Below are 230,940 nucleotides of genomic sequence, written 5' to 3'. Positions count from 1 at the left end.
CAGTTTCTCCACAGAAGTGCTTTTGAAATCCTCCTCTCATGCTGCAGGTCAGACCCAGGCCGTGTAGACACAAAGACACACACTGGGGTGGGGAAGTCAGGGCTCAAGGCGTTGCGGAGCCCGCGTGACTCTGCAGTTTTGATGGCATCTGTCATAGACACAAATTAGGGCGTAGGTCTCATTCTCACACGTTTCCCCAGGGGTCATGTCTAGACTTGACTATTTTTTGGGACAGGAAGCCCGCCTTTCACTATTTTCGACAGGTTTTCCGGGGGCACTTCCGTCTTCATAGATCCCCCTTTCCTGGTCCAATGGCCTCTCCAAGGTCGGCCTGAGGTACTCAACCTCAGTACCTTCCCTGAGGTTTGTTTTTGGAACAAGTTGCCGTTCACTGCCATCTGCTGTGCCCGACACCTGCTCCTTCCTAATTTTCTTCAGAGAGACTGCAGAGGCCCGAGGCCGAGAGGCAGGAGGCCCTGACAGGCCCCCCCTCCCCCACCCCCCGCAAGTGGCATCAGGTCCCGTGACCACTAATGGGAGCTGAGTCTGTAATAACCTGGAGGGGGGAGCCCAGTAAGACCTCCCTGCTGGCTGAGCACACCCTTGGGCGCCCCTTGCTTTGGGAGGGGGGAGGGGCATGAAGCGGGAAGGGGCCCAGGCAGTGGGCTGAGCCCGGAATGCCCATGGATCTCACTGACCAGCCCCCTGTCCAATGGGTCTAGACCCCCTCACCAGCACTACTGCTGACTCTCCTAAAATAGACCCAGTGAAATGGAAGATTTTAGATGAATTGTTTTTAGCATACTTCAAATACTGCATATTGCAAGAGCTGCATGGTGCATGTGTGTCTGCATACCTACGCATATGTATGCATGTGTGTATACGTATATATTTATATATTTAAGCTCTCCGGGTGATTTCCACGTGCTCAGGCCTGAGAACCAGCACTCCAAGTGGAAGAACAGAAAGCTGGGTGAGAACCACATGGCACCCAGTGGCAAAGGCACAGCGGCATGGCCCGGTTTGGTGCACTGGGGTTGACAGGGGTCAGCTGCAGGCAGAGAGCGCCTCGGGTGCATGAGGAGGCAGCAACCCTCCACAAACCCTGGCAGTCAGTGTGTAATATGTTGTCTGTCATGTGACAAACAGTATATACTCCACCTGGATGCCAAAGCCTGATGCAAGCCAGGCTGAGAAGCCCCAAAGCCGTCTCTGCGAGGGCAGGTTTCCCATCCTTGCCAGCGGGGCAGAACCACCACAAGGCTTTTGGCAATACAGGTGTTTACCCCCTCCTAGAACCGTCCAACCCTAACTCCATGTGCCCACTTTAAAAGCTACAGGCAGTTCTGATACATTACTTGGACCAGCGCCGCTCCCCCAACTCCCCTTTTCTACCCATTTTGTGACTTTTGAGCAGATAGCTTTTTAAAATATATTTGCTGGAGTTCCCATCGTGGTGCAGTGGTTAACGAATCCGACTAGGAACCATGAGGTTGCGGGTTCGATCCCTGCCCTTGCTCAGTGGGTTAACGATCCGGCGTTGCCGTGAGCTGTGGTGTAGGTTGCAGACGCGGCTCGGATCCCGCGTTGCTGTGGCTCTGGCGTAGGCCGGTGGCTACAGCTCCGATTCGACCCCTAGCCGGGGAACCTCCATATGCCGCGGGAGCGGCCCAAGAAATAAGCAACAATAACAACAACAACAATAACAAAAAAAAAAAAAAGACAAAAGACAAAAAAAAAATATATATATATATATATATATTTGCTTTATTTATTTGCTTTTTAGGGCTGCACCCGCAGCACATGGAGATTCCCAGGCAGGGGGGTAGAATCAGAGCTGAAGCCGCTGGCCTACACCACAGCCACAGCACCGCCAGATCTGAGCCATGTCTGCGACCTACACCACAGCTCTTGACAACACTGGATCCTTAGCCCACTGAGCGAGGCCAGGGATTGAACCTGAATCCTCATGGATGCCAGTCAGATTCGCTAACTGCTGAGTGATGACAGGAACTCCTGAGCAGATCACTTTTCATGTTTATTTCCTTCCCTTCTCTGCTAAGTTTCTGGTGCCTTCCCCTTTGAACCACCAAGAGCCGACTCAATCAATGCTCGCTGGATTTAAACTAGTGGCTTGGTTTTATGAGAATGTTTTACAGCAAAAGTTCTCAAACTTCAGCATTTATCAGCATCGCCGGAGGACACCACCCCCAGTTTCTCATCCAGCAGGTCTGGGGTGAGGCTTGGGAATCTGCCTTCCTAACCAGTTCCCAGGTGATGCTGATGGTTCCGCCCCACTGTTTTCACTAGACTGAGGTGGTCTCAATTTAAATAAAGTCAAAGTAATCAGAAGCACGAGTAGAAACCAGAGATTTGAGGTAGAAAGGCTGGCTCACCCTTGGAAGGCTAGCACTTCCTAGCGCAGGCTCTAAGCTCACGGGCCTGTAGACTGAATGATGGCGATTGTGGGGCCAAGAATTGGCAAGGACCTGTGTTTGAATCTCTGCTCGACGTGTTGCCAGCTGTGTGATCTTGGGCTAGCTGCTCAACGTCTCTGAGCGTCAGTGTGCTCATCTGTAAAACGGGGATGATAAGAAGTCAGCATTTCTGTTGTGCTTAATACCTATGCATCCTAGGCACGGTAATTGAACGGGTACCCAGCAGCAAGAGATTCAAGTCCAGGCCATTGGGACCCCACACCTAAGTTCTAAGGCCCTCTGACTCACCTCTGAGCCCCCCTCGAAGGCTTCTGTAATGATTTATAAAACACTAACTCAGAGCCTGCTGTTGTGCCTTCAACCAAGTTTGTGGGGATTGTTACAACTGATGCCTGGACATGCTCCTGTGTCCTTATAGCTTGTGCCCAAGGACACCCTAGTACGGGGCTTGACGACTACATGGATAATAGAGTGTCAGACCCCAAGGTCACCCTGAATATATTACGTTATATATGTTAACCAGCGAGAAAAGCTTGTGACCATGTATTACTTAGTAACTTACTGGCTCATGAAGGACTTGAATTGGTTATAGAGCCATGTCCTTTTGTCTTCCCTTTGGACCCCGGCCTCATCTCAGATGAAGCCACCTTGTAGAGCGGGTAGGAAGAACCGCAGCCTTGCAGGTGGTCCTGCTGAACTAAGAAAGTGGGGGCTGGGGAGGAACAGGGGCTGCACGCGGACGCCATCTAGTGGCCAAGGGGAACGGGCATCCCACCACAAGGTTTAAAAGGGGGAACAATTAGGTTCCCTGGGACCTGTGGCTGCAGTAGACGACAGGTCTGAAATGAGGGGGGATCCTCTTCAAGAGGGCTTTCTTCGCGACCAACATTTTCTCCACTCTCTCCCAGCCCCTGTGACAGCCACCCGGTCACCTGAAGTGAAGCCCACCTGGAAGGGGAAGAACAACTCTGCTAAGCGACAGCTGTGGTTTTACTGTTTGTCATCGTTGTGCTTCTTTAGCCCTCGGTTTCGTCCTTTTACTGCAAGAGAGGAAGCAGGGGGTCTTCTAGGCCTCCGGGAACGGAGGTCAGACCTCACCTCCGCGGTTCCAGGGGCCAATCTTCTGACCCTCTGCCGCCCCTTCACTCTCCCTAAAATTTTTCTGGTTGCTGATGAGAGGGAATCTCCTTTCCACCTTCACCCTCCACCCGCTCCCTTCCAGGGGCCACCTCAGCCCCGGGGAAAAGACCACCGCAAACCCTGCCGTTTGTGCCTAGGGAGGGCGCGGGGGGGGGTGCTCTCTCCAGCCCCACCCACCTTCCCTTGTGGGGTTCAGCCCACATGGCACCAAGCAAGGCACTTAAGGGTCCAGGTAACCATCAGGGCCAGACTGCAGGGTAATTACTGATGGGAGAGCCGTGGGGATGGGTCAGTCGGGCGGCAGGTAGAGAATCTTCCCTGCGCCCTTGGATGCCTGAGAGCACGAACTTTTCCTCCTGCTAAAGGCAGGCAGTGCAGCGTCGGCCTCCCTGCCCACGCATGTAGTAGCATTTGCCCTGGACGCTTACTCACTGTGTTCGGAGAGGGCTCAGCTCCACGCCGTGAGTAACCCCGACACCTCAGTTTCCTTTTTTGCCGACGTGAGGTGTGCTCAGAAGCAGGTGAAGCCGCGGTTCCGTCCGCCTCCGTTTTGTGCCTCCGCCAGGGCCCATCACTGAGTCAGAGGGAGAGAGCGCGGAGGGTTGCGCCGGCTCTTATACGCTTTGGCTCAGAGGAGACACGTGTTACTTCTGCTCTCAGCCCAGGGGCTGGAATTAGTCACATGCCTCGATCTAGCTTCGAGGGAGGCTGGGAGTGTGGTCTACCTGGGGATCCGGAAAGAGGAAAAGAGGATGAAATGTTCTTGATGAAAACATGGCATTATCTCTGCCACGCCAAACATCTGTAATAATTGGAGATAAGGGTATATCCCGTCTTGGAGAATCTCATTTTTGTTTTTGTTTTTCCTTTCTTTGGCGGCCCCCACAGCATAAGGAAGTTCTTGGGCCAGGGATCGAATTCGAGTCACAGCTGAGGCAGCTCTGGATCCTTAACACACTGCAACGGGTGAGGGATCGAACCCGCATCTCCACAGAGACAAGCAGAATCATGACCCCAGGACACCACAGCAGGAGCTCTTATTTATTTATGTATTTTTTTAAATTAACAGCAACAATTACAATTTAATCTAATTGTTAATTTAGAATTAACTCTACAAGATATTTATAAAACAACAATTTACATATTAGAAAGGGTATCAAAAGTATGAATTACAGGGAGTTCCCTTCATGGCTCAGTGGTTAACAAACCTGCTTAGGATCCATGAGGATGCAGGTTAGATCCCTGGCCTCACGCAGTGGGTTAAAGATCCCGCCTTGAAGAGAGCTGTGAGGTCACAGACTCAACTCAGATCTGGAGTTGCTGTGGCGTAGGCCAGCGGCTACAGCTCCAATTCCACCCCTAGCCTGGGAACCTCCATATGCCACAGGTGCAGACCTAAAAAAGAAAAAAGAAAAAAAAAGAATTACAGCATAGACAACAGTATGAAGTGACTATAACAACACAAAACTGATGTGAACAATTTCTCTTTTTGTTAACCCTAGTTTAAATTTTGTTAAAGAAAGAACGAACTGTGTTTTAGGAGAATTTGGGGGCCTTTAGGTGAAGATTGAATTTCACACTGTTATATTCCATGTAGAGAAAAAAATAAAAGACTACTCCCCTCGCCCCCCCACCTCCCACCTCACGCCCCAATCCAGCGCACTGTAATTTTGCTCTTGGAATGTGAGCATAAGAAAGGTCTCTGAATGGTACTGCAGTAAATAGGGACTCTATTTAATTCAACATTTCCTAAATTTGGTCATTGAGCCCTTTTTTCTACGTTAGTATCCTTTGGAAGTAATAGCCTGAGGTGCACATTTTGGGGAACTGTCCCTCAAGCGTCAGCTGTGGCCCTTGGTTCTCATGTTGAGCCTGTGTCTGGGCCAATTGGCTATGGGCAGAGGAGCGGGGCTCTTGAGAACGTGGCAGCCCCTGGAAACCATACTGAACGATGGCAAGGGTGGGAGGGGGTAGTTGCCAGAAACAGGAGAGACAGAGCTGACAAGACCGAAACCGAATGAATAAACTTAGTCCCTGAGAGTAAGGTTAGCAGATGCGCTTAATAAGTAACCTCCCCCCCCCCCCCGCCGCCCCCGCCCACACTGCTTCTCCAAATCCACCTTCCCCTTCCCAGCCCAGCGCTGTGATTTGGACAAAGCCACAGAAATGCCCTCATCCAGTTTGCCTGCAGGCCACACAAAGCTAGAGAGAGACTAATCAACATGACTCAGGACCCCATCAGGATTCTGGAAGATATGGAGCCCAAACCCCAGGGGTGATGGGCAGCCACCCCGCCCCCACCTCGGCGAGGACCAGTGCTCTCACACCCACCAGCAGCTCTTTTCCAGGAAGGCAGCACAAGAGGGCAGGCCTCAGGCATAGATGCTCATTGGGAAGGGATCCGAGTCCAGCCTTTGACCTAAAGAATTTCTCCTTGATCTGTTTAGGGCCAGGCCCTTCCCCTCTGTTGGATTCTTCCCGCACTTGCTCAATTGCCAACCTCCTTTGGCCCCGCTGGGCAGCGAAAATTGTTAGGCAGCCTTCCTCCTGGGGGCCGGGGTCTGCTGTTCGGGACCCTCTTCCCGCTTAAACCCTCTGGCGCAAAGCAGCAAAGCCGGTTCCCCAGCACACGACAGACATCTGAGCGCCCACCAGCTCCCCTCACGCCTCTAGAACAAACTCCTGTTTCTTCAAGTGTCTGTGAACATTTGAAGCATGTTTCAGGCCCCCCATGGCCCTGCCCTCCACTTCCACCCCCGTCATTAACATCAAGGCCAGGCTGCCCATCACCCTTGGGGAGGGGGGAGGTTACTTATTAAGCGCATCTGCTAACCTTACTCTCAGGGACTAAGTTTATTCATTTGGTTTCGGTCTTGTCAGCTCTGCCTCTCCTGTTTCTGGCAACTACCCCCTCCCACCCCTGCCATCTTTCAGTATGGTTTCCAGGGGCTGCCACGTTCTCAAGAGCCCCGCTCCTCTGCCCATAGCCAGTTGGCCCAGACACAGGCTCATGGGCTGATTTTTGGCCTTGGCAAAGGGTCTGGTGAAGTTTTTTTTTTTTTTTTTTGGTCTTTTTAGGGCTGCACTGCAGCATATGGAGGTTCCCAGGCTAGAGGTCTAATCAGAGCTGTAGCCTCTGGCCTACACCACAGCCATAGCAACGCCAGATCCGAGCCTTTTCTGCAAACTACACCACAGCTCACGGCAACACTGGATCCTTAACGCACTGAGCGAGGACAGAAACCAAACCTGCATCCTCATGGATGCCAGTCAGATTCTTTCCCACTGAGCCACAGTGGGAACTCCTGGATATTGAGTGTTTTTGATCTCGAGGGAAATACTGGTCTGCAGTGAGGGAGGAACGAGGCCCACCAGCAGTTGGATCACAGGATGCCCCAGCACCGTGCCCGGCCTAGTCGGAAGGGCAAGCAGGAGGGCTCTTAATGAAGCTGAGGCCTGGGTTTCACACAAATGAAACAGCTGGGACATATACGGAAAGACAGTAGGTGCTGATGGAATACAGCTGCATACATACTCATATATATTTAATAAAATGTATCAAACACTCAGAAAAAAAAAATTCCAAGCTCCCGTTGTAGCTCAGCGGGTTACAAACCCAACTAGCATCCATGAGGATGCAGGTTCGATCCCTGGCCCCGCTCAGTGGGTTACAAACCCAACTAGCATCCATGAGGATGCAGGTTCGATCCCTGGCCCCGCTCAGTGGGTTAAAGGGTCTGGCATTGCTGTGAGCTGTGGTGTAAGTTGAAGACACGACTTAGATCCGGTGTTGCTGTGGCTGTGGCATAGGCCGGTGTTAGGTTTGCTGAGGGAGGAACGTGCAAGGCCAAGTTGGTAAAGCAAGAGAGATTTATTACGGCATCAGTGGGGGCCGGGCTGAGCTCAGGATGGCGCTGGCCCCGACTGTGAGCAGGTGCTAAGCTTATAAAGGCTCTGTGGTGAGACTCTGTGGCTGGAGCTCATGGCGGAAACGTGGGGCAGGAACGACGGAGGAGGAGGGGAAGGTCAAGGGAGGGGTAGGTGGGGAGGGGTAGGTGACAGAGGGCGTTGAATCCTTGTGGGTGGTTAATCTATGTGCCACATTCCGGAAAGGGGGTAGTGCTTGTGCTGGGCCGTACCCATGTCCACAGCCAGTCTCCAAGGTGAACAGTCACATTCGGGGGTGAGGGGCTGTCTCCATCCTCCTGGGAACCTATCAGCCGGCAGCTGCAGCTCCAATTTGACTGCAACCCCACGAACTTCCATATGCCACAAATGTGGCCCTAAAAAGCAAAAAAAAAAAAAAAAAACCAAAACATCTTTGCAGCCCAACACTGCCTCAGCATGAAAGTGGCAAACCCACTTCAGTGCCCTGAGACCGTGGCCCTGGCCTGCCAGTGTCCTGGCCACCCAGCAGCTTCTCTCCTGTGGATACATGTCTCCCTTTTCTCTGAGGCAGCTGAGGGTGCTACCAGCTGCTCCATCCCCAGCCTCAGTCGGTTCAAGACAAGTGCCCAGGAGTTCCCAATGTGGCTCAGGGGGTTAAGAACCCAACCTGTATCCACGAGGATGCAGATTCGATCCTTGGCCTCACTCAGTGAGTTAAGGATCTGGCATTGCTGCAAGTTGCAGTGTGGGTCACAGATGTGTCTTGGATCCCACGTTGCTGTGGCTGTGGTGTAGGCCGGCAGCTACAGCTCTGATTTGATCCCCAGCCTGGGAACTTCCCGTATGCTGCAGGTGCGGCCCTAAAAAAATAGACATGGGCCCAGCCCTGGCTTCAGCAGTTGTGGAGGGAGTCCAAGAGCTGTCTCTGCTGCCAGGTCAAGTGACAGGAGGCAGCAAGCAGGTGCCTACAGCGTCCTGCAGCCCCTCCTGCTCCCTTGGACTTGGCTGCATCTAAGGACCAGCACTTGAGAGACAGGACGTATGTGTCCATGGCTCTCGGGGATGCTCCTGGTGCCCGAGGAGGGGGTGGGCAGGGAGTGACGGGATACTTGTGGGCAGAATGGAAGGAGCTGGCCTCCAGGCAGAACCCCTGTGAGGCTGTCCTGGGATGCTGGGCCCTCGGGGTCCTCCTGTGAGCGGCCCCTTCTCTAATGGGACAAGAGGAAGCAGAGCGTCCCCTGACCACACCAGAGGGGATGGGGTAGGAGAAGGTGAGAGCATGTTGGCAGGCTCCTAAAATCCAACCAGACTGGCCCCTGAGCTCACTCCTTGACATCTTACAGGTTCATGGTTTTTCTCCCGTTCTGGATTTCTCGGTCCAGGGACCTACTTACTCTTCATCTGCCCTGAACCCTGCCTTGCCAGGAGGCATGTCCGTCCCAACCTGGTCACCTTCCTGGAATTCTACCCAAATCAATACTTTGGGGGGCTTCACCGTGCTTCAAGGAAGTGTTACCCACAGAAACAAAGGGACCCCTGGGCCCTGTGGTGAACACCCACCGGCAAACACACCCCTCCCGTCCAGGGCCCCCCTCCCCAGCCAGACCCGCACCAGGGAAGACAGCGGGGAAGGTCCCCCGGTCCGCGAGGGGCAGCCAAGTCTTTAAGCAGCTGGAGGAGGCTTCCAAATCTAAAACTACCTTTATTTGTGGTTGGCTCAACATGAGACGCCATCATCAATCAGCAGAATTATAAAACTGTACAGGAGGTACAAAAATAGGCCGTTTAACTTACGTAATTAATCTCACATCATTAAGCTTTAAAAATACACATAAAAATTGTACAATCTGGCAGTTTATAAAATATAAAGCTAAAAAGAGGATTTTTAGGTTCCACAAAGAGGACTGTCTCACACAATGAACACATACCCATTCAACAATTAACCATCCACAGAGAAGACACAATGACACAGAAATTAAAAAAAAAAAAAAAAATCACTTCAAAATTAACATTTTCACCCTGACCAAATTATTCACCCTTTAATGACAAAACTACTGTAAGGCATCCATCCCGTGGAAGGATACAGTGTAACTTTTCCTCTTCCAGTTTTACCGTGGTCCAGGGGTGTTATCCAAAGCGAATCTGATGTGCTTTAAGCAAGTGCAATTGTCACTGGATACACTTCAGAGTAAAAATTAAATAAATATAAATAGGTTAAATAAATAGGTCATTGCAAAAAGAACACTACGTAAGGTTTGCATCTGAGAATGCCAGAGAATCGCCTGGTAATGCTTTCTAGGTAAGTGGGGACTCCCCCGTCACAGCTTCGGGGATACTGAAAAGGAATACTGTACCCGCCAGACACTCAAAGAGCACAGGGTGAGGTGACAGGGTAGGGACTTTGGCTGGAAGTGTGGGTTAAGGCTGCTCCAGGGGGAGGCTCATGGCAGATGCTGTCTCTGAGGTTTTCCAGTGAATACAGAGAGGATTTAAGTGCTGAGACACAGTTGCTCACGGGAAATCACCGTTTCATAAAGAAAACCAAGTGCAGGGAGAGCAGACACGGGGTTTGAAGGACAGCGTCCAGCCCTGGAAGGGGGAACTCTGGCTCCTCCATACAGGACACCTGGTGACTCTCCTCCAGGCAAGGCCAATGCGCCAGGCTGTGGCTGCTGAAACAACTACTCCAGGATAGTGGTCACTGCAGTGGCTCGGGTTCGATCCCTGGCCTGAAAACTTCCACATGCAGCGGGCAAGACCAAAAAATAAAAAATAAAATAAATTATCGTGCCCTTGGGACTCCTAAGAGAAGCAACTAAATTCTTTCTTAAAGATGAAGACGGTATACTTGTGGGAAGCCCAACGGCCTTTGTGCTACAGATCAAAGAGCTCAGCTGTGACATGACGCCGCGGGCTGCAGAACCTTCTTCTTGCACAAGAAAGACCTCTTCCCACACAACGGGAAGCCAGAACTGGAGACCAGGCCAGGGTAAACCAGGTGATGCCCGGGTGTCGTCATGACAACCCACACAAGACCTCTTCAAGGCACCTGAAGGACTGACGGGTGACAGGGTTCCTAAAGGTGACGGGGGGAAGACAGAGGGCGACCTGACGGGATCCCATGGGGGCAAACCCCAAGTGCACGCCCTTCCCAGCCCTGCGTTTGCTTCGCTTTCTTTGCAGCGCCGGTTTTCGGTCGACGCTGTCTCCCTGGCGGGGGCTGGTATAAAAGCCAAGGAGGTTTTGCCTCTTTTGTTCCCCTGTGTCGCGAACGCCCAGCAGCCTGCCCAGCCCGTGCAGTAGGTGCTCAAAGAAAGTACCACGGGATCAAGGAGTTTGAGAAAGTTGGATGGTTAAAAACTAACATGACGATTGGAAAAGGCATTTTTTAAAAGCTGCCCTGGAGGCAAGCGGGGCCCAAACAGGGAGCTGACCCAAGTCCTGGGCTGCAGGCCATGACCTGGCTGCTCCGCGGACACAGCGTCCGGCAGCCACAGAGAGGAGGCGGTGGCTGCCCCCGCAGCACAGGAAGCCACCGTCCTTGAATCGCCTCTGGCACCTTCTCCAGCGCAGACCGCTCCCCACCAGGTCCTGCAGCAAAGCTCGAGGCGGGGCTGAGGCGGGAGCCCCAGAGCCCGGTCGGGCTCCTGAAAAACGGACAGCGTGGTCCCAGATGCCACGGTGACGACCAAGATGCCAGGGCTGCAAAGCCTAAGTGAGGTAACCGATGAGGTTCAAAGACAAAAGATCCTCTTAAAGGAGGGAAAAGGGTGACTCTGGGTTTCAGGAAAGGAAGGGAACTGAATTCTCTGAAGGCAGCGTGAGCGCTTTTGAGGAGCGGCCCTCATTCAAATCCAAATCCGCCCCCAGGAAACATCTCACGAGAAGAAGGAACAGTGATTTCTCGGTCAGTCAGTAAAACTTGACCAGTAACTTTCTTGCTCCTGAGTGGAGTCTCTGAGTTCACCAGGAACCAACTGCAATGACCCATTCACCCGGCTGGAGGAAGTACCCAAAAAACCCTTCCTACACGGTACCCCGACTGCATTTCACCTCCAAGGCTCTCGGTAGAGAAGACAGAGGAATTCTGGACTGAAACTAAATTAAAAATTATGGTAACTTTAGGGCGGGGGGAGGGGGGTGAGAAACCATGGCATGGACATGATTTATAGAATATCACTTTGATGTTTCATTCGTGTGCATAGTGTGCTAATGTTTTACTCTTCAGCACTGGAGAATGTTCTACATGCGAACACTCTCTCTGGAGGGGATGGGACAGAAGATGTGTTACACACCTGGCGTTACTTCCTCACCAGTAAGCTTCAAGTTAAGTCTAGCCCATGCTAATGTAGCATTCTACAGTATGATCAAAATAGAAAGGTATTAAAATCTGCCAAGAGAAACTTAAAAAGTCTGCCCACAAAATGTGGGGTGATGCTGGCCTTGGCCCTCACCCCCCTGGCCTGGCCTGCTGGCCTCACCGCCCACCCGCTGGCCAGGGCTCTCCTGGGTGGCCGTGTCCCATCTGGCCTGCTCCCTCTGGTCCTGAAGGCCTGTCCCTGCCTGGGTCCAAGCTGCCCTTCTTGACGGCCAGAGGACTCATCATCTCTTGCTCCCCAAATGCTCCAAGTGGCCGGGGCACAAACCCACCAAAGGCCACCAGTGTGCTGGGCCACGGCTGCCTCAGCACAGGGCATCTTCCTTGCTTTTGAGATCTGCAGGCACGGCTTCCCCTTCTAGAGGGCAGGGCTGGCCTGTCCCAACACTGCGCCCTGACGCTCAAGGCTCTTGCCGCCCCTGAGGAAACACTCACTGGTTACAGTGACCTGGGGAACTGCGGGGCTTTGCGATCAGCGAGACGTCCCTGGTTCCTGGGACGACGGGGTTTGCACATCCTCCTCCCCCCAGGTAGCCTCCCTGCTGCAGCCCTGCTTCTGGTGGGGAGGCTGCTTAGTGCATCTTGTCCAGCTGGTCCAAGAGAAAGAGGCTCCTGGTGCCAGCAGGCAGGCAGCACTGGGGATTTCCTCCTTAAAGACCCACAGGCCGACATCAAACAGGAAGTTGTAGAAGAAACGCAGGTCTGAAGCGAGTTGATCCGAGAGAAGGCGGAGGGCGCTCCTCTCTGCCCCTGGAACTGGCCGGCCCTCCTCTGCAGACGTCCGTCTCGATTGTCAGGCTTTCACAGCCAGCGTCTTCCTGGCCCCCTCCAGGGTCAGGAGGGGGTGCCTCTCCCACTCCCCGGGTGGGCCTCCTCCCCTGCTGGCTGCAGAGCCGGCAGCTCAAGGCACTTGGCTCCAGAGCCTGGCCTCCCTGGTCAGCCGGGAGGCACCAGGCCGTGGCCTGTAGACAGCAGGCCCCCAGTCACGGCGGGGCCCGCGGAACGGAGGCCGCCAGGCTCAGAGGGCGTCTGGAGTCACCGGGGGCCGCGGCTCTGGGGGCTCGTGGTAGTAGGGCTGGAAGGGCCTCTCGTGGCGGCACAGCTCCATGGCGCGGTAGGTGTGTGCCAGGAGGTGGGGGAAGCGCGAGGTGAAGTAGCGCACGAAGCCGTCGGGGAGGGTGCCCAGCGTCTCCTGCACGTCCACGGGGAGCTCCCGGTAGTGGTGCTTCTGCAGACGGGGACACAGACACAGGATGAGGAAGCCGAGGGACGCTGGCAGGTCCTCTCACTCAAGGAAGACGGGCTGCCCGTTCGGTCTCTGCCAAGGAACCATCCATCTGCTCCCCGGCCTCCTCTTTATCAGGGGGAGGCACGGAGGGGCTGCCCCACCAGGGTGGCTGCGGCCAGGCCCTGGGCAGGAAGGTCCCTGTCAGAGGAGGTTGATCTGGTGCCGATTCGAGGAAACCAGACAAGTCAGCAGAGGACACCGCTTCCCAGGGCACCATGCCCAGCTCAACACCGCGGAGAGAAAGTTCACGCAGGGCAGGGGTTTCCGGGGCAGCCAAGGCCTCCCAGCCGCTGTGAGGTCCTGATTCCGGGCTGGACAGGAGGCCCCACAGACGGGAGACGAGGAAGTTGGGGCTGGGCTGCGGGCCTCCCCCCACCCAGCAGTGCCCACAGCCTCACCTTATTTCTCATGGCCCGGAGGAGGTCTCGGACAGAGCCGCCTTTATAGGTTCGGAATTTGCGCAGGTCTAGGAAAAAAAACCAACAGCAAGGAAGGCCGTGAAACAAAGGGATTTCCTAAGAAAACGATTCCTGGGGCTCCTGGGGACTAAGCCTGAAACAGCTGAACCGCGTCCTCATCGCCCCAGGAGGAACCCGAGGGCAGCGGCCCGGGTCTGAACTCCCCTCCCCCATCACCCCCGAGATCAGAAACGAGCGCTAAGAGCAGTTAGCCTGTCACGAACCTGTCGCTCTGAGAGACAGAATGGGACGGGTGTCAGTGTCAGGATCTGATCTGGATCTAAACCGCCGAGAGCCCCAAGCCTGCAGTGGTACCTGGAGCCCTGAACAGCCCCCGCTCGCACCGCCTCCCGGGCCCGCGGTCACCTGTCTGGAGGGGGACGGTGATGTTCTCCCGCCAGTCCATCCTCACCACGGCCCGCCCGCCCCGCTCCAGCTGCTGCACTATGGGGCCGTCCAGGGACTCCTTCTCTATCCGGTCACTCACGTCCTGGGTGGGAAACAAGGGCCACGGGTGACGGTCAGGGTGTGGAGGTGCCGAGAGCCAGAGGTCAGACGCGCTGAGTGACAGCACCGCCACTGCCATGCGAGTCGCGGGCCAGAGCTGGGCGGCGGGCTTCCTGGCCTCCCCCCTGGTGTGACCCGTTCCCCCAGAAGCAGCCCCGTCTGCTGCCCCGAGAGCCCCCCCATGGATCGTCCCCACGACAGAGGCTCGCCTGTGTCGCACACATGCGACACGCCACACAGGACCACGTGGGCAGTCTGTGTTCATCCACGGACCGAAAGCCCATTTTGACCGGCATCCTGGGACTTTTGTGAACCACTCAAATGCATGCCTGATGGCGGCTGTGGCTACTCATTCAAACAATAAGAGACAGATGAAGCCAAGACTTCTTTCAGAGGAGAAAAGCCGATCCAGCTCCGGCCCTGGCTCCACACCTGCTCTGGGTCTGAGGGACACCCCTGCGCCCAGGCCTCTCCGAGCCCCGCCAGGAAGACAGGGCCCCTGAGCAGCCTCATGCGGACCACAGCCTTTTCTTTCTTTGACAAAGATGAAGCCAGACCAACCAACCATCTAACCCGCAGTGGCGAGAGGGAGCCTTGTGGGGACTGAGGGTCAGCTCGGGTACCCCGGGGACACAGGGTTCTCGGCTGCAAAGTCAGCAGAACTGGTGATACGGACGGAAGCCGGCTGTGTTCACATCCAAACCCCTGGTGGGGTGAAGGTCCCTGTGGGTGAGCTTTATTCCTGCTCTACATCTTGTCAGCATCAAAGTGACCTGGCAGGATTTCAGACGTCCCTAGAAGAGCTGCGACCTCAGAAACAGAATGTTCTGTCCCATGGAACACAGTGATCGATCTGGCGTTACACATACCCACTGCTGCTGTTAAACCCTCCCCTCCCAATCCATCCAAACAGTTACCGAGTACCTGCCACGTGCCAGGCAGTGTCCCAGACAGTGGGGACACAGCAATAAATCCAGAAATGACACACTCCTGCCCTCAGGGGCTGACATTCTGGGGGCTTCCCCATAGCCACGGCTTGAGTCAGACACCAGGATAGCAAGAAGGTCACTCCCGAACCCAAGCTCTGCTCTGGCCCAGACCCAGGAGGCAAAGCACTACCCCCGTGCCTGCCCTTCAGAGCTGGCGTGCTGGGTTTGGATGAGTTAGGCTGAGCTCACGCCAGCCGGGTCTTTGAGGTAAACACCACCTTTCCACAAGGTCACTGAGCACTGTCACAGAGCCTAAGGAGTTCACATGCGTCAACCCGCCCTATCCCTTAACCTCTCTCCATCTATCTTAAGCTAAAAGAGGTCTGAGCAAAGACTGAGTAAAAGAAGATAGAAAAAAAATCCAATAAGGAGGAGTTCCCGCTATAGTGCAACGGGATCGGCGGCACGTTGGGAGCGCTGGGATGCAGGTTCCATCCCCGGTCTGGCACAGCGGGTTAAGGATCCGGCATTGCCGCAGCTGTGGCTTAGGTCTCAAACTGCAGCTCAGACCTGATCCCTGGCCCAGGAGCTCCATGTGCCTCGGGGTGGCAAAACAAAAACAAAAACAAAAATCCACTAAGGAAATGTTTAAATTTATGAAAGTTGAACGAAATTATATGATACCTAAGATTTGCTTCAAAATAAAATAATCTGGGGTGAGGAGGGGTGGAGAGGACAGAGGCTGCGTTCATAATTGTTGAGGCTGGGTAATAAACAGGAGCTCATTTATATTTCCTCTACTTCTGTGTGTATTTGAAAATTCCTATAATGTAAAGTTTTAAAATTATGGTGCATCCATATAACAGAATACTATAGCTGTAAAATTTTTAGAATTTTAACATGGAAAGATACTTAAAATATTACATACATTAAAAAAAATACAAAACTGTACATACAGCTTGACCCTAATCATACCTTTACATGTACAGGCAGACCGTGTTTTTTCGCATTTAGCAGATACTGCTTTTTTTTTTGACAAACTGACAGTTTGTGGCAACCCTCCATCAAGCAAGTCTGTCAGCACAATTTTTCCAAAAGCAGCTGCTCACTTCTGTGTCACATTTTGGTAATTCTCACAATATTCTGAATGTCATGATTATTCTGTTTATTGTGGTGATCTGTGGTCAGGGATCTTTGACGCTACTACTGCAAAAAGACGACGCCTCCCTGAAGCCTCAGATGATGGTTAGCATTTTTTAACAATAAAGTAGTCACTCATTAAGGTTTGTACGTTGTTTCTCTGGACATAATGTTAGTGCACACTTCACAGACTACAGTATAGTGTAAACATCACTCTTTTTTTTTTTTTTTTTTTTTTTTTTTGGTCTTTTCTAGGGCCACACCTGCAGCATATGGAGATTCCCAGGCTAGGGGTCTAATCGGAGCTGTACCTGCCAAGCCCAGGCCAGAGCCACAGCAACGTGGGATCTGAGCCGCGTCTGCAACCTACACCACAGCTCACGGCAACACCAGATCCTTAACCCACTGAAAAAGGCCAGGGACCGAACCTGCAACCTCATGGTTCCCAGTCGGATTCGTTAACCACTGAGCCACGATGGGAACTCCTAAATGTCACTTTTATATGCACCGAGAAACCTTGCTTTATTGCGGTATTTGATAGATCACGGTCCTCCCAGACCTGCCTATGTGAAGAAAATTAGAATTTTATAAATTCTAAAATTTAGAATGGATAGGCAATGAGGTCCTGTATATAGCACAGGGAACTATACCCAGTTTCTTGGGATAGACCATGATGGAAGATAATGTGAGAAAGCAAATGTATAAACATGTATGATTGGGTCACTCTGCCATAGAGCGGACATTGGCACAACCTTGTAAATCAATTATAATTTTTAAAAAACATGAAAAATGGAAAAAATAATAAAACCCAGCTTTAAAAAGAAAGTATGTTAAAATGTCAACCACATTCTTTCTCAGCTAGGGGATTATGGGGCATTTGTTTCATTCTCTTGCCTTTTGCCCTAGTTTCTGGAAAAAAACCGGGGAAGTCTCTACCTGGAAGAACTGGAGCTGCTTCTCTAGGCTCCAGAAGAATGGGTGTTTCAGCACGTGCTTCGCGGACGGGCGCTTCTGAGGGTCCATGGAGATCATCTTCTCTATTAGTTCCCGGGCAATGACGTCTTCTGCAAGGAGGAAAAGAAGCCCGCAACTCGTTATCACCCGCCTAAAGCCGCAAGCACACGCCCAAACCTTCGCTGTCTGCGAACCCTCTGACCCAAGCGTCTACTGACAGGAACCCATTCCCATCACACGGAACTTAGTGCAAAGGAGCCACTGGAAAGACGCAGTGTCGGAGGCTCGGGTAACACCTTCGTGCCTCCACACACAGGGCTGCGGGCCACCCGGACGCACGGGCTGGATGCGGATCAGTGCCGGGAGAGATTCAAGATGAAGTTTAGCCCCCCCCCCTTTTAATCAAAACATGCTTTCATGTCTAGATAGGTGGTCAGGATAACCTATACAAAGGTACTAGCTGGAGTTCCCGTCGGGGCGCAGTGGTTAGCGAATCTGACTAGGAGCCATGAGGTTGCGGGTTCGATCCCTGGCCTCACTCGCTCAGTGGGTTAAGGATCTGGCGTTGCCGTGAGCTGTGGTGTGGGTCGCAGACTCGGCTCAGATCCTGCGTTGCTGTGGCTCTGGTGTAGGCCGGTGGCTACAGCTCTGATCAGACCCCTAGCCTGGGAACCCCCATATGCTGTGGCAGCGGCTCAAGAAAAGGCAAAAAAGACACACACACAAAAAAGGTACTGATAGGTACTGGCCGTGATCACCAATCACTATATAACAGGATTACGCGCCTTGGTACTAAGCTGTTTTGTTTCCAGGGAAGAATAAGGAAAACGAATCCATGAGCAAAACAATGTGACTTTCAATTGTTTAGAAAGGCAGCAGTGGCTGGTCACAGGCCAATAATGACTCGGGAAACCCTGAGGTCGGGAAGAGAGACGTGTCGCCCACGTGCCTGGAGAGCGAGGACCCAGCCCAGGCCTCACCCGCTGACCGCTGGCTCACACACCAGAGTCCAGGTAATGGAGCGAGGGCTTTCTGTCTCCCCCAGTGTCGGGGCAGGAAGGGGCCGCAGATTATTCCACCCCCACGAGCTGGAAAAGAGACGTCCCCAAAGGGAGCTTTGCCCAGGTCGCTCTGATCATTGCGTGACCTGGAGGAAGATGGGAGCTGCTTCGCTTTAGAAGGTGGCACCCCAAGGACACCCTCCCCAGCCCCCCACCAGCTCTGGGCTGAGCGGTCAGATCACTGCGGCCGAGGGGCGAGCAGCTGGAAAGAGGGGCCTCTGGGGGCGCAGAGCCGGCACTGCCCCGGCCCCGCCCGCCCGCCCCGCAGCCCACTCACCGTGCTTCTCAGGGTGCAGGCAGTCGAGGCTGTAGGCGCCCAGGAGGATGTTGGCCTGCCGCTGCAGGGACTTGCCGAAAGGGTGGCTGCCCTCAGACACCACGTAGTAAAAGACGCAGCCGGCAGAGAAGATGTCCACCGTGTAGGTCTGGAAAGAAACGCGGGCGTCAGAGGCTCCTCGGGGGGGGATGCTGCTGCCCCTTCCACCTCAGAGGTGTCTCGGGAGAACCGGCGGACGGGTGGCAACGGCTCAGGGCGCCCTGCAGGAAAGGGGCTCTGGAGCCGACCTCCTGGGACGCCGAAGGCCCTCAACGGCTCTGCACCTCAGCATCCACGACCCCAAATGAGGATGCCCCAGGGGGCTGCTGCGAAGATGCCTACATGGAAATGGTGGCTCAAGCCAGCGCTCCGCTCACAGGAAGCGGCTCTCCTGTGACCTATTCGTTACCTGACCAGCATGTCACTTCTCGAGCCAGGGATTTCTGTGCATTTCGTTTGCCTGTTCACCCCCAGGCAGGAGCATGGTGCCCCCACAGGACAGGTCTTAAAACTTTGTTAATAAATAAAATAAAAACAATTTGGGGTTCAAAAACGGTCCCAGAGGAGTTCCCATCGTGGCTCAGCAGAAACGAATCTGGCTAGCATCCACAAGGACACAGGTTCGATCCCTGGCCTCGCTCAGTGGGTTAAGGATCCGGCCTTGCTGTGAGCTGTAGTGTAGGTCACAGACGCAGCTCGGATCCTGTGTTGCTGTGGCTGTGGTGAAGGCCGGCAGCTGTGGCTCCAGTTCGACTCTTAGCCTGGGAACTTCGATGTGCTGCAGGTACAAGCCCTTAAGAGTTAAAAAAAAAAAAAAAAAAAAAAAAAAAAGAAATGCAACAAACACATTGATTGGGTCCTGATTTACAAAAACCAGCTCTCTAAGAGACATCTGGGGAACAAGCGAGGAAATGTGACTATGGATTGAATATTAGCTACCATGGAAACAGTGTGAACGGCTGAGGTGTGATAATGGTGAGCTGGTGAGGAAGCAGGATGTACTTGCTCTCAGGGAGACACCTGCTAAAGTATTTAAGGGTAAAGGATGGGGAGGCTGCCACTTATATTCAAACGGTTCGGCACCGATAGAAAGCAAGTGAGAAATATTGGTGAATGTTGAATCCAGGTAGAGGTACAGAGTTATTCTCAGCTCTCCATTTTCTACATCTAAAATATCTCAAAATAGAACGTTGGAAAAACGAAAACAAATTATAAAAGGGATGGAAACTCGAAGTTTGCTTGCCTCATGCGAGTTCTGATTTCCCAGGTTTGTGAAATGGGGGGAAGGTGACTGGAAGAGCAAGCGGGCCCCGTCCACACGAGCCCCGTTCATTCATCTCAACAGGAGACAGCAGGGAAAGTGCCAGCAGAGTGTGTAGGGAGAGAAGGAACGCCCCTGGGCAGCCGCAAGCGCTGCGGCCCCAAGCCCGGGATGGGAGGCGAGGCTCTGACCCCTAAAGGTACAAGAGGCTGGTTCTGCGGTTTTCCCCCCACTTACGGGGTTCTCCTTGCAGTCTTCGCTCAGCATCTCTGGGGCGATCCAGCCTTCTGTGCCGGGCACCCCTGAGCGGCGGCTGAAGCTGTGCCTGCCCACCGCCAGCTTCTTGCAGAGGCCGAAGTCGGAGATCATGGCCTTGATCCTGCCGTGGGCGTTGGGCATGGACAGCAGGATGTTGTGGGGCTTCAGGTCTCTGTGAACTAACAGACGACTCCATGTCAGCCCTGCCTTTGGCCTACAGCCGCAGCGGGCATTCCCAACCAACCCGCGGCCACCTCCGAAGGTTCCGGTTTTCACACGTCTAAGTCCTTGTGTGCTTAGACACTGGGACACCGGTGATGCAGCAACGCGCTGCGACAGAGCCGAGGTCGGGAGCCCGCGGCCCGGCAGGCGGAGGCCTCTCACCGATGTTGAGGGAGTGCAGGTGGGCCAGGCCCGAGGTGGTCTGCTGCAGCAAGGTGATGGGCTCCAAGCCGAGGTGGGCGAAGTCCTTCTGCTCCACGTACTGCAAGAGACCCGAGGGCTGGTCACGGCACCCGTCCTGCAGGACTCGGCTCCTCGGCACCCCTTTTCTCTCTCTCTAAGGGAGTCGATTTTATTTAGAAAATGCCTGCCTGAAGGTTTTTGCTTTCATTAACGTTTGGTATTGGGTCAGCTCATGTTCTTTGATCATATTTTAAGAGAGAAACAGGAACTTTTACTGATAGTATTCTCTGTCCAAATCCGAATTTTCCAGCAGCCTTGCTCCTGAAGTCATAGGCTAAGTTAAACAAGCAAGCAAAGCTCTGACTTCCTAGTTTACAATGAGATGATGAGAAGGCAAGGAGCTCAGGTTCACTGCCTCAGACGGGTAAACCTACAGCGAAGCCAAATGATACTGAAACCACTTGCTGCCTGAAAATCCAGCAAAAGGGGTTTGATGGATGATCTTAATGATTCGAGTCATCAACCAGCGTCTTCCAAGCCCCCACCAGCCCTGGCCAGGGACGGGAAGAAGGACCAGCTTCCTGGAGGTCATGCGGGAGAGAGGTCCCCAGGCAGCCAAGGGGACCACACGATTGAGGTCGGGGTGATGGAAGCGTCCCGCTTTTCCCCGTTGGTGGTTAACTGAGTATACACCCTCGTCGGCATGCAGCAGACCGTATGTTAGAAACGGGTGCAGTAAGGGTGTACTGTAACCTCAAAGAAGTTAATAAAAAGAAGCAAAAAATAAATGAATAAGCCGGCAGTCCCTAAAACCACGCCTGAGGAGCCGGGCGAAGGGAGGCGGCCCTGGTGACTCGGGGCGCCCACCTCCTGCAGAGTGGCCGCGCACAGCTCGATGGCGATGTACTGGAACTGCCGGTCCCGCTCCGTGCAGAAGTAACGGATCACGTTCGGGTGCTCGTCCGACTCTCGCAGCAGCTGGACCTCGCGGTCGGCGAAACTGAAACACTCGGGGAGGATCCTCTTGACGGCCACGTGGCGGTTGTCAAACATGCCCCTGCGGGATGAGGAGCGGGCCTGGGTCTGGGGGGCAAGCAGCCTGTGGCCACGTGAGGAGAGCCCTGGCCCGGGACGCTCCTTCTGCCGGACGCGGTGGCGGCCTCGACAGCCTCACAGCCCGGGGGCCCCTCTCCGCTGTGACCCCTGTGCCCCTGGAGCCGACGGGAGCGCCCACGCAAGGGTGGGGAGGCCCAGGGCTCTCCAGTCCACTCACCGGTACACGATTGTGCCCTCGGCTCCGTGGCCCAGGACGTCCTTGGGACAGAAAGAGATTTTCCCAACCATCACCATGCTGCTTTCCTCATCTGGGACACAACAGGAGGAAGAAGAGGTTGCTTTAAACAAACATGACCTAAAGCATCTTGAGGCTAGAATGGCTACAGCTTCCCGAGCTCGGATTAAGGGATGGGATTTCAGAGGGTTTGTTTTGTTTTGTTTTTCTTTTCAGGGCCGCACCCAGGGCAAATGACAGTTCCTAGGCTAGGGGTTTAATCAGAGCTGCAGCCACCAGCCTACACCACAGCCACAGCCACAGCCACATGGGATCCAGGCCACATCTGTGACCTATGCCGCGGCGTGTGGCAACGCGGGATCCTTAACCCACTGAGCAAGGCCAGGGATCAAACCTGAGTCCTCATGGATAACAGTCAGGTTCTTAACCTGCTGAGGCACAACGGGAACTCCCTGATTCTTTCAGAGGCTTTACACCCCAGCTGGGACCACTCCCATTCACGCTCAGGGCCACCTCCTCCTGCCCCGCCCTCCGTTCCTGCTCTGCACTAGTTACTGTGAGGATGGAAGTCTGAAGACGGGGGTTCTTTACAGATCCATCTAAAAGTCTGCACCTGAAACATTCGGGTGGCAACGGTGGACACGTGCAACAGCGAGACCAGGAGCAGAGCCTCCAGCCCGAGACTGAGGGTGCCGAGGTCCCCGGCACTCGTTCTGTGTTAATCCCCTCGGAACACAGGCCCTGACAGCTGGCCTGAGCCAACTTCCCAGGGGAACGTGGATCGACAGCTGCACTTTCATACGGGGCCACTGGCTGGCCTTGGGGATGCTCAGATTTGGCGGCCAGGGCAGTTCTGGTCGGCTGCGATTCTTAGCCCTTGAGCAGCAGGATGGAGGGAGGGCCAAGGTCACGGGGCAGAAGCCCAGCCCCCAGAGTGGGAGAACTCGGGGAGCCCTTGGGAAGAGGGCTCATGATCTTGTGGAGACTCTCAGAATGGGCCCAGGGCCTTAGGGTCCTCAGTGGTGTTCTAACGAAAGAGGAAACGGCACCAAAACGGCCGCTGGCCTTACCCTCGTCGTCCTGCTCCAGGAAGGGGCTGGTGCCTGCCTTGGAGGCAGAGCCGCTGGAGTGCAGCGAGTGGTTGGAGGCTCTGGGGGACGTGCTGGGGCTGCTGGTGCCCGAGCTCTCTGAGTACTGGCCCAACGAGTCTAGGAGCTCGGCATCCTGAGCCGCGTCTCCGGGTGGATGGAAGGGCAGCTGCTGCTGTTGCAGGAGCTGGATTTTCTCTAGTTCCTTCTGGAACTGCTGCTGCTGCTGCTGCTGGTGCATGCTCTAGGAAGAGGAACACACATCCAGGCCAGTGCCGCTGCTCCCCCGGCCGAGCAAGCAGGCAGAAAGGACAGGCGCCTCTGGCAGCAGAGGCAGGGACAGTGGATGTGACAGCCCCCCACCCCCCACCCCGGGCAGGACAAGACCAGCGAGAAGGCAGAGGGGGCAAGGGCTGGAGCTCCCAGTATAGCCCATGCCCCGACTGGGGGGCCTAGCAGGGGCAGCAGAGGAGGGATTGACTGCACGTGGAGGGCTGGGCCAGATTGGGGGGGGGGGTTCTCTTCAGTTCTACAATTCTGAGACTTTTATAGAAGTCTCGGAATTGTTGCAAAAGTGCATCCAAACAGGAAGGATGGTTACCAGGGAGCTGAGGGCGTGGTGGACACAGGGGAGACCCGGGCTTGCCGTCTACCATGGCTGTGTTCTTGGTGGAGGGCCTTGTGCAGACCCTCAGCAACGCAGGGGACACAGCTGGGGCCAGGACTGCCCGGCCACCCGCCCACGGCCTCACCAGCCAGGAGAGGACAGAGCAGGGCTGAAAGACGGGGCGCCTGGCTGAGGTCCCGCTCCCGTGGCATCACTCTGCCTGCCCCACGGGCCACCCTCCTCTGGTCTATTACAGCAATTTGCTCCATCGGGGTGGGAAGTGGCAGAAACCTGTGATTATTAATTACTACCCGTGCGTGGGAAAGTGACTGAAGGGACAGGGGTAGCAACACCCCCCTGGGAGTTTTCTAGAGGCAAGTCTCTCCTTCCCTCCCTCCCTCTCCCTCTCCTTCCACTTTCAACTTGGGTTGAAGTCCTGGAAATGCCATCAACTAGCTATGTTACACTGGGAAAGTTATTTAACTTCCCAGAGTCTAGTTTCTTTATTGGAGGGTAAGGGACAGATAATAACAAGATCTGTGTGAAGTAAAAAATGAAACAACCCAGGTGGACACATTTTGACACATGGAAGGTGCCAGAAAGAGCCCGTCATTCCCATTCCTCTGTGCGGGACGGGGACGTGAGCTCCTGGAGCACTTGTGTTCTAAGATGGTAAAGTTGCAATGCTCCAGGCATCCCGATGCACGAATACGCCTCTCGAATATTTATGCCGACCCATGACTTACTCAACTACGTAACTTTCGCCACAGATTTCCAACTAGAAAGGCAAAGGAATAACCACGCCGCCTTTTTCATTCTGATAGCTCTAAGAGACAGTTTTAAAGGGCAAAACTTTAAACAGATATTCATCTATCAGGCCCGGTTTTTAAAAAGAAAGTAAAGTATTTAAAGTGATCTGCAAGCAAGGTTTACCCATCAGTTTTTACAGTCAAACTATGTTATGTAGGTATGAAATGGTCCTTTCATGAGAAGCTAGTCTTTAATTACGATGTTTCTGAAGATAAGCAAATAATGACTTTTAAGCGGGAAAAGAAACGTGTTTGCTTGCTTGCCTCCTTCGTCTGCCTCGCTGACCCCGAGGGATGGGGACGAGGGACGGACGGAGGTTCAGAGACACTGGGGCGGTGGGGGTGGGGTGGGGAAGGGGCGGGGCCTTACCAGGGGGTAGGTGATGATGAAGGCCACCCAGCCAATGAGCAGGAAGGTGCTCAGGATGATGGTGGCCATGTCCTTGAGCATGGAGTCCACGGGGGCCTCGGGCTTGGCCGGGGTGTGAGAGAACTTCTCTTCCACATCCTGAGACACCACGGTGGGGGCGTTTTCTGAGCTCTGGTCAACCAGGTCGATAACCTTGTATGGGAGACAGTGGCTGCGTCACTGCAAAATCTCTAGCCAGGTGTAAATGAGCCGAACGATCAAGAGGAGCAGTGACTCTTCAGGAGCAATGGCTATGCTGTGAAAGGTCTTTTTAAAGCCCACCCGGAGACCACGAAGCCAGCTAACTGCTGCCTTGACTGCCTTGAGAGGCCGTGCACGATGGCAGGGGTGGTATCATTACTCAGAAAAAGGGTTTTGTGGTTTTTAAAAAACACTTTAAATTTTTATGTATTCATTTATTTTGGCCGCGCCGGTGGCATACAGGAGTTCCAAGGCCGGGGATCGAACCCAAGCCATAGCAGTGACAACACCAGATCCTTAACCCACTGAGCCACCAGGGAACTCTCAAAAACCATTTTTAGAACAATACTTTTGAAAGTGCTTTCAGATGCTATATTCTTTGGAAAATCCTCATTGAAGGCAAAAACCTCCTTTGATGATAGACTTGATGTTTGGGGAAACTCTGATACCGTAGGTAACAAGTCGAATAGAAGGTTGGTAGTCAACTTGGTGATAACATTTCACATTAAAAAACAAAAACCACACACACACACACACACACACAGAAAGCTGTAAAGTAATAATGCAGCTAGCTTCCTTATGTTGCTTGTAAAGTTTCAATGCAACTTCAAACACAAAATCATTTATTTAAACATTCAACTGTTTTTCAAAGTTTTAAAAAAGCATCAGAATGCTTTGCTAAAGCTCAAAATGAAATCAAAGAAAGTGGAGCTTCTGCCCAAGCTCCTCAGAATCTCTAGGTCTTCAAGAAAAAGGCATTGGTTTGTTCTGAAACATCTCCATTCCAGGTCTGCCGTTATCGGTGCCTGATGAAATGGACACACAGTCTCCTTGGCATACTCCCCAAGTTCATAGGTCTCACCCCCTGGAATAACCTACAGTGCCCGCCCTGCTTCCCCTCCCCTGGCCCCTTCTACCCTGGGGTGTGTGTGGCTCGGTTGGTGTGTGGGCAGCTGAGGAATGTTAGCTGAGCATGTGATCAGAAACAACATTCATTTGGTTCTATTTGCTCGAGTGTGTTTGTTTTAAAAAGTCAGCCTTAAGAGGAAAACATAGACCAAACACTCTCCGACATAAATGACAGCAACATCTTCTCAGATCCACCTCTTAGAGCAATGACAATAAAAACAAAAATAAACAAATGGGACTTAATTAAACTTGAAAGTTTCTGCACAGCAAAGGAAACCCTCAACAAAAACAAAAAGACAACCCACAGAATGGGAGAAAATCTTTGCAAATGAATCGACTGACAAGAGATTAATCTCCAAAATTTATAAACAACTTTTGCAGCTCCATACTAAAAAACAAACAACCCCATCAAAAAATGGGCAGAAGATCTAAACAGACAGTTCTCCAAAGAAGACATACAGATGGCCAACAAACACGTGAAAAGATGTTCAACATTACTCATTCTTAGAGAAATGCAAATCAAAACCACTCTGAGGTACCACCTTACACCAGCCAGAGTGGCCATCATCCAAAAGTCTACAAACAATAAGTGCTGGAGGGGGTGTGGAGAAAAAGGAACACTAGTACACTGTTGGTGGGAATGTAAATTGGTGCAGCCACTGTGGAGAGCAGTATGGAGATTCCTCAGAAAACTAAAAATAGAACTACCATTCGATCCAGCAATCCCACTCCTGGGCATCTACCCAGAGAAAACCATGACTTGAAAAGACACATGTACTCCAATGTTCATTGCAGCACTATATACAATAGCCAAGACATGGAAACAACCTAAATGTCCATCGACAGAGGAGTGGCTCAAGAAGATGTGGTACATACACACAATGGAATATCACTCAGCCATTAAAAGGAAAGAAATAATGGCAATTGTAGCAACATGGATGGACCGAGAAATTATCATGCTAAGTGAAGTCAGTCAGACAATGAGACACCAACATCAAATGCTATCACTGACATGTGGAATCTAAAAAAAGGACAGATCGAACTTCTCTGTAGACTTTGAAAAACTTATGGTTTCCAAAGGAGATAGGTTAGGGGGTGGGGGGATGCACTGAGGGTTTGGGATGGAAATGCCTTAAAATTTGTTTGTGATGATTGTTGTACATCTATAAATGCAAGAAAAGTCATTAAGTAATAAATAAAAATTAAAAGTTAGCCTCATTGGCAGATAAATATACCTCAGAGTATTTTAATGGACTTTTAAAAAGAGTCTCTGTTCAAGACTAAACGATGAAATAGGAAAATCTCAGCTACAGCCATCTCTGGGTGTTAGATTAAGAGTACTGCTTAATCTTCCTCCTTGAACTTGGATTTCCTAACTATGTAATAGCAAATGTTTGACTTAAATTAGATCAAGATTTTAGGGTGCCAGTGCTACCCAGGATCACTGTCTGCGGACTCCACGTGTTCCTCGGACCCGGTTCCCCCGGAGACGAGGGACAGCTCAGATACTGCACCCTGGAATCTTCACCATCCACGTGATTTTCTTTTCCTTTTGCTCTGGATAAAATCTAAATCTCTAAAGCGAGTTTGTCGTGATCACTGCCCCCACGTCGGCCAGCCACTCCCCTCTTCCTCTGACCCTGCCCACAGCCCTGGCGCCCCCACGGCAGGGCTGCAGGAGGCCCAGCTCAGAGGCTCCCGGCCGCTGCTACCACCGGGTAGGCCTCCCTGCCGCCGACACCCATCCCGTGGGAGCCCTGGGGTCCCTGCCAGGCCGAGGAGGCCAGTGGGCCACGCCCGGCTTCATAAAACCTCAGCCGCCCCTCTGCTCCCTCTGTCGGCTCCTCACCAGCTGCCCCCCCTGGAACCTGCTTCCTCTGCAGCCACTGATGGGAGTGGTCCCATCTCCCACTGCTCCCTGCCCATCTCCTCGGCCCAGAGCGGGCGGGCAGGGTGAGTCGGCCCTGGTCCTCGCCTCGGCTGCCTCCCTCGGTGCCCTCGCCGGCCTTCCCCGCGGACTCCCCAGGCTCCCCGTGCTCCCCTTCCTCAGCTCTGTTAGCCGTGGACACCCGCGCACCCCTCCTCCCTCCTGAACCGACTGCAGGCTCCGAAGGCACAGACGAGGGCTCCCCGCTGACTCCGGACACCAGGAACCCCCGGTCCACCTGCCCGCTCACCTCCTCAAAGCTCTTCTTGTCCACGTCGGCAGGAATCACGTTTTCCCGGTGTTTGGGCAGATTGTTGGGGAATCTCTCCAGCACCTTGGTAGACGCGGATAGCGGGGTTTCGTGGTGACCTGCGAGGGGAAATGAAACCTCTAAGGAGGAAGCCTCCCTGCACGGCAGTCGCCGACGGCACTCAGCGTGGGCATCGGTCACTACACAGGGAGGCCCCTGATGCAGACGCTCACGTTCGGAAAGTGCGAGGTGGTGACCAGAGAAACCTCGGGACGGAGATCCTGTTCCTCGATGGCACGGATGCGGTGCCCTGAGTCTCATAACAGAAGTGTGCTTGTCAGGAGAAGGGCCAGGGTGTGCAGGACAGGTTCAGAGCAAGAGTGGGGTTGGTAATTCCTCGTCTGGGCTCTCTGCCGGGGACCCTTCAGCGCTGCCCCCATGACATCACCCCACCGAGGGTATCGAGTTCCCATCTTGGATTAAGTCGCCCGGGTGGTGTTCTAGTCCCACCACCTCAGTGTGCGCTTCCAGCCTAGGGAGGGGTGAACACCTCCCTTAGCTGCTACATGAAATTAAAGTGGCCTTGTGATTTCAAGGGCCTCTGGCCTCAGCTCTCTTTCCTCCATGGGGGACCCAGCACACATGCTTCCCAAACTACTTCTGTTTAAAAAAGGGTAGAGTTCTGTTGCTACCTCCTTTGCCTGTTATTTGGCAAAAACAATAACCAGAAGAAAAATGGCTACAAGGAGTCAGGATGAACCACGAACAGCAAGGCCTGGACAGCTACAGAGGGAGCGCTAGGGCTCCGCTACCGCCAGGTTCCTCTCTCTGCAACGCCCAGTCACACACCCCCAATAGATGTCACTGCCTTGCTGCCTCCGGGCCCCACGGCTACTCCACGTCCCTGCCCGAGAGCCCCCAGGCCTGACTCTCACTGTCCTGGTCCCCGGCAGCCCCGGCGCCCCCATAGGCTGCATCCCCGCCCTCCCACCTCTGGGGCTGGGGGCAGCAGAGCAGGGGAGGGGGCCACAGGAAGGGCAAAACTGATTTAAGAAAACTCCATCCTGCTCTAATTACTTGGGGCACTTGCTGGAGACAAGTGCTTCTGTGCTCTCTTGCTGACGGTGTTGACAGCGCAGAAATGGAAGGGAAGGAAAGGGGATGCGCCCGGGACTGTGCCGAGGCTCCTGGACCCACTTCTGGGCTCCATCTCCTCACCCTCAATCCCGCCTGGGTTTTCAGCCCTTTTTTCCCCCAACCCCTCACATGCCCAGGCCAACTCCCAAGGGAATTCTTCCACAGAAACTGCTTAACTCTAAGTGGAAATAATAAGGGTGCCACCTCGCCTGGGGTCGTCGTGAGAAATAAGGAAATGATTAGAAAGCGCAGTGTGCCCGACGGTCAGCGTGCAGATCACTGCACAGAGTTTACATTATTTAGTCCTGGAGTTTGGGAACATTCGTTAAATAATTACTGAGAACTGGCTTGCTAACACATCTGTACTGTTTATTTTCCTTGGCAGTAAAATATTCCAAGGTCTGAAAGACCAACTTGGACGTGAACTGAGCACAGTCAGGGCCGGGCTGAGGACAGTAACCAGTAATATTATTATTGTAATGTCCACTACTGGCCACCAGGAGGCAGCAGCCTGTCACGGGGGCCCACAGCGCCAGCTCTTACCAATCAGAAGCCAGTAGTTCCTCAGATAGTTAAGCTTGTTCTTCCCTTTAAGTCCTGGGTTGAACTTCAGGTCTGTGCTGGGCGTGATCACACACTCCCCTTTGTCCCCAATGGTGACACCGTCGGTCTGGGGACCTTCCAGCAGAGGAAGAGTGCTGCCTCGGGGCTGAAAAGACAGCAGGAGCGAGGCTAGGGGTGGCCCTAGGCACAGGGTTCCAGGGTGGGGCTGGTCAGGGAGGCAGAGGGGGACCCAAAGGCCCCAAGACTGAGCGGGAGCTGCCCCATCTGGGGAGGTGACACCATACTGACGTCCTTTAAAACCTGGATGTCTTTTTAAAGGTGAACATCTTTTTAATTTCTTATGTCTGGGAACCGGAAAACAGGAAGGGCATGGGTGGAAATCCAAGAGGCGACTGTGAGAAGCAGACACACAGGAAGGAGCTCACAAATGATACAACTGACCAGGCTGGGAAGCTCCAGCCCGGCGCTGGCTCGGCCACCACTGGACCCAGGCAGGTGCTGCCCTGCGAGGGAGCAGCGGACGGACTCACTGGGAAGACGAGGGATGCTAACCAAACAGCACACACGTTGCAAGGACCAAAACAGCAGCGGGAATCATGATGCTGCAGACACTCAGAGACGAGCACTGCAGGCAAGCTGGCGCGGTCCCAGGGGGCTGGACCGGTCGCAAAGGAAGGAAGGGGAAGAAGGGAGGGCATTTGAAGTGGAGGCGCCATCTGAACAAGGGCTGAGCAGGATGAACAGGGAGCTCCTGGAGCTCAGGGAGGAGACGGACTGGACGGGGCAGCCCCAGAGAGCCATCCACCATGCAGCAGACGCCCACCACCGAGTGGGGCTGGCCTGAGGGGCTGTGCCCCCCAGCCTGGGGAGCTGGGACTTGAACCCGAAAGCAAAGGGGTGGAACCGGGGCTTAGGAGGCTGCTTCAGTCACACATCTCTCCTCGCCAAGTAGAAGGTGGTACGTGTAGAAACTGTCTTTGAGGATTTAAGATCTGTGTCTTGCATCCTTAACAGCAGGATGCATATGTAATGCAGTCACTCTTTGTGAAAATGGAGCAGGAGTGGTTAGGAGGCTGCACCTATGAGCCCACCCATATGTACTTACCACAACGGCGACCCCCTCATGTACCATTGAGGGCGATGCATAGAGGCTGGTGGAATATTTCCCCACATACAGGGTGGGCCTAGGAGACAAACAGATACATGCATTCCGCTGTCATTTAATTCCTGGACCCCACAAAAGGGGACTTTGGGGCAAGAAGTATCACAGCCCCAAATACCACCCAGGAAGAACCACATTAATCCAGTTCTCTGAGCCGTGGCGGGTGAAGGCAAGGCTACTGTCCTGGGAACCTGGAGAACTGGGCTGCAGGCCCCGCTGTTACCTTCGAAGGATGCACAAGCCACCTGCTCGCCCAGTTTGATTTCCTCATCTGCACTAGACCAGCCTCGTGACAGCCCACACAAAGGACCAGGCGTATCGGTCACCCAGGAGACTGGACTCTGGCAAACGCCACACAGCCTCCCAGACAGCCCGACCCATGTGCCTTGACAACCAAGTGCCACCAGCATCCCCACCATATTGTCTTGTGATTCTTAAAGATTCTAGAGGTCCTACAGAAGCCCTAGAAACAGTCAGCTGCCCTAATCTCGATGCCTGAAGCAAAGGGAAGGCACAGGAAATTCCTAGCCGGAGGAGACTTCCAGTGGGTGGTCTGTCCCTGCCTGGGGCATCGGCGGTGGGGGGGGGGGCGCAGGGGGGCTGGCTTTGTCTGGGGCTGCACGTCCAGCTGGTTACTAACAAGGCCAGTCTGGGATGGGGCACCTATGCAATTCTCTGCATGGCTCTCAGCAGACACCGTACATCGGAAGGGTGCTGTTCGATTCAGAGGGCACTTCCACACACATCGTCAGAGCACAGGTCACGCTCATTTGATCGTCTCCGCAGACTCGGCAAGGCTAGGCGACCAAGTTACGGGCTGCTCATGGGGGGGCGGGGACGGAAGACGCTTGCTGAGTCTGAGACACACACTCCCTAACACTTTTCTCCTGATTTTTAAAGCAAATACAACTTCCAATAAAAATTCAGAAAATACGGAAAGTTAAAAGATAAAATACATCTCTTGTATTCCCACCCCCTGAGATAGATCCAAATTGTACTATAGCTATGGTCCCTTTATCCCCGCCCGTAACTTTAAATTGTTTTAAGTCAAGAATCTGAAGCATCAAGGGGTGCCCAGTTCTTGGATGCTGAGGTTTCCGAAAGAGCGGGTCTGGGTTCTGCATATCCCGATGACGTGAAGGAGTCTTCTGCCCCTGGCCCTGACCCCCAGCGTGGGGTGCACCAGGCGGCTGCTGCAGGACGCGAATGCCAGGGTCCCAGCGGCCCCTTGGGCCCTCAGTCCCCCCACTCACGTGAGCTTGCTCTTGGCCTCCGTCTCCTTGGGGAACGGGTACTTCCACTTGGTGATGCGCCCCACCTCCCCGGACATGAAGGTCAGGTAGCGCAGGGTCTCCACGGCCACGTTGATGTGCATCACCTTCCGCAGGCCCTCCCGCTGCCAGACGTAAAAGGCCACCACGGGGGAGGCATAGTTTTGGATCCACAGGACGTCCCCGGATTCGCTGTCCACGGTCACCACCAGCCCGTCGCCATTGGACACAAAGTGGGACATCTCTGTACAGATCAGAAAAACACAGCCTGTCGTGCCTCGGCCCAGGCCCGACCACATCCTCTGCTCTTCTGGCAAGCTGCAGTCTCTCGGCGAGAGGAAACGAGCCTTCTGGAGTATTCTCAGATCGCCTCCGCGCAATGTCACTTGCCTCCAAGGAACTGGCTCGGGCCCTAGGGTATCAAGGTGCCGAGAGCTGCCCGGCTGATAAACGCAGAATGGGGTCCCTCTCCCACTTGGTGACAGCATGCTCGTCCACGCGGGAGAGCAAACGCCCGGGAGAAGGGACGCGAGGGAGGGCCTGTCAGATCCGGTGCCTGGCAGCACTCCCTTCACACCTACCCGTCAGGCCAACCACTGACCTGGCCCTGGCTGACGGCAGAGGAACCGTCTGTCAGACGTTCGGGTTCCAGTGTTAAGACAGTAGAACTGGGTTTTAGTTTTCCCTTGAGTTGGCGGAATGTTTACTAGAGAAATAACTCAGGGATGAGCCAGGGAGGGAGTGGGGTGTCATGACACAAGCTGAGGGTTAATTCTGCTCCCCGCGGGCTGGTAATCAATTCCGTCTGAGACGCAGAGGGACATGTCAAAGCATGTCCTCCCCTCTCAGGCAAAGCCCGCCACCGTCTCACCCGGGTCCCCTCCACGCTTGTCGCCCAGGCCCCTGCCTTCAACACCTACTCTTCAACTATTTACCACACATCGATGGAGGGTCCAGAAGCTGGTGACCAAGAGTGTCTTAAAAGGAAATTCAGCTTTCGGGAGCCGTCGCCTCCCCATAGATCGCAAGTACCCTCCCCCGACCTTGCCAAGCCCCCCAGAGGGAACCTACTGTAGTCCCCGTCGTCCTCGGGCAGCGCGGCCGCGTAGTCGAAGTAGGTGGCGTTCCAGCGGAGCTCGCGGGCTTTGGTGTCGTACATGGTGATGGTGTACTCTGGGGACACACGCCAGCCTGTTACCGCGCGGGCCACGGCACCTGCCGGGGTGCTGACCTCGTCTCAACCCCAACAGACACAGCCACCCTAGATGGCCTGTGAGAAAGGCCAGGCCGTCCGTGGGAGAGAGAGAGCGGCCACGCGGGGGAAAAGTGAAGGCCCAGATGGGGGAGCGAAACTGGCTGGCGGCAGGTGGAGCAGAGATGAGCTGCCTGCGCTGCGCCCTTGACCTCAAGATGCACAGAATCATGAGCAACGTCACGGTGCTGTTTTAAGAAGCTTAGGGTGGTTTATCATATAGCAATAGATAACTGATATTTGCCATTGGTCCCCAGATGTGGGATGGTGCCATAACAAAACCCTGAAACGTGTGGCATTGACTCTGGGACCGGGTGGCCGGGTGGAAGAACAGTAAGAAAAGTGCTGCAAGCTGAAAACCCAGGTTAGGTAGTGGTGCCACAATTAGTAAGATGACTTCTTGTGGTAACTTGGAAAACAGAAAGTATCTAATGAAATTGTGCATCTGGCTAAGGAGAGCTCCAGGCAGAATGCACAACGTGCCAAGTGGTTTCCTTAGCTGGGTATGATATGAAGCAAGGCACATGAGCTAAAGAAGAAACCATTCAGTTTTCAAGCTGAATATAAAGGAAATGCAGAGAGTCCAGGTCTGATGCTCCAAATGGAAAAGAGTCTCAATGTAAAAAATGGCCTCAGAGAGCTCCTGTCATGGCTCAGCAGTAATGAAACCGACTAGTATCCATGAGGACGTGGGTTCGATCCGTGGCCCTGCTCAGTGGGTTAAGGATCTGGGGTCGCCTTGAGCAGACAAGGCTCGGGTTTGGCGTGGCTGTGACTACAGCATAGGCCAGCCACTGCAGCTCTGATTCGACCCCTAGATTGGGAATTTCTATATGCCACACCTGCAGCCCTAAAAAGACCCCACAAAAAAGGCCTTGGGGCAAAGATCAAGTTCAGGTGCTACTATCAGGGTCAAGATCAAATCAAAAGTGAGGCTTTAAGACTCTTCTTTGAGACCTCAGAAAGACTGAAGGTGGTCCTTCTGTGCCAAGTTAAGAGGGTTCTAAGAACCAAAGAGTCTTACCCCATAGCTCAGAGTAGAGAGATTTGTGGGTACGGCTTCATCTAAGGTGTAGACTACAATTTGACACATGAGAAGCCCACAAATATTTTTAAGGAAGTAATATCAGCATGGACTGAAAAAAAACCAGAGACACTCAGAAAGTGGGGGAGAAAGGCCTCTATATCCCCCAACTTTCAATGGACAGATTGAGAAAGTCACAAAATCCTAACCGTTTCTCATGGAAAAGAAAGGACTTCTCAAAGGGAAGGACCAGGTTGGTGAGAACAACATAGTAGGAGACCAAGTCCAGAGGGCAAGCCCGGGCTCTAATCATGGAGTCTTCCCTGCCTTCAGAGGAGGGCAACCCAAAAACAGGTGCCTGGCTGGGCTCCAGAATCACGAAGGCCCTCTCTCTCCCTCCCCCTCGGGATGGGAGTCTCTGTGGCAGCTCTCCTGTCTCACTGTTGCGCTGGAGGGAGGGGAAAGATGGGCGGGTAGAGGCAACGCATCTCTTTAATTCACAGGTCTCCAGATCAGCCTCGCCCACTCCCAAACCTGATGCAGATCCCAAGATGCTGGATTTTGAGCTCCATCCCGTGACGGGACTTTGGAAGTCTTGGGAAGGGGCGAGTATATTCTGCAGGTGGGAGGGCTGTAAACCACTGCAACCGGGGGGAAGACGGGGCAGAAAGTCTGCAAAGATCACCACTGCCAACCCTCCCCTCTCTGTGCTACATGCGTCAATCTTCCCACTGAGAGGCTGGGTCTCTCTGTCCACCCCTTGACTCCGCGCTGCCTCGGACTTTCAGCAGTGGAAGTGAAATTCCGGGACTTCTGAGCCCAGACCTTAGAAGCACTGTAACAGCCACTTTTACTCCAGAGGAGACCCCAGCCGCCACGGGAAGACATCCAGGCTGTCTACGTGGAGCTGAGCCAAGTCCCAGACACCTGAGTGGAGGGGAGCCTGTGGAGGGGGGGTCCGGCCTGCCCAGCCCTTCGCCAATTCCTGATCCATGGATTGTGAGCAGGAAAATGCTGCCTTTAAAGCCCTTACAGTAGGTGGTTTGTTATGCAGCAAGAGATAACGGAAACATTAAACAGCTTTATACACCCATCCCGAAGCCAGAGCACGGCCCAACTCTCTCCAATACCACAGAGCTGCCTGAGAAGCAGAGTTTATTCCTGGGGGAAAGTGGAGCCCACGGCAAGGCTTTAGTGGATGGAAGCAGTAAACAAACAAACCCTAAGTGGTTACTATAGTCGGAACACCTGCTTTTTGTGGGGGGTCGGGGTGGGTGGAGGGCCCCAGAGTTTAATAAGACCACCCCTGTAGTTGCAGGTGGGCCCAGCCAGCTTCTAGGGCTCAAGGTTCGTCTCACTCATTTTTCAAAAAGCATTGGTTTCCGCAGCACCTGAAGGAAGGGTCTTTCTCTTTTTTTTTTAAAGCCTTGGCTACCTGAATGTTTAGACCCAAATTTAGTGCTCAGTTGTAATGATTTCATCTCAGCTTTTCAGTGTAAATTTTTTCACTCCAAGGTTTTTCATTCTAAGTATTTTCTTTTTAACCTCACCTTTTAGCTCTATTTTAACTGTCCATTCCACAGTCTTTGTTTTTAGGGCCACACCTGCGGCATATGGGAGTTCCCAGGCTAGAGGTCAAACTGGAGCTGCAGCTGCCGGCCTACACCACAGCCACAGCAACGTAGGATCCAAGCAGCATCTGCAACTTATATTGCAGCTCATGGCGGTGCCAGATCCTTAAGCCACCGAGTGAGGCCAGGGATCAAACCCATGTCCTCATGGCTACTAGTCAGGTTCGGTACCACTGAGCCACAATGGGAACGCCTGTTGCACAGTTTTTATGGAGCAGAGGTAAAGGTCCGGTGCTGCACACATGAAATGAGGAAGGCAGATCCCTGGAGGAAGGGCCACCACCCTGCCCCCTTCCCCCCACCACCCGCCCCCAATTCACTAGTTGCAGCCTTTGAACACCTGCTGCACGTCAACAATGTGCCAGGAGTAGCGATTCAGCAGGTGACCTAAACCAAGTCCCGCCCTTAGAAAGCTGAGAGTCCAGTGGGGAAGCAGAAAATCGGCAAATATGACTCAGCAACACGTAGTGGCACGTGTTAGGAGGAAGGAGGCTGAAAGAGAGGGGATGGGAAATGGGGTGGTGAGGAGGTGCTGCTGATGCCTGTAAAGGGCCAAGGGGGGCTGTGTGAATGGCGGTGTGGCTGTGCGTGCAGGAGACTGAGGACGGGAGAGCTGCGGCCCCAGGTAGGGAGGGGAGCTGCAGAGAGGGCGCCGTCTGGGCGCTGCTGTGAAGGAAGAGCAGACGCTGACCAGACAGGCAAAAACGCACGTGTCTGGTGGAGACGGACCCACTGCTCCTGGTTTTTTAAATAGCAATGCTTATTCTGGGAATTGCAGTCCATCCTGATTGGGAAATGTTCAAGGGAGGGAAACTCAGCGAGGGAGGAGGCAAAAAGGAGGTAGCAGAGGAGTTCATGTCAGGAAATGAATCTGACTAGCATCCATGAGGACGCAGGTTCGATCCCTGGCCGCGCTCAGTGGGTTAAGGATCCGGCGTTGCCATGCACTGTGGTGCAGGGTTGCAGACATGGCTCGGATCTGGCATTGCTGTGGCTGTGGTGTAGGCCAGCGACTACAGCTGATTCGACCTCTAGCCTGGGAACTTCATATGCTGCAGGTGCGGCCCTAAAAAGACAAAAAAAAAAAAAAAAAAAAAAGGTAGCAGCTGCATCTTGGGGACTTTGCGGGCTGTGGTGCTGGTTGGGCTATAATCCTCAGGCAAGGAGAGCCGCTTCTGAGGTCTTACAAAGGGGAACAATGCTGAGGGGTCTTATAAAGGGGAACAACGTGGTCCCATCTGTGCGTGGAGAAGAGTGCTCTGCTCTGGCCCCCTTCTGGAGAATGAAGCCTGGAGGCAGAGAGCCATGGGGAGGCCACTTCAGGTCCTTTTTTGCAAACAGGAACTGGCCATTACCAGGACACAATGAAAAGTTCCTTCTTACCTGTCCGCCCAAGATACAGAAGAGAGGTTGATGGGCAGAGACTGTCTGCAAAGGCCGATGACAAAGTCTGCTGCTTCTCTCCGGTCAGGAGGTCAATTACATACCAGATGTCCTGCTTCTTACCTGCAAGGTCACAAGGACACGCTGTGGTTTACACTCACCCGACATGGAAAAAAAATACCACTGCCAAACTAGCGGTCCAAGTTGTTCTCTGCGCTGAGAGACAGGCCTGAAATTCTTATGATGTTGAAGATGTTTCCGTGATGCTCCGAGGGCAACGAGGTTAATGGTAACGTGGCGATAATAAGACTTCTTGGGCCGCCCGGTCTTATAACAATTTAATTACCGAGTCATGGTATAAAAATTTCTCCAAGCCCAATAACGTGATAACTCACAGGTTTTATTGCTTTGATGAGTGGCCTTACATTTGAAAAATCTGGCCTGTGAAGGCAATCCCTTTCCCATAGACTAGGATCTACATAAATCCAGAAATGGGCCCAGGGGTTCATCTCCCTGGTAACCATCACTCAGGGATCTCAACGTCCCTACTAATGAGCCCTCATGTAAAGAGCATTTACAGTTACTGTTTATACCTCTAATTGGCTGGTCTCTGTGACCAGGCAGTAGAGTTGGTGGCAAGCTGGTGCTAATGAGGCCAAGTTATCTCGGCTATGACCCCAGCCAGTAAGCGACTCCCCAGCCACATGCTACACCCTCCCCTCAGTCAGCTAATTAAAAGGTATGAACAGGTGGACATCGCAGCCAGACAACACGAATAGGAAAACTCCAAGCGTACGTCCTTACGGGTTAGATACACCGGAGCATCCTGGTAACGGCCAGTTCCTAAGACAGCTGCTGGGAAGGTGCAGGATCTTATTACCACGGCGAGTTCAAGATTAATACAGCTCCCACCTGGAGGTCACCTGCACCGTGATGTGCACACATCTGTTTTGTGAGGCGTGGCCTCTGGTCACTTGTCTCTTCCCACCTTACTGGCCCAGGTTCCTATTTCGAGGGGCGCTTGGAAGTAGAGCACTGAGATGCCAGCAAGAGCACAGGGCTTTGGAATTTGCTAACGCTATACAATTGGTTCGGACAGATGTAGCATACATGCCCAGTCCACGTGTCTGAAACTTGTCCATGGATCCTAACTTCCTGTTCTCAATGACAAAGTCTTAATATGAAAAAGATCTGAAGACGAAGAGGAAGACATAGCCACACAGCTGTGACCAGAACCCCTTTCCGTCTGGCTTGGCGCCCTTCTGGTTACTTCAAGGACCATCCCAGTCTGTTTAACTCAGCTACCCCTTTTATGGATGGATTGGGCAACTGCCACAATTTTAAATGCACCCTAAGTGATGAATGGCTGGCCAGAGCTGGAAGCCCAAACGGAAAACAGAGACACAGATGATGTTCAGATGGGCCCGGGGCATGGCCCGGAGCAGAGAGGAAGCCTGTGCTCATTGCCTTCTCTGACTCCCCAGGCTGGAGGCTTCCTCCTGCTGAAGAGGGGGTGGGGGTGTGGGGGAAGAGCCCTGGTCTCCTTAGACAAAAACTAAAACTCCAGCCTGAGCCTGCGCTTGAGGCCCAGAAACACACACAAAGCTCCTGAGGCAAGAATAGGCAATAAGCACTTGCAGGTCCTCAGAAAGCTTTATAAACACAGGATATTATCATTACTACACTTTTAAGATAAATACGGCTCTCCTTTGTGTTACAAGGCATTTTTGTCGACATTTTGGCAGCAACATAATAAAAGAAAAGCGGCTGATTCGATGCTTTGAAAGACGTGACCCCGGTAGGTATGAAGGCCTTATCTAAGCTAGCTGTTAAGTGCTGTTTTTACCCAATATTCTGATAGCAGGAAATACTGAGAAAGCCCTATAATTAATAGGCAGAGCCTGGCTTCCCTTTCTTGGCTCAGACTATAGTATTCACTTTAAATTTCATCCAGTTGCTTCTGGGTATGTTGCAATCTTTAAATCACAGGGGTAGGTCAACACAGCAGCTAAAAGCTTGTTAAATGAATAACCATATTAATGGTGTCAAGTCGGCTCCCAAGTGGAGGGAACCCTTTCTTAATTGGTCAGCTGATCCTGGTGCGAAGCAGCGCAAGCCAGGCAAGAAAGACCTTTCCCAGAAGGGATGGGGTGGGGTGGGGGGTGGCTGTACACCTCCCTCTCAGACCCGCCGCTTCCCCAGCTTCTGGGGGCTCATTGCCACAGAGATCAGGTTTCAGTGTCGAAAACAGGAACTCTTACCCATGTAGAGAATTCCATCCGAACTTCGGCACGGGGATGCCTGCACCAACTCTGGGATCGTAAAGGGAAGTTTCTTTAAAAAAAAGAGGCAAAGGGGAAAAGGAGTTAACCAAGTCTTGTGCAATTATTACAAGGTCACTGCACTGTCTGTTTCTGTTACCCAACTCTGCTAAAAAGAGAGAAGCACGGTTGATGGTGGATGGGGGTTTTCCTGCCGGGAAACCAAGGAGAAGCGAGTACCCCAGGCTCCCATCTCCACTTTGGACAAGCTGAGGCTCCCAGGTCCTGGGCGCTATAAACACTAATTCTTTTATTTGATAAGCCCCTCGACGTCGCTTGTCCAGAGCACTTCCAGGGATGGCACAAACCTCTTCTGAAAAGGCACACAAACATGGAGAGTTACACAATCTCTGAAATTCTAAGATGGGGTGAGGGTGGCCAGAAGAATTGTCTTGTCTTGGAAAATTGTCCTGTTTTGGAGAATTGGCCCAGAGCAGGCTAGACTGGATAGAAACTGCTCCTTCGAGTGGGAGTGGCCAGAAGGCTCCTCTCTCGAGCAGCAACCTGGGTGCCCAACTGGAGCCTCAGGAGAAGGAGGAGCCTGTACCACGTGGGCTACACAGGAGTTTGAGGTGGTAAAAGAAGTTTTCGTGTTTTCTTCAGCAAATAATGCTCAACTGAAAAACAGAAGAAAACTGGGCCTTTGGGTGTTAAAAGGAAGTTATGTTAGGTGCCAGGAAAAGAAATCCAGAGTAATCCACGTTTCAACTGCATTTCATCATAAAACCGATTCTTCTGAGTCTACAGCTGACATCTGATGAGTTCTTTTGGTTAATGTTTGTTTCAGAACACTTTATTTTTGGAACATTTTGTGTTCTTGAAACCGGTCTATAGAAACCTGCTTCTAATGACACTGTCACCTTTTTCTCCAACAAAGCAAAGATTTCACTCGAGTTTTAATAAACAGAACTTTAGATATAACCAATAATGTGGATTTTCCCCATCTTCCCAACATTTTAACTATGCTTTAGAAAAGGAAAGATGCCAAGAAGAGACTGTGATGACTGAGTTTCTGCCAGATGTTTCTGAGGACCAGAAAGCTGTTGCAAGGTTTCCAGTCTGGAGTGGGGGCTGTCTGCTGAGCTTCGAGGCCCAAGCTGGAAACTCGTGGTCCCTGGAGATGCTAAAGCACCACACGGGGAGACTTGTGGAAGGCGGGAAGAGCATCCTTTGGAAGGTGAGGTATTGAGCCTCCTTCCAACACCTGATGCTCTAGCCTTGGGCACATCCCTTCACTTCTCTGGGCACAGGTTCCACACCTCTGCTGCAGAGGGAACTAACAACTATATCCCAGAGGGCTGCTGAGACAACTTACATAAAGGCCTCCGAAAATAATCATGAAATACCCAAGTTAGAATTCACAGGACACGCAAGGTGGTTTTCAACCTTGGCTGCATGTCAGAGTCTCTGAGAGGCTTTTACAACTTTCTACTAAAGCAGAACCTTCAAACAGAGCCTCTGTCAGTTACAGCTCAGTTAAATTTTGCAAAGGGAAAAACGCACCCATGCAACTAGCACCCAGACGAAGAAATGGAACATTTCCAGGGCTCTGGAAGCCCCCTTCTTGCCCTCTCTTCCAGTCATAACCACACCCCTCCCAGCGTAATAAACCACTGTCCCAACTTCAAAACAGCAGAGACTAGTTTTTCCTGTCTTCGGGCTTTACAGGAGTGAATCATTCAGTGGTGGCCCTTCTCGCTGGTCTTTTGTCCAAGCTTCTTGGTGAGGTTCATGCATACTGTTGTGCAGAGTCACAGATTGTTTGTTCTCTTCGGTTGTAGACTCTTAAATTCTATGACTCTTCCATCATTTATTCATTCCCATCTAGTACTGATGGCATTTGGGTGGTGTTCACTTTGGGGATATTATAAAGAGCCACAGTATATTTATTTGGGTCCTTGTCTTTGGTGAACACACACACACATTTCTGTTGGGTATATAAGCTGGGAGGAACTTACTGGGTCATGAAGCTTTGAGATAGCACACGTCTTTTCCAAACTGGTAACACCAGTTTGCACGTCCACCAGTAGTGGGTTAGCGTTCTCGTTGCTCCACTGCCCTCCAACACCTGTTTTGTTTTTCCATCTTTCTCATTTTAGCCATTCTAATGAGTGGGTAGTAGTATGCCACAGTGACGTTTTATTTGCATTTTTTTTTTTTTTACCGCACCCACAGCACGTGGAAGTTCCCAGGCCAGCGACTGAACCCATGCCACAGCTGTGACCCCAGCTGCTGCAGTGACAGTGCCGGATCCCTAACCTGCCGTGTCATAGGAGAACTCCTTGTTTATTGGCATTTTTGAATTTGCATTTCCCTCATGACTGATCACTATCTTTTCATATGTTTATTGACCATTTGGATATCCTCTTTTGCTGTTTTTCTAGTTTTCTATTGGGTTGTCTTTTCTTAATAACCCATAGGCATATCTTTATACATTCTGAATATGAATCCTTGTTGGATATATATTTTGCAAATACGTTGTGGCCTGCCTTTTAATAAAGGTGCCTTTTAATAAAGACAAAATCATAATGTTAATAAAAGACAATGTATCAATTTTCTCTTTTATGGTCAGTGTGGAGTGTTTTGTTGTGTCCAATTGAAGAATCTTTTAGCTAGTCTCTAAGGTCATGAAAATGTTGCACTCCTCCTTTTTCTTAAAGTTTTGTTTTACAGTTCACATTTAGATAGGATTTCTCAGGGAGTTCCCATCGTGGCGCAGTGGTTAACGAATCTGACTAGGAACCATGAGGTTGTGGGTTCAATCCCTGGCCTTGCTCAGTGGGTTAAGGATTCTGCATTGCCATGAGCTGTGGTGTAGGTCGCAAATGGGGCTCAGACCCCGCAATGCTTTGGCTGTGGTGTAGGCCTGCAGCTACAGCTTCGATTGAACCCCTAGCCTGGGAACCTCCATATGCCGTGGGTGCAGCCCCAAAAAGACACACACACAAAAAAGATAAAATCTCTCCGGAACTGAGTTTTATGTATCTGGTGGGAGGCAGGCGTTAGGATTTTTTTCCATATGGATATCCCAATTGACCCAAACCATTTATCGAAGAAAAGACCATCCTTCCCCACTGCACTGCAGTGTCTATCACCTTTGTCATAAAGCAGATGACCCTATGTGTGGGCCTGTTTCTAAATTCTATTGTCTGGGAGGCTTTTGAAAAATCCTGATGACTAGTGTCCGTTAAATGGAGACTTCGGGATTGCAACTAGACAGTGTTTTGTTTGACTGTTTGTTTTGGCCATGCTTGTGGCATGTGGAAGTTCTTGGGCCAGGGATCCAACCTGCACACAGGAATGACAATGCCAAATCCTTAACCCTCTGAGCCACCAGGGAACTCCTAGACAGTATTTTTTGGAGCTCTCCAGGTCTAGATTCTCAAATGGAGATGGGAATGGAATATTACATGCCTCTGCCTCCCGCCCCCAACAAAGCGATGTCTACTTTGGGGGGCAGAGAGTGTTTCAAACTACAGCCCCCCACCCCCATTAAGAATCATTAGCCTGAGCTCCTGTTGTGGCTAGTATCCCAACTAGTATCCATGGGGATGTGGGTTCCATACCTGACCTCACTCAGTGGATTATGGATCCAGCGTTGCCACAAGCTACAGCAGTAGGCCTCAGATGCAGCTCAGATCTGGCGTTGCTGTGGCTGTGGTATAGGCTGGTGGCCACAGCTCCTATTCAACCCCTAGCCTGGGAACCTCCATATGCTGTGGGTGTGGCCCTTAAAAATACAAAACAAAACAAAAAAAATCACTAGCCCAAGTGAGCTCTGTTACTGAAGGGAGTAGCACGGCCTTCCAGTGTGCTGGCTGAGCCATGAGAACCTGCCCGTCAAGATCAATGCTTCTGAACTCTGGGCTATACATTCAAAAGCTCATCAAGGAAGCTGTGAAAAGATATTGATACCCAGGCCCTACTCCAGACCACCTGAATCAGAATCCCCAGATTTTTTTTTTTTTAGGCTTGCAGGAAATCTCAATGCACAGCTGCAGTTGAAGGTCACTGGTCCAGAACATCCAGAGTACACAGAAGCTGAATACACTCACCGTCAGGCCTTCATTATTCTTGCCCCCAAGTGTATACAGGCTGCCATCATTGGGATCTGGGAGGAAGGCAGGCCTAGAGATCAAGCAAAAAGTATCAATGGTAGATTATAGCCCAGGACACGGAACAAGATACCAAAGCCAAGCAAAGCCGTGACGGGCGGGGAGGGGGGAAGGGGTGTGCGTTTATATGTGTGCATATGATAATTTCATCTACTGCTCTTTCACTTTAGCCACAGATAATAAAATATCCTCATGGTGGCGATGCAAAGGAAAGCCAGTACAAAACCTCAGAAAAACACACCATCGTTGGGGCAAAGCAGGCTGGAAGAAGGTGAAATAAGGGAAAAGGACCTTTTCCATTTCCAAGTCAACTGTATACAGAACTCCAACAACTAATATTTAATGGCCTGGCATGGTACACAAACAGGGAGGACAAATCTACCTTCTGCGGTCAACAAACATTTATTTTTAGGAGGCAATAAAAGCAGACTCGTAAAGCTGGACATGAGAAAGAGCCTGCCAAGGGGATGGGTCAGGGTCTCAGCAGTAGCTTCCCAGGAAGCAGCTTCAAGGTGCCCTTTGGGTAAAGTTAACCTGCTGATGACTGAACTACGACTAGTGACTCAGAAACCCCGTGCCGAGCCTTTTCTCCACCCCGGATACAGCATCATCCGAGGTTCTCAGAGGTGCCATCCATGTTTACTCCAACACGGGTCACCTTCACGTCCCCTCTCCATGGTTTAGCACGCGAAGAGGGAGAGATCCAAAGACCCCCGGACCCTCCTGAGGATTTGGGGAGCTTAAGTGCAAAGTCTGGCTTAAGTGACATCTCAAACAAGCCTTTTGAATACCTCTCCCCACCAAGGAACTCCCCGCCCTTCTCCCCAACACAGGCGTCTATCGCAGCAGCTGCAAGGCTTGCTCCTCTCAGTCACTCGCGGTCTACCTTGCATTTGCACAGAGATGTGCTCCCAGCAACTAGCTACAAAAATACTGATGGAATAAAATAGAAAGTGAATGAAAGGGAAGCGCTGAAGCAAATGAGAAAACTTACTCTTCGACATGCGTTGGAACCTGCAGGACTGGATCTGTGCAAAAAGAACAACAAAGGCATCATCAGACAGACTCAAAGATGTCAAGATGCCTAGAGTTCCCAGGACCAGGTCACAAGAGGGACCAGAAACTGAAATTTATCTACATGAGATAACGTAGGTGAAGGCACTTTAGAAAACTCACACACAAAAACAACAAGTATGCTCTTTTGACGGTCACCGAGGTTGGAGAGAGGGCTGGGAGCCGAATGGAACTGCGGTCAAGAAACGGTGCATGTAACTTGGGGGCTGGACGTAGAAGGAAGCCCCAGTGACAACCCACAGTGGACAAAGGGTCACCATCTGACACATCCAGGACTTCTAAAGCCTCAACTATCTCGTTGGCAGATGCCCGGCGTGGTACTAGAGAGTCCCACTAGAAGAAGCAAAACCGTGGCTTGGGAAGCACTTTTGCTGCTGATGAATCCGAATGGATGGTAAATGGGTTCCCCCCTTTGGGGCAGCAACACGATGATTTTAGAGTTTTTTGAGTATTTATTCTTCTTGATTCCCTTTGATCCATGAAACCATTTCCATAAAATCTACTTTAAAAACAACACAAGGAATTCCCATGGTGGGCAGTGGAAACAAATCCGACTAGTAACCATGAGGTTGTGGGTTCGAACCCTGGCCTCGCTCAGTGGGTTAAGGATCCTGCGTTGCTGTGGCTGTGGTGTAGGCTGGCAGCTGTAGGTCTGATTCAACACCTAGCCTGGGAACTTCCGCTGTGGGTGCGGTCCTAAAAAGACAAAAAAAAATAAAATAAAAATAAATAAAACAACACAAAATATAGAAAATGCTTTCTGTATAAGGATCCTCACAGTAGCGTCACAAACAACCTGACTACTCAGTGATGTGGTTAAATTATGGAGTGTCCACTTGGCAGAAAATCAAGGCTTCTAAAAGGGCTTATAAAGTTTAAGAAACATGTATACATCGTTATACTATCATGTTCAGGAGAAAAGAACCTTGTGCCTAGAGTATTCGTGCAGCTGAGGAGAAAAACCTTCAATGTGCATTAAGAAAACTAGATGGAAAGGCAAAAAAAAATGCTAATTGCAAGTTATCTTTGTTGGAAATATAAATGACTCCCCCACCTTTTCCACATTTCCCCAAATTCCTACGAAAGTAGATACTACTTTTGAAATAGGGGAAAAAAAACTGTATCACCAAATTAATTTTAATATTTGCAATAGTCAAAAAGGCAGACTCTCTCCCTCCCTAGAACCTCCCGGTTCCTCAGGGTGCGGGGGTGAGAGGGAGCCGACACAGCAGTGCCTGAACAGCTAGAATCGACAGGCGTGAGACCACACAGCGATGAGGCACTTCCGGCGCTCGAGACCCCATGGGCTGGACAGCCGTGCTGTCCCCAACTTCAAAGCCGGGATGGGGACGGCAAATACAGTGATCTGGTTTGGGGTAGAGTTCCAGGCTCCACGGGCTCTGTTTACGGGGACAGACAGCTGTCCAACGACCCTGGTCGGCTGGGATTCTCAGATGAGAAAAAACTCTTTCAAGTCTTATCACATGCCGGCTTTGCCTTAGGAGCCCAGCTCCGACACGCAGGCATACCGCGCTCACGACACCAGAAGCGCACACACCCCATGCGGTCTGTGGGCAGCAAACAAACAATTCATTAAAACCAAAAGCACTTCAGGAAACAGGAGGAACTTTCAGTCAGCAAGCACATGTTTCTCGTTCCCAGTAATCACCTCACCTCGCGGTGCCCTCTCACAAACAAACTGATGCAAGAGGCAGGAAACACGGGCACAGGCACCCACCCCAGCCAACCGAGTCAAAAAGCAATTACAACCCAGTTTCTCTGATGCACGCCAGGCAGAGCCAGAAGGCAGATTCCAGAGAAGACCCAGCTGTCAAGGGGGCGTTGTTTTTTGTTCATTTCAGCCACTTCAAGGTCTCACAGATAAACCCAGAGGAGGAGGACACCACCGGATCCGAGCAGATTCACTGGAAGCAACGTGTGGAGACCAACAGGATTTCCACTCCAGTGCCTGAGCTTATCTTTGCTGGACAGCGTTTGCTCGCTGTTGGGGACGCGTCCTCTGGCATAGCCTTTCCTGGTTTTCCAGGGCTTATTTCACTGGTTATCTGGCACGGAGGCCTCAAGGTCTGCCCTGTGCCAGCAAGCTTCCAGTTAAGACACAGGCCGCCGGCAGGAGAAAGGGAGGGGCAGGTGGGCACCTGCACAGGTGTGTAGGAGCCAAGCTTTCTCCTAGGCTTAGGGGGACATGAACTCCTGCAGGGGCGCCTTTCCATCCACTGGTAAAGTAGGACTCCGGGAATAAACACCTGCAGAGCTGCAGGCCATGGCACAGAAGCACTGTTAAAACAGGTCTGCTGGGGGTGAGCAAATGTTTAACGCCCTAGTCTGCTTTTTTTTTTTTCTTTTTTGGCCCTGCGGCATATGAAGTTCCCAGGCCAGGGATCAGATCTGAGCCGCAGGAGCAACCTAAGCTGGGGCAATGCCGGATCCTTAACGCACTGCACCAGGCTGGGGATCAAACCCGGGTCCCAGCACTCCCAAGACACCACCGATCCCGCTGCACCACAGCGGGAACTTCACTTTTTTTTTCTTAAAGGATCATTTGAGTCTGAGATTCACTTTAAAATACTACAGGAAAAGAAATCATATGGGAGGAAGGCAGATAAAGCAAAAAAAAAACCGGCAGCTTGTCGATGACTGTTTCAAAGATAGAATTGACAGCGCTGGCCTAATACTTTACTGTCCTCTCTACATATGCTTGAACTTTTCGGTAATAGAAAAGGTTAAAGATAAAAGTAGTTGGAAAGCCAGCAAAATAAAAGTCAAAAGCAGCATCTGAAAATGTACAATGAAAGCCCAACATGAAAGAGGAGTTTGGGATTTAATAATGGGAACTGGTATCAGGCAAGATTCTTAATCTGAAAAAAATAAAATAAAAAATCAGCCATGTGAAAAGAAACAGTGGCCCAACTCTAAGCTATAAACAAGCTGCCGCAAAATAGGCCTCTCTATCTCTAGGGAGGCTGATAAGGGTAAAAGCTATCTCAGGAAGCTGTTTTACTTTCGGAATGAGAAAAGAAAAAAAAAAGATTACAAGTGTAAAAATGGGTGTTGTTCAAGGTAAAGGTAAAAATATCAGAAGAGGGGAAAAAAAAAAACAAAAAACAAAAAAACTGTACTCAGTGTTTGGCCTCCAGGATTAAGACAGGGAGAAACGGATCAGCCCACTGCTTCCCTGGGCACTGCCACTGGACTCGGTTCCTCTCATGGGTCCAGCTCAGGCCTGAAACACCACAACTTTATACCTGGAGAAACGTGGGCAAGGTGCAGTGACACTTATGGCTCCTGTTTTGTGCGGATCAAATCCTCCTTTTCAACCTGAGGCAAAAAATGGCTCAGGGTAGATGTTCACAGAGTTCCCAGCGTGGTGCAGTGGGTTAGGAATCCAACTGCAAGGAGTGCCCATCACAGCTCAGTGGGTTAAGGATCCGGTGTTGCTGTGAGCTGCACCCTAGATCACAGACATAGCTCGGATCCGGCTGTGGTGTAGGCTGGTAGCTGCAGCTCTAATTCAATCCCTAGCCCTGGGAACTTCCATATGCCACACATGTGGCCCTCAAAAAAGCGAAAAAATAAAAAATAAAATAGAATCCAACTGCAGTGACTCAAGTCGCTGCAGAGGCAAGGGTTTGATCCTCAGACGGGTGAGATGGGTTAAAGGAGCTGCAGCTGTGGCTTGGATTCAATCGCTTGGCAGGTGTGGCCATATTTAAAAAAAAAAAAAAGATGTTCACATCCTTCCTTTGTCCAAGTTCATAAGGGTAAAAAGGCAACCATTTTTATTTCCAAAAGGAGTGAATTTCTGCCTTTCCAAGAATACCGTTTTACTTTCATCCTCTACCTCACCCTCTCTCAAACCTCATACCTTCTCCCTCTGTACGGGGTCCCAAATGCACACCTGACTCTGCTCCCTTCTTAAAGTCTTGGTCCATTGGCACCAATAGCTCTACCCTTTCTGCTACCTCGCCAGCCCTTGGACAACCCACGTGCCTGCTGCCTCAGACCACGTGGTTTCCCCCACCCCCCCGCGCCTCCTTGAAGCCCCCCACCCACCTCCTGGCTTCCGCAGCCCTGAACTGTCTGCTCTTTCACTCATCTCTCTCCCCCACCCCCATCCTTACTCCAACAGATTCTGCCCTCAGTTCTCTCCAAGAGCACATCCACCCCTGCAGCTTCCACCACAACCATGATGGGACATTCTAGGTCCCCATCTCTTGATCAATTCTTTCTGGACCAACTGGACATTTCCACCCTCTCCTACCAGCACCTCAACCACCACTTGCCCAAACCACACATCCACACCCATCTTTCTCTCCAGACCAGCTTGGCTCTTAACACTGTTCCCTCCTAAAATTTTGACAGGCAGGCCTCAAACCACACTGCTGACACTCATTTCCCCCCCAGCTGCCAAACCCCGTGGTCAATATCTGTAATGACCATCCTTCTGTTTCCTACTCCCAGTGTCCCTTCAGCATCACTGGATCCCCTTTTCTCCCAAGTGCACCCTTTTCCCCTAGTCTTTGTGGCCTTTGGACTCAGAAAAATGTAGGCTTAAGTCTCTGCCAATTACCACCTGAGGGACCTCGGCAAAGTTAGTTCATCTCTCTGAGCTTCAATTTCCTCATCAGTAAAGAGAAGAGAGAAAGAGAGAACGAGAGAAAGAGAGAGAGAGAGAGAAAGAAAGAAAGAAAGGAAAGAAGAAGAAAGAAAGAGGAAGGAAGGAAGGGGAAGGGAGGAAGGAGGAGAGCTAATAGCACCAAACTCACGGGGAGTGTGCATGAGGATTCTGTAAGGATTAAATATTCGTTAAGACTGGAAGTCAGGGCTTCAGCAGAGGAGAGTGATCCTTCTGAAGATACACATCGGATTATGCTGGTGTCGCTCACACCCCTTTGGTGGGTCCCATCCCCCTCAGCAGAGGCCTAGGAATCCCCCCAGCCCCCCACACCCACCCGGCGCTCTCCCGGCATGTCCTCCCGCCGCGCTGGAGCACAGGGTGTTCCTCCAATGCGCCAGGCCTGCCTGCCTCGGGGCCTTTGCATCTGCTCTTCCCTCTGCCTAGGTCAGATGGCACCATCTTGGAGGGGTCTTCCATGACCACCTCCTACCCCCGCCCCCAGATTCCCTACTTTTCTTCCCTGCTTAGTTTTTCTCCACGACATTTACCATCTCTGATGTTCTGTGCATTTGACATATTTCTTTAATGTCTGACTCTAGCCACTGGAAGGTCCACGGGGGCTCAGGTTTATTTTTGTTGTCCGATCTACCCCCAACATCTAAAACAGTGCCTGGCACACAAGAGGTGCTCAATATATTCACCGAATGGAGCGATCAGTAAATGTTTATTTCCTTCCTACTTTTACTCCTGTCCTGCCTGGGCTCCCATCATTGATCATTTCTACAACCCAGCAGCTCTGTTCTATCAACTGTCAACCCAGCATCCACCCAGCAATCCCCTTCCCACCACCCAAGCTTCTGAGCACTGCCAAAGAAAACAGGACCATCGCTTGTGGAGAGGCCAGTATATATGTCTATGCCAGTATATACGTCTATGCCAGTATATATCTATGCCAGTATATATGTCTATGCCAGTATATATGTCTATGCCAGTATATATCTATGCCAGTATATATGTCTATGCCAGTATATATGTCTATGCCAGTATATACGTCTATGCCAGTATATGCCAGTATATATGTCTATGCCAGTATATATCTATGCCAGTATATATCTATGCCAGTATATATATCTATGCCAGTATATATGTCTATGCCAGTATATACGTCTACGCCAGTATATATCTATGGCCCCAGGTCGTAGGAGGTAAGTTTACCTTCTTCCTGGTCGGCCTCTGCTCCCCGTCCCTCGCAGCTGGTGTTTCCAACCTTCACTCCTTGCCCCGAGGCCCCTTCCTCTCCACATGTGACCCCTTCTTGTGGCACAGGGGACGTGCAGGGCGCAGAGGGAGCTCTCCTACCTCCAGGCCCCTGGTTCCCCCAACTCCACTACCCTTCCCTTTACAGCTCTATGAAAGGACAGTGTGGGAGTTCCTGTTGTGGCTCAGTGGGTTAAGAACCTGACATAGTATCCATGAGGATGTGAATTCGATCCCTGGCCTCGCTCCGTGGGTTAAGGATCCATCGTTGCCCCAAGCTGTGGTGTAGGTGGCAGATGCGGCTGGGATCCTGCATTGCTGTGGCTGTGGTACAGGCCTGCAGCTTAGATTTGACCCCTAGCCCGGGAACTTCCTAATGCCTCAGGTGCAGGTATTAAAAAAAAAAAATGAAAAATAAAAGGACAATGCTTTCTAGATATTTCACACTCATGTATCCGGAACCCCTAGATGGTACCCTGTCTCCAAGGATCTTCAAGACCTTCTGGCTAACTGCTCCCCCTCTGCCTACAAACACACCAAGCCTCTGCCCATCCCCCTTCACGCATGCTCCCCGTTCTCTCCTAAATACATCCGTGTTTTTCAAGTTGTTCAACGACTCTTGAAAAACATGTACATCCACACAGCTACCCTCAGGATCACGATAGAGGATATTTCCGTCACCCCAAAACATTTTCTCATACCCCCTTGGATTCATTATTTCCAACCCCCAGCCCAGACAACCATCTATGGATTCGTTATGTTTGTTCTAAAATTTCACAAATGGAATTCATACAGAAGGTTCCCTTTTGTGCCTGGCTTCTTTCCCTCTGCATCATTGGTGAAATTCATCCCTACTGTTGCATGTATCAGTTCTTTTTTGTTGCTGAATAGTACTCCACTGTATACATACCATTGTGTAGACACAACACTTTATCTGTTGATGGACTTTGGGTTACTCTAGTTTGGGGCTGGAAAAACATGAATAAAGCTGCTAGGAACATTTGTATACAAGTCTTTGGACCTATGTTTTCATCTCTCTTGGGAAAATACCTAGGAGTAGAATGGCTGAGCCATATTGTTTACATTTGACTTGATAAGAAACTGCCAAACTGTTCTCCAAAGTGGCTGTATGATTTTATATTCCCACCAGCAAGGTGGGAATGGAATACAAAGTTACCTATAAAATTTTTAAATGTTGACTCCTGGGTCTTTCCCCCAGGAAGCTGATTCCATGGGTAGCACCAAGGAATCCACTTTTCTAACACACGTAACGTCCTTGAGACTGAACCGTGCTGGGAGAGCGCTGCTCCAGAGCCTCCGTTTCACGCTCTAACTGCGGCACCTTCTCAATGTGCTGCTCTCTGGACCCTCCCCTCCGAATAAGGTCCAAACTGCCAGCGCCAAGTTCCAGCGACGGACTCTTAACGAACTCTTACAAATCTTTACTAGGTTTCCACATGGCACCCGACAACGTTGCCTGTGGAGTCCATGACCCAGTCCGATTTCCAACTGTTTATGGGGTACCCCCAAAACGGTTCCTCCTCTGCATCCCCCAGATCGACTCTCTGACCGTCCTTCTACCTGGTCATACAATCTGGAATCTCAGAGTTTTTCTCCACTCTCCCCTTCTCTTAATTCATTTTTTTTTTTTTTTTGTCTTTTTGCCATTTCTTGGGCCCCTCCCATGGCATATGGAGGTTCCCAGGCTAGGGGTCCAATCAGAGCTGTAGCCACCGGCCTACACCACAGCCACAGCCATAGCAACGCGGGATCCTTAACCCACTGAGCAAGGCCAGGGATCGAACCTGCAACCTCGTGGTTCCTAGTCAGATTCTTTAACCACTGTGCCATGACGGGAACTCCTCCCCTCCTCTTAATTCTAATCCTCTCCCATCCAATGAGATGCTTTTATAAGGATCGACCTACTGAAACCTTTCTCAAAAACCTGTCCTCCTTTTCCTCTCCTCTACCACTGCCAAAATGTGATGTCCCCACTTCCCTCCTGGGCCTACACAGCAGCCTTCTAACCGGTTCCCTGCTCAGATCTCTGCCCTTCAGATTCCGCACCCCACCCACCGCCCAAGGGGACCAACAAAGGCGAATCTGTTCCTGTCTTTCCTCCACATAAAATCCTACACCGGCTCCCCTCTGCCCACCAAATGCCTTCCATCTCTGTGGCTCAAGTCAGAGGTTCCCAGACTTCCTTGGTTCACAGCACCCTTAATGTCTCAGGGATTTCCTCGCAGGGCCCTAGGCCAAAAGAAATACCTGATGGTCCCAGTTACCAAGCAGTTAGGTCAAAAGGACTTAAGGATTTAGGGTCTCCAAACCCAGAAGCCACACGGGAAAAAAAATTACCACATGTAAATTGAAAGAGAAACGTTTATTTCATTCTTAACCAAAATGACTCACTAATGGGATGCGTGTACTTGGGTGTTGCACACTTTCCAAATCTCACACTCACCTTAGACATGGCCGCTCTCATCACCATGCCATGTTTTCACGTGGTATTTGAATTGTACAGAAACCGCCAAAAACTCAGCTTTGCAAAGATACAGTGTCAAAAGGAAAGCAGCAAAATTTAAAACTACAAACTACAGAGTTCCCATTGTGGCTCAGCTGGTTACAAACCCAACTAGTATCCATGAGGACATGGGTTCGATCTCGGGCCTTGCTCAGGGGGTTAAAGATCTGGCATCACTGCAAGCTGCAGCGTAGGTTGAGGAAGCCACATCTGCTGTGGTGTAGGCTGGCGGCTGCAGCTCTGATGTGACCCCTAGCCTGGGAATCTCCATATGCCCCAAAATGACAAAAAGAAAGAAAGAAAGAAAAATAACACTACAAACTACTTCGAGCATGGTGTTTGAGACTTGTAGAGTACCCCGTGTTTCTCTTAAGTTTAAACTAGCTGCAGTGCCTTGAGAGTTTATTGGGGCACCCAGGGTCCCTCAGCACGATTTGGGAACTACAGTCCTGAAGCAGTCAAAGCTCTGCAAAATCTTTGGGCCCAGCTCTTCTCATGATTATTCTTTGATCACATCTCTTCCCCAAACCCGGCCCATGCTCCCCTGTCGGTTTCTGTGCTCAGCATCACCTGCCCCAGCTCCATCCATCTAACTCCGCTCATCCTTCAAAGGCCCCTTTCTGCAGGAGATCGGAAACTGAACACCCACTGTACTTGGTATGTTCTTACGATGCACTTATCCCATTTCTCAGGCAACAGGCACCTAATTATGTGTGGCCTCTCTGGTTCTCAAATATCTGGGGCCTGTCCCCGATAGGGCAGGGACCATCTACTTTGTTCCTTGTGAAATACACACAGGAAACTGCCCAGGGTCATGACAGCGGAAGGAATAACCAGAGCATGGACTCCCGTGTAACTGCTGCCCAGGTCGTTGCTCCTCTCACACTCAGCAGGTAATGCTGTTGCCGAATGAAAGCAAGTCCGGAAGTTAAGCTACCCAATACTGCATGTGCAAGACAGTCATTTAGATGAGTTTATCCCAACAGAAAGGACTTTTCTACACAGAAACCCTGCATGATAAAAGCTAAAGAGAGCTGCCCAGGCATAGGTCTGTCTGTGCACTCATATTTAAAGATGATGTAAACTTACGGAAAAAGCGATATGGCATTTGTGTCAAAATAACATGGGGGGGGGGGACGGTCATCCGTCCATCAGGACTGAAGCTGAGTGCTGGGTGCACCAGGGTTCCAAGACACTCTTCTCTGTACTTTTGTGTCTGTTGAAGTTTTTCTAAAATGAAACAATTTTTTTTAAAGAAAAAAGCTATTTGAGGAATACCGTTTCAGAAGGTTGAAAAGAAAGACCTCTTCTTCCTGGCCGCCCTCAGCTGTGTATAAACCTTGACAGCCCAATCCTACAATTTCCCAGGGCGCGAGGAGGTAAGAGGAGCCCGCGGGAGGAGCTCGGAGGGCCCTGTCAGCACCTTTCAGGCTTCCCTAAACACAGAAAAAGGTCTCCGATGAGTCAACCACAATTTAAATAACTGTCTCAAACCAGAATTTGGGACCAACGGCCTCTCTCTGGAGGTGATTCTGAGCAGACTTCCTTTCACGTAGGAAGATAAAGATCCCTTTGATTACAGAAGCCACCAGAACAGCTTGCCCATTTCACTGGAGCTCCAGGAACCCTGCGAGATCATTCTCTTCTCTTCCCCAGATGAGCATCAATATTTCTGGAACACACTGCTGCTAGGCGGGCATGCTGCGGAACACGCTGCGGAATCGCGAGGGGCACTGCTTTTATTGCCCTGCTCCTCCTCCCCCTCCCTGCTGAAACACAACCAGCCAGCTGCCCCTCCCCAGCCGGCATTTAAAACCAGCTTCCTCTCTAGAGGAAACGAATCTGACTAGGACCAATGAGGTTACGGGTTCAATCCCTAGACTCGCCCAGTGGGTTAAGGATCTGGCGTTGCCATGAGCTGGGGTGTAGGTCAAAGACGTGGCTCGGATCTGGCGTGGCTGTGGCTGTGGTGCAGGCTGGCAGCTGTAGCTCCGAGTGGACCCCTAGCCTGGGAATCTCCATATGCCACAGGTGCGGCCCTAAAAAGACAAAAGACAAAAAGATAAAAAAATAAATAAAAAATGAAACCAGCCTCTTCTCTAACTGCCAGACTTCTCCAGGTACCAGTAACATGTGACACAGTTAGAAATTCTGCAAACCGGCCTCTTCTAAGTGCATTTCTAGCAATGATTTGAAAATGTTCCAGGTTGGCCCTCTTGAAAGGTATTTAAGGGCCAAAAGACCACAAATAAAATTTCAGCTGCCTTGGGCTCCCCGTAAGCCTCCCCATATGCCAAACACTTGAAAGCCTTGTTCCTTGGGAGGAGCAAAATGAGAGGGGGCAGCTAGTGGACAGGGAGGCCATGGGGAAGAAAGGGTGAAACCTCTGCAGTGTGGCACCGAGGACACTGACCAGGGACTGGCCTGCAGCATCGGAGAAAAAGAGAAACAAGACACCATCCTCTGAAGGAAGGTAAGACAGGCGGGCCCTGGGGACCCAGTGAACGAGAAAGAGAAGAAGCGGTGAGGAAGGCAGGGCAGTGACCCTAGGAAGATGGCCTGAGCCCGCGCGGGGGAGGGGGTGGCCAGGAACCAAACAGAAGGGGAAAGAAAACAGCAGCGAGACTTAGTCCTGATCAGAAAAGTGACGTGGGAGAAAGGAATGAGGTACAGAGGACCTGGAGGAGCTCCCACTGTGGCTCAGCGATAACAAACCCGGCTAGCATCCAGGAGGACATGGGTGCCATCCCTGGCCTCGCTCAGTGGGTTAAGGATCTGGCATTGCCGTGAGCTGTGGTGTGGGTCACAGAGACGGCTCGGATCCAGCGTGGCTGTGGCTGTGGCTGTGGTGTAGGCCAGCAGCTGTAGCTCTGATTGGACCCCTAGCCTGGGAACCTCCATATGCCACAGGTGCGGCCCTAAAAAGACCAAAAAAAAAAAAAAAAAAAAAAATAGAGGATATGAAGATTTCAATCCAGGCTGACTGTGAAACTAGATCAGTTGGTCTGAATGCAAAACAACCCCTGCCATTTCCTCAAGAAAATGCTTAAGGGTGTAACATCATTTTCTTATAAAAAATGACCGGCAGACACAAGGTCATTAACCGCCTCTCCCTGAACTCAAAGCCTAAGGCGCCCAGTAGGGTTCGTGCGGTCTGGTGAACCAGTGAGGGAATCCTGGCCAGCACTGCTTGTTCCCGCCCTCCCCGGGAAAGGCACTGCAGCCGTCTACACCTTCAACGCCCAAATCATAGGGTAGCGAGTCTCAAACGTTCCTCAAAGTTCCGCCTTCTGGAGGCGAGCAAGAAGACATCTAATCAAAAGCTCCGAACATCCACAATGAAATCCCAAATCTCATCAGAGCTGGCGGAGGGTGCCGCGAGGTTTCTTGCCAGGTAAGCTCTGCACGTCCCCAGATGTCACGGCGACAAAGATGATTATACAGAAATACCAAAGTGATCTGAAAAGCCACCCACACCAAAGGCTGTTGAGCTTTATGTTCTTACACATCTTCACCTGGGCAGAAGTGACTCAGACCCACGATCACGCACTGAGCATTACGAGCAATCGTGAGGGAACGACAGTGGGGAGGATGAGACAACTGAATGCTTGGGCCGACACCCCGGTGCCTCTCAGGATGTCACCAACTTCACAGAATTCATTCTTGAGCGATGGGCGTGTTCATGGAAAGATAAGTAAAAGGACATAACTACGTTGCAGCCAAAACAGGCCTTTTAGCATGTACTTCAGACATTCACGCCTGTATTGCGATCCCCACCACGCCACGCTGCAGAGACCGCCGACTGGATCTGAAATCTGTGCTGCTCTGTGTGGCGCCTGCTGTCCCGGGAGCCCCTCCTTAATGGCAGATGTCTTACTCCGAAGCAAACCCCAAGCTTGTGGGAGGGACGTGACTGGGAGTCCAGATCAACGAGACTGGGCACCAGTTAGTGCTTAGAGAAGCTGAATGATGGGACAAGAGGGTTTATGATATAATTATCTCTATGCGTGTAAGTGTTTAGAATCTTTCACAATAAAAAGTAAAATACTGGGGAAAAAAAAAAAAGGTGAAATAGCGGAGTTCCCATCATGGCTCGGTGGTTAATGAATCCGACTAGGAACCATGAGGTTGCAGGTTCCATCCCTGGTCTTGCTCAGTGGGTTAAGGATCCGGCGTTGCTGTGAGCTGTGGTGTAGGTCGCAGATGCGGCTTGGACCCTGAGTTGCTGTGGCTGTGGTGTAGGCTGGTGGCTACAGCTCCGATTCGACCCCTAACCTGGAAACCTCCATGTGCTGCGGGTGCGGCCCTAGAAAAGACAAAAAGACAAAAAAAAAAAAGTAAAATACCAAAAAAGAGAAAGAAAACATTTTTTCAAGATGCTCAAAAGCAAAAACAGGCCTCTCTCACAGCCCCTCTCAACAACTTAATTTTCAGTCCTCTGAAACAGTGGAGCACAAGTCAACACTTTTCTGTGCTTAGGCAATGAGGCAGAAAGGCAGTGAGGCATGTTTCAGCCTGGAAAATTCCTTGAGAGAAAACAGATTAGAACGACTAATGCAAAGGCACCCTTTCTACAGCTGCCGCTTCTCGTGCTGCCCCCACACATCTGAGGGCAGATCTCCGACTCTCCGGAGGAACGTGCACACTGCCTAAAGGCCAGGAGAGGAAAGCCACTGCAGAAAGTTGCAAAAGGCCACATGCAACTCCAGATCAGAAACTGGATTTGGAAACTTCCATGACGATGCATCCTGAAGAGGCAGAGCCCAGACTCATCTGTTTCTCGGGGCTCCGTGGGACGTGAGTCGGCAGTGGCGTCTCAGATGCCTAGTGAGCATCCCTAACTGTCCAGAGACCCCATCCTCTGAAGGGAAAGGCGGAGTTAGCAACCCAGGAGGGAGGAAGACAAATGCAATAAAAAATTCACAGTGAGCAACAAGTGCTGTAACAGAGGCTTCTTCCAAATGCCTCCAGAACCCGATGAGGGAGGGGCTCAGCCTGCTTAGGGAGTCAAGGAAGGGAGCTATGAAGGGGGTCACAACAGATGAACAGGAGCCTGTCCAACACTGTGGGCTGCTGGCGGGGACAGAGTGAAGCAGAAGTCCAGCGTCTTTGAGACCTGAAGAGGCCATCCTGGCCGCAACAAGAGGCTGGGGCTGGGGAGGTGGATGAGAGCCTGACTGTGCAGGGCCTTGCCCCGTGTGGTGCTAAGGAGCGGAGACGTCACCCCGGGGTCCAGTATCAGGAAGGCTCAGCTGCGGAAAATTCCAACCCCTGGAATGGAGGCTAACACCCCCTTTCCTCATGGACGGGCGACATGGGGGGGGCGCCTGGGGTAACTGCTTCACACAACACCCAGAGCATTTCGGCAGGGGTGCGGCATCCTGGGTGCAGCACGGCTCAATTTCTCTTTTCAGGGGTTTGTCTGGGGCAGCGGGGCAGGTGGATGGGAGGGTGACAGGCATCGGGGCGGCTCTCAGACGGCTGTTGTATTAGCCAGGAAGTGGATGTCGAGAGCCAGGCTAAGACCCCGGCAACAGGGACAGGGAGGAGGAGCCAGATTTGGGAGACCCTTCATGAGTCCACGTGACGAGACCTGGTGACCAAGGAGCAGAGCATCACTGTACCAGCCCAGGCGGGCTGTGACTGACAGCACAGGCGGAGAGCACGAGAAGCGAGGTTTTCTTCAAGTTTCAAATAACTAATTTTGCTCTGATCCTTCCCTCCTAAGAAATCCCCAATATTAACCATTCAGGGGCCACCTCAGGAGTCTGGGCTGGTCTGGCTGGGACAGCAGTGCATTTTTATGGTTGGTAAAGAATGGCTCTAAATTAGGCCCAGTCCTCTGGGACTATATGGGAAAGGCGATGCAAGGGAATGGGAGTCGGGGTTGCTACAGAATAATCTGCAATTTGGTGGAGATTTGAGGGTCAAATCTCAGCATTAGCTTGTATTTCAAGGGGAGTGTAAAAAAGCCCCGAACTAGATGTGGCAATACCAAAGAAAGTCCTTGACTCCACCAAGCTAAGACAAGCTTTGTAAAACGAATCTAACACAAAGCATGACAGCATCGTTCTCAGTTTATATCTGGGCTGGGAGGGCAGAAATGAAACATGAAATTGCAGAGACAGACAGTGGTGTTGCTACAGTTACAAAATCGCACCTTAGAAAGACGGCACCTAAGGTAAAATGCCAGGACTCAAACTAGTTTCTGAAAACAAATGTAAAACTCGTTTTCTGTGCTAAGCGTAGTCTGCCACTGTGGTGTGAGAAATCTCCATTTCTGGGAACAGCAACACATGTTTGGTTGAGAAACAAAAACACCTGCCAAAACCACTCTGTGGAGAGGGGGGGAAAAATCCTCCCAGTTTGTTGGGCCCTGAAAAAAGTAAACAATTAGGAAACCATGAAATGGAATGACAGGTATACATTCTACAGAACCCGTATGATGACTTAAAGGTACCTGTCTGCATCGGCAAGTTTCTTCCCTTTAAACTGGAGTCCCCACCGCCACTCGGGTCCATGACCACCCCCTCCCTTGCTTGGACTGGTGCAGTAGCCTCTGCCTGGTCTCTGTTTCCTCCTGGCCCCATCAGCTCAGTCTCAACACAGCACCTGCTGATCCTGTAAAGTGGAGCCAGCTGTCTTAGCTTTGTCTGCATAACAAAACGCTAGAGCCTGGGTGGCTTAAACAACAGACACTTATTTCTCACAGCCCAGGATTAGGGCGTCAGCACAGTTGAGTTCCGGGCAGACCCCTCTTCCTGGCTAGCAGACAGCTGCCTTCTCATGAGAGCTGTGTCCTCACGTGGTGGAGAGAGAAGGACTACTGGTCTCTTCCTCTTCTTATAAGGGCACTAATCTCATCGTGGGGGCACCACCCTCGTAACTTCATGGAAACTTAATCACCTCCCAAAGGCTCCACCTCCAAATAGCATCACACTGGGAGATAAGGATTCAACATATGAGTCTGAAGGGTGACATAAACACTGAGTCTGTAACATCAGGGTACATCACTCTTCAGCTCAGATTCCTCCAATGACTTTGGAAAAGCCAACGTCCTTAACACCAGCCACCCGGTGGTGGCCCTAAACCTGTGGTCTCCTTGGGGACAGCACGGCTCAATGGGCAGTGCTCAGGAACTCCGTGAGGGCATTTCCTGGTGGTCACAGGGACTGAGGGGCGATGCAGGCACTACAGGTGAGGGGCCAGGAAAGCCAGGTGGCCCTGCAGAGCTGAAAGTGGCCCCACATCTGCAGGCTGCTCTGATGTCCTTCCAGACACTCGCATGCGCCAAAAACCTTTAACAATTATCTGGGCCCTCAACCTAAACTGCTTTACATAAAAGCACAAAGGCACTTTTTGCCTAATTTTACCCAATGAATAGTCTCAAAATGTGGCTACTATATAAATCAAGTAAAGATGAAGTTTGTTTGGGATCTCATGAGAAGTGTTCCCCTGCTTGGAAATTCCGTCGCCGCCCTGGTCGGCACCAGCAGACATAGCATTCAATTGCAGGTGGCATATCAGCATGGGTCTGGGCCTTTGCATGCTAAATTACATATATGTGATTAAAAATTACTTCCCAGCTACTTCAGATTAGCAGATGGGTAACATATTTCTTTTTAAAGCTGTGTGTGTGTAGATGACTGTCTATAACTTGCATTTCAGGCAGTGATGGGGACGACAAATATTCTGAGGGAAGAGGAAGTGGGGAGAGGGACGCATTAGAAGTATGGTATTATTAACAGATACAAACTGCCATGCATAAAATAGATTGGCAACACCTGCTTCCTGTACTTGGGACTTAGACTTAGGATTTTACAATAATCAGAATATAATCTGCAAAAAAACTGAATCACTAGGTTGTACACCTGAAGCTAATAATAGAATATTGTAAATCAACTATATCTCAATTTTTAAAATTATGTCATATATAAAATACACACACACACACACACACACAATGTTCTGTAAGGCGGCCCTGAGTCCCTAATGTGACTGGCCTCTGAGTTGCTCTCCCACTCCTCAACTTCCTCCCCTACTCGCTGCACCCCAGTCACCCCCACTTCTCTGCCCTTCCTCTCTGGCTCCCTGCCAAAGCCCATGCCCACTTATGCACCACCCCCACCCCCACCCCCACCCCACCAGGGCCTCTGCCTAAAGACTCCCCTGCCTCTTGGAGTTCTGGCTCAAACAATGCCTTCTAGTGAGGCCTCCCTGTTTAAAATCACAGCCCGGGAAGATCTCATTGTGGCTCAGCAGGTTACCAATCCGACTAGTATCCACGAGGATACGGGTTCGATCCCTGGCCTTGCTCAGTAGGTTAAAGATAAGCGCTACCATGAGCTGTGGTGTAGGTCGCAGACGTGGCTGGGATCTGGCATTGCTGTGGCTGTGGTGTAGACTGGCAGCTGCAGCTGCAATGTGACCCCTGGCCTGGGAACTTCCATATGCCACGGGTGCAGCCTTATAAAAATAAATAAATAAATAAAATCACAGCCCGCCCGCCCCACCCGCTCCCCAGCCACCACCTGGCACTCCCCGTTCCAGTCCTTGCCCTTGGTCCTGCGTTATTCTCCTCTGGCGCTTATCACCACTACGTTCAATTCAATACAGTGAAACTTCAGTCTGTTCCCCCCAGAATGAAAGCTCTATGAGGACAAGGATTTTGTTGTGTCCTCAGGGCCTAGAAAAGTATCTGGATACTGTTTATAATCTGCTTACATATTAATGTTTTAAGAATACGAATTCTGAAATCTTTAGTTACAGCTGCAAGATTAAACGGAAAACTCAGGGTCTCTGTAAGTTACTATCTTTACTCTCTGTATAGAGAGATCTCTGTACACATGGGGGTGGGGGGGGAGACTGATCCCCAGGGCTGAACTGAGCTAAAATAAGCCAATTTATTCTCAGAAAAACAATGAGAATTAGAACATACGGAGGTTTCACTGAATTGAATTGAACTGAATTTCGTTGTGAAATTATTAGGCCTTAATCCACTTTCTCTAATTCTGCCTTTAAGCACCTTTGACGCCTCCCTGCTCTGCCTGCCTAACCAGGGGTTGGATTCTCCAGATTCTCCCTCTGACACGCCTCTCATCCTTCCCACCTCTTCCCTCTCCCGCCCCCTTTTCAGGTCTGTCCCTCAGCCCTGGTTGTCCCACGGGCTGCTGCTGCGTTAAGCTAGAAAGAGCACCAGTTGAGTCACTCACCTGTCAAGCGCGTCAATGACTCCCAACTTCCTGCTCACTTGGGTGCAAAAGCCTCAGACAGAGGGCTCATTCAACATTCCCTCGCCTCCCTCCCTCCACCTCCGTCCCCAAGCTCCTCCCAAACCGGACCTGTCCCCACGGCCCACACCTGGTGCCTCCTCTGCTACTTCCCATGTCTCATTCCCGAATGAAATTTCACGCATCCACCAGGCTCAGCTCCAATGCACGGCTTCCCGGCTTCAGGAAGCCCCCCCACACACACACGCTGCCCCCCACCCCCAGCACCAGACGTGGGCTCCCAGCAGTTCCTGGCACCTCTCCTTGGCAGTTACAAGGCTGCTCCCTGTTGAAGTGCTGTGTACTTGTTGTCATTTCTCCCTCCTCACTGTGGGCTCCTTGAGGCCACGGGCTTTTTCTTTCCTGTTTTTGTCTTTTTCTTCTTTACGCCCCATACAGTATCTCAGACAGACTAAGTTCTCTAGACATGTGTTACATTTGCAAGCAGATTGTGACTTAGCCAAGTAGCATCAAAGAAGGCAAGACAGTTTTGCTGGATACAGCTGAGGCTACATGCAGAAATAAAGACTTAAAGAAGATCTGTTTTTAAAAAATAGATGCAGGGAAAAGCAAAGCAGGAGAAGGCAGTAGCCTGAGGCAAAAATGCCCTGCCTGGGACCAGCCCTAACTCTGAACAGCGGAAAGGTTGATCTCAGTCCTTTAGGGACTTGTTCCTCTTTGCACAAAATCAAATTCTGAAATACAAAGAACGCTACTTACACACGAAGGAAAAGGGCACAGATAATATTCTGGGAGCCTGCACTGCAATGCCAAAACCGGGCTCTCCCGTCTGCTCGTGGCCCCTCACTCTTGAGAGAGCTGGTCCTTTCCATTACTTCACGTTCTTGCTGAGCCAAGCAGGTCCAGACAGGTCCAGCAGGGCAGTCTGCGGTAGCCTGGCTGCCAGCATCTAGGTATGGTAACTAGGTTTGCTGCTCAACTGACAAGATGATGTGTGACCTTCAATATTTTTCCATTTAAATACTGTTTTGGAACATTTTATTAATGAAGGAGAAACACTTGCTGTGTTCAGAAAAATAATGAATCATAGATTAGTGATGAACGAGAGCATGCTGCTCAGACCCGAATTTAGGGCCAAAGGAGAACTCAGACAGGACAGAATGATAGCGATCACTCTGAAAACCACCAATCCTGGGACCTGGCTGGCTTTCATCCAGGAAGATTACTTTGGGTAGGGACTCCACCCTGCTAACCATCACCAGGAAGACAAGATCATAAGATGGAAGTGTGGCAGATTAATGAGAAACAAGCTCAGGCTTCTACTTCCCTCGATGTAAAGAGCCAATAAAGTGGCGAACTTGGATGAATGTCAAATCTTACAGCCCTCAGTTATTTCAGCCTCTATAAAAACAAACGAGTAATTTGAGGTTAGAGAAGACACCTTCCTATCGTTAGGATTACTGATTCTAATCATTAGAACATAACCAAAAAAAAATTTAATGCAGCATGTCTTCATAAAGACCAACTGGCTGGAACTATTAACAGAAAAAAAGCCCAGATTCATTTAAACGTGAAATCTGGAGCGAGGCAAAAATAAAAATTAAAAAAGATAAAGCTTGTCTCTTCAACTGATGCACTTAATGGGATAATCACAATTCAAGCCACAAATATACCCTTTGAGTACAATGTCCTCTCCTCTCCTTGGCTCCATTATCCTATTTTATTTTATGTATTTATTTATTTATTTAGTCTTTTGTCTTTTTAGGACTGCACTTGGGACATATGGAGGTTCCCAGGCTAGGGGTCAAATCAGAGCTACAGCCGGCAGCCTACACCACAGCCACAGCAACGCAGGACCCGAGATGCTTCTGCGACCTACACTGTAGCTCATGGCAATGCCGGATCCTTAACCCACTAAGCGAGGCCAGGGATCGAACCTCCGTCCTCAGGGATTGAACCTCCATCCTCATGGGTACTAGTCAGGTTCGTTAACCACTGAGCCACGATAGGAACTCCCTTTTTTATTAAGTAAGGTATAAATAAACATTTTCCCGGAATATGTTTCCTTGAAGGCAGCCGAGCCAACATCTGTGTCACCCAAGGACCAAATCCCAATTACCTTCTTTTAAAGTCCATTTGATGGAGCCTGTCCTCTTGCTGACGGCATGCAAACTTCCGTCCAAGGTCGACACAAACAGTAAGGTCTCAGGAAGTGTCACAGTGCTGGGACTTCCAAAACCCTGCAATGAGAGGGAGAAGATGGATGCAGTCGAGACAATTCTTCACCTTGGGCATGTAACACCACAGATGGGCCCCTCCTTTACCCCAAAGTTATCCTCCTAAAACCCACCGTCTTCCAGACGAAGAAACCCGGGTTGACCAGCAGACGTTCCCATCAAGGGCACATTATCTGGACAAGAGCTGGGTCAGGACTAGAACCCAGGCCACCTTAACTCTTATCTGAGCAGCCGTCCTTCGTGGGCACAGTCTCATGATCTAGCATGACAGGGACAGGGATTCTGAAATAACCCAAGGGCGGCCTCCACTGAAACAGGAGAAAGTATGCCCAGCCGTCTAACTGACTGACCTCCTCTCTGGGTGGCATTTTACTCTCTCGAACCTGGTTATCTTGCAAGACTCGGTGACGAAGAAGAAAGCCAACACCCCACACACACCCACATACACTTACGAAATTTTAAAAGGCAAAGAATTAGGGGGAAATGTCTGAAGCAAAATAGGAAAAACAGTTCTCATTATATGAAGAGTTTGTATAATAACAAAACACCAAGATTTCGAGGGAGACATGTTATCAAAGAAAATCCATAAAAATTATTCTTCTAAGCAAAATCTAATTTTTTTTTTTTTTTGCCATTTCTTGGGCCGCTCCCACGGCATATGGAGGTTCCCAGGCTAGGGGTCTAATTGGAGCTGTAGCTGCTGGCCTACCCCAGAGCCACAGCAACGCAGGATCCGAGCCGCGTCTGCAACCTACACCACAGCTCGTGGCAGCTCCGGATCGTTAACCCACTGAGCAAGGGCAGGGATCGAACCCGCAACTTCATGGTTCCTAGTCGGATTCGTTAACCACTGCGCCACGATGGGAACTCCCAGCAAAATCTAATTTAAATCAAAATGTGCTGGAGTTCCCGTCTGACTAGGAACTATGAGGTTGCGGGTTCGATCCCTGGCCTTGCTCAGTGGGTTAAGGATCCGGAGCTGCCACGAGCTGTGGTGTAGGTTGCAGACGTGGCTCGGATCCTGCGTTGCTGTGGTGTAGGCCAGAGGCCACAGCTCCGATTCGACCCCTAGCCTGGGAATCTCCATATGCTACAGGTGCAGCCCAAGAAATGGCAAAAAGACAAAAAAAAAAAAAAAAAAAAAAAAGAAAAAAAGAAAAAACCGGAAATGTGCCTTTCACACTTAATCAATGAAAAAGAATAATGAATAATGAATAATGAAAAAGAAAACAGTTTATAGAAAATAGGAATGTCTATGTGCATGTGTGACTGGGTCACCTTGCTGTGATCAGTAGAAAAGTGACAGAACACTGTAAACCAGCTATAATGGAAAAAAATTAAAATTTTTAAATTAAAAAAAAAACCAGTTTACAGAAAATAGCCAAAGGTAGTGAAATTCACTCACATCCATTGCTGGCGGCAAAAAAAAATTATCAGCTAGTGCAATCTTTCAGGAAAGCATGAAAGTGCTCATATTTTTGATCTTGTAGTTTCACTTCTACATCCAAAGAAATAACTCCAGATATGAAAAAGGTTCTCTGCACAATGGTACTCATTACAAACCATTTAAAAACACAAAAAACAAGAAAGACCTGAACTTCCAATAACATCTAAATGGCTGGAACAAACCATGACACAAACATTCAATGGGATATTATGTAATCATTAAAATAGCACTTGGAAAAATCTCTAACACAGAAAATGCTTACAGGTGTTATGTGAAAAACACAGAATGAAAAATTTTACGCACGCTGTGGTTATAACTATACCGGACAGGGTTGTTTGTTTTTGTCTGCCCATCCTCTAGCTTTGCCAGGAACCATACCCTCATCCACTCGGTTTCCATGGGTGCAGCTGAGTGTGTGTGTGTGTGTGTGTGTGTGTGTGTGTGTCTTTCTCTCTCTCTCTCTCCCTGTGTGTGTGTGTGTGTGTGTGTGTGTGTGTGTGTGTGTGTCTCTCTCTCTCTCTCTCTCTCTCTCTCTCTCTCTCTCTCCAGGCAATAGCTGGTACCGTTTCCTAGGACAACACTCTTCTGAGGTCTGGGCCTATCAGCAATGCCACCCTGTAATGAGATTTTCTCCTCCTTTGTCACTATCCTGTCCCACTGATCAGCTGATTCCTGCAAGTCTCAAATTAAAAACAGGCCAATTGGCACAACACTGTAAATCACCTATACTTTAATTTTTAAAACATAGTTGATTATAAAAAAACCAAAGCAAAAAACAGGCCAATGCAACTTGCTTATACTATGACAGGTGGTATTTTGGCACAAATGCTGTGTACAGGAGTATGGCTGGCTTTCAGCACTAAACATAAAGACAAGAGGGCTACTGGTGCCTGGGAACCTGACCTCCAAACACCTGGTCACTCCTGGTAGAAGCCAGGATGATGCCTAGTTAGCCCCTTAAAAGGGACAGTCCAATAGCTCTGTCCAGGGCAGCTCGAGGTGGCAGGACACACGTACCAGTCCCGGCCTTCCTTTTCCTCAGGAGAGACCCCCCCGCCTCCCCAGCAAAGGCGCCAAGCGGCTGCCAGAACCTCATCTCATCTCTCGCCTGCGGCTGCCTGGAGGGAAAGAGGTTCCACCCTCCACTCGCCCAGCGCCAGAGCCCCTCACCTGGAACAGGGGAAACAAGAGCAAGCCTTTCCACCACCTGCCGAGCCTGTTCTCCTTGTAAAGCCTGGCAGCTGAGAAGAGTCTGCTTTGCGCTCTATTCTGGGAGCTAGGAAATCAGTCTCAGTACAACCTGGCAAGGAACACAAGAGCCCCCAGGGTGTGTCTGCCCTCGGCAGAATCCAAAGGTCTTGTACACCAACTATTCGGGGGTGTTAAAATTATTTTTGGATGGTGACAAGCCTCACCTGAACCTGCTCACACCTGAACCAGAGCGACACACTTCACCCGGAGCACTTGGCTGGGAGAACAGTGGCCCTCTGACAAAACCACTGAGGGCTGCAGCGAAATGAGACGTGGGCCTGCCTCCCATGAGAAGGGGGAATGGGCCTGCAGCCTGATGTGGGATGGCGGGATTAAGTCGGGTGGGGGCAGCTGAGGACAGAAAAGATGAAAGGGGAAGACCCACACATAGCTGAGGGCCGACTGATGAAATCCCCTCCATCGGTCAACTAGTTATCCGAGGAACCACCATTCCCCAGGTCGCAGGAATCACACCGGAATTGTGCTGAACAATCTGGGTGGCTGAAGTATGAAGACATTAAACTTGGAAGACTTCTGTGGATATGTGGAAAAAGCTGGCTGAGAGAGAGACAAGGAAACAAAGAAAGAGACGCCTAAGAAGAAACAGGGCTGAAAGGCTGGGAGAGGATGCCGCGGCTTCCACTGCCTGTTGGGCCTGGCCACGCTCCTGCCCTTGGACTCAGGGACATCCAATCCTTGCAGTAAATTCCCCTCTTTGCTTAAGCTCGTTGGAGCTAGGTTTCCGTCCCTCACATCTCCAACAGTCCTAAATAAAAACACAGACAGAGCTTTTTTTTTTTTTTTTTTTTTGCCTTTTAGGGCCACACCTGCAGCACATGGAAGTTCCCAGACTAGGGGCTGAATTGGAGCTACAGCCGCCAGCCTTCACCACAGCCACAGCAATGCCAGATCCAAGCTGCATCTGCAACCTACACAACAGCTTACAGCAATGCCAGATCCAAGGTTGGGGATTCAACCTGTGTCCTCATGGAGTTTCCGTCATGGCTCAGTGGTTAACGAATCTGACTAGGAACCATGAGGTTTTGGGTTCGATCCCTGGCCTTGCTCAGTGGGTTTAAGGATCCGGCGTTGCCGTGAGCTGTGGTGTAGGTCGCAGACGCAGCTCAGATTTGGTGTTGCTGTGGCTCTGGCTTAGGCCGGTGCCTACAGCTCCGATTAGACCCCTAGCCTGGGAACCTCCATATGCCGTGGGAGCGGCCCAAGAAATGGCAAAAAGACAAAACCTATGTCCTCATGGATACTAGTCAGGTTCATTACCACTGATGGAACTCAGACAGAGCTATTTTTATATGTAAAGGTGAATATGGCAAAATAGAGCCATCGTTTTTTCTTATTTTCTAAATCTTCTGTAATATGATCCTGTAACATGCAACGACGTTTTCATAAAGTGGAAAGGAGATGGACAAGTTAGCAGGTGGAGGAGAGGCTGGGATTTAAAGGAGCTTCCTTGAGCCCTAAGTTCCAGAAGCAATTTCCATCTCAGGATATTAGGCGACCCAACCACCTTGGATCATTAATATCCATCAATCAAGAGACAAAAGTTAAGAAACACAGAGGTCTCCCGGAAAAAGAGGATGCACCAAGAACAGAAGAGCTTTATCGTTATCAAAGCCCACAGAACAGTTACAATGAACTAAATGCCCCCAGATATATCCTATCACAGTACTCGTACTAAAAAGGGCCAGTATTTACTAAAACATATCAGTGCTGCTCCACTACTAGTGTGGAAACAGAAGCCACCTGCCTTGTCTGGGCATCTTGGAAACCACAGGAAGAGCAATTGTCCATGGTTGGCTGGTTGACTCGAAATAAAACACTAATCACGTAACTAACACGGCCTTCTAAAAATCTCAAAAAGACCAGGTTTGGCTAGGCGTCAAATTTAGCAACTGAAAGCACGGACGGTTAATCATGATGTCCACAGTGACGTTACAAACCCTATCACACCCGACAGATTTTTCTCTCCTTTGAGGCTCCTGACACTTTCAGATTAGAACGAATCACTCTGAACCGTGTTAGGCTCTCAGGAGGTAAATTCATATTACACAATTTCTGCTTCCCCCCCACCCCCTGGCATTTTTCTTTTTTTTTTTTCCTTTTTTTGGGGGGGGGGTCTTTTTAGGGCCACAGGTGAGGCATATGGAAGTTCCCAGGCTAGGGGTCAAATTGGAGCTGCAGCTGCCTGCCTACACCACAGCCACCGCAATGCCAGCCCCCGGCCACATCTGTGACTTACACCAAGTTCACAGCAACGCCGGATCCTTAACCCCCTCAGCAGGGCCAGGGATTGAACCCCCATCCTCACATCCTCGTGGGTATTAGTCGGGTTCATTTTTGCTGAGCCACAATGCGAAGTCCCCCCACGTTTTTAAAGCATGAAAATGCCTGTCCTCAGAGTTAGCTGCCATGACCCATGTGAATTCAATAAGCTGCTAGATGCCTTGTGTGATACTGAGCACAGCTGAGAACTATTTGTACCTACACGTCTAAAAACACTGCTTCATAATAATGACCTTGCCAATCACCTTCGCCGCTCCGGTGCTCCCTTTTCCCTGCCATGGATGAAATGCAACAGGCCCTAGAGTTACGCAGGCGAGTTTCCAGAGAGCCTGAGATGGGAAAGAAAATGCTGATCCTGAAGATCTGTTTCAAGTTGACTACCAGGAACCTGACTCAGTTTTCAAACTAGTAGGTTATACACTCCTGGCTTCGATGGTGACATCTAAAAAAGTAATCGCAGTAACACTGCAAGAGGGTGAGAACGGCTGTAGTGGGTAATCTAGCCTAGCCTGAAATGGGCCAGCCATTGGCTAATTGGTCCTCATGGAAGTCTGGCCACACACACACTCTCCCAGGAGGTGACCCAGACCTAACAATTCTGGAAATACCCCATCTGGCAATTTGGGCCAGATGATGCTGGGGAAGTGGGCGCCTGTAAAAGCCAGCTTATTTCACTTAGGTTGATTCCATGGTAAGTCACTGCCGCCCTGCTCAGCCTGGACTCCCTCTCATGAGAATGTAATTCTGGGGCTGGATCTTCATGTTTAATGTTCTGATTATAAAGCAAGATTTCACAAAGGCCAGCAGCTATACCATTTCGTAAAATGGACCACTCTCTTTGCATTTCCCACAAAGACATGAAAGCAGTAACCAAATGCTCATACAGAGATGATTAAAAGGTAGTAAGTTGCCAACAACTTCATTCTCCAATGTTCTAAACTCAGCTAATTGTTAGCTGCCCCTGCATTAATCAGCTCAACTGCTTTTTTTTTTTTTTTTTTTTTTTTTCTTTTTAGGGCCGAATCTGTGGCACATAGAAGTTCCCAGGCTACAGGTCAAATCAGAGCTGCAGCTTGCAGCAACAATGGATCCTTAACCCACTGAGCAAGGCCAGGGATCGAGCCCGAATCATGCATCCTAGTTGGGTTCCTGCTGAACCATAACAGGAACTCCAAAAAAAAAAAAAAAAAAAAAAAAAAAAAGCTTTTCTAGAACAAGTTCTGAGAGTTCACTCGTGGCTCAGTGGGTTAAGGATCTGGTGTTGTCACTGCCATGGCACAGGTTGGGTCCCTAGCCCAGGAGCTTCTGTACGCCACAGGTGCAGGCAAATATAAATAAATTAATTTAAAAAAAAACAAACGAGTTCTGAAGTAACTTTGTTTAGAGACAACCCTCAGTAAAGAACACAACAGACAAAAGGGGAAGATATGTGTTCAGGCAGCACAAAAACAAATGAAGCGGCCTCTAACACAAACCCACTCGTTTTGAAGCGGTACCGGGACAGTGGCTAGAGGCAAACAGCCAGCAAAGCCGGGGCTTGGGTCCAGCTGCCATGGCTCCCCACAAAGTGGCTGCTCCCGTGAACCCAGCCTCTGGCCCCCAAGGAAGGAGAGCAGGACACATGCTGCTCTCAGACTCAGAACACAGGGCAGCCCTTTGCTCTTCATCAGGGTTTTCAGAAAGACTGCATTTTCCAAAGAAACACATTTCTTTTTTTGCTTTTTAGGGCTGCACCTGCAGCATGTGGAAGTTCCCAGGCTAGGGGTCGAATCAGAGCTATTGCCACCGGCCTACGCCACAGCCATGGCAACTCGGGATCCAAGCTGTGTCTGTGACCTACACCACAGCTCATGGCAACACAGGATCCTTAACCCACTGAGCGAGGCCAGGGATCGAACCCACATCCTCATGGATCCTAGTCGGGTTCGTTAACTGCTGAGCTATGAAGGGAACTCCCTAAAGAAACACAATTCGTAAATTTCAGACACATGTTTCAAGAACTAGCCCACGGTTAGCTGACTACCTAATAACAAGGGTCAGAAATAAGATGAATCAACTGGGCAGAGAACTCTCATCTTGAAGTCAGACGAAGAAGTAGGGCCATGCACACACGCATCTCATACCCAGCCTTGCTAAGTGATCTATACTCAGTGAGCATCGCAGCATAGGTTCTATTTCCCAAACTGGTACGTCCTACCCCATCAGAAAAGGTGAGCACACACACAGAAACCCGCCACTGTGAACAAGAGAGCCATGCACTTTGCAGGTGGTGTCCAAATCGATCAGGTCTAACCCAAGTCCACCTCTCCAAAAGTTCACCTTAGATGGCAGCATTGCAGTGCTGGTTTAATAGAAGTTAAAGTAAAAACCTTTCCTGTGAATCCTCTCCCCTTCCTAGGTCCGCTCCAGCAGAACGAAATATTTATACTAATACTAGAATACAATAATCTGGCTAGTAACAAAACGACATTTTTTTTTTCTCCCCTTTTAGGAGTACTGCACTGATTTGTTAAGAGGCTAGAGTTTTTTGGGTTTTTGTCTTTTTTTTTTAACTCATTTTTCCTCAAAGTTCATTGGGTTACCATTGCATGTTGCATAATCCTAACCTGAGTTTTATTTAAGGATAAGAAAGCCATTCCTCCAAACTAAAAACACAATACTGGTACAGCTCTAGCAGGGATATTGGCATGTTCCCAACAGAAAAGCCTTACATGATATAGTGTGTACCTAAATTCCTGGAACCTACAACCTGCCACCAACAACCAGTCTGCCCTTGCAGTGCAGGGCTCCCTGCCTAGGCTCCAACCTGCAGGGCGGCGGGCCACAGAGGTGAAGCTGAGGTAAAGTGACTTTTGGCTGGTTGATGAATACACATCACAGTATTACAGGTAAGACTTAAAACAGGTATGCAAGTAAGGGAAGGATTATATAAGAAAGATTCCTAAGGTATTTTGTGTTCCTACCTAGGACACATGAAATCTTGCGAACAATTTAAACTGCCTGTCTCCAAATGCAGAGGAAGAAAGTCTAAGTGGATTAGAATGTGCTAAGGAATCAGAGCTTACAATTATTAACCTCAGCAATAATAACTGGAGGTAAGCAGGGCATTCTCCGCAATACACCAAGGCCAAAGGACCTTAAAGGGGGAGAGAAAAGAAGACTGCACATGCGCGGGTGTGGACGCGGTGAGGGAGGTGGTTTCTGATGGATAAGAAAGTAGAGGAGAAAGCTAATGGCAAGTCGACTGGATCCTTCTGCCATCTCCAATTAGCTGAGAGCCACAGGATGGGTGAGCTGATTTTGATACACATGAGACACTTGCTCGTATGCCGTAACGGACACTATAGGGCATCTCCCCCCCAAAAAAGGTCGACCTGTGCAATTTAACAGGAAGTCCCTCAAAACAGTATTATGTAACACGGTCCCTTGGCATCTGTGTCAAGAATTCTATTTGCAACCATATTATCTACTTCGGGCTATAAACTCCAACCAAGCCTATTTGCAATTCTGGTTGCTTTACAAAACCACCAAGCAGGATATTGTCATTCTAATGCCATGTGGTCACAATGTAGAAAACTATACCCAGTGACGACCCCCAAACCACCAAGAATTCACCAAAACAGCCTAATGCCAATCAGTGCCCGGCAAATACCAGCACACACCCATGACATAATGGTCCCTTGTTGGAAAGTGAAGCCCACATGAGTAGAAGACTCATAAAGATCAGGAGAGCAGGCTAACCCAGCAGCTCCCAGAGGCCTTCCTTTGAAGGTACCCTGGGTAAAGGCCTGATTAGACAGATACAACAAAGACTTTTATTCTAATCAAACCCTGCTCCCACACCCCCTCTCATTCACACCTGATCCAACAGTAAGGCACTCAGCTCCCTGTGTGGAGATGTCAATATCGGCCTCTGTACACAGTGATGCAGAAAACGCACTGGGTTTGTCCCAATTTCGTAGACTAAAGATTAAGAGCAGAGGGAGTTCCCAATGTGGCTCAGCAGGCTAAGAACCCAACTAGCATCCATGAGGATGTGGGTTGGATCCCTGGCCTCACTCAGTGAGTTCAGGATCTGGCGTTGCTGCTAGCTGCGGTGTAGGTTGCAGATGCAGCTCGGATCTGGTGTTGGTGTTGCTGTGGCTGTGGTGTAGGCTGGCAGCTATAGCTCTGATTCGACCCCTAACCTGGGAATGTCCATATGCTGTGGATGTGGCCCTAAAAATACAAAAAAAAAAAAAAAAAAGACTAAGAGCAGAATTAAAACGGTGGTTATGCTAATTGTGTCTGTGTTTAATGATGCCAGTCTACTACCAAATCATTCCAAATTCTGTTATGCTTTGTTTACCTGTGTGGAGGTCAGCAATAATCCATCAACCATACACTTCCTTCTAACCAGCCCGGCGGCTGCTTTGTTTCCTGATATCAGGTCAATAGAGGTAACCATGACATTTGCTTTGGATGGGAGTCAGGTGTCTGGATGGGCAAGTAAAGGGCAAGGCCTAACTGAACTGCACTGTGTGGTTTCCAAACTAAGCAACTGAGAGAGTTAAACCAGCATTTGTGGCAATGCTTGCTTTGTGTATGGTGTAATTCACCGCCATCCAAGACAGTTAACAATTCTTTGGTGGTTTAGGCTCCTCCTTTAATGGATCTGATAAAAGGTTCCTCCTAAGTCCATTTTATTCCCGCGTGCAAAGGACTGCTACGTTCACAGCAGGTGAACACACTTCCACCAACGGGTTTTGGTAGCCCAGCTAAGTGTCTAAGTTCCAGCAGCTGGCACTTCCATTTGTCTTCATGGTCCCTCTGCCATCAACTTACACTGACACGAGGGGAGGAGGAAGTACTTTGGGGCATGAAAAGGTGCTACAGGTAACGCTTCAACAAACTATGGCCAAGGAACCAAGCCCTTATTCCCAGGGTGGCATCAAATCGTAAGGTCCCTGAGCATTTTATAAATATTATAACGAAAACTCAAGGTCTCACCATCATGTGGCGGTTGAGATTTAGAATCCATGTGTTGCCACTATTACTTTGTTGTCTTCACTAAAGGAAAAGAGCAGCAATTCAGGCCTTGTAAAAACTGAGAAAACGATTAGGCTCCCTTTTGCCTTAATGGAGCAGCATCGTAAACAAACTAAAGTGATAAAGGTCTGACTTAGACCATAAATTCGTAAGGGAACTACCAGCCTTATAAAAAGCCAGATTTGATCCATTTTCGTCTATTTATCTGCAGTTAAACTTATTATTAGGAAGTCCTCATACAAAAAGCCCAAGGGGGGAAAAAAAAAAAAAGACTTAAATATCAAATGTTTCAGTCCTGATAATAGCAACTAATCTCAAACTGTCAATTTTGGTCTTTCCACTTCAGAGAGATTTCTTCTTGGGGGGAAATGGGAACAGAAGGGGTCAAGGAGAAAGTGGGTAGAGCTTTAGTTAAATAAAAATTCTCTACAAACAACTGTATTTACGACATAATTGCCACCCATGCTTGCCAGATGCTGCCAAGCTTTATAAGTCATACACTATGAAAGATGCCCCTAGCTGAGCTTCCTGGCCAAACTGACATCCCCTAACCAGAATCCCCATCGTTTGGAGTACATCTGAGGACCACCCACTGCCCTGCTGGCCCTGGCCCCCGTGCCACCTGCCCCTCTCCGGCTAGCTGGATGGTCACGGAAGTGCACAGAACTCCACATGACACAGATCAAAGAGGAGGGATTGCTGACGGCTTCTGAGATGTGGAACTTCAGAGATGAAAAGAACTCAAAGGGTCATCTCACCAAACCTCACACTGCACAGGAGAGGAAGTCAAGGCCAAGAGAAGTGGGGAGACCGGCCCAAGGCACCCCAGTTAACCACAGATTCAGGACTGGAACCAAGGTCGCCGCCGCCCCTGCTGGTCCTCTGCCCACTACAGGACACTATAATTTCACTGCTTTCAATCATGGCTCTTTGAGAAACAGAAGCATAAATTATTCCAGGCCTGGAGCTCCCCTCTGACTCCAGCCGGGGCAGACGAAGACCAGCATTCTGCTCTGACATGGGGGCAGGATCTTTGGGAGGAAACGCCAAATTTGTCATTTGCAGATTCTACACAAAACACCCCATCTACCACAGAGAGCTGCAAATTATACGGGGTGGGGTCTTTGGAAAGCGTTCTGCATAAAAATTCCTGAGGAGCTCCCGCCGTGGTGCAACGGGATTAGCAGCGTCTTGGGAGGGCTGGGACACAGGTTCGATCCCTGGCCTGGCACAGTGGGTTGAGGATCCAATGTTGCCGCCACTTAAATTGAAACTGTGGCTCAGATCTGATCCCTGGCCCGGGGACTCCCTATTCCATGGGGCAGTCAAAAAAGAAAAAAAAAATTTTTTTTTTGAGATCCCACTGGAGGCCTAAGTGCGTGGGAATAACACCACAAAAAAGTCAGAGGTCACGGCTTTAGCCACCATAAAAAAAAATCCTGCAATACATTCATCCAGCCCAGACCTAATCGTTTAAAACAGTGCTCTTGGGTGACAATGATGATGATCCATGAGCCCCGCCCATTCCTTTGATGAAGCGAGTCACTGCCAAAGAAATGCACACTGAGGATCAGCACGGGCCGACTCCTTTGAACAGCAAGAACCATTTTCATGACATCCATACACGGATGAGCCTCACGCAGGAAGCCACGACTGCCTCACTTAGCAGGAAAAAGATGCTCGCCAACAGGGGAGCAAATACCGGTCTGAATATTGACTTTCTCAAGGGAGAGAAAATCTCATGCCATCATCTCAGCATAGGTTTCTATTTCTGAGGCTCCTCTGTGAGGCAAACGTAAACAACTCCGTACAGTTCTTACACATTTGGATGGAGATCGGCAAGCATGAGAAAGTGCCTGCAAGGCTGTGTTGGCACAACCAAACCCACGGAGCTGTGGTGTGAAAACTGGGAAGATTTAGAAACGACTGAAGCAAGAGGAATGGCCGAGGTGGAAGGACGCTGCTTCCTCCGCAGCTTCCTCCGGCTTATCACAGGGGCGGGAAACGGGAGCAGGAAAGAAGCCTCTGGGTTCGAGGAAGAAGCCCTTCCCAACACCCAGGAGAACAAAACTCCCTCCCGAGCAAGGGAAAACGGCAGCCCAGGGCCCAGAGGGGAGAAGGGACGTGCTTTTACAGGACACAGTCCGCTGCCAACGGGCTCCATTCTCCCAAAGTCACCATCCCGGTCAGGCTTCTGCCTCTTTTGGGGGTCATGCAATCTCACTGCTAACTGCTCCAGGTCGGAAGAGTGGCTTGTGTGGGCATCTGAACTGTGGGGCAAGGTGGCAAACTTCCAAATACGTTTTTTCTTTTGAAAACTGAGGAACAGCAATATCCCTTTAAATGCTCAGAAAGAGGAGTTCCTGTCGAGGCGCGGTGGTTAATGAGTCTGACTAGGAACCGTGAGGTTTCGGGTTCAGTTCCTGGCCTTGCTTCAATGGGTTAAGGATCTGGCGTTGCCGTGAGCTGTGGTGTAGGTCGCAGACACGGCTCGGATCCCGAGTTGCTGTGGCTGTAGTGTAGGCCAGCAGCTACAGCTCCGATAAGACCCCTAGTCTGGGAACCTCCATACGCTGTGGGAGCGGCCCTAGAAAAGGCAAAAAAGACCAAAAAAAAAAAAAAAATGCTCAGAAAGAAAAACATTACGAAGTTCAAAGATCACAGTCACATAAATATTAAGGAAGATCACTTTGCTAAAGAAATTGTGGAATTCTCCTGTGGTGCAGTGAGTGAGCGATCTGCACTGCCACTGCGGGGGCTCAGGCTGCTGCTGTGGCGCAGGTTCCGATCCTGACCTGGGCACATCCACATGCCACGGGCATGGCCGAAAGAAACAAAAAGAAGACACTGGTGCTGGCCAAAGATACCATTAGAAGCAGAAGCTGACAGAATGTTGTAAATCAACTATAATTTAAACAAAAATCTTTTAAAGGAAAAAAGAAAACCAAAAAAGATACCAGCAGAAAGTAAACAAAACTCGAACACCTGATGATCCATTCTGTCCCAACAGCTGATCCCATCTCTTTACCCCTGTGGGCAGACACAGGGGTAAAGCTGGTGGGGACAATCTAGAATAATTAAGAAAAGGTTAAAACATCTTTGGCTTGTGGCGTTTAAGAAGGAAGAAGAGGATAACGGCTGAAAAGGTTTTCACCAAACAGCACTGTGTTGCAAGTTCTAGGACTGTACATGAATTATCCGGAAACACACTAGGTACTAGCCCTCATTTCCTGATGATGCTGAACAACTGAACATATATTTAAGCCTTTAGTGCCTGGGCAGTAAACTGGCGCTGCTACAAGGACAGACTCTGGAGCCAGGAGACTCCCGGCAGTCACTTACCTCCCTGCGCCTGGGTTTTCTCCCCTGTAAAACGGGGGTGACAGTAATATACGGACTTCAAAGGATTGTCGAGTCAATATGTGCAATGAGTTAATAGGGGTCAAGCTCTCAGTGTACAGTGAGCATCATATACGTGACGATGATGAATCAAGAACCGTATTTAAGACACTAGGATCTAATCACAACAGCGATCGGATTCTTGCCCTTGTGGGGCCTACAGCCTAATAAGGGACCCCAGCAGTAAAAATATCACACAGAATGGCAAACTGCAGTACGTGCTATGAAAGGACAAACTGGGAGCTACGAGAGCCTATCGGGAGAAACTGATCTGGTCTTGTGTTGGGGGCGTGGATGAGAGTGTCAGCGGTTCTTCTGAAGGAATAACATTGGAGTCAAGACCTACAGGATGGGAAGAAGGAAGGGAAGAATTTCCTGGGCAGAGGACACAGCCTGTGCAAAGGCCCTGAGGCTGAAAATAATTTGCTGGGTCTGAGGCCCCATCAGGCTAGAGCTGCTGGAGAGGAAGCAGAAGGTGGAGGGACCGGGGTGGGCTGGGGGAGCAGACAGAGGCCAAGAGTACTTGGACGGAGTGGGTCACAACAACCACGTGTTACTTGTTTCCCGTGCAGCTCACAGAAAGGGTAGGAGGCGTGCTGTTCACACAGGTGCAAAGCAGATCTGGAGGGAAAGAAAGTTCCTTTAGAGGTGACGCGTTAGATATGCTGAAGAGTTTGTGTTCACACCCGAGGCGAGTCTTCTCTGGTGTTTTAATTTATACTAACTAACATTAGACGGGTGTCACTCAGCTGCTTTACAGCTGCAAAGGAGCATCACACACCGAAACGTCATGGGAGAGTTTAATGAACCAGACTGTTTTCGTGATGCAGTGTGGCCGGAGCAACCTCCAACACAAGGTCCCCTGCTTCCTGAGACCTTCAGCTGAGGGACTGCTGTGGCCTCGGAAAGCTTCCTGGGAAGCCCCAGGAGTGAAGCACGCCGCCTCCTTGCTTTACTCCCCAGGGCGCCCCCCTGCGGTCGGTTCCAGGGCTATTTTCGCAACCGTCCACAGAAATTCGGGTGGGACGAACCTCCCGGATCAGGGTAAGGCCGTCTCTCATTATAAAGGGAGGCTGGCAAGGACGTGCGGTATTCATCCATCTCTTCCAGGCCCTCCGTTGCACACTTCTTCCTGTTGGCTGACTCCTCTTTGTCTAACTCACTTGCTAGTTCATGTCTTTCAATTCCACCCCCAAGCAGAACTCTTTTTTTCTCCTACAGATATACAGCAAGAAGGGTCCTGTTTTGTATGAGCCAACAGAGCCCCGAGTCCTGCCTTCGGGGAGCTTACCAGCTAGAAGGGAAACTGCAAAACGGGAAAAGACGGCGGGTTCCACGACCGTGCCTCCGGAAGCTGCCCTGGCCGAGTGCCTGGGCCCTGCCCAGAGCAATTCCCTGAGCTCCTGAGCGCTCGCCTCCTGGGGAGGCCTTCTGCTCACTCCTTGGCCTATGCTGGGTTCATGCAACTCCAAAGCCTGTTAACTGTCCTTAAAGCACTAAGTTTAAAAAAAAAATCCAAAGTTCTCAGGAACCCATGAGGCTGGCGCACGCTCAACAAATGTTTTGGGGGCAAATGAAGCTGAAAGAAGGTGAGATGGAGCACCGGGAAGGCGTCCTGGTTCGGGCTTTGGGCACGTCGTCACGTGGCTCTGGGCATCAGTTTCTGACTCCATGAAGTAAGAAGACTGGGGAGGGTGTGGCTTCCAGCTCAGAAGTGAGATGACCTACGCACGGCTCACCAGTCCCTCCTCTCTCCTCGGGATTTACTGTGGATTCTTCTGACCTCGACCAAGCAAAATATGCCCCAAACCCACAAGAGAATGAGAGCATTTAGAAGTCTTGATGCCTTTGCATCTAGTCATTCCCAATTCAGAAATTTCAACAACCCAGTGTCTCCATTTATCTTGAAACATTGCAACACTGGAAATTAGTAATAATCTGACTCACTTAAGGTTGGGGGAGGAAAATAGCATAGAAATTGACTAATGCTACAAAGGAGGGAAATGGGTGACTCCGAAGTACATATACTTGCTATAAACCAAACCCGACCATCTCCTAAACCAAAAAGGCGATCTCTAGTCTTCTCCAAACCACAAATCAGATAAGTGACTGAACTCTACCAGAGCACCGAAAGCCCCAGAGACTTCCAAGTACTGAACCATCAGATAAAGATGACTTAGGGTTAGTTTTAGAAGCAACTGTGGTTTGGTCCCCGGTTCAAGTAGCAGAACTACAGATAAACTAGTTCTTAATCTCTAAGTGTAAAGAAAACCGTTTTCTTCTTTGCAAAACCAGACCATGGCAAGTGGAAAATGAACAATTGGATAAGGCCCCTGGACTGTTCTGGGCGGGGGCTGCCTCTGAGGTCAGGCTCCTCAAACCTAGCTTTATACCTTTCTTGTAGTATTCAAATTTATCTAGAGATCTTATAAACACTTCCAGTGTAGGGGGAAAAAAACTGTTTGTAAAATACAGATATATGCCTACCACATGTGTATTTGGGAGCAGAACCAGCACAAAAATCAAAGAATTGCCCTCTCTGTCCCCTGAGTCACAGGGGTTTCTGAGGTTTCCTTGACAGATTTTTCTTTTTTATTTTTTTGGCCACACCCAAGGCATGTGGAAGTTCCTGCACCAGGGATCGAATCTGCACCACAGTAGCAACCCAAGCCGCTGCAGTGACGATGCCAGATCCTTAACCCACTGCACCACAAGAGAACTCCCAGCACAGAGTATTTAAAAAGGTCCCCAGGTGACTCTTTCAGCTAGGGCGGAGAAGCACTGCCTTAAGCAACACATTCCGAGTTGCAGCTGTGGCCCCTGCACAGGTGTCTCTCCCACTCCTAGAGGCCCCACAGGAATCATGGGTCATTTGCTTTAAGAGAAGAGAGATCCCAGTTAGTTTGGTCAACAAACTCCTCTGACCCAAATGAAGATCAATGACAATGTCAGGTTTGAGGGATGTGACAGCACTATTTGTTCAGAAAATGTATGAAAAAAAAAAAAATCCAGTTTCCATGAAAAACACGCCCATGGCCTGGACAATTATTCCCTCATCTGAAATAGAGGGAAAATAATCCACTGGAGGAAGGGGTAGTGTTGAATTGTAATTATAAATTAGTCCACTAACTAGGGAAATCATGTTTAATACATAAGAGGGGCCAACCTTGGATCAAGGTTCATTTTCTAATGGCGAAACATCATGCTGAGGGAAAAATGAAACTGACTAGGAATAATCACAGACCATTTATCTCCTGGGGTTTGGCAGTGGGAAAATTAATCTCATGACCAATAGGAGGGGCCCGTCAAGAGAGCACCACACACTAGGGAGCATGTCCACCCAAGCAAGTATCCTGGAAGCCCTCTCGTTCTGTAGAAAGAAACGCTATTGATAGGCTCCCATTAAAGAATACAGATTACAGTTAAAGCAGCATCTTCCTTATCGCCCCCAAATCTAAAGCCCACTTGCCTGATGATAAAACAGCTCCTTGTTTTATTGGTCTTCAAAAGCCTCCAAGAGAAATTCAATCAATACTTGCTGAGCACCCACTGCAAGGGGGTAGGGCTGCCCATGATGCCAAATGCCACGGAGGATGCAAAGGTAAGTAAGACATGATCCCTGTCCTCTAGGACAAACCAGCAAGAGAAGGGTGCCACCCCCCACACACAGGGCACCTTCCTGGCCCCCTCCTCTCTCCCCCATTACTCTCCTGAGACCCACCTGGGCTAACCCAGGTCCCTCCATTGCAGTCCAAGGCCAACACCCTCTCCTGTCATCACACATTCACTTCCTGGTGCCAGAACTTCTCGGGCAGTGGGGGCCTCTGCAAAGGCAAACCCGCCAGACCCAGCCTGATCCTTAGAGAGTTCTATCTTTTCCGAATCCCTTGCCAAAGGCTGTGACTGCAGTGTGGAAACACAACTTTGGTTAAAGGCTTCTAAGATGTGAACTTTCAGTTTTGCTATTTCAGAAACATTTCAGGGCATGATCTTACTGAAAAACGTGCACCTGCTTGGATATTATTAGACCTCGAGCAAAGACACACATTTAAACTGTGAATTCAGTGTCAGGGCCTCTTAAAACCTGCTCTCTCTCTCTCTCTGACTGTTGGATTCGGCTCCAGAACTGGAAACGGTCAAGGTCCCTGATGGAGATTCTCGGGAGAAGGCAGCATTTCCATCCCAAAGCTGTATCTTTCTCTAGCTGAAACAAAGGATAAGAGGCTGCAAGTCTCTTGGGAGAAAGGAGAGCATCATCTGAGCATTTCCTGAAGCTTCCAGGAAGGCGTGTTGTCTTCTCTTCCCAGTCCTTCTCCATATCCCATTTCACTGCACCATGGCTTGGCCACCTCCTCAGGGTGTGACTGGGGTTGCTTAACTTACATGTTCTAACAAACATACCAGAACATAAGCACTTCAGGGGCTGCTCTTCAAAGGGAAGCAGGAGAATCAGATTCAAGACACCGTTTTGCCACTGGTGCATGACCTTGGACAGGTCACCAGCCCTGTCTGGCCTCAGCTTCTTCATCTGGCTGCTCTGGGAACACAGCAGAGCAGTGACTGTTCAACTTAGAAGGGCAGGGTGATGCCTGAGCGAGGGTGGTGTGTGCCCCAAAACACCAGCCTCGAAGCTTCTAAGGTGCTCCCACTACTACTTATGGACATGCGGCCCATCCCTTAAGTGGGGGTGCAGTGGGGAAAATTTGAGGACTTACTGGACTAGACCAGCAAGATCCCTTCTAGGAGTCTGACATTATTTTTTTGGCCACACTCAAGGCACGTGGAAGTTCCCAGACCACGGATTGAACCTGTACCACAGTAGCAACCCAAGCCACTGCAGTGACGATGCCGGATCCTTAACCCACTGCACCACAGGGGCCGGGGAGAAGTTCAATATTTATCCACACATACTCCCACTGTTCACCATATTTCTGGAATTTTTTAGAAATCTCTTTCAAAGAATATACTTTTGAATCTTCTAAAAGGGGTAGAAAATCTCTCACTGGCATTTAGAAACAACCAAAAATGCAAGGGTCCCCTAGAAATTGTGCAATCAAGCTGAGTAATAACATTTTTGATCAGAACTTCAGTGTGGACCATGCCAAAGTTAGAGTCAAGCGAAGACTGGAAGGAACTGGGAAATGCTTTAAGCTGTGTAGGGTAATCGGCTTAAGAATAAGTATTTGCTTTTTTAGGGCTCCTTTTTTCTTTTACCTTTTTTTTTTTTTTTCTTTTGGCCACACCTGAAGCATACAGAAGTTCCCAGGCCAGGAACCGAACTAGAGCCACAGCAGTAACCAGAGCCACGGCAGTGGCAATGCCTGATCCTTAACCTACTGAGCCACCAGGGAACCCCCCTCCCTTTTTCACTTTAAAGTTGAATTACCAAATGAAATACCGAAAAGTTTGGCGGGAAGAAAAAGGACTGATTTGTTTAACATGAACATTGACCCTGAAGGGGTGATTTTGTTTTTGAAAGAGACAACATTCCTTTGGATGAATAAGTTCAGGTACATTTGTGGGAAAAACAAAACACCAGCAAATATTTCGCTTTATTGGCAAGCGGTACTTAATTTTCCTAGGAGAAACAGTTATATGGACAAGCTATATGTTTTAAGAAGCATGGACTCCAAAAGACACAAACAATTCATTAACTTTTGATTTACAAACAGTTTTGAGTCAAAAATTTCCAATGGCTTCACAACCAGCTATCAAAAGAATTCTGTCTGGGAGTTCCCACCGTGGCTTCGCAGAAACGAATCTGACTTGCATCCGTAACTATGTAGGTTTGATCCCTAGCATGGCTCAGTGGGTTAAGGACCCAGCGTTGCAGGCCAGCGGCTACAGCTCCAATTTGACCCCTAACCTGAGAACCTCCATGTGTAGCAGTTTGGTCCTAAATAGATGAAAACAACAACAACAAAGAATTGTGGGGGGCTACCCGCAAAACCAAATTATCCCGAGGTATTTTAGGGTGCCCATGGAAGCCACATCTGCTAGAAAGCTGACCTGAAACCACTGCAGACCAAAAGACCCTGCAGTGGGGTCTTGGTTCACTATTGTGGCATGGGTTCAATCCCTGGCCTTGGAAACTCTACATGCCTTGGGTGTTGCCCTGCACCCCCAAAAAAAGGATAAAAAAAAAAGCTTATAAAGACGGAAAAAGTGAGGCTTGATGAGATTTGTTAAGAACAAATTAACAAATCAGAATAAAACATTTTATCAATAGCCTTTAGGTACAAGTACATAAGGTATCATAAAGAAACTGTTGTGGTTATTCACGTCAAAACATACGCAAAATAAAACCTAAACATTCCATTTTTGCTTGACTTAAAATCTAGCCTGCTGAAAAAAATAGCTTACTTACTTTAAAATGGTTATCATGAAACTAATTTAAAGTTAGTTCTGTGCTTTTAAAAACATCCGATATTGCTTGGGGGCTGGAGGAGAGGGCTGTAAAAAAGTACATACGGCCAGCAAATTCCAGTTCTAGGAATTTACCCCAAGGAAATAATTAGCAGTTAGGATGGGTTCAAGAGGTTATCAATACAGTTTACCACAAGTGTTGATAGTAGTGAAAATTGAAAACAGCTTCAATATCTAAATGGTTGAATGGTTGAATTATGGTATACCCATTCAGAGAAATATTATGCAAGTGAGAATAACATTATAGAATTAAATTTATTGACACAGAAAGATTTATGAGGAGTTCCCGTCGTGGTGCAGCGGAAATGAACCTGACTAGGAACCGTGAGGTTGCAGATTCAATCCCTGGCCTTGCTCAGTGGGTTAAGGATCCCGCATTGCCGTGAGCTGTGGTGTAGGTCGCAGACGTGGCTCAGATCCCGCGTTGCTGTGGCTCTGGTGTAGGCCAGTGGCTACAGCTCCGATTAGACCCCTGGCCTGGGAACCTCTATGTGCTGCGGGTGCGGCCCTAATAAGACAAAAGACAAAAGGCAAAAAAAAAAAAAAAAGAAAAAAGAAAGATTTATGATATATTCGACTTCGGGGAAGAAAAACACTATCTATGCAAATGTGTGCACATAAAAAAAAAAAAACATCTGGGAGAACATGTATCAAGATATTAGTAGATTAGCCACCAGGGAAATGCAAATCAAAACCATAAGGAGTTACCATTTCACACCCACCAGAATGACTACCATCAAAAAGACTGAAAAAAAAAAAAAAAATGACAGATAATAGGAACTGTGGGTGAGGATGCAGAGAAACTGGAGCCTTCCTACATTGCGGGCAGGAATGTAAAATAGTGCAGCTGCTTTGGAAAACAATTTGCCAGTTCCTCAAAAGGTTAGACACGGAGTTACCACATGACCCAGAAATCCTACTCCACAGTACCTACCCAAGAATGAAAATATATGACCATTCAAAAACTTGTGCCCAAATGTTCATAGCAATATTATTCATAATAGCACAAAAGGGGAAACAACCCAAATGGCCACGAAACGAAGAATGGATGAACAAAATGTGGCATATCCATTCCATGAAATAGTCAACAATAAAAAGGAACCAAACACGGATACATGCTTCCACATGCATGAACCTTGAAAACATTATGCTCAGTGAAAGAATCCAGACACAAAAGACCACGTGCCATCTGACTCCATGTATACGTAATGTCCAGAACAGGCAGATCTGCAGACAAATGTAGATCAATGGTTCCCAGGGGCTGGGAGGTTTGCTAGAAATGGCGAGTGACAGCTGATGCATTTGGAGTTTCTACAGGGGACAGTGAAAACATCATAAACCCACCTGTGATGATGATTGTGCAATTCTGTGAATATACTAAAAAGCATTGAATTGTGTATTTTAAATAGGTAAAGTGTATGACATATGAATTATATCTCAATAAAGCTGTTAAAATGTTAATAAAGGTAATGCCTGGGTAATAGAATTATAGGTTTGTTGTGGTTTTTTGGTTTTTTTCGATTTAGACTATACTTTCCAACTTTTTTTTTTTTACAACAAATATACTTTGAGAGATTTGTTTGTTTGTTTGTTTATATTTTATGGCTGCACCAGCAGCATATGGAAATTCCCAGGTCAGGGACTGGATCCAAGCTGCAGTTGTGGCAACACCAGATCCTTTAACCCACTGCAGCAGCCAAGGATCAAACCCACACTTCCACAGCAACCCAAGCTACTGCCATCAGGTTCTTAATCCATGGTGCCACAGCGGGAACTCTGAGAGTTTCTTTTTTTTTTTTCCAAATCTTCCCATGTTATCATACAGAAGACACCAAACACAAAAGATTTGAAGAAAAGGAAACCCATCTTTCCAATAACAGCAGGAAAGCTGGAAACAACCCATAGGACCACGGTAGGGTGATCACTAGGCAAAGCATGGCTTATTACCACATCAACCCTGGTCAGTGAAGATCCCAGTGACCAACCTGGGGCTGGGCACAAAAGGCCCAAATGCTTTCTGCGTCAATGAGGGTTTACTCGGATGCTACCAAAAGTGACAAATGCAGTGGTGCACTCAGAACATTTCCCAAACAGATCACACGAAACACTGTGAGGAAAAACTGAACAAAGATACAGAAGACTTTTTTTTACACTGTTTTACTCGCTGTGTGTTTGTACACGAACAAAGATCATAAGAATCAGAAAGGATGCAAAGACCGTGTGAAAGTAACTTAAAATTTTAAAAAGTAATGCAAGCAAGAACCTTAGGATTTTTTTTTTTTTTTAAGTCCTACTTTTCCCAATCCGTATCTGGCCTGTTGCACTCATTTAAATATCTCTGGGCATGTGCTGCTCTGAGGCAGGCAAGTCTGAAACCAACCATGGGATAGAGTAAAGATAAAGATAGGAGGGAAAAAAATCCCCAGGCCCTGGGAAACAGAGCCAACCGGCATGTTTATTATTCACAGCCTATGATTCACTGTCCCTATTTTTTCAGCCAGCATCACACTCTAATCACATTGCTAGGTTACAGGCCCCAAGTTATGTGGCATAATAAAAACCAAATCCATTAAAATGATACATGAGGCTTTTCTCCCCTATATCATCTCTTCAGGGAGAATATTTGATCCCTGTAAAACATACACAACATTGAACCTAAAGATTACTTTGGATTCCCAAACCAGAGAGGTTTCCGATGAAAATGAAACAGCTATCCAGTGATTCTTCAACCCGAGAAAGGGAGTCAACCTTGGAGGCAGGCAAATACCTACTCCTCCCGCTTCAGGAATCCTGTCTACCATCGAACTCCCTCAAGGATTCCTCTCATAGACATTTCCTCCTGCGCTCTGAGAAGCTTTCCTACCGGGAGAGCCTCCTGAGCTGGCGAGTTAAGGAAACAACACAAACACACGTGCACAACTACAGGCTAACTGCAGACGCGCAGTGCACAGAATGGGAGCGGAACAAAACACTTCTCGCGGCCGCACAGCAAATACTTGACGTTTCCTGGGAGGATAATTCACCCAGGGGATAACTAACTATCCGAATAAGTGATGAGCAAGACCGTTTCCAGCGAAGACCCCCGTCTCAGACGACAGTCTCGCTGTGTTCCTGAGCGCACGCGGTCCGCGGTTCTCAGCGATGGTGTCTATTGCCCTCGACGACCAAAACGTCCGCCGAGTAAAAGAAATGGCATATGCCGTCGCTGCAAGTGCTTTGCCTCACATGCCACCAACTCTCGGGCACTTGAAAGAAGTGACACCCAAACGCTGTACAGTGAGGACCACAGGGCAGCGAGGATGTGACAGCCATGATGCAACACAAGCCAAGATCCGGGTCTAGGAAGGAGGGGGAAACCTCGTTGACTGAATAAGCACATTCTGGATTAACCTAAGAAAGCCTCAAGTGCTTCCTAACACCGAGGTAACTGCACTGTGGATCTGAGAGCCTAGAGTTTCAGCTCGTGGATGAGTCAATGTCTGGCTCAGACATACACTGAAGGAAAATCAAAATATTGCCTCCACTGCACTCCAGTTACTTCATCAATCACAAAGAAACAGCATCACAAAAATGTTCTTTGCCTAGGCATAGTATAACATTTTAAAAATGATGACTTAGGAAAAAAAACACCTTTGGGGGTAGCAAGAATTCACATTATCATCTATGAGGTACCAGGTCCCGTCACACGTGTTCGTGTGTTAGCTGTCCCCATTTCACAGATCAGGAAACAGAGTCTCCAAGACTCTGAGGGCACGGCTAGCAAGGGACCCGACAGAACTCAGATTTGCCTCATTTTACAGCCAGGACCTTCTGCACACCATCACTGCTGCCCAGCTTAACAGCAAACCCTGCAACAGGTTTCACTTAAGAATATTAAAACGATAATTCCCACTATGGCTGAGGAATTGAAATTTTTACTAGTAGTCAACTTCGGAGTCAAATTCGGACCTCTTTCCCTAAAAAGTAGTTACACTAAAACATAACCTTTTGATAAGGGTCTGGACTATTTTACCATGAACTCAGAGAAGTCTGGATTTCTAAATACAATTTGGAAATATTTACATGAACTGAAACTATAGTCCTAACTAAAGCTAAATAGTTTTGGCTCTTTAGCCAAAGTTATTCAAAAACTAAAACACGAGAATCCAGTGAAAGATTAGCAAATGAAAAGATGTGGCAAAGAAAACCATACACACAAAGTCCTGATGATATGGAAGGAATGACTCTCAGGTCACACATTTTGGTCATTCCCTTTACATTATTATTTGTGAACAGATGCCAGGCAGCAGTTAACCAGCGCAAGATAAAATGTTCAAGTTCAAAACCTGACCCTAGTTGTGAAAGTGAATTTTTTTTCTTAGATAAGAAACTGAACTTACATGAGTTTTATTGTGAAGTGTGTACAAACTTTCCTTAAAAAAAAAAAAAACACGCTGCATTTGAAAAAGGGGGCCTCACATTACTTCAGCTGTTTCCAAATGCTTGTTACCTCAAGAGCAGACTATTATTTACCGAAAATGCACAACCTCGGAAAAGTTCATGCTGTGGCACTCAGGTACACACGTGCCAATCCTCCATCCGGACATCTGGTACCTGATATACCATATTAGAAAGTACACAGTGGAGGTCATTAAACAGAACCTGCTCCAGTGCGCCATGCCCACATCCTGAACAATAGTTTCTTGTTTTGTTTTCTTTCTTTTTTTTTTTTTTTAAACCACTCGCTCATTTAGGTTCTTCCAGCCAGAAGGGAAAAAAAAGCCAAATCTGTCCACAAAATGTCCTCCTAGCCACGGTGCCCAAATCCACAGCCTGAGTAAAGGCCTGAAATAGTTAAATAAATAGAAGAGCAACCCAGGCTCTTCTCTCCAGAAAAGAAATGAAAAGACGTTTCAGACAGTCCCATGGTGCTCTCCCGTGAGGTGGAGACCTTCCGTTTGAAGTTTCCAAGAGGTTTCACCGCTGTCCCATATGGGGGTCTTGAAAAACACTCCAACGCCCACCATTTAACCTACTTCACCAAGGCTTGCTGCCCGAAAGGAAGCCCGCTGCCTCCAATGCCAAGAAACCTGGAGCAGGTAAGCAGAATCGAGGTCTGGGCTAAAACTGCTTACCCCCTTCCAGCTGCCTTCATTTCCCAAAGTTCTTGCATTTTGGAAAGTTCAAACGCGGATAATAAATGCAACACATTCTCTCCCCCTTGATTACAGGGCCCGTTCTGCCCTTTCTCCGCGGCCACCGCCAGGCAGGGCAGGCGCCCACCTGTGGGAAGGGTCCGGCAGGTGGGGCGGCTCCCAAGGGTCCCGGGCCTTCCGGAGACAAGAGGTGCCGCTGGGGCGACACAAAGTTGCGCCAGAGAGCACGCGGCCCAGGAGGCGCTGCGGGTGACAGCCGCGCTGGCCCGCGAGGCCCCTGGGTGGCGGACGCCTCGGCGCGGCCGGCCGTGGCCGCCACTTCGGCCGGTCCAGAGGCCGTCGCTCCGCTCCCGGCGCCGCCCTCGCCGGGGCGCACCGAGCCAGGGGACGCCGCCGCCGACGTCACCGTACTCCCAGCTCGGACCCCGGCCCTCCCTGCGCTGCCCCCCACCCCAAGCTCCCCGGTCACTCACCCCGGGACCGGGCAGCAGCAACGCCAGCAGCAGAAGCAGCCGGCCAGGCATGGCGAGGACTCGGCCCTGGCTCCAGGCCGGCCGGCTCCAGAGGGGCGGTGCGGGCGGGCGGGCAGAGGACCGGGCGGGGGCGCCGCGACGACAGCGCGGCTGCGGCCGGGATTCAGCGAACGCAGAGCTGACTAGGCGGTGGCGGCACCCCCATTCCCCACCGTATAAGAGCCTGGAGCCGGCGCTTCTTCCGGTCGGGGCGGGGTCGGGGCGGGGCCCAGCCTAAGGATGGCCCTGAGATGGGGCGGGGCCCAGGCTCAGGGGCGGGGCTGAGGGGCAGACTGGGGCGGGGCTAGCGCGGAAGGGGTGGTGGTGGGCGGGGCCATGGGCGGGGCGGCCCTCTGACTGTCCGTGGGTCCTTCAGCACCAGCTGTGGGAGCGGACGTTCAGACACCTCGGTCCCGCGTCTAGGGACATTGAGTGACCCAGTCAAGGAGCTTGTCTGAGGAATAGGGGAGGCCAGCAACCTCGCCACGCGGGTTCACCCCCTGCTCCAGGCGGCTCGGTCGCCGAGGGACCTGCTACGTCATACTTGATCAGGAAAGAGCAGGAGTGTGGCGATGCCAAGTGTCCAGAACCCCTGTTTCGTCTTCACGCCTTAGAAGACAGTAGGAGGGATCGTTGGCGAGCTCGGGAGTGAGGATCAGACTCTAGCAGGCGATTCCCGCAAACCCAGAACTTGTGCTCTGCGAAGGGCTGTCTCTGAGTTCGCAGTCCTGGGATGCTCTAGCTGTGTCTCATTTAGCCTAAAGCCCCCTTTCTTCCCTTTCTTTCCCCTCAGGAATTCCCCTCAAATTATGTCCAACAACCATGTTCCCTTTGGAATAACCATGGCCAACTCATTCGCCAAAAATTACAAGCAAAGAAGGAAACCATTTCAGCTGTGATGTCATATGTGTTTGTGTGGCATTTGTAGATGTGAAGCTTGACATATGCCACACGGGAGTGGGTTTGCTGAGGACTCATACAAGGTCTTTTTGAAGGTTATGGGCTATTAACCTGATCTAAAGAGACAGGCAGCTGTTTGGTCCTTGGGTCCCATGCCGCCCTCCACTGAGATGGAAGCAGGGAGAGAGGACATTGTAACAAGAGAGAATAAAATAATTTCCAGAGCACAACATTTCCATATTCTAGGAGAAAAAGGAAAAAAGAATAGCAACTTCTCTAATTTTTCCCATCTTGCTCATATGACAGATTTTTCAGGCTTTGGGGGAAAGTAGTAAGCAACACTGGAGAAAGCAAAGTAATCAGGACTATATTCAATATCTTATAATAACCTATAACAGAAAAGAATCTGAAAAAGACTGTGTATATATATATATCTGTCTTTTCTAGGGCCACATCCGCAGCATATGGAGGTTCCCAGGCCAGGGGTCTAATCGGAGCAGTAGCCGCCAGCCTATACCAGGGCCACTGCAACGTGGGATTCGAGCCGCATCTGTAACCTACACCACAGCTCAGATCCTTAACCCACTGAGCAAGACCAGGGATTGAACCCACAACCTCATGGTTCCTAGTTGGATTCGTCAACCACTGAGCCATAACGGGAGCTCCAAGACTGTATGTATATATCTGAATCACTTTGCAATACACTTGAAGCCAACACAACATTGTAAAGCAACTGTACTGCAATTATAAAAAATTGATTAGGAGCTCCTATTGTGGCGCAGCAGAAAAGAATCCGACTACTAACCATGAGGTTGCAGGTTCGATCCCTGGCTGCACTCAGTGGATCAAGGATCCAGTTTTGCCGTGAGCTGTGGTGTAGGTCACAGACACAGCCCGTATCTGACATTGCTACAGCTGCGGTGGCTACAGCTCCGATTAGACCCCTAGCCTGAACATGCTGCAGGTGCAGCCCTAAAAAAAAAAATAATAATAATAATAATAATAATTAATTAAATATAGGAGTTCCCACTGTCACAGTGGGTTAAGAACCTGACTACAGCAAATTCGATCCCCAGCCCTGAGCAGTGGGTTAAAGGATCTGGTGTTGCTGAGGTTCGGATTCAATCCCTGGCCCAGGAACTTCCATATGTTGCAGGTGCAGCTATAAAACTATAATAATTAAAAGTAAATAGGAGTTTCCTAGCAGTTAGGGACATGGTGTTGCAACTGCTGTGGCTCCGATCACTGCTGTGGTGAGGGTTCGATCCCTGGCCCAGGAACTTCTGCATGCCATTTGCTTGGCCAACTAAATAAATGAGAGAAGTAGTGGGGGACTGACCAGATGTATGGTCTCATCGACGAGGTTCCCCACTGGCAACCTCATATGCCTGAATCACGGTCTAGGGACGAATCCCTCCCAATGCTGGAGAAACCAACATGGCAGGTTCAGAGTAGGGTGGAGCTGAGCAATGGTGAAAGTGGTAGACACATTTTGAAAAGCGTCATCTTCGTGTCTAAATGCAAGCAGAGAGGCCTGGAGCTGCTAAGGGATGCGCAGAAACCGAAGCTTCACCACTCCTCAGCAGCGAGGCAAGGTGGCCAGGGAGGCGCCCACAGAAATTGGGAGGAGCTCTTTAATGACTATTATCTGTCAGGCTTACAAGCAACAACAGGATCTGTAAGACCACAGGGTTGAGTTAAAAAAGAAGCTTGATTGGAAAACACTGCTTTCACATCCCTTCTCGGGTGCTTTTTCTCCAATAGAGTAAGTCCAGGAGGGGAACTTTCTGTGCTGGCACTCTGGCAGCCCTTTTACAATTCAAAATGTCACTGTGACCCTGGAAGCACTCAGATGAAACACAAAGGGGAATGCTTACCTCAATCTGACTCATAAATCCATTTTAAAGATCCAATAAAGGAAAAAAAGAATCCATTCCAAGGAGCCTGGGCCAGGTAGGTCTATTTATCTTGTTCTCAACCTCCAATTTGGAGGTTGGATCAACTCTCCAGACCTTAACTGCACTGTTACAGGTTCTCAGGATTTCTTATGTACCAGTTAGATTATTCTACCCTTAATCAGTTCACATGTCTTGGGCACGTTTCCATTTGATTGGTAACTTATGCTGATAAGCTCTGGTTTTATTTATGGTAGCACTGCCCACAATCTTCCTCCCCGTCAAGTATTGTTTCAGATAGCTTTTTGTTTATGATTAAGAAAAGCTGGCATCACTGATAAATACCGACAGAAATGGAAATGTTTTGTAGGATGCCTTTGAAGTGGGCCTGCCCATATAAAAGACCTGAAAATGGGTAGTAAATGACCTTTCTGGGAATTGTATTAAACAGCATCCTCTAAACAGGGCAAAGATCATGGTCTTGGTATAAAGATAAGTCCTTTTTCCACCAAGGTTAAAAAATATATATATATATGTGTGTGTGTGTATATATATATATATGTATATATATATTCAGCAAAAACTGGAGCAGACAGGACATGAATATATCCAGAGGGGAGGCGGAGCCATGGGCCGAAGTGAGTTAAAACCTTATTTTCACTTCTGTTTAAATCAGTAGTGCCCAAACTTGGAGAGCTTTTTAAAAATAGATTTCCAATCCTTTTCATGCCCTCTTCCCCCTGCGGATTCAGAATCTCCAGGGATGGAGCCCTGTGGGGTGGAGACTGTGTTTTCCAGTTTCCGCAGGTGAGAAGGGCAGCCAAGACCCTAGACTCCAGCTCTTTCCTAATGTCCAGTGTTAATTCCTTGCGCCTGCTAATCCCCTTTATTTATTTTAGCAAATGTCGCCCTCTAGTGGAAGAAAGTATGATCCCGCCTTCAAAATTTTGTGCCTCTCTCAATCCTGTCTGAAACCCTTCAAAATTTCATTTAAAAATGATTGTGAGGTTGGTTTGCAGATAGTTATTTTAGTGAGAGGATAGTTCTCTTTGAAGAAGACGTGAAAAGCTGGTAAAACCAGAATGGAAGGAGGTCATTGTTGTTGTCGTTTTGGGCTGTGCCCTGTGGAAGTTCCCAGACCAAGGGACTGAACTGGCGCCACAGCATCGAACCAAGCCACAGCAGCACCAGCTCCTTAACCCGCTGTGATGCAGGAAGACTCCAAAGGAACAGTGTCTTTATCAGAATAAATCCACTTTGACATTTTTAAAGTGATCTCCATGCTGCTGCTACTGCTTCCAAACAGACCTGAATTTTACGGCACGTGGGGCAGGGGAGTGAAGGGATAAATAGAACGATGAAGCAAGAAGCTCTGGTAGCAAGCTAAATATTTATCTCCCTTGTGTCCTAATTTGTTAGGGGAATTTTTCAAAAAGCCGCTGTCACTGTGAGCAGTTTGGTTCTTGGGTAAATAGACCTTTGGTTCCTCCTGTTCTGGGATGACTGGATTTGAAAAGATTGAGACACTTTTTTATTTCTTTTTTTTATTTTATTTTTTATTTTTTTGTCTTTTCTACGGCCGCACCCATGGCATATGGAGGTTCCCAGGCTAGGGGTCCAATCGGAGCTATAGCCACCGGCCTACACTACAGCTCACAGCAACGCCGGATCCCTAACCCACTGAGCGAATTCCTGAAGAACTTCTCTTTACCACAGAATCCAACCCACTGAACACTTTCTTGTACTGCAAAAATAATCATTTCTTATTGCAGTTAACATTTATTGGCTGCTGGCTGTTGTTTGGAATTGTGCCAACACACATTTTCTAGAACCATCTCATGTAATCCTCACAGCAGTTCTATGAGGTTGGTGTTCTTAGCTCCATGTTACAGATGACACATTGAAATTTTAAAAGCTGGGAGTTCTCATCGTGGCTCAGTGGTTAATGAATCCCACTAGGAACCATGAGGTTGTGGGTTCGATCCCTAGCCTTGCTTGGTGGGTTAAGGATCCGGCGTTGCTGTGAGCTGTGGTGTAGGTGGCAGACACAGCTCGGCTCCAGTGTTGCTGTGGCTCTGGCGTAGGCTGGCGGCTATAGCTCCGATTAGACCCCTAGCCTGGGAAATTCCATATGCCTCAGGAGCGGCCCTAGAAAAGGCAAAAAGCCAAAAAAAAAAAAAAGAAAAAGAAAAAGAAATAGAAAAAAGAAAAAAATGTTAATGGCTTAACAGCCAGGTGGGTAACACACAGCTAGTAAGAGGCACAATGTGGATTAGAACCCAGCTGTCTGCATACCTTCAGAGTTTGTTGAGATGATCACGGATGCTACATCGTGTCCCACCACAGCCAGTCCCCCCCACCCCCCCGCACCCATGGCCTGAGGAAGTGCCCAGGGCCGGGGATCGAACCCAAGCCACAGCAGCGACAACGCCAGATCCCTAACATGCTGAGCCACCAGGGAACTCCAGCTGGTTGTTATTCTTGCCCCTCTCCCAGCATCATGACAAGGTACCATCAAGTAGACTATAAATACAGTCAGGCGGGAGCCCAGATTGGCGTGTCCCTGGAATACCATTAACAACCAGAAGTTTGTGCAAACATGTGCTGATAAAAGGCATTGCCTCACATAGCGTATAAGTCTCCTGATCTCATCTGGGGGTTGGTTATGCAAAAGAACAACCAGGAAAAGGCAGAGCAGCCACCTGGGAGAGAAGAGTGAGCGTCACCCCTGGGGTTTCTGCCCTGGGAGGGCGTTCAGTCTAATCCTGACTATTTGTTCTCTTGCCGTGAGCAGCTATATTTTACACTCATTTGTGCCAAGTCGATAGGCCACCATGGTGAAGCGTCCTGGTGGTACCAGTTTATCGTGTATTGATATCTTCATATTCTCAAGGGGCCAGCTCGGTGCCACCGTGGCACGGCTGTCCTCCCAGAATGCCTCCACTTCCTCACTGGCCAGTCCCTCCTAATCCCCTGGGGTCTGGCTTACTTCCACAGAACTCTCTGGAAACTTCTCTCAAGCAGCTCATAAACATTCTTCCTCCTATAAAAATCCCAGGGGGTTTGCTTCATCTTTTTCACCCTGGGCCTCTCTGCAGTCCAGGTACATTGACAGTTTGGGGTTTTTTTTCCTTGAACTCTTCCTCCCGTGGATATGACCATTTTCTGGCTTTCCTCCTGTCTCTCTACTCTTTTTCCTCCTTCCAGACTACGTTTCTTAAGGCTCAAGATATAAACCTTACCTATTCTTTCTCTCTCTTTTCTCCCTCAAAGAGCTCATTCACAGATGTAACCAAATTTGAGGGCAAAAAGAAAGGTTAGCTAAACTTTAGTCAGCTTCATTTCGCAAATGACATCATCTTTGACCTCTGCCTGGCTGGTTACCGTTCACCCATTCATGTATCTATCCATTCTTTTAGCAAATATTATCGGGGGCTCCTGAGTACAAGGGTTTGGTACCACGAGGGAATTTCGCAGAGTTCGCCAGTTGGTAAAGGTGGCGGGACGGGCCCAGAGAGAACCAATGTCCAAGGCAACTGTGAAAATCGCAGGAAGGCAGGAATAAACTCAGAAAGAGAACCGTGGTGTTTGAGAAAGAGAGGCGTCTGGCGCAAGGAAGAGGGTGGGTTGGATAGAGCAGGGAGGGCTTCCTGGAAGAAGTGGTATCTGGGCTGAGCCTTTTCTCAGACGTGATGGGGGAAGGAAATTCTAGAGGGAAAGGAGGACCTAAACAAAAGAACTGATAAAAGAAAAGCACCACGGAAGCCCCAGCTGACGCATCAGTGAGCTGGTGCTCGCCTTCCACCCCGAGGAGCAGTGGGCAGATGCTCGCTCCCCACTGCTAGATGCAGAGATGAGGCTGGGCGGGCAGGCGGGATGGGACGATGGAGTTGGGGCGTCAAAGTCAGGCTGGGCTTTCTCTAGCAGCAAAGTGAGTTGAGACTGAAGTTATGCTTCGGGGGAGAGTTAGGGCAAGAGAGAGGCATTTGAAAAGAGACAGTTACCAAGAGTGTATTTGGGTCTTAATCTAGAGCAAGAAAAGGAAGGGGGACCAGGGCTGATACCAGAGACCTTGCCAGAGCGGACGGGAAAACGTGACTGGTGCAGTTACACAGACAAGACGACTCTGAAGAAGGAATTCAACAGCAGTTTATCAAATGTTTAAGGGACAGTTTTACCGAACTGAACTCAGGTCGGCTTGCCAGCCGTGCCACAAAGCCAATTTACTGAGAGGGGTTGTGATGAAGGAACGTATGGTGTTTATTTGCAGGGCGCCAAGCATGGGGTATGGGTGGCTCAAGCTCAAAAAACCTGAACGCCCTGAGGGAAAGGTTTTTCAGAGCAGCCTTTAGGGGGAGGGCTGCCGGGTGCACGACGTTCTTCTGATTGGTTGGTGATGAGGTAACAGGGTGATGTTTCAGGAATCGTCATCCTCCGTCGGGTGCGGGGTCTGCCTGCTAGGGTTCACCATCCCCCTGGGTGGGCAAGTCTCAGTTCCTGCAGAACAACTCGGAGATCTGAGTCCGATGATGTACTATTACGTATATCCCTTGAGGAGGAGCAAGGACGCTGATCCCTGAATGAAAGTCATTTCTCTTCTCGTTTAACTGCACTTCCCTTGTTTCTGCATTTCTTCACGTCCCTAATTCCCAGCTCCTGCTTAGTTTCAGCCGTTCTCACTGCCAGGACCATAGAGCGGGTGATCCATTAGGAAGGAGGGCCAGCCTTGCAAGAGGGGCCGATGTGCTAAGATGTGGTGACCCTCCCCTGACTGTGCACCTACCCAGGTGAGGCCAGGCGCTCTACTCTGTGGCGGGAGCTAGTTTCCCAAGGCGATCGCAAACAATACTTGCCCTCTGTATATGCGCAGGTGGCTCTTCCCCTCCAAAGGGAGGGCTGTTTCCCTTCCCTTTGAACCTGGACTGACCCCTGACTGGTTTTGACCAGAAGCGGCATTCTAGGATTTCCCAGCCCAGGGTTAGGAGGCTTGGCAACTTCCATTTCCTTCCTTGTAGACGACTTGCTCTGGGAGGCTTCCTCTTGGAAGCCAGCTGCCATGCTGGGAGAAGCCCAAGCCAAACTCAGGTCACATGGGGAGAAGCGAGTTGTTCCAATGAATCGCTCTGGGCCACCTGCCACCTGGGTGAGCCGTTTCGGATGTTCCAGCCCAAACAAGCCCCCCAGAGACCTCAGTCAGCACCCTGCGGAACAGAAGACCCTCTTAGCTGGGACTGTAAGCAGATCAGGCAGGGGGTCTCCAGGGAAAGAGAACCAGGCATGGTTTTCTTGACATAAGAGCAGCCGTTATGGGCCTAAGCCATTCTGTGATCTAAGCTTGGCTGCAATGCTTGTCCTTGAACAGGTCTCAGGAATTAAGGGTCTTAACTGAGGGAAGTGAGAGAAAGCAGGAGCAAAGGAAAACAGTAGCAAGAAACAACCGTTCAGGAGTTCCCGTCGTGGCGCAGTGGTTAACAAATCCGACTAGGAACCCTGAGGTTGCAGGTTCAGTCCCTGACCTTGCTCAGTGGGTTAAGGATCCGGCGTTGCTGTGAGCTGTGGTGTAGTTCGGCAGCTACAGCTCTGATTCAACCCCTAGCCTGGGGACCTCCATATGCCGTGGGAGTGGCCCAAGAAATGGCAAAAAGACCGAAAAAAAAAAAAAAAGAAAGAAAGAAACAACCGTTCAGCAATAAGACAGAATCCCAGAAGAAACAAGCTCATGGACACGGAAAACAGACTTGTGGTTGCCAAGGGGGAGAGGAAGGGAGTGGGATGGACTAGGAGTTTGGAATTAGCAGATGCAAACTGTTGCATTTGCAGTGGATAAGCAATGAGGTCTGAGCACTGGGAATTATGTCCAATCACTTGTGATGGAACATGATGGAGGATAATGTGTGAAAAAGAAATGTATATGTATAACTGGGCCACTTTGCAGAAATGACAGAACATTGTAAATCAATGATAATAACACTAAAAAGACAGAGTCCCATAGTTCCTGCTCAAGGGATTTACATAACAATCAGGTACAGACTTTGAGTTGTTCTAGAGGAACTAAGGCCCCATGCAGGTGGTGAATGGCTGAGGCCTCAGACTGGTCTCAACCTAAGGAATGATGCTGACCTTTTCTGACCCTTGTGACTTCAACCAACTCAAGCTTGGTCTCTCTTGGAGTTCCCTAGTGGCCTAGGGGTTAAGGATTCAGCTTTGTTAATGGTGTGGCTCAGGTTCGATCCCTGGCCTGGGAACTTTTTCAAGCCACAGATGCAGCCAAAAAAAAAAAAAAAGAGTTAAAAAACAAAATAAAGATTGGGACCATGAAAAGAGATTTGTTTCCTTTCTACTTGCAAAGCTGCCTCCATCCTATAAAGTCAAGACAAAAGAAAAATGCTGACAAGAGAACTCCAGATACAGCCAAAGAGCCCTGAAAAGGCTCGAGTTCTCATTCTAGTTGGCATGGGATCAGCCTGCCCAGCTCTCTCTCCCTAATTGACCAAACCTTCCTTTATTTACCCCATTTTTGAGGTAGGGTTCCATCATTTACAACCAATAAACCCTGATTAAAATGCTGGCTCAGGAGTTCCTGTCGTGGCGCAGTGGTTAACGAATCCGACTAGGAACCATGAGGTTGCGGGTTCGGTCCCTGCCCTTGCTCAGTGGGTTAACCATCCGGCGTTGCCATGAGCTGTGGTGTAGGTTGCAGACGAGGCTCGGATCCCGCGTTGCTGTGGCTCTGGCGTAGGCCAGTGGCTACAGCTCCGATTCAACCCCTAGCCTGGGAACCTCCATGTGCTGCGGGAGCGGCCCAAGAAATAGCAACAACAACAACAACAAAAAGACAAAAAGACAAAAAAAAAAAAAAGTTGGCTCAGCATTTCTAAGAGGACTAAATTGACAATATAAGTGACTACACCTGGCCGATGGCCAACACTAAAAATATACCTTTACACTCACCATATTGGCAAATATTAAAAATCTGACAATATCAAGAATTGGTGAGGGTGCAGACCAATGTGGGAGGGCAGATTCTTTTTTATTTTTACTTTTTCACTGCCACACCTGGGACATAGGGATGTTCCCAGGCTAGGGGCAGAATCAGAGCTGCAACTGCCGGCCTACACCACAGTCACCCACAGCCACAGCAGCGCTGGATTTGAGCCGCACTGGCAGCCACCACCACAGCATGTGAAGATGCCGCAGCCTTAACCCAGTGAGCGAGGCCAGGGATCAAACCCACATCCTCGCTATGTTGGGTTCTCAACCTGCTGCGCCACGCTGAGAACTCGGGAGTGCAGCCAGAGCACCCACTTTGGCAAATAATTTGCTGTCATCTAGAAAGTTGGAAGTGTGCCTCCCCATTAACTGTACTTCTGTGGACACACCCCAGAGGAAGTTTTGCACACACACAAGAATATTCAGAGAAGCTTTGTTTGTAATGTTAAAAAGTGGAAAATATTTTAAACATCTAAAGAGATGTAAAAACTGCAGTATAACTGTGTCCTGGGAGGCTACGCAGTAGTGAACCCGTTTGCATTACTGCAATTACTGGTCGCATTATACACAATGACATAAATGTCACCAACCTTAAGCAATAAAAAGTGCAAGTCACAGAAGAATATAAGCAGTATATTCTGATTTTCTTTCCTTTTTTTTTTTTTGGCTGTATTTTTATATTGGGGGGTGGTAGTAGAAAAGAAAGCAGGCCCTACACTGGGCCCTCTTTAGTGGCAGCTTCTCGTTCCACAGGGTTAAGGAAGACTTTGAGGACATAAAAATTGTTCGGAAAAATCCCATGTATAACTGATTCACCTTGTTGTTCACCTGAAACTAATACAACATTGTAGCTCAGTAACATTTTTTTTTTTTTTTTTTTTTTTTTTTTTTGTCTTTTTGCTATTTCTTGGGCCGCTCCTGCGGCATATGGAGGTTCCCAGGCTAGGGGTCGAATCAGAGCTGTAGCCACCGGCCTACACCAGAGCCACAGCAACGCGGGATCCGAGCCACGTCTGCAGCCTGCACCACAGCTCACGGCAACGCCGGATCGTTAACCCACTGAGCAAGGGCAGGGACCGAACCCGCAACCTCATGGTTCCTAGTCGGATTCGTTAACCACTGCGCCACGACGGGAACTCCTCAGTAACATTTTAAAAAATATTATAAATATTATTTATTATGATGATGCTGATTTAAAAAAAAAAAGGAAAAGAAAAAGGTGTGGTTGCTTTGTGTATCGTGATGGGTGGAAGGGATGGAGGGTGGAGGTGAAGGCCCCTCACACTCTCCCTCTTACCTCAGATTACATCCTGGAGGCGGAGAAGGCACTACTCTCATTCCAGCTTCTTGGAACCCCTGACGGCCACGTCGTGATGGGAAACAACAAGGAGAAAGGGCGAGCGCCCCAGCACACTGGTGAAGATGGCAAGCAGCTCCTCCAAGGTCACGCTGATCAGCTGAGCTGGGCTCGGACACGGCCTGCACACTAGCTGGAGGTAGGAGACCGCTACGGTTTATTCTATTTCTATAAAGCTCAAAGTCAGGTCAAACTAAACACGATACAAATCCATGAAGCAAAAGCAAAAACCAGACAAACTCAGAATTCAGGACAGTGGTTTTCTCTGCGAGCGAGAGAAGGAGTAATCAGAGGGGGCAGAGATTGAGCCTCAGCGTTGGCGAGGATGTCATGTCTCCCTTTTGGAGGGTGGGGATCACACCCACTGTAGGCAGAAGTTCCTGGGCCAGGGATTGAACCTGTGTCATGGCTATAAGCAAGTCTGAGAAGATAAGGGGAAGGTCAGCTTTTATGAGGTGTTTCGTGAACCCACGATTCTTTAAATCAGAACCACTCACCTGGTGTCTGGACTTACTGAGGCTCTTTGTGTCTCAGCACAGAAGAAATTCAGGGAGGGACAAAGTGATAGGCAAGCAATAGATTTATTAAGATAGGATGCTTGTGAGAGATGCAAGTGGGCAGGTGAGGAGGATGAGGGGGGCTAGATTTTTATAATCCAAGGAGAGTGAGGAGTGGGAAAAGACCCCTTCTTCCTCATTCTTCGAGTAGAGGTCAGGCTTACATCACTAGCTCCTTCTATGCCTTCGGTGAGAGGGGACTTGACCCTATGAGGTCAAACCAGGATAGTAAGGGTGCTTATTCCAATCAGCACAAGGGCGGCAACAGATGCTAAAATACATTGAGTCACCTCAGCTTCCCGTACAGTGAAGGTCTCCTACTTTGGCATCTTTCCCTTAAATTCCTGTCCTTGCTCCCAAGGATCATTATCCCGCTGAACTTGAATGCAGGCCTCATCTTATCTTTCACTTAATGCCCTGAGGCCTATCTCGTGCTTTTATTGATGGTTTTATAGTTAAGCAAGTCTGCTTCATTCCAAGATGTTCTGATGCCTTTCTCGGATTTACCGCAGTCTCCCAAAGTTCCCTCAATTTCCCTCTCTATCTCTGGTGCCCTACTGGGACTTCTACAACTACTTGTGTAACTCTTCTACTTTATCCGTATCAGTTTGGCCCACACGGCTTTCTTTCGTAGGGGAAAAACATTACATATCTCTTGGCTCCCCCCTTACTTCCTCAGAACAGTTTCTCAGAGCTATCTGATGGGCTGTCTCCTGGGCTAGAGTCCTCAGTAAGAATGAATAAACTCAACCACCGCTCTTACTTTGAGCGTTCTTTGTTTTTTATTTTATTTTTTGTCTTTTTTAGGGTCACACCTGCAGCATATGGAAATTCCCAGGCTAGGGGTCACATTCGAGGTGTAGCTGCCGGCCTACACCACAGCCACAGCACTTGCCACTGAGCAAGGCCAGGGATCCAACCCGCATCCTCACGGATACTAGTCCGGTTCCTCACTGCTGAGCTATGACGGGAACTCCTATTTTTTGGGTTTTTTTAAGTCAAATGTCATACAGAGGTTACAAAACACTTGCCAAAAGAATTAGTTTTGGGTCAAAGAGGAAAGAGGAATGTTTAAATTTAAATAAAGACATAGAAAATACTGAAAATAAGAGTCCTATTCAACTACCAACTCAGGCTGAAATGCTTTTTTTTAAATATTACTCAATGAATGTATTACATTTATAGTTGTACAATGACCATCACAACCCAATTTTATAGCATTTCCATCCCAAACCCCCAGCGCATCCCCCCATCCCCCAACCTCTCTCCTTTGGAAACCTGAAATGCTTTCTTTATGACATAAAACAATAAACTTTCCTTGTTAAGTTAGGAGGAAAAGACAAAAATCCCTAAGGAAAACATATAAAGGAAGTAGAGAGAACCAGATAATTGCGGGTCTGTTTTCCAGCCCCTTCCCAATAAATCAAACCCAGAGGTCAGGGACATATTCTTCTTGTCCAGTTGGGAATAATATTACGCCTGGCTCACAGTATATGCTCTATACTTACAAGTACTTACAGTTTGTGCAAAGTTAGGCCTTCTCTCCTTAGAGTTCAAAAGTAGCCTGTTTACAGCCATGTTAGCATTCATTAAAGTGTTGCAATCACATAAATCTTCCACACCACATCAGTCCTACCAGTCCTTTAAATGTTTACTACTCAGAATGTGCCAGGTGATTGACGTTAATTCATCTAATCCTTATACTCCCCCCCCGCCCCGAAACTGAGGTTTAGAACGGCTAAGTGATCAGGATCACTTGGCAAATTCATCACAAAGTCAGGATCTGGCTACACACTGGTCTTTCAAACACAAGCTCTTTCTACCAAAACCAAGTTACCTTAAATTCAGGGACAAGGCTACTTTGCCGCCTCAGCTAGCCTAGATCCTGACACAGAGCATCTCAAACAGATTAGGCATTACTTGCGCCCTGTAGTTTATAAAGTTTGGTTTTGCGTACTACAGAGACAGGCACTAATTACAGGCCGGTGTTCTGGGTGGGGAAAGAAATCAGAAGGATTTAGGATTTGAACGACTCTCAGTCTTTCCTTGACGCCCATCTCTATGGTTGGCATATAGCCATTCTATACTCTGGAGGACTCAGCGAGCATGGCCAATCATTAGGCCACTTTATGGACACGTGGCCGGAAGTGACACTTGCTATTGGTTAATAGCAGTAAAGCCCGCCCAACCACGTCCTGTCAGCTACTTTAAGTAGAAGCCCGGCCAGAGCCCCTTTCCTTTCAGCGACTGTGAAGCTAGGAGGTAAGGTCTTAGGTGTTGTGGACCAAGGAGCGGCTGTCCCGGGTCTCCGGGCCTAGGAGTCGGGTGGAAGGAGGGTGGCCAGCGGTGATGACATTCCAATAAAGCACGTGTTAGACTGCTGACGCGGGTGATGCGAACAGGAATCTGAGCCCGGCCGCCTGCGAAGGCGGGGGAAAAAATGGCCCAGCGGGTATACCCATTTCTTAACCTACTTTTCTCCTTGTTGCAGATCCTGGCCGGGAGGACGTCGGATCTCGTTGTTATCCCAATCTTTCGACCCTCCCCCAAAGCCCCTCAATAAAGTGCATTGATCTCAGCATTGGTGTCTTTCTTTTTTTCCGACGCGCTGCCTTTGAGCCCCCGTTGCGCCTGCGCGTGGCGCCGGGGGTCAGGCTGCAGCGCCAGAGCACGCGCTTGCGCATAACTGGGGCCGTCTGTTCCCGCGGCGGCGGCCCTTTTAACCGCGAGCAACATTGCGGCGCCGGGCTACCTGTGGGAGGTGGGGTTTAGCGGCTCACGCCTTAGCCAAGACAAGGCTAAAATTCCTTGGGGAGATGTTAGGGATCCTGCAGTATCTGGTAATTCCTGTGCCTTCCCCGTTAAGTCCGAGTGCCTTCTCCATGGGCGTAAGACGTGCAGGTTCCTCTAGGGGTGCGGTGGATGGCGTCTGCAGGGAGGGGAAATGAGAATCTGGTTGTGGCCGTAGAAGTTTCAGGGTCGTGGTGTATTTGACATGAACTGGTCTCCCGGTATTGAGCTGTCTGAGCTTAATTTATCTGGCTCACTACTATTTAGGACCAACTGCTTCTTTGGATAGGCCGCAGGTAGCCCGAACAGCCCACAGTAACGGTTGTGTGAAGGTGAGTTGCGGGGCACAACGTAGGCCACTAAATGAATGCACAATCCTGGGCTTAGGTGAAATGTGCATCAGGGCGAGTACAACATCTCACTGCTTTGGTGCTTAAACACTGGATTGGCTCCCAAGCAGGCTGAAGAGGCAATGGGTGTAAACTCTAGTTCAGGAGCAAGATTCAAACATGGCGGCGCGGGGGGTGGGGTGCAGGGGTCGAGTCCCTGGTGGTCGAGCAGTTTAGAATTTTGAACTGCTGTAGCCTGGGTTCAGTCCCTGGTCTGGGAACAGATCCCACATCCCACTGTGACCAGTGCGCCTCTTAGCGCCACAAAATGAGGTCTACTTGGGATCCTTAACAGGATGTGTGTCCCGTGGTCACCCAACTGCTCTTACCAGCTGAGGACCCAGGTGCCCTGTACCCAAAGTTTTTTTTTGCTCCTATTGTCTAAATGGGATTAAGCAGAAATAACTTGGATGCTTATCTAGTATTTGACATGAAATATTTATTTTGTGAAACAATGCAAGCGATTATAAATCTCCACATAACTATTTGATTAAGTGCAACAGGGTACAGTCGTGTGTAATCTCTCACAGTAGTGCATCTAGTCCTTTGCCTTTATTGCACAAAAAAATTATAGAAGATCAGTGAACAAGACATGCGGACTGACAGTAGCCTACACAGTGAGAAATTAGAACAGTACACCAACTGGAATGATCCAATAATTTAAGTCAAATGTTTTAATGGTGCAATTAAAGTAATCAAATAAGGGTTCAAATATATATCTTTTCAATATATTAATTTCTTTAAAGTCATGTTCAGGCAAGGTGCTGTTTAAAAAACCACTAATGAGCTCTGTCCACAGATGTAAGTTGTCAAAAGTTACCCAAGTTTAATGCTGAATGCAGCTTTAAACAAAAAATTGTTTTAAATGTACTTCTCAAAGCAAATTATACAATTTGCGAGAGCCTTGAAACTTGTAAACTAAACGTTCTGACACAAATGCACAAAATAAAAGTTGGCAACGTTAAATAAATGAATGTCACATTAATGTTGAGATCTCTAGTTTTTGATGTTGAGCAAATTTTGGTCTTGACTCAAGATGAGAGCAGCTCTCTGTCTTGGCCACCAGAAAACATCCCCAACCAATTAGGTTAACAAAGCATTTAAGATGCCTACATAAAGCTTCCCAGAGCTCTGGCTTTCTGGCCCCACCCCAATCCAGTCGTAAAGTTTGATATTCTCACATGCTCCTGTCTCAGGAAAATACTTGGAATTAGTTAGCAACCATGTGATTGTACCTTGTTGGTAAAAGGCATGGGATGGCTTGATCCATGGCTTTGCCTAATGTTCACATAAACCTGCCGTTCCCACCACAGCTGTGCTGAGTATGTGCCATGGCTGCTTGCTTCCCAAACACACAGTAAGTTGCCATACTTCTCTATCACCAAAGAAACTGCACACAATGCTGCTCCCCCACCTCCACGCATGTGACCGCACTGCCGTTCTCAGAGTGTGAGGGCTGTATCACACAAACCAAGTGAGACGCTCCACTGCACTGGCTGCCTGAGGAAAAGCTTTGGAGGCATCTGGAAGGCAAGGGGAGGCCTTCCAGTTGTGCGGCTTCGCTCTTAAAAGTGCCTTTTGCTGCCACAAAACCTGGAAGGCTCAGAACAGCCATGGTGTGCGTCACCTGTAGTCTCTGGATCCACCACAATGATTCTTCCAGCTTCCTTTGCTGAGTCAAAGCCTTGGCAGCAGACAACATGGACCCTCACAGTGGGGTGGGCACCGGTGGGTGGAGGGCAGAAGCTCTGGCACAAGGAAAGGCCAGTGCTACAGTCTGGATGGCAGCCAAGAACCCCACACCTCGAGCCTAGATCTCATAATACTGGGAACACCAGGTCTGCACCTGTCACAGCTGATCGGCGGCCTCCACAGGTGGGTCTTTGAGGAGGCTAGAAGTGGAGCGAGGATCCATGGCTGAGTGCATGATAGGGATATAAACATCATCCATGTTTGGCATGACAAAAACTTTCTGTGGGAAGAAGGAACAGCCATGTGGGAGAATGCTCTGTTTTCTCAGAATTCACCTACTCTGTCCTGATAATTTTAGGCTTTAGAGAAACTAGTTTGATTTTTTTCCTCTTTTTGAGGGCTGCACCTGTGAAATATGAAAGTTCCCGGGCTTGGGGTCAAATCAGAGCTGCAGCTGCTGGCCTACACCACAGCCACAGCAACACCAAATCCAAGCTGCATCTGTGACCTACACCACAGTGCCAGGTCCTTGACCCACTGAATGAGGCCAGAGATTGAACCCACATCCTCGTGGATACTAGTTGGGTTCTTAACCCACTGAGCCACAATGGGAACTCCCATAGATAAGCTTTTAAAATACATATGAAACAAGTTTTCCTAAACATTCTAAACTAATTCCTCTGTGATATTTCGAAAGCATTGAGGAATCAACCAGTGCTGAACACAAGAACCCAGTAAGCTCTGAAGCAGAAGCAGCCTCTGCTTTCATGACATATAATTATAAATTGATAAATAACATTGAGAATTGGCATAAGCTGCTCATAGTATTTCCAAATTACTGTATCCAGAACACATATTCCAAGTGAATTTATCCATTTAAATCCTAGCAACAGAAATGTAAGCTTTTTTCCCCCCCAAACCAGAACCAGATAAAGCTACTGGATGAAAGAAATCCTACTATAGTGATAACTAGTGATTGACAGTAATGGTACTTTGCCCATCTGTTTATAAACTAATTCTGTATAAGTCAATTTTGGCAGTATATTCAACTTCAATGCTTTCATACACAAGCAAAAAAGTGGCTATGGAAGACTGCAAGCTGTCACTCTTCAACTCCCCAACCTGCCTCAAAAATACCAAGCACCAAAGTCTGCCCCCAACAGAGAAGACCCACTCAAATCCTAACAGGGGATCTAGGGAGATAAGAAAAAGAACTGAAGGTGTGAAGCTGTCTTATCCCTAATTAGGTTCAAAATACTTTTCCTTTTGGAGATGAGATTAAACTTTCCAGAAACTGGGTTTTAGTGTTATTTAATCTATAGCTTTTAAATAAAAAAAGTATAATTTTAAAGACAATAACTCAAAATATACTACTGCAAAAATAATATGGGTCTTCTTCAAAAGGTGGAATTAACTACAAAGTAAATAAACTGTTAATCCATAAGAGCTTAAAAGACAACTGTGCCTTAGAGATCCAATAAAAATTTGATAGCAATAGCCCGTTCCAGGGCCTTCGCTACACTGCTGTTACCTTTGCTGGTAGAATACAGAGACAGGCTTGGAGAAGGAGCCCTGGCTTCATCAACTCCAAGACGACCCTACAGATTCGCAGGGGAGGGACGGGCCTGGAGCATCTTTGGAACCGGGGTAGATGGCGGCTGCACACGGAACCGTTTCCAGGCATGTTTGTGGAAACAAACCAAGCAAGGCGGGTACTACACAGGGGCAGAAGCCACTTCCCTGATGATGGGCTAGGTGTCACCAGCCAGCCAATTCCAGGCCCCACCCTGGGGAAAAGTCCAAAGTCAGTCTCAGCAGATGGACGGCTTACGCCTTGCCAGGCCTTTGCACTTTGAGCCCTACCCTTTGGGTTTCCTCTGAAGACTATTTACCAGGGTTCTGTGGGTGAGTTTCGGGGTTTTTGAAACTATCCCTGAAATTTTATGCCTGTTTGATTTGATCACATGTGTACTTTCCTGGGATGAGGGGCCACAGCACTCATCAGATCTTCCCAGGAGGATCCTGACCCACATGAATGAAGCTCAGGACCCCGTTCTACCCAGAGCTTTGAGGGTCAGAGTGAAACACTACAGGGCACTGCCAGTGTACCTGAAACTCCTGCTCCAGTTTCTTCTCTATCCAGTCTGTCACATGGACTAAAGTCACTTCTCTCTCTCCAAGTTTTGGCCGAGCTTTCAGCTCTATATATGGTGGCTTCCGGAAACCATACCTTTTTGAAGAAGACAAGTAATAATCACACTTAGAAGCAAAGAAAGGAAGTAGACAGGACTAAGGGCAAATATTCTTCATTTATACAAGGCTCTATCACTACTTCAATGTTCTCTTCTGCAAATCCCTTCTAGAAAACAATTCAGTGCTGCAAGTATGTATTGTGACTTCCCCGTGTCCCTGAAGCCAGGGCTGTGGTGATTGAAAACAGTGCTGATCGGAGTTCCCGTCGTGGCGCAGTGGTTAAAGAATCCGACTAGGAACCATGAGGTTGCGGGTTCGGTCCCTGACCTTGCTCAGTGGGTTAACGATCCGGCGTTGCCGTGAGCTGTGGTGTAGGTTGCAGACGCGGCTCGGATCCTGCGTTGCTGTGGCTCTGGCGTAGGCCGGTGCCTACAGCTGCGATTCAACCCCTAGCCTGGGAACCTCCATATGCCGCGGGAGCGGCCCAAGAAATAACAACAACAACAAAAGACAAAAGACAAAAAAAAAAAAAAGAAAACAGTGCTGATAAAACTAAGAAAGCCAGGAAATGCCACTGGAAAAGTCTACGACCTGGGCATTGTTTTCTGGTTTTTGTTTTTCCTAAAATGGCAAGGATCTTTTTTTGTTTCTTTTTTTTTTTTGTCTTTTTGCTATTTCTAGGGCCACTCCCGCGAGGCATATGGAGGTTCCCAGGCTAGGGGTCCAATCGGAGCTGTAGCTGCAGGCCTACGACAGAGCCACAGCAACGCAGGATCCGAGCCGCGTCTGCAACCTACACCACAGCTCACGGCAACGCAGGATCGTTAACCCACTGAGCAAGGGCAGGGACCGAACCCGCAACCTCATGGTTCCTAGTCGGATTCGTTAACCACTGCGCCACGACGGGAACTCCTTGTTTCTATTTTTATGAAAGTAGTATACTGTCTGTACAAAACCCAAAACATACAAGTGTATAAAGCAGAAAAATATGTAAATAGAGAACAGTCTATAACCTGCCTTTTCATTCCACACTCCATACTGTGATTATTACGGCCTTTCTTTTTTTTTTTTTCCCAGCTGCGCCCATGGCACATGGAAGTTCCCGAGCCAGGAAGGGAATCCGAGATGCAGCTGAAATCTATGCCACAGCTACGGCAATGCTGGATCCTTAACCCACTGCGCCGCAGCAGGAACTCCCCATTATAGCCTTTCAATGGAGCAGACTGGCACTCAGAACTGTTGGTGTAGGTCACATATGTGGCTCGGATCCCAAGTTGCTGTGGCTGTGGTGCAGGCCAGCAGCTACAGCTCCAATTCAACGCCCAGCCTGGGAACTTCCATATGCTGCAGGTGTGGCTCTAAAAAGCCAAAAAAAAAAAAAAAAGTGGTTTTTTTTTTTTTTTTTTTTTTTTTATTAGGCTTGGACAACAGCATAGTAAGGGAGTTCCAATTGTGGCTCAGCAGAAATAAATCTGACTAGTAGTGTCCATGAGGACACAGGTTTGATCCCTGGCCTTGCACAGACTTGGCTTGGATCTGGCGTTGCTGTGGCTGTGGTATAGGCCAGCAGTTGTGGCTCAGATTGGACCATGAGCCTGGGAACTTCCACGTGCCACACGTACAGCCCTGAAAAATAAAAAAGCAAATAAATAAATAAATAATATGTTTTTTTACTTGGGAACACCAATATCATTATTAAATGATCAATTGAAAAATTCTGGAGTTCCCATTGTGGCTCAGTGGTTAATGAACCTAACTAGCATCCATGAGGATGTAGGTTTGATCCCTGGCCTCGCTCAGTGGGTTAAGGATCCGGTGTGCCATGAGCTGTGGTGTAGGTCCCAGATGTGGCTCGGATCCAGCGTGGCTGTGGCTGTGGCATAGGCCAGCAGCTGTGGCTCCGATTTGACTCCTAGCCTGGGAGCCTCCATTTGCTGTGAGTGCGGCCCTAAAAAGACCAAAAAAAAAAAAAAATCTTTTTGTGATCATTTCTACAAGCCCTTCTGAACACTAAGGATGTACACCAGCGTGGTGCTTTCACTCTGTAACAGAACACAGCTATCTTTTTTTCTGGTACAAAAAGGTTTATGGTACCATGAGGTCTTTTTTGCAATCCTCTATACCCCTCTGCATGTTTTATGGGACCTGAATGTCAATTTAAAACTGAGACTTATAGATAGTGATTTCCTTCTGCCTGGCCCATGAATAATTTAGCTTAGTGATTCTCAATCCCAACTTAGTCCCCAGCCGCTGAATCCTGGCAGCTGGGCAGGGCATAGCTTTAACGAGTCCCCAGGTGACTGTGCTATTCAAATGACAACTCTGGTTCATTCAAATGACAACTCTTTGGGTAGACCTTCTACCGAAACTAGCAAGCACACGTACGGCCGCCTCAACATCCAGGTCTGACCTAGGGGAGTCTTCCCTAACCACCCAGGACTCTTCGGGATATGGGATCCCCATCTGAAAAGGAGGCATGATGATGGCCCTACCTCTGCGGGATGCTGTGAGGACTGGCCAAGAGAGGAACTCAGACTGCAGGCCAGACAGAGGGTAAGAGCTCTACAAGTGACAGCTGTTCTTACTGCCGGTAGGGTTGGCTTTAGGAAGGAGGAAGACCAAGAAGAGAAACAGCTCATCCCATAAACTTCACCTATTTTTTTCCTAAATATCCTTTTCCTTTTTTTTTTTTCCTTTCTTGGCTGCCCAGCGGCATATGGAGTTCCCAGGCCAGGGCTCAGATCCAAGCTGCAGTTGTGACCTAAGCCACAGCTGTGGCACACTGGATCCTTAACCCACTTGCCAGGCTGGGGATCGAACCTATGTCTCAGTGCTCCCAAGATGCCACCGATCCTCTTGCGCCACAGCAGTAACTCCTTTTTTATTTTTCTTTTTGGCCGCACCCATAGCATGTGGAAGTTTCCAGCCTAGGGATCAAAACTATGCCACAGCAGCAACTCAAGCCACAGCAGTGACAACACTGGATTCTTTTTTCTTTTTTTTTTTTTTTTTTGTCTTTTTGCCTTTTCTAGGGCTGCTACTGTGGCATATGGAGTTCCCAGGCTAGGGGTCTAATTGGGCTGTAGCCACCGGTCTATACCAGAGCCACAGCAACTCGGGATCCAAGCCGCGTCTGCGACCTACACCACAACTCACAGCCACGTGGGATCCTCAACCCACTGAGAAAGGCCAGGGATTGAACCCACAACCTCATGGTTCCTAGTCGGATTCATTAACCACTGTGCCACGACGGGAACTCCAACACTGGATTCTTAATCCACTGAGCCACAAGGGAACTGCTAAATTTCACCTATTGACTGTAATGCTTCCAAACGTGTAATATATGTGAATTAACCACTCACAGAAGAAAGCAGAATCGGATTTACAACTAACATTAAGGTTCCACGAAAAACGTTTGAAAGTTCTTCTTCCCAGGAGAAAGTACTTTCCATAATGTCAGGGGTAAACGGGCTGGGAATTTTATGGTCACGCGACGGGGGAGTCGCTGGCTGTCCCTGAGGGGCCCCTACGCACCATATCCGGTCAGTTGCGGGAGGTGGGATGTTGACGGCCAAGGTTCCTCTGCACTCCTGCACTTCCACCGTCAGCAGCAGGGGCGTGTTGGAGACCTCTTCCATCTTCTTTTTAATGAACTCTGTCTCCGTTGCTTTTTGGAAATATTTTGACTTGGTAATTTTATCAACAAGCCTCATAATTTTACTTGTTCGATGACCTCCCACATACCTTTAAATGAGGGACACAAATGAGTGTTAGTATAAGCTTTGTTGCTTCACAAACAAAAACTTGATGGCTCTGTGTTCACCTCACTTCAGACCAGAGTTTCTCGACCACAGTTTGACACTGTGGACCGGGTGACTGCTGGTTGTGGGCGTTGTGCTGTGCAGGATGTCAGCAGCAGCCCCCGCCTCGGCCTGCTAGGTGCATGTTCCCCCACAGCTGAGACAACAAAACATGTCTCTGGACATGGCTAAATGTTCCCTGAGGGGGATAGCAGCACCCCCAGTTGAGAACTACTACTTTAGACAAGGGGCAGACATCAGACAGAGCCTGAGCCTTGTCAGGGGAGAGCCAGACCCAGCTCTCACAGTGGAAGCAGGGAACGCACCTTCAAATACTGAATATACAGCCAATGTCCTCTTAAGAGAAACCTCACCATCTCTATCTAACAACTAAGAAGTCATGTTGCATCCACAGGGACACAAAACAGGAATTAACTGACTGCCTTTGAGATGGTGTCACACAAACTTGGAGCAGCAACTACAGCTTAGAAACAGCTAAAGAAAAAAGCCCTATCAACCTGATATGCTATCAGGCCAGGAATGCAAGTTAGGCCTATCTACCTAACACTACCCTCAGAAGACGATGTTTGCTTCTTAAAATCCTCCACAGTTCCAGAGTGCCAAGAATAGTACACACATGTGTGTAGAGAAAAGCGATTATTCTCGAGAAGGTCCTGTGGGTAGAGTTTAAATAATGCACACAAACTTTAGTGCCAACTCCTCAAGCATGTGAATTCTCTTTTCATCTTCTGTAGGATTTCAAAGGTAAATAGGTTGATATTTTCTTACAAATACTTCTGAATCGCCTGGTTTCTTTACTGTTTTAGTTTTCGTGTTTTTTTGTTTTGTTTTGTTTTGTCTTGTCTTTTATCTTTTTAGGGCCACACCTGAGGCATATGGAGGTTCTCAGGCTAGGGGTTTAATCGGAGCTGTTGCTGCCGGCCTATGCCAGAGCCACAGCAATGCCAGATCCAAGCCATACCTGTGACCTACACCACAGCTCACAGCAACGCCGATCCTTAACCCACTAAGCAAGGCCAGGGATAGAACCCACAGCCCCATGGTTCCTAGTTGGATTCATTTCCATTGTACCACAACAGGAACTCCCTGTTTTAGTTTCTTCACTCACTTTAACTAGTTAAAAATCCTTACAGAAATCAGTTGCCAAAGCTTTGTGATCATTATATAGTCCAGGTAACAGACAAAGGGCGCCCCAAAAATGAAGTCCATGATCCAAAAGATCAAAATTCCCCAAAGAAATCATCTGAACGTTTCAACTTCATGGAAACTGAAAGCTCAACAGAAGCAAGTGGAACCTGAGACCGGGTGGAATGCTCCCCACTGGCACCAGAGGGAGGTGTTGTGTCATTTGTACTCCTAGTGATAAACAAGCCCTTCAATTCTCTCTTATTTACTCAAATGGCCAGAGAAAACCTTTTTGGTCTGGACCCTTTTTTATTTTTTTGCTGTGCCCAAGACACGTGGAAGTACCTGGGCTTGGGGTCAGACCCGCACCACTGGCAGCCACACAAGCCACTGCAGTGACAATGCTGTCTCCTTAACCTACAGGGCCACAAGGGAGCCCCTGGACCTTCTTAAGGAAAGCTCTGTGGGTCTTTTATTTTGGGGCCCCGACTTTTAAGCCTCTAGCTTTGAGTTATTAGTGCAAAAGTCATGCACTCGATGTGAAGGAGGACGATCATAGAGGAAAAGGCAAAAAAGCTCTTGTCTTGCCTCCCTGACCCCCAAAGCTGGATCCACTCACCCTTCCGCCCCTGGGAGAAGCGGCTTGTCCCCTGCGCTGGGCTCTGGTGCGTCGTCTTCGTCAGAGGAGCCAGCACTGGAGGACTCCTCGTCGCTGTCGGCCAGACAGAACGCCCTGGGCCTGCAACTGAGCAGGGCAGAGTCAGCACGGCAGGCTGCCCAGCACCAGGCTCCGCTTAGAAAGAGCACGCGCTCCACCCCCACTACTGCCGGTCATCACTCTCCACCACCCACCCCGCCCAGAAGAGGCCCAATCCAAGGGTCCTCGGATTGGCCTGGCTCCCCGGGAGACTCTTCAGCGCCGAGTCCCCTGGCAGGACCGCAGAGGACTTGGGCCTGAAGGGTTCGATTCTGCGCATGCGTCAGAAAGACAGGCGGTGGGAGCGTGATGCAGTCACACAAGATGCAGTGATTTCGTCAACAGTGCAGCGTGGCCAATGGGAGGGTGAGTGGAAAGAAGGATGGTTGCACGGATCAGGTGAGAGCTCATGTTGGTGACATGACCACCTCACAGGTGACGGGGATGTTCAGGCAAGTCCCCTGACTCGCTGAGTTCAACAACATGAGGCGTTTGGGCCTGGTTACCTCCAGGTTAGATTTGGCTCAAGAATCCTTCCTGAGATTACATATCTTACCCCATGCCTGCCCCAGCTCCTGAAGGTCACAGAAAAGAGCCAACAACCACAGGGTACAAATCTCAAGGGACTCGAGGGAGCAACTGATATGAGGACTCAGGAACTTTCCGGAGAAACTAATTTAAAACCTTTTTTTAAATGAAGTAATGAAAAGCTTCACCCGAGAGCAATGTCCCTCATTAGTCTTTCCAGGTGGATCCTTGGTTTCCAGAGGCCTGGGGGCTGCTGGGTCACCTGCAGTGGTGAACGATCAAGCTCCCCTGTGAGGGTACTGGGTGGGGTGGGGGTGGGGTTCCTGGCTGAGCTTCAGCCACACAAAAGGCGGCTGCCTCCTCTGATGGTGCCTTTGCTTCAGAGGGGCAGATGGCAGAGCCCATCTCTGAGGCTCAGAGACTTAAGGGGGATGAAATGAACAAGGGACAGAGTAGCCTTTGAACACTGTCAAGCTACCAAACGGTGGCTAAGCAGAGAGTGGACCTTGTATTTTTGACGAGGACAAAATCACCAGGATGGGGGAAGGTAACACAGCTTAGGTCTCATCTCCCTTTGGGGTCTTCCTCGGGTGATGTCCTTGAGCTACCAGACGCCCACAGGGACAGCCATCTTCTGGCCAAAAGGGCCAAGGGCACCCAAGGGCAGAGCACGCCTGGCGATGTTGAAGGCCCAGCAGAGGCCCCAGCACTGGGAGGAGGGTACTGAAATCTCCGCCTGAAACAGGAGCCCGGCTGTAAGAAGACCGCACGAATATTCTCCCTGGCAGGACACCCGGATCCTCTCCATCCTGGCTCTGAAACACTAGAGCCAGCGCTCCAGCCAACCCGCTTGAATGCAGCGTGAAAAGGGGACGCCCTCTGCAGACACAAAAGCCTCCTGTCCCTGGCTGAGGGGGGAGCACCTGACTCCTCCTCCTCGCATCAGAGGCCTGGCTAGTCCAGGCGATGCTCATGTGTGTCCTTCTGAGCTTTCAGGGTTAGGCGGCCCTCACTGAGCTCTTCTGTGGGAAATGTACAGAGCAGAAGATGATTCCCAAGAAAGCCTACCCTGGGTCTTGGGATGAAAGAAGTCAGGGAGGTAAAGCCCCAAAGATAACGGGACCGTCTCAGAAACCCTACTCCTCCATCGCTAACATGGCCGTGCCCCCAGCTCAGACCTGGTGCTGCCAGGTAAGGAGTCTACACAGCACAGAAGGCTGCCTTACTATCCTGGACCACAGTGAAGCATGCAGAGCCACCGCCCCCTTCTGTCCCCACTGGTATTTGTCATCTGGCAGCCTCCAGACCTGGAGGAAAAGATGCCAAAGGCTGAGCACTGCAGTGAGCTCTTGGGTTCCTGAATTAATCCTCTGTGGGACAGAGAACAGGACAATTTTGTGGCTTGAAGTTAATAATTTAGACAAAGCTGTATCAGTTAAAACACACCAGATGACATGAAATTCTGACTCTGACCAAATGGCACCTCTCCCTCTGCATGGGGAGCTGTGTTATGCAGCTCCCAATTCTTACTCATTAGGAGGGTAACTAAATGTTTGGCTGATATTCAGGTTTTATAACTAAACATGCATTTTGTGATCTCAACCTTATGATGCCAGCATGAATTTCAGAGAAAGACACCTGCACAGTCTTATATAAGATGTGTTAGAACATGACAAGCCTATTTTTTAAAGCACACCTTCAAATTCCAGATGAGTGTGATAGCCTTTCAAAGAGCCACCTTACAGGGCTTATTCCAGTTCTGCTGCCTTTGCTAAAAATCTTTTTAGAAATGTGCTTGGAGTCAGACACATAGGAAAAAGTGAATCATTTCACCTTTTTTTTCTTGGGGGGGGGGTCTTTTTGTCTTTTTAGGGCCACACCCACGGTATATGGAGGTTCCCAGGCTAAGGGTTGAATCAGAGCTGCAGCCACCAGCCTACTCCAGAGCCACAGCAATGCCAGATCCGAGCCTCATCTGTGACCTACACCACAGCTCACGGCAACACAATCCTCAACTCACTGAGCAAGGCCAGGGATTGAACCCACATTCTCATGGATGCCAGTCGGGCTCACTAACGGTTGAGCCACGACGGGAACTCCAAAGAACGAATCATTTTATCACTGATACTTTTTTTTGTTGTCTTTTTGCCTTTTTGTCTTATCTAGGGCTGCACCCACGGCATACAGAAGTTCCCAGGCTAGGGGTCCAATCCAAGCTATAGCCGCCAGCCTATGCCACAGCCGCAGCAAGGTGGGATCTGAAACGCATCTGCAACCTACACCACAGCTCATGACAACACCAGATCCTTAATCCACTGTCGCGGCCAGGGATCGAACCCACAACCTCATGGTTCCTAGTTGGATTTGTTAACCACTGACCCACAACAGGAACTCCACTGATACTGTCTTGAACTAAACATTTTATTCTTTACTCTCACAATCACTGCCACCTCCGAATGACTTCTGGCAATTTCTCAAGAATCCGATACATCTACAAAGTAGGATGATCTGCCCTCATTCAGAGTAGTTAAAAAGTCACAGACTCCAGAGATAACTCAAAAAGCTGCTCCCCAAAAACGCTTTAAGTGAAGTGAGTAAACACGTCAGCGAGGTGACTGCCTTGACGGAACCACACTCATCAGAGTGTGTTCATTTTCTGTGAGAAAATCGGCCCCATACATTTGCCACAGACACACACACGAGAGCGCCCACCCAGAGCTGGACCGAGTCGTAGCGAGGGCGACAAGCACTGGGCTCCCGCACGCGGGGCTGGACTGCGCACGGCTGGCCCGGGACGAGGTGGTGGGCGCGGCTACACACGGGGACTCGCCCGGCGGCCAGGCTGCAGGGGCAGAGCGGGGCTCCCCAAGTGCCTTTCCCGAAAGGCCCCTCCAGGGCCGCCGTTCATCCCCCTCGCGGGCCCCCTCGGCGGCCCGAGGCCACTTCTTGAGGGCTGCCCAGCGCACCTCCGGGACTCCATTTTGAGTGTCTTCCTGCCCCAAAGTTACCGTAACTACCTTACGTAACAAGAAGCTATTTGAAGACAAAAAAACTAAACGAATACTGCCTGCAAATACGAAGTGTGCCCGCAGGTCAAAGGGAAAGGCCTCACCCGGGGGCCTTTCTCACCACCACCCGCAGGGTAACGCGGGGAGGACGGGAACGAACTTTCCGCAGGCCGGCAGGACTCCCCACGGCTTGAGCAGCCTCCCCTCTGGGCCTCCCTACGGGCGCAGGCCCCTGCACACTTGCAGGGGGACCGGGAACGACAGTGAGGCAGAGCAGAGGCCCCGCCAGAGCAGAACGGCGGGCGGACAAGCGGTCGGGGGCTGGAGGGAGGGCCTGGAGGAAAGGGCCGCCGGCGGCTCTTGGCACACGCTGCTCCAGGAGAGGCTTCCTCCAGGAGAGTCAGCCCCAGAGATCACCCGCTCAGTCACTGCCACTGTGTGGGACTCTGCCTCGGCTCGGTATTTAGCCTCAGGGTGATTCTGCAGCTCGAGACTGAGACGTGGAGGGATTAGCGATGGGGGCTCTCCGAGCTCCCAGAAATTGAGAGCCAAATGGTGCGTGTGCATGCGTTTTCTGGGGGAAGGATCCAGAGCTCTCAGATTCCCAAGGGGGTCCTTTATTCAAAAAAGGGTTAAGGGTTCAGTTTTCCAGCCTTTTTCTTCCAAGTAAAGTGCTTTTAGATTGTATTTTTCCTTGCTTTTAAAATTAAATGGTAGCCAATTACACATCAACATAAAATTTAACACCCTCACAGGAAGAAGCAAAACATTTTATACCAGGCACTACTGGGGAAAAAAAATATGGTACTTTAGATATATAAGTTAAATATACCACTATATTCCTAAAACAGGAATTTTTTCCTTGTAGTCTAGAGAAGCACTCCTTTCTGATCAGCCAGAGTTTATACACTTGAAATGATCGTATGATTAACAGTGACAGTGAAAGGCTCAAGAGGCAAGAAGCTCAGGGATCTGGTGGGGGGCGGGGCGACACCTGCTCCCAAGACCCCCGCCCCAGCCTCCCGTGGAGTCCCAGCAGCTCCGTGTACAAACGGATTCCCAGCACAAAGGTTTCTGACTGCCGTCTGCCCTGCCCCACGCCCGGTTAGTGAGACCTCATTTCCAAGGTTGCTTCTGCCTAAGGTGTTTTTTATCGGCAGCTGGTTCTGCAACCCTGTTGTCACGAGGCTGGGTGATGGTGCCTGTATGGTGGTGAACGGCGCTGGGGTGGGGGCATCCGGGGACAGAGGCTGAGTCTGACGGGAGGACTGGTTCAGGACCCGGCAATACAAATCGGGGAAGTCGGTACGACTTTCCCCGCCAGGAAAGCCGCTTAAATGCGCCTGATCACAGCCCTCTCGGGTCTACAAATGGTGACTTTATGTCCAGGAACATGATGAAAGGACGGGCTTCCTCATGGTGTCACGTGGGTCCAAACAAGACTCAGCACTGACAGGGTATGAAATGCTACATGGAGGGCTGATTAATACCACTCACCGGAAAACACAATCCACAGATTGCCGAATCCAAACACATTTTAACAAACAGTAGAAAAGTGAAAGGAAAATAGCACAGATATAGGTTAGATTGTGTATGGCAGGTAAAGTTCTCCAATAATTAAAATAGGAACACTTTCATGAAGTCACCTGGATAAATCAGAATCATGTCAGAAAGAACATTCTCAAACATGTGACCAACTCCCTCCACCTACCCTGCTTTTACCACAAGTCTGAATACAAGCCTTAGGTCAGTATCAGAACTAAGCAGAAATCTAAGAGCCAGGATCTATACTCAGATCTTGAAAAGGTGGCTCCTTGTGGCATTTTCCCATCATTGTTCTGTTAATTCCACGCAAAGGGGCTAAAGGTGTAAGGAGTGGTAGATTCTACGCTCATTTTTAGTTTGGTTTAAAAAATATACATGCACACACACACACATGTTTAGTTTGGTAATATATCTAATAATATATATTTTTAGTTTGATAATCTAATTTAAATAGGTAGTCTGAGGCAGTAATTTTTAAGGTGCGTGTGCATTTAAAAGTTCCACCTTATCCATTCTAAACGTCTAAGAAAAAAAATCAGCCTCATTAACTATCTCACAAATTTGGAGTGTTTACTAAATCTGACAAACTGGGCAGCAGATGCAGTATCTTCTACAAAGAGAGGAATTTACTAAGAAAGTCAATATTGTATTATTTAGAGAAAATATGTCTCAAAACACCTTAGGAGCACCCTCTTGGCTACAAAATCAATAAATAATTCTGACTTTGTGATTAAAGCAGATAGACCCCCTAAGGACCTTAGCCTGGCCCACATATTGCTGTTTGTGGCTGCAAGTTGAATGAGGGGTTTTGTGGAGGAGGATTTTCTTCACAAAGCATTTTTATTGTGCAGCCTGCTCTGCTGGTCTCACTCAGTGATGCTTCCCAGGTAATCAATACTGGCTGCCCCAGTGGCAGCACGGAGGCCCAAGGCACTGAGCAGAAGCGGGGACTCACGCTCTGCAGGGGATGCAACCAGGAAACCATGCCCTGAAAGCACTTACACGGAAAGCTCACTCAACATCGGGGCCACTACACATCAAAGCTGCTGCTCAGAGGCTGGAGGGAGAAGCCGGTTCCCAGGGGTTGGATGAGTAAATTCATATAGCCCCTTACCCTTCTTTGCCAATTTCTCCAACCTTCAGGGCTTCAACAAGAGGCTCTTTACCTAGTTTGGTCAAATTCATTTTGGTCTCAAGAGTCATCAGAAAGGACCCATTGTAGGACATTTCCAAATCGATCCAGAGTCCTGGAGAAATGGTGAAAAAACACAAGGTTTTTTTTCCCCCCAGAAAAACATGACTATAAGACAGTATAAAAATTTCTATTTTAAAAGTATCAAAGTGGGTAGCACATTAAGAGTCAGCAGATAGATGTTGCCTGTATTACTGATGCCTGCAAGAAGGGACTGTCAAAAGAAAAGCTTCCGGAAAGAGTCCAAGCCTTTGGCAAATTGCCAGCATCTCAATATCCATTAAAATGGTCACTGTGAGCTCAGCTTAGATCCTGAAGGGTCCCCATCCTCTGGGTTCTTTTCACGTTTAGTAAGAAACACACTCCCAGCAGGAGAGGGCTTGCCCTGGGCCAAGCCAGGCAGAGGTCTGTGGATTCCCAGCTGCTGAGAGGCAGAGGAGAGGTGCAGAAACTTCCCAGCAAGCTGTGCTCTTTAAAGACAATGTGAGAACCACGGTCTTTCTTTAAAGTACCTGTTCTCCTTGTAGGGCTAGAGAGGGGCACAGAAAACAATTCAGGTTTAGCTTGATAGGATAACTTTTGGAACCCCTTTCACTCTGGAAATTGCATAGTAAAGGAAACAAAAGAATTTATGTTCGAGCCCCAGGATTATCTCGATAAAGCTGGGTAACCACTTTGTACCTTACCTTAAAACCCTATTTCTTAGAAAAGACACTTGTGGAGAGCATATCTTTGAGGCTTTTGGCTTTATGGAATTTCACTGGGAGGGCCCAGCAGCGAAAGTGGCCACTGACCGGAAGTCTCAAATGCAAACCGGTCATCTCACCACCTTCTACCTCAGGGTCCTACGATCCAGCAGGACAGCCTACACTGTGACCTTTCTGACTCCAAGCACCTTAATACCTCATGGACTTTCAATCAAAACATGATCCTTCAAGTGGCTGCTTAAATGTTAATAAACGTTTACAGATCCTCATAAGACAAATGACAACATCTAACAGGAAGCAGGAAATTAATCTAAAACCATTCTTCACCCACAGGTACATTTTCACACAATTATAGTAAGTAACCTCTCCCGTTCGGCCACCATCTCAGATAAAAGCTTTGCTTAACCTCCGTAAGCACTAATGGTGTATTTCCTCACTAAAGACAGAATAATTTCCATTTTTGTTTTCACCAAATTCTTTTTATCATAATTGAAGGTAATTATTTTTCCATGAATGACCTGGTTTAGCTAAGTGATATGCAGATCAATTGTGAATGGCTTCTTTGCAGCAACTCACAAAACCGCTTTATTTCTTGCTCACATTAAGTATTCAAAAATCATTAATTAGCTTATTCTTCAAAGGCACTGTTACTGGAAATAAAGGGCACATCTGTTTTAATAAAGACATTTAGTTGTTAATCACTTCCAGGAGAAAGGGGATTAGGGCAAAAGGCTTGACATTAATAGATTTTAATCTCAATATAAATAGAACATCAATAAGGAAGATATTTATTGTTGTGTATCTCCAGCTTTTTTTAACTTGAGACTCAACAGACTCAAACTACCTGACTGCTGTATGTATTCAGACATAATCATTCCCTTTGAAAATCCTAGTCATGTTTCCAAGAAATATTACTGGCGTGTATTGCCTTTGAAGGCTGTCATATTAAAGCACCAGAATTGTACCTGCTACAGAGTAGAAGGTTTGGTTTGTCTGTTTTTTAAATGAGGGGATACCGATTCAGGTTTGGTAAATAGCCGGCCCATACCGGCACATTCTACCCAGTGGCATGTGGTCCAGCCCCCGGCCGGGAGCTGAGGGTGGGAAGAGGGAAGAGTACAGACACGTGGCCAGGGCTTGGGTTCCACTCCACTGGAGGTTCCTTGACCCCTCTGCCTCCGCATGGGCCTCCCCATCTGCACAAGGGACCACGGGCCTAGACGGCCAGCCCACTTCCTTCCTCCCTCGACTGCTGCCCAGCCTGGCTTGCTGCTGTTGCCGTGGCCGATAGAAACCAGACCAGAGGAAGCCACAGGGCCTGAAGGAAGAGGCTGCCACAGGGCAGTCAGAGAGAGCCCGTCCAGGGTGGGGAGGGGGTGAGGCAGGGACAACGGACTGCACCTCCGCCTGGGGGATGGGGCCTGTTTTTAAATCATGCTATGTGTCCCCTGAGGCCCACCCAGGGCCCTTGCTCAGGTCCAGTTCTAAGTAAAGATATGAAGGAGTCAGAAAGGTGAGAACCTTTAACTGCAAACATTCAAACAAATTATCTTATTATGATGTGTTTGCATTTAGATGAGGGGAAGATGACTGTTTTAACATTAGACGCAAAGAAAAACTTGCTTCTGTGACAAAGATTCAGTGGCAAGAAGTGCCCTGAAAACCCTGAAGCACACACAATCAGAGTTGAGGCCAACCAGTGACATAAAGGCTGAGTCAGGAGCTCCCACCTTGAGTGACTGAGAGACGAAATCTACAGTTACTGGAAAGGCTGCCTTCTCACGGTGTGTGCAGCGGGGCCCTGGTGTGTCTGCGTGGCTCCGTAACCCTGCTGAGCTGAGTGCTCCTCACCTGGGTGAGGCGGGGACAGGGCTTTCTCTTCTGGGCTCTTGGCAAAGGTTAGGACATCCCTGTGAGGCATTTCATTTAAAATACTGCTTCCTACAACCGTCTGGTCTTGGGAGTGCTCAAGGATAGAAACCAGAAGCTGAGGAGCAGGACCATTTGGCAAGTCTTTACAGAGGAGTGAGGCAGCCAGTCCTGAGAGGTTCTCTGCAAAGGGCAGGAACACAAAGGGTCTCGTCTCGGTCTGCTCGAACTCCTGTAACAAAACACCACAAACTAGGGGGCCGAAACAGCAGGCGTTTATCTGGCACAGCTCTAGAGGGTGGACGTCCAAGATCAAGGTGCTGGCTGATTCCTTCCTGCGAAGGCTCGCTTCCTGGCCTGCAGGCGGCTGCCTTCTCCTGTGTCCTTACATGGCAGAGAGGGCACAGCTAGCTCTCTGGTCTCTTCTCCTGAGGGCACGAATCCCATCATGACCTCATCCAAACCTAATCACCATCTCTAAAACCATCACCATGCAGGTTAGGCCCCAACATGTGAATTAGGGGGGGAAGGAGGGGGACACAAACATTCAGTCCCTAGCAGTTCCCCACACAAGGGGTCTTCATGGTGTGAGGCTGTCCAATGGTGGAGGGTGGTGCCTGGTTACCGAGTCCCTACAAAACCAGCCCTTCATTGGCAACAGGGGAAACACAACTGACAAAGAACTTAACAAATTTCAGTCTTCACGCACACTTCAGTCTGTGACGAGCTCAGATAGCTGGGGTTTTTTTTTAAGAATTGTGAGTTAGGGTTTCCCGTTGTGGCACAGTGGAAACGACTCCACCTAGGAACCATGAGGTTGCAGGTTTGTTCCCTGGCCTCGCTCAGTGGCTTAAGGATCTGCTGTTACCATGATCCGTGGTGTAGGTTGCAGATGCAGCTTGGAACCTGTGTTGCTGTGGCTGTGGCCTGTAGCTCTGATTTTTTTTTTTTTTTTTAGGGCCACAGCCGCAGCATATGGAGGTTCCCCAGCTAGGGATCTAATCAGAGCTACAGCGGCCAGCCTACACCACAGCCACAGCAACTTGGGATCCAAGCCATGGCTGTGACCCACACCACAGCTCACGGCAATACCAGTTTCTTAACCCACTGAGCAAGGCCAGGGATCGAACCCACAACCTTATGGTTACTAGTTGGATTCTTTTCTGCTGCGCCACAACCAAACTCCTGTAGCTCCAATCTGACCCCTAGCCTGGGAACATCTACATGCCGCCAGTGTGGCTCTAAAACGCAAAAAAAATATTAAAACTAAAAAAAAAAAAAAAAAAAAGTCATGAGATAAGTTTTATTTGGGCCAAACGAGGAGCACAGCCTGGGAAGCAGCCTGTCAGAGAGCTCTGAGAAACCGCTCCAAAGCGGGGGCAGGGGAGAGGCCTCTTGTGGTGCAGAGGGTTAAGGACCCTCACTGTCACTGCTGTGGGCACGGCCCCCACAAAAAAAGAAAAGAAAAGAAGTGGGGGAAGGTCAGTACATATGTGATTTTGGTGAAGGGTCAGATGGCTGTTTTTCTGTTTCTTTTCAGCTTCGCGAGGGAAGGCTCTGTTTCCACCACTGCTAGTCTGAGGGAGACTCGCTCCACCTCAAATGTATATGAGTCTAAACACAAGGACTCAGAGCTGAAGATGCTGAGGTGAATACCTGTCCTCAGGAAGTTTATACCTGAAGAAGAATAGAGGCAGCCTGGGCCACCTTATGCAGAGCGACCGTGATGCCACCCGAGGTAACACACGTGTGCCCTGGTGTGTGTCACCACAGAGGAGTAAAACGGAGGTCCCTCCGCCTTCTCCCTGGTAGGTTATTTAATAGATCCTCGGGCCTCAGGAGCAGTCCTGCCGTGCTCGTATAAATCCAGTAATTTCACGCAGCAGCTCACTGTCATATTACTATTAAACTAACCCAAAGGCCTCAGTCTCACTGGAACAGGTTGGATGGCACACGGGCTGCTCAGCAGGAGGGTAGAGGCCCTCAGGCCTTGCTGGCTGAGACTGGCTCATGCCATCTGCTCCTCCCCTCCCCTACCTGTAACTGCTGGCTGATTTTCACTTTGAGAGTCAACATTTGGCATCTAGGAGTTCCCATTGTGGTGCAGCGGAAACGAATCCGACTAGGAACCGGGAGGTTGTGGGTTTGATCCTGGCCTCACTCAGTGGGTTAAGGGTCTGGTGTTGCCATGAGCTGTAGTGTAGGTCGCAGATGTGGCTCAGATCTGGCAGTGCTGTGGCTGTGGTGTAGGCCGGCAGCTGTAGCTCTGATTGGATCCCTGGCCCGGGAACCTCCATATGCCACAGGTGCGGCCCTAAAAAAGCCAAAAAAAAAAAAAAAAAAAAAAAGATAGTACCCAAAGAACAAAAGCTCTTACAAGTGGAAGATTTAATAGTACATCACCAACAACAGATGTTTGGGTTATCTGGCTCCTGGAAGGGCACATCGGTGATTGTCTTGTTCCGAGCAAACAGACCAGTGCCATGCTGCTCACTCAGATACAGCAGAAAACCAGTATCCTCGCATTTGCAGGTGGCTTTTAGGATGTCACTTTTGGCTTTGTCTACCTGCAACTGTTCTCGGAACCAGCCCCACCTTTCAAGGTCTGCAGAGTCCCAAATCTGACTCTCCTCTCCCACCCCGCCCAAGTTCCAAAACGGGTGTTTTTTCCTCCATTTCGTAAAGACTATTTTCTCTTCCTGCAACATGATCTGGCCAGAGAGGACACGTGTCATTCTTGCCAGAGCTGAGCCCACAGTCTGGCCCCATTGCCGTGATCTGCCCCGGGCAGCTGCTCCCTTGGTGAGGATGCTGCAGCCGGGGGTGCAGTGGGGAACGGGCAGGTCACAGACAGACTCTGGCTCCACTTTTCTGCAATATTCTGCTGGCAAAGCAACCTCATCCCAGCATTGAATGAAGGACGAGGCACTATTTTTTTTTTTTTTGGTCCTTGTGGGGCCACACCCATGGCATATGGAGGTTCCCAAGCTAATGGCTGAATCAGAGCTGCAGGTGCCGGCCTACACCACAGCCACTGCAATGGCAGATCTGAGCTGCATCTGTGACCTACACTGCAGCTCATGGCAATGCCAGATCCTTAACCCACTGAGTGAGGCCATGGATCCAACCCTTGTCCTCATGGATAATAGTCAGGTTTGTTAGCCACTGAGCCATGACGGGAACTCCAACTTTGTTCCTTTCAGTGGCAAGGCCACACAGTGAGAATGGCTTTCTTCTTTCCATTTGTTCTAGGAGGATCTGCTGGCCTTGGGCTGCAGGATGGGCCAGCTGAACATCACAGCCACGCACATTCTAAAGTCTCTAAGAGCAGCAGCATTGAGGGCAGCCACAACAATGGTAAAAATAAAAGTTAACACTTAAGAGCTTGCCTGGCACTAGAGGCTTTCCAAGTGTCTCATGTATTAACTCATTTAAGCCACCAAGTAGGTGCTATTGGCCTCCCCGCCTGAGAGAGGAGCATTAGTGAAGCGGCTAAGGTCTTGCCCAAGGCATGAAGCTGTGAACCGGCAGGGTGTTCCTAGAGCTAGGGCTCAGAACCATGGCCCTGTGTGGCCTCAGGAAGAGCATCCTCGGGCTGGAGTGATCCAGCTGGCTCTGGCCCAAATACCCCTCCTGAGCCAAGTGCCACAACAGATAAGCGTTAAGTCAGGAACCTTTTTTTGGCCGCGCCCACGACATGCACAAGATCTGGAGCCAGGGATCAAACTCATGCCACAGCTGTGACTGAGCCATGGCAGTGACAAGGCCGGATCCTTAACCCACTGCACCACCAAGGAACTCCTAGGAAACATTTTTTTATAAGAGGGTGTGGGGGGATCCCCGGGAGATCTCCCGAGAGCAGCTGAAGCCTTCTTCACCCAGGGGGCACTTCCCTGGGAGGGTGAGCTCTACTTTTCAGATTTGGTTTTAACGAGTCACTCCTGATTTTAATTTCCCCAAAAGGAAAGGTTTCTCTTGGAGCAATGGAATCCAAGAAACATCTTTCCCCTTCATGTTCATTTCTGTTTTACCATCACATGTATCCTTTGTAGACTTGGAAAAACCTAATTTGATCAAACTTTTAATACCCACAGGCTTTCTGTCTTTATCATTCCTTTCTTTAGTAACATTTCCTCCCTTGTTACATAAGCAGGCAGATCTCTAAAACTTGCCCTGAATGGAGTTACGTGAGCCTCAAATGGATTAAAAACTGGCAAAGCTTTGATCCATATAATGAGATGTCTTGCTGCAGCTCTGGCTCAAGAGGAACAAGAAAGAGACTTGAGACTTAGGCATCTGGTGAATTTCATTCAAAGCCTTCCAAAGCTGCAGAGTTCACAGCCACAGGGACACTTCTTAGATGCTACAAAGCCCAGTGGTGGCCCTGATGCCCTCTTGTTGGAAATTTCTACCAATTCAACAAAGGACAATACTGAGATAAGAGACTGCTAATGCATTAGAAAATAGAGTATGCACACGTGGTATTTACTTTCTTTAAGCCCGACTCTTATGTGAGCTGATCATTTACCAGTGTGTTACAAGCCAATTCCCAAAGAGGCAAAGAGCAAAGGGCAACCCAGAGCCTCCTAGAGCCAGAGGAAGGCAGGCGGCCCCGGGATGCCAATGGGGTGAAGGTTGGGACCCCTGAGCTTGACACATAGGTAATGAATCTTTTGACATTTTACATGTGGTTGAAAGAACTCCAACTAGACCCTTTGCAAAGCATCTTTTCCAGTTTCACTCTTAGTGCACCAGAAATTAACCCACCCTAGGAGCACTCAGATTCATCAAAGCGTAGACATAATTAAGTGCTCACAGGTGACCTCGACATGCTAGCAGGAGGCTTCCTGGATTTGCGAATAATTCTCTGGTCTCTCTCTGAAATCGATGGGATGCTGAAGACCTAGAAATATGGGCTTCACTGTTGGCTGAAATATTGCTACAGAGATTTGTTACAGCTGCTAATTGTAGTGCTAAAAAAACTCTTTGTATTTACATCCAATGTATACAACACAGAACTTGATTTCACTAAATACATTCAAGAGCCATCTGATCGAGCCATACAGAGACAAAGTAGATGCTGTAGTCTCTATATGTTACAAAACATTTACTTCAAAACAAGTATCACTCTCTTGAAAAGTGTTATTTTCTCCCCTACTTTGTTCCTGAAACTTTTGAGGAATAATGTAAATCCAGTTTAAGTGGAAAGAGGCTCATTTGGAGAGGGATATTTACAAAGAAGTCAGATACTTCCGTGATGGGAAGGTTTTTCCTTTCTTGCTCGTGGATTATTCCTGCCTACCTAGTTCATTCTTCTTTTCACCAAACTCACAGACACTAAATTTTCTGCCAAGGTGCCATAAAATAGACACAAATCTTTATATCATAATTTTATTGACTCTCTCCACACTTCTAATCAACTTCTCTCTCACACACACACGTAAGCAGGCATAAATAATGTTAGGTATCATGTCTTAAAAACCAAATCCGAGAATTTCCCTCCAGCAGAGAGCCTTACTCTCAAAATATTATCTGACAATGCAGGTCTTCATTTTTCAAACACTGAGTACCTACCAGGAGTGATAGGGAACAGAAAAATATAAAACGTGAAGCTCAAAGAATTTGCAACCTGGAAGTCAGGGCGAGGTAAAAGATGGAATGCTTTTGAGGAGGGGCAGCTCCTGGCAAGAGGCCAGGGCTGGGGAGTTCCCTGGTGGCGCAGTGGGTTAAGGATCCAGCACAGTCACTGCTATGGCTTGGGTCACTGTTGTGGCGAGGGGTTTATCCCTGACCTGGGAACTTCCACATGCTGTGGGCATGGCCAAAAAAAGAGAAGAAAACAAGAGTCCAGGTCTGGGCAGGTGCACACGCAAGGGCTGTGGCCATCCAGGGCCAGGTCACACAAAAGCTCAGGCCCCGCTAGGTGCCATGTGGGCATCTTTGGGCTGAAGGAGGACCTGTGAGGAGCCAGAAACCTAGAAGGATGAGGAGGGGGAGTCCTGATCTACTCCCCATCAGTTCAAGGCTGAAGACAGGCAACAGGAAAGAGACTGTTAAAAAAGCCCCAACTCCCTCCATCACAAAGCCCTGATATCAGTCTGCATCGATGGAAACAATTTAACTCTTGTACAACTGCTCAATTCCTCTCTCGAGTCAACTAAGAGTTACCTTGGTGATCAACGTAAGGCTTGAAGGCCTGAAGGATTTTTGGCATAGCTACCCCCATGTCGAGTTCCGTCAGGGTCAGCTCATTCATAAAGTAGGGGAGCTGGAGGAGAGAAGTAAAGGACAATGAGAAGCGCTGGCGACCTGGCAAACGTAGAGGTCCGCGTACTCTCGGATGGTCAAGGTTTTGGGAAACTGTTACTTAACCAAAATGTATGGAGCGCATACCGCATACTAGGCATCGTCCTACAGGCAGAGCCATGGATGAGACAGGCAAGGTCCCTGCTCTCATGGGGTTTATATTGAAGGGGCAGAAACAGATAAATAAGTAGACAAATAATCTAATGTCATAGAGTGATCAGTGTCTCAGAGAAAATAGGTGGGTAATGGGACAGACGAGGCCGGGGCACTTTAGAGAAGGAGGACCGTGAAGGCTTCTCCGAGAAGTGGTGCTGGGCCAGAGAGCAGCCCACGGACTAGGTGTCAGCCAGGCTGGCCAGGTTAATGATGCCGGAGGTGCCGACACTCTGAGGCAATGGCCCTCTCTTAGACTGCTAGCAAGGAGGTACGAAACCCCTACAACGTTTCTTGTATTAAAATCCTTGGGGGGGAAAAAAAATCACACCCTTTGACCCCATGCTGGATATTTCCCTTTTCCCCCTGGCTTCGAGTTCCTCGCCAAACCCTGAGAGGCTGGTCTGCAGGAAGCTCTCACCCTCTGGCTTCTGGTCGGGCTTGGCCATTGGGACACACCAGTGGCAGGGAGGTGCACGGAGGTACAAATCCGGTCATCTGTCCCTTCCCTCCACTGAAGGCCACAGCTCCTGTCAGACAGGCTGCCCTCTCCACACAGCGACCCTGCCAAGTCTGGGCAACCGCTTCCGGCTTCTGCCCCTTCAGGGCCTGGTAGTGCCCCTGACTGCTGCCAGCCCCGGGGTGCTGCCCTGGCCCACACCTTTACAAATCCTCCCTTTATTAAACTCTCCCCCAAGCTTACTCCATTGGAGGGTGCCGTCTGTTTCCTGCTGGGACCCCAACTGATATAGCTGTCGGTAGATATCTTAAAGGAACTAACAAGAGTGTTGGTATCATGCTTAGAAATTCATACCTCACCTCAAGAGCAAAGAATTCATCTGTTTCCTCCACCTGGATTTATGTATGGGTACGTATATTTAAAAAAGATCTTTAGTCTATGCCTAATTTTAGTGTAAAATGTGATTCAGGGATCCACTTTTTTTCCCAGTGGCTAGTCAGGTGTCAATAACCTATTTTTTGGAACAACCAAATCTTTCCCTACTGACCTGCAGTGCGCCTCTCAATATGAGCTTCCCAGTGGACTGGAGTCTATAGTGAGCACTCTGTTCCTACCAGTATCAAACTGCTTTTGTTACTGTAGCTTTAAAATACATTTTTAAATCCAGCAAGTCCTTCTTTTCTCTTCTTCCAGAATTTTCTTATTCTCATGAGAACTGCTCAAATTGAACATTAGAATAATTTTGTAAAATTTAGAATATAATTAAGAGTGTAAAAAAATCTGAACATATGCTAAACATTTCTTATGAAATGAAGTAGCATCTAGCCAGGCATGGATTTATTGCCTATTTTGGCTGGACCTCTTCAGCTGCTTCTGTGCAGAGAAACATATATTTTCAGGATTTGCCAGTCAGAGAACTTCATCTCTGAATTTTTGGGGGGATGGAGGTGTTAATTTAAAGAGGTTATGAGAGCTCCCATTGTGGCTCAGCGGTTAACGAACACAACTAGCATCCCTGAGGATGGGGTTCATTCAATCCCTGGCCTCGCTCAGTGGATTAAGGATCCAGCATTGCTGTGAGCTGTGGTGTAGGTTGCAGACATGGCTCAGATCCCACATTGCTGTGGCTGTGGTGTAGGCCAGCGGCTACAGCTCCAATTCAACCCCTAGCCTGGGAACCTCCATATGCCGTGGGTGCAGCCCTAAAAAGACAGGGGAGAAAAAAAGAGGTTATGATGTCTGAGATGGACAAAACCTGTCTCGAGACAGTATTCAAATGTGCAGTTTTGAATTGGTGGTTGCTCATGTGGTGGTTGGCCTCCCGATCAGCCTGCACAATGCTACCTGGCCATGAATGTAGCCAAAATTGTGCACCTTTGCCCCAGTCCTTTTTGTCTAATTGTCATCCTAATACCCAGTGTTTCAGGATCACGCCCAGTTTCCATGGGAACAGGAGTGGACATGGAGCCAGGCAAGTGAATGCAGACAGAGGAACACGGAGACCCTCCTGTGCCAGTCTAGCCTCCCACCCCATCCCATCCTGCTCCCCGGAGTCCCTGCAAGGGCCTGAGGCGGGACCTAAGACAAGGAGGAACAGAAGGAATGGGGTGGGGGTGGAGGTCCTGAGAAAAGCTTGGCAGGGGTGGCGTGGGTGCCGATCACCTTTCGCGAAGGCAGAGGGGAGAGATGAGCAGCATATTTCCTACTTACTCACTTGAGCACCCAACTCCAAGATTCTAGAACATTTCTAACAAATGTTCCCTCCCCACCCCGTCCGTGCCCAGATCTCTGATCTGAATAAAAACTCTCAGGACCAGGCCCTGGAGAGGCTTCCTTCCTGTCCTGTGGGGAAAGGCAAGGCCAGCTCACGCCCCTTCCTGCTCTTCCCACCCAGCCTCTTCTTTCCAGCCAAAGGGCACCAAAGCGAGATGGGAACCCACACTGTGTGCTCTCACCCTCCTGGGAAAACTCAGCTGGGGACTGGGTGTTCTCTAGCTTGGTGGAGGCTGAGTTAGAAGCCTCATGCAATAGCAGCAGCATTTGCTGACATGGGCACAGGGGCCATAGCTGCTGAGGGCTCCGAAGTGGTGTTAGAGCAGCTGGCCAAGGCCCAGGGTGTATTTGCTGCTGGGCAGCAACTCAGCTTGCTTTAAACCCATCACTGGGTACCAGATACACACACAGGGCCGCTTTTCCACAACATGAGTCATTATCACGGGTGAGGGTGACAGTCTGAGATGGCAGGGCAAGGCCAGCCAAGAGCGCTCCATGTGGCAGGCCTTCAAGGAGACCGGGAGACAGGGAATCTTTGTCACAGGGCAAAGCTCAGGCTCCTCCAGCCATTCTGACTCTAGACTAGCTGTTAACCAATACTCACTACTAGGTTTAAGGACTGGCCCTTCCCAGGGATACTGTGATACTTGGTGAGAGTAAAGTCCTTTTGGCAGGAGTGGTGGCAGGCTCAGCATTATCTTGCTGCCTTCCTTATTCCATTGCCAGGGTCCCTCTGGCCTGCAGGGCGCTTCCCAGGGGAGCAGCTCAGGGCAGGTGGAGGGTGGGAGGTGCTGAGACTGGCAGTGAAGGGAGTCTCCAAACTGCTGATGCTGCTGGGTCATGGCCACTTTTCTCCATCCTAACCTCCCAGCCTGCCTGACGTTAAGAACAAAAAGGAGTTGAAGTTTGTGCCCTGCAAAAGCCCCCATGGCCAGCAAAGGGAGAAGATGGAAATGAAAGGCTTTCCTCAACCTCCTGTGGGTAGAGGGAGCTCCCGGTTCTCCACCAGGAGTGGGGGCAGAGGCCCCGTGAACTCCCAGAGCCAGAGAGGAGCGTGGGGCACTGCCCTCCCCAAGTCTGGATGGGAACATGTGTTAATGGGGAAAGCAGTGTCCCATTGGGAGCTCAGGCGGGCCCTGCTTTGTCACACAGTGCCAGGACCTGCAGCCCTGCTGCTGAGGGACACAGTCTCTGGGAAAAGAGCTGCACCAGCCACACCCTGTGCCTCCGCCCGGGAACTCAAGCCTTCCATCATGTTCCAAAAGGGGGAGGAGGCTGAGTGAGCTTCAAGTTGGCTGCTGGCCTCTCTTTTCCAAACCTGGAGGGTCACGGCTGCTTCCTGCTCACCCGAGGGACCTGGCTAGCAGACCATTCAACGCTCGACTCACCCGAACAACATAAACAGGCCGACCCTTGTCAACAGAGCCCTCCCAACCCCCTGGCCCGACTATTCCACCTCAAAATCACAGGCTTAGCCAAAGGAAAGAGAGGAATCAAATCAAGGCTCCTCCATGCCCACACTTCCCTTCTAGCATGGTACTACCATAGCTCACAGTTTTCTAAATCTGGAGTCCTTGAACTCTCTGAAATCGTGGGCAAATTTCTGAGTCACAGTGCATTTTTCTAGGGAAAGGATCCATATGTTTCTGCTTCTCAAAGGGTATCTATGACCCCAAAAGATCCACTGACTTAAGCAGCTGAGTGTGCAAGTTCTTGGTGGAGACCTGGGGGCCACAGCGACTCTTCCTTGGTTGGGTCTTCACTGGATCAAAACTTACTTCTAAGTAACTGAAATAAGGTCTCTGGGTTGGCAGAGGTGATACTAAATGCGTCACTTAGTGGCAAATGTAAAGACTTATGCAAGTTTCAACTCACTTCCAACTGGGCCTATAGCAGACCAGGACTGTTTCTTGAGCAGAGAGAGCCCAAAATAAAATACCATCTGGCCGGAAGTAAAGGTCAAATGCAGATACATTTGGAGTGCAATGCCACGTTCCCAGCTCTGAGAGGGAGCTGGGAAAGAGGTCTTGAGCAGTCTGGCATTTTCCTCAGAGCATATGCTACGTGGCAAGACTGTGAGGCTGGTGGGCTCTCCAGACATACAATTTAAGTTCATTGCTGACTTAAAGGTAACAGAATTCTAGGAGTTCCCTGGTGGCCTAGTGGTTGGTTGAGGATCTGGCATTGTCAGTGTTGTGGCTCAGATTCAATCCCTGGCCTGGGAACCTCCCCATGCTGTGGGTTCAACCAAAACAAAAACCAAAACAAAAAACAAACAAAAGATAATAGGATTCTGTTTAACAAACTAGCTACAAAAGATCATATTACCCAAATGAAATTCTGAATTATTACCTACAAGGGACAACAATGAGGATAACTAAAGAAAAAAAGTAAACAGGAACATTCACTAAATCCCAGATGGAGCTAATCATATGATTAAGGTTACAGCCCACATTTATATGATAAGAATTTACCACTCCCATTTGTTATATGCTTTAAACCAAATTATTTTTCACTTAGGGTATAATGGTACAAAACTTCCAGAAATTAAACGTGATGAACTGGAAGCCTATTGTGTGGAAAACAATACCTTTATTTTGCTGAGCTTCATTTGGATTTTCTTAGACACCAGATCAGACCAGTACTTTTCTCCTAAAAAGTCCCAAAACATTCTTCCAAGCAAGGCATTCACCCAGGCCTCCTGTTCTTCCTCCTCAGATGGTGGAGCCTCTGGCAACTGGCAACAAGAAAAGGGACCAAAATTAGCTAGAAAGTAACTGGAGAACAAGACAGGTGCTTATTTTTATAAAGTCACTGAAGGTCCCTCCCTCTGGAGAGGGCGCCCGCGTGAGTCGTGTTTCTTCCCTGTGAATTACAAGTCCCACATTATGTCAGTGAACAGAAAAAAGAAACAAAAGCTACCATCACAGATAGAAACTCCTCTTTGTTTTCTTTTTCTACCCGTCTTCCTGTGAACCAGCTAATACTTTATACAATTAGCTCAGCTTTTTCACCCTGGGCCCCCAAAATTAGCTTGGTACCAACATCCTGCATCAACGCCCTGTCTGCCTATCTTTCTCAGCTAAAGTTCCCAGGACACGAAAAAGTCAAGGTGGTCTCGCCAGGCAGCCCCAGCGTTGCTCAATGCCCAGGATTCTCACCTTCAGTCTGACTCTTGTGAAGTCATGCTTCTGCTGAGTGAAGAGCAGGGGGCTGCTTAGAAAGACTGGTGTCTGGGTCCTAACTCAGAGATACTAATTTAAGTGGGTATGAGAATTTTTAGAAGCTCTCTCACTGATGTGATGAACAGGTGAGGCTGAGACCCAAGTCCCAGATTAGAGAGAGGAATTCTGTGAAATTCCTACAGCTGTTCTCACCCATCTCAAACAAGGGAAATATCCCAGGCCTCACCTCCACTTGCTACAATCCATTTGAAATACCCATCGTGGCCAATGTGCGAGGTGGGAAAAGAGCAAACCCTGTTTGTTAGTTTCCAGCTTCCAAGACTATGGACTCTTGCCTGGAGAGGGCCAGGTCGGGGTGAAGCAGAAGGCAGACCCAGCTGCAACATGCACGGACGGTGTGGCAGTGCAGGTGATGCTTGGCAGTGTCCACTGACCTCATGCCAGGCCCCACAATAGGCCTCCTTCTCAAGTTCCCTCATTTACCTCCCACGGAACCCCAGACACAACTTTACGTCTGTCTTAGGAGAAAACAGACTCGGAACGTTCAGTGCCCTGCCCGAGGCCCCTAATTTATCAGCACAGCCTGACTCACAGCCTCCTCCCTACCCCCTACCTGCTCTGTCCTGTGGGAGGAATGGGGTGTGACTGGCCCCTGGTGTGACAGACCAGTCCCTTGACCAAGGTCTCGAGGTCTCTAACTAGATGACTGCCTTATAGAAACAATGAGCCTCAGAAAGCAAAGACCAAAAGAACTAGAATTGCAGGAACCTATGAACTGTCCACCCTTTCTCCTCCCTCTGTGGTTTATGCAAATGCATCTGTCCTGCCCCCTGGATGCCTCCCTGTCCCTGTGCTCCATACCTGCGGCTCATACCGGTGATGTCTGTTGTGGGCGTCCGTGACTGTGCCCCGGCACAGCTGTGGCCCAGGCCAGGGCAGAGTACCCTGGTGGCTGCTCGTGAACTTGACAACTAAAGATCTGATGACCTGTGAGGGCTCTAAAGGCCTATGGCAGGTACTTGTGCATGATTTTTCTGAAGCCTGGAATCCTTAGGGTCTGACCCAGCTGAACTGGTCACTGAACTTGTGCAGGACCTGGCAGACTCCCTCACAACTACCTATGCTCTGGTCTTGTCAGAGTTTGTGCCTGGGGGTTTGCCTGCCCTTTTTCAATCTAATGTTACTGCATGTAAGTGGGGATAGTCTGTGTTCTACGAGTCCTTCAAATTTGAGTGTTTTCAAAGTTCTACTTTATGAATGTCAGTGAGTCTCATTAAAAAAAAAAAAAATCTGGAGTTCCCTCATGGTGCAGGAGGTTAAGGATCCAGCATTGCTGCTGCTGTGGTGCGGGTTCAATCCCTGGCTCGGGAATTTTTGTATACTGTGGGCACAGCCCCCCTCTCCAAAAAAAATTCAACTCTGGTTGAAAGAATACTACGTTTTGGTCATGGCATTTCAGAAGACACAGCTCTTTCTAAATGGCTATAGGTACCCTCTCTGTGCTCTTCTCATGCTGTTAATGTCTTGATACTAACCAAGGCATCGCCCCCACCCGGTCCTGCATGGACCAGTGGAGGTCCATGCCCAGGGGGCGCTCAGGCACACAAATTATGTGTCTTTTGGAATCTCTTTTCTCTCTGCCTGAACATCTGCGCCCCACCCCCGAGATGATCTGATCTAGCTTTTCTGAGGTTACTGTCTTTGAGTCATATCAGATTATCTACGAAGACTTTTGTCACCCAGGGACAAGGCCCTCTCCCCCAGGGATCCAGGCAGTGCCAAGATGCTGCCCACGCAGGGCGGCACATGCTCCACTCAGACTCCCTCTTTCCCTTCTCATGTGGGAGAGCTGACCCTTTACTAACCTTGCCTCACAACCCAGTTATTCACAGGAAACAGGTTTAACACAAAATAGCATGAAACAAAGGCTATTTCACAATTTTTGTCCAAGCCAGAGGCATATGATGTGGAAACAAATTTCTGAAATAACTGACAAGCAGGTTGTTTTTCCTTTTCAACAGTTCCTTTTTCTAACACAGGCTTCTCTCCACAGACTCACTGGGAACAAAGAAAAATCCCCGAGTAGCAGAACATGGACAATGCATCAAAGCAGCCTTATGAACAAAATCTGGATTCAACAGGCTGCTAGAGAGAACTCACTTCCAATCAAAGTTATAAAAATTTAAGACCTTCAACTATAAATGAACATACATTTCTTAACGCTGCTGTTAGGCTGCAGGAAGGAATGTGAGAAGCAGATTCATTTCACCACTTCAACAAAAGCTGTATACTTAGAAAGGGTAAGTGTCTGTAAATGGCCTCCGAAATAAAGTCTGGAGAGTTCAATGGCCTGAGGTTGAAAGAAGGCTCTCATGATTGTCTGAGAAGCTCTTGGGAGATATTTTATTAAAAACTAGCCTGTAAAAATCAGGTAATACAGATTTACTTAATTTTGTGGCATAACTTTTCCTTTTAATATAAATAGCCAGGAAACCTTTTTGGGGACAGAGAGAGTTCAGTGGCTTTGCTGCTAAGGTTTGGCCTCACACAATCTGGTACCACAAGAGTTTCACCAAGGGCTGCATGGTCCAAGAGAGGGCACAGCGCAAGACCCTCCACTGTCAGCTGTTTCCCAATTATGAAAATGAGCGTTATCTGCTGTGGAAAACATCCATAATCCCACAGCAACACGGGATCCGAGCCACATCTGCGACCTACAATGCAGCTCGGGACAATGCCGGGTCCTTAACCCACTGAGCAAGGCCGGGCATCAAACCTGCATCCTCACAGAGACTATGTTGGGTTCTTCACCCACTGAGCCACAGTGGGAACTCCCTCGTTTTCTTAATTACTATTTATATCTCCTCCTCAAACCAAGCAGACCACCTCGACCAGATGATAAAGCTCTGGGTCTCCTCAGCCAGTCTCGAGGTCTCACTAATCCACAAGTTAAGCTGCCTGAGAAGAGAGAAAATGGCGCCAAGATCACAGGCGTTTGGGGACTTCAGAGGCTGGTACAGCCTGTGTTTGTGAGATAGAGCAGTCACAAGGGCAAGTCAGGGCTCAGCCACTGATCACTAATCACTGACCACTAACCACTAAACACCTGGAGAATCAGGCCTTTCCTCCAAAAATGGTGGTATTTTATAATGCTAATTTTGAGCTCCAAAGTGATTTCAATATGCAGAATACCCCAAAATGTTTTTAATTATTATGGGTAAGAATAGCTACCAAAAGTTTTTTAACATGGTTTAAAATAAATCTAGCCTATGCTTACTAATTATCTTTGAGCGTTTTTTGTGTGTGTTTTTTTTAATTCTCCCCCCCTCCCCTTTTTTGGCCATGCATGCAGTATGCAGAAATTCCTGGGCCAGGGATCGAACCCACACCAAAGCAGTGACCCAAGCCACAACAGTGACAACACTGGATCCCCAACTGCTAGGCCACCAGGGAACTCCCTGAGGGTTTTTAACATTGGCTTGGCTCCTGAGCACCAGTGGCCCCACTCAGCTCCTGACCTAGTTTAGCACTAGGCAATGTGTGAGAGAGGAGGCCAAAGGCGTGGAAGGTGCCATTAGACCTGGAACCCTCAGGGTAAGAGATGCTTTGAACATGGCCTGTAAGAGGCAACAGCAGGGTGGGGCTTAGGGTGGAACGGCTAGGGGAAAGGCTGGAGCTTATCCCAAGGTCCCTCTATAGAAGAGGAGGGGGCATGCTCCCCTGCATAAGCTCCTGGGGGTGGCCCACACTGATGAAGTGACAGTGTAATTTGAAGAGCTGTCAAAGGTTCCTTTGTGTCGCTGAGCCCTTTGAGTCCCGCTTGGACTCATGGTATCAGAGGCAATAAGGACCTGAAGAAACAACCCGGAGAGGACTTGGGCAACGGCTAGCAAAACCACACTGAGTTTACCTTCTGGTCCAGCAATCCCACTTCTAAGATTTCACCTTGAAGATATACCCCCAACAACACAAAAATACACAAAGTTGTTCAGTGCAGCACCGTTTGCAATTGGAAACTATATGCCCACATGAGAGACTGAATATGCCCTAGAACAGTCACACAACAGAGTCAGTCTTCAGTTGCTTAAAAACAAGAGGAAGAGGGAGTTCCCACCGTGGTGCAGTGGGTTAGTGATCCAGCTTGTCTCTGCGGCACTGCCAGTTCCGTCCTCATCCTGGGAAAGTAGGTTCAGGATCTGTCATTGCCGTAGCTATGGCTGAAATTTAATCCCTGGCCTAGGAATTTCCATATGCCATGGTGTGGCTGAAATAGGGGATTAAAAAAAGAGGAAGGGAAGATATCTATGAACTGTGTGGAGGGATTTCCAGAATGTACTGGTAAGTTAAAAAAGTGAGTATCCTGGAGTTCCCGTCGTGGCGCAGTGGTTAACGAATCTGACTAGGAACCATGAGGTTGCAGGTTCGGTCCCTGCCCTTGCTCAGTGGGTTAACGATCCGGCGTTGCCGTGAGCTGTGGTGTTGGTTGCAGACGCGGCTCAGATCCCGCGTTGCTGTGGCTCTGGCGTAGGCCGGTGGCTACAGCTCCGATTCAACCCCTAGCCTGGGAATCTCCATATGCCACGGGAGCGGCCCAAGAAATAGCAACAACAATAAAAAGACAAAAGACAAAAGACAAAAAAAAAAAAAAAAGTGAGTATCCATAGTGTACCACCTTCCAGTAAGACAGGAGGCAAAATCAACCCAGAGACTAAGGAGGCTGGTTCACCACCGGGGGGAGGGGAGTGGGAAAGGCGTGGACGAAGAGGAGGAATCGGGCGGGGCAGATGGCACTTTTCTGAGTATGTCTTTGTATGGCTTTGGCTTTTGGAACTACGTTAATGCGTCATGTGCACAGGAAAGAAAATCAAAGATGGGAGTAGGGAGGAAGATCTTCATTTGCTCAAACTGCAAAATTAAAAAGAAATAAAACTAGTAAAGAACTATCTCCACTGTAATACATCAGTAAAGGGAAAGCCTGAAAAGCAATCAAAGGACTACAGAAACACTGCAGTCGATTGTTTCGTTTTGTTTTAGGGCCACACTTGTGGCATATGTAAATTCCTGGGCCAGAGGTCAAACTGGAGCTGCAGCTGTGGCCTGCGCTGCAGCTTGCAGCAACACTGGATCCTTAACCCACTAAGCAAGGTCAGGGATCGAACCTGCATCCTCACAGAGACAATATTGGGTCCTTAACCTACTGAGCCATACTGGGAACTCCTGCAGCAGATCTTATTTTCCGAAATGGTGCAATGATACTTGCACCATACTTGTCCCATCCTAGACACGCTTCTAAGAAACTGCTACTCCTTCAACAAGAGGTGGAATCTGCCCCCTCCTTGAAGTTGGGAGGGTTTTTTGGACAACTTTGCCTGATAGAGCATGAACGAAGTGACATTATTTCACTTCCAAGACTGAGTCATAAAAGGCAATACGGGCCCACCTGGCTTTTTCTCTTAGGGACACTTGTACTTAGAACCCAGTCACCACGCTGGGAAGGAACTGAGGCCTTAGGCCCTGAGCCTTCAGCCCTAGCTGAGTTCCCAGCCAACACCCAGCATCTACTCGCCAGCCATGAGAGTGCCATCTCGGAAGCAGGTCCTCCAGCCCCCAGGCTAGCCTCCCCAGTTGACACCACATGGAGCAGAGAGAAGGCTTTGCTGCTAAGCCTGGTCAAATTATGAATTGGTAAGCAAAATAAATCAGTGTTAATGTTTTGAGCCATTCCTTTTGGCACTGTTTGTTACGTGGCAATAAATAACTAAAACATACACCTATACCTTATTCATGACCATTTTAACCACCAGACCAGCCCTGAGAGCCAGGATGTGGCCCACACATGCTTCAGGCAGGCCAAGTGGACGTGGAAGCCCAGCACTAAAGCTCATGCCCTTTCTTCAAAAGGCCCTCTTTCAAAGACAGTTGTCTCTGTTCACATAATTCTGACTCTCCAGTTTCGCAGCCAATGCAGGTTAGAATCATTAATTCGAGGGCTGGGGTAGGAGATGGGGACAAGCACTCAAGGAGAGGGAATGAGGACACACAGCAGCAGCAGCCAACAGACTACAGACAGAAAAAGGTACAGAGTCTGTGGGCTGGGACGGCTCAGACCAGGGGCAAAAGGCCTTCTGACCACCAGAAGCCCTGCCTGAGGATAGGCCTGAATCTCCGTGTGTTGTGCTGAGTCTTTAGATACCCAGAAAAGATTAAATCATCCTGCCTGCTATGCCTAAAGGGGCCAGGAAGTGGTTTTTAAAGATCTTTCTTATTATTCTGAGGAAAAAAAGGTTTGGGTGCTTAAAGAGGTAAGTGCCAAGTACTTATTTAAAAAAAAAAAGTTTGGGAGTTCCCATCATGGCTCAGTGGTTAACGAATCTGACTAGGAACTATGAGGTTGCGGGTCTGACCCCTGGCCTTGCTCAGTGGGTTAAGGATCCGGCGTTGCTGTGAGCTATGGTGTGGGTTACAGACTTGGCTCGGATCCCACGTTGCTGTGGCTGTGGTGTAGGCGGGCGGCTACAGCTCTGATTCAACCCCTAGCCTGGGAACCTCCACATGCCGAGGGAGCAGCCCAAGAAATGGCAAAAATTAAAAAAAAGGGTTTGTACCAGAGACCCAACGAGGGCAACGCCAGGTCGTGAGGTCCAGAGGTCCAGAGAACTCACGGGTTCTGTGAGACAAGCACAAGCAGTGCACACTGAGGAAATAATGTCCTCAAACTCTTTTTTTCTCTAGGGCCACACCATGGCATGTGGAGGTTCCCAGGCTAGGGGCTGAAGTGGAGCTGTACCCACAGGCCTACAAATGCGGGAACCGAGCTGCATCTGCAACCTACACCTTACAGTTAGTTCACAGCACTGCCAGAGTCTTAACCCACTGAGTGATGCCAGGGATCGAACCCATATCCTCAGGGACACTAGTCGGGTTCTTAACCCACTGAGCCACATTGGGAATTCCCTAAAAGTTTTGTTTTTTTGTTTTTTTTTCATTTTTTTAACTTATGAAGCTCTTTTAAAAAGCAAGCATTATTTATTAGATCATTTTCTTACAACACACAACTCTCCAGAGTTTGATAGAATTCCGACCCTGAAAGCCTAGCAAGAAAAGGACCTGTGGCGAGTGGGATGCACTGGTGGTGAAAAGGACACTTCTGGAAGAGTTTTCTATTACACTCCTCTAGCTCAGAGGGAGGTCTACTTGGGTCAGAGGCGGAGGCAGTGGGTCAGAGGCCAGCAAAGGTATACGGTCTCTTTGGGCCATACAGGCTGAGTGAAGGAGTCAACGGAATGAATAAAGGCGGAGGCACAAATAGGAAGGCACCAAAGCCTCCTGTTAACAGAAATACAGTCACGGAGTTCCCACCGAGGACCAGTGGTTAAGAATCCAACTGCAGTGGCTCAGGTCACTCTGGAGGCACGGGTTCGATCCCCGGCCTGGTGTAGTGGGTTAAAGGATCTATCATTGCCGCGGCTGTGGCTCACATTCAGTCCCTGGCCTGGGAATTTCCATAGGCCACGCCTCGATGCCTGGTTCTCTCCCTCAGGAGCCACTTCTCACAGCTGCTCGGACCACCTCAATCTCAGCCCCTTCACCCCTGTGACCGGCTCTCTTCCTCCTCCTGCCGTTCTCCATTCTCCCTGCAGAGCCACTTATCTTTCTCAGCTCAAATCAGATCAGCGCTACTCCCTACTCAAAACCCTCCCCGGGCCTCACATGATCTGATCTGACGAGGTATGGATCTGATGAGGCCCCACTGCCTCTCTGTCCCTTGCTGTCACCCACGCTGGCCTCATCACGGTTCCCTGAATTCTCCGGCCACATCCTTGTACTTTCTGCTCCCACACCTGAAATGTCCCTCCCACACAGACCACCAGGGCTCACTTCCTCACTTTGGTCAGGTCTCTGCCCAAAGGTCACATCCTCAGGCCCTCCTCGGCTGTCAATCTAAACCAGCTCTGGCCAATTTCCACCCTCCCTCATTTGGCTTTATTTTAATCCTTATCAGCACCTGAGGTTCGTTGCTTCCTGTCTCCTGGACTAGGGATCAAGCTTCCTAAGAGCTCGGCCCTCATCTGCCTTGTGCATCGCTGTTTCCAATGCCTAGAAGAGGGCTGGGTATGAAAGAGGCACTCGAAGGCTTCTTCGTGAAGAAATGAGTATAAGAGCAGAAAAGCCACGCCCAGGCAGCCAGCTTTACCTTCTTCCCAGCTGTGGGGCTGCTCTCCGCACTCTCCACGGGGCTCCTTTGGGGGCTTCGGCTTTCTTGGGGGACACACCTGGCCATGTACACACTGTAGTCCAGAAGCATCTTCTGCCGCACGCTGCCCACCAGCTCCTTCTGCTTCGGCTGGGACATGATCTCATCCACGCTGCCTTTGCTGCTGCTGCGGCTGTGGGTCAGGTGCCCCGAGGGGCTGCTGTGTCTGCTGTGTGAGGGCAAAACTCCTGGAGTAAAGAAGTGATGGCTGTTAATACAGATGAAGAGGGTGGCTGCAAAGTAAATGGAACACAGGACAAACTGCACTGGGTTCAGCTGAAAAGCAGCTAAAATGCTGAGTGACTGTTTAAAAAATATGTATACAGTTACTTCCCATCCTGAAAGATACCTTCCATTGTAACAAAAGATATTTTTTTAAGAACAGTTTTTGTTTTTCCTCCAGACAATTGGAGTCCTGGGAGCCATGATACGTATCTGGTAGCTACCTTTTTCTTCCTGAGGTCTAATAAAAGACTGACACACCCCAAAGGGCACAAGGAAAGGGGGCAGAGAGCTGTCTATCCACAGCTGATGGCAATTCCAAACACGCCACCTTCCATTCAACACATATTCTTCTCAAGCCCTTGCTCTGGGCCACCTCCACATTAAAAACAAGCATAAGACATACACAATCCCTGCACTTAAGCAAATAAATCACAGTTTCTGTAACAGGCACTGGAACTAAAGTGCGACTAAAGGACTTTCAGGGCAGAAAGAAGAGGGTGGTACCTCCGCCCAAGAGAACTGGGAGGCGCGTACCCAGCAGTGACTTTCACAGGTCGGGGCCTCTGAACTGCCTCTTGAAGAAACAGGTGGCATTTTCCTGGCCTAAGTGAGGGAAGAGCATTCCAGGTAGAGGGAACAGCATATGCAAAAAGCAATGACAGGGCATGGTAGGTCTGGAGGATAATGAGAGATTCAGTGATTCTTTAGGCAGAGTACACGGGACGAGGCAGAGGAAATGAGCAGAGGTGCATGGTGAGCAATGCAAATGCAGTGTGTCAGGAGGCCAAGGATTCTGCATTTTGATGGCAACCTTGGACTTGGAGGCCATGTCGAAGGCCAGGAGCTCTAGAGCATGAGCCACCTGCTCACAGACCTTCCTCTTATAACTAGGGTTCCCCTGCTGCTTCTCTCAGAGGAGCCACAAAAGTAAAAATAAATACAGTTCTTAAGGAATGAACAAAGGCAAAAAAAAAAAAAAAAACCCCTATACATCTGTAAATGGTTCTATCATGGGTGAAATGATTCAGTACCAAGTACTGCAGTGATCAGCCTAGAAGGTAAATGATCCATGACCACACCTTGGGGGGCAGACAGTCATCAATTCAGGGTAGGCTTCCTTCCTTCCCCACCTGGGAATCTCTCTCAATCCTCCCACTGGCCCCTTAAAAATACATAAGCATTTAGTGCACGTGTCATCACCTGGTTTGCTTCCAGAGACGCCAGGTGGTTTCTTGATGTCTGACTTCAGCTTAGATGCCAGAATAAATCTCTGAAACCACTCCTCTTTTTCTCGGCCAGTTCTCCCAAAGAGATAGAGGATCTGATCTCGCTGGCCAGATCTTGTTCTCTCCTGAGGGTGGGGTGGCTTCTTAGGGTCCTCGCCTCCCAGCTCTCTCTCGGCTGGTGGCTTTTCTTCAGAAGTCTCTTTATCGGGCTGGGCCTTAGACATAAAGTCATCTTGTCGACCAAGCTCGATACAAATGGGGTACTTTTTATTCCAGATTCGTTTTCGAGCCAAACTTTTAGGCACAAGATAAACCTACAGAGAAAGGGACAAGATTTATACACTGAATTAAGAACTGGCTACACAAAAAAAGAAAAAAAAAACATTAGGAGTTCTCTCATAGCACAGGGAGTTAAGGATCCAGAGTTGTCACTGCAGCGGCCCAGTTCGTTGCTGTGGCATAGGTTCAATCCCTAGCCTGGGAACTTCCACATGCTGTGGGTATGGCCAAAAAAAGCATGACTATAGAAATGACTTATTCTTCAAAATCATCCCAAAAAGTAGATGTTCAAGAATTTTGCAAGAGTTCCAAAACCCATGCTTTTCAGGTAACAGCAGCACAGTGATGGTTTAGTGGATTATCATCAGCTGAGTTTAATGACCTTGGGCCAAACTTAAGCTGGGGGAAAAAAACATTTACCAAACTAGATCTTGATGGGAAGCTCAAGTTTATTAACCTCAAGGATGGATTTATTAAAAAACTATTTCAGGAGTTCATGTTGTGGCTTGGCGGGTTACAAACCCAACTATGTGGGTTTGATCCCTGGCCTTGCTCAGTGGGTTAAGGATCTGGCACTGCCATGAGCTGTGGTGTAGGTCGCAGATGTGGCTCAGATCCTGTGTTGCAGGCCAGCAGCTGCAACTCCGATTCGACCCCTAGACTGGGAACTTCCATGTGCCTCAAGTATAGCCCTAAAAAGGAAACAAACAAAAAACAAAAACAAAAAAACTTCAAATACTTGCCATTTTAGGGAAACTCAAATATCACCCACATGAGTTATAAGAAGAACAGAGAACCTGTAGCTTTTTGGAATAAGAAATAATTTACATTTCTTAAAAACTGAAGTATATAATACTTTTATCAAAGTGTAAGCACTTTGCATACCCATAATTGTCAGATTTATAGAGCCCCCATCAGTTATTACCCTAGCACCGCATGTAGTTTTTGTTTGACTGAAAACATTAATTCAAAGTCAGAAGAGTATATGATGCCTCTGCCTCTCAAAGTGTGGTCCATGGACCGAGAGCTCATAAATGCAGACTCTCAGGTCCCACTCATAGCCGATGAATCAGATTCTGCATTTAAAAAAGATGCTCAGGTGAAGGTGATTCATATTCACATTAAGGTTTGAGAGGTACTGCTCTAAGCTACATTAATACTTTAACCAAACACACACAACCTTTTCAAGGGAAAAATACAGCAAAGCAACCAAGATTCCATATGCTTTTCATCTGTCTAATCTTCCAAAATTAGCTGAGCTCACCTTGCTGTCTGAGAGGTCGTAGATTTTCTGGCTGATGTAGGTGACCTCTGGCTTTGTTTCATTATAGCTTGCCCTCCTGGATATATTTTTATTGGGCTTTGAAAGTCTTAAGGTCCCACCTTCAAGTCGAACAAAGACCGAATGTGTCAACGTGGCATGGTAAGTTTCTGGATCATAGTTGTAAATCTCATTCATCCACCCCTGATGGAGAAAAACTTCCATTAGTAAAGTGAGAATAAACAGACACCTGATGTGATATGAAAATGATGACCACTCTGTTATTCAGGACACTGAAACCAAACTTGACTATGATGCAAGTTATCAATCTATTTTATCAATTAATTTTGCTTTTTAGGCCACATCTGTGGCATATGGAAGTTCCCAGGCTAGGGGCTGAATTGGACCTGTAGCTGCTAGCTCAAGCCATACCCACAGCAAAGCCAGATCTGAGCCGAGTCTGTGACCTACACCCCAGCTCACAGCAATGCCTGATCCTGAAAGAGGCCAGGGATTGAACCTGTGTCCTCATGGATGCTAGTCAGATTCGTTTCTGCTGAGCCACGATGGGAATGCCTTATCAATTTCTTCATGACAAGAGGTTGCTGAGACAAGCTGCTTAGCTGGAGGATCACTGGTGCTGAGGAGTAATTTGGTATGCTGGGTTTGGGGGGAAATGGCAATGTCCATTTTCCTAAATAATGAAAGTTTCTTTCCTTTAAAAAAAAAAAAAAGCTGACAAGCAAGTCAGGAAACTCTAAAGTTTTGTTCCCGTAAACAGAAGAAGTCCCTTGGCCTGACCTCCTCTGGGGGCGAGTAATCCCACTCAGTCTGGACTGAGTAATCCCACGCAGGCCCTCTTCTCAGCCCACCTGTAAACAATCTGTGAAATTTCACACCTTTTTTTTTTTTATATGGCCGCACCCATAGCATATGAAGTTCCTGGGCCAAGGACTGGATCCGAGCCACAGCAGCACTGCTGCAGCTGCGGCAAGGACTGATCCTTTAACCCACTGTGCCAGGCCAGGCATCAAACCCGCACCTCCACAGCAAGACTAAGCAGCTACAGCCGAATTCTTCACCCACAGTGCCACAGCAGGACCTCCTCACAGACCATATTAACTCATGTAACCCTTCTAGGACTCAAGAAAATGCCTACCACTCCCCAGCTCTCTCTCTCTCTCTTTTTTTTTTTTTTTGTCTTTTGTCTTTTTAGGGCCACACCCAAGGCGTATGAAGGTTCCCAGGCTAGGAGTCTAGTCAGAGCTGTAGCCACCAGCCTACACCACAGCCACAGCAATGCCAGATCTGAGCCGGGTCTGGGACCTACACCAGAGCTCACAGCAGGCAACACCGGATCCTTAACCCACAGAGCGAGGCCAGGGATCAAACCCGCAACCTCACGGTTCCTAGTTGGTTTCGTTTCCATCATACCACGATGGGACTTCCTACCACCTCTCATTTCTATCTCAGCAAAATCACATAATAAAGCAGATGACCAGGACTTAGGCATTAAATAAATCATAGATATGATCAACAATATGTCAAAATTCAAAGATACCTAGTAACTTAAATGAATAAAGTTGTGTTCCAGGTTCCCTCTGACCATTAATATGTGTACTCACACTGATTTTTACAAAGAGCAAAGATACTGAAGTGTATGAACAACAGACACCTAACACACAGTAAAACTGTGCTAAAGCTAGTCTCATAGCTGTAAGCAGTATTCATTATTTAACACTCTGCCAGCCCCACAGTACTTTTTCAGAAGATATGCCTCCTGGGAATTTTAATTACTATGTTCCCACTCCCCTCATCTTATAAATGTCTTTGAAATGAACAGAGAAGTGCTGAAGGTCATGACAGTGGAGTTGGAAAGCCATTCTTTTCAAGGAATAGCCATTTCCATGGTGAGTATTTGAGTCCACACTAAAATCCTGAATTGCGAGCCTTGGCAGGTGAGGGACTCTCAAATTCTCTTTTACTCATTCATCAAAACATGTTAAAAAAAAAAAAAAAAAAAAAAAAGAGTTCCTATTGTGGTGCATCGGAAACGGATCTGACTGGGAACCGTAAGGTTTCGGATTCGATCCCTGGCCTCGCTCAGTGGGTTAAGGATCTAGTGTTGCCATGAGCTGTGGTGTAGGTCGCAGATGCAGCTCAGATCCTGCGTGGTTTTGGCTGTTACTCCGATTCAACCCCCTAGCCTGGGAACCTCCACACGCCCTAAAAAGCAGGAGTTCCTGTCGTGGCGCAGTGGTTAACGAATCCGACTAGCAACCATGAGGTTTCGGGTTCGGTCCCTGCCCTTGCTCAGTGGGTTAACGATTCGGCGTTGCTGTGAGCTGTGGTGTAGGTTGCAGACGCGGCTCGGATCCTGCGTTGCTGTGGCTCTGGCGAAGGACAAGGGCTGCAGCTCCAATTAGACCCCCAACCTGGGAACCTCCATATGCCGCGGGAGCGGCCCAAGAAATGGCAAAAAGACAAAAAAAAAAAAAAAAAAAAAAAAAAAAAGACATGATTCTCGACACAACGGTACTCCTAAAACAGTAGAGAAGAACTGAGCTTCACTACATCACCCTTGACCCCACTAGAGTAACCATAAAGAGCGTTACTGGAAATCAAAATGGACAAACACACGTTTGTCACTGGGTGTGTGTGTGTATGTGTGAAATTTATTAGCCAATGCTATAGATGTATAGCTTTTAGTAGATTTTTTTTGCATAAACTAGGAATCTCTCTCCCTCCTCCCAGTGATTCATGGCATCTATTTAAAAATGCCAGATGAGTCACCAGTGGCCATGGAAGAGGGTGTAATCTAGGTGTTTGTAAAGAAACGACAATATCAGAACGATGAAGCAAAAAGGGACACGTGATACAGAGCACAGTGGGGCCTGAAGGGAACTGCATTGTCAGAGCATCAGTTTGGGTGGGTTTATTTTTTTTTAACTGTAGAACTAAGCACATTTTTTCATTCAATTTTGGGGGTTTTGGGTTTTTCTCTTTTTAGGGCCTCACCTGCAGCATATGAAGGTTCCCAGGCTAGGGGTCCACTCGGAGCTGTAGCTGCCAGTCTACACCACAGCCACAGCAGTACGGGATCCGAGCCACACCTGCGACCTATACCACAACTCATGGCAATGCCAGATCCTGAACCCACTGAACAAGGCCAGGGACTGAACTCGCATCCTCACGGATAATAGTCGGGTTTGTTAACCACTGAGCCACGATGGGAACTCCCAGCATTACACTTATTATCCAGTTACTAACAGACTAGAAAGGCTGAAGGGAAAAAAAGACAATTATATTACGAAGTTATCTCAAATAACAGAACCATCTTTGAGAAACAGATTCATTTTCAGAGAATTTTCCCTTTTCAAAACTCCTGAGACTGGACAGATTATTTGATGTACAAATAAATTTAGGAATAAAAGGTTGTTTCTCTCCAACTGCTTTTCATTTTTTCTTTGCTAAGTCAGAAAATGCAGAACTGTCAAGGGAGGCACTCACTATCCAATGGAAATATAATGTGAGCCATAAATGTGCATCATGAAAATATGTAATTTTAAATTGTTTAGTAGCCACACTAAAATAGAAAAAAGCAGGTTAAATTAATTTTAATAATGTATTTTATATAATCTAATGTATCCAAATTATCATTTCAACATTAAATAAATACTAAAAATTATTAATGAGATCTTACACCCTTTGTTTTGTACTAAGTCTTCAAAATCCAGCATGCGTTTTACACTTCGAGCACTCCCAGTTCAAAGTAGCTACACTTCAGCACTCAATGGCCACATGCGGCTGGTGGCTACTCTGTTGGACAGCCCACACTCAATTCCTGGGTTCCGGCTTTTCAGACCTAGACACTGGGCTCAACCAGAATGGTCAAAAACCTCCTCTTTCCTCCTAATGACACTTCCAATACATGCAGGTTTCTGCTGTGTTAGAACGTGCTTCACATAACTAAACGAGAAGACAGTCTAAGCCATCTGCAGAGCAAACATTCTGTTTCAGAAATTCAAAACCCCTTTAAAAAGGCAACATTGAATATTAAAAACTCAGGAATAAGAAATATAATCTAGGTAAAAGACGAAAGTTGTTTAAAAAACTCTTGTAGTTCTATGAGATCATTAAAGGATACTCAATTTATGGAGTTCCCGCTGTGGCACAGTGGGTTAAGGAGCCAGCACTGCTGCAGCTGTGGTGTAGACAGGTCACAGCCATGGCTTGGATTTGATCCCTGGCCCAGGAACTTCCCTATGCCATGAGTGCAGGCCAATACATAAATAAATGATACTCAATTTGTGAAGAAACTCACACAACAGTTTTAGCTTGTTCCCTTGATTTTTAGTAGAAAAGATAAGGCACAGGTGCGTGTTCTGCGATGCAAACCCTGCATCAGCTCATCCACATGCAGGCTCGCTCAGGTGAAGAGCCATCCCTCTGCACCAGTCTAACAAACCGCCCCTCAAGTTTTGTTCTTAGAGTTTCCAGCCCTCCACAGCTCAAAACCTGCCCCACCAGAGGAGACAGCGGTGAGGGGCAGGGGCAGGCCTCGGAAGAGGTCCAGGAGGATGGTTTTCCTTGGGAAAGCCGGAGGGACTCCAAACTCCCCTCTCCCAGGTAGGTTTGGGGCTGGCTTGACCCTCCTCCTCCCAACCCCCATCCTTGCAGCGTCACCAGTGGCTGCGCTCCAAACTCAAAGGCACCAGTGGTTTCTCCTTCCCTTTTATCTTCACATTTCCTCCTTCCTGCACTACCACTTTCTTCTTTGTATTAAAAATCTATCTATCAGAGGCTAAAGTCCACAGCTGCCAAAACCAAGTAAATACAGCCCGCAAATCAGGATCTGAATTGCACGTCTATTGTGAACAATCATTTGTTAGCGTAAATGAGCCCGGATCCTTGGTCCTACTTGATTACAAGACTGCTGGTCAGAACACTTGCTCTGAAACCAACCCTCAGCCATTAGCAGAAATGCTAAGAGTCTGACACAATCGCGTTCCAATCCTGGCTTCACCACTTACCACTACGTTCGGCTTCGCCTTAAACCCTGGGTTTTCTCACCTGTAAAAGGGTCCTGCACGCCTTACTTCCCAGCTGCATGCTTCACTTCCCAGCTGCATGCCTCCCTGGTCCCCACCTCACACCCTGCTTGAGTTGTGATGGCTTTTTTCCCACACTAACAGTACTTTATTGAGATACAACCTGCATAGAGAAAAGGAACAAATCTTATGCATATTATTTTTAAAATACCAATATCAATATTCATTATAACAGCTGGTGTTTAAGCTCATATTATGATCCTGTCTCTCACAAGCATCTTCTTTACTTCTGCCAATTCCCCATGAATTCACAGGTGAGGAAAGTGGTGCGAGAGGTTAAGTGATTTGCCCAGAGAATGGCTAAAAAAAGGAAAGGTGGTTTATGGAGTGGCAAATCTGGAGCTTGGATCAAGTGGGCCTGCCTACAAGGTCCCAGCGCCCACTCCATCTCCATGACACAGCCCACCCTTTAGTTTGGCTAATACCTGGTCACCTCCCAGGTATGACCAAGAGGACGCTTCTCCCAGGAAGCTTCCCTGATCACCTGGGTTCAGTCTTCTGTTACTTTCCTATCACTGTATCTATTAACTATGATTTACTCAAATATAAACTCCAGGAGATAATCACACTTGTAACAAATGTTTGTTCACTGAATACATAAATGTAGCCTAATTCAGAGGGTGGCTGTGAGGATTAAATAAAATCTGTAAAGCACAAGGTAGGACAGACTGGCCCATCACAGCCTGCAGGTATAGGTGTAGCTGCATGGGTGGGGAGAAGCAAAGGAACGAGCTGAGAGTAAGTGCAGGGAGCTGTAGAGTTTACTTTGTTTTTTGAGGGTTTTTTGTTTTGGGTTTTTGTTTGTTTGTTTGTTTTTTGCTTTTTAGGGCCACATGTCTGGCACATGGAAGTTCCCAGACTAGGGGTCCAACAGGAGCTGTAGCTACCGGCCTACATCACAGCTACAGCAACGATGGATCCAAGCCAAGCCATGTCCGCGACCTACACCACAGCTCACAGCAACGCCAGAGCCCCGACCCACTGAGCAAGGCCAAGGTTTGATCCCGCATCCTCATGGATAATAGTCAGATTCGTTTCCTCTTCACCACAACAGGAACTTGAGTTTACTTTGAAGACTTGGTCACTGATCCCAAAAAGAAAAACCAAATTATAATTGCATCAAAGAGCACAGAACAAGAAAATAAGTAACCTCAGTAAGACACCAAAGAGTAAAAAATGTTAAAGATTTTCAGGACAGAAACTGAATTAGCCACTTCTTATCTACAGCAGAGAGAGAGGTCCTCAATCTTTCGTAGGGGTCCTTCTGGGACATTACGAGCTTTGATAGGAAAGCCTGAATCACAAGGGCTGCCACTTGACCCATATCCATCAGGCATCCTGGATGCAAGCTGGCCGTCGGGAGGCTCAGGCTGAGAGGTGGGCAGGCACGACTTCTCAGAACAGAGTTCCCTCTTCTGCCCCCAAAGGTACCCCTACTGACCTGAAACCAGGTTGCCCTTGAAGAAAGCAAACTCAGTGCAAACCCTAATTATCTTTGTTTCCTTTTTACTTTTTTTTTTCTTTCTGGCTGCACCTGAGGCATGCAGAAGTTCACGGGCCAGGGACTGAACCCATGCCACAGCAGTGACCACACCAAATCCTTAACCGGCAGAGTCGCATGGGAACTCCTGATTACCTTTTGATACCAGTGCAGCAACTCCAAGGCCTTCATCGTGTTCCCCATATGCTGCCCAACCGTCCACTGCTCAGCTGTTCTAAACCCTGTTCTTAATCCTGAATCCCTTCAAGTAAGATATTTCTCCAACTTTGTTTTGTTATGGGACTTGGGGGCGGGTATAAAGAGGTGTAGACACAGTGAGCAATCATTCCATTTCTCCGCTCAACTAAAGGACTCAGAGATGCTCTCAACCCACACTAAAGCGACTCAGACAAGCCTCATTTCTTTCTGACACTGGATCTGTTAAAATGGAGACAGTGAACGCCTCGGGGGGACAATGACCCAGTCAGCTGGGCTGCAGCTGTCTGGCCCACAGACTGGTCCTATGATCTGATCTGTAAAAGGTCAGGGGTTTCTCTTCAATTCTCAAATGGACTTAGAAGCCAGTCTGGCTCAAAGTACAAACCACAACCTATAAAGGGACTCATTTAATACTTGGAAAGATTAAAAGCTACAATTAACCTTTTGCAAAATAGTAAAGTCTGGGAGAACTACCCCCATGCTCACTTTCAGTTACAGGGCCAATCAGGAGGTCAAGGCCAATGCTCTCTTGGTCAGCCTGATGCTGAGCTGACCAGAGAAAAGCGCCGGCCTTCTGGCTGAGGAAGCAATGGGGATCTCTCTACCTTCAGTGCAAGGGGTGCCTGGGCTGACACCTGCTGTCACCTGGCTGTGCTGGCATTTGAGGCTGCCTGTCACTCAGATCCCCTGCATCAGTCCTTCATCTAGTCTCTTAGGGAAGGAGCAAATCCTATACACAAGAACAGAGCCAGAACATGTTTATCTTCTTAAACATAAGAACTGAGTGAGGCCCCTGCTGCTGAAAATCATCTCGGAAGCACACAAAAATGTGATTGTTTTTCTTTCGTCCCCCAAACGAAGACATAAATAGGATTTTCTCTTTGCTAGTCTTAAACCCTTTTTGAATCACTAATGGTTCAGAACTAGAGGCACCAGTTAAAACAGTATCACAGATCATGAACTTTGGGAACAAGGCAGGAATAGTCTGTTAAAGTTTACAGAACTTTACATACAAAATTGCTTTTACCCAAAATGACAGACAGACAGGCCTACAGACACCGAATTCACACTACAAATGATAGCCTCAAGTGAATAGTCAACATTCAAAATAAATGCTGCTCGAAGACACTGTCTTAAACATAAAGTCCATTAAGGGAGGGAAGTATCAGCATCAATACTCTCCACATCCTCCAACTGCCTGCTTCAAGGTCACCTTCACGGCAGTGTCACTAGAAGCACTGGAGTCTGGGCTAAAGCCACAGACTCTGCCTGTGAAAATGGCCTTTATTCTAGTTTTTCCTATCCTTTAGGGCAGCAGTTTGCAAATTCAAGTATATGCATGGGCAGACAGTGACAGGCAGGAGATAACAAGCATGTAAATTAGAAGAATAACATATCAGATGAACCAATGAAATAATTAAGGTCTGATTTATGTTAATATATGATAAATATTAAGTCATATTAACAATAAGTGTTGAAAGTATAATAGATTAGCAAGCAAATAAATTAGTAGCCTAAAAGCCTTAGCTCACACATCATATCAGCTAAAATTTTTTGAGTATATTCCTACAATATATACATTTACTTATAAGTTATATACATGTTCTAATGTGATACAGCTTTTATAAAAGGTTAAAAATAGAAATAAAGAGGAAAAAAAAAATGGAGTTCCCGACATGGCGCAGCAGAAACGAATCTGACTAGGAACCATGAGGTTGTGGTTTCAATCCCCGGCCCCACTCAGTGGGTTAAGGATCCAGCATTAGCGCTGGCATAGGTCAGCAGCAACCGCTCCAATTAGACCCCTAGCCTGGAAATGTCCATATGCCTTGGGTGAGGCCGTAAAAATATAAAAGACAAAAAAAAAAAGAAAGAAAGAAAGAAAGAGCAAAAATGAAATAATTAGCCTTTTGCTCACTTTAAGTTATTCCTTTCTGATAGCTTTGTACTATCCTCAGCTGACACATCAAAACACGTATACTAGGGCGAGGCTCACTGTTAATGATAATGAATGTAAATCCGTATTTCAAACAGCCTTCTTGATAATTTCCAAGGATTCTGGCCAAAGGTCAACATATAGTCATCTGTATGTTAAATATTAGCAAGGCTTATTTACTTTCTTATGGATAAAAAAAGCAAAACTAGAAACAGTAACTTTTTCTTCTTGAATCACGTCTTCAGCAACCCACCTTGAAGATCACTGAAAGGAGCAAGAGAATAACACAGCGAGTTCACAACAGCCAAGAGGGCACACCAACATGCTCATGCCTTGGGGCTATCCTGCTTCTAGTGTCGTCTTTGGGAGGATGGCAAACTTCTTAAAGGCTAATTATTGCAAAATAAGAACAACCTTTGATGGATTTTGTACCTTCCTTATATACCACATATAAAATTTAGAGGTGGAAAGATATCTAGCATTGATGCTCTTCCATGGTTGATACTTTACTCAAAACAAACAAACAAACAAAAAAAAACAAACACGATTTGAGAAAGCTCAGACCAACAATGCCCACAGTCTCTCTCCTTACTCCATAGATGACACCTGGAACAAAACCAAAAAGGACGGTCCTCCAATACCTATGTGGAATTCAGGATGCATTTTCCCAAGGAAATGATGCTACAAACTGTGGCTCCATTTAGGTGGACCAGAATGGTGGTTCAGCCATGCCACAGCAGGTTAAGTGGAAAACAGCAAAACGATGACTGCTGAAGCCAGGTGTCGGGCACATGGGAGCTCATTATATTATTCTCTCTACCTATGTGCACAGTTGAAATTTCCTACAATAAAATGTTAAAGAATAAAAGATGAAAAATCATTCTGGAGTCACCTGACATTTGTACCATTGTTCCTATGTAGTTCAGCAAGTATTTTCCATACAGTTGCTTCTCCAACCAATTCAAAACTTGGGGTACCTGCTTGTAAGTAAGTGACAGTGCCTGCACTGAAACATCTCACCTGACAAACTCCCCTAGCAACAAGGCAATAACCATGGTTATAGAAGCCTTACATAAAACTTAAGTGACCCACTGCAGGGGCAGGATATTTTCAGTGAAGTATAATGTAGAAAGAAATATTTATTTATTTATTTATTTATTTATTTTTTTTGTCTTTTGTCTTTTTGTTGTTGTTGCTATCTCTTGGGCCACTTCCGCGGCATATGGAGGTTCCCAGGCTAGGGGTTGAATCGGAGCTGTAGCCACTGGCCTACGCCAGAACCACAGCAACGCGGGATCCGAGCCGCATCTGCAACCTACACCACAGCTCACGGCAACGCCAGATCGTTAACCCACTGAGCAAGGGCAGGAACCGAACCCGCGACCTCATGGTTCCTAGTCGGATTCGTTAACCACTGCGCCACGACGGGAACTCCTATTTATTATGCTCATTGTATTGAGGCTTATAAGAGACCAACGAACAGTAATCTTTTTTGGCTGTATGTAATGAGGCTGTTTTTCCTTAAGGTTTGCTCACTCCAATTTCTTGAAAGAAAGAATGGTGTGAAATTGAGGTTAAATCTACAAGTTAGAATTTCTTCCCAAAATTGATAGTGTTCTCCCTACAAAAGTATTCTTTTATATGTCAAAACCACAGCCTGTATTAGGGAATGCAATCATTTTAAAAACCTAACCCTCCTTATTAAATATCTAAATGTGGAGCAGCCTTTGTGGCTCCGCGGTTAATGAATCCAGCTGAGATCCATGAGGACGCAGGTTCAATCCCTGGCCTCTCTCACTGGGTTAAGGATCTGGCGTTGCCGTGAGCTGTGGTGTAGTTTGCAGACGTGGCTCAGATCCAGCATTGCTGTGGCTCTGGTGTAGGACGGCAGCTGTAGCTCCAATTCAGCCCCTAGCCTGGGAACCTCCATATGCTACGAGTGCAGCCCTAAAAAACAAAAAACAAAAAAAATGAAAAATAAATAAACGAATATCTAAATGTGACATGACCTAAAGAAAAAGGGGAGGTCTCCAAAATTAATTTGTTAGTTTTGGAATGGCATAAGTGTAATATTAATCAACTTTCTACATCGTATCTTTCAAAAGGGATAGGTCCACACTCCTGAAACCAACATCCTACTGCTGTGTTCAGCAGATGATTCATGAGTCTGAGATAAAGAACTTACTCATGAATACAATTCACAATTACACTCACACATAAACCCAAGAACCTTTTGATATCTTTAGGAAGCTTCTCCACAGACTGTAGAAATGTTACTGTGCAGAATTAAATACAATTGTCCCTCAGAATCCAAGACCCCTGCAGATACCAAAATCCACCGATGCTTAAGTCCCTTATATAAAATGGTGTGGTATTTTTATATAACCTGTGCACATTCCCCCACATGCTTTAAGTCGTCGCTAGACTACTTATAATACCTAATACAGTGTTAATGCTATGTAAGCAGTTGCCAGCATGCAGCAAATTCAAGTTTTGCTTCTTGGAACTTTCTGGAATTTTTTTCCCATTTAAAAAAAAATTCTTTTTTAGGGCTATCTCTGTGGCATATGGAAGTTCCCAGGCTAGGGGATGCTAGCCTACACCACAGCCACAGCCACGCCGGTAGAGTTCAGGGTGGGAGAGGTAGAGTACCATGAGGCCTCGCCAACCCCACGCCAGTCTTTGAGAATGGCCACTGCTTGGCTGCAAACTGGTGTTTTGGGCTCACCATCCCACACAGGCATCACTGCTGCACCATCATGTTAAAATACAAATGTCTGCAGTATGGATGGAATACTAAAATCATCTGGATAAAGTACAGAAAACCTCTACTTCTCTCCTCCCTTTCCCGATCCTGTGAAGGCACATCAAAGAAAAACTGCAATGCTCCTTGAATTGTTTATGAAGCCAATAAAGGAACCAGACTCAGTCCGGGTTGCAAAGACTTCCTGGACCCATCATTGAGAATGCATATGGTTCAGAGGTTTAAAACCACACGATGCCCTAAAGGAGTCCAGAGCACCAAGCTCCCTGCTTCTAGATGCAGTCTGCTTAGGGCATGAAGTATGCAGATCAGGGGGTCCGGCCTCTGTACCAGAGAGTTTTATCACAGGCAGGTTTTATAGCCTCCTGTATCAACGAATGTTTAAAAAATTTTTTTTCATACCTGCATCCTCATACCCTCTATAAAAACCAACTAAATAGCATCAGATGCATTGAGAAAACAATTCAAACCACTGATCAATCCCCAAATCAAGTTATTTTGAAAAAGTCACTCTTTCAACTCACCCTAGAAACAGGTTCACACAACTGTTTTACAAAGAAACCATCTCCTGCATCACTTCAAAGCCACCATTCCCATTTTTCCAATGCTCTACTTGGTATGCTCTTTCATTCTTTCCTCCCTTTGAACTCAGGAGGGCAGTGCTGTATGAGCACTGGTAAAAGCGGAGCAGAGTTGGAGATTTCTAAGCAAGAAACATCAAATTTCAAATCCTGCCAAAGATGAACCCTCTTGGCTTTTCCACGGCCGGGGGGAAAGAAAACACTCTCTATAAGCTGTGCTTTTTAGTAATCATTTTTCATCTTCTTAAAAAATCACTTCTATTAAATCCTAATTTTGTTTCTTTAAAAAAAGGACAAGTATTGGGGATTTCTTTATAAAAACAACTTCTCAGGCAGATGATAGGGCAATACTAACTTACTCTCTAAATTTTCTGATAAAACTCATTCATCCATCCATTCATTTACATCCATTCATCCAACAATTACTTAGCATGTGCCTAATATATGTGGGGGGCTGAGGACACAAGGATAAACAAATGGACATGGCCTGTGCATTCATGAAACTTACGGTGTATTGAGGGAAACAGACAATAAACATAGAACTATAGCTCTGATAAGCACTATGAAAGTGAGGCAGAGAAGGCTAGCTGTGTCTCCAAAATTTGGGTAGCCCTTTCCATAGTGTAAAGGTTTTGTTGAAAAGAAGCTGCCCAGCCAAGTCCTAGATTTCCCAGGGCCTCTAACACTTTGGGGGCCTATGAGACTAGCTCATCCCAGTGGAATGGGAATGGAAGTGGATATGCATCATTTCTGGGTCCAGGCATTTATAAGGAGGCACAGGAACTCCTACTTTCCTTTTATTTTATCACAACATTGTGTCCTAAATTTAATGTCAATACTGCTAAATGTTTTAAAGTGGTATCTTTTTAAAAATGGCTCCCCATGGAGTTCTCGTCAGGGCTCAATGGAAACAAAATCTGACTAGCATCCATGACGATGCAGGTTCAATCCTTGGCCTCTCTCACTAGGTTAAGGATCCCGAGTTGGCATGAGCTGTAGTGTAGGTTGCAGATGAGGTTCAGATCCCACATTGCTGTGGCTGTGGTGTAGGCTAGCAGCTACAGCTCCGATTCGACCTCTAGCCTGGGAACCTCCATATGCCACGGGTGCAGCACAAAAAACAAAAACAAAAACAAAAGTTTCCCCAGAGTAACAATGCCACATTCTTAACCACTAGGCCACCAGGGAATTTCCTGTCCCCTTTTAAAATAGAGAATGTAAGAGTTCCTGTCATGGTGTAGCGGAAACGAGTCTGACCAGGAACCATTAAGTTGTGGGTTCGATCCCTGGCCTCGCTCAGTGGGTTAAGGATCTGGCATTGCTGTAAGCTGTGTTGTACATGGCAGACGGGGCTCAGATCTAATATTGCTGTGACTGTGGCGTAGGCCAGCAGCTATAGCTCCGATTGGACCCCCAGCCTGGGAACCTCCATATGCCACGGGTGCAGCCCTTCAAAGCAAATAAAATAAAATAAAATGAGAGAATGTAGGGAGTTCCCTGGTGGCTCAGTAGGTTAAAGATCTGGTGCTGTCATTAGTGTGGCCTGGATCACTGCTGTGGTACAGGTTCAATCCCCGGCCCAGGAACTTCCACATGCTGCAGGCATGACCAAAAATAATAATAAGTAAATAAAATAGAGAACATATTTAGCCAGGTTTCTAAAAAGAGCCTTGCACACCAAACAAAAGACCTCAGGCTAAAATGTACAGTTCGCTTGAATTACAGGCGTCAGTCCATGATGACACTAAAGCATTTTCTACAAGGAAAATTCAAATACATTTATCCCAGGCACCAAGTGCAAAACACTTGCCTTAAAAAACAAAAAAATCAGGAGTTCCCGTCGTGGCGCAGTGGTTAACGAATCCGACTAGGAACCATGAGGTTGCGGGTTCGATCCCTGCCCTTGCTCAGTGGGTTAAAGATCCGGCGTTGCCGTGAGCTGTGGTGTAGGTCGCAGACACGGCTCGGATCCCGCGTTGCTGTGGCTCTGGCGTAGGCCGGTGGCTACAGCTCCGATTCAACCCCTAGCCTGGGAACCTCCATATGCCGCGGGAGCGGCCCAAGAAATAGCAACAACAACAACAACAACAACAACAAAGACAAAAAGATTAAAAAAAAAAAAAAAAACAAAAACAAAAACAAAAACAAAAAAATCAGTCTTGCATGATTTCCCCACTCATTAGCTGTGTGATCTTGGGCAAGTAACTTACCCTCTCTGTGCCTCCATGTTCTCATGAGCACATATAACCGAAAAGGGTTGTGATGAGGATTAAATGAGTTAATACACTCAACGCTCAGCCCCCTGTAGGTGCTCAGCTTGTAGTGCTGCCCTCACTGTTTCAATGATCAGATCACAGCAGTCACACTGTGCCATAACAATGGCATCCTCTGTGTAGTCAGCAAATTTTTTTTTTTTTTGTCTTTTCTTCTCTTTTTAGGGCCACACCTCAGCATATGGAAGTTCCCAGGCTAAAGGTCGAGTCGGAGCTGTAGCTGCAGGCCTATGGCACAGCCATAGCAACGAGGGATCCGAGACGTGTCTGTGACCTACACAGCAGCTCATGGCAACGCTGGATCTTTAAACCACTGAGCAAGGCCAGGGATAGAACCCACATCCTCATGGATACTAGTCAGGTTTCTTAACCACTGAGCCACAAAGGGAACTCCTATAAATTCTTAACTAGTATTCTAGTTAGTAAATTGGACTCAGTACTAAAGATTGACTGGATCAAAATCAAAATCTTCCCAAGACAATTAAGAGCTCAAACCAGTTTAAACTGAATATCACAGTCAGTCACTAGGCACTGGAGTTAACCTAAGTACCATTCTTCTTTGCTAACGCCAGCATTAACTTACTTAGAGGGCATGTAATTTAGATAGTCACTACCCTATCAAAAAAGCTTAGCAACCATGCATAATGACTCACTTTTGCTCCACTTCTTATATTAATGCTAAGCTTAAGTGTGTCACATCATCAAGACGCAGCACCAGCTTCTCTTAAAAAAAGAAAATCTCGTAACATATTGCCATGTGGAAGAAAAGGGTCGGACTGCGAAACACAGGCATACCTCGTTTTATCGTGCTGCGCTTTACTGAGCTTAATAGGTACTCTGTTTTTTTTACAAATTGAAGGTTTGTGGCAACCCTGCATTGTCAGATGATGGTCAGCACTTTTTAGCAGCAAAGCATGTTTAAATTAAAATATGTACATTGTTTTTTTTTAGACATAATACTACTACAAACAGCATAGACTGGTATAGTGTAGACATAATTTTTTTTTAAAGGTTTTTACTTTTTTCTATTACAGTTGATTTACACTGTTCTGTCAACTTCTGCTGTACAGCAAAGTGATCCAGTCATATATATTTTATACATATATATACACACACATACATATATTCTCTTTCTCGTGTTATCCTACATCCTGTTCCATCACAAATGACTAGATATAGTTCCCTGAGCTCTACAGCAGGATCTCATTGCTTATCCACTCCAGATGCAACAGTTTGCACCTACTAACCCCAAACTCCCAGTCCATCCCACTGCTAGACATTAATTTTATTATATGCACTGGTAAACCAAAAATTCCTGTGACTCCCTTACTGCTTTTATCGTGGTGGTCTGGAACTGAACCCACGTTATCTCTGAGATGTGTCTGAATATGATCCCACTAAATCTAAACGAAAAGAGTGCATGAATACAAATGTGTGTGATATATATACTCATATGTGCAGAAATGTGGGAAAAACAATGACACACACAAAATATATACATAGTATACATATATAATATATGTACTATAATTGTCTCCCACTAGTGTAATAATAATTTTTTGAGTTTTCTGTGTTTTTTAAACATTGGCTGTGTATTTTTTCTGAATGAGGAAAAAAGATTCTGAAATTTAAAAACAAAATATTAACAAACACTATTCTGAACCCTGAGAGTTCTTCCCCTTGTTTTGTGGTGGGGGTTTTGTTTTTGTTTTGCAGTAATAAGGAGAGATCGCGGTGCCTTTTTTTTTTTTTTTTTTTTGAGTATTCTTATTTAAGCAGAGAGGAGGAAAAACCTATTCACAGGGAAACCAAACAAGCTTTGAATTATCAAAAAAAATAAATTAAAAAAAAAACCATCAAAAAAACAGAAAATAACAAGTGCCGGAAAGATGTGGAGAAACTGAGATCTTTGTGCACTGTTGGCAGAAATGCAAAAATGGTAGAGCCGCTGTAGAAGATGGTATGGTAGTTCCTCAAAAAATTAAAACTAGAGTTACCATATGATCCAGCAATTCCATTTCTGGGTATACACCCAAAAGAATCAAAAGCAAGGTCTTGAAAGATATTTGTATACCTATGTTCAAAGCAGCATTACTCTATAACAGCAAAAATGTGCAAACAACCCAAGTATGAATGGATTAAATGGATAAGCAAAGTGGATGGTGGTGCTGGTTGCAGGTTGTAGCCATGTGAATGAATTTTTTTTTTTTTTTGTCTCTTTTTGTCTTTTGTCTTTTTGTTGTTGTTGTTGTTGCTGTTGCTATTTCTTGGGCCGCTCCCGCGGCATATGGAGGTTCCCAGGCTGGGGGTCGAATCGGAGCTGTAGCCACTGGCCTACGCCAGAGCCACAGCAACGCGGGATCCGAGCCGCGTCTGTGACCTACACCACAGCTCACGGCAACACCGGATCGTTAACCCACTGAGCAAGGGCAGGGACCGAACCCGCAATCTCATGGTTCCTAGTCGGATTCGTCAACCACTGTGCCACGACGGGAACTCCCTGAATGTTAAATATAATATGGTTCACTTAAAAATGTTAATAAGATGGTAAATTTTGTGAGGTGTATTTTACCAAAATTAAAAATATATATATATAAAAAATGTGTGTAGGTGCCTATGACTTATGAACTATGTAAGCTACAGCTGTACTTTTATATTGCGTATATTATAAAACAGATATAACTACAAATGGGAGTTCTAACATTTTCTTTGTGCACCCTAATGGATTTCCTCGGGTGCCTTTCAAGAGGCCCAAGTTCTGAGACATGACGTCACAGAAAGGTGATGCCTCCCTCTAGAGCCCAGGCCTCTCTGTGCACAGGGGAAAGACTGGTGCCAGCCATGCCCATCCCTGACGTTCATCCGCCTTCTCTTCCTTGTCCCTTCTCTTGCATCCCAGGAGTATTTAACCCATCTCCAGGGTCTCAAGAATATTTAATCCTAGCAGACTCAGTTATAATGCATCCTTAGCAAGGAGCAAGTCCTTGGCAAATTTAGAAAGAGACAGAAATGGAACCTGGATGTAAATGCTACTCTCTAGAGCCATGGAAGATCCTTGAAAAACCACGTGTGTGTGAACTGGTAAAACTTCAACTAGAATGAGTCTTACCAAACAAGTCTCTTAGGTGCCAGTCTTAAAAACACTGCTTGTGCAACAACTTGTGACAATCAACTGAAAGAATAAAGTCAGATCTAAAATAAGGCTGTAGGCCAGCCCACTGCTGCGAAGGGGAGAGGCTTACCTTTAGCATCTCAGGTTCTTTGATATCCAGAGACCTTGGGTTCCAGTGCTGGAGATTTTTATGCAATCTGTGATATTTATGAGCACTTGGTGGTGTAAAAAACCAAATCACGCACACTGCAGTCATGAAGCCAAGGCCAATGCCCAAAAAGAGTCCGCTCACATAGTGGGGGAGGGGGAGAATGAGGTACCCATAGACGCACAAGACGAAGATGCCCAGCGTCTTCACCGGTAATTCCGGGTGCTGCCTGGCCGAGTCCACCTCGTGGTCACTGTCGAGAGCGGGGCCCTCGGCCGCCAGCACCTCTGGCTTGAGAGGGACTTCTGGGAGCTTCTCAACCTTACTCTCCCCCTCTGTTTCCAAATCGAAGTCCTCAGTGTACAGTTCACAAAACTCTTCGTCTTCTTTGCTCACTAAGGCAGACAGAGAGCATTTCTCAAGAACCAGAGAACTGGTCTTCAGGCCTAAATCCTTCAGACTGCTCCCCTGGGAACTCCTGGGCTCCGCCTCCCTGGAGGGCTCCTCGGTGGGCGGGGGGTGGTCCCCCCTGGGGACGCCGGGGTCGCTTCCCAAGCCCTCCCCCTCGGAGTCACACTCCTCCTCCTTGATGCTGTAGTTGTTATTGCTTTCCAAGTGACCATTCAGGCTGGACAGGTTGGAGAGTTCTGAAGCACTTGAAGATAAGGCTTTGGGCCTATGGCTGCCACTTTCTTCCCCTATAATTTTACTAAAAAGCTGAAAAGGATCATATATGACTTCTGAAAGGCGTCGTTTAGTGTCTTCGATTTTCGCCTCCATTTCGGGCACTTTAAAAAAGGAGCGCGTATCCGAAGGCGAAGTCAGAGGGGAAGAGGGGGCGGTTTTGGAGTCTCCACCTGTGTTTCGGGGCTGCGTGAACTGCTTGAACAGGTGTAGATTCAGCTTGGAGTCGGGCGGCTTGTAGGACACGGTGTCGGACTCCTGCCTGGAGGTGTCGGTGGACAGAGACTTGACCAGCGTTTTCATCAAGTGCCTGTGCCTCGGGGGGTGCGTGGATTCTTTTGGCTCCACCTCGGTCGACAGGGACTTCACCAGGCTCATGAAGGGTTTCGCGCTGGAGAGGGTGGAGGAAGAGGCACTGGCCGAGAGGACAGGAGACTTGGAAGGCGAGGACAGCGGGGAGGAGGAACTGGTTTTCTGCTCAGAAAGGGACGACACGCTGGGAGAGCTAGCGAAGGGCCCCGACGAAGACGACCCCGGGGACAGAGCCAATGGCACTGTACTTAATACCTGTGCTGCAGGAGGAGGGGGCTCCAACAGCTTGACAGTGTGCACGGAGACGGGCAAAACGGCAGAGGGCACGGACAGTGCCTCTGCCAGGATGGGGTCATGGCCACCCCGGGGTTCCAGGTAGAGGTCTTCCTTGGCTTCGAGCCCCGTCACAACGCTTTGGTCGTCCAGCCCCTCCCCGAGGTACTCCCTGAACTCCTCCTCCTCTTCCTCCTCCTCCTCCCCGGATGCCGAGAAGTGAATGGCGATAGTGTCTCGGGACACGGATCTCTGCACGTGCACTCTGGGGGCGGATGGTTTTGGCATATCAATGGTTTTCTCGGCATGGCGACCATTCAGACTTGTCATTGCCGGCTTCACAAGGGCTCAGGCTCTGTGGAAACAGCGAGAAAACCAGAAATCAGAAAGTGGTTTCTCCACGGGAGACCCTGTCGTGTGCGGACAGGAGGGCAGCCGAAGCTCACTTCTAAATGGTGATTATGCTTTTACTTGGCAGATGGCCACTGTTCTTCACTTGAGCAGTTTAATGGTTTAATTTTCATCAGACAAATTCCAGTGAGGCATTCTCTTTTACGAGCAAACGACAAACCAGTGTCATAAATGCCATATAGTCTGTTTACTTCACAACATCTAAGTAATCATTTCCTCCCTCTTAACTGACTCATTTCTATCAGTAATGCTACACTGCAAGGCTTGAAAGACCTGCACCACAGTTGCTACCAGCAGTACTCCAGAAGTGCAACAGGATAAAATGCAGCCTGCTGGGGATTTTGAGGATCTTGGAACAAAAATTTCACCTGTGGTTTTCTAGCTCTAAAAAGCTGATCCTGGAGGGTTTCTGTTTGCAAGACAATTTTCACAGCAATCCTAACAATTATTTGGCTTGCCTCTCCCACCAACCCTCGTATACCTTGCCACCGCAAATAAGCAGCAAACTATCCAAGGGTAGCAAGGGAAATCTGTAAACTAATTGCTGCGACCTACTGGCTTCTTTATTCCCAAACGATAGGCACCATCAAGCTGGAGTCTTTAGGCAGCCATGAAGACATGGCCATGTTCTGAGGCTTCAAGATAAAACAATCTTATATATTAAACTGAAGTCAAGACTCAAAGGGCAGGAAAATGAAGTGTCAATGCTCTAAGCCAGAAAGTGAAAACTCTGCCAAGAGCTATGGCGAGAGACATGGAGGCTATGCTCTCTGTGCTTCGGGAGCTTAGAAGCTGGCAGAAAAGCTGGGCAGCAAAACAAAAGTAGCCAAAGCTACCCTGTGACATCCAGTACATTTGACCTCTCCCCATTCTCTTAAGGCCCATTTACCGGGAACCAGGCATTAGGACAGGCCTACAAGAGGGAAACGAACACCACAATCCAGAAACAGACTCTGTCAAGGGAACTAAAACACAAGGAGTGAACTTCAGGAGTTCAGAGGAGGGTGAGACCAGCACTGGAGGTGGGATTTTATTTTATTTATTTTGTCTTTTTAGGGCCACACCTGCAGCATACGGAGTTTCCCAGGCTAGGGGTCTAATCAGAGCTAGTTGGATTCGTTTCCACTGCACCAAGATGGGAGCTCCTTTTTTTGTTTGTTTGCTTTGTTTTGTTTTTGTATTTTCTAGGGCCGCACCCTCAGCATATGGAGGTTCCCAGGCTAGAAGTCTAACTGGAGCTACAGCTGCCAGCCTATGCCACAGCCACAGCAACGAGGGATCCGAGCTGTGTCTGTGACCTACACCACAGCTCACGGCAACGCCGGATCCTTAACCCACTGAGCAAGGTCAGGGACCGAACCTGCAACCTCAGGGTTCCTAGTCGGATTTGTTAACCACTGAGCCACGACGGGAAGTCCTGGAGGCGGGATTTTAAACTGATGGGTAGGTTGTGGTGGCTTGGGCGTGATAAGAAAGAAGGGACAGAGGCATGAAGACGAGTATGGGCATGGTGTGTCCTGACGCATGGGACTCTCTCCACGGCCTGGATGGAGGGTGGGCACTGGGGAGCAGGGGGAGACCCCCAGTATGAGAAAGGCATCATGGGAGAGAGAAGAGAACTGCCCTGGGACCAGGCAATAGGGCTTTTGATACCTGCTCCCTTTCCAGACCATTCTGTGGGACCTTGAAGAAGCCAGGACCTCTCTCTCTGGGTCTTGATCTGTTAAATGAGGGACTAACAGTACTTTCCAAACCTAAAACCCTATATGTTTTTTTTTTTTAATTTTTTATTTTTTGATAGGCAAGAAATAGATTTATTAGGAGAGGACGCCTGTGAGAGATGCAAGCAGGCAGGCAAGTGTATTTTCTAGGGCCTGTATGTTTGTATTTACAAATGCTAGTCACAACCCAATATGATACAGTTACATGAGTTATCTCCACAATCAATGTTACATTTGTCACTTGTTTCTTTTCCTTTGCTCTTTAGGGCCCCACCTGTGGCAGATGGAAGTTCCCAGGCTAGGGGTCCAATCACAGCTGCAGCTGCTGACCTACACCACAGGCAGAGCAACTGGGGAATCTGAGCCTCATCTTCAACTACACCACAGCTCACGGCCACACCAGACCCTTAACCCCCTGGGCGAGGCCGGGGAGCAAATCCACATCCTCATGGACGCTAGCTGAGTTCACAACCCACTGAGCCACAACGGGAACTCCCTGTTGCTTATTTCTTTAATTTGAAGAACTCCTATATTTAAGTCTTCCACCACATACTCATCTTCAAAATGCCTCCAAGTGGAGTTGCCACTCTGGCGCAACCAGATCAGCAGTGTCTCGGCAGCACCAGGACACAGATTCGTCTCCGGCCTAGGATAGTGGGTTAAAGGATCCTGCATTGCAAAAGCTGTAGCGTAGGTCACAACAGCAGCTCGGATCTGACCCTGGCCCAGGAGCTCCAAATACCAAGGGGCAGCCAAAAAAGAAAAAGAGAAAGAAAAAAAAAAAAATGCTCGCAACTGATACTACCAACAAGAAAAAAGGTAAACGTGTGTGTGTTGAAGGCACAGGGGGAGAAAACCTGGGGGCGTGGGGGACAAGAAAAAGTATTTCCTAGAAACAGGAAATAACCCAGCAATGACAAGAATTACAGTTCAAGGGCCAGTCACAACAAGGACACATCCGAAACGACACATTTTCAGTATCAACACTTGAGAGAAATTACTTTCATAAAAACTCTTCAACAGAGTTTTGTCCAAGCTCATTCATGACCTTCAGGCTCTATCCCCACTGGACACAAAGCAATCTAAATCCAGGAGCTGGAGGCAGCCTCGAAAGACCCAGCTGCAGGTCCAGGACAATCTTTCCCTGCTATCTCAAAGCCCAGAGGTTTGTAGGCTTAGCAAGAAGAAAAATACCAAGTGCAACATATGTTTTTCATTTAACTGTCACCTAGTTTTATAAGGGTAATTTAAAAAGAAAATTATAGAAGTAATTTTTTTCTTTTCCTTTTCTTTTTTCATCTTTTCTGGGGCCGCTCCCGCGGCATATGGAGGTCCCCAGGCTAGGGGTCCAATCGGAGCTGTAGCCGCCGGCCTACACCAGAGCCACAGCAACACAGGATTCAAGCTACATCTGCAATCTACACCACAGCTCCTGGCAACGCCAGATCCTTAACCCACTGAGCGAGGCCAAGGAGTGAACCCACAACCTCATGGTTCCTAGTCGGATTCGTTAACCACTGCACCACGAGGGGACCTCCTATAGAGGCAATTTTAAAAGAAAGTTTGGTACTTGATAATTCTCAGTAGGCTGAAAAATAAGATTTAAATTGCTTTAATAACATAAAGGATGACCTGAAAGGCTGTGCTGCTCTAAGGATGCTTCACTGGCAGTAAATGTGACTGTGGGCACAGGTGCAAAGAGAGAGAGCATCATTTGGGGGCTGAACAGTACAAGCTGGTCCTCTAGGGAGCAAGGCAAAAGTAGGCTCTTCTGTAGTTGAGGATGGGATGGCCTGGGAACCTGCAGGCAAAGTCAGGCCCAAGTCAAGAGCAAATAGCAGTACATCCAGGAACCTGTGGTCTTAGCAGCCAGACAGGGCCCCAGGGAACAGTGAGCTGGCACCTGCCCAGGAAGGGCCATCAGGGCCCTACTTGCCCAATCCTCCAGCACACAGTTGGGCCCCCTAACCTGTCAATTAAAGGGAACTCTGCTGATCACTGCTAGACTGCCTTTAGGTCTTGTTGGCCTGGGGGCAAGTATGCAGGAAGGTCAGTCATGTGAGCAGGGTGTAGATAAAGATGGGACTGGTCCAGCAGATGATGTACACAGAGCAGGAGAACAGCCATCTTGAGTGGCCTGACCATTCAGGTCTGTGTCAGCCAACTGGGCTGAGCTGGGCCCCAAGGAGCGCTAGGTGCCTGGGAGCCAGCGGGGGAGGTTGTCTGGCTCACCGCTGCCAACACCCTTCTCCACAGCTCAGGCGGTGGCTTCAGTGGTTCAGAGTAAACTCCTCCAAATCCACACTGAGCAAAATCTGGCTCTACTTCACTAGTTTTATACTAAAACGTGCTATGTGAGGCTAGAGCAGCACTACTACTTTTTAAATGCAAGAAAATCTTAGCGTCCTGTTTGCTCATCTGCAAATGAGAGGGGGTTAGACTAGAAAAACGACTGCTTCAAGGCCCCAGATGTCTGGATAACTGCGTGTCCTGGAACCAAAGTCCATGGTTTTGATGGGGAGGGAGTAGGATAGTTACACAGGGAGTTGCAGACATCCCAATAAGGGACCACAGAGAGGGAAACCTAGGGAGCGTTGCAAGACCACTCTAAGTTAGTAACTGCTCAAGAGCGCCATCAGAAGGAAGAAGCCTTGCTTGACTTGTGGAGGCATGAGGTTTATGCCTCAGGTCACTGGGTGGGGAATGGGGTGAGGCCTGCATTCAGGTCCCGACCCCTCGGATTTAAGGATCGCCCTTCTGCAGATTTGAATAAGCACCATGACAGTCCTAGTTTGATCTTACAGGGTCAAATACTCTCTTACTGATACCAAGGAGGAGCTACTATTCAAAGAAAGAGGAAGAGGAGGGTCTTTTTTCCCACGCCCATTTCCCCTCAATTATAAAAATGTAGCCCACCTAATCCCTGGGACAGAGCCTCCCTGATTGCCCACTTGCATCTCTCGCAGTACCCTATCTTAAGAAATCTATTTCTTGCCTTACACTTTGTCTCTCAGGCACAAAGAACCTGAACCTGAGTTCCTGTCGTGGTGCAGTGGAAACGAATCTGACTAGGAACCATGAGATTGAGGGGTTTGGTCCCTGGCCTCGCTCAGTGGGTTAAGGATCTGGCGTTGCCATGAGCTGTGACGTAGGTTGTAGACACGGCTGAGATTCCACGTTGCTGTGGCTGTGGCGTAGGCTGGCAGCTGCAGCTCCAATTAGACCCCTAGCTTGGGAACCTCCATATGCCGCAGGTACAGCCCTAAAAAGACAAAAAAAAAAAAAAAAAAAAAAAAAGAAAAAAGAACTGTAACCAGTAAGTCTAGACACCGGGTGAGTGATTCTAATTTAGAAATCTTGAGTTCAAAAAATAAAAATAAACAGAAACCGTGGGTTCAAGTCCCAACCTGGGTTCTGGCTAGGTTCAAGTCATAAGGGCTGTCAGTTTCAGTTTTGGGTCTAGACAAACCATCAAGTGGCCACTCCCTCCTCCTCTTGGGGAGGACTCCAAGCACCGTCCTCTCCAAACTTCAGTGGCTGGCTGTCGGTGCCAACAAAACAGGCCCTCCCACAAGTCACAGCCTTGAAGGAGAGTCAAAGTCAAGAGCAAAAGCAACTGGCTATTGTCCAGCAACTCTACGTGGTTTGTCCAAGGCCACAGCACTGAATACTAAAGGGGTGGGGGATGGTTAGACATGGTCTTTTGACACACATGTCCTGATGCCTTTCCCACCACAGCAATCTGCCTCCTGAAATGTGTCATGCATGCTGGTTATCGCTGCTTGTCCTGGCCTTGGTACCTACCCCCTCTGTGCACCGGCATGATCAGCTCTTTCAGGAGCTAAGAGCTCTGTTCTCAACAGTTAGCATGTGATCAGCAGCACTGAGAAATAAGAATTCATTATCCAGCTGACAATCTAGCATCATAAAAAAGTAACTAGCCTCCTGACCTCTACTGTCTCAACTCAATTATAACCAGGCTCTCAAAAGGGGGGGGGGGGGGGACAACAACCACATCAAGCCTCCAGGAACTGAGATGCCAAAAAAGGTCATTTCTCTCCCAACAGGTCTCCTTTTCCCAAAGTCACCAGCAGAGAACAAGATCTTGGTTTGTTGTTGTTTTTAAATTGAAGTATAGTTGATTTACAATGTTGTGTCAAGACCTTGGGTTTCAACACTGACTTAGAGTTTTGTGAGAGGAGAGCCTAAAGCTCGCATGTCATATAGGATGACTTCCTGCCAGAGAGATGTTTAATCAAAAGTCTGAATTGGTCATGAGCAAAGTGGTGCTAAAGATTAACCCCATCCACCCCGCCTCTGTCAGGGGTGGCAGAGGCAATGCTGACAAACTGAGGCCAGAGTCTAGTGTCTGGGAAAATAGGCTCCATTATCAGGTCCACTGTTCTGCTGAAAACTAACAATGAAATCAATATTTAAAAAAAAAAAGTTTGAAAAGCACTGAAGCTTCAACAACTGAGTAAACAATCATCAGGATGAAAGGAAGGAAAAACCCCAGAGGGATGAACGCGACAGGAGCCACTCTTGCCGTCAAAACATTGGATGATTCTGCCAAATAGGAACCTTCGTTTTATTGATCTCCTGAGCAGATATCTAGAGAGTTCCAGGCTGGCTGAGGTGGAGCCCTAACTGGAGGCTGTTCCACGATGAGCTGGGACGCCAAAGGGCTACTTCTACCTGTAGTAGGTGAACCAGAAGCAAACCAGCCCTCACTTAGATCTGAGAACTTGGAGGACTCTAAGCTAAGTGAAGTACACCAGTCACAAAAAGGCAAATACTGTATGATTCCACTTATATGAGTTATCTAAAGAAACTGAATTGAAATAAACAGCAAGTTCCTGTTGTGGTGCAGCAGAAACGAATCTAACTAGTATCCATGAGGATGTGGGTTTGATCCCTGGCCTTGCTCAGTGGGTCGGCAATGCAGTGCTGCCATGAGCTGTGGCATAGGTCTCAGACACAGCTCAGATCCCGTGTTGCTGTGGCCGTGGTGTAGGCCAGCAGCTGTAGCTCCAATTTGACCCCTAGCCTGGGAACCTCCATATGCTGCAGGTGCGGCCCTAAAAAGCAAAAATCAAATCAATAGAAAGTAGAATGGCAGTTACCAGGGGCTGGGGGAATGGGAAATAGGGAGGTTTTTTTTGTTTTTTGTTTTTTTAATGAATATAGAGTTTTATACGATGAAAAAAGTCTGTAGATGGGTTGCATAACAATGTGAATATACTTAACACTACTGAACTATATAATTAAAAACAGTGAAGATGGTAAATTTTATGTTATGTATACTTTACCGTAATTAAAAATTTTTTTAAAACTTTACCATTCAAAACTCTAGAATGAAATACTTTGAACTAATCGTGCCAACTAAAACAATTCTATGTGAAAAGCTCACACTGTTCTTTAGTGTTTACACCACCATGCGGTTATGTTCCAACATAATATATGCAAATATACTCATTTATGCTCCCATACTTTCTTAGGGGGATAAAAGCTACTTAGAGCCAAATGCTCTCTGAAACTCAGCCTTAGGTGTGTTTCAGGGAAGCAGGCTATCTCAAACTGTCCTGCTGATGGGTCTTTCCTAAAGTCTTGACTGTAACTCTCCATTAAAGTTACTGTGCACTGTAAAGATGTTCAGAGCGCTCACTAAGATCGAGAAAGCCTCTCATAAGGATTTCCCTCTCTAGCATTTATGCGGGATTCTATTCTATCCAGTCTAAAAATAAGGAACAGGAGTTCCCTGGTAGCCTAGTGGTTAAGGATTTGGCACGGCTGTGGATCACTATCACTGCTGTGGCTTGGGTTCGATCCCTATCCCTGGCCTGGGAACTTCCAAGTGCCATGGGCACAGCCTAAATAAATAAATAAACAAGGAACAAATTGATGGCTCCCATCCAACCTGAACTCATAAAAAGCAAAAGCCTCAACAGGAAGCCCGTGGCCAGCTGCCCTCCCTATCATGAACTCCATGAACTATCAACCTCAGTCGAGTCAAGAGTTAGAATACCAAAACTGAAATTTATTTCTAGTCATTCAAAAAGGTTATCGTCATTAATTAGTCCATGAAAAACCAGTCAACAATAAGTCAGACTGTGCAATGAAAAATGAAGAGCCATTTTAAGACTCAACGTTAGCATTTATTAACTTGGATATAATAACCTCTCTGAATATGATGGGTTTGGTTTTTTTTGGTTGTTGTTAGTTTTTTGGACTACTTTTCTAATAATAACTTCCCTCCCTACCTCCAGCTGTATTTGAAACAATTCACTCTCCAGGCTCTACAGGAGCATAAAAAAGAAAAAAAAAAGGGGGGGGGAGTTCCCTGGTGACTCTGTCAGTTAAGGATCTGGCATTTTCACTGCTGTGGCTCAAGATCCCTGACCCCAAACCTGCATGCCTCAGGCAAGGCCAAAAAGAAAAAGAAAAAAAAAAAAAGAGTTCCTTCCATGACACTCACTTAGCAGAAACTCATCTACTTGGTCCTTTGTCCACCGCATTAGAACAGACAAATAGTATGTGGCCATTATCATTATCATCATCATATAATTATTAATTTCTAACTCATATACTAGATTAGAGGAAGTGCTGGAGGAAGGAAAAAGAGGAAAGAAGCAAGCAATTTTGACTGAAATTAAACTCATCTCCAGATGTAGAGAGCACAGTAACACAGCATCTTAAGAGGCAAGCCTGGTTTGGAACAGAACTCATTTCTCAAGAGCATCCCTAATCCTTCAAGCCCATTGTTAAAATTCTCTGTCTTTGTAAAAATTTGGCCCGTTAGATATTTGCTGTCTCTGCACAAGCTTGCACTTGGACATATGATATATGAGTACCATCTGCTAGGGTGGGTTGTCAGTCAATAGTTTTAATTCAAAAACACCTCTTGGCAGAGGAAAAGAGTCAAGCTTCACTGTACTTCGGAGGATGTCTTAACATCTCTTATCTGTGCAGTTTTTAATAGGATTTGGTTTTATGAAAAGTAGAGAAGGGCCTTAAAGACTTTTTTTTTTTCCCCCAGCTTGATGCTCCAGAGGAAACAATGAATCTGGTCTAAACCAACCATGGTAGGAAGGCCTGATTTAGCCCCCAAAATCCAAGAACATCTTAATAGCTATCCCTCGATTCATTTAAATTCAGTGAAGCAGCTGAGAATTGCCAGCAGCCATTCTGATCTGTTAATATTCCAACTCGCAAACAAAAATCAATATTGACATTGCAGATAATGAACTAGCACGAGCCTCAGTTTCATTTAAAAGACAAAAGAAAGAGAAAGGAAAGTACTCTACGTCCAGTACAGGCCATGTTTTTTTTTTTTTTTTTTGCCATCCCACGGCATATGGAGTTCCCAAGGGCCAGGGATCAAATCTGAGCCACAGGCACAACCTAAACTAAAACTGTGTCAATGCTGAATCCTTAAGCCCCTGTGCCAGGCAGAGGATTGAACCTACAATCCCAGGTGCTCCCAAGACACCACCAATGCCATTGTGCCAGACAGGGAACTCCCACGGCACTTAGATCTTGACTGCTGGAAACTCAGAACTCCTCTCCCATTAATTATTAGATTCCCACATTCAAAGTCTCTTCCAACTCAGCAGAACAACACAACATGAGGTTTATACCACAAGTACCCAAGCAGTTCACCCCCTGTAGCCACCGCATGGACATTTACCTGCCATGAGGAAGGCTCACGTGGGAAGGGGGGCACATCACTGAAGGAAAAAGGTGTCCAAAGCATCAACATGATTAGAATTCTGCTTTACAGATTGCTAGATGGTTCTAATAATGAAATCCAAATGCAGTTCACAGTAACTCATTCAAAGCCAGGTCAGACCTTTAGCACAACTATAAGAGGCCTATGGAGGTTTATAAAAGGTAACGTGGATGCCACCCACTGGGAGAAAACTCAAGAGACAACAGATGGATGTCGTATAATGACATCTATGTGAAAGTTAACAAAACAAAAACAACAACCTTAAAGTAATGAAAACTCAGGATAGGAAAGCTCAAATCAGATGGTGTTAATGGAGTAAGGAAGTCTGGAGATTTTTTTTTTCTTTTTTTTAAAGCAGCAAAGTCATGTATGTGACTTAGGAGGAAGAGACATGAACAAAACAATATGCAGATTTGAAATATCTGCACAAAGAAGGGCACTGAGACAGAAACAGGTCAATGAAGACAGAACAAGAGAGTTGCTAAAAGACGGTATTCAGCTACAGCTAAGGGGCTGTGCCAGGGGCAGGGGAGAAAGAATAATTTTGAGTTTAGAGGCAAGGAATCAATTGTTCAAAGTTTTTAAAGGCTAAATGTCCAAATTTATATTTAAATCTTGGGAAACAGAACCACTGCATGTTCTTAAGTTTGAAAGCTGGGTATAAAGAGTTTTGTTCAGGTGAGTGAAGGTCTGGACCTAGAAGACTAGGGGGCTGAAAATCCTGAAGGAGAATGAGAAGAAGGAACCTGGCTATGGTCACAAAGTAGCACCTATCAGAAGCTGATGCTCATGGGGTCAAAGGTTAATGAGTGAATCTGAGAAAGAGTATACAGTGTCCCTTATTTGTTTTTATTTTTGCAACCATTTTAAAGTTTGAGATTATGGAGTTCCCATTGTGGCTCAGTGGTTAACAAACCCAGCTAAGATCCATGAGGACATGGATTTGATCCCTGGCCTCGCTCAGTGAGTTAAGCATCTGGCGTTGCTGTGAGCTGTGGTGTAAGCTGGCGGCTAGCTATAGCTCCAATTCGACCCCTAGCCTGGGAACCTCCGTATGCCACACCTCCGGCCCTAGAAATACAAAAGACCAAAAAAAAAAAAAAAAAAAAAAAAAAAAAATTGAGATTATTTCCAAATTAAAAACAACAACAAAGCAGTTTTCTAACCACTGTTTGGCTTTGGGTCTGTTGTCAAATATTGCACTCTCCTACCTCCCATTAGCCCTTCCAGTTAGAATTAATTACAGGAAGGAGGCAACATTTTCCCATTCCTTGAACTTTTAAATCTTTATTTTGAAATAACCATAGACTCTCAGGAAGTTGCATGAGAGGTCCTGTGTACATTTTGCCAATTATTCCTTAAATTTTAAAGTCAAACTTTAAAGTGAAATTCCAAATGGTTAGGACGTCAAATTTTAACCACAGACCACTAATTCACCCCTGTAAGAAAAATGTATTCCAACTCGCAGAGTGAAACCTCCCCTAAGAAGGACTTTCTAATAGTCTTGCTTAAGGTCTCCAACAGTCAATTTTAGGAAGACATTGTGAGTAAATACTTCCCAAGTACAGGAACGGGCAATTCACCCAAAAGTTCAAATGGCCAATAAGCAAACAAAAAAGCTCAACTTACTAAATACAACAAAGAACTGGAAAACAAATCAATGAAATAATTTTGGTCATCAAATCCCACCATTAAAATACAATGTGATGCTGTCAAGGGCAGGGTGAGTGAGACAAACCCTCTAGTGCCTTGGGACATAATTAGCAAAAATGTCCCTGAAACCAGTTTTGCAGTAAATATTAAGACCAAAACGATGTTCATGCCCATACATGCAATACAACGGGCGAAAAGGGCTGGGGGGGGGCATTAATGCTAGTTTTCTCTATATGATAGGCTTATCAATAATTTTTATTTTCTATTTTTAGGTATTTCCAAATACTCATCCATCAAGGTACCACTGCTCTTCCAACTACCAAGACCCCAACCACAAAGAGTATTCTGATAGTCTCCTCTTCTTTATCCTCCGATGCTCTTGAGCCTTCCAAGTCCCACTGACTGAGTTTTTCTTTTATCACCTCACATCTCAACATTTCTTCCTTCTTTTTTTTTTTTTTAAGGGCAATACCTATGGCACATGGACGTTCCTGGGCCAGGGACTGAATCTGAGCCGCAGCTGTGACTTATGCCACAACTGCAGCAACACCAGATCCTTTAACCCACCATGCCTGGCTGGGGATCAAACCCGTGCCTCTGCAGCAACCCTGCAATCTGCTGCAGTCAGCTTAACCCACTGTGCCATGGCGGGAACTCCTCAACATTTCTTTCTGACTTCGCCCCTTGCCCCAGTGTCCAGCCCACTGGCAGTCTGCTGCCAGACTAGCCTTCTTTAAACACTACTCTCACCATGTCACCATTTCACTCAAAAACCTATCACGTCCTTGTGTCTCATGGTATCTCTTCGGCTTTCAGGGCCCAATATAACGCAGCCTCTTTAACTACCGAACCTTACTTTCAGTTACTCTCTAACGTGTCCCCAGCATTCTGGTTGGGTCTGATGTGAAAACCATCACATCTTGCCCACCTCCATTTATGCAGCTCTCTTACTAGAAACGCCTTCCTCTCTCTCCTCTGCCTTGTCAAATCGTAGCATCTTCCATGAAGACAACGACGCTTGAGCTGAGCTCCAGGCCTTTCTCCTAAATAATTCCAGCCTCTCAGGTGACCTCCGACAACACTAACACGAACACATCATCAAAGAAAGTAAATCCTCGACCCCAGAGTTCCAAAAGTTCATCGGGAAGTCAAGTGTTGGAAATTCAAAATCCATTTAGCCTGAAGGAAAATAAATGGGAAATAGGCTCCTAGGCCCACAAAACATATGTAATCCACAATGTAACAACCATGGCACAAATGCACCTTTCTAACTACACAGAACCACTAGTTATAACAGACTCAAAAGAAAAACACATTCTGAGTAGAGATAAAGCCAGGACCCCAAGAGGAGGGCCACACTCCAGAAGAAGACAGTTCTAGAGACGATGAAGCCAAATGCCCAGGGCATAAACTCACTTTTCAATCACCTGCCCCAACCAGATTTCCAGAGTGTGAACTCCAGTTTCCAATCCAGACCAAGGACGTGATTGGATGTGATTTAATTCAAGTGTGAATTTTTCTCATTCAACAGAAGCCAGCCCCCAGAAAAGTGCAGAGGAATTGGATCTGCCTGCCCCCAGACACACGGGAGCCCAGGCAGGCAGCAGTCACAGGAAGCGCCTCCTCCAGGGGCTGCTCCAGGCCTCAGAGGGACCGCTTCCATGACCTCCAAGCATCAGGGAAAACATGGGATTTTTTTTTTTTTTTAGGGCCATAGGTGTAGCATATGGAAGTTCCCAGGCTAAGGGTCGAATCAGAGCTACAGCTGCTGGCCTATGCCACAGCCACAGCAATGTCAGATCTGAGCCGCATCTGAGACCTATACCACAGTTTACAACAACGCTGGGTCCTTAACCCACAGAGCGAGGCCAGGGACCGGACCCAGATTCTCATGGATACTAGTTGGGTTTGTTTCTGCTGAGCCACAATGGGAACTCTGGGAAATGCTTTTATTTCATCCAGAGAATGGAGCAGGACACAGTACGTACAAGAAATTGGTGGCACTCTTCAGTGGGGACTAGGGTCACGGAAAAAAGCTATCTATAGCCCAGAACAGCTCTGAGAAGTTCTCGAGTCTCCCATAGGTACTGTGCACATGCTTCAGGCAACCTCATGCAGTCACTGCTGTACTCATTCAAGTTTGAGAACCTTCGAGGCCGAGTAGAGGATGGACCTAAAGGCAAGAGTGAATGTGGGCTGGCCATTCACATCACTCTGCCCTCAGAAGACCAGCGAGTCCCTAAGGTGGATGGGGGCTTCTCCGGGGTTCCTGCTTGCCGGCAGCATCTACTCCATTTTGTTGTAATAGTATGCCTCTGTGACTTTAGCATACATTAACAGATATATTTGTGGTGAGGATTAAGGTGAAGGAGGGTTAGTTTTCTGAAGCAAGATGAGAACTAGATGGGCCCTGTGGTGCACAGAAAAACCTGGTTAAGAATTCAAACTCGGCACTGAAGAAACCAAGCTTTGGATTCCTGGTCCATTGCTTAGCAGCACGTGACCCTGGGCCACTCACTGCAAAAAGCCTCTTTTTCCCTCATACATAAATAAAATGGAGTGCCTACCTTGTAGGCACTGCTGCAAAAATTAAGAAGTAACATTCAGCATATGTAAGCTATTATTATCAACATCCACAGCAGGTGTGAACACATCTTTTTTACCCACACTGACTTGTCCAGAGTTGACCCCACCAGCCATGTTATCAAGGATCAAACAGTTTGTCTCTGCCTTCTCAAATCACTTGAAGTAGACTGTCTGTTCTGACCTCAGGTTTGGTTCAGGCAGCAGTGACCATTAAGAATGACGAACAGGGGAAGGAGTTCCCGTCGTGGCGCAGTGGTTAACGAATCTGACTAGGAACCATGAGGTTGAGGGTTCGATCCCTGCCCTTGCTCAGTGGGTTGATGATCCGGCGTTGCCGTGAGCTGTGGTATTGGTCGCAGACTCTGCTTGGATCTGGCGTTGCTATGGCTCTGGCGTAGGCTGGTGTCAACAGCTCCGATTGGACCCCTAGCCCGGGAACCTCCATATGCCGCGGGAGCGGCCCAACAAATGGCAAAAGACAAAAAAAAAAAAAAAAAAGAAAGAAAAAGAATGACGAACAGGGGAAGTTCCTACCGTGGCTCAGTGGAAACGAATCTGACTAGTATCCATAAGGACGCAGGTTCAATCTCCAGCCTTGCTCAGTGAGTTAAGGATCCAGCGTTGCCGTGAGCTATGGCATAGGTTGCAGATGAGGCTGGATCTGGCATGGCTGTGGCTGTGACACAGGCCAGTGACTACAGCTCTGACCCTAGCCTGGGAATCTCCATATGCCAAGGGTGTGGCCCCAAAAAAAAAAAAAAAAAAAAAAGGAAAAAAAGAAAAGAAAGAAAGAAAAAAAAGTAATGACAAAGGAATAAAAATAGAAAAATGGGAAGGTCGATACACTATAATACAAAATGAAAAAGCAGAATTTGGGATGATGTGCATACATTAAATACAACTACACAAAAAGTATATACAATCAACAGGATCCTAAGAGGCTGCTGAGTATTAACAGGTGGTGCTTTACTATGAATTATCTTTATTTTTGGTGCAAACTTGGTTAAAAGGATTAGTTTTTAAATGAGGGCGCTGAATAGATCCACAGTGTTACTAACATCTTTTCTGTCTCTTCCCCAGGCTGGCCACACATTTTGCAAGATTCTAACAAACAATGTTTAATAACAACTGACTGATTCTGTGTACTATTTCTCCATTTGATCCAAATATTAGCCAACAATTCATATTTACAAAGGATTCATAATAACATTATGAAATAAAATCACTGCCACAGGTGTGATGATGATACACAGCTAAGTAAACAAGAAACAAGCAGCTGCCTAATTTTGATAATCAAGGGCACTCATATTCAAGGTCGGTCTCTTTCAAAAGGTACTGAGCATGTTCAGTTTGGGGAGTGAGACCTGAGACCAGCTCTAGTAACAATGTCTAGAGTTTGACCAATCCTGTCTCAGAAATTCCTATTATGTCATCCACAGCCAATCAGAACTTGGAATCAGCATGAAACCATACAGACTTGCAGTTCCCAACAAAAGCAAGGAAACTTAATGTTTTGGGTAGTTTATGTATCCTTAAACTGGGTAAATAAATGTATAGTTTCTGTTAGGCCTTCTGAAATGCTGAGAGTGGTCCCCTGACTCCCATGGGTTCCTCTGCAGATGCCAGGTTAGAATAATCAGCCTCAGTCAGCTCCACATAGCAGACTGCAGTGGGACAATTAGTCACCCAGCCCCTAAGCACCTTCAAAATCCTAGCTGTCAAGGGCAGATGCATCTTGGGATTGGGTAGAGGGAAGACCACCAGAAAATCCTAGGAAACATCAGAGAATAGATGACTCAGCCACCCCTCCCATCTCAGGGCTTATCGTAATTGAGCAGCAGGGATTAGAAGACACACAATTTTTTTTTTTTTTTTGGTCTTTTCTAGGGCCACACCCATGGCATACGTAGGTTCCCAGGCTAGGGGTCTAATCGGAGCTGTAGCCACCGGCCTACGCCACAGCCATAGCAACACAGTATCCGAGCCACATCTTCGGCCTACACCACAGCTCATGGCAATGCCAGATCCTCAACACACTGAGCGAGGCCAGGAATCGAACCCACAACCTCATGGTTCCTAGTCAGATTCGTTAACCACTGAGCCATGACGGGAACTCCGGAAGACATACAATTTGAAAAATTTCCCCTATGTACATGTGCATGCACACACCTACCCACCCCAGTACCTACCATGGAAATGAGACTTTACTGGCCTAAATCAACTTGGAATATCAGGAACGCTTTACACTTGCTTAAATACACACACACACAGAAATATCACCAGGAACTCAGCTGGATACACAGTACCAGCAGTTTCTGGGCACCAGCAACTAGTTAATCCAGTCTACACAGAAGGCATCACCTTAGGAGCAAACTGCTTTGTAAGAGGCTACTGCTCTGTACCCACATGAAAAAAAAAAGGCCTTTCTCCATCAAGCTTAATCAACTACTTCAGTTTGAGGACTCAAAGACACAGGACACAACTGGACTGAGTTCTGCTCCTGGTCTTTGATACACTCACCTTCACTACTTGCACCTTGAATTATGGCCTCATCTCCCATGGCTGGTCCTAGCCCCTCTCCCCAGCCCAGACCCTGCAGCCAGGGCCTCCACAGCTACCCATTCCTAAGGTCTGTTTCATTGTCTCAAGGCCCCAAACAGGACAGATGGCAGAAATAAAAAAGGCAAGTGGAATTAAAAAGAAACTCGGATGCACAAAGTAACAAGAAAGAGTTGTTGCTCAATGATTAAGGAAAATAAGCACGAGTACTATTTCATACCCAGAAATACAGGAACACAGCCCAGGACAAAACTGCCTAATTCAGGAGACACTATAAACCTGATGGCTGTACTGGGGCTCCATTTGATGTTTTAAAAAAGCAAATGCTCTAAAGCTGTGATCTTGATATTTTTCTATTCTCAGGTCCAATAACAGCCTAGCAGCAGTGTCCTGCCCCTTCCCAGATGATTAGTGCTGAGTCTGCTGTTGGTATTTTTCTTCCAGCTTATGTGGGTCCTCAGAGAGTACTCTCCGCCAAAGCAAAATGCCAAAACAGGAGCAGAACTTTCTGGCCATTTGCGTGCAATTAGGATCCCATAAAATCCCACTCAGATCAGTCAACACCCAAAGTGCATGGCCTGGGACAGCTGAGGCTCACTGGAAAGGGCCCCAGTTCTCAAGAAGCCTCACTGCGTCTGGATTTTCTGATCTGTCATGATAGTGAAAGTCCCGCCCTCAGACTGCCCGGAGAAAGAACAAATGGGCTAGCACTTCATAAACGGCACAGACATGCTGTTGTAATTAACCACACTGCTCTCGCCCCATGGATGGAAGGGAGCAAATACCAAGGTAACAGTACTACGTGTTCTCAAAAGACCCTATCTGTCTGGCAGTTATTCTACTTAAATAAAGATGTATCATGGTTATACTTTTCTTGAGAAAATACAGGGGGTTTTGCTCCAAAACCTTTATGACAGCCATTTAAATTTCTGTGGTAAAGAACACCGTTCGTGTACTAACCAGTATGTGCCCCAGTCAACTAAAAAGCAGCAGGAGTTATTTCTGGGAGGAAAGGTGGGCCAAGGGCCACGGAGATCCGAGAGAGACATGAAGCTGGTTTGTGAGGATATATCAGAAAGATTCTGGACCAAAAATAATTAACTTTTACGTGGCTCTAAGCGCTTTACCAACAATCTCTCACTTAAGCCTGACAACTCTCTGAGGTAGGTGTTATTACCTGCGCATTTTACAGATGGAGGAAAGACTGAAAGTGGTTTAGGCAACTTACCAAGGTAACAAGCTACTCACTGGCACAGCCAGGACTCCAAGGCCGCCCTTTCGTCACTGTACTACACTGCCTCATTCAGATATCTCCACGGATAAATCAGTCCCCCGTCAACAGAAGCTTTCTTCTTTTCTCACTGTTGTAAAGCGATTTTATTAAATTGATTTGGACATACTGTAGGTCAAATAATATTTTCTTTTTCTTTTTTTAAAGGGCCTCACCTGGGGCATATGGAAGTTCCCAGGCCAGGAGTCGAACTGGAGCTGCAGCTGCTGGCCTACACCACAGCCACAGCAGCTGGGGATCTGAGCCACATTTGTGACCTACAATGTGGGTTTGCTGCAATACCGGATTCCCAACTCACTGAGCAAGGCCAGGGATCGAACCCACATCCTCATGGATACTAGTTGGGTTCTTAACCTGCTGAGCCACAACGGGAACTCCCAAAATAATATTTTATGAAGATAACAATTATGGACTTCAAAGCTCGAAATAAAATCAGTAGCTTCAGGAGTTCCTGTTGTGGGAGTTCCCATCACGTCGAGGTGATTAACGAATCCGACTAGGAACCATGAGGTTGCGGGTTCGATCCCTGGCCTTGCTCAGTGGGTTAACGATCTGGCGTTGCCATGAGCTGTGGTGTAGTTTGCGGATGCGGTTCGGATCCCGCATTGTTGTGGTTCTGGTGTAGGCCAGTGGCTACGGCTCTGATTAGACCCCTAGCCTGGAAACCTCCACATGCTGCTGGAGCAGCCCTAGAAAAGGCAAAAAGACAAAAAAAAAAAAAAAAAAAAAAGGAGTTCCTGTTGTGGCTCAGCAGAAACGAATGGACTAGCATCCATGAGGACGCAGGTTCGATCCCTGGCCTTGTTCAGTGGGTTAAAGATCCAGCGTTGCTATGAGCTGTGGTCCAGGTCACAGATTCGGTTCGAATCTGGCGTTGCTCTGGCATAAGCCAGCAGCTACAGCTCCTATTTGACCCCTAGCCTGGGAACCTCCATAATAAGCCACAAGTGCGGCCCTAAAAAAGACAAAAATAAAATAAAAATAAATCAATATCTGATATGCAAAAGTAATGCAGAGCTTAAATGCCTTCTGTGGAGATACAGATATATAGCTGTATATACACACACATTATGTATTATGTGTATATGTATATACATATATGTGTGTGTGTAGCTGTGTGTATACAGCTCTTTGTCAACAAATGTTTTAAAGACTATTAACCCTCCAGGTACCTGAGACAGCAGCTCTTGCCAGCTTGATACTGTCTGCCCACAGCCAGCTCACGCCATCCTGACTGGCACAGACAGAGGTATGCCACTGGCTCAGACGCTGGGCGAAGTGACTAAGGTGACACTGAGGAGGAGGTGGGCAGAGCTGGAGTTACAAAGGGAAGAAGGGAGCAAGGGGCAGGTGGCAGGTGAGACAGGCACCAGGGAGGGTGGAAGGAGACAGGATGCCAACCCCAGCTCTGTCCCTCACCAGCAGTGTGACCGCAGGCACGTTACATAATCTTTCTGAGCTTCAGTTTTTCATCAACAAAAGGGAAAAATAAAGTCCACCTCATAGCATCAGTGTGGGGATGACAGGAGTTCTCAGCTAGCTCAAGAGAGGCTTCTCCTCATATGCCAGTCCCCTTCCTTCCCTGGCCAGCGTACAGCAGGTTCCTGGTCTGCCACGAGCAACAGTAACAACAGGCTGTCTGAGGGTGAAAGGAAGGGGTATGGCAGTGGGGCTTCCATTTGCGGCCCTACACAAACACTGGTTATGAATGTACCCTGGGACCATGGGGTAAAGGGAATAGCTGTGGGGCTGATGAACAGGGCATGTGTGAGATGTTCTGACCGGTGTCAGCATCACTGGTCATGTATGCTGCTGTCTAAAAGGTTGTTTTATAATTCTGTGATCCAATGCTTAAAAACAACGTTCAGAAAAAAACAGCCTTAGGCCAACAGCTGCAACCCTCCCCCCAACTCCCCCGTACACCAGGTGCCCTGCGTCTGGGACTCAGGCTACGCTCAACTCAGATAGGTGGCCTCTGCATATGGTGAGCGTTTCAAGGAAAGCATTCAGGTTATTAGACTCTATGGAGTGACTGGTGAGGGGTGCTCATGCATTTTATTTTTACTTTGTATTTATTTATTTTATTATTATTTATTTGTCTTTTTAGGGCCATACGCATGGCATGTGGAAGTTCTCAGGCTAGGGGTCAAATCAGAGTTGTAGCTGCCAGCCTACACCATAGCCACAACAACATCAAATCCAAGCCGTGTCTGCAACCTACACCACAGCTCACCGCAACGCGGGATCCTTAAACCACTGAGCAAGGTCAGGGATCGAACCCACATCCTCATGAATCCTAGTCAGGTTGGTTGCTGCTGAGCCACGATGGGAACTCCTAAAATTTCTTAATTTTCCTTTTTTAAATTTAGTATAGTTGACATACAATACTATGTTGGTTTCATGTATATAACATTTAAACACATTACGAGACGATCACCATGATGAATCTAGTACCTTCTGTCACCATAAAAAATTATTACAGGAGTTCCCGTCGTGGCGCAGTGGTTAACGAATCCGACTAGGAACCATGAGGTTGCGGGTTCGATCCTTGCCCTTGCTCAGTGGGTTAATGATCCGGCGTTGCCGTGAGCTGTGGTGTAGGTTGCAGACGTGGCTCGGATCCCACGTTGCTGTGGCTCTGGTGTAGGCCAGTGGCTACAGCTCCGATTCAACCCCTAGCCTGGGAACCTCCATATGCCGCGGGAGCGGCCCAAGAAATAGCAACAACAACAACAACAACAAAAAGACAAAAAAAAAAAAAAAAAAATTATTATAGCATTACTGACTAGATTCCTTATGTTGTATATTACATCCCCATGACTTACTTATTTTATAACTGGAAGGTTGTACCACTTAATCCTCTTCATCTATTCTGCCCAATCCACACCCATTTCCCCTCTGGCCACCACCAGTTTGTTCTCTGTATCTATTCTGTTTTGTTTTGGGTTTTTTGTTGCATTTTTTTAGATTCTGCATAAAAGTGAGATCACATGTTATTTGTCTTCTCTGACTTATTTCCCTTGGCACAATACCCTCCAGATCCGCCCATGTTGTTGCAAATGGTAAGATGTCATTCTTTTTTGGCTGAGTAATACTCCATTGTGTGTGTGTGTGTGTGTGTGTGTGTGTGTGTGTGTGTGTGTACACATATCTCACATCTTTATCCATTCACCTATGAATGGACACTTAGGTTGTTGCCATACCTTAGCTATTGTAAATGATGCTGCAGGGAACACAGTGATGTGCATATCTTTTTGAATTAGTGCTTTTGATTTTCCTCAGGTAATTTTTTGAGAAAACTGCATGCTGTTGTTGATGGTGGCTGAACCAATTTACATTCCCACCAACCGGGCACATCCTTGCCAACACTTGTTATTTGCTGTCTCTTTGAAGATAAGCCATTCTGACAGTTGTAAGGTGATACTTCATTGTGATTTTGATTTGCATTTCCCTGATGACTAGTGATGTTGAGCATCTTTTCATGTGTCCCTTGGCCATTTGCAGGTCTTCTTGGGAAAAATGTCCATTTAGATCCTCTACCCATTTTTTAATTGGGTTGTTTGGTTTTGTTTATTAAAACATAGTTATTTACAAGGTTTGTCAATTTCTGCTATATAGCAAAGTGACCCAGTCACACACATATATAATTCCCTTTCTTATACTATCTCCCATCATGGTCTATCCCAAGAGAATGGATATCGTCCCCAGCGCTATACAGTAGGACCTCATTGCTTATCCATTCTAAATGCAATAGCTTGCATCTACTAACCCCAAACCGCCAGTCCATCCCACTCCCTCCCCCTTCCCCTTCCCCTTGGCAACCACAAGCCTGTCCTCTATGTCTGTGAGTCTGTTTCTGCTTTCATTTGTGCCATATTTTAGATTCCACATATAAGCGATGTCATATGGTATTTGTCTTTTTCTTTCTGACTTATTTCAGTTAGTATGATAACCCCTCATTGCATCCATGTGTTTTTTAAAAATTTTTCTTTTTGGTCTTTTGTCTTTTTAGGGCCGCACCCGCCGGCATATGGAGGTTCCCAGGCCAGGGGTCTAATCAGAGCTGTTGCCTCCAGCCTACACCAGAGCCATAGCAACGCCAGATCTGAGCCCCCCATCTGCAACCTACACCACAGCTCACGGCAATGCCGGACCCTTAACCCACTGAGTGAAGCCAGGGATCAAACCCACAACCTCATGGTTCCTAATCGGATTTGTTTCCGCTGGCGCTAGGACAGGAATTCCATGGGTTTTTTTAATATTAAGTTAATTATAATTTGAGTATTAATCCCTTCTCAGATATATCACTTAAAAATATCTTCTCCCATTCAGCAGGCTGTCTTTCCATTTTGTTGATGGTTTTCTTTACTGCAAAATCTAAGATTCAATGCAATCTCTATCAAAATACCAATGGTATTTTTCATAGAACTAGAACAAAAAAATCCTAAAATTTGTATGGAGCCAAAAAAGACCCTGAATAGTCAAAGCAATTTTAAGAAGAACAAAGCTGGAGATACCATATTCTCTGACTTCAAACTATAGTATAAAGCTGTCGTAATCAAAACAGTTTGGTACAGGCACAAAAACAGTCATACAGATCAATGGAAGAGAACAGAGAGCTCAGAAATAAACTCGAATTTATGTGGTAAATGACAAAACAGGCAAGAATATACAATGGGGAAAAGGCAGCCTTTTCAATCAATGGTGTTGGGAAATCTGGACAGCTACATCCAAAAGAATGAAACTGGACCATTTTCTTAATGCCATCTACAAAATTAAACTCAAAATGGATTAAACACTGAAATGTAAGCCATGAAACCATAAAACTAGAAGAAAAAGGCAGCACACTCTTTGACATCAGTCTCAGCAATAATTTTTTTTGGCTCTGTCTCCTCGGGCAAGGGCAAGAAAAGCAAAAATAAACAAATGGGTTCATGCATTTTCAAGACCACTGGGCACACATAACATCAGGAAGCTGGATTCAGTGGCAGAGCTCGAAGCCAACTGGAGAGCAGGGAGAGGCCTGGTCTGCTTTGAACCTCCGCCAAGAGGCCAGCAGCAACCTCATCTCTCCTCCTGTTCCTGCCGCAGGAAAACCAACTGGAAGCAAAAGAGGGCACCAAACCAGATAAGGCCGGATCATTCTCTCAAAAGGTCACTCACACCAAAGTCCTGACTCTTCAAAAGGTCCTTCAAATTAATCCATCAAGATCTCTGAAAAAAAGCCTCATTGAATTGCATGGCCTCAAAGATGACTGTAATTCCCTCAAATTTGTTGCAGTAAAAATAGCAGGACTTAGCACAAGTGTGTCCCCCTCAGAAAGACCTTCTCCACCACCTTTTCCTAAGAGAACAGGCTCCCCATCCTCTCCTTCTCTTTATTTTTCAGGACATCATGTTATATGGCTACTTAATTGTTTGCCCCACAGAATATACCTCTAAGTGGGCAGAAACTTAGTTTATTCGCTGCTGAGTCCCCAGCTTTGTACAGAGCAGATACTCAAAATATTTATTGGTTGAATGAATGAATAAACACTACATGTAAAACCTAAGTAACCCATTTATGTCCTTTTCAGAAAATGCCATACAGTATAGAAAATAAATCTATCATTTATAGTTGAGTATATTTTTAGAAATTGTGCATCAGGCTTTAGCTCCTGACTGGAACATATGATAATACCGCTGCCATGAGCAAGTGAGATCTAACTTAAAAACCCATTATCTCTCCAACAACAGCCATCCCAGAAGACAGGCCTTCCTGATCGAGGACGGCGGGCACAGCCCCTCTCCTTGCACAGGACTACTTCATACAATGTTTCTGCTGGAAAACTGCATCTCTTCTAGGAAACTGAAATTCTAATCTGAATGCTGTGTCAAAGATAAGGATCTTTAAGGAAAAAGGGAGGAATATTCCTGGATGGTGGTGACTTCTTAGACCTCAAAGGCATAAATAAAGGCTCCTCTGCAAGTCACTACCCACCACGGTTCAGAACTGGAAGTCAAAAAGCTTGTTGCCACTAACAGGACTCCAGCCAGACCTGTGGCTCACCAGCCTGCCTTTGTGTCAGAATCACCCTACTCTCAGCTTGTCTCACATGGGAGGCCTGCTGGAAAGTGCAGCAGAGGATCTGAACCCAATACATGAAATTTCCCAAGGTACTTTCTTTCTTCCTTTTTTTTTTTTTCTCCTTGTCTTTTTGTCTTTTCTAGGGCCACACCCAAGGTATGTGGAGATTCCCAGGCTAGGGGTCGAATCGGAGCCATAGCCACTGGCCTACATCACGGCCACAGCAACGCCAGATCCGAGCCACGTCTGCAACCTACACCACAGCTCACGGCAACACCAGATCCTTAACCCACTAAGCGAGGAAAGGGATCGAACCTGCAACCTCATGGTTCCTAGTTGGATTTGTTAACCACTGAACCATGACGGGAACTCCCCAAGGTACTTTCTTAAAAACATATATTCTCAAGTGGAATCATTCTGAAATTATACTACGCTATAGTAAAGCATGCAATTCCTCCTTTGTACCTCATATAAGAAGTGATTTACCTAAAGAATGAATCTCGGGCTCTAAAAACCCACTGGGTTTTTTCACTCTAAGGGAAAACACTTATAAATAACTAGGGAAATAAATGCAGAGTTGGTACTGCTTTTTCACATAATAAAACTGCCCTTGGACAAAAAGCCCTTCTCCAAAAAGCCCCTAACAGCAAACAGTGGGCCCCAGCTCGAGGAGAGCGAGGAGCTGCACCTGCCAGATGCACTACTCTCAGGTCATACAACCTTCTCAAAATGAAGCCTGTTTCAGCCCTGCTCAAACTTACTGTCCAACAACCCACAAGGTGCATTTTCAAGCAAAAGCCTGGATCTCCAGTGGAAAATGGTGTAACAGCAGCGAACTCTTTTCTAAAATTCTCTTCAAAAACTCACTGTATCTTATTGTAAACTAAAGGTTCCTACGTCTACATGTAAACTTGATCTGTGTGTACATATGCGACTTTCTAGGGAGAGAACTGTGTTCAAGGGGCCCAAAAGAAGTTAAAACACTATTCTTTTAAAGGGTGGCAGGACTCCATTGTTTGGGGTATTTGGGGAACCAGAGTTTCTCAGAGCCGCCCCTGGTGAGCAAGGTTTCCATCAAGATGGGAACTATTTGGGATTAAACGCTTTCTCCCAGGAAGAATGCTAGGAAGCTGCCACCCTCCTTTTGTCAGGGTGGATCCCTCACATTGCTAGGGTACCCAGTGACCTCACGGCTCAGCCCCTGAAATCAAACGGCAAGCCAGCGACGTCCACGCTGAGGATGTCAGTTCTAGAATTTGCTTTAGACTTTTGGATGTTGGCATTTTCCTCTGCGAGACTGCGACACCTCATAATAACTATTTTTCTTCTCAGAAACACATTATTTTATCCAGCTTCCTAAGAAAGATCAAAATTAATGTTGAGCCTTCGATGCCTCGGCACGTCACTCAAAATGCAGGGCACGTCTCCACAGAAACTGTCCTCCTAGGCAAGTTTTTTCTCCAACTGAGTGTTTCTACATCAAAATGTAACCCTTAAGTCACTGGTCCCACTGGTCTCTGGCTCCCTTGACACACTATGTCCTAGATATTTAAAAACCGTCAACATCCTGTGAGAATTAATACATGCACATGCCTCCCCTCATTTAAATTTTTTCATTTTTGTTTTAACAAACTCTGGCTCTCTCTGAGCTTTTTCTCACATGGAACTTTAAATATATAAATTTAAAAATGCTACAGATTACATGAACTCTCCACTTCTACCAACCCTGGCCCGTGGACCCGCTATGATCACACATCCTTTGTTCCTAGAAGCCACAGAAGAAAGTGACCTTGTTATTCTAAAACCTCAGTCTCATTTCAGGTCTACTCAGTTACCAATGTTCATTCACACATAGGGCAATTTTTGGTCTTTCTTCAAAAATGTGGCAAAAAATGCAATTAAAGTCTGAAAATGACTGCTTTCTGCTTGTGCTCCTATACTGCAATCTCTCTCCACCATTTCTTCTAAACCAAAAGGCGTCGTTGTATTTGGGAAATAATCAGTTTTAGAAAGGGGTATCTTTTCAGTACTATTTGCAGAATGACTAGATCCACAGAAGGAGAAATTACACTCTGCTGAGAAAATTGCAAAATAATTTCTAACTCTATTTGCTATAATTTGACAATTCTATCTCAAGTCTAGAAAACGTACCATTGCGAGATGTCTCAAAGCCATTATCCTAGTTGACATCTATTTGAATGGAATAGTTAGTTCCCTTCCAAGTCATATAAAAGCACATACAGACCAGATATCCCTCCTATTAAATGCCTATAAAGTACAAGTCACCAAAGTAGTATAGACTTTAGCCTCAAAACCCCTCAGCCACCTGTCACGGTACATGTAAGCGCTGGCCTAGAGACCTTCACGTGCTCACAGACATACAAAAGGAAGTACTGAACGATGCTCCTCTTTAAAAAAACTAAAGTGAGGAAAAGTGACATGTTCTATTAAGTTAGCTGGTTTTCACTCCCAACTTTTCGTTTTCCACGCATTTTATTGTTTTCTTTAAATACACATGACCTTTCACGTCTCTGTGTCCATAAAAAAGAAAAGTGGAAAAGATAATCCCAAACAACAAACTTAAGAACGCACTGCATTTTTGGTGGCTTTCCATTAAACTGGGGGGGAGTCTGCAGGCCCACTGGGGAGCAAAGGAAAGCCAGCCGAAGGCTCAAAGACTGGCGCGAAATAATCTACCCTCGCGTAACTGAGAGCCAAGGCCGAAACTTCCACTGTATTTAAAATCCATGGTGCCAACTCTTCATTAATTTTAGATGAATTTCACAGTAGGTTTTTTGTAATTACTGACAGCTTGCATTACTAGCTCCTGAGATGGCTCTATCAATTAAGAGATCTGGTTTCCTACACAGAGCCTCCCGGATCGCATGCTCACCTGCATGTGCTACCAAGGGGCTACTGAATCCTCAGAAATAGCAAGAGAAAACTGTCCTCCAAAAACCCTTTCAGCGCCAGATCCTTGACGTCCCAGAACATAAGGGGAGAAATTCAGAGAGGAGGAGAGACTTAAACTGCCAAAGGTAGAAGACATCATCTTTGACTGTAATTTACATTTCTGTTAACAGGGTTCTGTTACAATAAGGCACCTCTGTCACCAGTTCTCTCATACATGGACCTGTCCCTGGAGGAATGGTCTTTCTGAGAGCAATACCTTCCGTCTGTTCAGCCTCTGGAAAAACTAAAATAAGGAATATAAACAGAATCATACTTTCACAAGTAGAACTCACATCATAGGATACACCTGAAGTCCTATGGCAGCCAGTGACAGAGACAGCAAATGTGTGTTCCCGACCAGTCAGAGGCTGCAAGAGCAGATGGCTGGATTTCTGGACTGGCAGGGGTGAGCTGAGACCCCAGTGTAATCCAGGGACGGGCACTGCTCAGAGTTACAGGGCTGCAAGGACCAGATTCCCAGGCCTTTTTCTACTTCAGCGCCCCCTTTCTGGCTACAGACAAGAATGACAAGACCTAACCAGCCCACGAGGGGAAGAGATTAATTTAGGATTAGCCAGGAAAAAAAAAGAGGAGGAAGAGAAGGTGGTATAAGAGAGATAAACCCAAGAAAAATGAAAGGAGAGGCCCTGTGAGAACTCAGAGGGGCAAAGAAGGTACTGATCAAAAGAAACCAAGGAAACCAAGGAGAAGACACCCTGGCCCAGGATCCCTGGCTCAGAGGACCAGTTTATCCAGTGCTCTCCCACAAAGGGTATCTTAAGGATTTGAGGAGGGGACAGAGGCCAGCAGTGAGAAAAGAGAACCTAGGGGTCCTGCTATGACTGGCGAGGAGAAGCCAGGCTTGCAGGCAGGACTCCCACCAGCTAGGAACCTGTAGCCTTCGTTCTAGGTTCTGAGCCGCATCTGCGACCTACACCACAGCTCACGGCAATGCCAGATCCTTAACCCAGTGAGGAAGGCCAGGTATCACACCTGCACTCTCGTGGATACCAGTTGAATTCTTACCCCCCCCGCCCCGAGCCACAAGGGGAACTCTGCCAAGAGTTTTTTAGACAGGACATAAATTTTGAGTTCTTCCTAAACCTAGTCTGATGAACTTCAAAGACACCATCACCTCTGCTGCTGCCACTGCAGCCAAACGCACACATACAAATACCCACAAGATTTCTCGTTCAATCTTCAAGAAGACAAAAACTTCTCCCTTCCCCCACATAAGGTTAAAATACCCTGATTTAAAGCACTCATTGTGCTGTTTTGAGTAAGAGGGGTACTTCTGATCCCCATCCCCTTGGATGGTGGGTGCATGGTCTGTGGGGAGTCAGGCAGGAAGGAAAGAAGAGAGAGAAGGCAGGGTGAGGTCCTGCTCTAGGAAGATGACAGTCTTCTAGTGCCTTCCAAAGCTCTGCCAGGATTTTTACTCCTGGAACCAAGACCTTAACAAGAAAATAGCTGGTTACTTTCTAGATGCTCCACAAACAACCAAAAAATTGGAAAAACAAATGAAAATTCCAAAACATACTTAAGGGCTTACTTGAAAAAGAAAGAAAAACTGACACACTGACTTAGAAGCTATTAACCTGGGAGAAAAGTATCTAACCATTTTATAATTAAGAATTTGGCACGTTGGAGTTCCCGTCATGGCTCAGCGGTTAATGAACCCAACCAGTATCCATGAGGACGTGGGTTTGATCCCTTGCCTCGATTAGTGCGTTATGGATCCAGCGTTGCCGTGAGCTGTGGTTTAGGTCACAGATGCAGCTTGGATCCCAAGTTGCTATAGCTGTGGCGTAGGCCAGCAGCTATAACTCTAATTTAACCCCTAGCCTGGGAACCTCCATATGCCTCAGTGTGGCCCTAAAAAGACCAAAAAAAAAAAAATCACGTTTAATGCTATTCAAATACCCGCTTTAAGACTCTCCAAAGGCCTTTCTTAAAAGGAATGGCAAAGTGGGCAAGGATTTCATTTAAGATGTTCACAGAAGACTGACTTTTACTTCAAGAGCCTGGAGCTTCCCAGGCACAGTCCCCAGGCACAGCCACTGTCTTCTGAGCAGTGTCATCTGCTCAAGGAGTGGCTGGAGAGCCAGCCCATATTAACTGAATGTGGGGATAACCCATTTGACAAGCCTCAAAGAATTTGTGTTGAAATCATCATGGTGGTTGGATGAGGGGTTCTGAAGCCAGTTTCCAGGCTTCTGCTTATCTTGCAGAGCCACTCACCCCCTTGGCGACAGCATCACACCACTGGGAGATACTGATGTGAACTCTATGATGACAAGCAGCAACAGGAAGCCGCAGGGCTGAACCCTGGACCTGGCCCTGCCTCACTGATGCACAAATAAGAAACCAAAAACCTTTCATTCCCACTTTAAATATCAATTCAGACACCTGTATAAAAGCACTTCTGAAATTAAAAATGTATCAAAAAATACATCTTTCTTCCTTAGCTTGAGCACCTATCTTGGTGCCCACCTGTGCTGTGCTTACTCGGCACGGAGGTAGCTGAGAGGCCTGGGGACCCAACTGCAGTGCTGGGAGGGCTCAGGAGCAACAGGACAGCGTTTCTGGGAAGGGAAGTTGAAGTAATAGGTCAACTCTGACAGATAACACAAAATGGCTAAAATTCTCATCAGGCCACAGTAGAGCAAGGTTTCAAAAATATTTAAGGCTGCAACCTCTGCGAGACTTCTAAGCTGCAGGTCAAAAATGTATATATTTAGGAGTTCCCATTGTGGTGCAGTGGTTAACAAATCCAACTAGGAACGATGAGGTTGCAGGTTTGATCCCTGGCCTTGCTCAGTGGGTTAAAGATCTGGCATTGCCGTGAGCTGTGGTGTAGGTTGCAGACATGGCTCAGATCCCTCGTTGCTGTGGTTGTGGTGTAGGCCGGCGGCTACAGCTCCGATTAGACCCCTAGCCTGGGAACCTCCATATGCTGCGGGTACAGCCCTAGAAAAGGCAAAAAGACCAAAAAAAAAAAAAAAAAAAAAAAGTATATACTTTAAACATGTCTTAAATTTTAATTTTTGAGCTTAACACTTTAGCATCATAAATTCATAGAGCTGGAAGGACCTCTTGACCGTCAGCCCCAGAAAACCCTGAGCCCTGCACTGGTTACCTCTGCTGCCAAAACAACCCCTATCCCTTAATTCGGAAACTCAAATTGTGTTTTTTCCTTCCATGAGATTTTTGTACTATAAATCAGACCTCATGAAATAAAATTCACTTCAGGCTATTAAGCCTTTGCCAATACCCCTCTCAATCACAGTGGAGCTGAAGACAAATGCTAGGCTGACCAAATGAGTTTGGTCTCTGGCTCAGAGCATGATCAATAGTCATTTCTGCTGGGAGTTTTAGCCTTAAAAAGAAAAAAAAAAAAATTAATGTTCTGCTTTACTATTAACCTACCCCATCAGGACCAAATACCACTCATCATCTCCCCACAGACACCAGCCTACCCTGGGAAATTAAAACAAAAGCAACTCCTTTCCCCCGGGTTTTCTACTACTCTTGACTTATTTTCCATTTCGATCTTGACTGTGAACTTGCCCAGAGCCAGCAGCTCAACCTTCCCTGAGGACAGCTCCCTTCAGACTCCCTAGCACAGATACTGAAGTGTCTGCTCTTAGCTCTGTAGGGGGGTGAGGTGGATGGAAACCAGGCAGGGGCCACATCAAACGAGTCACTGCCCTGGGCTCATGTTCCATAGGTGACTTCTAACAGAAAGCTGAACACTGAAGACACAAGGATGGCTCCTGTTCCAGCTCAGGTGAGGAGCAGCTCGGGCATGTCTAGCAAAGGAAACAACAAACTGAGGTAGATGCTCAGCCCAGTGGCGCAGGGTTAAGGGCAGTCACTGCAGAGCCGGCCTCCCTAAGCCGGAGCTCTCTGCTCATGCCTCGGCCACAGCGCACGCCCCCTCACCCTCAGCAAGGCTTTACCCTGTCCTCGCTGTCAGCTGGCTTTCTCTTATTTGTCACCATCGGGTCTACCACACACACACACACACACACACTTTCCTCTACTTGCTCTCAGAGGTAAAATCAGCAAGCTAGGGTTAGTATCTACCACAAGGTCCACTTTTAATGGAATTCACTTTGATCTACTACACCTGCCAGGGGGACTGTTTTAAAATCTGTGGGAAAATATCATTGTCCCCTCTCTGGCAGGCAGAGGCCTAGAGTGACATAGCCTGCCCTCTGCTCTTTCCATCAGAACTGAAACCTTCCTGTCCACCTCCCACAATCAGGGCACACACAGCGAACCTCTGTTGGGTTTTCTTTTGGCCAGGGGGACCCACACCACTTTGCTCTAATCTCCTACCACCAGGTCCTATTTACCTGGCTGTGCTGTGAGGGTTTCCAGTGCATCGAGGAGTCACCTGCTCCCTCTCAGGCGTGAGTTTACAGACAACCACCCTCCGCATCAGCAGAGCCTTCAACCAGCGCAGAGGCTAGTTCCACTTGAGGTTCCTGGGCACCATTTTGGTGTCCACACTGCTGCTAAACTCACACGGGTCTCTATAGTTTCCGGTTCTGCAATTTTCCTGGATACTTTTCTGTCCCATTAATATTCAGCTTAAAGCCTTCTTAACAGACTTGCAAGTCTCCCAGCAAACACACTGTTTTGGTCTTCACGAAACACCTCCTCTCTGGGTTAGGGAACCAGTCCCCTCCTCCCAAAAACAAAAACAAAACACATTACCTAGGAAACCAGCTAGTGACATCCTGTATCAGTTTGCTCTTTCAGAATCACAAAAGTTGCAGCAGAAATTTAACCACTATCTCTGCCTCAAGTCCTTCAATTTCCTATTGAGAAATTCAAAGTTTCCGGTGAAGATCCAGGTTCCTCCTGTGAGCCCTCCCACGTGACAGGTGGGTGAGCACCACCAGGCCCCTCCCCTGAGTGAGGCCGCCTCCGGAAGAGGGCAAGGCGCCTCACCTGCAGGGTCAGGCCTAAACGCAGCTGCCTCCACTCTTCCCAACAGCTGGATGTCTTCCCGAGGAGGCACAACTAGGATTCCCTCGCAAGGTTGCCAAGAGCCCGCTTTAAGACCCACCTGGCCTTATTTTGGAGTGGTGCCGGGGGCTATTAACTGACACCTGCAAACACAGCCCAGGGGTGCTGACGGGAGTGAGGACTGCAGTTAAAGAGGGAGGAAAGAGAGACAAATATGAGCAGGGCAGAATCCCTACACTCCAGAAAGAGAGCAAGGCTCCATCCAACCCTGAGGCCTCAAACTGGAGCCCCGAGCCACTAACGACGTCCTCAGTAGAGTAGGGCCTCCTGAGGTCTGGGATAGGAAGCCAGACAAGGGGGCCACCCCTGAAACTCAGCTGGCAAATGCCTTTCAAATCTGAGTCAAGGGCACAGACATTCTTCTCTGGCGGCACAGCTCTTAACCCACTGGACAGCTCCACAAGAGAGTCCCATGAACTCTCCCCCTACCCGCTGCCGTTTCCCTTCCCAGGCTATTCCACTCTAAAAACTGTTTCATCTTTCCAATAAATCCAAGTCTTAAACTACACTCTTCAAGTTCCCCTTGTTCCTAATGTGCTTGCATGTGTGCGTTCATTCATTCACTCCCCCAGTAAACATTTAAGAAGCTGAGCTAAGACAAGGTCTCTGCCCTTCTGGAGGAAGGGGAAAAGCAGATGTCTCCTAAAGAACATGTCACAACAACAGTGCGATGTGCTGTAAAGGACAAGAGAGAAAAGAGGAGTGAGGTGAGGGGGCGGAGCTGTTTCCTGAAGAGGCAGCAGCAGGTGGTTCAGTTCCCAACAGGCCGAGCTCCCTCTCAGCTGGGAGCAGAGGGGTGCCTGAGCGCTAATAAACCAGGAGGAGAGAGGCAGGGGCCAGGCTGGAGCAGAAGGCACGAGGGGCTGGATCACACAGACTTTTCAGACCAGGTTCAGAATGTGGCTGTTATCCCAGAAGCAACAAGAAACCTACCTAGGGTTTGGAGCAAGGATGTGGCATGATCAAATTAGGAATTTTTAAGAGACCCTCTGGCTGCAGAGGGTGGATAGGTTAGAAAGGAGTGGGAGCAGCTGCGGGGAGGGCAGGGAGGCGGCTGCTTCAGCCTTCCAAGCCAAAAGATGGTCGTTTGGACGAGGGTGGTGGCCACGACGTCGGAGAGAAACAGAACCATTCAAGAGATGCTTAAAAGATGAAAATAACAGCACTTGGTAACAGACTAGATAAGAACCAGCTCGCATTTGCAGTGAAGAGAAATGTCAATTACCTCCGGCGGAAAAGACTGGCTGTGTACACTCTGCGGCTCGCTCATGTTACTTACTTCCCTTGGCACCTATTTTTCAGAATTTCTAGACCAATATAAAGCTCTTCTCCTTATTTGCTCTTAAATCTATTCTTAAAAACTGTCATCGTTTTAAAAACAAATTTATGAAGCATCTACTATGTGCTGGGGATAGAAAGATGACGAAGATGGTCCAGGCGCTGGGCACATCTCCTCTAGGCCTATGGACCCCCAGCGGTGAATGCAACTCTGGAAGGCTGGGGTCACCCTACCTCCTGAAACCTTCGTGCGAAACACTTAACAGCTTCCCGTACCTGGCAGAGACCTTCCACAGGCCACAGCAGCACACCCTGCACTCGGAAACTCACTCCTTACTTCATAAGATCTGAGCCCCGGGAAACATCCCACATCAAATCTAACTTCTTCAAGCCTCTGAGCCCCCCAAACCTTGCTCTTACAGGAAGATCATGAATCCCAACAGGAAGTTCTCCCTTCTCTGTAATCAAATCCCCTTTCTCTAAAACGCACTTAGCTCAGGAACTACATGTGAATTGTGCTCTTTCACTTGTTGCCCAAATTAGTCTGTGCTAGATTTTATCCTATCACAGAGATTGTTTTATAAGCCCTGGAGCCTACACTGTCCAACAAGGCCACAAGAAGCTATTTAAATAAAAATGAACTAAAAGTAAAACTAAAACTTCAGGTTCTCAGTTGCACTAGCCACCCTGCAAGTGTTTGATAGTCATATGAGGCTAGTGGTCACCATACTGACAGCACAGATATGGTGAGTTTCCAATGATACAGAAGGGTCTGTGGTAGAGTTCCACAGAGGAGCTGCCACAGGGTCTCTGAGTGTTCGATTTGAATTTCCCTTTAAAAATATACAAAAGTTTAACACATAGAGTGAACATATTAACTGTGTCTGTCTTGATTTTATAAGTGAACGCTATAATCTAAATGTAAATTAACATACACCACTAAAATAATGCTTCGTTAGTATTTAATTCACAATTTGGGCTCTGTGTATATTTTATTTGCCAGGAATGTTGAAAAAAAAACCTTGTGATTCCTTGTGGGGAAGAAAGGGACCATGGTTTTACAAGCCATTGTGGGCAGACTGTCGTCTTCTTTTTATACATACCCTACACATTGCCCAGTAGAGAATATTCATTCTCAGTAAATACACAGACTAACGGGTCATCTAATTCCGTGCCTAGTTTTCATAAGCAAGTCTACAAAGGGCTTGCAAGAAATGTTCATTTCAGATTTTGAATTTCAATTACTAACGCTGGTACTGTAATTAGGCAGCCTGCAGAAATTTTTTCTCAAGGCCCATATCTATCACATGATTTTATATATTCCAAAGATACTTTTATACTATGACAGAAAAAATCCACCAACAACACTTTGAATGTGAAAGTACCTTGGAACAAGATTAGCAAATGTTGAAAATTACCGAAACCGAGTGACCTGATACATGAGGCTCATTTTGTCATTCTTTACTTTTGTGTGTTTAACATTTTTTGCATCCCAAGTCAGGCCAAAGAACCAACAAAGCCAGTGACTTGTCTTTTGAAGTTCTCCTCCTGTGTGATCCCAAGGGGTGGTGGCCATGAGAAAGCACCACACCAAGTCTCTTCAGAGGCGGGCACAGATGGGTACTGCTCAGCAACTTGGAGCCATCATGCTCAACCACCTGGTGACAAGGCCACCAGCCTCAGCCTCCTCTACCCAGAAGGAAAGGCTAAAATTCTACTTCCCACATCCCACATCCTAAAGCAGGAGACCTCAGGGAGGAGCAGAGGCACAAGGCCTCCGGTCCACCCTTGCTTCAGGGTGTGCCCTGCAGCCACTCCACGGCAGGCAATGCCCAGGCACATCCCAGGGTGTCCCCACCGAGCTACATCAGGATGCCTCCAAGGGGATGTACACAGGAGCCACCACAGTCCTACCCACCGCCCTGTGGCCACTAAACACACAGAAACATGGGCAAAGTTGACCGAGAACAGAAGCTTGTCCCTTCCGGGTCAAGTTCCCCTCTGCCTGCGAGCCAGCACACCCTGGTCCACAGCCCTTCCTGAACATGCCAGGCCCTGCCCTCTGGACTCAATCCTGACAGCCCGGCAGAGATGGGAAACTGAGGCACGGAGAGGTCAGGAAGTTCCCGGGCGCTGGAGCAGTGTCTGGCTCTGAGCCCCAGCCGCCTCCCCGTCCTCCCCATCTCGGCCCCTTTTTCATGCAGTCACACCGGCCACACGCTGCCACCCCTCTTGAGGTGCTCTTCCCAACACTCCCAGTTGCTGGCTCCTTCCCTTTATTCTTTCCTGGGCCCATTCTTGTCCCTCAGAGGAAGGAGACTTCACGCACCTCACGATTTAATGTATACAATGCACACATCTACTGATTTATTGTCTAGACTACATAGCATGCTATGTACCGGCAGGGAACACATCTGTTTCGCTCCCATCAGATTCCCAATGCCGAGCACAATGCTTGGCTCCAGCACACGCCCAGGTACTTGTACAATGAGTGATAACCACTGTTCAGTCAGGGGTTTTTTTGGCCGTGCCTGCAGCATTCAGAAGTTCACAGGGAGTTCCCGTTGTGGCGCAATGGTTAACGAATCCGACTAGGAACCATGAGGTTGCAGGTTTGGTCCCTGCCCTTGCTCAGTGGGTTAACGATCTGGCGTTGCCGTGAGCTGAGGTGTAGGTTGCAGACGCGGCTCGGATCCCGTGTTGCTGTGGCTCTGGCGTAGGCTGGTGGCTACAGCTCCGATTCAACCCCTAGCCTGGGAACCTCCATATGCCGTGGGAGTGGCCCAAAAAATAGCAAAAAGACAAAAAAAAAAAAAAAAAAAAAAGAAGTTCACAGGCCAGGTGGAGATGTAAATTTTATATTTCAAGCCCCAAATGATCAATAGAACCATCCTGAGGGACACGGCTTAAAACACAACATTACATATAAGAAAGGACTTAAAACTGAATAAGAGAACAGGCCAGTTTATGTCAACTTTCAGAAACAAAAGCGAAATGAAACTTATGAAATGCATGCTGTGATTCTGAAAGGTTACTTGCAGGATCAATCCAGGGGCTGGGTTTAAACCTCAGATGCTAAATAAGCTGAGGACTGAAGAGGCTCTCCCTTCCCTGTTCTGTTCTCAGCTCTTAGGATAAGCCAGGAGGTGCTCAGTGCATCAGCTGCAATCACCACCTTCTTGGGGGAAGGCCCTTAGAACCAATCTTCCAGGCAAACCCACCAGACAAAGGTCACCCGGTTGTTTCAAAGCCCACCCCCCACCCCATCCCACCAGCTTCCTCACGGAAAGGTCGATTCCTCTCTCAACGGTCCCACCTAGGCTCACAGTGACCTGGCCTCTTGCTCACCAAGAGAACAGAAATCTTCGGCAACTCCTACAGGTTCATCTCTAGGTTTAACGAAGGCCTCCCAATATACAGCAGACATTCTGAATGAGCACTCAGCATTTAAACAGGGGTCAGAACACAATAAAACACTGGGAATGGGAGTTCCCATTGTGGCTCAGTGGGTTAAGGACCCAACATTTCTCTGTGAGGTTTTGGGTTCAAACCATGGCCTTGTTCGGTAGTTAAGGATCTGGCACTGCTGCCAGCTAGGTCACACATGCGGCTCGGATCTGGTGTTGCTGTGGCTTAGCTGTAGGCCGGGAGCTACAACTACGGTTTGCCCCTAGCCTGGGAACTTCCAAATGCTGAGGGTGCAGCCATAAAAAGAAAAAAAATAATAATAAGACTAGGAATGTGTGGCCCCAAATCAGGGAGAGTCTCACTTTTTAAACTGGGAAAACTTTCAGGGTGTATAGCTTGAGAGGATTCCAAAACGAGGCAGGGTCCACATGAAACAACCATAGAACTCATTCGCAGGAGCAATATAGCCCAAGTTCTAGTTCCAGCAATAAGCCCTTGTCCTTCATGTGTGATTTTGGACAAGTTACTTAACTTTTTTGAACCTCAGTTTCCTCATCTTTTTTTTTTTTTTTTTTTTTAAGGGCCACACCCTTGGCACATGGAGGCTCCCAGGCTAGGGGTCATATCAGAGCTACAGCTGCCGGCCTATGCCACAGCCACAGCAACGCAGGATCCACTACACCACAGCTCATGGCAATGCCGGATCCTCAACCCACTGAGCAAGACCAGGGATCAAACCTGTAACCTCACGGTTCCTGGTCGGATTGGTTTCTGCTGCGCCATGACGGGAACTCCTCCTCATCTTAAAATTGGACTGATGATAGTATCTACTACTGATAGGACAATGTGAGGTTTAAAAGTAGGAACAATGTGGAGTTCCCATCGTGGTGCAGTGGAAACAAATCCAACTAGGAACCATGAGGTTGTGGGTTCGATCCCTGGCCTTGCTCAGTGGGTTAAGGATCCCGCGTTGCTGTGAGCTGTGGTGTAGGTTATAGACATGGCTCAAATCTGGTGTTGCTGTGGCTCTGGTGTAGGCCGGTGGCTACAGCTCCAATTAAACCCCTAGCCTGGGAATCTCCACATGCCGAAGGTGCGGCCCTAAAAAGGCAAAAGACAAAAAAAAAAGAAAAAGGTAGGAACAATGCCTGGTGCACAGCAATGCTCCATAAATGATGGTTACTTATATTGTTATCACCTACCCACTGTTTTCTCTTTACAAAGCACTACCACAAACATCCAACTGAGGCTTTGGGAATTATTTCCTTTCAATCATTTAATTTCTCAGAAACTAAGATTCATAAGCTCACATAATCTATGACACTGTATTGGAGAGAGTCAGGAGAGAAGACTAAGAAATAGAGGCCTCAGTTTGGAAAAGAAACCCATTCCACCCCCACCCCAAAGCCCAGAGTGGTGAAATGACATGCCCAAAACATACATAATAACAGGATAAAGCTCCAGGACTGGAAGCAGGTCTCTCAATGCCAACTCCAGTGCTCTCTCCACCTCACCCAGAAACCCATGGGTTTCTGTACTTTCATGACCTCCCAGCAACCCTTTGACTAATGGTGTTTCACAGACACTTCACACAATGCAATTAAGCATTACAAGAAGTTTGGCAAGAGGCAACACAGAATCTTGCATGGAAGCTTGAAATGCTTTAAAATTCACATGTAAAAGTATTGACATTAGCATCAGTTTCCAACCTTCTTATAATGATAGTTATTTTTAACCTGGGATTTAAAGTTGACAAAGAACTTAGTGAATGGGCAGGACAAAGGGAGCTGTCTGTCCATGGCTGGTTAGCTCCTGAAGTTAATGCTTCTCGTGGGGACAAGAGTCAGCCAAAGGACAGAGCTCCAGGCAAACTGGAAAATATTCCTCCAGTCCACAGATCATGGATTACTGCCTGGGCTCAGGAGTGGCAGATCTTAAGAGATGCTCCCCAGCTTTTCCCCAGAGCCACTTAACCAGTTAGCTGTATGTTCTGTCATTCAACAGCATCAGCTGTTACTGGGTGGCTCCTGCTGTGCCAGGCACTGAAGAGACTTCATGTAATCTTTACAACTACCTGTAAAGAATGTACTACCATAGTTCATCTGACCCAGGACCCCACTGACTGTAAGACACACCATTAATTTATGTATGAAAAAAGGAAGCCACTCCAACTACAACTGCAAAACCTCACAGATTATAAGATACCCTTCTTTTCAGAAATGTGAATGCCTTAGCATTGCTGAAATGTGAATACCATCCAATTTTACAGACAAAGAAACTGAGGTACACAGAGAGAGAAAATAATGTGCCTAAAGTCATAGTGCTGGTAAATGGAAGCATTGGGATACAGACCTGGTAAATCTGGTCACTTTTTCTTGGCGGTAAACTCAAATTTCTTTTTTTTTTTTTTCTTTTTTGTCTTTTTTGTTGTTGTTGCTATTTCTTGGGCCGCTCCCTCGGCATATGGAGGTTCCCAGGCTGGGGGTCGAATCGGAGCTGTAGCCACCGGCCTACGCCAGAGCCACAGCAACGCGGGATCCGAGCCGCGTCTGCAACCTACACCACAGCTCACAGCAACGCCGGATCGTTAACCCACTGAGCAAGGGCAGGGACCGAACCCGCAACCTCATGGTTCCTAGTCGGATTCGTTAACCACTGCACCACGACGGGAACTCCTGTAAACTCAAATTTCTTGAGAGCCACTTGAGTACCCCAAAATGCATCTGGCAGAGAGGCAGAACACAGGGTGCTAACTCTTGCTCCACCATGAGCACATTAACTGCCGCAATTCTCGGAACATCTCTGAATCTGACCTTTCGTGTGTTCAAGAAGGCACCATGCTAAGACATAATAAACTGCCGTTCTTTTTCTGGGAAAAGCAATGTGCTACAATGGGAAAAGCTCAGTTGGAATCAGAAAAGTCCTAGATTGAAATTCTTGTTATATCACCAACTAGCTTATCACCCTGGGCAAGAAACCGAACTGCTGTGGGCCTCAGTTTCCTCCCCTCTAAACGGAGGCTACCAGGGTCTATCTCCTGGAGGACGGGAGAGGATGAACACAAATGAAGAAAGCAGCTCATGGCAGAGCTGGAATTCAACAGATGCTCTTTTCTATACTAGCCACCTTCTGCTTTGGGACAGAATCAAAGAACAACCATTCCCTGTGACCTCAGCAATTCCCAAGGGGCACACTCAGGAGAAAATAAGGATCAGACAGAAGCAAGCAAACCCTGAGGGACACTCGGGCAAAGAAAATAAAGTGGAAGCACCTGGAGGACAGGGACAGTGACAAACTGCCAAGCTTCTACATAAACAACCTGATGGGAAAGGGGGGAAAAAGAAAGAATTGAAGACATTGGTCGACGATGTGAAGATGAAGCCGTACCACTCCTGAAACAGAAAATCAGTCTTTGAAGATTCAGTGTGATACCAAAAGTGATCTACAGCGGGGAGAATTTCCCCATTGTTCTGTTTTTTTTTTCTTTTGCACCCGCAGCATATGGAAGTTCCCAGGCTAGGGATCAAATCAGAGCTACAACTGCCAGCCTACACCACAGCCACAGCAACACCGGATCCTTAACCCACTGAGCAAGGCCAGGGATCAAATTCGCACCCTCATGGATACTAGTCAGCTTTGCTTCAGGAACGTCTCTGTTTTGTTCTTAAGTTAAGGAATGTTCTGTGCATTCTGCAAGAACTTCAGAAAATCCTCAGAAGACAAGAGCTTTGACTTGGAGAGAAGGCGAATCATATTGATATAGAAACAAACTCTTGACCCATTTTCTTCCTCCATCCTACCCATCATGCCTCACAGCCACCTCGCAACAAAAATTTTGCATGAATATTTTCTGACTACATGCCATTTCACTTTGACCAGAACTCCAAAACATCCTACATATTTATTCTACCTGAAAGCCTAATACCCTGCTTTGTTTCCAGAAGCACTCTGAAAATATCATCTCTAATATACAAACGACACACCTGGAGAACACGATGTCTCCCATCCTCTCACAGGATGACGTCTACTTGCTCCTCAAGCCTCCAACAAAGCCCAGCAAGACCCAGCACCCTGAGCCCCACCAAACCCCTGCACTTTCTCTTCCCTGCTCCTCTATCCCAGCCCTCGGGTTACTTGGCAGTTGTCTCAATTGCCACCATCATCTGATCTGAATCAGCTTGTTAATCTCCTTCCTCTCAGGCACAGCACCTTTCCCAGAGATAAATGTGCAGGCAAGCCACCCTCTACACCCCTCTCATCCCCACCCCCTTTCACGCCTTTCCTGACACTCCCAGAGGCCCATGTGAAAAAGAGAAACCATATGGCAAAAAATCCCACTCTACCCCCATGGCCTCAGGAGCCTGACGTTTTCCATAAGTTTAGACCATCAACTTTTAGAAAAATTTGAAAGATGCCTGAAATAATTTAAGAATTGGCTAAGAAGTGATATGAAATGGCAGTTCTGCTCTTCCAATACCTCCTATGAGAAAAGCTTCACTGTGTCACTGAGCTCAAAACTCTCAACCCTAGACTCTGCAAACACTCCCTATCCTAGAATTCAAGGATCATCTGCCCCTCTGTTGTTCCTTTTTGGTTTCCACATAAAAGTCACTCGTTTCCCTTCCAGCTTACATCAGGCTCCTGAAAGGACTCCTTTAAATCCTTTGATGAAAATCACCAAACCGTGCGGAAAGGCTGGTTCTTTTCAGTTCTTGGGCAGAGAAGCCATGGTGTCAAGACCTAGAACTTCAAACATGAATATGGCACCTCCCCCTACCTTCAGGGAGCCCACGCTTTTCCTCTAACTCTGAAAAAGTATGCCCTCCTTGGGCAGCGTCTATTAAAACCTAGTGACAAAGTACTTCATAGCCTTGGAGGAAGAGCGAGGGTGGAAACAGACTCTGCCCTTATACTGGATGCCGTGTAACCATAACAACCGATGGTTTAAGTAACCATCAACCCACCGATGGGCTAAGTTTTCCAAAAACCATTTTTGAAAGGGGAAAACTCCCCTGCACCGACTCCCGCGTCAGCCATGCATTCTAGGCAGCGTGCGTGGTGCAAGTGAAGCCGGCGGTCCAGTCCATCTCCGGCCCCACGGTTGCATTCGTGAGCTCGCCAGCAGCACAGCCTACGCCGTCACACCCGCGCTCCCGGGCAGGGCACCTGGCGTTAGGCCTCAGCCCAATGTCACTTGTTAACCTTCCAAACCCTCGGCTTTCGGGACGCCGCCGCCTCAGGTCTAAGGCACGCAAACCACCCACCGCCACCCGCGATTTCCAGGAGTTAGAGGAAAAACAACCCGAGGCGCAGCCAGCCTCTGAAGGATCCGCGTAAAAGTAACTATGGTTCTCGACTTTCAGGCATTTCGCGACGATGGCGCGGGGGGCGGCAGGAACGCGGGGCCCCATTCATAAAATTACAAGCCGTTTTCCCTTAGTTTGCATGTGGGCAGTCCTCCCCGGCCGGGGCCGAGTCCGGAGCCAGCGGACGGCATGCTACAGCGACCCGCCAGCTCACACCTCCAGCGGGGTCAAGCCCAGACCGCCCCACACCGCCCCAAAGGGAAGAAGGGTGCGCCCGAGGGCGTCGCGAGTGGGCGTCCCCGTCAACACCCAAACCGTGACAGTGGGTTCCTGAGGAGCCGGACCCCCGCGCCCCGCCGCACTAACGGCCGCCAGCCCCGGGCCGCACGCTGGACCCAGTGAAGCCGGAGCCACCCAACCCAGGCCTTCTCAGCGGGCGGTCCCTCCACCGCCCCGCCTGGCCCCGAGCACGCTCACCCTGGATCCACTGGCTGCCTCATTGTAGTGCGCCGGCGCCCGTACTCCACGGCCGCCTCGGCTCCGGCTTCGGCTCGGGCTCCCGCAGCCGTCCGGCCGCCCGCCCGCCCCCGGGGCACCGGCCGCCCCGCCCCGCCGGCGGATCCGCCCCGCGCCCGCGGCCGTCGCCTCCAACCAGAGGGCGGCGGGGGCGGAGCAGGCCGCGCGCCAGGCCCGGCCAATCCAGCCCCTACCCGCGCGCCGAGGAGCAGCCGCGGAAATGGGCGGGCGATTGGTCAGGCCTGTTAAAGGGGCCGCCGCCCACGAGGCCCGGGAGAGGGACTGCGGCGGCGTTACCTGGAAGAGCCTGGAGTGGAGGGGTAAGAGCTTCTCTTCTCTCCCAGGCCAGCAGCCCGGCTCTTATCAGCACTTTGTACTTATTAATTTCCTCCTCCTGCAACCTAGCAACAAGTAGAGATAGAACCTGCCTCTGTCAGAAGAAGAAACTGAGGCTCGGAGAAGCAAGGGTCTCCCGCTTGGCAAATGGACTCTAATTTGAGGTTTAGAGTGCTGTCAGACACATCTGTTCCCGTGCAATCCCAGATATTCGCCTCACCCTGCAGGATTTCTAACAGACATTCCCTGTGTCTGGAATGGAACTGGGGAAAGTATACATTTCTCAACATCCCTCCCCCGCGGTGATTCTGATGTAGGTGGTACAATAGCCACACTCAGATATATATTTCACAGTCCATCACTGTAATGAAATTCGGCTTCAACTGCCACAAATAAAGATAACCTCTTTTTTTTTTGTTGTTTTCATTCTGAAGATCAATAATATATGTTTAGGAAACTTGCTGGGCTGGAGGCTGCCTACTGAGAAACTCAGAACATTCCGTGAATGGGTCATACTAAGACCTGAACTTGAAGGGCACGGGGCGGGAATGAAGCAACTAGCCGGTCTTGTTCTCTGACTCATGAGACAATGCTTAAATGCTTTAAGGGCAAACACACCCTTCCTCGTTGCCATCACCAGGCCCAGTTATAACCCTTGCCCTTCTGGAACTTGACTCCCACACCATCAAGCCCTGCTCACCCTCCCAGACACATTCCTCTCCCCATCCCCATGTCCCAGACATACATCTGACCCAGAAGTCATGATCTGAACTTGAAAGTCAGCTCTTCCACCAGAACCCGCAAATTGAACAACAACCCCCCTTTTTTTTGCTCTGATATCTGATGAATGCTGTGTTCACCAGCAACAGCTCCACACACACACATGAGTTAGCCTCATCGGGATGAAGTCTCTGGGTTGCAGACATCACTGCCTGGGATCACCATTTGCTTCCCCTTGGCCTTCCCAAAGAAAAAGGAATCCTTGTTTGAAATGGAGAGGGCTCCAGTTGTGGAAATCTGGAAATGTGCAACATAGACAGTTAATTAATAGAGAAACAGGAGTTCCTGACGTGGCTCAGTGGCTAACGAATCCAACTAGGAATCATGAGGTTTCAGGTTCCATCCCTGGTGTCGCTCAGTGGGTTAAGGATCCGGCGTTGCCATGCGCTGTGGTGTAGGTCGCAGATGCGGCTTGGATCCTGTGTTGCTGTGGCTCTGGAGAAAGCCGGCAGCTACAGCTCCGATTAGACCCCTAGCTCAGGAACCTCCATATTCCGCAGGTGCAGCCCTAGAAAAGATCCAGAAAAAAAAAAAAAGAAAGAAAGAAAGAAACAGCCCAAAGCTTTTCTTGGCCACATCTTAAAACTTCCACCTGGAGTGGGGGTGGGGCGTGGAGGTGGAAGCCTGGGGCTGCACCCTGCAAGGGTCCTGGAAAACTGGCTGTGTGCATCTCAGAGTGGGCCCCCACCCCCACCCCCAACCCTCCTTGCCTGGGCCTTGCCTGGGCCAAGCCCTACATAAATATTAGCTTCATTAACACAGTGTCAGCCTGACCTCAGATTGGAGGGCAATAAGATCCAGTATGATTCCTTACAAGAAGCCCTTCTTTTTGAAAAGTGAGGAATTTGGATGCTTTGAATATATTATAACACTAACACTTCCCACCTTTAAGAGGTTACTCTGCGCCAGACACTATGTCAAGATCTTGGCACATAGTAATTCATCGAAACCTTACAAGAACCCTGTGTGGGGGGTATAGTTGTTACTTTCTCCATTTTACAGCTGCAGAAGCTGAAGCTCACAGAGGATTGGTAATGTGTCCAAGAGCACAAGACTGGCGCCAGAAAGAGCCAGCATTCATGATGCTGATGGCCAGACCCCTCCTGACTGCCTGCTCCGGTGCCTGCCCAATCACCCCTCCTTGCTGCCAGAAACAGGATGGATAACTTCCAAAGGCAAAAGAAGCCAATTGCACTGATCCTCACCAAAAGACCGTGTGGTAGAGCAGGACGGCCTTGGAGTTCCATTGCTCTCATTGACCATCTGTTTGACCTTGAATAAGACAGATCATTAAATCCCCTTGAGCCTCTGATTGCTCATCTATAAAATGGGATAATAACAAGTTCTGCCTTCTGGGGCTGGCATGAAAACCAAATCAAATAAAGAGTATGTCTGAATATATGAGTCCTTTGAACTTCCCAATGAAAAGAGTCATTTTAGAGCTTGGCATCTGTGACTCATTATAGTGACCAATGACAAAGACCAGGGATTGTAATGCTAAATTCATATATCAAGCAAGACTCCTTACTTTGGCCCCCAAATAGCTCATCGATAGGTAGAATATGTACAAAATGAACTAAATCTTTCTACCTACAGAAGAGACCGATGTCATAGAAATTCAAACCCAAGTTATTACTCTGGTATCTGCCTCCCTTCCCCCCAACCATAGGCTCGCTCACAACCCAAGCTTCAGCTTAAACTTACATAGGTTCCAATATTCTTGAATTATGATATTTGAAGATAATCCTTCTTTTCTCATGAAACTTAAACCCCCAAAAGTGCTTTAAGATTTTTACTTCAATTTTTTGACACCACATTGCATTCTTAGAGGGAGAAATGGCTGTGAAGTACACAAAACCAAAGTTAATCCACCTGTACGTCTTTTGAAAAGGTGACCCTTTGTGCCATAAGCTGCACCATTAATGAGCTATCACTAATCACTAAGGGCTCAGCAAGTATCAGACTGTCTGCTCTGGTGCCTGCCAAATTGCCCTTCCATATGCCACAGGTGTGACCCTAAAAGCAAAAAAAAAAAAAAAGTGCAAAAATAGTGGACTTTTTTTTGTTTATGGTCAAACCTGCATCATATGAAAGTTCCTAGGCTAAGAGTTGAATCAGAGCTGCAGCTGCCAGCCTACACAACAGCAACTGGCAAGATGGGATCCTTAACCCACTGAGTGAGGCTAGGAGTCAAACCCACATCCTCGTGGATACTAGTTGGATTCTTAACCCACTGAGCCACAACGTGAACTCTGGAAAGACAGAAGACTTTCAGCACTAGATCTCACAAAGAAAGACTGGCAATTTTTTATTTTATTTTATTTATTTATTTTTTTTGGCCTTGCCAAGGCATGCCGAAATTCCTGGGCCAGGGATTAAACCCTTGCCACAGCACTGACCTGAGCCACAGCAGTAACAACAGCAGATCCTTAACCCGCTGAACCATTAGGGAACTCCAAGACTGACAAATTGATAAGCCATTATAGGCTTCCACAAAGTTAAGGCCAGGAGCTGTGGGACACAGAATAGCCATTTATAATTCCTAGGGAACCCCAATAATGTTGTAGGGGTGACCACATGAAGGCTATTAAGGAGAGAAACCAGAAGCTGATTAAAAAAAAAAAAAAGCAAGAGTGTTGTCACCAAAGGAAAAGAAATTGGAAGACTTCCCGTCGTGACTCAGTGGTTAATGAATCTGACTAGGAACCATAAGGTCGAGGGTTCAATCCCTGGCCTTGCTCAGTGGGTTAAGGATCCGGTATTGCCAGGAGCTGTGGTGTAGGTCACAGACACGGCTTGGATCTGGCATTGCTGTGGCTGTGGTGTCGGCCGGCAGCTGTAGCTCCAATTGGACCCCTAGCCTGGGAACCTCCATATGCTGCAGGTGCAGCCCTAGAAAAAGAAAAAAAGGCCAAAAAAAAAAAAAAAAAGAAAGAAGAAAGAAATTGGAGAAGGAGGGAGAAACCTATGCCTCAGAAGGGTCAAGTTGGAAGAGATTGAACAGTACGGCTAGAGATATGGAAATTAGAAGGTTACTGAGGCCACTGACAAGAGCAGTATGGGTGGGGCTGGAGATGCAGAGGCTCCCTAGAGCCGGCTGAGGAAGCTAAGAAAAGAGAAGAAAGAGGCTGGGCAGAAGAGGTCCGATGGACCAGGGTCCCAGGAAGCCCAAGGGGACAGGGGAGCTGCCCTTGGGTGTAGCTAAGAATGGATGTGGGTGCAGACTCATTCATAGGTGGAGGGCTGGAAGTTGAGGAAATTCCTGCTTGCTGGCTTCTATTATTTTAGCTCTAAACTGAGAAGCCAAGTCATCTCTTGAGAGTGGGTGGGAGGTGGTACCAGGGGCTTTGAGGGAAACAGTGAAGAACTGGAAAAGCCAGTGAGAGGAAGGAAAGAGGAGCTGCCAGATGGCGAGGGAGAATTCCAGGCAGCCCCGAGGCATTCCCAAGACCAGAGTTGGAGGGATGGTTTGTGGGGCTTGGCAGCTGGGCCCAGGTGTGGAGAATAGAGTCAGAAATTTATGGGGTAGCGAGTTCTTGTGGTGGCTCATCAGTAATGAACCTGGCTGGTATCCATGAGAATTTGGGTTCCATCCCCAGCCTCGCTCACTGGGTTAAGGATCTGGTGTTGCTGTGAGTTGTGGTGTAGGTCAAAGATGCAGCTCAGATCTGGCATTGCCATAGCAGCTGAAGCTCTGATTCGACTCCTAGTCTGGGAACTTTCCTATACCACAGGTGAGGACCTAAAAAGACGGGGGGAAAAAAAAAATTAATAGGGCCAGGGAGTTCCCATTGCAGCTCAATGGGTTCAGGATTCGACCTAGAAGTTACATGTTCGATCCCTGGCCTCACTCAGTGGGTTAAGGATCCGGTGTTGCCATGGCTCCATGGCACATGCATCTCCAGTTCGACCCCTGGCTCGGGAACTTCCATGTACCAAAGTGTGGCGGTAAAAAGAAAAAAAGAATCTACAGGGTCAGGAAGAGGAGAAATACAAAACAGGCGGGGTGTTGACAACAGGGGGGTTGAAGAGATGGATCATGGGTTCTATGTTGGGTGGAGAGAGAAGGAAATCCAAGGTGGGGATGGAGAGATGGGAAAAGCAGATTCTGTCAATATGGAGTGGGACAGGTTAGGTGAGATTCTCATAGAACAATCCCGAGTGATGACATGGTCAGGTTCGGCCATAGAATTGGAGTTTCTAAAGACACTCAACTCCTGGATTTTTCCCTCCCCTGCTTCCTAGTGGAGAATGACCTAGGCTGTGTGGCCTCTGGCACTTTCTGTTCCCTCTGCACCACCGCTAGGGCGACTCTCAGAGAGGACGGGGACTGGAGAGCATCCTTCTTTCTTGTCTGAGTTTCCTTCTAAAATAAAAACCTATTAATAACCAGAAGGGCTCCCACCGTCATCGTTGAGACATGAGCATTTGTGGGAGGACGCACTGGAAGGAAGTCTTCCAGAGCTTTAGAGGAGCCCCACTCAGTGGGCGGATGCCAACGTGGAGCAGCAAACAGCCAGCTGATGTCGATTATTTACTTTTCTCGTTAGCATGTGAGACTTGAGGCTACTAAATATAAATGTCTCAAAGCTCTGTCATTCCAAAGGCCACTGGGGGAATGGTGGCTTCTAATTGACATGGAGCAGAGCCAGAGCGGATTTCTGGGGAGAAAGGCGGGTATTTCCCTCCCTTTCCTTGCTGACTCTCTGCCTTGCCACTCAGGGCCCCTCCCAAGGCTCCAAGCAGAGAATAAATCCATCATCTGGTGGTCACTCCCTCGCTTTCCCGGTAACCTTGAAATCCCCTGCCATCCTTGCTGCTGTCCGACCCCCAGGCCCTTTACTTCACTCCAGCACAGGAAGGTCGATATCTCACTTGCCCAGAATCCCCCTGGAGCACAATTCTGATTCAGGGCTGGAGGATCAGCAGTGCAGCCAACAGGGGCTGGCCCCAGCCCTGCATCTCTGGTCCCCACTGAACACATCACCCCTTAAGTAGCAGAAGCAGGAGGGTTCACCTGGGTTTTTCATTCACCTAAACATAGGGAAAGTTGGTTGGTTGGTTTCGTGTTTTTTTGTTTTTGTTTTTTGTCTTTTCTAGGGCTGCTCCCTCGGCATATGGAGGTTCCCAGGCTAGGGGCCGAATCAGAGCTGTAGCCACCGGCCTACACCAGAGCCACAGCAACGCGGGATCTGAGCCACATCTGCAACCTACACCACAGCTCATGGCAACACCAGATCCTTAACCCACTGAGCAAGGCCAGGGATCAAACCTGCAACCTCATGGTTCCTAGTCGGATTTGTTAACCACTGCACCACAGTGGGAACTCTGGTTTTGTTTTGTTTTAGGGCTGCACCTGCGGCTTATGGAAGTGCCCAGGCTGGGGGTCGAATCAGAGCTACAGCTGCCAGCCTATGCCATAGCCACAGCCACGTCAGATCCAAGCCGTGCCTGGGACTTACACCACAGCTCATAGCAACACCATATCCTTAACCCACTGAGCAATCCAGAGATTGAACCCCAATCCTCGTGGATCCTAGTCGGGTTAGTTAACCACTGAGCCACGAAGGGAACTCAGGAAACAGCTCTTCTTTCCAGGAAGGTTCTTCCTCCCACACCTCAGCTGGGGGGCACAGCTTTGTTTGCACAGGTGAAGGAAGTGACAGCCACTGCCTTTCTGGAAAGCCAGGCAGTTGAAGCTGAACGCATGCTACACAGCAGGGGAGGAACCAAAATCTGCAGGTGGAGGGCTGCTCCCCTGCCCACCAGCTCCTGCCTCCCAGTACCCCTCTCTCCTGCTGTGCCTCTGTGACCCCCCACCGCAGGAAATGGTTTGGGTTTTTCCATTATGAAAGTGATAGAAGCTCGCTTTAGAATATGAAGAAAAAAGAAACCTGGACGAAGGAAGAAAAAAACTTATTTTCTGACACCTGTGAGCAATTGTCAACATCTTGTATTTCCCTCTCTTGCAAAGTATAGTTTTACATAGCTGTTACTTTACACTATATGCAATTGTATATTTGCTATTTAAAAGTTAACATTGGAACATAATGAGCAGCCTTAAAGGCTAAGAGAAAGAAGAGCTGGGAGCTCCCATCATGGCTCAGCGGTAATGAGCCTGACTAGCATCCATGAGGATGCGGGTTTGATCCCTAGCCTCGCTCAGCGGGTTAAGGATCTGGCATTGCTGGGAGCTGTGGTATAGGTCTCAGATGCAGCTCAGATCCTGTGTTTCTGTGGCTGTGGCACAAAGCAGCAGCTGTAGCTCTGATTTGACCCCTAGCTGGGGAACTTCCACGTGCTGTGGGTTTGGCCCTAAAAAGGCCAAAAATTAAAAAAAAAAAAAGAGAGAGAGAGAGAGAAGGGCTTGGCTTGGGGTCAGAAGAGTCTGCGCATTTATCTCAGCTCTGCCACTTATTCACTATATGACTCTGGATCTATTACTGGTCTTTTCTGAGGTTTTCTCAGGTCGGTCACCTGTATAACGAAGATGATAGACGTATCCATTCTTGACCCCTCGTTTTCTCTGAGGTCCTAGACCACCTGGTCTGTGGTCTAGATTTTAAGTTCTAGGAGCCCAAAGCCCTTCTGACTAAATCCCTAGAGCCTGACTTTGGGGGATAAAAACGGCCACAAAGTCTTGGTCCTTCCCCCCCATCCAGAGGTAGAGTTTATTTTTCCACCTCTTGGAATCTTGGGCCGGCCTTCCACAGTCCCAGCCTCCAAAATGGTCCCAGCAAACCTGACTTCCTGTGCTTTCCTTGTCTCCTCCCACTGGGAACCAGGGCTGGTCTGTATGACAAAAAGAGTACGGCAGAGGTGATGAAGTCTGAGGTGACATCTGAGGCTGGCTCCTAAAGAGGGCAGCCTGGGTCTCTGGGACCACTTGCTCTCGGGGATGCCAGCCATCATGGCATGGGGACACTTAAGCGGCCTGTGGAGGGGCCTGAATGCAGAGGAACTGAGTCCCCCTGCCAACTACAGCACCAGTTTACCGACTACGAGTGAGCAAGCTCGGAAATGGACCCTCTGGTCCCCAATCAAGCCTTCAGATGAGTGCAGCTCTGGATGACATTTTGACTGCAATTTCATGAGATGACCCAAGCCAGAACCTCCCAGTTCTGCTCCATGATTCCTGACTAATCCAGAAGCTGTGAGAGATGAATATTGATTGTCATTTTAAACCACTAAGTTTGGGGATTATTTGTTATGCAGCAATAGATAACTCATATACTCGAGGACCAGCTTTTTTTTTTTTTTTTTTTTTTGTCTTTTCTAGAGCCGCACCTGCAGCATATGGAGGTTCCCAGGCTAGGAGTTTAATCAGAGCTGTAGCCCCCAGCCTATGCCAGAGCCACAGCAACACAGGATCCAGCCACATCTGCAATCTACACCACAGCTCACAGCAACACCAGATCCTTAACCCACCGAATGAGGCCAGGGATTGAAAATGCAACCTCATGGTTCCTAGTCGGATTCGTTAACCACTGAGTCACAACGGGAACTCCCTCTAGGGCCAGCTTTGACCCATAGAATGCCGCCAAAGTGGGATTCTGAAACTCCCGAGCTCAGGCCTTAAGCACCCAGACAGCTTCCACTTCCTGGCTCTCTGAAATCCGTCACCTGCTTTGAGAAGCCCAAGCCCCACGGAGAAGCCCAATAGAAGAGAACTGAGGGTGCCAGGTGAAGGCCCAGCTCCTCTTCCAGCCAAGTCAGCACCAACTACTGTGGCTGTGAGTGAGCCTCTCGGAGGTTCCTGCTGAGTCTCACCCCAGATGACCACAGCCTCAGCCACCATCGTATGGAGCAAAGACCCACACAGCGGAGCGTGGCCAACTATAGAAATGGAGGAGAGAATGAAACAGCCGTTGTTTTAAGCCTCTGAGGTTGGGGGTAATGGCTTGTGCAGCAAGATGTAACCAAGACACTGGCCCTGCATCTGGCATCTAATTGGCTCTTGAGAAATGTCTGATGAAGAAGTGAATAACCCTTGTTGGGCTTCTATTGCTTCTTCTACAAAATCACCAAGGTTAGGCCATTCCACACCTTACACGCTACGAATTGCCATCTCTCCATTGTTTTCTGGCTGCTCACCTGGCTGCCCGCCCCCTGGCCTCACTTCACGCTGCAGGAAGCCTCCAGCGTCGTCTGCGGCATCTCTGTCCCTCACCCCCACAGCAGCTCCTTCTTTCTTTCTGTGGCACACGCACTCCAGGCACCTGAGCCTCTGAGAGACATCCTGGTGATTTCAATCATGCGGCTGCGTCACTTGCCAAGAAGAGATTAGCAGAGGCCTCTGCCTTACAGGAAGCACCTGCCCAGTTCAGCCAGAAGGAACTGGAAACCCTCTCAACAGGTCGTTGGGACACACTAGCAAAGAGGAACAAACACAGAAGGCGCTTTCCACCCATCCTGCCTCAGGCCAAGTCCTATAGTTGTTTTTGGACTAGAAAATGCTTGGCTTCTTCCTTTTCTTTTTTAGGGCCGCAGGTGCAGCATGTGGAAGTTCCCAGGCTAGGGGTCGAATCAGAGCTGCGGCTGCCGGCCACAGCCACAGCCATGGCAACACCGCATCCAAGCCACATCTTCGACCTGTGTAGCTTGCAGCAAGGCCAGATCCTTAACCCATTGAGCATGGCCAGGGATCGAACCCACATCCTCACGGACACTATGTTGGGTTCTTAACCTGCTAAGCCACAACGGGAACTCCAGCTTGGCCTCTTTCACAGTATCCAGGGCCCCAGCTAAGGCTCCCAGAGTAGATACAAAGTCTCTGCTTCTGAGAACTCGTGCTCTGCTTCTGGCTGGTGAGGTTCCCTTGTTGGTCAGAGAAGCTCTCTCTTATTAGCAGTGTCTACAGCCCTTTGGGTGTTAGACCTCTATCACTCCAATTAAAAAAAACAAACAAACCCAGACAAAAAAACAAATTAAAAGGGCTGGAGAAAGAGTTCCCGTCATGGCACAGCGGAAACGAATCCAACTAGGAACCATGAGGTTGTCGGTTCGATCCCTGGCCTCGTTCAGTGGGTTAAGGATCCGGTGTTGCCGTGAGCTGTGGTGTGGGTCGCAGACACTGCTCGGATCTGGGGTCGCTGTGGCTCTGCTGTAGGCCAGCAGCTACAGCTCCGATTAGATGCCTAGCCTGGGAACCTCCCTATGCCGCAGGTGTGGCCCCAAAAAGACAAAAAGACAAATCAAATCAAATCAAAGGGCTAGAGAAATCAAGCAGTTAACCCGAAGTTCAAAGCAAACCCCAGTAGACTTGGAATGACCTCCCTCCCGTTTTCCAGGCACCCTCCCCACCGCCCACCCCCACCTCACCCCTCACGGCCCTCTGAGCAATCACGGTGTGACCCACTTAAACGACTGTTCACACGAGCCACTGGTCCTTCCTGACTGTAAGTCATCCCCATCGTCACCATCATCCCTATAATTAGTACGGCCTCTCTCATTAAGCTGTGAAGGCATCTGTCCCAGACTTTAAAAAGTCACCTGTTTCCGGACGCAGGGAGGGACAAGGATGTTACTCATCCATCCAGATGGAAAAGACTCGTGGAACCGCCACTGTCTTCTGGTGCCTGGCAAGGTGCTAGAAACACAGCAGAGAACAAGACCCAGGAGTCTGGGGTGCTCTGGCGGCGCAGTGAGTTAAGGATTTGGCATTGCCATTGCAGTGGGCCAGGTTGCTCCTGGGGTGCAGGTTTGATCCCTGGCCTGGGAACTTACGCACGACGTAGGTGCAGAAAAAACAAACAAAACCCAAACAAACACACGAAAAGAACCAAGGAGCTTGCCAGCCGGTGCCAAAGCCTTCCTTCTGCTCTGTGCAACTTATGATAAATGTCACATCCCCAGGTCCAGCTCATGCCATAACTTCCATACATTGCAGAGCAGAGGAGAAAACACAGGCCCTTCAGCCATGCCCCAGCCTCACCGAACTGCCTGCTTGGTCTCTTGGGGATGGCTGATAACAGTCAGGTTAAAAGTCCTGAGTTCCTGCTGTGGTGCCATGGGATCGGTGGTGTCTCTGTAGAAGCAGAGGCAGGTTCAATCCCCAGTGGGTTAAAGGATCCAGTGTTGCTGCAGCTGTGGCGTAGGTTGCAAATGTAGATCAGATCTGATCCCTGGCCAAGAACTCCATATGCCATGAGGCAGCCAAAAATAGAGGAAAAAAAAAAAAAAAATCCTCAAAAGGAGTTCCCACTGTAGCACAGTGGGTTAAGAGCCTGACTGCAGCAGCTTATGTCACTGCAGAGGTTTGGGTTTGATCCCTGGACCAGATTTGAATTCAGTCCCTGACCCGGGAACTTCCGTGATTCAAGAGTTCGGCCATTAAAAAAAAAAAGATGCCCACCCCCATCTTGGTCACTGGCACCACTGCCCAGCCCCTCACTTGGGGGGGTCAAGACCATCAAGAACTATGAGTTACCCTGGATTTCATTCTTTCCTTCTCACATCCAATCCACCAACATACGAAGCCACTCTAGTAGCTCTCTTCTGGAAAAATCCCCTCCCTTGTGTCCAGGCCTCCCTCTGCCATCTGCCTCTCTGCTGTCCTTTACAGCACAACTTGTCAAAAGAGCTCTCCTCTCCCTCTCCCCGCATCCCCTGCCCGCGAGCGGCTTCCACCTCCGCTGCTCCTGGCAAACCACTGATGAGCTCCTCTCTGCCAAGCCTGGGAGTCACCCCTCTGTCCTAACTGGCTCTTACTCAACCCTTTGCAAACATCCAGTGGCCACCTCCCATCTCATCCAGCCCTTGTGCCCTTAGTCTGCTCTCTTGTATTCCCTGCAAGCCATCGTGGGATGGAGACAGCAGACTTTGCCACCCAGGTCACATGTTTTGCGTGGCCTGTTTCTTGTCCAGAAGATTGGACTTCAGGCAGGACCTCAATCTGTCCATTGGTGCCAGGAAAAGGGCAGGGGTGCTGGCCAGGGCCGGCCCTGGGATGTCTGCGGAGCTGGAAATAGAACACTTAACATATTGATTTGGGAGGTGATGGGGCTGCTGTGTTTCCCTCCCCAGTTTCTCTGACTGCTATTATAATGACTTTGGGCAACAGAGGAAAGTCGGATGCCCCCAAATAAAATGCCTGATAAGAATATCTGGGAGTTCCCACTGTGGCGCAACAGGATCTGTGGTGTTTCTGCAGCGCTGGGGCGCAGGTTTGATTCCTGGTCCCGCACAGTGAGTTAAGGATCTGGTATTGCCTCAGGTCGCAACTGTGACTCAGATCTGATCCCTGACCCAGGAACTCCATAGGCCGTGGGGTGGCCAAAAAATAAAATAAATAAATAAATTTAAAAAAGGAGTATCTGACCCTCACCAGCAGGGACCTCGCCTGTGGGTGGTGTCCCGGGAGGTGCCATCAGCGGGCAGCCATCCGTGGAGGTGACCTGCTTGCTGTAGCTCTAAGGTCAGCGCTCAGGGCCCCCTGCAGCTAAGATGGTATCTCAGTGACTTTTCCAAGAGCTTGGCTGTAGCATTCCTGTGTCTGCTGTAATTCTGGTTAATGTTTACAGTGAAAGAGTGCTCAGGGAACAACCTGGAACCTTCTTGCCTTTTCTTCCTCTCTGGAGATCCATCCATGTCTAATCCCAACCTTTTTCATCAACATCCACCTCTTTCTTCTCAAACCCCTTCACTTTTACCAAACTCTTCCTTCTCTAAAGATGACATCGAGGAGTTCCCATCGTGGCTCTGTGGTTAACGAATTGACTAGGAACCATGAGGTTGCGGGTTTGATTCCTGGCCTTGCTTGGTGGGTTAAGGATCTGGCGTTGCTGTGAGCTGGGGTGTAGGTCGCAGATGTGGCTTGGACCCCCGAGTTGCTGTGGCTGTGGCTGTGGCGTAGACCTGGCGGCTATAGCTCCAATTTGATCCCTAGCCTGGGAACCTCCATGTGCTGAGGGAACAGCCCTAGAAAAGGCAAAAAGACAAAAAAAAAAAAAAAAAAAAGGATGATATTGAGCCCTGTCACCCTGGCAACCCATTTCCTTTGGCCTCGGTTTGTAAATCAGCGTGGTCCAGGGAGTTCCCTGGCGGCTCGGAGGGTTAAAGACCTGACATTGTCACTGCTGTGGCTTGGGTTACATCCCTGGCCCCAAAACTTCCCTGTGTGGTGGGCCATGGCCAAAAGAAACAAGCAAACAAACAAACAGAAAAACCAGGAGTTCTCCTGGGGTGCAGCAGTTTGGATCGCTGCTGTGTTGAGGGTTTGATCCCTGACAGAGGAATTTCCATATGCCACAGGCAAGGCCAAAAACAAAAACAAAACGAAACAAACAAAAGAGTGGCCTAGATCCCGCTAGTCCTGAGTATCTCTCATGTGACACTTACTCAGAGTGAATTCAGGTCGGAGCTCCTATTGTGGCTCAGCGGGGGTAAGAACCCGATTAGTATCCATAAGGATGCAGGTTCGATCCCTGGCCTTGCTCAGGGGGTTAAGGATCCTGTGCTGCTGTGAGCTGTGGTGTAGGTTGCTGATGCAGCTCGGATCTGATGTTGCTGTGGCTGTGGTACAGGCTGGCATCTGCAGCTCTGATTCGACCCCTAGCCTGGAAACTTCCATATGCCATGAGTGTGGCCCTTAAAAAAAAAAAGAGTGATTGAAGTCATTATTAGCATCTCTGCCCTGGACGTGAGCTCGAGGAGGGCCACATCTTGTGTCTCCCTCCTTCTGCAAGACCGGGCCCATCACAGGTCCTCAGGGAACACTGGTTGCTGAAGGAGCGCCGGCCAGGGAGGACCAGTGGAGGCTGGAGCAGGGAAGCACCTCTGGCTGCTCTCCTCACTCGGCTCTCACACACAGTGCTCCATGCAGCTGGGATTCAGAAAGGGCCTGCCTGCCTCCAGCCTTGCCTGCCAGAGGAGAGACAGAAGAAAGTTCCTGCCTGCTGAGGGGATATTTTTAGGCTAGAAGCCCAGGGAAGAGCTTGTCCCCTCCACAGCCGTGCGCCAGACAGTGTATCTTTCTCTGCCTCAGAAAACTGAAAATGCCATCCAGGGAGCAGAGCAGCGCCAGGGAAAAAAAAAGAGGCGCAAATCCTTTGGGGCTGGGGCTCAAACCTGCACCACAGCAGCGACCCGAGGACCTGAATCGCAGCAGTGGCAATGCCAGATCCTTAACCTACTGAGCCACCAGGGAACTCCAAACTGCATTATTTTAAAGTAAATGCGATACAATATTGTTTCATTTGTAAATACTATGTATTTCTAGGAAAGGCTCTTCATTTATTTATATACATTTTTTGTCTTTTCTAGGGCCGAACCCCGGGCATATGGAGGTTCCCAGGCTAGGGGTTGAATCGGAGCTGTAGCCACCGGCCTACGCCAGAGCCACAGCAACTCAAGATCCAAGCCGCATCTGCGACCTACACCACAGCTCATGGCAACGCCGGATCCTTAGCCCACTGAGTAAGGCCAGGGATCAAACCCGCAACCTCATAGTTCCTAGTCAGATTCGTTTAACCACTGAACCAGAAGAGAACTCCCGGAAAGGCTCTTTAAAAGTACACGCACACAAGACCATTAGCACACCTAGGAAAATCAACAATAATTCCTTAATATCGTAGACTATCCAGCCAGAGTTCAAGTTTTTCTGAAATTTAAAAAAGATTTGGGAGTTCCCGTCGTGGCGCAGTGGTTAACGAATCCGACTAGGAACCATGAGGTCGCGGGTTCGGTTCCTGCCCTTGCTCAGTGGGTTAACGATCCGGCGTTGCCGTGAGCTGTGGTGTAGGTTGCAGACGCGGCTCGGATCCCGCGTTGCTGTGGCTCTGGCGTAGGCTGGTGGCTACAGCTCCGATTCAACCCCTAGCCTGGGAACATCCATATGCCGTGGGAGCGGCCCAAGAAATAGCAACAACAACAACAACAAAAAGACAAAAGATGAAAAAAAAAAAAAAAAAAAAAAAAAAAAAAAAAAAAAAAAGATTTGGCGCAGTGTATTTATATCAAGAGCCTTAAAAATGTTTAGACTTGGAGTTCCCGTCGTGGCACAGTGGTTAACGAATCCGACTAGGAACCATGAGGTTGCAGGTTTGGTCCCTGCCCTTGCTCAGTGGGTTAACGATCTGGCGTTGCCGTGAGCTGAGGTGTAGGTTGCAGACGCGGCTCGAATCCCGTGTTGCTGTGGCTCTGGCGTAGGCTGGTGGCTACAGCTCCGATTCAACCCCTAGCCTGGGAACCTCCATATGCCGAGGGAGCGGCCCAAGAAATAGCAAAAAGACAAAAAAAAAAAAAAAAAAAAAAAAGTTTAGACTTGATAAGTTCACTTCTAGAAATATTTCCTGAATCCAGAAAAAGATTTATACCTAAAGATATTTTCTGCATCTTAAATTTTTTTTTTCTTTTTGGCCACACCCACGGCATGTGGAAGTTCCTGGGCCAAGGAATGAACCTGCATCACACAGCAACTTGAGCTGCTGCAGTGATGAGGCCGGATCCTTAACTCACTGTGCCACAAGGGAACTCCTGCAGCTTTATTTATAATAATAAAATTTGGAATAAATTAAACAGACACCCTAGGTGAACAAATTAATACCCAATGAACCAGCATTGTGATTAGAGACAGGAAGTGATGTTAGACATAAAACATTTCCTCCACCATTTACTACCAAGTCTTCTCAAGCATCATTTTACTCACAGATAAAATATGGGTAATAGGAGTTCCCGTCGTGGCTCAGTGGTTAATCAATCCAACTAGGAACCATGAGGTTGTGGGTTGGATCCCTGGCCTTGCTCAGTGGATTAAGGATCTGGCTTTGCCGTGAGACGTGGTATAGATTGCAGAGGTGGCTCGGATTCTGTGTTGCTGTGGCTCTGGCTGTGGTGTAGGCCCGCGGCTACGGTTCCGATGAGACCCCCAGCCTGGGAACCTCCATATGCCACGGGTGCAGCCCTAAAAAGACAAAAGACAAAAAAAAAAAAATAATAATAATAAATTAATTAATTTAAAAAATAAATAAAATATGGGTAATAATACTATCATAATAATAATAATAAATTAATTAATTTAAAAAATAAATAAAATATGGGTAATAATACTATCTACCTCATGGAATGAGGACTAGGTAGAAATACATATTAAACCCCCCAGCAAAGTGCTTTCCTGGTTCCAAGTGAGCACTCAACATATGATCACTACATAATGTGCAGCAACAAATGTGTTTATGAATAACTTCTGGTAACAGAAAATTATTACATCGTTTATAAAACAAACGATTTTGCTGCCATATAACCACAACCATGTAAAAGTGTCCAAAATTAATATACCAAAATAAATTTATCACAATGATGACTCCTATCCCCCCACCCCTTCCCCTATTCTGCTTTTGTCAAAGAAAAGCAAGTTCATTGCAGAAAATTTGTAAAGTGTATGATGAGAAAAAAATTAAGTGTTGATCGATTAAGAAGGGGGAAAATCTTGAGATTTTCTCTTTAAAGTCCTCAAGTCTACCACGCCCCGGCCAGTGGCCGCCAAGTCCGTTACCGCCACCTTGTGGTCAAACTAAGCAACTACAAAAATCCGGGGAAGAATTAAACCGACCTTGGTAAAGCTTCATACCATGGTACCGTATATGTCACACTAGGTCTGTGCCATGGAACTTCCAACCCAAGCTCCATCTCAGGTATTGGACCTGAGACGTCGTGTAATTGTCCTCAGATGAGAAACATGGCTCAAGGATTTCATGTGACTAACGAGCCCATTATATTTTCTCCATGAATCTAGCTTGCTCATTTCAGACCTATTCCATATTCTGTCTGAGCATTTTAAATTTGTTTCCACTGTGTCCAGCTTTCATAGAGGAGCCCACCTGATCCAGAGTTTATCGCCAAGACAGAAAATCACCCTAAGACAGGAAGGAGTCCAAAAGGCACTATCACCTGGGTTTGCCGTGCTCCACCCATATCTTATCCTCCCCAGGTCAGTTCTGTTTTGTAAAGAGCTGAACCAGCTGTGGGACCTTGTTAAGGTCATTCAGCTCTACTCAACTTCAGCTTTCTCTCCTGCAAGGTGCAGGGAGCACATCTGAGGCTCCTAAATGCTGGTGCTTGGATCAGCAGCATCAGAACAATTTGGGGGAACTTTGACATAACGAGTTTTGTTGCTTCCACCCAGAATTTTTTTTTTTTTTCTTTTTAGGGCCGCACTTGTGGCATATGGAAGTTCCCAGGCTAGGGGTCAAATCAGAGCTGCAGCTGCTGGCCTATATCACAAGCCATGCAGGATCCAAGCCGAGTCTGCGACCTACACCACAGCTCGCTACAATGCCTGAAGCCCCAGCCACTGAGCGAAGCCAGGTCGAACCTGCATCCTAATGGATACTGGTTGGATGCGTTGCCGCTGAGCCACGACGGGAACTCCCACCCAGAAATTCTGATGCAGGCGGGCTGTGGGGGCTGGGGGACTGGGAATCTGTAATTGACAAAAGCTGAGCGGGTTTGGGGACCTGGGAATCTCTAGATGATGTCCCTTCCGGAATTGCCCGTCTCTCTCTTCTTCCTGCAGTGTCTGGAAAGCTTCCTCCTGAGTGTGGCATCGTTTCAAGTGCATCCAAAAGGGACATATGTGTCATGCTGGTCAGGACCAGGGCTCTGGAGGTGGATTTCCTCCTGGGTCTGCCCTGTAACCTAGCTCAGGCTTTAGTTTCTTCATCTGTGCGATGAAGATGATAATGTCACTACCTATCTCGAGGGGCGGTTGTGCGAGGAAGATGAAATGCTTTGTTATAATGACTTAATTATACTTATATATTTACATTTAATTATTTTACATATTTGAAGACTCAAACTCTAAAAATAGTGTCTAACACATAATAACATCAATAACAATTATTTTAACTCTTACTGTTACATAAAGAGGGATATCTATTTTTTTACACAATTGTTTTCCTTTTTAGGGCCACACCTGCGGCATTTGGAGGTTCCCAGGCTAGGGGTCGAATTGGAGCTGCAGCTGCCAGCCTATACCACAGCCGCAGCAAAGCTAGATCTGAGCCACATCTGTGACCTACACCACAGCTCACAGCAACACTGGATCCTTAATCCATTGAACGAGGCCAGGGATCAAACCTGCATCCTTGTGGATACTAGATGGGTTCTTAACCCATTCAGCCAAAGGGGAACTCCAGTATCCTCATTTTTTAAATGTGCACTGAAATATGTAGAGGTGAACTGCTACAGTGTCTGAAATTTATTTTATTATTTTATTTTTTTGCTTTTTAGGGCTGCACCCTTGGCGCACGGAAGTTCCCAGGCTGGGGGTCCAATCGGAGTTACAGCTGCTCACTGACACCACAGCCACAGCAACGTGGGATCCAAGCTGCCTCTGAGACCTACACCACAGCTCATGGCAATGCTGGATCCTTGAAATTTATTTTAAAATCAGTCAGGAAAAAATTAGAAAGACCTTGGCAAGACGCTAACAGTCATTAAGCCCAGGCGAAGAGCTTACGGCTTTCTGTGTGTTTAGAAATGTAAATAGGGTAACGTGGGAAGAACAAAGGGCACCCCCTCCGAGCAGCTCTCCCTGATTTCCCAGAAGTGGGTTGGGTGCCTGTCTCCTGGGCTACAGTTGTACCCAGAACAGGAACCACTAGTCCCAGGAACTACTACTGTCCTGAATTCAAGCTCTGCTTCTCCAACGAGGCTAAGACCCTGAGGGTACCTTGCACTCTGGCAGGAGGCTCCAACCCCAGCACCATCTCAGTGCCTGGTGCAAAGTCCTCAGTTCTCCTTTATTAGGCTGAATTTCCTCAGAAGCAGCCAGGCCTTCTGCCTTCCTTCTCCTTGAAGGATCCACCAGTGTGACATCAGAACATGGACTGGCTTTTGCGGTTGGTGGTCGTCACTGACTTTCTCTCAAGTAAACCCTCAACCGAAATGCTGGGAGAAACTGACAATAAATATTTATGTCCACTATCCAAAAACATGCATGGGGGAGTTTCTGTTGTGGCTCAGTGGGTTAAGAAACCTGACATAGAGTCCATGAGGATGTGGGTTTGAGCAATCCCTGGCCTCCCTTAACCTCGTAGATTAAGGGTCCGGTGTTGCCACAAGGTATGGCGTAGGTTACAGATGTGGCTCGGTTTCAGGTTGATGTGGCTGTGGCTGTGGCTGGCAGGTGCAGCTCTGATTTTTTTAACTTGGAAATTCTTTTTTCTTATTTTTTAAAATGATTTTTATCTTTTCCGTTATAGCTGGTTTACAGTGTTCTGTCAATTTTCTACTGTACAGCAAAGTGACCCAGTTACACATACACATATGCATTCTTTTTCTCACATTATCCTCCATCATGCTCCATCACAAGTGACTAGATGATTTTTTTTTTATGTCAGTATTTGGAATTCATTCAATAAAGGGCAACATAAACAAAGATAACTCATTTGAGAAAGACCTAGCAGGTATATTTGCAATCTCTGAAACTAACAAATAGTCAGCTAGTACCTAGGACACAGCAAGATAGGAGACTCAGCCTTAAAAACAAGCAAAAGTTATGAAGGAACAACTCACATAAAGGTAAAACAAATCACAAGCCTATGAAGAGATGTTCAATTTCACTAGTGATTAGAGAAACACAAACAACCACGATATGCCACTTGACAATCATCGAATTGATAAAAATCACAAAGTCAGAGGAGTTCCCATTGTGGCTCAGCAGTTAATGAACCTGACCAGCATCTAGGAGGATGTGGGTTTGATCCCTGGCCTCACTCAATGGGTTAAGGATCCGGCGTTGCTGTGGCTGTGGTGTAGGCTGGTGGCTACAGTTCCAATTCGACCCCTAGCCTGGGAACCTCCATATGCCGCTAGCGCGGCCCTAAAAAGACAAAAAAAAAAAAAAAAAAAAAAAAATCACAAAGTCAGATATATGTTGCTGAGAATTTAGGGATGAGAGAACCTTTCACATGGCTGCTGGGAAGGTTGGTATCACCATTTCAGAAATCAACCCAACAGGAAGGAATTTATAACCCGGCAATCCAGTTCCACATGGTATTCCAGGCCTATAAGGGGACACATCCAGGGACTTCCATATGCCACAGATGCGGTGTAATAAAAATAAAAATATAACAAAAACATGCATATGAATGTTCATAGCAACATTATTCATAAGAGCCAAAGAGGAGAAAAATCCCGAATGTCCATCCACTGATGAATGGATAAATCAAAGTCGGTATGTCAATACAATGGAATACCTTTTGGCGATAAAAAGTAATGAAGTACAGGAGTTCCTGTCGAGGCTCAGTGGTTAATGAACCCGACTAGGATCCATGAGGATGCGGATTCGATCCCTGGCCCCACTCAGTGGGTTAAGGATCAGGCCTTGCTGTGAGCTGTGGTGTGGGTCGCAGATGAGGCTCGGATCTGGCATTGCCGTGGCTGTGGTGTAGGCCAGCGGCTACAGCTCCGATTCGACCCCTAGCCTGGGAACCTCCATATGCCGAGGGTGCAACCCTAAAAAGACAAAAAAAACAAAAAAAAAAGGAATGAAGTACAGACACATGCGTCCCAAGATGGTGACCCTGGCAAACATGTTGCTAAGTGAAAGCAGCCAGGCCCCAAACACCACGTTATCTGATCCCGTTTCCATGAGTTTCCCAGAACAGACTAATCCATAGAGACAGAAAGTAGATTAATATTTCCCTAGAGCCAGGGGAGTTAGAGGAAATAGGCGATGACAGCCAATGGGTATGAGGGTTTCTTTGGGGGAGGGAGGGTGATAAAAATATTCCAAAATTGATTGCGATGGTGGTGGCCCAACTTCTATACTGAAAACAACTGAGGTGTGCACTTTAAAAGGATGAAAGTACTGTATGTGAATTGTATCTCAGTCAGGCTGTTATTAAATATACATCCATGGCCATTCCACAGTATGTGTCACCGGGGGATATGGCAAACAAAGATGGGTGTGGCGTTGGCTGGCTCCCCAATTTAAAATAGAAAAATAGAAGATAAACTTGGCAGGGAAGCAGGGGTGGAGGGGTATGTAACAGAATCTATAAATAAGACCTTGACTTCTAGCTGTCAGATGCACGGGGCTGATTAGGGCTGGTTATCTGTGACCTTGCCAGGGGCCAGGTTTGATCTCGGTCTGTCTGCTAAAGAGCAAGTGTGATGCTGTGGAGAGAGGAAGGAAGAAAACTCCTCCTGGGATGCTAAAAAGATATAATTAAAACCATAATTTACACTTTTCAGGCTTTGGAAGCATCATCCGGCTGCCTGCCACAGGCACGCACAGATAAGGCGGCTTGAGGCATCCTATGACTTATCTCGGGAAAGCAAAAAGGAGCTGGGGGTACTGGGAGGGGAGAAGGCAGGAAGGGAAGAGGATGGGAGCTGAAGTTAAGACAACTTGGGGGCAGGGAGGGTTTGGGAGGATTCACAGCCCGGAGGTCCACGGCGAGAACTAGTTCTGTGGGCTCACGCAGCATCAGGAACTTTCTTAATCAGTTGCCACAGACTGTAAGCTCTGGGAGGGCAGAGGTTTTTGTTTGTTATTCAATGCATCCAGATGGCTGGTGCATGCGTTGAATAAATGAATTTTTTTTTTTTTTTTTTTTTTTGCTTTTTTCAGGGCTACACCTGCAGCATATGGAAGTTCCCAGGCTAGGGGTCGAACTGGAGCAACGCTGGATCCTTAACCCACTGAACGAGGCCAGGATCGAGCCTGCATCTTCTGGGATGCCGGTCAGGTTTCCCCTGAGCCACAATGGGAATGACTAATAAATGAATTTTATTTTATTTTATTTTATTTTGCTTTTTAAGGCTGCAACCAGAGCATATGGAGGTTCCCAAGCTAGGAGTCCAATCGGAGATGTAGCTGCTGGCCTACGCCACAGCCTCAGCAATGCAGAATCCGAGCCGCGCCTGAGATCTACACCACAGCTAATGGCAATGCTGGTTCCTTAACCCACTGAGCGAGGCCAGGGATTGCATTTTCATCTTCATGGATGCTAGTCAGGTTCGTTTACCACTGAGCCATGATGGGAACTCCGATGAATATTTTTAAATCAGAAGATTTGACTTCCATATCTAACCAAGACAGAATAACAGGGAACAACCTGAAGCAACTTAAAAACTGGACAAGATATATGAAAAAATGATTTCAAGATACGGGACATCTGGAGTTCCCATAGTGGTGCAGGAGAAACGAAACTGACTAGGAACCTGGCCTTGCTCAGTGGGTTAAGGATCTGGTGTTGCCCTGAGCCGTGGTGTAGGTCACAGACACAGCTTGGATCTGGCGTTGCAGTGGCTGTGGCGTAGGCCGGCAGCTGTAGCTCCAATTGGACCCCTAGCCTGGGAACCTCCGTATGCCGCAAGTGTGGCCCTAAAAAGTACGGGAAAAAAAAAAAAAAAGACATTGCACATCAGGCAACAGAGAGTCGTGGTCCTTAAGGAATGAGATTCCAAAGAACGGAGCCCCGCAAAAGTGCCCCAGGTAACTGCCTGGAGAGTTTGCAGGTCATGGCGTGGGCAGGGGATCCAGAGGGAGCTTGAATCTAGGCCCCCTGAACTGAGATGGAGTTGGGCCGCTGGGGCAGCTATTTTTGCAGGGCAGGGACCTGGAAAAGAGGGTTTCAGAATAAAAGAGAATTCCAGAAATCTATACAGGGTCTCACTGAAGTCATCAGCTGAGTATTTTTTTTTATTATTTTATTTTTTAATTTTTTTTTTGCTTTTTGGGGCCCCACCCGTGGCATATGGAGGTTCCCAGGCTAGGGGTCCAATCGGAGGTACAGCTGCCAGCCTATACCACAGCAATGCAGGATCCAAGCTGTGTCTGCAACCTACACCACAG

At 48.1% G+C, this 230,940-nt stretch overlaps 2 protein-coding genes, 5 long non-coding RNA genes and 2 other non-coding genes across 19 annotated transcripts; 5 read left to right on the top strand and 4 right to left on the bottom strand.

Annotated features, from left to right (window-relative positions):
- Positions 1 to 1,749: 1,749 nt before the first annotated feature.
- Positions 1,750 to 4,303, bottom strand: LOC146398064 (uncharacterized). Its single transcript, XR_014820967.1, has 3 exons — positions 4,011 to 4,303; positions 3,001 to 3,386; positions 1,750 to 2,574 (listed from the first exon to the last, which is right to left on the bottom strand). It is a non-coding gene; the product is annotated as an uncharacterized LOC146398064 (long non-coding RNA).
- Positions 4,304 to 9,148: 4,845 nt separating this feature from the next.
- On the bottom strand, positions 9,149 to 90,417 carry ERN1 (endoplasmic reticulum to nucleus signaling 1). The gene is made up of 22 exons (XM_005668695.4): positions 90,194 to 90,417; positions 64,616 to 64,736; positions 44,767 to 44,800; positions 43,713 to 43,785; positions 39,598 to 39,670; positions 37,337 to 37,459; positions 33,118 to 33,219; positions 32,029 to 32,290; positions 30,719 to 30,797; positions 29,593 to 29,758; positions 27,913 to 28,031; positions 24,587 to 24,778; positions 22,783 to 23,044; positions 21,695 to 21,785; positions 21,289 to 21,478; positions 20,401 to 20,500; positions 19,996 to 20,195; positions 18,459 to 18,606; positions 17,103 to 17,230; positions 13,957 to 14,080; positions 13,531 to 13,598; positions 9,149 to 13,072 (listed from the first exon to the last, which is right to left on the bottom strand). The coding sequence occupies exons 1-22, from the start codon at positions 90,242 to 90,244 to the stop codon at positions 12,863 to 12,865; spliced, it is 2,916 nt and encodes a 971-aa protein (XP_005668752.3). The 5' UTR covers positions 90,245 to 90,417; the 3' UTR covers positions 9,149 to 12,862.
- LOC102164379 (uncharacterized) lies at positions 89,480 to 104,509 on the top strand. 2 transcript variants are annotated; one of them, XR_014820966.1, is made up of 3 exons: positions 89,480 to 89,663; positions 101,320 to 101,513; positions 104,423 to 104,509. It is a non-coding gene; the product is annotated as an uncharacterized LOC102164379 (long non-coding RNA). The 2 variants fall into 2 exon arrangements; XR_014820965.1 differs by lacking the exon at positions 89,480 to 89,663 and adding an exon at positions 92,957 to 93,085.
- Positions 97,161 to 104,566, bottom strand: LOC110255990 (uncharacterized). Of its 4 annotated transcripts, none has more exons than XR_014820960.1 (4): positions 103,769 to 104,001; positions 103,450 to 103,495; positions 101,315 to 101,507; positions 97,161 to 98,228 (listed from the first exon to the last, which is right to left on the bottom strand). It is a non-coding gene; the product is annotated as an uncharacterized LOC110255990 (long non-coding RNA). The 4 variants fall into 4 exon arrangements; XR_014820962.1 differs by having other exon boundaries at positions 101,315 to 101,503; XR_014820964.1 differs by lacking the exons at positions 103,450 to 103,495; positions 103,769 to 104,001 and adding an exon at positions 104,406 to 104,566 and having other exon boundaries at positions 101,315 to 101,503.
- LOC146398063 (small nucleolar RNA SNORD104) lies at positions 104,275 to 104,343 on the top strand. The gene has a single exon (XR_014822131.1). It is a non-coding gene; the product is annotated as a small nucleolar RNA SNORD104 (small nucleolar RNA).
- On the top strand, positions 104,537 to 104,669 carry LOC146398062 (small nucleolar RNA SNORA76). The gene has a single exon (XR_014822136.1). It is a non-coding gene; the product is annotated as a small nucleolar RNA SNORA76 (small nucleolar RNA).
- Positions 104,670 to 105,529: 860 nt separating this feature from the next.
- TEX2 (testis expressed 2) lies at positions 105,530 to 208,100 on the bottom strand. Of its 7 annotated transcripts, none has more exons than XM_021066767.2 (12): positions 207,981 to 208,100; positions 164,216 to 165,857; positions 146,613 to 146,813; positions 145,044 to 145,383; positions 143,559 to 143,806; positions 134,770 to 134,916; positions 129,656 to 129,755; positions 120,834 to 120,966; positions 114,561 to 114,686; positions 112,530 to 112,739; positions 108,912 to 109,032; positions 105,530 to 107,082 (listed from the first exon to the last, which is right to left on the bottom strand). In XM_021066767.2, the coding sequence occupies exons 2-12, from the start codon at positions 165,830 to 165,832 to the stop codon at positions 106,960 to 106,962; spliced, it is 3,366 nt and encodes a 1,121-aa protein (XP_020922426.2). In that variant the 5' UTR covers positions 165,833 to 165,857; positions 207,981 to 208,100; the 3' UTR covers positions 105,530 to 106,959. The 7 variants fall into 7 exon arrangements, 3 of the variants coding, with proteins under 3 accessions (XP_020922426.2, XP_084840074.1, XP_084840075.1); XM_084983948.1 differs by having other exon boundaries at positions 114,561 to 114,680; XR_014820921.1 differs by lacking the exon at positions 120,834 to 120,966.
- On the top strand, positions 120,962 to 131,661 carry LOC146398061 (uncharacterized). Its single transcript, XR_014820977.1, has 2 exons — positions 120,962 to 125,339; positions 128,078 to 131,661. It is a non-coding gene; the product is annotated as an uncharacterized LOC146398061 (long non-coding RNA).
- A 25-nt stretch (positions 208,101 to 208,125) lies between the features above and the next one.
- LOC146398060 (uncharacterized) lies at positions 208,126 to 210,449 on the top strand. Its single transcript, XR_014820959.1, has 2 exons — positions 208,126 to 208,339; positions 210,138 to 210,449. It is a non-coding gene; the product is annotated as an uncharacterized LOC146398060 (long non-coding RNA).
- Positions 210,450 to 230,940: the final 20,491 nt, after the last annotated feature.

Source organism: Sus scrofa, chromosome 12, assembly GCF_054392235.1.
Source record: "Sus scrofa isolate SSC_HxYL_T2T_F1_AM1 chromosome 12, Sscrofa_HxYL_maternal_Yorkshire_Landrace_v2.0, whole genome shotgun sequence".
In the NCBI taxonomy this organism is placed as follows: domain Eukaryota; kingdom Metazoa; phylum Chordata; class Mammalia; order Artiodactyla; family Suidae; genus Sus; species Sus scrofa.
Note: the sequence above shows the minus strand (reverse complement) of the source record. Positions and strands in the feature narration are given on the sequence as shown.

Bases quoted from the DNA above. Each gene is read 5' to 3' on its own strand.
- ERN1 (XM_005668695.4), bottom strand. From the start codon at position 90,244: ATGCCTGGCCGGCTGCTTCTGCTGCTGGCGTTGCTGCTGCCCGGTCCC. The intron at 28,032-29,592 runs GTAAGAGCTGGC...TTCCCCTCGCAG, and splicing joins GAACTACTGGCTTCTGATTG to GTCACCACGAAACCCCGCTA. The intron at 17,231-18,458 runs GTGAGTGGGCTG...TCCTCCTTGCAG, and splicing joins CCTGCACCCTGAGAAGCACG to AAGACGTCATTGCCCGGGAA.
- TEX2 (XM_021066767.2), bottom strand. From the start codon at position 165,832: ATGACAAGTCTGAATGGTCGCCATGCCGAGAAAACCATTGATATGCCA. The intron at 146,814-164,215 runs GTAAGCCTCTCC...TTTCTCCATCAG, and splicing joins AAGAACCTGAGATGCTAAAG to GGGTGGATGAATGAGATTTA. The intron at 114,687-120,833 runs GTAAGGGGCTAT...TGCCCTGCTCAG, and splicing joins GGAGAAATTGGCAAAGAAGG to TTGCAGGCCCAGGGCGTTCT.